The sequence below is a fragment of the Podarcis gaigeae genome, assembly GCF_964106915.1.
Source record: "Podarcis gaigeae genome assembly, chromosome: 5".
Classification (NCBI taxonomy): Eukaryota; Metazoa; Chordata; class Lepidosauria; order Squamata; family Lacertidae; genus Podarcis; species Podarcis gaigeae.
This window is the reverse complement of record NC_139681.1, coordinates 40,843,689-41,069,445: the sequence shown is the minus strand read 5'-3', so window position 1 is coordinate 41,069,445 and position 225,757 is coordinate 40,843,689. Positions and strand designations below refer to the sequence as shown.

The 225,757-nt window shown below is 42.5% G+C and overlaps 2 protein-coding genes and 1 long non-coding RNA gene across 12 annotated transcripts; 2 read left to right on the top strand and 1 right to left on the bottom strand.

The window, feature by feature from the left end:
* Nucleotides 1–3,219: 3,219 nt before the first annotated feature.
* Nucleotides 3,220–168,303, bottom strand: STK32C (serine/threonine kinase 32C). 2 transcript variants are annotated; one of them, XR_014564894.1, is made up of 12 exons: nt 167,339–168,303; nt 70,191–70,246; nt 24,062–24,213; nt 22,382–22,555; nt 20,738–20,775; nt 17,422–17,511; nt 15,940–16,075; nt 15,357–15,571; nt 10,844–10,969; nt 10,537–10,668; nt 8,809–8,876; nt 3,220–7,630 (listed from the first exon to the last, which is right to left on the bottom strand). XR_014564894.1 is itself a non-coding variant. In XM_083741104.1 (12 exons), exons 1-12 carry the CDS (start codon nt 167,427–167,429, stop codon nt 7,492–7,494), a joined length of 1,287 nt encoding a protein of 428 aa, XP_083597230.1. In that variant the 5' UTR covers nt 167,430–168,295; the 3' UTR covers nt 3,220–7,491. The 2 variants fall into 2 exon arrangements, 1 of the variants encoding a protein (XP_083597230.1); XM_083741104.1 differs by having other exon boundaries at nt 15,357–15,473; nt 15,972–16,075; nt 167,339–168,295.
* LOC310844520 lies at nt 116,282–118,584 on the top strand. Its single transcript, XR_014564164.1, has 2 exons — nt 116,282–116,727; nt 117,954–118,584. It is a non-coding gene; the product is annotated as an uncharacterized lncRNA (long non-coding RNA).
* A 6,713-nt stretch (nt 168,304–175,016) lies between the features above and the next one.
* Nucleotides 175,017–217,680, top strand: LRRC27 (leucine rich repeat containing 27). 9 transcript variants are annotated; one of them, XM_083741089.1, is made up of 13 exons: nt 175,017–175,056; nt 177,390–177,484; nt 180,239–180,514; nt 180,775–180,905; nt 182,472–182,530; nt 189,576–189,728; nt 191,867–191,989; nt 197,867–198,107; nt 200,585–200,728; nt 201,799–201,892; nt 213,140–213,273; nt 215,693–215,819; nt 217,491–217,680. In XM_083741089.1, exons 3-13 carry the CDS (start codon nt 180,305–180,307, stop codon nt 217,638–217,640), a joined length of 1,566 nt encoding a protein of 521 aa, XP_083597215.1. In that variant the 5' UTR covers nt 175,017–175,056; nt 177,390–177,484; nt 180,239–180,304; the 3' UTR covers nt 217,641–217,680. The 9 variants fall into 9 exon arrangements, with proteins under 9 accessions (XP_083597215.1, XP_083597216.1, XP_083597217.1 ...); XM_083741092.1 differs by lacking the exons at nt 175,017–175,056; nt 177,390–177,484 and adding exons at nt 178,870–179,119; nt 179,236–179,299 and having other exon boundaries at nt 215,698–215,819; XM_083741088.1 differs by lacking the exons at nt 175,017–175,056; nt 177,390–177,484 and adding exons at nt 178,874–179,119; nt 179,236–179,299.
* The last annotated feature ends 8,077 nt before the right edge of the window (nt 217,681–225,757 follow it).

The window sequence follows — 225,757 nt, the reverse complement described above, 5'->3', positions numbered from 1 at the left end:
ATGAAACAGACCACAAGACCAGGTTTGCACTGTGGCTAAGCTCCCACTGCCATGTCAACATCAGGAGAAGAGCACAGCAGTAGCAGTTTTCTCACTATTTGCCAGCTTGTTTGCCTCTTCGCCATGGTTTAGCTTAGCATATTGCATGCAAAACAGGCCTCTGTATTACACAGAGACACCTAAAGATGAATCTAAGCTTGCTCCACCACCCATCAGCTCAAGAGTGCCAAATTAGTATGGGCAGTCTGAACTGCAAGAGAAAATGCCGTCAGGTTTCATAAAGCTTTCAGAAAAGGAAAGGCTTCATCAACAGACACTGTGATACTCCTAGGAATCACCGTGTGACTGATTCTGAAACGCAAGGTCTTTGTGAGAGAGGTCATTAAATGTCAATTAAAAAACAGAAACACTTCTAGAAGACTTTCCTATATGCATTTACTGTTGGTTTACTTGTTTTAATCTTTGTAAACTATCTGGAAATCATTGACGAATAGAGATATATACTAGAACGTATCTGCTGTTGTTGCTGTCTCACCAATGGTGGTTCATGGTGGGCAGCGGCTGTGGAAGCTCAGGCTCAATGACCCGAGTCTGCACTAAGAGACAGGCAAGATGGTCTCTGGCCTCTTCAGCAACCTCAGCTTTTGCAACTGGAATCTTTCAGGGCTCCACCCTCCCAGAACAGGTGGGAAAAGGCCTGCAAGGCAGGGAGCAGGTCTTCCAAGACCTACAGTCAAGGTGGTCTCTTTTTATTTTGATGCCCCCATATTTTCGTCATTTATCTTTCTGAAAGTCCAGTTCTATACAAAAAGGGAAATTGGCTCTATATAACTGGTGCAGCATTTAGTTTGGACATTTCTTTTTTAAATAAGGGGTGGGGCACTCATCCTAAATGTGGCCTCTAAACACCCTCTAGTGGGGAGAGAGACCAATGTATCCCTTGCGAATGAACCAAACTTTTGTCATTCATTCTGCAGCAACTTGCCCACTGTTTGAATTTAAATAGAGTCAGAATATAACACTTTTATTAAAAAGTGGAGATCCCACAGGAATGAACTTGTTATGACTGGCCCAAAGAGCAGGTCTCGCTCTGCAGGTCTTGCTCTGGCCAATGCCTGGATGGGAGACCACCTGGTGCTCCATGATGGAAGAAAGGTGGCATATAAATGTAAGGAAATAACCCAACTCATGCAATAATGATAATCTAAAGAGAGGGACATGCACTGAAGCTGAACATTGGTAGATTCTGGACAGATTAAAAAGGGCACTTCTTCACCCAGTTAAACTATGGAAAAATTCACTCCTATGAGAGACAGTGATGGCCACCAACCTGGATTACCTTAAATGAGGATTGGACATATTTGTGGAGGATAAGGCTATCAAAGGCTACTACCCATGATGCTCTGCCTTCATGGTTGGAAGCAGTTATGCTTCTGAGTACAGTGGTATCTCGGGTTAAGTACTTAATTCATTCCGGAGGTCCGTTCTTAACCTGAAACTGTTCTTAACCTGAAGCACCACTTTAGCTAATGGGGCCTCCTGCTGCTGCCGCGCCGCCAGAGCACGATTTCTGTTCTTATCCTGAAGCAAAGTTCTTAACCTGAAGCACTATTTCTGGGTTAGCAGAGTCTGTAACCTGAAGTGTATGTAACCGGAGGTACCACTGTACCAGTTGCTGGAAGCCACAGGAGGGGAGAGTGTGCTTGTGCTCAGGTTCTCCTTGCAGGTTTCCCACAGGCATCCGGTTGGCCACTGTGAGAACAGGATGCTGGACTAGATGGGCCATTGGCCTGATCCAGCAGGCTCTTCTTATGTTCAAAGAGATAAATTTGTACAGGTCTTGTGGTGTGGTTCCCCCACCCACCCCAATACTTCAATATACTGTGATGCACCAAGAAGCAATTTGGGAGATTGTGTTGGAGTTGGAGTAGAGGGGAAAAAAACTCATTTGTTTACTCCTCTCTAACATATATATTTCTGCTTGGCCTATCAAAGGTAAAAGCTAAAGGACCCCTGGACGGTTAAGTATAGTCAAAAGGCCATTTTGGGGTTGTGGCCCCCATCTCGCTTTCAGGCCGAGGGAGCCGACATTTGTCCACAGACAGCTTTCTGGGTCATGTGGCCACCATGACTAAACCACTTCTGATGCAACAGGACACCGTGACAGAAGCCAGAGTGCACGGGAATGGCGTTTACCTTCCCACTGCAGCAGTATCTATTTATCTACTTGCACTGGCATGCTTTCAAACTGCTAGGTTGGCAGGAGCTGGGACAGAGCAATGGGAGCTCACCCTGTCGTGCGGATTCAAACCGCCGACCTTCCAATTGGCAAGCCCAAGAGGCTCAGTGGTTTAGACCACAGCACCACCCGCTCCCCATGATTGGCCTATAACACCATTTTGCACACACTTTTAACACACCGTGCACACAAAGCAGATGGGCTGTATATCCATAGCCCTGTCACATAATCAATGATGGGCAGATCAGATGTTTGGAGCGGAGAAAAAGTACGGCTCCCTCTCCTCCCCCAAACAGCTGATTGGTGCTATTGTAAATTATTTGATGGGTCTACATGTATACTGCCCCGGTTGTTGGATTGCTGCTCACAGCATCTGTTCTCATGCATCATTGACTATCTGGCTAGGAATTTGGTCACAGAAGTCTGCACCTGTGCGCAAAGTACCTCTGGCTGGATCAGAGAAGAAATCTCTGTGAATCTAACAAAAGCTCATTACTATTTAATGAACAGCTGTGGAAGCTCACAGCAAAACACCGTTCTAGAGGAGAGAAGCTCCATACCATTACTGGTGGGCAATGCAGGCAGAGAACATGTGTTGAAAGCAGGTTTAATCCCCAGCATCTCCAGGAAGGGTTGTGAGGGACCTGTCTGAGCTAGATGGTCTTACTCAGGATACAGCAGATTCATGTGTCCTTAGGATCAGAGGCAGAGGAGCATTTTGGTCAGCAGCATGGAGCTGCATGATTTCTGACTTGTCAGGCACACTCAGCATGGGTGGAGGCTACTGATATTGGTCTGACTTGTCCAGTGGGATTACCGTTCAGTAGGCATGCATCTCATCCAGATGTCACTCTGCTTCTGCCCTGCAACCTTTGCCAAAAAGGACTCTTCAGTGACCACTTTCTACTTGCCACACCATTGCAGGTTGCTGCTGTGTTGTTGTTTTTTTAAAATCCTATAAATAAATGTTAACGTTCAGTTCTGTTTTTTTAAAAAACCAAAACACATTTATTACTCCACAAATGCAATGACTTTTCTGCAGATACCTGCCAAAATAAAAACAATCCCACAAACATATTGCTGTAACTGAAACGTCCTCGTAGAACAGACTGTTCCTTTTCATGCAGTAAAACTTACAGAAATGAACGAACCTTGTTTACAAAGATATTTTACAAAGTAAAATTGTACTGTAATAAACCGACAAAAGAATAGTCACTCTCAATCCCATCGGCATCTTAGCTTTCTATTGCCAACACAGGTGTTTTGCATTTGTTTTTAAATAGTACTTCTCTGAGGTTAATCCCCATGAATAGTTTGCATGTACAATGATGGCTCCTGCTGATAAACTCGAGAAGTGACTGACTGTAGCTCAGGTTGCACCAAGTGAGCTCCTAATTCAGAGATCTGCAAGCCCCATCTACTGCATTCATTAAACACCATATGATATATGGTTATCTCTCTCTCTCTCTCTCTCTCTCTCTCTCTCTCTCTGTGTGTGTGTGTGTGTGTGTGTGTGTGTGTGTTTATATCTTACCATAACGGTGAAATGTTCAGATGTGAGGGCCAAAATCACATCAAGATAACCTGAATGTGAAGTTGCCAGCTCACCTACAACACTAGAAGCTCTGCTACTATTTTACCTCCCAGGCTTCTCTTGCTAACTCTCCACCGTATTATTATTTTTTTTAAAAAAAAAACAACAACTGTGGTTGGCTTGCAGCCTTCCACCAAAGAAACTGAGGGTGGCATACATGCGCCCGGTCCCATTTTATTCTCACAGAAAGCCTGTGAGGTCAGTTGGGCTGAGACATAGGGACTGGCTGATTAGCCCCACAGCCAAGTTGGCATTGGACCCTACCAGTCAACACTTGGTCCACTGTACCAGAGCAGCCAGTCTGGTGCCTTCAAGATATTGTGGGATTTCAGCTCCCATTGGCCAGTCTGGCTGGAACTGATGGGAAGTTATAATCAAATGACATCTAGATTGTACTATGTGGGCTTTCTTTGCAATAGGCCTTTCCATGTGGTTGACCAAGTGGTATACATTTGACCAAGGTTCTGATTGTGGGCTTCTCACAGGCACCTGGCCACTTTGGGAAGAGGATGCTGGACTAGATGGAACTTCAGCCTGATCCAGCAGGGCTTGTCTCCTGTTTTTATTGTATGGCACCATTCCTGCTTCCATCAACAAGAATGCTTCTGTCCAAGTCTTGGTCCCTTTCAGCATTTACAGTGATTCACCATCAACAAGAGTGAGAGGCATTAACTCACATATTTACTGGTATGCAAAATTTACAGACAAATGATCAGGGCATGGGCTGCTTTTTGGACCTTAGCGCCCATCCCCATTGGAATGTTTTACAATAGCCACGGTCCACACCAAAGCGGATTTGATTACCTGCTTGTAACACAACAAATTCTAACTGCTGAAACAAGCCAGTTCTTCACTTGCTGACTGACGATTGATACCAATAACCATTGTGCTCAATATAAGCATTTATTTTAGAGTTATTTCTTAGAAACCACAGGTCCCTGTGATTGCACCCCACACGTATCAGGTATTATAGTGAAAAGTACATAGCTTTAGTAAAGTACATAGGAACAGGCTTTAAAAATACATAAATTCCTCGTCTAAAAGATTGTGCCTCAATCAAACCCTCGATTCCTCAAAGTCAGTGTGCTATATTGTGTATCAGGAATGCAGTACAGTATTGGCAGAATAAATGACTCAAGGACAGGGAGGAAGTGTAGCTTTCCTGGGAAGAAGGAAATCACCCTGCTAAATCACCCTGGAGATTGCAAGTCCACAAGGGGGACCTCCTAACAACTCCCAGCACCCTTAACAAACTACAACTCCCAGGATTCTTTGCTTAAAGCGGCACGGCACCAATTTAAAAGGACAGAGCAGATGTCGCTTTTCCATGAATCAAGTAGCCAATAAGAAGAAGAACGTCTATTAGCTCATTTTGAATGAAGATAATGTTTTTAGATGGTATCAGAGCTGTTGCTGTTGTTTTAAGAAAATCATGGCAGAATCTTCGACACAATGGTAGGTGCACAGCACACACTCCTTCCAAGAGTCCACTTGGAGGAAAGGATGAATAATTCAGCATGTTAAATCTGCGACGGATGAATTCATCACAGCAGAGTAACAGAGCAAGCAATTGCCAACCCACACTTAAGTGTGGGATTCAAGCTGGAGTATGTGTGCCGCGAAGTCTCTTGTGCTAATGCAGCTGAATCAGTTGACTAACCGAGTTGGCGCTTTGACTCTAAGCACTTCTGCTGGCATAGATGGCAACACCTGCAGCGTGATATTCCTGCAGTACCAGCGTAGCACCAGGTATTGTGAGACTGTGCTACCCCTTCCAAAAGTGAATAGAGTTTCATGGGGGGGGGGCTGCCATTCCCTTGGTTTGGGCTAGGGAGAGGAACTGATAGGAAAAACTTTGGCTTCTTTGAATACCCCTACACTGTACTCCACCAGCAAACTTGAATTTTGTTCTTCGTGAAATTTTGGTTGTGCACAATGCTCATTTCCTAACCAAACTCCACATAAAACTGTGGAAAAGGCAACTACGTTTTGGTTGTTGTCTGTACAAAATTGCTCCGCACCGGTTATGCCGTGTGCTACGTTTGTGGAAATTAAAATGGAAAGCAAACCATCGAGACCAAAAATATTCGTGGAAACCCCACGCTAAGGGAGTCGGTGTGAATTCCATGCAAATCACTGTTCCTTAGCAGTGATGGAATATAAAGGAACTTGTTACAGCACTGCTACAGAGGTAGTTGTAGCTTCGTAAGTAAGGCTGTAAATTGGTTCCTGTGTTCGTAGGACCTTGGTTCCAACCCTGGCATATTGGCCTGTAGCAGGCACCTCAATAAAACAGCAGGGCGAGGGAGAAATGTCTTGAAAGTAAAAGCATGCTAAGTTCACTTTCCTACAGGAAAACACAACTGGAATGCAAACATGGCAATCTCATAGACAGCTGGTAACAAACAGCTTTGAATTAAAACACTTACGATATTTATGTACAACACATATATTTACTGTCCTAGAACCAGGGGTTCTAAGCGCTTTTATCAGAGTAACCTAAAGCCCACTGGCAGTGCAATCCTATGTAAGTCTACTCAGAACTATGTCCCACTGAGTTCAATGAAGCTGATTCCCAGGTAAGTGTGAACAGGATTGCAGGATAGGGAAGAAAAGGGCTTCTGAAACATTGAAAAAGGCAATATCCACAGCTGGAGAAAACATCGGACCTCTCCTGTCCTCACAAGAAGTTGAGACAGACATCCTATGCAATACATTAAAATACACTTAGAATGACGCAGACAAAAAAAAGCGCATCAACGCATCACTTCCTGCATAACTAGGGCATTGCTTTATAGCTATCTCATCTACATCCAGCCAAACTAGTGCCCTGCTCCTTCATTATGAGTGAAGAAAACACTAACCTCTATTAATATGCTTGTAGCTTAAACAGCTCCTTGTTAAGTAAGGATAGCTTTGTGAAACAATTCGGCATGTTTAGGAAAACACTCTACCTTGCAGCAAAACCATTTTAAAATTCCATGCTGCAAAAACCCAGCATATCTGACCCTGGACAGGACCATTGGAAAAGATCCATTAATGCTGAGACTGGGCTCTCTGAAAATCATGTATGGCCGAGTTGTCACTGTATTGTCCCAGTTGAACATACAAGTATTTTGCAACTGCCACGGTCCGTAAGAACTCTCTAACGCTCTGAAAATACCAAGAGACAATCTTGCATGCATGAGCCTTAGCTGGCATATTAAGGATGGTCCCATAAAAGTGAGCTTCCAGTGGCTTCTGCCCCCTTTCCTAGTCCTCTGGGACCACTATGCATGCTTTCAATCTGCATTCTCTTGGACCTACACTGGAACTGGGTCTGGAACCCTTATCGCCTTGCCAATATCCTTCAGACCCCACTGTCTATCCCTGTGAAAAGAAAAGAGCAAAGGAAGAAATGGAACGGTTTTCACCAAAGTGTTGCATAGCAAAGTATTGGGTAAAAGAGGCGATCCCTTTCTGATGGGAAAAAAAATCCATGAGTTCTGTAAGAACTATGTGCCTCTGCTGCGGCTCTACAGTGTTGTTTTGTGTGACTCCTCTTCTTTTCTTCAACCAAGGTACTCAGTGTCCTGTCATCGGCTTGTCAGTGCAACCTGAGAATGATTTATTCAAGAGGTGCGCAAGCTCCCGGCCCCTTTGCCTCCTCTCCGTAGTCCTAGCTGCTGCCTGAGGAAGAACATACTGAGCTACACATATTCAGGTTGGAATTTTCAGATTCTGTTTCAGTCTCAGCTTCGTCGGTGGTTTCAGGAGGAGAAATGGACTCGTTCATTTGATCTTGGCTCCTCTTCAACCTGTACAAGAGAGACCGAGAGAGAAGGAAGGCTATCATGTCCGTGAGAAAACAAGGTTACGAAAGTGGTGCTTTGAGATGAAGCATGTGGTTTTTAAAATGGGGGTTTAAAATGTGTATATTTAGGGAGATTTGGTATGAGTTTCAAGCCCTCCCTTTTAGCTGATTGTGGCCTCTGGGGCCAGGACTTGTAAAAAGGGCATTCCTGAGGACATTTTGAGGGTTTACTCAGAGAATGCTGATCACTTTTAATTAATTTAATCAATTTAGAAACTCATTTCACATCACCTCCCATCGTGTTGCTTCTTGAAATGCAACCATGGAGTGGACAGAGAATCCACACAGCAGGTTATTTCTGTGAAATGAACTCCCTACCCTGTTTGAATGATTTAAATCATGCCAGCACAACTTGGGTCTAACACCCTTTTTTTCTAAAAAAAGGAACTTCATCTCAGGCCAAGCTGTCTGGTATTCTTCCTGCATTTCTGTCATTTTGCACAAATCTCTCTTTTTTTGAATTATGTATGATACATTCTTTGTTCAAGTTTCTGACATTTTGATTGCCTCAAAGTTGTAGGGAATTGTAAACTAGCTGACCTCAGGCTGTTTGTGCCGTATGCCACCCCCTCCTAATTAGAACATCCTTGTGGAATACTTTAAAAAATAAAACACCACAATTCACATTGCATTGTCACTTAGGTTAAAAATGATACTTGCATGATGAACAGAGGCATACATGCAATTTTTGTATATGAACAGTCATTAGTGCCATGATAGCTAACTGATTCAAAATATGGAGTAGGTCTGCTAGTAATAACAGTATCCCCGTCTCCCTCTTCACCACCAGGGGGCATCTATAGCATAAAGCAGCCTTCCCTAGCCAGATTCTCACTACAGTACATGTTTTAGACTATAATTCCCATCAGCTCAAGCCAGCATGACCAATGATCAGGGATGATGGGAGTTGTAGTCCAAAACATCTGGAGGACATCAGTTGGCTGGCATAAGGAGTTTAACTCTGCACCCAATTCAAATCCTGCTCAGTGGCTTGGGTGCTATGGTAAGCTAGCCTAAGGAAATTCATTGAAGGAAAGTCGTCTCCCCTTTGCACCCTCTCAGTACTTCCCAGTGTCCCAAGAAAAGCCTCCCAGGGGGAGGCCAGCATCTTCCTAAACTTACTTCTCTCTGTTAAAAATGACAAAATCTTGCTGAATTGCTTCCAGGCAATCCTGGAGGTAGTCATTTTCCTGATAAAAGAAAAGAAAACAGTTAACATGTACTTTTTGTCAAAATTTCCAAATGACATTTACTCAGGAGGGGCTGGTGGGGCGAGGCAAGTGTTCTCCCAGCCTCCCAATACTGTTGGCCACCGTCACTACAGAGAGGGGGAGTGGCAAGGTGCAGGGAGCCAATCGGACACACTTGCCACCATGTGCCACACTGCACTGAGCTCCCCACTCCACCCCACTCTCCTCCACAGTAAGCAGCAGCAGCCCACAGTGCTGGGAAACTGGGGGAACAGTGCATCTCATACTGGCTGCTCCCGAGTTGACTTATATAGCACAAATGCTAAGACCAACTTGGAAGCCTCTCTTTGGTTCCTTCATTCAGTTCTGCAATAATAATAATAATAATAATAATAATAATAATAATAATAATAATAATAATATTTATACTCCACCCATCTGGTCGGGCCTCCCCAACCACTTTGGGCGGCTTGCAACAGAACATCAAAACATGACAAAACATCAGACATTAAAAACTTCCCTAAACTGAGCTGCTTTCAGATGTCTTCTAAAAGTCAGATAGTTGTTTATTTCCTTGACATCTAATGGGAGGGCATTCCACAGGAAGGGCAACACTACCAAGAAGGCCGTCTGCCTGGTTCCCTGTAACCTCGCTTCTTGCAGCGAGGGAACTGCCATAAGGCCCTCAGAGCTGGACCTCAGTGTCCGGGCTGAACGATGGGGGTGGAGATGCTCCTTCAGGTATACAGGACCAAGGCCATTTAGGACTTTAAATTGTGCTTGGAAATGTATTGGGAGCCAATGTAGGTCTTTCAAGACCGGTGTTATGTGGTCTCAGCGGCCGCTCCCAGTCACCAGTCTACATAGCTATCAACGATTCCCTTTTTAAAAGGGAAATTCCCTTATTCCAAATAGGATTCCTCACAAGAAAAGGGAAAAGTTGACAGCTATGCCAGTCTAGCTGCCGCATTCTGGATTTGTTGTAGTTTCCGGGTCACCTTCAAAGGTAGCCCCACGTAGAGCACATTGCAGTAGTCCAGTAGCAAAGCAACTGGTGCCACATATCGCCTAAGGGAAGGTGAGTTCTCTGCCATTGCATTAACATGATTGCCTAATATGGTGGAGCAGAAGTGAGGAGCCTCAGGCCCTCCAGGTCTCCTTATTCAGCCCTTGGGACTTGCCCTAGCTCCCCACCCCCAGGCCAAACTTCCCTGCCCGGTTCTCCTCAACACCCTCATCCAAGTGGTAATACATAGCTCTGGCTTTTGAACTGTGATCGTAATCCTTGCTTGCCTAGATGCAGAGGAGCGTATGTAGAATCCTCTGACTTTTGCATGGCTGGAATGTAGCCTACTGTATACACCCACTGAGTCACACCCATTGCTCCACCTACTTCTCACCTCTGGCCCCACCCACTACCATGGGTCTGTGGGATGTTACCCTGGGACAGCCCCTTGGGCTGGTAAAGGTTCCCCCTAGAGGAATTAAATAAGAGAATGGTAGAATGCAAATGCCCTTTATTCTCACATAGCTGAAAGGAAAAACAGCACTGCCACCCTCTAGCAGAGACCAGTCTCTCATTCTTTGCAAAGTAACAGACCCCACAGTAACTCAGCACTCCATCAGTTTTTTGGGGGGTGAATTGCAAGGGGACACGTACCGATTGTGAGCTATCCTTGCTATTATCCCTGGATTTATTCTTTGCAAGCCTCTTCTTCTTCTTGTGCAGCGGCCTCGACTCCAGAATCATCTCTTCCAGCTCAAAGGTGGGGTCACAATGCAGACGGCCTTTCTGTTAAAACCAGACCAGGATATTGCCTCAAAGCCATGCGATTGACAAGCAAGGTAATTTGAGCGGCATGCCAAATTTGTTTGCAGAACAGAAAATCCCGGGCTTTCTCTTTCCCCCGCTTCGCAATACATAGGGATCAGGGACAGAAACAAATGTACTCATCTCTTCAACTTACGTTAGGCACAAATCCTGCCTCCACTTTCTTTTCGCAGATTTCGTCCCAGTCCACGTTAGATAAGTAGGAAGAAGTCTGGATGCTAGCTAAGCTTGAAAAGCGGTGCTCAGGGTTCACTGTCAAAAGCTGAAATAGCAAATGTTGAGCGATGAGACAAAGCTTGATTTTGATAGAACAGTACAAACCTGCCTTGATCTGGGCCAATTCCTAATACTACCTCTCTTACATGGCTATTGCATCTGCCTGAGTCTCACTAGAGCTGTTCAAGGGGGTGGGGACACAAAATCTAGTTTCCTGTTCATATTCATTCTAAAAATTTCATTCATTTTGTCTCCCATTTATTTGAATTGTGCCTTTTCCTTTGTTCATTCATTCCCCCATTTATTTCAGTGGAAGATCCACCTAGTCTTTTGCTTCCTATAACCCTGGTGGTTTCCATGTTTCCATTGGCCAATATTCTACTAATCCTGCACTGGTGGGATAAGCCACAGATCAGAGAGGACAAATGGCCCTTTTGTTATTGGTAGCATAAATACTAATCATGAGATGTACCGATGAAGAAGAAGAAGAAGAAGAAGAAGAAGAAGAAGAAGAAAAAGAAGAAGAAGAAGCAAAGCAATGCCACCTTCTTCACTGAACATAAGCCTATGTTCACAGATAACTCATCTTTATGCTAATCATCTCTTTATGAACCTGTTCAATGTTCAGCAGTGCATACCCTATTCATTTATTTTCAAAATGTAGACCCAGAACCCCTAGCAAAAAAACCCCATACAATATTAATAATGGCTGGCAAACATAAAGAAGAATGTTACACAAGACACAAGTAACATCCAAAACCAATTAACAAAATGTGCACCACGGAAACATTATAATCACAGATAGTTGAGGACAATCCCCCACAAAAGCTAAGAAATTAAGTAGATCCAGTCACCATTTTTTTTTAAGTCAACAAAATCAGTGCTCAACTTGTGATATAGCAAATACCTTTCTTAATAAAAAGGACCTGACCACACTGCAGACGAGGCTGGCCTTGCCATTAGGTGCCATCCTTCTAATCACAGTGGTCTGGTTCACACATTAAGCTAAACCATGGCTTATTAAATTGTGACTTAGTGTCATGTGTGAACCCAGTGCAGCAGCTTAACCATGGTTAACTGTGGTTAAACATAGCTCATTAAGGTAGTTGGTTTCTCAGCCTTGGTTAGCACTAATGATAGCTTAGTGTGGTGTGCAAACCCTGACCTTCCCCTTAACAATGGTTAAAGAGCCATCACTGTCCAAAAACTACAGAGCTATGAGCAAACTGTGGCTCTTCCTGGCTTGTGTTTCCTTTAATGGAGGAAGGAGGGCATAATAAACCAATATTTAAGTGATCATCTTTCAAACACTTCAACTTTAACTATGGTTTATAAACGATAGTTAACATTAACTATGGGTTGCATGTGGGACCCCTGTATGTGGAGCAAGTGCTCTACTTTTAAGGGAAAAAACTACACATTAGTGCTAAATGCACCTATGGGATTTTTTTTCTAAGCTAGGGATGGGCAATTGTTTTTCTGCATTGAAGCTCAGGAGAGAAGGGCTAAACCTCCTGTCCCCATGTGCCACAGTCATGATGAAAATTGGGACCTCCTGTTCCTATGATTAGTTGAGCATGCCTCCCCCACCCCACTTCTCCATGCTACACATGTAGTGTAAGATGTAGTTTGGTTCCTCCCATGTTTTGTGAGTTCTGATAAAGCACTGAAGCCAAACTTGAGGCTCACTGTATGGATCAAGCCAGTTTGGCAGAATTTGTATCTTCCAGCCATTTAACCCAACTCAGAAGTGTGGCACATGCCCCTCTCGGGTGGAGCCAGAGTGACTTCGGCAAGCAGGAAAGCAGCCGTCTGATTGCTTGAACGCTGCCAGTTAGCAACTCAACCAACAATTTCCATGCCACCATTCTAAGGCACAGGGGCTGGATGCGGCCCAATCGCCTTCTCAATCCAGCCCACGGACGGTCCAGGAATCAGCGTGTTTTTACATGAGTAGAATGTGTCCTTTTATTTAAAATGCATCTCTGGGTTATTTGTGGGACATAGGAATTCGTTCATTATTATTTTTTCCAAAATATAGTCCGGCCCCCCACAAGGTCTGAGGGACAGTGGACCAGCCCCCTGCTGAAAAAGTTTGCTGACCCCTGTTCTACAGCTTCACCGAAAAGGGAATCTTAATATGCCCTTTAAAGTTAAAGGAATGGTAGTTAACACTAATTATGATTACACGCTGGCCAGATCCTTTGCAAAAGCATGTAGAAAACTGCTTTATATTGTGTGCTTACATAATTTGTTCAATGTTATTTTCTGCTATGGCTATATTCATTTTTTTCTAGATGATGTTTGTTTTTAAGACTGGGCTGTGTTCCTACACAAATCCAGCAGAGGGCATCTGTGCTCTTGTTGATCAAGTTTCAATGGAATTGTTTCATAATGGAACTCCACTTAAAAATCAAACTTTAATTATGTATATTGTCCACCTGCCATTGGGTTACACTGGAGACGCTCAATTGCTATTACTTTTGGGGTTATGCATTTTTATATATATTTTTAACAGGATGCTGAAATCTAGCTTTTTAAAACTATCCAACATTTATAAACACAGAATGACAAGTTTCCTCTCTCACGGAAATAGGAAAACGTTATTTAATGAGGCACATATTACTTGGTAACTGTTACTGAAAAATGAACATGAGTTTCTTTATCTGAGTGCAAGGGGCTATACAGAAAAGCCACTGGAAGCCTGCATTGCCTCTAGGATATTACAGGTGGAGCCAGCAACAGAATGCTGTGACATATCCTTATCTCCTAACAACAGGACTCAAGGTTCCAGCCAGCCAGCCAGCCAGCCAGCTGTACTACAGGACATTCCATTCCATCCTAACACCAGGTTTTTTCATTCTTTTTTTCCAAATGACACTTGACAGCCCATGGCTACTGAGCATGCCCGGTTCTCCTTTGAAGGGTTCTGTTTTTGAAATTTGTCTAGACTTGTGAAACTCTTGGGGTTTTCCTGAGCACATTCCCTCTTCTTTCCCATCACTGCCCCCCTTTTGTAGCTCCAATGCTGTCAGCACTCAGCACCTATATTCACTATTAGATAGAGTGATAATTCTGACAAACTACTAGGCTTCGAAACACCCGCACTCTACCCCAAACAAGAAGTTGCAATAATTGGCTACTGTTTTCCATGCAGGAATAATGATCATGCTAATGCTGAATTCTGTACACACCCAGATATTCATATCAGTTATCTCCTTCATTTCAGTTGATGAACCTGATCTATAACATGGGAGCAGTTCCTCCAGGGAAAGGATGGCGACAGGGCTTGCAGGTAAGGGCATTCTGGATGTACATCAGAACTTGTTCACATGTAAACAATTGCTCTGTTAAGTAATAATAATAACCACAGCTTCTTACTAACACTTATTAGGGCTGTGCAATGGATTGACTCAAGGCCCAAAGCCCAAAGCCCAAAGCCAAGTCAAGCTTTAAAAAATAAGGGACCAACTGGGTGGTTGCATTATTCCTTCCCCCGAAGCAGCACCATGCAGGATTGGATCCGCTTGCTGTTAAGTGGGAGGATCCAATCCTGTGCAATACTGGTGTACCCCCTTCTAACTGTATTTTGAAACCCCATTTTAACCGTATGTTGATGTAGCATTTTTTTAAAAAACAAAGCAAAAACCTGTAAAATCCCTTAGCTCTGCCCCCAAATTGCTTTGGGGTGGATTTGGGGCAGGGTGGGTGGTGTACAGGGCAAACCAGTCTGATCCAGGGTCCACAGAATGGGGCCGCAGTGTAGATCTTGTGTGGGGCATGTCCATGCACAGTCCTAATGTTTATGAGTGAAAAAATATAACCTAATAATTAATGGCTGGTAATATTTAAACCTTGCAAAGAGAACAGCTGTAAATGAATTCGAGTCACACCAGAAAGCAGATCAGGAGCTGGAGGATCACCTCACTTGTCTATTTCATAGTCGTTTCCTTAGCATGCTAATTCCACGAATCTCAACGATGGCCCCCAGTTTAGAGCAGCCTTTGCTAACCTGGAGCTCTTCAGATGGTGCCCCTGAGACTGATGGGAGTTGCAGTCAAAAACATCTAAAGGGCACTAGGTTGGTGAAAGTTTACAGCATCCATTAGGTTGGACATTGCTATGGTCCTTCTCTAGAGGGAGTGGCACATAATCTGGATTGAGAAGCCTCTGAGCAAAGGGGCACTGCGAATATTGTTCCAAGCAGAGTAGCTCTGCATTCAAGTCCCAGAGATCCATAGCTTGCTTCCGGGCATTGCACTGGAAACAATGCACAGGGTGCCATCTGTCTGGAGGCCAAGCAATCACAGATACATGTGTGCAGCAACATGCAGGCAAGTCAGCATGAGCACGTCTCTTTGGATCAAGGCCCTTATTATTTGCATGGTGTTAATAAATAATTGCAACCCTTCCCAGATAGATAAGTTATTTACCTTTCTTAATAAGGCGACCGTGTCCTTTGACCATCCTGTTACGTACTGGACACTCACAGTGCTGAACAACTGAACTAAGGATTCCACGGGGCTGTTAGAGTGGATGTCATAAGGCCTCTGAGAAAAAGAAGAAAAAAGATATTGAAAAACTGGGGGGGGGGGGTGGAATCCCAGGCTTACTTCTGAGTAACATGAAGCACTGAAATAATGCCAAACTATCTTTTTTAAAGAGGGACATGGGTGGCGCTGTGGATCGACCACAGAGCCTAGGACTTGCCGATCAGAAGGTCGGCGGTTCGAATCCCTGCAATGGGGTGAGCTCCCGTTGCTTGGTCCCTGCTTCTGCCAACCTAGCAGTTTGAAAGCACGTCAAAGTGCAAGTAGATAAATAGGACCGCTTCAGTGGGAAGGTGAATGGCATTTCCGTGCGCTGCTCTGGTTCGCCAGAAGCGGCTTAGTCATGCTGGCCACATGACCCGGAAGCTGTACGCCGGCTCCCTTGGCCAGTAAAGCGAGATGAGTGCCACAACCCCAGAGTCGGTCACGACTGGATCTAATGGTCAGGGGTCCCTTTACCCTTTACCTATCTTTTTAAAACACTAAAGAACAGGATACCCATCCACGGAGGAGCTCATATGCCATCACTCCCAGGGACCACCAGTCAACTTCGAAGGAGTAACCAGTTCCACCATTCAGAAAGGAATGAAAGATCTCTGGAGCTGAAAAGATAAAGATGGGGGGACTCTGTTGAATGCCTCCATCCATTTTGGCTTTAGTCAGTAGCAGGCAGTGGAGCAGAACAGAGCAGAATGGGCTGGCATTGCTCATCTGGCTTCCCAATGCAGGGATCACTGACAGTAACCAAAAGGGAGAGGGGAGAGGCAGGAGAGAGGTTGGGGCAGGAGCAGCAGTCGGGGTATTTGATTGTCTCTGCTGCTGCACCCACAATGCGCCAACCTCCCTGCGGCCTGGCCTATTCTCTTATTGGTTACCGGCTATGACCTTCATGCTGGGAGGCCAGATGAGAATACCACCCCACTGGTTGCTACTGGTTTCTATGAAACTGGCTGTAAACTAACAGCTCATTCCTGTAAATGTCTATTCGGAAGTACACCCCGCTCATTTCAGTGGAATTTACTGCCAGGTTTAGTGGGTACAGGACTGCAGTACTATTGAAACAAGAATAAGATACATAGCTCTGAAAATGTTTTTCCTCAAAGGCTTGGGGAGGGGATAGGTTGTTTTCAAGCTCAAATCAAGCTGCTCATTTTGACCTTTAAAGTTTGGCTTAGGACCTAGGGACGTCAAGGGCTCTTTTCTTCCGTATGTACTTGCCCACATGCTCCAGTCATCAATGGAAGCCATACTCAAGATCCGTAGTTACCAGAAGCAGGACATTCTCTGTAGTCACACCCACTGGACTAATTTGTGCAAATGTGTGAGCTCCCAGAGAGGAGCTTGCAGCTGCTTTTCTCCTCCCTGGTCATGCCATGCTGAGCTAAGCCAAGCTTTGGTTTAGGGTGTCTTCTGAACCATGAGTTGCAATCAAGAATAAACCTTAACCGCAAGCCCGGGTTTGGCTGTCACACTTAAGCCAAACCTTGGTTTAGATGCTGCTCTGAGCTAAAAGGACAGGAAGGAACAAAGTGGCTGGGAGTCCATGTCCCACAGACTGGAATACTGTGACGTACAAACCAGATCACTCCATGAGACACTGTCAAATGAGATCCAGGGGCGTTTCTGTTTACAGAGGCAGCTAAAACTTTGCTATTTACTCAAGTGTTTGACTGAGTCCTCTTCTTTTTTTTCAGTCCTGTTATTTAAAGTGCTGTTTTTAATTGTGTCTGAAGGGATTTTTTGCTTGATGTTTTTGGATTTTGTATATTTGCTGGTTGTTCAGGGGGAAAGTGTTTTGCCTGAGTTTCTGCACCATTAATAAAAGATCTTGTGGTGGTCAGTTCTAACTGGCACAGGGGGAAAGCTACACAGGGAATCCTAAACAGTTTTATGTGGGAAGAAAATGATAAAATATGTTATTATTTAAAACTGGCAAGGTTTGGCTTACCCATATACGGCTTAGTCCCAGCTAACGCGGTTGCTCTTTCACCATCACGGATGATTGTTGCAATATTAAAATCTGTTAGGTGTGCATGGCCTTAAAAGGAAGAAAACCAGCACAGATTTTTAGAATGAAAACCCAAAGTGTCCAAGTTGTCCAGAAAGAAACTACTTCAGAGGACAACATTAATGCATGTAGTCACACCATCCCCAAATATTTTCTGTAGCTGGCTGGCAAGCAATATTAGCTCTTATTAAGATAAATAAAGCTGCTCTATAAGAATTATGTCTGGCTATTAGGCATTATGCACAGAATCTGGTGTTTGCTGTAGAATTCAGCGTGCTAAAAAAACTCAGTTTTCATTTTAAAACACAAGTTTCTAGTCCTCGTGAATTCAGAAAAAAGTGTGGGCACATATTGATGACATCTGGCAAATCCACCATTGAAGGAAGATTGCACAGGCTTTCTAGTGGTTTGGAATGAGGCTTCTTTACACCAATAAGCCACTCTTCCACAATTTCCCCAGTGTTCTCTGTTTTCCATTTGCCTCATCCCGGTAAAAAAAATTCTAGAATCATCAAAAATCTGGATCTTAGAAGCAGAATAGAACTTAATCCAAAACATGGTTGCTTAGGCATATTGATTTCAGTCGGTTTAAGTAACCTTACTCTGTGTTCCATGTGGTTTATGTTATGCAAATAAAACACCTACATCTTTATTATGCATACATATAAAATATTTGAATTTTCTTAGCGGAAGCTTGCAGATGATAACAGCAAATTAGGACTTGGGAATAAGGATCCACAAAACTTGCCTAGATTTGGAATTATTTTTCATTATCTTATGAATTCAACCTGTACATCAATACATTTTAAAAAGGGAGGGATGCTCCATCAAGACTTTCTAGAATTTGTTTTTTAAATTCCAGATTAATATATATCAGAGGAAGAATAATACAATCTTAAGTAAATCTAGAATTGTGAAGCACCTCTGCATATTGCACTGTGAACTAGTTGTGGTAATTTTAGTATAGAAGTTCTTATTCTGATCCATTGAGATTTTTTTTACAATGGGTCAAGATGACAACTTGGTATTTTGGCCAACTTATGGTATGTAATTTAGAAAACTGTACTCCTGCGTCAATATGCTCTGCAACAGGCATCACTTTCATTTAACTCTTTTCCTTGGCATCACTAGCAAAAGGACATGCTGTTCCCAGGATTCTCCTTAGAACAAGAGTAGGAAAAACCCAGCTTGCTTGAACCTCTTCTCTGTTGATAAACTAACGCATAAGCTACAGGACTTTAAATGCATGTAGGCTTATACATGTATACATGTAGGACAAAAGCTTTTAAGAAGACTGGGGTCACAGTAGGCCAGACCTTTGCCACTTCTCTTTCTTGGCTTGTGAAAAGCTACTTGATATGGGAATGTGCTGCTGCCTGAGTGAAAAAGAGCTGAAGACACCACCAGGGGGACACATGAACAAATCATCCAGCCGTCGATTGCAAACCATTAGAATCACACATTGCATGAATTCATTCAAGTGCCATCAAATCAAAGCTCACGCTGAAAAGGATGAAATGTGCCACCCTCTCTATTTGGTTCTTGAAGGAGTTTCATTACAGAGAAAAGATGACTCAGACTAAATATAACAGAGCCCGTGTTTTTAAATGTGGTTCTACCAAAGTCATGTAAAGCTGGGTCTGGGATTGGCATTTAAAGCTCCCAAAGGCAGGAGGAGTTGGACTCTCCTCCCCACTGTCTTCGCACCCATTTAGCACATTAGATTTCACAGAGGGACACAAACACTGCAGTACTCCTGGTTGGGAAAGTACAGCTTTTAACGGTTGAGGTCTGCCATCCATCCCTTGTAGTTGGAGCCCAAGATACATCCTGTAGTCTGCATAGTCCCATGGCAGATAGGGATGGGTGAATCTTGCAGTTTCAGTTCTCATTTTTCCCATCTTAAATTTGGTTCTCTGTATTTAGGTAGCAAATCATCAACGTTTTACTCTGAATTTTTCCTAGTAAACACATTGCAGCTTTGGCTAACATACTCACTTTTGCAAGCAATTTCCCCTAATACAAAACATTCCTGTATTTTATTTTCTGTTTTTCCAACTAAGTCTCCTTCTCCAAGCCCTTAGAGACAAGGGGAAAGGAAGCTGAATACAGTAAGACTGGCAGGCTTCTGCGAATCTGTTGCAGCTTCTGTCCCTACCTCTTCCTCAGCTGACTGTCCGACATCTTCAGTGTTTTCTGCCTCTTCTTCCTCTCACCCACTGAAGCCTGCTCCTTGCTTCAGCATCCAACCATTCTGCCCACAGCTTCATCCTCTGATCTGTCTTCCGTGACCCACCACCACTCCCCTGGCTCAAAGCCTTCCTCTTCTCGAGCTTCCCTAGTGGGTTCTCCTGCTGAAGCCTCTCATAATCTCATCGTCCAACCAGTTCCTGACAGGCCAACATCCCAAACCTTACATATGGATGGCAGAACTCCAGGAAAGCAACCTACATGTGGTGATATGTTTACGCTCTGAATAACTCCTGCTCTAAAGCTGTGCTGCATTCATAGGATCGTTGATAAAGACACAGAGCCCCACATGAGGATGAGCACCAATACTTGTAAATGCTATAGTGGAAGTGGAAGCCTCTGCTCCGATGAAGCTCCATGTGGATGTCATAGGAAGATGCCTTCCTATCATCTACACAGTTCAGTAAAGAGTATTCCGTAACCACACTGACTGGATGTGGCTCTTAAAAGTTTCAGGTGAGGGTCTTTCCCCAGCCTGGGGATCGAACCTGGAATCTTTGGTCTGCAAAGCATGTGATCTACCACTAAGCCACAACCCTTATCCTCTCAAAACTAAGCAGAATTATGGACTTTTCCTTTATTCCTGGCTTGCCAACCAGAAATTTAATCACAGCAAAACACTTTATTCTTGCCTCTGCCTACCCATAGATGTCAAAACTTCTTTTTAAAAATAAATAAATGTATAAATATGTACCTTTGTGCAAGGTTTCTATATCAGCAGAGGAATTACATATCAGCTGCACTTATGAAAAAGCTTTCCGGAATGAGTAATAGTAGCTACCAGTCAATGTCAATTACCACTAATTCTTCATTGAAACAAGTCTTGACGGCAGATGAACGGAATCGATTTGCTTTCGATCCAATAACCTTCTATTTATCATTCACAACCACAGAAATGCAGTATAAATAGGAAAATGTAAATGAATGCAAAAGACAAAAAAACACCAGGGGGTGAAGACTATTCAAAGGCAGAAGCAATAGAGATAATTAGCAATTTCCCCCATACCTTGTTCATCAAGGAGAATATTGTCTGGTTTCACGTCTCTGGAAAGCAAAAACAAGCATTTATGCACAAATTGGAAAAGGCACATGCAAAATGCCTCATGAGCCTACCAAACAGTGGGTTGTTGTTGTTGTTTTGAGATTTCAAAAATATTGCCCAATGCAATTAAACAAGACGGTGGGGTGAAACTCACAGAGGAAACTTGATTTGGAAAACACACACCTTAGAACAGGCTCAATAAACAAAAGAATGCTATGTTCTGAACACAGCCTGAGATTAGATCCAGTTTTCTCAGGACCTAAGAAGAGGCAACAGAGATTTGTGAATGGATCTCCCAGTTCCTTAAATGTTATAATATAGCAGAGGAGTGGTGGGAGGCACCAGCAGGGGAACCCCCAAGGTTATCCTGCATGGGAAGAAGGTTCAGAGCCAGGATATTGTTGGTGGGATGACAATGAGTGGGAAGAGGAAGAGGAGGGGACAGACTGGGAGGAGGAGGAGGTGTCAGAAACTGAAGAGGCAACAGGGTTTACTGAGCAGGAAGATGCTGGGGCAGAGAGCAATTCAGACTTGGAGGAAGGAAGCAGAGATGAGTCAGGCTGCTGAAGAATCCAGGGATTCTCCCTTTCCTGAAGTGACCAGCTCTCCTCCCCTCCCCCTCTCCCCAATCTCCCAGAACACCAAGAGGAATGAAGTGGGTGGAGCAACAAGAGACAAGGCTATAGAGTCTTAGGCTTTGGGGGAAGGAACCAGGGGAGGAGTGTTGGAGAGTGGTAGGAAAGTGGGGACCTTCAGGTCTCACAACTATCTCATTGGGGCAAGACCTACTGGGAAGAGTTCCTGTGATCACTAGACCCGTTCTGTTTTTATTTCTTTGAATAAAGAGTTGACTTCGCCTACACCGGTGTTTTTTATTGCTGACCTACTCCTTACCCCAGCTCCTGACATTTACTCAGGGGTGTAGCAAGGGGGATGCGGTAGGTGCGGTCCGCCCTGGGTTTCCTTACTCAGGGGGGTGACAAAATGGTGGGCAGCACTCACTGTGGGGCCTGCAGCATGCCCGAGCCATGTGTCTCTCCTGGGAGTGACACGGTGGCTTGAGTGCCCGCAGGCTCTGCACTGCCCCAGTCTGCCCGCTGCCTCCCCCTCAGCTGTAGGGTGGCTGAGTGGGAGGAGGCAGGCAGACTCTTTGGAGGCACCCAATCGGCTTGCTCCATCGCTGCATTTACTGCCAATATTTATTGGTCAGTTTTCTTGCCGAGATTCCACCTAGCTGAATCCAGGACTGTGCATCTGCTCTGGACAAATCCCACATCTCAAACCAAATTGGGCCAATTAAAACTCCAATTAAATATGTGGTCAGGTGATGAGAGGGGGGGAGAAAGAGATAGTGCAGGTGAAAGTCTCTACCTAGATCTCCTCCTTTCCCTCACATATTTTTAATAGCCTAGTGCTTTGCCAGGCCCCTGATTCAGCTCAGGGCCTGGATCAGACCCAGATCAGGGCAGGCATGGAACCATCTGGCCGAATGTGGGGGTGGGGACTTGCACTAGCTGCAACCAGCTCAAAAGCTCTCTCAAAGGAGCCTGATTTGTTTGATAGCTGTGCCAGTTCCCAACAGCTGGGAATAACAGATTGTGCTGTTACCTGTGTATAATATGCTGACTGCGCAAATAGTCTAAAGCTGATGCCATCTCACAGATATAGAGTTTCACCGTTTCCTCAGTGAACTGCACGTTTTGCTGGAGATGATAACGTAGGTCACCACCCAGGAGTAAATCCACTACCATGAACATGTCCTCTTCATCCTGAAACGAGTACCTGTGGAAAATTAACAAAGGTGAGTTGGGCAAACTGTGGACTTACCCATTCAGATTTCACAGATGGTGCTACCAAATGAGAGGCCTGTTTTCCCACTTCACTTACCCATGCACCTGCAAAGCAGGAACAATAAGTAGGCATCTTCAATATTTATATGTCTAAATATAACCCGTGAATTTCTCTGAGTCTCTTTTTGTCCATTGCCATCCTATATTTGCTCTAGATAAATCAATTTTGTTATTTTGTTTTGCTGATTATATGAACAGGTCCCTGTTTCATATCTTGCAAGGAGCAGCTGTCCCAGTTAATTTTACCTTGCTCATATAATCCCCGCTTCTATATCTGGCACAGTCACATGGCTTCTGTAATATGATCATTCCACACTCATTTTTTCCCAGGCATAATCAATAATGTACCAGAATATCAAGCAGGCTGTCTCTTTTCATTATTAAACAAAAACCAGTGCCATCAATGCAAATGATTCATTGGCAAGCTGGAGTTGCTGCTATCTAGCCTCTTGATGATCTAGGAGTTGAAGGGCATCCCGGGCCTGCAGATATTCTTTATACAGTCGTACCTTTGTTTTTTAACAGAATGCGTTCCAGAAGTCCGTCCAACTTCCGAAACATTCGGAAACCAAGGTGCGGCTTCCGATTGGCTTCCGATTGTGCAGGCATGCCAGACACAATAGCAGAAGCCGCATCAGACATTCAGCTTCCAAAAACATGTTCAAAAACTGGAACACTGAATTCTGGGTTTCAATCATTCGGGAGCCGAAAGGTACGAGTTCCAAGGCATTCTACAATCAAGGTACAACTGTACTGGACAATGTAGAGCTGAGCAATGGTTAAAAGTGGAAGCCAGTGGGCAACAGAGACTCACTATGGAAGGATAGAGCATCTTGATGATGATGTAAATGGCTAGGAAACAGGGGTTAAAAAAATGGAAGTGGCTCCCTGGGTGAGACAGAGTCGCTATGCAACCTTCCCAGCAGATGGGTCATTGCTGCTCATTGGGAGGGTGAGGGTGAAGGTGGGAGGGGCGTTGGCCAATCCAGTGCCCTTCCCTTGTCCCTGCCAGTAAGCAACAGAGACCGGCTTGCTGGGAAGGTAGCAGAGTGGCTCTGCCCCACCTGTCAAGCTGCTTCTGTGAAAAACTAGGGCTAGGCAAAGCCACTCAGGGGACACCCAACTTGGATCAATCCCCAAATCTTTTTTTTCCCCAACGGGTGTCCTAACATTTAATTAGAGTTTTTAAAACAGTTATCCCTCTGAACCTACTAGTAGTGGTAGTATGGACTTCTAAATGCTACTTTTTCTTTGCTGCTGTCTAAGGACTCTGCTGTCTCCTGTTATGTATTATGGCAATTTTGAAAACCAGACCTTGCATACTGCTGTGTCCCCAAACCCGCTTCTTCTAAGACTAACATGGTCCTAGGCACAACTGATGGAACAGAATCACCTCCCACCCTTCCCTAAAATCAATAAAAGAAAATAAGAGATTCACCAGAGATTCACCAAGAAGGCATGCTCAATTTCCTGCAGGATCTCCAGTTCTCTGAACACATTTCGAACCTCATCCCTTTCAACGCACTGCTGTTTATTCATGTACTTCATGGCATACATCTTCTCTGTATCTCTCTTTTGTACAATGCACACCTTGATGTCACCAAAAAAAGAGAAAGTGGCATTTAGATTCCTATGTTTCAATTCCCTTGGTTTCCCAGCTGTTGCAGCATTGTGCAAGCGATTTTCATGGTCACAGAGGACATGGTTGCTCCTGATCATGTGGCCTGTCTCAGCAAGCCAGGCATGTGCAGTTGATCCCTGCCACAGAATTAGACTTTTAGCATGCACTCTGTAACAACATAGGTTTCCAGTAGTTGGCAAAATGTCCAGTAGTATTTGCTCACAACCAGTTTGCTATGGGCAAGGAGCTGATATGCAGCACTACCAAATAGCCATCACACTTGCAGAAGCTATGAGAATTATCCCTAAGTGCTCATAGGAAATACTTTGCAATCCAATCAAAATCCTGGGGAAATTGGCAGTAGCAGAAAATTGCAGAGTCAAGCACATCATCACTCAGGAAACATTATGTATAAGTGCACAAAATTCTGAGGGAAAATGAATTCAAAGTCTGTTCCCTGTCAAAAGATTGAATACTCTAAAAAAGAAAAAAAAGTCAACATCTGATAATGTCACTTTATCAAGTGGCAAAAGGCACTGGATCTATAAGCATGGCATAGATATGTGTGGCAGATTCCAAGCTGCACTGGACTCCAGTATCATTAAAAGCCTTTGTTGGGAAGATGTCCACAAGATGAACACAAGAAAATGTACACTAGGTTTAGGATTAGAGTTTTCCTTCTCCTAGATGGGCTACCTTCCCAGGTTGATGAGCCCTGTCAGCCTCTTAAAGGTAAAGGGACCCCTGACCATTAGGTCCAGTCATGGACGACTCTGGGGTTGCGGCGCTCATCTTGCTTTACTGGCCAAGGGAGCCGGCGTACAGCTTCTGGGTCATGTGGCCAGCATGACTAAGCCGCTTCTGGCAAACCAGAGCAGCGCACGGAAACGCCGTTTACCTTCCCGCCGGAGTGGTACCTATTGATCTACTTGCACTTTGACGTGCTTTCGAACTGCTAGGTTGGCAGGAGCAGGGACCGAGCAACGGGAGCTCACCCCATCGAGGGGATTCGAACCGCTGACCTGATCGGCAAGTCCTAGGCTCTGTGGTTTAACCCACAGCGCCATCCGTGTCCCGGAAGCAGACAAGCAGAAACCACCTTCTTGACTGTTGGACTCACTGTTGGTCTCATCCACCAGAGCCTATTTTCACATGCACATTAATGGACTGCTTTAATGCTGCTCTTTTAATATTCCGGGGTTTTAATGTTCTTGTTTAGATATTTTTGTTTTAATTTGTTTTTGCAAGCTGCACTGGGGACCTGTTGGAAGGGCGGGTGGAATAGAGGCAGGGAGGGGATGCCACCAGAAAGAGGGGCAGATAAATCTTTTTATTTAGAGAAACCAGGGGCCTTCTATATTCCAAGCAGGTTTTCTACAAAACAAACCTAAAGGGTTGCATTTCACTTACTTGAAATGTAGGACTGCACATAGAATCAATCCAGCAGATTTTTAAATGGCTGCATCTGGCTAAACTCCACCTGTACTTCGTCCTTCATACTACTACATAAACTCTGCAGTTCGTCAGGCAGAAACATCTACTCGTATTAGCCAATTAATTCCATTAACGTCCAGGCAACCAAGTCGATATGTGCTGCCCTTGAGATGCTTTTCCGGGAATCAAAACTAATGCTAGCAGTTGCGGGTATCAGGAAGTTCATCTGGCTTTATAAATAAATAAGTAAATCTTGTGCGGAGAGCTGCAAAACTGGTGAGCTCCAATTATTATATTCCCTAGCAAACGTTTTACTTTGGACTGTGTTTTATGTCTTCCTAGGCCCCTTTTAAGCACTAATGAAACACTTAATTACAAGGTAACTATTTGGAAATGAGTGGATGACAATTCTATATCAGGCACAATTACATCAGTCTTCTTTTAATTAGCAGATGTGCTTATGCTTATGAAGCAGTGCGTGCCTCTGAAAATTAATCTGACAGTTCATTCATGCACGTTGCTCATCAAGAAGAAGCAAGCTGAACGTGACCTGAAGGTAACATTGGATGAACAGTTGGAAAATATTCATTTGCCTGCTGAAGTCAACAGTGAGAATGAGACACAAATGTGCAGAGCAAGACAAGGAGCACGACCTTTCCTCATTATTAACAAACTGTAAATTGCTAACAGCATATAACGTGAAATTTACTATGGATGCATTAGAAGTAGAAAGAGCAAATATAATAGAAAGTGGAGGGGGGAAACACCAATTAGAGTGGCACACACGGACATCATGAGAATTATTAAATCTTGTTTGCAAAATAATTAGATGTGTGGGTGTGCAAGGCTCTTTGTTAATTCCTTTAGTTTGTCTACACACCGCTTCATATTTCAACAGAAAAATCCCTAAGCAATTTACGAATCCCATACAGGAAACGCAATATACATTCAAAACCAAGCAACGTTAAGCTTACTACTAATAATTCTACATTTTAAGTAACATAATTAAATATCTTTAAACAAGGGACTTAGACACAAATGATATATAAAATATGAAAATATGTTGATGCATCAAAATGCAACAACATTACAATATATCATCAACATTTCATAAAGGTTACCAAAAGTGCATTGCAATCACACACAAAAATTGCATGCACATTCAGACTCCACAAAACTGAGACATCCCCACACAATCATTCAATGATCTCCTTAAATCCACCACATTACTCCATCCACACAATCCTCCCTCCAGTAAAACACCCCTGTGTTGAACTAACAAATAACTAATTAATAGTCATGTACACTAAACAAAGGTCCGTATAGTTAAAACTATGGTTTTCCCAGTAGTGATGTATGGAAGTGAGAGCTGGACCATAAAGAAGGATGATCGCCAAAGAAGTGATGCTTTTGAATTATGGTGCTGGAGGAGACTCTTGAGAGTCCCATGGACTGGAAGAAGATCAAACCTATCCATTCTTAAGGAAATCAGCCCTGAGTGCTCACTGAAAGGACAGATCCTGAAGCTGAGACTCCAGTACTTTGGCCACCTCATGAGAAGAGAAGACTCCCTGGAAAAGACCCTGATGTTGGGAAAGATGGAGGGCACAAGGAGAAGGGGACGACAGAGGATGAGATGGTTGAACAGTGTTCTCAAAGCCACCAGCATGAGTTTGACAAAACTGTGGGAGGCAGTGGAAGACAGAAGTGCCTGGTGTGCTCTGGTCCATGGGGTCACGAAGAGGTGGACATGACTAAACGACTAAACAACAACAACACTAAACAAAACAAAAAATCAAATAATATATATAGGGTTAGCTTGTAGAAGAGACTCCAGTTCAGTTGCAGAGTTCATGCATCACATATATAAGAGTTTGATCTCTGGTTAGCCAACAGTCTAAGAACGATCCCACTCAGGACTCTGGAGAATCAGTGCCTGGTGGTACACATGGCTCTGGGCCGAATGTTCAATTAATCTGACAGTAGTAATGTCAGCACCATTATAGCACACACATCACTAGTATAAACTAGATCCCTGCAGACAACATTCTGCTGGTAAATAGCTACAAGCACAGCTCTCCAATGGATGGATCGCAGGAGAATCTGTCTCATATATTGCTTCTTTTTCTCTGTCTACTCCATCCCAACCCACCTCTGTTCCAGTGATGTTGCATTTGGTTATAGTTTGTTTATATGCAGCTTTCTGGACCAAAGGCCCCCAAAGTACAATCGACATAATCAAAACAATATAAAATAGCAAAAGCACAAAATGTCCCCCAACCACTCTAGATAGGGGTTTGTGGGCTACATTTATGCCCTCACCATATATGCTCTCTCCAGCATCCCACCTGCCACCCAAAGTCAAGTTAAGTCACATTGCCACAGCCACACCTGCTCCAATCTCTATCTCTCTCCAGCAAGCTCATCCACAACCAATTACCCTGGGGTCCTTGCTCTCATCACATGAAGGAGTGACCCAAAGGCCCCCTGAAGCCTCCCCATTTGGTCCATGTGGCCATTTTAGGCAAGCCGCACCCACCTGTCTCCCAACTACAGATGTGGGGTAGGCAAAGACTTGACTCATGCAAACTTGATTCCCAGGCACTATCAATCTATTATTGTCTCCTTGGTGCCTTTTGAAAACCTGGAACAAAAATCTCCATTCATAAAATTTGTTGGAAAGGGTTTTTAAGTGGAAGTTCTTTTATTGCAGTGTGTATCCATATGAGATTTGAAATTAATATTTGAAATGGTTGTAATTGCTTTATAGGTGAAGTTGTTGTAATTGTTTTTATTGCTAATGTTGTCTCTTGTTAAAGGGTGATGAGAAATTTTGCTGGAAGCAATTAATAAATGGAAATAAACTAATAAACTAATATCTGACTGGCCACTTCTGGAGTTAAATAGCCTTTTGGTTTGACTCAGCATGGCAGTTCTTATATGGGATATATCCTTAGAAAGCTATTGGAACTGATTTTTTTATGCATACTGTTCAGATAATGTGAATGCTCTGCAATGTGATTGTCTTACATTTATCACATTTATGCAGTGGTACCTCAGATTACATACGCTTCAGGTTACATACTCTTCAGGTTACAGACTCTGCTAACCCAGAAATAGTACCTTGGGTTAAGAACCTTGCTTCAGGATGAGAACAGAAATCATGCTCCGGTGGTGTGGCAGCAGCAGGAGGCCCCATTAGCTAAAGTGGTGCTTCAGGTTAAGAACAGTTTCAGGTTAAGAATGGACCTCTGGAACGAATTAAGTACGTAACCAGAGGTACCACCAGTGGGATGCCTTTTATATTTCCCTCTTCACATCACAGCCTATTCTTATAAACTGAAGCATTCTTTTCAACAAAAGGTCGACAATTTCAGTGTTGACACAATAGAGAGAATGCTGACATTTTCAAAGATACATCCAGTCAGTTCTGGATTAGGAATTGTGTTTTATATCTTCAATTGTAGAGAGAAGCCACTGCTGAGGTCTTAACAAATAATGGTTACAGTCTTTACACAATATCATTTCTATTCCACGAATGACTTGGGGGAAGTACTCCCAGGAGTAAAAAAAAACATTGCAATTTGAGAAGTGACACTTGGGTAACTGCTGACAATCTGAATGAGTGAAGGTGTTATAATTCTCCTAGTAAGGTTTCAGTTTTTGAGAAGAATGGACCTGGGGGCAGTCATGTTACTTTTTAGCTTCTCACCATAATTCAACATTATGATTTTTCAATGTCTAACCTGGGGCGTTGACAATACTCTGACAGGGCTGTTCCCATCTTCACGCTAGATTACTCTCTGGAATTACCTTCCAGGCTTTGTTTTGGAAATGTAAAATGATTAGGAGAATCTACTGGGGCAGATGCACATTGATCAAATGCTAATGTACAACCTGCTGCCACAAACAATATCTCCAGTATAAAAACACCCTTGGTTTCTGAATACAGTACAAATCTGTCTGATGTAAGGATGGGATGTCAAAGTGATCAGAAATCTAGTTTTGAGGAATGCCATGCTGTATAAGAAGCATAGGTGCTGTAAATATTTCATATGGTATAATATCTGTGGCCACCTTTCGGAAATCCCCACTCGGACGTCAATTCCACCTTTGAAATCCGCATGTATGGCAGCCCTACCTTAGGTTTACATATCTGAGAATAACACTATGCTCTGTTGGAAGCAGCACATCCCTGAATACCAGAGTGTGTTGAGGGTGCTGCTGCACACAGGTCCTGCTTGCAGGCTTCTGGTTCGCTGCTGTGAGAACAGGATGCTCGACCCGATGAGCTCTTGTCCTGATCCATTAGGGCTTTTCTTATGTTCTTACATTCCATTGCTGAAGAGTGAAAATGATGGTTAAGAGAGGCCTTCTGGTTCATCTAGCCCAGCATCTTGTTCACGTAGTAGATGCTCCTGGCAAGCACACACAGGCAGGGAACAAAAGCAACAGCCCGCTCGTGGTGCTGTTCATCAGCAATTGGTATTTTTGTGTCTCTGAACCTACAGGTTGCATTTTGCTGCCGTGCGAGTCATTGTTTGTATGCTGAAAACTGCAAATGGATGTTTTTTTCTCCTTCTATCTCAACCCAGTGTAAAGACTAAGTAGGCTGAAGCCTAAGCCCCTAAATCTAGGGGGCCTCACCAGCCCACCCGCTCCCCAGCAGGCAGTCTCCCTTCTCCCAAAATTGCAAACCCAATACTTCATGCGAGGGCAGGGCAACTTGGGCCTCTAAGTCTAGGATGTCTCACCAGCCTGCCCTTTCCCCAGTGCCACAGTCTCCCCTCTCCCAAAATTGTAAACCCAAGACTTCATGCAAGGGCAGGGCAACTTAGCCCCAGCAACTATGAGACTCACGGCTAGCCAGTGGGGCCCAATTTGAAGCAGTGGGGCACAACTTGAATTATTTTTTGTAGGGCCCCAGTTCACAGCCAAAGTCTGCAAACTCTTATACATATAAATAAAATCCATCTAGATTGCCCTGGTGCGGGGGTCACTTAGGAGTGGCACGCGGGGCCCAATTTGGCCCAATTGCTCCAATTGCCTTAAGGTCAGCCCTGATGAGACTGTGCAGGGGTTGCACCTTTTAGATCCCTGGTGTCAATATTCAGAGTACAGACTCAAGGACTTGTTATGGAAATAAAGGGGGCACTTACTGGAAATTAGTTTTGTTACTTCTCCCCCCCCCAAAAAAACCCCGAGACAATGAGCCCAGCAACCTTTTATTCACAGTCGCATAAGCACTACACTACAGCATGGCCATAAACCTGTATGTTCAACCGCTGAAATATACACCCAATATGTAGCAATGGAGATTTATGTACTGCTTCATGAATGAACACTGTGTTTTATGAATGGACACTGTATTTTGTGAATTACCTAAGAGCAACCAATAGGGAGCTCTAGAATCTGACAGCTAACCAACTGGGTGCTACCAAACAGGGACTCCTATTGCTGAAAGCAAGTAACCAGCAGGGAATGCACCAGAAACCCAAAATATCAGCAAATAAAATCTGCTCATACACCAGTGACTGATAAGACTTGTCAACTAGTTCTTCCAAAGTCTTCCTAAATCATAAAGCTCTAAAATACAGGCCAAAAGAGAGCAGGTCTGGGAAGAGCGAGCCATACAATGGGCACCACCAGTGAAAAGGCCCTGCTCTGAGTAGCTCCTGCCCTGTCATTTGATAGGGTGCCCACTTGCCCTCCTTCTTGACATAGAATGCTCTCTATTGGAGTCTCCAGATCCTGCACAAAGACCATAAGAAGGGAGAGCAGGGACCTTGAAGTTCCCAACAGCTGTTAATCAAACAAGCAAGCACACAGGTCACCTTTGTCACAATCAGGACGCTTATGTCCTGGCCAGGCCTGCACCCAATCTTGTTTTTGTACAATCTTGTTTGTCCCAATAACCAAAATATATTATCAACATATACAAGCAGAAAAGTTGTTTTCCTTCATTTGCAAGGAATCGTACAAAACAAAGTGGCAGTAATAAAGAAAAGTTCCAGGGTGGCAACAGAAAGCAAACTAAAAATCCTTTGCAGTTCATCAAAACTATCCAGCATTATCAAGTTACAGGAAAATTGGTGCTATTAACAGTAATCCTTCTAGTTGGTTAATTGGTTCGGCAACTTACTGGCACATGACGTGTGATGCTAATTATTTCCCCCAAGAGATAAATGATACCTAATCAGAGGCAGCTACAGTTGCAAATGCCAACAAAATATCTGTGAAAGGAAGAGGAGCAGGTTTGCTGAAGTGTGTTGCGGGTAGAAATACTGTTTGTAATGAAGTGAGAGCAGTAGTTTACTTCCTTGAAGTAACAAATCAGAAAGTTTTGAGAATTTAAATTCTAGATTAAAATTGATTACTTAATTGAGAAGGGGATTGTAACAAAAATACTGGGGCCTAATTTGAATAATAGAGTGCCTGGTATCTGGGGGGCAATCTCATCCTTTATTTCCACACTGTGGCTGCAGACCAAATCACCTGTCAGGAGAGCTATGAGATTCAGGTGAGGGTCAGATGCCTAGCAAATCCCAGCAGGTATATAACAGGAAGACCCGGCCTGCGGCCTGTCCACACTTTCTGTCTCTTAGTGAGGAGGGAAATCTGGGCAAAAGACTTAATCTCAGCCTTGAAATGTCCATAGAAATGAAGGAGGAAGTGTGTACTTTCTGTGATAGAAAAGGTAGCCAACCTCACCAACTCACTGTTCCAAAGGAGCAGTGAATGTGTGTGTGTGGCCAAGAGGCTTGCTAAGTATCAAGAGAAGGCCACAAAAGATTTACCAAGTTCAGGTGTTGCTAAAGTTTTTCAGTGTTAACTTTATGCATTTTTTAAAATCACCATGGTATTTAACAACAATATCTTATGTCCATTAGAGGAGAAATTGTGAATTGCAGAATTTTAAATACCCGTCATCATCCTTGGCTTCACTCAATTTTGTTTATAACACTCTTCCGTTTTCTTCTAGTTATGAGGGTGGGGGAGGGGCCTCACAAGTGGAGTAGCCTAGGGCCTCTCTTCAACTAAATCTGGCCCTGATCTCACCAGAGTCTAGCATCTTTATTTCATACAGAAAATCCCTTCAAGCAATAAAGATCATTATTATAAATAATTATTATATAGTATTGGCAGAATTAAGCCTGGGCAGGCAGGGATAAACATGCACACCTGTTCACAATCCTGTGTATAATAGATTCCAGCAAACATTGAGTCCCACGTTAGATTCAACTTCTTTGGGCACATCTGACTTTGCTTTTATTAACTTAGAGGTATAAAGAGGTTGAAAATTACTTTATTCAGGACAGAAGTTATCCTCCAACTGTAATCACTTTAATGGGACTAAGGATAGTATTGTGCTACACCTTTGCTTTCACCATAAACTGGGCACGACACTCTTCCTTTCACTTGAGTCTCACTCCCAGGTAAGTTTGCATAGGACTGCAGCAGCCTTACCTGGATGAGATCCAGTGAATCACCATGTCAGAAAATTGGTGCTTGAGATGGAGCACAAGCCACCATGGACAAGAGAGTTGCTGTAATTATCATTGCTAGCACTGCAAGCTGAGCTGCAATGTCACACAGGTATGGCAAGGCAGGCTTGCGGTCAGGCTAAAAGCTTTAATCGGTTTAAATGGTGGATTAATCAACTCAGGCGTGAATTGATTAACTGTTATGAACAAGTTATAACAGCTGGCACCAAGAGCAAAAGGCATACACATATACATTTCAAGCAAGGGAGGCTCCTCTTATGGGCAAATTGTGGCATAGCTCTGCCAAGATTCCGAACCCCCTGAAACCTCCTATGCCATAGTCCCATCTTTGTCCTGTCACCCACAAAAGTATCAGTACACGTTCAGAGACAGAGAGGCTTCTGTCCATCTTCTCGGCTTAGCCAGTCATAAAAATCACTAGCAGTAGATCCTTCCTCTGTTTCCAAGGAGATGAAACAGAAGGGGGGGGGACCAAGCATAGAAAGACAAGGGCTCAAAACCTCACTCAGCCATGAGGCTCACTATATGATGCTGGGGTGATTGCTACAATTTTATTTTGGTGAACAATGTGTGCAATCCTCTGCTCTTCCTTCACTGAAGAGAGAGAAACAAGCCACAGAGTGGTTGACTTAGTATCACAACAAAAAGGGAGGTGGATAGGGACCCAGGCACTGCCCACGTGACCTCCTAGGCACCCCAACAGGTCTAGGTTCCACTGGTTTCAATATTAATTTGCTCCTCGTGTGTAAGTGACATAGGATCTTTAACAAGGAAGTAATATTAAAGCACAAGCCATTCCTTCTAAAACTTAATTATGTGACTTAATTATGCCTTAGTCCCATCCTTCCTACACAGGACACAGTGCGGCATACATGGCTGCCCTGAAATTTGGTCCACTTTGCAGCCTAACAGTGGAATCCTATACATTTCTCCCCAGAAGGAAGTCCCATTGAGTTCAATTGGGGATTAATCCCAGGTAAGTGGGTATGGGAGCCTCAATGAACAATACAATAGGGCTTGCCTTGGAGTAGAAATGCATAGGATTCTGCTGAAAATCTGCTGTCCAGACATATCTCTTGAGCAAGGTGTTTCCTCTTGTCTCCCTAGAGATCAAATCTGAGGAGAGGGTGAGAGTGGTGACCTGACAGTTTGCCAAACTGATATGTCAGCAAGAACTGATGTCGGAGCCATAACTCCCTCCATGCACTTTTCTTTTTTGCTTTTGAATTGGCAACTGGAGTATTCGTGCGTCAGACTGTACCCTTCAGAGGTCCAGATTTGGCTCTGTAGCCTCCAATTGCTGGTCCCTTCCCTACCCAATATCATTACTGCCATCTGGGTTCACATTTGCGCAAAGTGTAACTACTTGCATTTTGCAGATTTCTATTCCTTATGAATGAAGATTGTTCGGTAAAGCTATTTCTGAGCAAATTGTTTGCAGATTGCAGTGGAAATAGACTGAATATGCATCATTTCAAGAATCACAGTTGTTCCTATAACGCTTCTCACATCCAGACAACCCAAAAATTACCTTTGACTGGAATTGCAAATTGCAATCGTTCATTGCATTTCAAGTAATATTCAACTAAAAAACATTTAAAACGGGACAAAAGGAGGCATATTTAGAGGGGAGGGGAAAGCCCATAAGATAAGAGCAGCTGGCATAATAATGCAGCTATTGTTAATAAAATGATCTCAGTATTATTTGGAATTCTTTGCCAGCAGTAGGGAAAACATGCAGAATTTAAAACTTCAGTTCCTAAATGGGTTGTTGGAAGAAACATGTTAAAAATTTCCAATACCAGGAAAGAATGAACAGAAAGTCTTTTTCAATTACACTTGAAAGTGAGCAATAAAAAAATATACAATGTCTCTACATGATGGAGTTTCTGCAGTTCATAATATTGCCAATTCCTAAATCAGCAGAGCTCAGAAACAAAAAGTTGCCAGAGACAAAACCACTGCCTTTTGTTTCTATTAACTTCTGTTTCTATCCCATCTTTTCCCAACATGGAACCCAAAGTGGTGTCCATGTAGTTCCTAGACAATCACTGACCAGACCCAGGCCTGCTTTGCTTAAGCAAAGTAGTGGCATTGTGAGTCCAACAAACAGTTTTACAGAGTAGACTAGTCCAAACAATATAATATAAAAACACCGAAATCTATCCTTAGACAGGAAGAACCAGATGTACAAATATAGGATGGGGGACACCTGGCTTACTAGCGGTACATATGAAAAGGATCTGCTAGCTTAACATGAGCCAACAGTGTGAAGCAGCAGCCAAAACAGCTAAAGCTATTCTAGGCTGCAGCAACAGAAGTACCGTATTTTTTGCTCTACAAGGCTCACTTTTTCCTTCCTAAAAAGTAAGGGGAAATGTGTGTGCGTCTTATGGAGTGAATGCAGGCTGCGCAGCTATCACAGAAGCCAGAACAGCAAGAGGGATTGCTGCTTTCACTGCGCAGCGATCCCTCTTGCTGTTCTGGCTTCTGAGATTCAGAATATTTTTTTTCTTGTTTTCCTCCTCCAAAAACTAGGTGCGTCTTGTGATCTGGTGCGTCTTATAGAGCGAAAAATACAGTATATTGTCCAGATCAAGGGATGTAATAGTACCACTCCATTCTGGCTTGGTCAGACCACACCTGGAATACTGTGTCCAATTCTGGGCACCACAATTTAAGAAGGATGTTGACAAGATGATCAAGGGTCTGGAAACTAAGCCTCACACGGAGTGCTTGAAGGAGCTGGGTATGTTTAGCCTGGGAAAGAGGAGACTGAGGAGATACGATAGCCATCTTCAAATATTTCAAGGGCTGTCACATGGAAGAGTGAACATGCTTGTTTTCTCCTGCTTTAGAGGGTAGGACTTGAAGCAGTGGCTTCAAATTACAAGAAATAAGTTTCCAACTAAACATTGGGGGGGGGATGGGGACTTTCTGACAGTAAGAGCTGCTCAGCAGTGGAACAGACTCCCACGAGAGTTAGTGAACTCTCCTTCCTTCGAGGTCTTTAAGCAGAGATTGGATGGTCATATGTCATGGATGCTTTAGCTGAGATTCCTGCATTGCAGGTGGTTGGACCTGATGACCCTTGGGTCCCTTCCAACTCTATAATTCAATGGCAGATTATATTTCACCCATCAGACAATAGGGTTCAAGTCCAGTGCATGGTCCATTCCTCTAACTTACTTAGAACTCCTCCTTTTCTCTATATTCTGCTGTTGGATTTATAGGTTCACTCTGAAGGCAACAAAACAGCGATAGAGCTACACATTCATCCCTACTGCCCTCCCCCATATGTTTAATTCTAACACATACAAAAGGCTCTAATTTTGTCCCCCTCACCTCCTCTTCTGCCCCTAATCCCCACCGATGACCTTGTGTTCTTCAACAGTGTCCTGTTTACTGACCTTCATTTCTTACAAGTCACGTTTCATTCCCATATATTTAATAACTCTATTCTTGAGTGTCTGGATTAACGCAACAAGCCGAGAGCCTTGCTGAGATTAAAGGTCCTCTAATAATTGGATAACATGTCCTGAGCTATCGCATTCCAAGTCTACAAGCATAGCGCAGAAATGAAAACTACCATTTTGTATTCTGAGCAATATCCGCTAGCAATATCAAAAAACTGGAAAATAATTGCCTGGGCTATGCTAAACCAAGATATCTTTCCTGTTCCTTTGACAAAGATATCAGTCATTCCAACTCGAAACACTTATAACCCTGCCATCTGCATGACTATAGCTGTTGCATTTGGAAGCGATAGTACTCAATCAACATGCAAGGAATTTGCTTGCTACCAAAATGGGGGGTTTTCTCAGCAGTGCGGCAGAGTGAGAGGAGGAACTGTACCTAGCAATGCCTTGCTTATGTCTAACTCTTGCAGCCAATCCAAACTATGTCAGTACATCTGACTGAGTTCAGTGGGGCATACTTCCCAGTACAATTGTAGCCTCTCAAGCACAGAAGACTTTTATCAAGTCTCGTTACAACAAGACAGAGATTTCACATACCAGCAAAAAAGGGGGGGGGGCTCTGAAACTCTCAACATTTATTTGTCGGGGGCGGGGGGTTTTTGACAATATCAACAATGAAAAGATCAGACAGCTTGAAACTAGACAGCTGAAAAGAGAAGGCTGAATGGAAAAGAAAGGAACAAAGAAAGCACAAAGGTCAAAAGAGAGGAGCAGAAAAATAAGGGAACTGTGATCTCCCTTCCTTTTGTTCCCTGTGGTAGAGATGAACCTTAAAAAGCACCAGCAGCAGACAATTAAACAGCCTGGTGCCTCTCCACATTGTACGAAGCGTGAAGAAAAATGCAGGTCTTATTGGTGACCTGTACCAAGATTTGAAGTGAGGGCTTGATTCTTAGCATTTACAAATTTCACAGCAGCCATGAAACTGCTGCATAAAAGGTTTTGTTCCTAAGGATTTGGGTAAAATGAGTAATTATCCAATCATCATTATTCTCCTCCTCCAGACTCTCATGCAGTCTGAAATACAAGTACATAGAACTGAAGGAGGAAGTTCTAAAAACTTGTTCTCTCCTGCCCAAAGGACAGAAAAAGTTCCAGTGGAGGCTGTTTCATTAGGGTGAATGGGGCACTTCCTCACCACCTCAGTCTGCCCTCAGCCAACCCTCACCTGCTTGTCTTCTTACTTATGGCCAGCCCAGAGAATGGCACTGACTGCCAAGATTCCTTCTCCTCCTTAGTCTCAGGGTTGCCATTGTAGAACTCAACACGGAGGACGGGGACAAAACTAGAATTAATTTTGTCTGTCATTGGCTCTGGCTCCATTGACTGTTGGACATCCTTACCAGATCCAATGGGCACCAGCCACCATTGACTAGTTCTAATGGGCTAAAATTACAAAATGGTAAATTTCAGATGAACGGTAGGATGAACTTACTGCTAATGAGCAGTCTGACAATGGATCCAGTAGGCCAGAAGATTGATTTGCTCTCCCTCATCAGAGGCCTTCAGTCAGAGCTTGGACAGCTATCTGTGGGGAATTCTTTAGCTCTGGATTTCCTGTACTGCAGAGAGCATTGGACTAGATGGCTATACAGAGGTCTCATAATTCTATGTAAACTTTCTCTTGGTTTGGCTGAAGTAAGACTGGAAATGGAGGGCCAATGGATACATGAAGTTCTTCAGAAAGGCAAACAGAAGCTATGGGAGCAGGCTGATCAGGCTCAAAACTCACACAAAAAATGTTGCTGTCCCACTCAGTCCAAAGCTGCACTTGCACCAGGAGGGAATTCCACCCAGAGAAAATTATAATCTTGTGGCCCCACATACATCCCACTGGCCCATTGTCCATTGGCCCTAGAATCAAGAGGAAGAAAAAGAACGCGTCTTTGAAGACGTTAGCTATCATGAGCTTACCCAACTCAAATGAAACAACAAATTCTGTGAAAGAATGGCAGTCTTGTTGGTATTGTTTAGCTCTACTTATCCTTTTCAAAGGCAAGAAACATCCTGTATTGTTTTGATAGGACATAGGCTTATCATTCTGAACAGTTAAATGGGGTTTGGGTTGCTCCGATTGTGCATCTCATCCAATCAGGGCTTTGTTTTGACAACAGTGTCACCAACAATGTTATCTTCCAACATTATCTTCAGCACCTAGAAAGGCTTTAAAATGAATTGGACATCTGTGGCATTGAATTCAGTGGTGATCTGCATAACAATAGCCACACTCTGACAATAATATAGTAGTGGAATAATTCTCATTCCTTGTGCATCATCGATAAGGAAATAGCTTCACTAACTACTGCTTTAAGTTTGCAAAGAACCTTCGGCTGCTGACTGCATTTCAACAGTGTTGAAGAGAAAGAGCCACACTGTGACACTTCATTGAATCTTCATTTAATTAGTTCTGAAAGAAGAGGTTGCAATTACACATGGATTTGAAAATTCCTGTTGAAAATTATGAAAAAGAAGATTGAAATCTACTTTGAAGATAGGAAGAGCGCCTCAGGTACTCCAAGTCCACGGGGGGGGGGGGGGGGCGGGAGAAGTTACTGTACACATACATACACAAACACACAAACACACACACAGTTTATTGTTGTTGCACCTGTCTAAAACATAAGATGGCATCACTCTATTTAGGGAAACTATGATAATGCTAGGGTGATTCAGACATAATGCCATATTATAGTTTGGATTTACATCGGGGTGAGGGAACTACGGACACTGCTGGACACCACTTCCCATCATTCCCAGTCAGCATGCCCAATGGTCAGAGATTATGGAAATTGTAGTTCAATAACACCTGGAGGGCCACAGGTTAGCTACCTGTGCCCTACACAAATGAATCTTGAGTGCCTTGGGTTCACACACCCCCTCCTCTCCCTTCACATGGCAAAAACCTCCTTCTGTTTCATGTTTGTGGCAAGCATTCTGTCCCCTTCCATCCAAACTGGGAAACTATGTCTTGTTCTTTCCTGAAAACCAGGCTAACAAACTAGACAAGTGCAGACTGTTATTTGCCCTTTCAGACCAAATGACAAACTATGGTTTTCTAGAAACAAACGTCTGAACTGTCGTGCATGAGGGAGAGAACCTGCAACCCCTCAACCAAACAACATCAATCATCGGTCTCAGGCTCCCAGGAGCCAGCCTCTGCCCAGGTGCAGCAAATGGATAGTTCCATAAGGCTTTCAGACTGTGCATTCAGTGCTTACACATAGATGGATGGAGGCAGCAGTGATAGGATCTGCCTTTCTTCTATGGCTTAGTCAACATGCAGTCTGAATGGTGCTTATATATTTTCACTACAGAATGCATGCCTGCCATAACCCTAAATTGGTCAACCTTAGCTATGTTTTATTTTTCTTGTTTTGAATTTCATAATTAAAAATAAATAAATCTAGAGTTTTGTAAGTCACCCTGGGGTGTGTGGGTGGGTGTGGGTGTAACTGAAGGACAGGATGAAAATTAATTATTAATATTTGGAAGTATGTCCCATTGATTTCAATGGACCTTTTTCTAAATTAAATAACTAGATCTTTAGGATCCCATGGCAAAAGAGAGCCTAGCATTCTAGATGGACTCCTAGCATGTAGCCTCCCTGCATTACTAAACACAGGAAGACAATGAACATCTTATCCTTCCTGCCTAATATGGGTCACTGTGACATAATTTCACTAGCATTTATGAGAAACTCATAAATAAATCAATGAGCATCTGAGATGACAAATGTATTTGTAAATTGTTTCTGCTACAGGAAACATTCCTGTTTCAGATGAATGGGTGTGTTGATATTTTGTTTCTGAGGTTACTTTTTGGATGAACACATTTGGTATATTTATATCGTTCTGACGGATACTTTACTACAGACAGACAGACCTGCTCCCTGCCTTGCAGGCCTTCCCCCATTTGGCCTGGGAAGACAAGACCCTGACTGACTCCAGCTACAAAAACCAAGGCTGCTGAACAGACTCTTGGGCTGCAGTTATTGTTTGGTGATGGAAGGCTGTTGCTGCTGTTGGTTTTTTTTGTATCTTTATTTTCAGATCATATTATGATTTAATGGGGGAATTGTTGATTCTGTTGTGCACTGCTTGATGTGTTTTATTTATTAGATTAGAACCATAGAATTTCAGGGTTTCATGTTGTGAGCCACCTTCATGGTATTTTATTGTACACCACTTCCAAGACTCATTTTGGCTATGTGAAGTGATGAATAAATACAATAAACTAAAGTAACAAAACCTACGGCATCACTACCTGCTTTGCATTTGTAATTTTAACGTAAAAGGGTTACTTTAATTTTTTGGGGGGTGTGCTCTGTGGGTCTAAACCACTAAGCCTAGGGCTTGCCAATCAGAAGGTCAGCGGTTCAAATCCCCGCAACGGGGTGAGCTCCTGCTGTTCAGTCCCAGCTCCTGCCCACCTAGCAGTTCAAAAGCACGTAAAGTGCAAGTAGATAAATAGGTACTGCTCCGGTGGGAAGGTAAATGGCGTTTCCGTGTGCTGCTCTGGTTCGCCAGAAGAAGCTTAGTCATGCTGGCCACATGACCCGGAAGCTATCTATGGACAAACGGAAGCTCCCTCTGCCTATATAGCGAGATGAGCGCGCAACCCCAAAGTCGTCCGCAACTGGACCCAATGGTCAGGACTACCTTTACCTTTTACCTTGTTGTTCACTAACTTGAGAAGACTTTTGTCCACTGAAAGCAGAGTATAAATATTTAAAATAAATAACAATTCATTGGGGGTTATCTCCAAGAAAGTGTAAGTGTTCCTTATAACTAAGCAGTTGCACCACCACCGCTGCACTACTCACTGTGGACACAGCTAAGGGTTATTCCAGGTTTCCACTGCTTCTCACAATAAACTTACCTCAGGTTCCATAATTAGCATTCTTCTTGTCATAGAATGTGATGGCAAAAAAATAGCCAAGCTGTTCCTTCCTTTCATGTGTGTGGGGGGGGGGACCCTATAATTCATGGAATCTTTTGATTTCCTAGCAGGCGCATAGGTCATTCTTGCTTATCTTTGAACGAAAATGGGTATTGAAGTTTCCCTCCCAAAACCTGCAAGGCAGTCCCTATTGCTTTGCTGCTCAAAGAGACTTCACTGCTCATCAAAGGATGTTTCTAGGCAACCATCTTTAGACTTGTGAACCCCAGAGTCCAGTTTGTTTGTTTTTTTTAACATGCACCGAATATGTCTTTTAGAGACAGAACAAGGAAAAACAAAGGTGGGCAGCAGTGGAAGGGAGCTTTAATGTAAACCATAATAAGATTTCAAAGCAGTTTCCAAGTTCCCATTAAACATTTCTGTCAAGTCATTTCTTTGAAACTCCATTACCTGAACTCTCTGCAGCCTCAGTGCTTACATTTACCCAAACACACATACATATGTTTTAAATGTTCCCCATGCCTTTCATATAATTGCATATCCTCCAAGCATGCCAATTTTCCAGTGACAATCCTGGAATTACAGATGCTGTCCCAGTTTCTGATTTGATCCCATAATGTCCCAGTTTTCCTTTTTCTTCACCTCCATGTCTCGGAGAACAATTAAAAGCTGTGTGTGTGTGTGTGTGTGTGTGTGTAGGTGCAAAAGCAGAGTCATGTTTATACTGAAAATAAAATACCTGCACCAAATGAAGTAAATTGTGAAGCTGGCATACAAAGCCTTTCCTATAATTTTGAAGGAAAATGTCACCAATCCACTTTAAATTCTTTAATTGCATTTCTTTAATTGCAATTCTCTAACTGCAAATCTTTAATAAACTGCCAGCATTTTTTAAAGGAAATGCATGGAGTTTTTATTCCTTTATTGTAAATCGAGACTTATGATGTCTACTCAGAACTACGTCCCACTGTATTCAATGAAGTTTACTCTCTGGTAACTGAGTAAAGACTGGGCAGCCTTGCACTGCAATCCTAAGCATTCTTACTCAGAACTAAGCCCCCCTGAGTTCAATAGGATTCAGAGCCATATTTCCCATTGGTCTTAGTGGTTCGTTGTGCCAGGGCGCTGGCTTCTCAGGGGCACCCTAGCTAGTGGGCGAGCTGTGTGGCTTTGCCAGCAGCCTCCCCTTTCCCTGCATGCCCGCCAGCTGTGCCCCGCCAACTATATGGCGGGCGGGCAGCTTCCTTCCCAAGCCCCTGCGGGAGGATCGCCGCAGAGGCTTAGGATGGAAGCTACATGCAACTTCCCTCCCAAGCCTCTGCATCTGCTAAAGATGGCCCTGCTCCTGGTCGTTGTCCTCCTCCTGCTTCCTGGTGAAAGGCAGTGTGCAGCCTTCCCAGGCTGCCTTCTTGGGCGCCCCGACACCAGAGAGCATGTCTGCCAGCACGTTTTCCTGCTTGATTGCCGCCGCCACGCTGGGGATCGGGGCAGTGGGGGAGGCAGAGGACATTTTCCACTACTCCTTCCCTTGTTTTGGAGTTGCCGGGGGGGGGGGCATCGGAGGGATCTTTGCACCACGGCGCCAGATATGCTTAAGATGGCCCTGATAGGATTTGTTCTCTGGTACGTTCCTGATCATTCTCTCAGTTGTTGTTGTTGTTGTTACATCCCACTTTTTCCCTGACAGGGACTCAAGGCAGCTTACAGCTAAAAATGATTTCATTAATCTGTGGAAGGTGTTGCACACGATCCCTTGCCTCACACATTCCCATGAGGTAAGTGAGGTGGAGAGGTTGTAATTGGCTCAGTGTGACCAACCTATATGTGTATATGACATCCATGTGTGCAGCTAAATCAAACGTGGAAGAAGCTTCCTTTTTTATATAATTACTTTTTTATTCAAAATTAAAACAAAATATATTATCCAGAAACATATCATCCTTATTTCCTCCCTTTTTTCCTCCCTCCCCCCACAGAACCAACCCACCCCCACCCCCCAACTTCCCTCAGTTCCAGTCTTTGATCTCTCTAAAAATGCTGTTTTCTGCATAGAGTTGTATAGATCCTCAAACTATTTAAGTAATGATTATCAATAAAAAGTGGCAGAAGCTTCCTGATGTAGAATAGGATGTCCCCATTTTCATCTGGAAAAGGTTGGAGGCTAGGTAATTGGGCTGCACTCAGCTGAACTGAGCATTGTTTTCAAGAGACTGTCTTTAATGTGCCTCGTATTTAAGGTGCTCTCTTGCATCAACAACATTTATTAACTGCAAAAAGACAGTAAGCTTGTGATGCTGGGAAATATTGCAGAAAACAATGACTAGGTGAGACAAGTTTAGCACAGGATACTAACACAGCAATTACAGCTATATCACCTGCTCCTGCAGTCATTATTCTGTCTTGATTGTAAATTGTTGTTTCTATATCCCAGTGGCGGGTAATTAGAGACTGTATAGCCAACTATTATTGGAATTCTATTTTTGGTGGTTGTAATCATTGCTGAGTACAATCTGAAGTTTTACTGGAACTGAGCTTTCAGCGGCCCCATCTAATTTCCAAAATCTGTGTCTCTGCCAGGTGAGATAAAAGGGAACGGGACAAAGATGTTAAGTCTATAATTCTACTTGTCCAAAGATGCTCAATGTAAATAATGTATAAACAATGGTATTAATGCTACGTAAGTAGTCATCTCCTTCCTGCCTAATAGCAATATATTGTAGGCTTGGAGCTAATGCAGATTTATTTGCAAGGACAATTGCCATCTCAAGCTTAAGGGTTAGTAAAACTAAGCACATGGAGATGAGTTGAGAAATATTTACATGTCTCATTGGACATTTCCTGACAATCCGTTTATTGAGCATTCATCCTCCTAATTAGTTTGCTGGGAGATGAGAAAATGCTGGTTATGTAATAAGCACTTGTTCAGATTTGTGTGCAGGGAGGTTACAACAAAGCAAATGTTATTCCACACTTCCCAGTGCATTTCCCCTTCACTTTCCTTACTGCAAAAAGCCTGGTCCTTTGGGGACGCCGGTTTGTTATGCAAGACCTCTCAACATACTATAATTGTGCAACCTGAATTTTGCTGGTATGTGATGCAATCCCATCTGAGAACAGTGACCGTATTGAAGTGCCTGTTGTTCATTTCTATGGCACCAGCATGGCAATTTAAAGAATATCATAAGCAAATATTAAAAAGTCAGCTCTCTGCTCCCAAGTAGATTAAAATCTAAATTTCGACAAGAGGGAAAAAGCAGAGTGTTGTATCTGACAATGTTCTACTCAGAGGAGGTTAGTCATGTTTATTAACTTCAATGGATATGCTCTGAGTAAGACTAGTATTGGCTGCACCTGGAGGAAACGGAGAGCCAGGGGGAGCAGGTAATACATATCTGCAAATGAAGCTACATGGGCTGAACTGTAATGTTACAATAGGCATCACTTTACCTAATGCTGCACCATCCCTAGAAGAGCCCTGTTACCTAGTGGGTATGACAAAATGGTGCTGTCTGTGTCCTTGTAATATGTGAGCATGACAGAGCACACAAGAAATCGCCAGAGACAGCCAAACCGAATCCTCTTCTTTAACAAGCAAAGCACCACAATAGATTAAGGTATCTAGAAAAATAACCATGACAACTTAAGCAAACCCCACTTTTAAGCAGCATTTAAAGGTTAGAACTGTGCCCTAAGATCTTGGTTAATTGCTTTATTTAAAACGGCACAAAAATATAATTGCACTTATTAACACAAGGGTTGAGTGCTACAGTTAGATGTACACGATTTGTGACTTGTGACATTTTGTGACATTAGAAGTAAACATTTTATGACTTACAGCATTTTGTGAAATCATCATGCAATTTTTTAAAAAGTGGGGGGAAACCTTTCAAAGCACCATCTTGACCTATCTCTTGATAATTTTTTTGTTTTGGAGTTGCTGAAGACTTGATTGCAAGATAACTTAATTTATTTTATTACCATTTTGCTTTTGCCTTGGCCACATGATGGCCACATACTTCTTTGGCATCTGATCAGCTTTATAATTTATATGGATACTCCAGTTGATAGAATGATTAAACATAGCGCATAGATTTCAGTTTCCCAAAGGCAGAAGTCATACTGTGGTCTACACAGTTATTTAGCTCTTATCAGAAGTTTCCAGATAGCTCCTTAACAGCAGAGCTTCATTCTGTGTCATCCTTACCAGAGGGTTACTCTGCATTGTGGACCAGTACAGTCAAATAATTTGCCCATGGCAGATTTTCATAAAGGTTTCAGTGATCCTGAAACTTTAACTACAGCAGTATTTAAGACGTTACAGCTATGGAGAAGAAATGATACAGCATTAAATAAACAGTGCCACTAGTTGGACAGCTTCAAACAAATTGGTGCTCAGATAAGCTAAAGTTATAAATAAAAGCCGTCTTACACTGCCTGGCAACAGAAAGTCCTCCTACAAGGGTCGCAATCTGCCAGTGCCATTTGCGCAATCATGCCTCTCTCTTTTTGAAACGAGTGCACAGAGGTAGATGACAAATTATACATTAAAGACATACATACTTCAGGGAATGCTACTGAGGCAGTGTCTGCTGCGAAGTGGCAGCTGAGTAAGATGTTACCAGGATATTTCTCAGTCAGAGCGACTGACAGTGTCATATTGTCCAGAAAATCCCACCGTGGGTGATATGTCAAATGCACAGAGAAGTGGAACAACAGCTTTTGTTATTACACACGAGGGAACAAAGTCGGAGAAAGAGTGCTTGAAACCACACTCTGCCCTTGGGATCTGGGAAGGTATCTTGCACTACGAATGAAACATAAAGGTTTAAGATTCATGCTTAGTAATATTTATACAGTGCTCAAGAGCCACTGGCTGAGAAACCATAGGAACTGGTGGACGTCTCGCAATGCTGGCAGATCACCAGATATGCATCCACCATGAAAGAGATGTCAAGGAAATATCCCAGAAACACTCGTTCTGCTGACAGAATGCCTGAAGCAGGATAGAGTCTGGGGAGGGACAGGGGTGACACAGAGAAGGAGAAAAAGGGCTTAGCACCCTATCCCCTTCAGTCCACAGCCACCCAAACTTCGGTGGTGTAAGGCCCAGGTGCAAATAATTTCTGTTCCATTGAATTCAATTACAGTGGTTTTACAATAAAGAAATAATCATTGCTATGCCAACCACCACCTTGCTAGTATTGCCCCAACAGAGCACAGGATCTGGTATATCTCAGTGCTCAATCAAAGCACACCATCCCCAGTATTTAATGCTAGACATGGAAACCAAACTCAGAAGACTGGGCATGTGGCAAGAGGCAGTATCTCTCTAGCCTCATGCTTTGCAGACATAGAGCTCTTAAATAAGGGGAAACAGAGACTCTGGGTGCTTTGCACACAAAGGAAGCACTTTCTAGAAAACAGCCTGGCCTCGGAAAACACACGGGATGGGAACTTGAATGCTCATTTGCCTAGATCCCTCAAAGGCACCTTGCCTTGGAACCTCAGATGCAAACACCCAGCCCCAATTCATTTGAGCAACTGTTGGTGGCCTCTATGATGGTTTTTCATCCTCTCAGTTGCATGTAACCCTCAAGGGTAAGGACATTCCTAACTCAACCAACCCCTGAGGCTGAAGCTTGAGCACTCAAGTGGCACCACTCCCTACTTTGAGACCTGGGATCTTCTGCATTTGAGGCATGTGGCACTAACCATTGTTCACCATACGTCTTGTTTAGCTGTTATACTCAGGAGTAAGACCAACCCATCTATACCATATGGAGAGGGAGAATCACTGGTGTCATTTTCTGCGACAGTTCAGTCTTGGCATCCTAAGGCATCCCAAGCAGCTCCCCCACTCCAGGCCAGACATTTCCCATTTCCCTACAGCTTTTCCGCTGCTGGATGTGCAAAGAACACAGCCATGTGGATTTCAGGCTATAAACTGTAAACAGCTCAAACATCAAGCTCACAGAGGGATGTGTAACCTATCCCTGTGGTGGGTTACATAAACTGATATGTTTTAAATTATACATGTGTATACAGCAGGCTGAGTTGGCTTATTTGATAACAAAACCTCAGCTGCTGAGAACCACACTGTAAATCTAAAATCCAAAGATTTGCTCTGTCCTTTGAACACCTCTGTTGTGTAGAATAGTGGGATCTGGCATTTCTGTTAACAATATATTGGTTATATTAACAGAACCATCGACCATGACATCCTTCTGGACCGTCTTGAGGGGCTGGGAGCTGGGGGCACTGTCATACGGTGGTTCTGCTCCTTCCTCCTGGGCCGTGTTCAGGTGGTGGGGGATGAGTGTTCAGACCCCTGGGCTCTCACTTGTGGGGTGCCCCAGGGTTCTGTCCTCTCCCCCATGCTTTTCAACATTTACATGCAGCCACTGGGAGAGATCATCAGGAGGTTTGGGCTGGGTGTTCATCAGTATGCAGATGATACCCAGCTCTACCTCTCTTTTAAATCAGAACCAGTGAAGGCGGTGAAGGTCCTGTGTGAGTGTCTGGAGGCGGTTGGAGGATGGATGGCGGCTAACAGATTGAGGTTGAATCCTGACAAGACAGAAGTACTGTTTTTGGGGGACAGGAGGCGGGCAGGTGTGGAGGATTCCCTGGTCCTGAATGGGGTAACTGTGCCCCTGAAGGACCAGGTGCGCAGCCTGGGAGTCATTTTGGACTCACAGCTGTCCATGGAAGCACAGGTCAAATCTGTATCCAGGGCAGCTGTTTACCAGCTCCATCTGGTACGTAGGCTGAGACCCTATCTGCCTGCAGACTGTCTCGCCAGAGTGGTACATGCTCTGGTTATCTCCCGCTTGGACTACTGCAATGCGCTCTACGTGGGGCTACCTTTGAAGGTGACCCGGAAACTACAACTAATCCAGAATGCGGCAGCTAGACTGGTGACTGGGAGCGGCTGCCGAGACCATATAACACCGGTCTTGAAAGACCTACATTGGCTCCCAGTACGTTTCCGCCCTGTGGAATGCCCTCCCATCAGATGTCAAAGCGATAAACAACTACCTGACATTCAGAAGACATCTGAAGGCAGCCCTGTTCAGGGAAGTTTTTAATATGTGACATTTTAGTGTATTTTTCATCTCTGTTGGAAGCCGCCCAGCGTGGCTGGGGAAACCCAGCCAGATGGGCGGGGTACAAATAATAAATTATTATTATTATTATTATTATTATTAAGAAGAGAGCAGCTAAAGGTTCTTTCCCATTCCATCCATCCATCCCCAAAGCTACTGCTGACAATTCACAATATTTTAAAAATCATAGCACTCTCATATCCTTCTTAACATCTCTCTCATGTGAAGCCCTATCCACTGCACTTTGCTGTGTCTCTGGTTTACTGTCAGTGTGCAACTGCTCCATCTGCTAGCTGCCAAAGACAGAGTTTGGTTGCAGGTGGGCAGCTCTGAGAGCTGCACCTCTGCTGCATCCAAATGGCTTGTTGGCGACTTTTATGTAAAGCTGGTTTGCAGAGACAAGTTGTGGATGTGAAATGGAACAACGTCCTCAAAGATTAAGGGAAACAGGCAACATCAAACGTTACGGCTCTGTCTCCTGACAACCAGATAGCCATAAGAGAAATTGGTGAACACTAACCATTGTTCACCATACGTCTTGTTTAGCTGTTATACTCAGGAGTAAGACCAACACATGACTGAGGCTTCCTTGAAGAGCCCTGCCCTGACGTCAGGCATATTTATGGAGAGCACTAGGTTGGCAAAGGTTGAAGTAAGGTATATTTAATCAGTTTTTATGTACATCTTTTTTAAAACATGTGCATTCTATTTGGCTTTTATAGTTCCATGTTTGTTTCAATGGTTATCACTTGCCCTGTGTTTCAGAAATGAGGCAAGACAGAAATGGAAATAAATAAATCTGATCCCACCACCCACATGAGATATTTTAACTTAGGGGTCCCAAACTGTGAGTTTTATTCAGGTAGTCTGAGGCATATCTGTGAAAGATACTTATTTGAATATGAATTTGACATAATTTGAGGGAATGCAGTTTCCAAGACAATGAAATACAATACAAGAAATAAAAGAAGCATTAAAAATATAATTTAAAATTAAGTATCATGGATTACACATGGATTTCAGCTTCCAAAAGGTAGAAGTGATACTGTGGTCTATAAAGTTCATTAGCTCAGAAGTTTCTAGAAAAAAACCCATTAAGTGGTCTCTCATCAAAGGCCCATGGGAGATGGGAGGCAGTTTGTGAACCACTGTTTTAGCTAAAATTCTCCTTTTCACCTTACATAGGAGCTGGAGAAGCAAAAAGAGGGAAATGCTACCACTGGATAACTGTTTAATTCATAGCATGCAAAATCCAAGCCGACTACAAAGATGAGAGACAATGGAATAGTGTTAGTGAAGGTAGCCCATGTAGGATTTGTTTACCTATCTCATCCTGAGCCTTCCAGTCCTTTGAAAAAGAAAATTAAAAGCTTACAATCAGATGAAAATGTACGTGCCGTAAGAAAAGCAACTAAAAAGTAAATCTAAGCACCACTTATTCTCACTTCACATCTTGTACAAAGCATTCACTGTTCAGGTCAATGAAGAGCACCACAAAACAGATTTTAAATGGCTGGCTTTGAAAAGCATCTATCTATATTTGGGAAACAACATTTCAGACAAGAAGCCCTGAGAGAGTTGAAAATGCCAAATATTCATCCGCCATAGGAGACAAATATTACCGTGGGTTTTGATGTGACCTGAAGGGCTGGTTCAAATAAGAAGGTAAGCTCTTCATTTCCCTACACTTGATGACTCACAAATTGAATGTTTCTCATCTGGGCTGAGTCATAGACAGTGGTCAGAACTGAGACAGGATCCAGATGTTACAGCAGAGTCAAAGGTCAAGAAAGCTGTTGTCCGAAGTCCCAGACCAAATGGGAAGCCTTTAAAACATTAATCATACAAAACATCTTGGGGAGGGAAAGTCAAGTGCAAGCTCAGCTATTCTGTTCCCCCAAAGGATGACCACTTTACCCACTTCCTAGGCCTGAATCCCAAGGACGCAAGCACACACTCACAATATCATCTGCCTCAGCACTTGCCCCCAAACCGCAAGAAGCTGAAATGTGGGGAAATGGCTCTTTGACATCCCCATCCTGCAGGGCAAATGATAAGAAAGGAGGAACCCACCCACCTCCTCTTATGCCCCTTAGTGGCTCACTGCCTTCCACAACCAAAGCTACAGAGATGTAGGAATGAGGTGCTGAGCACTGAGGTGAGTCGGGACAGGACTCTGGGGACCTCACTCAGCAACTTGGCCTTTGCCATCTTGATAAAGATGGATGTTTTCACAAGGCAGCTAAATGTGGCAAAATGATATTTTACCAAGTGAGATAAAGACATCCCTTTCCAGTCCAATTGCAACAGAGCAGCCATCATTCCCCTCTCTTCCAGCGGCTGAAACACTGTCCCTCCCTGGCTTCTGGGACAGTAAAAGCACAAGTCAGGACAAGGAAAGAGACTGGATGTGCCCTACTCTGTATTCACTAAACCTCTTGTGATGAAACAGCGAGTGAAATGTGTGTAGTCTCAGGTGGCAAGTGGGAGTTTTCTTTACTTTTATGCAACTGAGCTGCAGACATGGAGGCTCTCCTGTGCAACACCACTAATGTACCGCAAATGCTCTGGAGGGAGGCGTTCATGGGCTGAGGGAGCAATTAAATTTCCATGTGAGTTAATCTGTGGCATTCTGCTGAGATTGCTAAGAAAGATTCAGGTCCATGCCAAGTTTGTGATAAAACTATGACATTTCAGCTTCAGAACAGAGTGTAGTCATTTCGCTCAGGCCACTGAAAAGTCTGTGTTTTTCACTTTCCCTATTCCTTGGGGAAGGGCTGGAGCTCAACAGGAGAGTGCATACGTCCTCTGAATGCAAAGAGCCCTGAGTTCAATCTTTGGCATCTCTACATAGGGATGGGAAATACTCCAGTCTGAAACCCCGGAGACCTGCTACCAGGACGTATAGCTAATACTGAGTTACATGGACCAACTCTTGAAAACAGCCCTCCATGGAAGGCTGATTTCAAGCCTCGTCATGTATGGGGTGATTTGCAGCCAGAGGAAGCAGAAGATTACCCTTCCTTCACCAGGTACAACTGCTTCCTGAAAGTGGCCTCTGCACAGCAATTCGGTTTGAAAATAGCCTCTCACTGACTCCCATGGGAGGCTGCTTTCCAGCTTAATTTCTCTGGGGAGGAAGGTCCAGGACTTGGGCCAGATGTGGAGGCTGCATGAGCTGCATTTGGCTCATGGGCCAGCAGTTTCTCATCCCTGGAACATAAGCACATAGGAAACTGCCTATATTGAGTTAAACCATTGGCCCATCTACCTCTACCTATTGTCTACATCAGTGTTTCCCAAACTGTTTTTGGACTACAACTCCCATCATCCCTAGACAGTGGTCAGAGATAATTGGGAATCGTAGTCCAAAAACAACTGAAGACCAAGTTGGGGAAACACTGGTCTACATTGATTGGCAGTGGCTCTCCAGGATTTCAGGCAAGGGGGATTCCCAACCCTACCTGGAGATGCCAGAAGAGGACCTTCTGTGTCTAAGGCAGATGCTCAACCACAGAGTTACTGCTCTTCCCCTGGTCTAAGGCATGTACCTAGGATGCCACTGGCCAAGATCAAATTTGAACTGGAGAACCTGTGATAGAAGGCTTCTGCTCACTCTTTATCCTAAGTAATCAAGTTCTGCTAAAACTAAGGGTGTGCCATGTACAAGCTGGTTTCAAATTGCAACCAAGGTCTGAAGATATTCACTTCTCTCTCCCTCTCCCTCTCCCACTCCCTCTCTCTTCCTCTCTCTTTTAACCAGAAACCTTTTAAAAATAAAAACCACTTTACTTCCTGCAGCGTTTCATAAAAAATCTGCTTCAAAATAGCTCCCAGTAGAAATACTAATGATGGGTCCAGGGAGGGGTATGTGTGTTTCACTTTTTTTACTGACTGGCAAACATAAGCAGTGAGACAAAAAGACAGTGTTCCACTCATTGCTGTCTAGGGAGAAATCTCAAGCTGTTAAGTGTCTGAGCCATGTACACTCTCTCTCCTACACTCCTCCTACACATAGGGAAGCAATGAATAAACTGGGCCGATCTACATTGGAAAATGGGACCTCCCTGACCTAGCAATCCATCACCCATTTCAATCGGAGCCAATGGCCAAAGAAATGAAATCTATACGAGTTTACTAGTTAGTTTCACAAAGCACTGAGGAGGAGGAGAGGGGGAGGAAGCAGAACAGGACACAGCAGGAGGTGAGATGCACTGTCAGAGCTCAAGTCTTTTACCATGTTGAAATGCCTTCATAGAAACCAATGGGAAAACAGAGATGTTGTCCAGGATGCTGTTTTTACCTGAGTCTGTGTCCCAGTTCACTACTGGATGCACCTCAGCAGCCATCTAGATCCTTAGATTTGCTCCTGCTTTTTCAGCTACTTGCCATAAGAGCAACAAGCACCACACAGCAGTAAAGATACATGCATGCCTTAAGTTCATTGATGCTGGCTTGGTTTGCAGTTAATGGTAAGCCAGAGCATGGCTTACAATTACTGTGTGAATGTGCCGTCTCCTCCAGACTTTTTAAATTAGCAGAATGACAGTAAACCCAAGTGTTGGCTTAGCATGTCTTCTGAACATGGGGTCATGGTGAAGGTCTCTTCTCCTTAACCAGACTATGTAGCAAAAACAGTCCTGGGTTCAGATGGCACACTAATACAGTCCTTGCATTAGTTATAGTGCTGAGCTACAGGAGCAAAGCAGGTATGAGTTCTTCTCTGGGAGTAGACACACTTAGCCATGGTTTGGCTTAGTGTGATGTGCAACTGTGGTTGTCATCTTTGCAGAGAGAGATGTTTTGAGAACCAGGAGTATACGAGGGCCTTTCCATGGTGGTAAAATGTTGCCTCATTTATTTGCACTAAGGCTGCAAGGCTATCAACAACTGCTAGGGAGCAAGTCCGCTTGGACACAGTGGGATTTGCTTTTGATTAAATATGCTGCGGCTTGGGCTGTTAAGCAAATAAGCGAAGGGTGAACTTTTTTTTGTTTAATCCCAAATCGCTCTCTTCTAAAGACTCAGAAGCCCTGAAGCACTCCTGATGCAGAAGCTGTTTTGCTGACAGTTGTACAGTATATCATGTGTTGTAGCAGAAGCTTCCCTTTACTTTTCCACTTTAAATTATTTAACAACATTTTATGCTCTATAATTTTATGCTTGCTCTTATTACCACAGAGCTAGACAGCAAGTCAATAAGAGCCAAGTCCCACTTTTTCTTTCTTTGCGGTTTTCAGTCTGCTCCGCTGTACAGCCCCTCCATTTGCTGGCATGAACTCGCATTCCTCCTCCCGAGAGAGGCATCGCATTCTGACCCCCTTTCTTTTCCCTTAGTGCTTTCTCAAACAGCCAAATCAGCACGAAATTGCTGGAGGAAGCTACAACGCAGCAAGCAGAGCTGGGGGGGTGGGGATCTTGCCTGCGGCCCAGCCGTCAGGGACCAGAGTGGCACTAGAAATGTGAGAAGACACTGAAGTATACTTCATCGAAGCAGGGGAAGGGCATGAAGACTCGCTGTGGTAAATACTGCAGTCTGGTGAATCTGGGGTGCTGAGGTAATCAATGCTGATCCCATCATTCCTTCACATACAGTTGCTATGGTAACAGCCCCACAGGTGTGAAAAAGAAGCAGCAGCATCTTCTTTCCCCTTGGTTCCCTCACCATCCTCCTCTCTGAGGCAGCCCAACAGAACACTTGTAAGACCTGAGGAGAGGAAGGTGGGAGTCTGAGCGATGGGCTGGGCCCAGGGATGGAGCAAGCTGGAAGATGCAGCTGGATGAGCATTCACAGCCACAAGACTGTTTTTCAGAAAGGGGGTGGGAAGGAGGATGGTCCTGCAGGAAGCAGTCTAGCTTCCTCAAACTCGGCCCTCCAGATGTTTTTGGCCTACAACTCCCATGATCCCTAGCTAGCACGACCAGTGGTCAGGGATGATGGGAATTGTAGTCTCAAAACATCTGGAGGGCCGAGTTTGAGGAAGCCTGGTGTGGAGGATGTCTAAATTGAACGCGTCACAAAAGAAGGGACAGATTTCATCCTCCCCACCATTTTCTCTCCCCATCCCTCTGATCTTTGCCGCTTTGAAAACAAAGGAAGAGTCATTGAGATAAATTGGACCCATGGGACCGATAACTATTTTGACATGTGTCTGCAGGCACACATGTGTCCATAGAGGCAGATGTTTCGCCAGAGTCCCATCTGCCCAGTGAAATTAGCCTGGAAAGAAGCCTTCTTTAACCAACTGCATTGCAGAGGCAGTTACAGGGGTGCTACAGCTGGGGAAGGGAGTTGTGCCCACAACAATTTCTCCGATTTGCAAATGTGCCCACGGTTGGCAAGCCCCTTTTTAGGTCTTTGGGTTTAGAATATTTTTCTTTGCTACTCACTGTGAAAGAGTAGGCCACTAAATTTATTTGAATTTTGCACTATTTCAGGTCAAGTAAGAAAGTAAGAAGACCTCCTGGATCAGGACAATGGTCCTTCTAGCATAGCATGCTGTTCTCACAGTGGCCAACCAGATGCCTATGGAAAGTCCGCCTATGGAAAGGAAGTAAGGGCAAGAGTAGTCTCCCCTCCTGCAGTTCCCAGCAACTGGCATTCAGAAGAATGCTGCCTCTGATGGTGGAGTGGCCATCATGGCTAGTGGCCATTGAGAGCCTTTACCTGGTTGTCTTTCAAAACCATCCAAGTTGGTGGCAATCACTGCCACCTGTAGGAGAGTGTTCCATGGTTTAACTATGACTGGCAAGAATTTTTTCTGCCAGCCTACAATGGATTGGACTATGCTGACCAGAAGTGGCTCTCCAACGTTTCCAGCAGGAATCTTTCCCAGCCCTATCTTAATTGAATTGAGACTGTTTTGCAAGCAAAATATGTACAATACCCCTAAGCCATGGTCACTCTTGTAGGCAGGTGCAGTAAGGGCTTCTGAGATGATTCACATTTTGGCCATTTCAACCGTTGTGCCACACTCAAATTCTACATTCCCAATGTATTCTTCTGTTGGCCACAGTACTGATGTACAAAATGAAATCACGGATCTGATGATCCCCCTGAAGTGGCCTTGTAATTCCTGCTCAGCAGCGCATGGACACTGAAGAGGACTATGGCTGCCATATATATATATATATATATAGAGAGAGAGAGAGAGAGAGAGAGAGAGAACTTTAAAATCAGCTTTCCTGCATGGATGACTGGGGCTGTCATAAATTCCAACAGCTACCATGTCACACAACTCAACCCTGAAATGCTAACATTTTTCAGAATTTCAAAGTTCAGTGCGCAAAGATCCCATTTCAAAGTAAAACAGACCAGACTGTGTCAATCAAACAGACAGAGAGATGACAGGTAACTTCCAGTAATGAGTACAAGTTGAATATTGTCCCTTCCAACTCTACAGTTCTATGATTCCATTCAGAATTCAGAAACCAGCTTGTACAGCTGGTTGCGGGGAGGTTCAGGCCCATGAAGGAGGTGGGCAAAAGGCACCCAAGCACCAGAGTTGACTCACTGGCCTGGAGCCTGCTATCATGTCAGGTACCCTGTTCCATTGGAGCTTCAGGAGCTCTCACATGTCTTATTTTCAATGCCAGCTATATAAATAAGCTATGCCAGGACTTCCCAGTTTAATTTTGCATTCACTCATTCATCCTCTCACATTTATAGCCCACCTTTCTTCCATCCCCAAGGTGGCATCCATGTGGTTCCCATGTAGTCATCTCCCCATCCACTGACAAGATCCAGACCTGCTTAGCTTCTGCAAGGTGATGGCCTCATGAGCCTTCAGACCATACCTTGGGGCCAGACTCTCTTTACTTTGCCTTCTTGAGTAGGGAAAAGCTTGGAAAAGTGGTTTCAGAAAAGAGAAAATGATGTCCCATGCAATGTGAGAGATAGGGGGGAGAATTTAGGATGGGTGGTGATGAGATCAACAAATGGGCACCAATGCATCAGGATGTGAGTTGTTTAGAGGCCAACTGAGATCACCATTCCATATTTGCTTCAGGATCCAACCACACTTGCTGTGGGAAGGGTCACAGCTCAGTAATAGATGATATGCTTTGTATGCAGAAGATCCGAGGTTCAATCTCCAGCATCTCCAGGGAGGGCTGAACAAGACTCATGTCTGAACCACTGAAATACCACTGTCAGCCATTGTAGGGATTATTGAACTAGATGGACCAATGGTATATGGCAGCTTCCTTTGCTCCTTCCATGTGAAAATAGCCTCCTCCAACACCTCATCCATGGTACCAAGGGCTTCTAAAATCCTGCCTTTCTAACTTCTAATGAAAGAGTGTGTGATTTAGAGAATATGAGAATGCTGCCAACAGAGATTGTCTAGCCTAGCCTATTTTGGATCCACCCGTCTGCACCTATTAAAAAATGAATATGGAACTCGGGCTGCAAGCTGAATTCCAGCTAAAAGCTTAAATCAAATATTTACCCTCTATAGCCTGCACTTAGATTGAAACAACTACACATTGATGAGGAAATCATTCCTATTTTACAGACAAAAGAGAAAGCATTGGGAATATTAAGCCTTAAGTTCATGTTACAAATCACAATTGCCTACTGCTTGCCTGTACTCTTGCTAATTTGACCCAATCCTGCCCGCAATTATTAAATGTCATTTGATCAGCAGATTTAGGAACAAAGCCAGGTGAAAAATGGATTTGAGATATTAATACTTGATTGCCTTATAATTTGTCGATGAAGCTACAATCCATTTCAGTGTTGATCCCTGCAATCAAGTGTTAAAATGTGGTAAATATTATAGCCGTGCAGATAAATTCATGCTGAGAATTCTAGGGATCTCCAAATGGAGTAAGTGGGCAACAACACCGCAGAAGGGGGTTAAATGTACATAAGTGGAAAGTAGTGCTCATAGGGCCAAAAAGCCTAGTTTTGCACACTGGCAGTGATGACAAACCAAGTTAACAGATGTTGGGGTCATAGTGCATAGCTCTCTGATAGCCCTGCTCCCTGATGATGATGTATATGCCAGGCCTGGTTTCAGTGTCTCCTATCCCCTGACCTCAAGTGCTGAGTGACAGGGTCTATAGAAGGCATCTTCAGGTGTTTGGCTGAACTCAGAGTCCTCTATGCAGTAGTGAAAACAGGGAAGGATTCTATAGAGGATTCTTAGTATGTTTCACTGAATGCATGAAGATTCACCCTTTGGTTTTTCCTGCTCAATGTTTAACCGGGTTAGAGTCAGCAGGCACATCAGAGCCCCTGCAACACCCTCACATGTTCTTTGAACATGTGGAGGGGAAAAAGTCTGAAGGTGCCTTAGAGTGGTTTATGAAATCATACATAGACAAAATGCATAGAGATAACAATCTTTCTCCTCTACATCTCTTATACCTATGGAATTACTAATGGATTCGAGATAGTCAGGACTTCTTAACCTGGTGTACATATTTGTGGCCACAACAAATGGTGGTGGTCACTAGCTTAAAGGTAAAGGTAAAGGACCCCTGACAGTTAAGTCCAGTCGCAAACGACTCTGGGGTTGCGGCGCTCCGCTCGCTTTACTGGCCGAGGGAGCAGGCGTTTGTCCACAGACAGTTTTCCCGGGTCATGTGGCCAGCATGACTAAACCACTTCTGGTGAACCAGAGCAGCACACGGAAATGCCATTTACCTTCCCGCCAGAGCGGTACCTATTTATCTACATGCACTTTGATGTGCTTTTGAACTGCTAGGTTGGCAGGAGCAGGGACCGAGCAACGGGAGCTCACCCCGTCGCGGGGATTCGAACCGCCAACCTTCCGATTGGCAAGCCTTAGGCTCAGTGGTTTAGACCACAGCGCCACCCGCGTCCCTTTGGTCACTAGCTTAGGTGGGTTTATAAGGGGCATCACAGAGCACAGCTCTATCCACAGCTACTAATCTTGACAGTTTTAAATGCAGCCTCCTTGTTCAAAGGGCAACACGATGCTGAATACCATTTCCTGGAGAGAAACAACAGGAGAGGACTATTGCCTTCATGTCCTATTTGCAGGCTCCCTAGAGGCACCTGGTTTGTCACTCTGGAAAATAGGATTCTAAACTAGATGGGCTCTTGATCTGAGCCAGCAGGACTCTTCTTGTCTTCTTTGATGTAGATTCCATTTTCAACAGAAGTATATTTTTCATAGAAATAGAATATATTTTCAATGCTGTAGAATTACACTGGCTTGGATCCAGAGATTTCCCCAGCATGAATGGAAGGCAATTCCATTTGTTCAATGGAATCTTTGGATCCAAGCCAACATTTCATATACATTGGAAAGAGGCGTCTCAAACTATTAGTACAATCTCTGTGCAAGGGCAGAGATTACTCCCATACTTTTTAGGAATGATGCCAGTCTAGTTTTAATTGCCCGAGGTATTAAGGCTCTGGCATGGGCAGCTTTAGTTCCAAATTTTAGTTTCTATTCTGAGTATTTAATTCTGCTGCTGCCACCAATTCCCCCATCCTAGAAATAGAGAGAAGTGGTGCGTGGCCTTTGTCTATTTCTGCCACATATCTGCTTAGGAATACAGTGGGGAGAAGTGAGGGCCCAGGTACACACACACACAAAAGGCAGCCACTCATATGAGGAAAGGAGAGGTCAGACAGGTCAAGATTTTCATTGTTAAATCTTCATCCTCTCTAACTGCCACTGACAAAGGTCTGGCTCCACAAAGCAATTCAAAAACAGAATATTTCCACACTGCACTTAAACTAAGGCTGCTGAAAGAAACTGCAGCAACAGAAACTTAATGAGGGCAAAGCTGATTTCTGCTCCAGTGAAGAAATGAAACATTTTCTGTCTGGATTTGCCTGAATAGATGGGACTGTATTTACTGGCCTTGACCTATGCCCAAGGATGAGAGAGAAATCTGATTCAGTTTGGATTTAAAGGCAAACCTACCTAACTGGTACCAGCCAAAACTAGACTAAAGCGTCACACAAAAATTCATATATTAGTGAAACCAACATAAAATACATCATATGAGGGGAAACTACTTTGTAAAAATGTGTATATTAGGTAGAATTGCATACAAAGATGTGTACGTTAGGAGAAACTCAGTCTAAAATACTGAAGAATTTTCATGAGGTCTTTTTTCCCTAAAAGGAATTGCAGATAGATGTGGAAATATGGAGAATGGAACTTAATACTGGAAAAATGAGAATGTGGGAGAAACCAAATTTGAGATAGTCATTCATCCCTCCCTGTGCCTCAAGTCCACACTGACCTGGGTACCCTCAGCAGAAGTCGATTCATATGAGCATTTAACACATGCAAGTAGACCTACTTGGAGGCATCTGAGCTGATAGAGGCGTGAAGATTGAGGCAGCGGCAGCAAGTACAGACCCAGTTTCTTCCTCATGCAATTCTATTCACATGAGTACTTAACACTCAACTATGTATGGAATACATACAGATGGTATCTATAACTAGCCTATGCCACGATGCCTCCTGGAATTGAAATCCTTAATATAGCTGATTCTCAGTGGTTCGAAATTTATTTCCCCAAAGAATGTTGTAAAACATGTGGTCTAAATGTATGGCATTATATCCTGGCAATTTCTAATCTGAGGGAAAGAGCTTTGTCATAATGTTAATTATTTTTTATCAGTTTCATTATATGCTTAATGGGAAATAAAGGTGCAAATGTTCAAAGATAATTATACATATTGCCTAGTATATACCAACTGTTGGTGACCTGGATTCCTGCTAGTACCTGCTTGGGAAACAGGTATCCATGGGAGGCAGTTAATGAAAACTGTTCCTTGTTACTTGTGTAAGATGCCAGAAGCCTTGAATCAGAGACTTGGCAACACAGCACAGAAACCTTTGCTCCCTGCGCCACCATGGAAGAAGGAGCTATTGGTCTGCTCTTGGCTGCACTGTGTGATATGTCCAGATTTAGTACTACTGCCCTTCAGCAGACTTGAGGAACCAATAGGGGCCCAGCTGAGATGTTGATCTTGGTTTGGTTCCTCAGTCTGAGTTGTCCCTGAGAGAAGATAATTTGGCCTCCCTGCATACTTACTTGCTCACTCCAGAACTTGACCACCAGCCTGTTTTCAACCACATCATATGCCTCTTACCAGTTTGGTTCTTATCCACCTGCATTAAAACCAGGTCATTATTGAGCAATAGATATTACTGTATTTTTCGCTCTATAAGACGCACCAGACCACAAGACGCACCTAGTTTTTGGAGGAGGAAAACAAGAAAAAAATATTCTGAATCTCAGAAGCCAGAGCAACAAAAGGGATTGCTGCGCAGTGAAAGCAGCAATCCCTCTTGCTGTTCTGGCTTCTGGGATAGCTGCACAGCCTGCATTCACTCCATAAGACGCACACACATTTCCCCTTACTTTTTAGGAGGGGAAAAGTGAGTCTTATAGAGCAAAAAATACAGTATTTATGTAAACGATTTTAATATGCCTGCAAACATAGTATGTAATCTAAGCAACATACAATGACATTATAAAAGAATACAGTTTAAGACATCCCATGACCTTTGAAAACAATAAGTCCAGTACACTCATGAAACAAAAATATGACAAAATGAAAGTAGCATTATCTCCACAGCCCAATCAAAATAATTTCATAAAAGCAGCAGAGAACAAGTTTGAAGGTGAATGTGCATAGTAGACACACGACCACAGCTCAGAGCAGCATCACTTCATTCCCACTTCATTCTGCTGTGTTTGTCTAGACCAAACGGTTGTAAAGGGAAGGAAGCAATGAAACTGAAGGAAATTGTGCTTGTCAACTCCAGATGTTTTTGTGTGATTATATTATTACTCCACATGTGATCAGACTAAAGGGGGGGGGAAGGAATGTTAAAGCTGCAAACTTTCATCAGACAGCAAGCCTCATTTAAGTCAAAGGGACTTATATCTGAATAGACACACTTGATATTTTGCTGCTAGTTGCCTTGGGCCCTTGATCTGGCCTAGCCTATGTCTACATATCAGGTTTTCTCTTGCCATCATGTTATCAGGCTCAGTGCGACAAGATTTTTATTACAAATGATTATAAGAAAAGCAACCAGAACAAAGAACGTTGTTGTAGAATTTGAATTTCTGACTTGCAGGATAGGATATTTTAGAATATAAATCCATGATCCGTGGTTTGAGACTGAAGTTAAAATCTTGTTTTTATTATGTATCCTACTTCAAGAAACCTAGTCTGAGTCCAAAAGCTAATAATCAATCAGCTGATCTATAGATCAAAGCACATTCCACAGGGTCTGTTTCTGTTCGGAAAACAGCTTGCTTCAAGAACATGTGTGCCTGGGTAAAGCCTTTTGTGGATTGCGATGTTCCTCATTGTAATCTAGGCTTAAAATGAAAGATGACTGGGCCAGGAGAAGCCCTGAAGAACTAGGCTGTGGGAAGGATTAGCTATGTAATTTATATTCTACTCTTCCAGCAAAAAGCTCAGAGCAGCTTACGTGGGCCAGCAAGGAGTTTTTTATTCAGGTCCACAGGTGCTCATAGACCTTTTTTGGATTTCTCTACACAGGAGTAGAAGACTGAATGGAAAGTATAGAACTTCTTCACTGCATAAACCGATGGCTCTAGGCCAGGGGTAGAGAACAATGTGGCCCTCCAAATCTTGCTGGGCTAGGTGAAGAAACTGTATCTTTATGAGGAGAAATATATAAGTAATGATGTTTCTATGCTATAAAAACTGTTAGGTTTGTAAATAGTTAACTGTGTAAAAGGGGGGAAGTGGTCTTTTACTTCTCTCTGAAGCCAGAGAGATATATTGTACTGCCAGGAAGCTGTGGAACTGATACTGTTGCTAATGAGGTGTCATTGTAACTTATGAGGTTTCAGCTGTGACAGTGGTAGAACTCATCTTTTATCTGAATCAGTAGAATCTAAAAGTTCAGGTTCTGATAAGTCCCTTTGTGGGCATTTCATCCAAACTTACTGGCCCATAGTTATAGGTCAATGATATTTTGGGAATCCAGTGAGACCATAGCAATTGGTGAGAAAAGTAGGAGCTCACCAGATGCCAGTGAAGGCCTATATTGGTGACCCCAAGCTCTGAGCTTTCATGTTAATTTTCTGGGTCCCTCTAATGGGATCTTACACCTTGAAGCAGATATACAAATTGGGCTGGAATCAACTATTTCAACTCATGACTCCTGCTAGCAGAAGCTAGTGCAAAGTCTTCTACTAGTGCCATGGGGCTTTTTGTCGTCCCCCCTTTTCTCCCTGCATACCCCCATCACCCCTCCTGAAGATTGGCTCAGGGGGGTTGAGGGGAAACCCAGAACAGTGCATGGGGGGGGGAGGAGAAGGGAGATTGCTGCAGCTGGCAAGCTGATATGCTGATGGAAAGATCTCCTTAGAACTATGCTGAATTCTACCCATTGAAAAGAAAAGGGTCAGCTTGGTGGTCCAGCAGTGAGACATCACACCTCATGGTGATCCAGAGGTGGAATCCTCTACAATCTGATGGGTGGAGTAAGTAAAATATAGCAGGTGCTCCATGCTCTTGTATTACATCAGGAATAGCTTCACTGTGTGGATTGGTTTCTTTATGTATGGCGATATTGTGTGTGTGTGTGCGCGCACGCGCATGTGTGCGTGCGTGCGTGCGTGCGTGCGCGCATGCACATGCTTACTTTGCAAAGCAAGAGCTTATTCTAAAGTAGTGCAAAAAGGAGAAAGCATACGTACATTTTGCTGTCAAGCAAAAAAATAAAATAAATCTAATTGGAACTGATACCGAGACATTTTCGAAACTGATTGTACTTGCAGTATTTCTACAGTGTAGGCCTCGGTGACCTTTATATAAGTAGATTAAAGCTTTGTCATTCTCATCTGCAAGCTCTGTGAATTATTAAAGCCATGCAATCATAAGGTTAAACTACTTCTGAACAGCAAACTACATTAGACGTGAGCCTTTCTTAGGAAGGTCATGCAAAAGCCATCTTCCTCGGAGAGGATGCAAACGAGGAAATTGGTAGAATTTGAGGCTGATTCACCCATCAGTTGATTCAGTTCATCAGCTGCCACTTAAGAGGTGCAGTCCTATCAACACTTAACTGGTTGTAAACCCAATTGACCTCAGTGAAGGGTTGCTTCTGAGTAGACATAGGACTGCTCTGTAAGTGACTCGCACGGCTGCACGTGTCGACCACAGAATGAAGAGATGGTTAAAAACCCCCCAAAAAACAGTTCTCTGTGGTGTTTGCTGGGTAGCAGCCACTTCACACTTGTATGTCATCAGTTTATGCTGCAGCTATCAAATGATAAACATGGATGTGTGACTCTGTCCTTGCTCCCAGGTAAGTGTGATTGGCTTTGCTGCATATATGCCCAGCATCAGTTAAAAACACAGGCAGTTCTTTTACTTGAACAGCAAATGTTACTGCTAAAAAAAAAAGTTAAAGAAAAGAAAATGAGAGTTCCTCTCCAGTGCATGATTGCTTAAATACAGTGGTACCTCAGGTTACATACGCTTCAGGTTACATACGCTTCAGATTACAGACTCCACTAACCCAGAAATATTACCTTCGGTTAAGAACTTTGCTTCAGGATGAGAACAGAAATCGTGCTCTGGCGGCACAGCAGCAGCAGCAGAAGGCCCCATTAGCTAAAGTGGTGCTTCAGGTTAAGAACAGTTTCAGGTTAAGTACGGACCTCCGGAATGGATTAAGTACTTAACCTGAGGTACCACTGTACAAGGAAGGTATGCCTGTATCAGTTTCAGTTTCTCACTTTTTCCTATCTTGTGTGTAGATCATAATCTTTCCATATCAGGTTGTGGTGTACACACACACACCCCTTATCATTTTTGTTTGTACACATTTCTCCTAATATACATATTTTTTTGCAATTTTGTCTAATAAACATCTTTCTGAAGCATTGTTGCCTAATATATTGTACGTTTGTATTTTCACGAATATATGCTCTTTATGCACACTTTTGCCTAATATACATATTTCTGCACAAAGTTTGGGTTGGGACACTGCATCTCATAATTCAGAAAAGTGTGAGTTTTAGAGGACAGCTGCATTTTGGTTCACATATTGTTTTGAGGAGCGTGGATTAGAGAGATTAATATTGAAGCGCAGGCAAAAATAAATCTTACAATTGGCTTCTGTTTAATGCATATTATTTTATCAACAACTATGTCTATATTTAATTTAATTTAGCTGTTCCATGTTCACATCCAGCAGCTGCAAATTTATAATTCTACCTACTGAGTTGCACCCTTAGCAATAGTAGTTTTATAAACGAACAAAATGCTCCAATTATTTATGCACTAAATCCAGGGCCAGCTCCAAGTTAAAGTGAACGGTTCACTCTGTTGGATCTTCTCCTCTACTGATATGTCCTGGTGGGCTTACCTGAGAGTGGTAATCAGCCACTGTGGCAGCACCAATGCTCCAAGAAGCATTGGATGGCTGGGTCTAGCTGTCATTTACATTGTCTACAATGTCCCAGAGTGACAGTACCTAGGAGGAATTGCTGAAAATGTAAATGGTGGCTATACCCATCTACCTCATGTCCCCGGGCAGGTGTCAGCAGTTTGCCCCACCTCAGCACTGGTGCCCCAACACCTGACCAAGGATACCAGATATGGAAGCCCATCTCAATGAAATCTCAGTGGCACGGACTACTGATTTCTCCTGTCCTTACTCTGCTTTTCTATACAGCCATGCCTTATAGTAGGAATGGGGAACCTGTGACTCTCTAGATCAGCCTTTCTCAACCTGTGGGTCCCCAGATGTTGTTGAACTACAACTCCCATCACCCCTAGCTAGCAAGGCCAGAGCTCAGGGATGATGGGAGTTGTAGTTAACAACATCTGGGGACCCACAGGTTGAGAACCGCTGCTCTAGATGGCAGAGAAAATGGTCGTGCTGTCACTAAGTATTAATGTACCATTTAGGTGCACTTGGAGTGGGTTATACTATTTCATTCACAGGTTTCTTACTAAAAGATGTGTAGATCTCTTAGGAAAATAGAAATTTTAATTTGATGGAAATATACTCCATTAGAGTTGCATATATTTCCATTTTAACAAAATAAAATAAATAAATACATAAATAAAATTCCTTTCAGTAGCTCCTTAGAGGCCAACTAAGTTAGTTATTGGTATGAGCTTTCATGTGCATGCACACTTCTTCAGATACCGTTTTCATTTTAAGATAGTGCTCACAAAACCATAGCTACAAACTTTTTACACACACACGTATTCCCAGTCCCTTTTTTCCATGCAATCACTCTCCATGAAGTCCCCAAACATACCACCACATGAACAAACAAACAAAAGCACACAAACATGCACTGCACTCAGCATGCAGTTTCCATGATAGTGGCAGCATTGCTGAACGTATCCATACCTCTGTTTGCAAACTGGGGCATGCAAGGAGTGATCATGTGGGACAAAAGCAGAGCAGTTGAGAAAATGCTGAATCCTGTGTGAACTGGTCAATTAATCTTTTTTATCATTGTTCAGAATTTATATATTCTTTAGTAGAAGGTCCAAAATTAGAACGACAATTTTTTGTTTCTCCTTCTCAGAGAGGAGATAAATATATTGGGTGGGAAGAGACATGTGTTCACTCTAACTGGGTTAGTGAATTTGTAAAAGGAGGAAAAAATCCTGTATCTTGCATTTCTAAAACTATTTGGAAAAAGCCCATTCAGCTAAAACATAATTAGGTTACAGATGCAAGACTGAACACAGGCAATGTGGGAACCACTTCTCCCTTCCATGTATATGAATACCAGGCAGAGGCACACCCAGTTGCTGGCAATACTGACCCCCACTGGGAGTGCAAAAGCCACCTATCAGACGATGGAGTGTATGGCATTTGTGTGTAGTGACATGCCACTGCTGTTGTGGGGAGATCAAGCATGGAAGTAGCTTCTTGTCTGTCTTGCACTGTGGCACAAAGGAATGCAAATAGTTTCACCCTTCCTCCTCACTTTGCTCTCACTCAGGACACTTCAAGTACTTGGGTCACATAAAATGTACTAAATTCTAATGTGGTTATTATGGTAAAGTTATGGGGTGGTGGTTTTTTTTGGGGGGGTTGCTGATACTGCTCCTTGCCAGGGGCCCAAGGGGACCTAGGTACATCTCTGATACCAGGACTACATCGGCAGGGCCCATACGCAAACATTTCTCACCCTACCATAACCAGGCCAGAAATGTACAGTGGTACCTTGGGTTAACCTTGAAAGCCCTAAACGGCCTCGGTCCAGAATACATGAAGGAGCGTCTCCGCCCCCATCGTTCTGCCCGGACACTGAGGTCCAGCTCCGAGGGCCTTCTGGCGGTTCCCTCACTGCGAGAAGCCAAGTTACAGGGAACCAGGCAGAGGGCCTTCTTGGTAGTGGCGCCTGCCCTGTGGAATGCCCTCCCACCAGGTGTCAAAGAGAAAAATAACTACCAAACTTTTAGAAGACATCTAAAAGCAGCCCTGCTTAGGGAAGCTTTTAATGTTTAATAGGTTGTTGTATTTTAGTGTTTTGTTAGAAGCCGCCCAGAGTGGCTGGGGGGGACCCAGCCAGATGGGTGGGGTCTAAATAATAATATATTGTTGTTGTTGTTGTTGATATTTAATTCATTCTGGAGGTCCGTTCTTAACCTGAAACTGTTCTTAACCTGAGGTACCATTTTAGCTAATGGGGCCTCCTGCTGTCGCCGCGGTGCAATTTCTGTTCTCATCCTGAAGCTAAATTCTTAATCCAAGGTACTATTTCTGGGTTAGCGGAATCTATAACCTGAAGCGTCTGTAACCTGAAGTGTCTGTAACCTGAGGTACCTCTGTATTTCCAATATAGTCTCCTCCCCAAGCCCCCCACCCCAAACCACAACAGCTTAGTTTTTTTTTACTGTAGGGAAGAATTCCCCCTTCCTCTGCAGCTATGTGTGAAAGGGGGTTTCACAAACTGATGTGTCACATTTATTACAGGGTTAGCCAACATGGCTTTGCATTACAACTCTGACCATATCTGATCATTGACTGTGCGGGCTGGGAGTGATGGGGGTTTTGGTCCAACAATATCTGGAAGGAACCACGTTGGCGACCCCTCAATCGGCAACACTTTGACGATGACAATTCTGAAAAAAGGTGGTAAACCCCCCTCCACTCTTGCAAAACATGCCCCTGTGCTAAGTGACATGTGCCACTTCAGTAGAGTGGAAAGCAGAGTTGAGTATTCCTTCCCTTTCTCAGTTCAAACCCACCACACTAAGTACTCCTTCTGAATTTCTCTGGGCCCAGGATGGTGTGTCCTGGTGCCAGCCATGTTTATATTGTGGTGAATTAGTACTTTTGAACTGAACTACACATAATGAAAACAGCTTGAGATAGCATTGTCCCTATATGAGTACACTGTGTCCACGAGGTATAAGATTCAGACTAACAGTAATGTGCACTCAGAAGTAAGTTCTAGAGAATTCTATGAGACTTACTCACAAGTAAGGCTGCAGTCACCAAAACCCCAATGCAAGGCTGGGAGAGTTGCACTGAGTGACAGAATCCCTCTACTCAATTCTGCTGACTCAACCAGCCTTCCATTCTGTTGGCCCAGACCTCCCTCTCCCACCCACCAAACATAGTGGTTTTGTTGCCAGAACAGTCTAACAGAAGGCTCTTAAATGGGGCACTTTGAGGGTAGGACTGAGCCATCTTATCAAAGGAGCAAGACAAGAATGTGGGGGGGGGGCAGCGGCAATCTGTGTGGATAAACTTGATATTAAGATTTCCAGAATAATTGCCGCTTAGTAATTTATTTCCAGCACAGATGTATCTTGTGGTTATTTTTTTAAAAAAAGTGAGTCTCCAAATGATGGCTCTTATCTGACTTTGTCGTACTAAATAGATATCCTCCAGGATTGTTTAGGGTGGTGATATACATATACAAAGCAGAATGATGCACAGGGTTTAAGTAGATGACTGCTTTAAAAACCTGAAAGATACCTTTAAAGCACACACTTCAGTCCAGAATATTTCACACCTCCAGTCACAGGTAAGAATCTGTTACATTGCATTTTCTGGGTTTGAACAACTCTGCTTAAAGTGGAAAGTCTAGCTGTTAAAACATTTATGCCCGGATGGATTTTCTTTCTAGATTTTGAAAAGGACATGTATTTTCAACCTCTGTCGGGTCATTATTTCTCTCTCGGTATACTCCTTTTAAATTAATGTGCACCTTCAATGTGTGCCTTTTTATATACCTGCTCAATGGATAAGGCACAGCTTTTTATTTCAGTAGCATACTATTACAGGAATATTCAGTAAAAGTAAGAGTTTTGCACATTCTGACACCTGCCTGAACCCACAGACTGCATTTCATTAGCTCCTTTTATTGGGCAATGAATTAAAAGGTTACACAGATCGTAATGGAAATAACAACTCATACACATGAGCCATAACCCATTCTATGAGTCACTGAATAAATTGCACATTGCAAGTCAGCTGGTTCCAAGACACTTAGCACTTTTACCTTAAGCTCCCTGATTATTTTTGGATTAGTAGAGGAATAATGTCTTTTGGTTTCAAATACATTCATCAGGGCCAGAGAAGAGAGATGAGCTTGTCAAAATTAAAATTAAGACAATCAGACGTGGGCCAAGTCGCTTTTCTAAATAAAGTCTTTTAAAAAGAGATTTGAAATATGACCCAAATCTTGATTCAAAGGTTCGGAAGTAGCAGGCAGTTGATAATACAGCCAAGCCCATGAAATCAACCCTCTTTTCAGCTGCTATATGGACTTCTAGAACTCAAAGGGACTTTGGGATGGACATGTATCAGATTGCACTGTGTGTGTTGTGATGTTTTACCTTGTGATTTTATTGCTATACAGTGCAATATGTATTGTGGTTTCTATATAAGCCACATCAGTTGTGTTTACACACAACACTAAGCCAACCCATGACTTAGCATGAGTGTGCAAATATGTTTGCTCCTGGGGTGGAAATCACAGACACTTTGATCCTTCCTAAAGGATTCCACCTAAACATTAGGAAGAACTTCCTGACAGTAAGAGCTGTTCGACAGTGGAATTTGTTGCCAAGGAGTGTGGTGGAGTCTCCTTCTTTGGAGGTCTTTAAACAGAGGCTTGACAACCATATGTTAGGAGTGCTCTGATGGTGTTTCCTGCTTGGCAGGGGGTTGGACTCGATGGCCCTTGTGGTCTCTTCCAACTCTATGATTCTATGATTCTATGATTCCTGGACCTTTCAGTTCAGTTGGGCAGCGAAGCCAAGACTTGGCTTGCTATGATGGGCAAACCAAGCCATGGGGATAGATCATTCCCCCCCTCCATGCCCCCCCAATCTTTTCTGGAGGTTCCTCCCATCCTCCAGAACAGATTTGCAGACAGTGAGGGGCATGGACGGGAGAGGAAAGGGGAAGGAATATCTCCTTGCTCTAGGGGTAATCCTTGTGCAAGTGCAAACAGTTAATTGAACACCTCCTTTTATCTTTACTACAATGCACTTAATTGCTCCCCCTCCCCACACTCAAATTACAAACTATTCTCTTACCTTGCCAAAGCTTCCTTTCCCAATTGCTCGAAGTATCTGGAAGTGATCAAAATTCACTGCAAAAAAAGACAAAGAAGTTTTGTCATTTTTCATTAGTTTCCCACCAATGTATTTCATAGAGGTATGCCATTTATAATCATAAATGAGGTGTAAGAGTGTTGGGCTTGGATTTTGGAGACCGGGGTTCAAATCTCCAATTCAACCCTGACTTTCCTAGAGTGATATATAAATGTGAAAAACAAAATATAGGAACACCAAGGATCCACATATGCAGCCATAAGCTGTAGTGCTCAAAATGTTGCCTGATAAACACCGAAGAGTTGTGAATTGCTTTTTGCTAAAGCACAGTAGTGGAGGATTTTCTAAACCTTTTAAGGTTAAAATATTCATTTAAAACATCCATGAGTGTTTGTCAATGTAAGTTGAGTTGTCTATGTTTTTATGTATTACATGTTTCGTTTTTCGTTTTTTCGTTTTTTTCCTTTTTTCTTTTTTTTCTTGGCTGTGTAAGTATGTTTGTGATATGTATGTATGTTAAAAAGCAATAAAAAGTATTTAAAAATAAAAATAAAACATTCATACAATGGTCTCCTTTACCAACAACAAACCCAGTTTTCAGAACTCTACTGGCAGCATTCTAGACAGTCTTAGACATACACAGTCACTCTCAACTACCACACTCTCCTTACACCCACCACAATATTTGACCTATGCAATTCTTACTTCAATAAAAAAGTGGAATATTTTATCAATAATCAACCAATAATCATCTAAAAGTAAAGGTACCCCTGACCATTAGGTCCAGTCGTGGACGACTCTGGGGTTGTGCACTCATCTTGCTCTATAGGCTGAGGGAGCTGGCGTTTTGTCTGCAGACAGTTTTTCCAGGTCATGTGGCCAGCATGACCAAGCCGCTTCTAGTGAACCAGAGCAGCACATGGAAATGCCGTTTACTTTCCTGCCAGAACGGTACCTATTTATCTACTTGTACTTTGACGTGGTTTTGAACTGCTAGGTGGGCAGGAGCTGGGACTGAGCAACGGGAGCTCACCCCGTTGTGGGAATTCGAACTGCCGGCATTCTGATCGGCAAGCCCAAGAGGCTCAGTGGTTTAGACCACATAAAAAAAAACCCACTCATTTCCTCCAGTTTTCTCATCTGAGGTGATACAGGCAACCTCTCCCCCATCTCTCACCTAGGGACATTAAGCCCCTCTCCACCAATGGGTTTTCACCCTGTGGGGATTCAGGCATAGCCAACAGCACACATGGAGCATCTCAGTCAATCAGACAAAAATAAATAAAAATAATCACCCTTACAGAAAAATAATGTGCCCCCGCCCCAAATAAAAAGTGTGGATCAGGTGCTCAAAAGAACTGAAGAGGAAACAAGTGATTCCACTACCGTCCACCCAATTTTCAAAAAATCTTAAATGTGTATAATCTAGAAACTATATACAGTACTCTGGAAAGTACTGGAGGAAAGTACCTTAGAGGAAAGGTGGAATAATAATAATATAATAAATAATTGCAATACTATTCAGCCTTTAAAAGGCTGTGGCTTTTGTTTGTGAGTGATGCAACAGAGTCATGGTGAATATGCAGCAGCCCACATACTTGTCACTTCTGTTAGGAGGAAACTAACATTTAAAGAAGAGGCTGCTGGCATCTGCTTAGTTGATTTATGGCTCCATTTGAGTTTTAGCTCCTAGCTAATTCCAGAACCATAATGGGATATAATGGCAGCTAGGAAGTGTGTTTATACATCACTTTAATTATGTTTAATGTTGCCTGGATCTGCAGACAAAGCAGCTAGAAAATTATTACTACAAGCATAATGACCATGATCTTTAAAAAGTTCTCATAGTGTAAGATGCTATGTTACATTTACCTAGCAAAATAAAAATCTATGGCTCCTAAATATAAACATTTTTGCTTTTCCGAATCCTGATTTAAGTCTATGTGAAGTCAAAAACAGAATCCCACTTCAGTTACACCTTGATTGGCTTAATTTGGTTGTGCTTTCCTGCACATGTTTTATAAGATCTCTGGCATTTTCTCACAGGTTCTCCACCCAACACAATCCAGAAGTAGGAGCTATAACAAAATGTGGCAATGTGTAGTCCTCCTCTTCAAGATATCAGCCAGCCAGTCAAACCTCTTATAGGAGTATTCATTTATTTATACAAGGGTGTAACAACAACAACAACAACAACAACAACAACAACAACAACAACATTGTGTTAAAGCATTTCTAGCCTGTCCTTCTTCACGAATTGCTCAGCGTATGGGGGCAAAAGACCTAAAAACTAAAATATGTAATGAGCGGATGTTGCTGTTTTGAATATTAGTAAACAGAATATGAATCCATTATTCTGGGCCAGACTCTGTGATGAGGTATATACAACATGCCCTTCTCTTCTGCTCACTTGAATGGAAAGCACAAGGTGGTTGTGCAAAAGGACATATACACAGAACTATTCATTCGCTTGAAGTAAATAAGGACATCAAGGCTTGTGTGTGCATCAAGGAAGAAGAGGGATTTGGGGTTGAGGACAATAGTACTAATGCAAATGGCCAGCTAACATGAAAATCAGCATTTGGAGATTGCTCATGGGGTCTTAGCATTTTTAAGAGGAGCTGTGGGGAAAAGGATGATCTGTTATGGGCGAAATGTTGTTCCACACAGGGTAGAAAGCAAAAGTGTGCTATTTGAAAAATCCTATTCCTAGTTCCCACTGATTTGATCAAATTTAGCAGCAGGCCAGAGTTGCATACCAATGTAGGCAGTCCTTCAAATGCTCAACCTACTTAGATAATGTCTTGTGAGTTTTTACGTGGTTAGGTGAATCCTGGCTCAGGCTGACTGAGTTGTTCTGACGAAAGGCTAGCAAAGGAGAATAGGCAAGATGGAGAGATGGATTCCATATTTGAATTCAAAATAACTTGCCGAACTATTGATTGCAGGCTTCTCCTTCTCCTTAATGGAGTTGGAGAACCAAGATTATAGGAAACCAACAACCTGAAGCCCCCTCTCTCTGCCACCCCTACCACCCCCTACATCAATTTATATTCACCATGGCTCACTGTGCCTTTTTCATGCTGGATGCGCAGCGTTTCTAAAAATGACAACACGTCTCCACAAAAGATGTGATTATTCCAAAAATAGAAGATTCTAAAGTTGCAGGGAACAATACATAGTTTTACTTTCTTTTTCAGAGAGAAAACTGCCTTTCACTAATGACTCAAATAGCTTATCATTGGGAACGATTTGTAATCACCAATATAAATGGGTAGAGGAGACTTTCATGACATGCAGCCGTCACAAGTAAAGAGATGACAGCTGTTGCCTATTCAGAGAGGACCATTCTCACCCACTAACGTGTCTTCAGGGTGACACAGTTTTGACATCGGCAATCCATTATATACCACAAAGCTTTTGGCTCGAGGTTTCCATAGGGAAACTGGAGGGGTCACGAGTGCTGGGAAACGCTCTGCAAATTACAAAGGAAGCGGAATGCAGCAAAGTTACATAACTACATAAACCTGGTTATGAAACTTGAACTGCAAATTACATAGAATATTCTATGGGCTGTTTCTTGTGAAAACACTACTGTTCATTATTTCTCTCAATTACTCTGACAGTTCGTGTTCAGCCTCTCTTACAAGAGAGGAGGTGCTGGTCAAGTGACTGAACATTTGACAACGGAAGCCCTTAGTGGAAAGCAGATAATAGAGGAATTCCTATTTTTACCTAATGCTCAGCAAAATTGTATAAACTTGCTATATCGTTGTATTTAAAAAACAATAGTATGTTGGGCAAGCTGGCCCTTCCCTGCCAACATTCACTGGATTAAGCACTGTATGGCAATCTGGCTTTGAACTTGGTGGTCAATAACCAGAACCTTAAGAGCTGCATTCATATAGCACCACGGTCAGTTCCAAATAACTGCTCATTACAGGCATTTCTGTTTATGATTCAGTCTGATAAGACAGGAAGATAAACGCCAATCCTTCCTTTATCCATTGCTATAATCACAGAGTCAACAGTAATATTGCTCTGCTTTCCTTTGAACCATACCAGCAAGGTCAAGGGAGGGGTCTTGTCAACTGGGCAGCCAAGGACTTCCATACACACTGCCCAGGCTTGGACCCTGGAAAGGTCACTTTGGTGCTGCTAATGCAATGGTTTAACTTCACCCCCTGAGGAGCATGCCATTGTCTCTCTCCATTGTCTCTTGAGGCACACAGATGGCAACAACAACAACAGTAGTAGTGGTTGGTGGGGGCAGTGCTGCTTACCTGACTTCCCATCACTGCCATCACAGTGGTGTACTAGGCGGGGTGAGGTGGCAGTGGGGTTGGTGCAGTGCAAACATGCCAATGGAGCCAATATGACCCCCCAGTTGGTGTGTTTGCACCATGTCAGCCTCACTGCTGCCTTCCCCTTATCCTCCTGGTGCACCACAGTGATGGTGGTGACTGAAGGTCAAGAAAGCAGCACTGTCCTGCACCACAACCCACTACTGAGAGTCATCTGTGGCTTTAATTCGAATGCAGATCTGTGAGTCAGAATACCATGAGCCACACTGAGGCAGATTGGGAGGGAAAGTAGATCACCCTCTTTACCATGAGACTTGAGGCGACTTCTCTGTAGTGTTGGAAAGAAAGTAGCAGGTACCAGCAGAATGCAGGTAGAGGTAGCAGATCCTGCTCTGCCCGAGGCTTCAGAATGGCTTGGACAGGTCCTACTGGTGTCTAACTGCAGGGATAGTCAACAGGGTGGACTAAAACTCCTGTGATCCCTGATCATTGGCCATCCTAGCCAAGGCTGACGAGAGTTTGAGTCCAACGACTTCTGGACAGTATCATGTTGGCTACCCCTGAATGATAGAATAAATGTAAGTCATTTGGGTTGCATACATATGGTGTGGGAAATGGTTTATGTAAAGGTTATTTCATTAGAAAATGAACTATGTTGGCCATACTTCGCTACACATAGGCACTCCAGAGAGAAAGCAGCACCCGGGAAGAATGGCAGATGAAGTTGATGGACTATATGGAACTGGCGGAAATGACTGGCAGAATCCGAGACCAGGGAGAAGAGTCGGTGGAAGAAGATTGAAAAAAGTTTAAAGACTATTTACAGAAATATTGTAAAATTAATGAATGTTAGAAAAATGAGGGAATGAAGTTATATGGCTTTAGTACAAATGTTATAAGGAATTAAGTATAAATAGATTATTAGAGTATTAAAAGAAAAAATAAGGTTAGAATATGTTAAGATAATTATAGGATAGAAAACAGAGGAAGATGGAAAGGAATTGCTGAAACAATTAACAGAAATGGAATACAAAAAGGGAGGTGTGAGGTGGTCGTTGAAATAAGCGAATGAAGGATAGGATGATGAAATTGTATGATGTGTTTTAAATTGTTTTTATTTTGTTGTATTAGTTTAATGTGTTAGTGTTGTGTGGTGTTTTTGTATTATATTGTATTGTCTATTTTGTTTTGTAATGTTTGTAATGTTTAAATTGTTGGAAAAGTAATAAATATTTTTTTTTTAAAAAAAAAGAGAAAGCAGCAAGTGTTGGTGGGGATTTAAAATGTAAAAACTGGCAGCAAATTATATTTGCATCTTAAATATCATATCAACATCTTGTAGACCTTGGGTGGCAAAGAGGAAAAAAACCAAACTGAACCTGAATTACATGATTTGTGTTTCAACAAAGTGTTCAAATGTGTATAAGCTGGAGCATGGTTTCATATTTTGAGGCACATTATAAATAATTTTTAAAAAGTGCCTTTCACAAAATCTCCTTAGGCCACAGGCTGCAGGGCATTTGCACAGTAGAAGTTGCACTGAGGTCAATGGCATAATTCTAAGGCCCTGATCTGATGAAAAGCCAGTTGTGCTTAAGTTCCACTGAAACCAATGTGACAAACTTCACTGATTTCAGTGGAATTTCAATACTACTAACTTTAGTTGGATCAGAGCCTAGGAATCATGCCACTGATTTCAATGAGACTTCTTTAGCTGAGTTCTCTAAATACAGTATAATAAAGAAAGGAACAGAAGACTACTTTCAAGGCAATTGTTGCATAAAACATCTTTAACAGGGTTTTTCTGTTGTTGTTATTATTCCATATAGATGAAAGTAGGATTTGGAAGTTTATAAGTCAAGGGAAGGGAGGCAGTGGAAGACAGGCGTGCCTGGCGTGCTCTGGTCCATGGGGTCACGAAGAGTCAGACACGACTAAACGAGTAAACAACAACAACAACAAAGTCAAGGGAAGTGAATTCAGAATGTGAAAAAGCCATTGGGGAAAGGGTGAGTGTTAGACCTTTACTGGAAAAGAACATGTGTTCCCTACATATTTGCAAATCACCCCCTACCTTTCACAAGCAGAGTGAAATATTCACGTGGCTAGAGGCAAGGATTCAGAAACTGAAAATTGTGTCAGAAAACCTCTAAGGCACTTCTAACATCTTTCTCCGTGAAACCGCATCTTGACTGCACAGCTTCCAACATCCTCATGAGTCATGCAACCACTGGTGCCTAGTATACCTTTTAATTGCGGAAGCAAAGAACGGTGAAAAGAGGCAGGTATTCCAATCTGAATTAGTTTTGTGGCTGTCCTGTTATAATGCATGGCAGCACCATTTGTCTATGCCCCTTTGCCCCCACCCCTTTTGGTACCCATGACTAACTCCTTGGCTGACGTGATGCTGAGGACACACAGCATGTTGTGGTTCCATGGCTGGTCTGCATTTTCACAGTTCCTTATATGAACTTCAGAAGCCACAACTGAAATGATTAAAAAATGGGCGATATGCAACTCAATCTTCAAGAGTAGACTCACTGAAATTAACTTCTTCATGTCCATTGCCTTCAATGAGTCTACTCTGAGTAAGTGAAATACCACCAAGGGTGTAGAAGAACAGTTCTGGCAGCATGAATATAAAGTAGCTTTTATATATGTTTTATATTAAACACAATAAAGTTATTTCATTATTTTACCTCTGAATTCTTGTGTCTTAATTTTCATTCCAATAACTTACATTTGCTGAAGCTAGAATTTCCTGAAAGGTGCATTTTTTTTTTTTTTTAACATTCATACAACTTATAGTGTTTTTTCAAATAGTCCTTAAACTTTTCCCAATCCTCCTCAGTTGTTTCTTCTCCCGCGTCTCGGATTCTGCCAGTCATTTCAGCCAGTTCCATATAGTCCATCAACTGCGATTGCCATTCCTCCAGCGTGGGTAAATCTTGTGTCTTCCAGTATTTTGCAATCAGGATCCTTGCTGCTGTGGTAGCATACATAAAAAAGGTTCTGTCCTTCTTAAGCACTCTCTGGTCCACCATGCCCAGAAGGAAGGCCTCTGGTTTTTTAGGTAAGGTAAATCTCAATACCTTTTTTAGTTCATTATGGATCATTTCCCAGAAGGCCTTCACTTTCGGGCAGGTCCACCAGAGATGAAAGAATGTCCCTTCCGCCTCTCCACATTTCCAACATTTGTTGTCAGACAGATGATATATCTTGGCTAACTTGACTGGGGTCATGTACCACCGGTATACCATTTTCATAATATTTTCCTTCAAGGCAGTACATGCCGTGAATTTCAAACCGGTGTTCCATAACCTTTCCCAGTCTGCAAACATAATGTTATGCCCCACATCCTGAGCCCATTTTATCATAGCGGATTTGACTGTCTCATCCTGTGTATTCCACTTAAGCAGCAAGTTATACATTCTCGAAAGTAGTTTACTTTTTGGCTCTAACAATTCAGTCTCTAGTTTCGATTTTTCCACCTGGAATCCAACTTTTTTATCTATTTTAAATACCTCTTGAATTTGCGCATAGTGCAACCAATCTCGTACCTTAGTTTTCAATTTCTCCAAACTTAGCAACCTCCAATTGTCTCCAGTTTTTTCAATTATTTCCCAATATTTAGGCCAGTGGGCCTCCATGTTGGGTCTCTTACGTGCCTTGGCCTCCACCGGTGAGAGCCATCTCGGAGTTTTACTCTCCAATAAGTCTTTGTATTTTATCCAGACCCTCCAAATTGCTCTTCTGACAATATGGTTTTTAAACAATTTGTGCACTTTGGCCTTGTCATACCACAAATATGCATGCCACCCAAACGCGTTGTCAAACCCTTCCAGATCCAGGACATCAGTGTTCTCCAATAAAATCCAATCTTTCAACCAGCAGAAGGCTGCAGATTCATAATATAGCCTCAAGTCTGGCAGGGCAAATCCCCCTCTTTCTTTCGCATCAGTTAATATTTTAAACTTTATTCGGGGCTTTTTGCCCTGCCAAACAAACTTAGAAATATCCTTCTGCCACTTTCCAAAACATTCCACCTTGTCCACGATCTGTAGGGCCTGAAACAAAAATAACATTTTCGGCAATACATTCATCTTTACAGCAGCTATTCGGCCTAACAAGGAAAGTTTCAGTCTTGACCATATATCCAAGTCTCTTTTGATTTCTGACCAGCATTTCTCATAATTATCTTTAAACAAATTCAAATTTTTGGAGGTCAAGTACACCCCTAGGTATTTTACTTTTTTAACCACATTCAACTCCGTTTCTTTGGAGAACTCATCTGTTTCTGTAGCTGTCAAATTTTTTGCTAAAACCTTGGTTTTTTGCTTATTTAACTTAAACCCCGCCACCCGACCAAAATCAGAAATTAATTCTAACACTCTTTTAGTGCTGGAGACTGGTTCCTGAAGTGTTAATACCAAGTCATCTGCAAATGCTTTCAATTTATATTGTTTCACTCCGACCTCAATTCCCTGGACCAACCAGTCCTTTCTAATCATATTTAGCAACACCCCCAGGACTGAAATAAACAATGTCCATTGCCTTCAATGAGTCTACTCTGAGTAAGTGAAATACCACCAAGGGTGTAGAAGAACAGTTCTGGCAGCATGAATATAAAGTAGCTGCTTTGTTTCACGCTAAAGGTGCAGAACTATTCACTGAAAACTAAGTAGCTTCTGCATATGTGCAAATTATGAAACACGTAGGATTTCATTAATAAAGTGCATTAATTAAACTGTGCAATGCTTTTGTTTTGTAACTGAAACAGTGTGAGTTCCTTCCCCCAAACATGTACAGCAGGCTCTGTTTTAGCAACTCCGTTAAATTAATAGCCTTTTCAAATAAGCACTGTTTTTATTACTGCCTTCCTGCTAGGGACTAAACTGTGAATAAGTTGCACTTAGGGATATAAAACTTTAATACATAACCACATTAACCACGGATGATGATTCTGGCCTGCTTTACCTTTCCTTAAACCCGTGCTGAATTTAAACACTTCTGCTGCTTATTGCAATGATCATTGCTGATCATTGCTCTCTGGCTTATGTCACAGTGTTGCGTTGTGCCAGAAGCAGTTTAGTCATGCTGGCCACATGACCCGGAAAGCTGTCTGTGGACAAACGCCAGCACCCTCAGCCTGAAAGCGAGATGAGCGCCACAACCCCATAGTCGCTTTTGACTGGACTTAACCATCCAGGGGTCCTTTACCTTTTTTTAAAATTCCTCAATAGCCAAGAACAATCTTTAAAAAGGCATCACTACACTTTCCATTCACTTCATTGCTAGGAATAGGGCTGTAAGACTGGCAAGCTGATAAAGTGTAAATCCTAAGGCTTGCTCTACCAGCACCAAAGTGCATTGCATGAATTCAATCAAACTCTCAAACCATTACACTGAATAAGTAAGATAAAACTGCTGCAGTATCGCAATGTGTCAAATGCGCCATTATGTTGGAATTGCTGTGACTTTGTGATGCCTTTGCAGACAGTTACTGTATGCCAGCACAAATGATTAGAGCAACACACACTACACAAGAGCTGATGATTATTTTAATACAATTGGTATTGGTGCTGAGACGGTAGCTTCCTTAAACACTACCAAATAAAAAAGTGAAAGGAGCTTCAATCCAGCTCAGTCCTCTGCATGCATGGAAGAGATCTGCACATATTGAAAGCAATTGGGTACATGCCGCACCAGAACCTGACAAGTTCATTTTTATAAAGAACTAGCTCTAAAAAAGAACTTGCATTGCTGCAGGTGCCACGTAATGCTAACACATTCTGCAGTTGTAAGAGATCAATCTTTTAGGGTGGCAACACCTACACTGTGGAACTCCCTGCCTATTGAAATCAGATAGGCCTCTTCATTGTACTCTTTCTGGTTAAAACATTTTTGTTTAAGCAAGCAAATCTGGACCTGTAGAAGATACAAGTGTTTAAAGGGTTAAAGGGGGGAAATCCCTGTTTTGTATTTTATTGATAATTTTAAGGGTTTATTTTACTTTATAAAGCACTCTGAGGTTTAATGATAATCAAGCAGCATATACATTTTGCTGAATTGATTAAATAACGAAACAGTAAAACAGTAAAATAACGAACGGTAAAATCTGCAATGATAAAATGGGCACAAGATATAGGATATAATATCATGTTTCCTGACTGGGAGAAGTTGTGGACCACCGGGGGGGGGGGTTTGCCCTGCCGGACTTAAAACTGTACTATGAATCGGCAGCTTTCTGCTGGTTGAAAGACTGGCTACTTCTTGAGAATACAGACATTTTGGATTTGGAAGGGTTTGATAACAGATTCGGTTGGCATGCATATATGGTATGACAAGGTAAAAACTCATAAAGGATTTAAAAACCATATTGTCAGGAAAGCACTATATAATGTTTGGATTCGATAAAAAGATTTGTTGGAAAATAAAACCCCTAGGTGGTTGTCACCAATGGAAGCTAAGGAGATGAAAAAACTTAATATGGAATCGAAATGGCCAAAATATTGTGAAATATTGGAGCAAGAGAGTGGAAAAATCAAATTACAGAATTTTGAGAAAATGAAGTCCAAGGTACGAGATTGGCTTCATTACTATCAAATAATGGAAGTGTTCAAACAAGACAGGAAAATTGGCTTCCAGGTGGAGAGATCAAAATTAGAAACAGAACTGTTAGAACCCAATACTAAGAATTTGTCAAGAATGTATAACCTGCTGTTGAAATGAAATACACTAGATGAGACAGTTAAACCAGCTATGATTAAGTGGGCACAAGGCATTGGTCATGATATTATGTTTGCTGACTGGGAACAGTTATGGACCACCGGTATAAAGTTTACGGCATGTAATGCCTTAAGAGAAAATATTATGAAAATGATTTACAGGTGGTACATGACCCCAGTCAAGCTTGCAAAAATTTATCATTTGCCCAATAATAAATGTTGGAAATGTAATGAGACTGAAGGTACCTTCTACCACCTTTGGTGTACTTGCCCGAGGATTAAGGCCTTCTGGGAAATGATTTATAACGAAATTAAGAAGGTGCTTAAATGTACTTTTCATAAGAAACCAGAGGCATTTCTCCTGGGCATAGTCGGTCAACTGGTGCCTAAGAAGGACAGGACGTTTTTTATGTATGCCACTACAGCAGCAAGGATTCTCTTAGCAAAGTATTGGAAGACACAAGAACTACCCACATTGGAAGAATGGCAGACGAAGGTGATTGATTATATGGGACTTGCGGAGATGACCGGCAGAATCCGTGACCAAGAAAAAGAGACGGTGGAAGAAGATTGGAAGAAATTTAAAGTATATCTTAAGAACTGTTGTAAAATTGAAGAGTGCTAAAATGTCAAGGGAAAAGAAAATATTGAATTATAGCTACAATTGATTAAGTATGAGAAGAAGCTAAAAAAGAAAATAAGTAATTAGACAATCGGTGTAAGGAGTTGTTGAAAAAATCTCAAAATAGGGATGCAGAAAAGGAGAGGTAAGGGGAAGTCTGGGAAGTAAGGTTTATGAAAATAAGGTTTGAAATTATACATGTTTATATGTTTTGTTTGTTTATGTATGGTGTTTTGTTTTGTCTTTAAATCTGTGTTGAAAAAACCAATAAAAATTATATATATATATAAAAAAGAAGTTGTGGACCACCGGGATTAAATTCATGGCATGTAATGCCCTAAGAGAGAATATTATGAAAATGATGTATAGGTGGTACATGACTCCAGTCAAGCTTGCAAAAATATATCATTTGCCCGACAATAAATGTTGGAAATGTAAAGAAACTGAAGGTACATTCTTTCACCTTTGGTGGACGTGCCCAAGGATTAAGGCTTTCTGGGAGATGATCTATAATGAAATGAAAAAGGTACTTAAGTACACCTTCCTGAAGAAACCAGAGGCCTTTCTCCTGGGCATAGTCGGCCAATTGGTGCCAAAGAAGGATAGAACTTTCTTTATGTATGCTACAGCAGCAGCAAGAATACTTATCGCAAAGCATTGGAAGACCCAAGACCTACCCACTCTGGAAGAATGGCAGATGCAAGTAATGGACTACATGGAAATGGCGGAAATGACTGGCAGAATCCGAGACCAGGGAGAAGAGTTGGTGGAAGAAGATTGGAGGAAATTTAAAATTTATTTACAGAAACATTGTAAAATTTCTGAATGTTGATGACATTGAAATGAACTGAAGGGGTTCTAGCAACAAGGGAAAAAATAAGATTGGATTGATAATAGATAAATTAATTGGATATGAATTTGCTGAATTAATTTTTAAAAGGGATACAAAAAAGAGAGGCGTGAGGAAGTCAGGAAAATAAGTGAATCAAAGATGAGAAATTAAAAAGAGGGATTTTTGTTTCTTTTTTGTGTGTTTTTTGTTTTTTTGTTTTTTTTCTTATGTTAAATGTTTGTATTTTTTGTATTTTGTAATTTTGTATTTTTGTGTCTTTATATTTCTCTTGTTTTTTTTGCTTTTTTCTGTTTGCTGTTATTCTTAAAACTTAAGAAAATATTATTATAAAATAAATAAATAAATAAATAACGAACATGTGTCTTAACTCACTGAAATCAAATGCATCTAATTCTGTTGTAAAATTGTGGTTAGCATGTGTAGCTCATATTTTCTTAAAGAAAAACATTGTTTATGGAGTTGTTGCTATGATGCAATTGGCAAGAGGACTGGGGGGGAGTTGGGAGAAGGGGAGCAGGCACAGCTAACCAGATGGGGACCCTGTCTTCAAAGGGTGAGAATGCATGCACACTGATCCACTCGACTGGAGTAACAGCAAGAGCTTTTATAGAATGTCAAACTGCCTGTACAAGTGGGTGGTTTGGCATCTAAGATGCACCTCAGCTCCTGATTAGCTGCCAAGTCTAATTCTGGTTGGGCCACAGTTGCAGCTGAAGAATTTTCATGTAAAGAACACAACGCCTTCATGCAGCTTACTGTTTTGAGACTAAGATCCCAGCATGTAACGTTTGTATTTGTAATTATTATTATTATCATTAATAACCATCCCTTTGCCCAGCTATATATTTAACTGTGTTTCTAATAAAGTTAAATACATATATTCAATGGTGTGCAGTAATGTAAATAGCACCATGGATGGGAACTATAGAAATATACCCAGCTAACACTTAATCCATCACAACTTCCTCTAAATGGTATGTCAACCTATGGGGAGTTCAAAACATGTGTCTAAACTAATTCCAAGTTTTACCTTGCAAAATAATAGACTTATAACACTAAAGTACCTACATCTGACTTTGTAACACAGAAAATGTCAACAAGAACTGGAAGCAAATTATTTTTGTCTAGGGTAAAGATAGCGTCCGCAGAGCTGCTCTGTAAAGAAGAAAGTTGAATTCTCAAACAACACAGCTGTATGGTCCAAGTTCCAAAAACAAAGCCCTGATTTAAAACAGTTCTTATAAAAACAAATTGTAATTTAGCACATGACCACAACACTTTCCAAATTGTTACATGCGCTGGTAACAAAGACTAGGCAACTATTAGGTTATCACCGGCACAGTGCAATTTGGACTTTAAAAATGTGCCACATAATTCCTGGCTGAATTGACCCTTGGGATAAAATTTTAGGACTGCTGCCTTCTGTTGACATCTCCTATAAACTTGGACTGACACCACTCTGTTAATGGCACCCAGCAAGGATAATTTCATGCTTCTTTATAATCCAAATGGCACCCTCTGATGTGGCCAGGTGATAAGCAATCAGATCATTGGTCTCATCCATGGTGTTTCTGGATCAAAGAATACTGGAATTGAGTGAGAAGAAGCCACATTTCCCACCAGGCTCTTTTCTGGTGGGTTGGGAGGGATCTCATAAGATATCCCTCAGTAAGAGCATAATGCAGGGGTAATCAGGGTGCTAGCTGCCAGATGTTATTGGACTCCAACACTTATCACCCCTGACTACTGACCATGCTAGGGGTCTGATGGGAGTTGTGATCCAACAACATTGGCTATCCCTGGTCTAATAAGACAACATTTCCATGAATATTCCACATTCTGAAAACCCTCAACTGCAAACCTGTGAAAATTTTGTACGTTCTGGGAATCTTGATGAAGTTGGCCTAATCTTCTCTGGTTTTACCAGAGTTTAGCAGATATACTTTCTTCCCCAGCTTCTACTTCCAGGGATGAGGAGATACAAATTCTGAACATGTGGTGGTGGCTCTAACAGAGATGCTGAAAGCTAAGGTCTCGCCACATTGCCCTGTAGTTTAGAATAGGAAAGGCGTGGGACACATATAGCATAGGCCAATCCACCTGTCTGTCCATGTTATTTCTTTTTTGTGGTGAGCTGGTGTGCGCTAGTGTGAGTGTGTTTACCAAGAAGCTTGGATCAAATAAAACTCTGCACATGCCCTGAGACTTTGTGTATTTTGTGGCTTTGAGCAATGAGCATGGTGTTTCACCACACAAAAGCAACATAGGAATAAAATAAAATGACTTTGTTAAGACTTTGCCACATCACAAAATAATGTAAGCATTGGCTGTGAGGAGCCTTTCAAAAGAGATGGAGGCAGTAAAAGAAACATTAAGAGGAAGAGGTAACGGTGCCATATCCTTTATTATATGGGCTTGTTCTACTAAAAATACCTACTGCATACTGAAGCACTCTATATTAGAGTCTCTGGAGTTGCAATTTTGATTCTTATCCACATGCACAGAGCATTAAAAGAATCTAAAACATTTAGATATATGAAGTTTGCCTGCATTAAAATCTTTTGCACTTTCATCCCCGGCTTGTAGTAATCTTGGCAGGGGTTCGAGCAGACAGCAGGTGAGCATTAAGATGCAAGCTTCATGCACACCCTACAGTCAGCAGAAAGCTTAACTGAAGCATTTCAACCATAAAATGCTAACCCTAGCATTCATTTTCACAATTCTGTAGGGAAAGAATTGCTTTTTGCCAGGGACTTGCACTTCAAAAACAAATGCTTACTCCATTCCTAAATTGCAGAACAGCCCCATAGACTCTGAGTACAGCCAGAATCAAAATGAAAGGGAATATTCTTAGCTAGCAATCCTATTCACTAAACTGTGGGTTCTTCAGTCCTTGAACAAGTGCAATTCTGAAGTAGAGCTGTGCCCAGTGAAGCCAATAGGAAGGTGGCATGATCATGGGGGAAGGCCCAGTAGGAGATTGCAATGAATTCAGAGGCACCTCAGAGACCCTATTGTGGGAGTGTGGCTAGCCAGTCAATGTGTGACTGCATGCATACCCCTCAATAGTCCCAATTTGAGCAGGACATCCCAGAATCACAGAAGTGAATCCTGATTAGATCCCAGATTGTCCTGGGGGGGGGTTGTTGTCTGCCATGTGTCAGTGTGTGGGACCAAAAGATGCTTGTATTTTGGTCCAGCGCTTTCGTGCGAGAGCTCAGGAGCAAAACAACTACAACAAGCATCCCAATTTTGATCAGTGGGATGTTAAGAGGGCATGTGACCATAGCGTCCTCAATCTCTAGCTCCTGAGTGGGGAAGGCACTCTCTTTCACATCCACATCCATCCCAGCTAATGAACTCTTTCACTTGCCATTACTTTATACCAAGAAGGAAGAACACCATTACTGGTCTTGGCACTGCATATTTACAGATCCGTTGGCACGGGTCTTCTTCTTCTTTGGCAATCACTCGCAGCCGAGTAAGATTGTCTTCCATAAACATGGTTTGAAAAGTGAGTCCGCAAATGACTGGAGGCCAGTTCTGGATCCACACCTCCTTCCACAGTGGGGACATAGGTTTCTGGGTGGGAGTTGATCATGGTGAGGGTTTGCCAAGTGTGCCTTCCTCTTAGCGCATTTCTCCCTTTCATCCTGAGTTCGAGTGTCTTCAAAATCCATGACACCTTTGGTAAAAGCTGTTCTCCAATTGGAGTGCTCTAGTACTCTGGTACTCTACCTCCTCCTTCCACAGGAGACTGCTTTATACCACTTCAAACTATTTGTCCATCTAGTGTTTTCTACGTTGATTGGCAGTGGCTCTCCAGGGTTCCAGACAGAAATATTTCCCATGTTCTGCATGCAGAACAGTTGCTCTACCCCACTGAGCAACAGCCCTTCCAGTGCTTTGAATGATGCCCCATGAACCCACCTTGGAGAAGGAAGGCTCCTTGTCATGACTGCCAACCCCAAATCTGATATTCCTTCATCAAGAGATGATGTTTAAGGAGCGTCTCCACCCCCATCGCTCAGCAGGGACACTGAGTTCCAGCGCCGAGGGCCTTCTGGCGGTTCCCTCATTGTGAGAAGTAAGGTTACAGGGAACCAGACAGAGGGCCTTCTCGGTAGTGGCACCCACCCTGTGGAACACCCTCCCTTCAGATGTGAAGGAAATAAGCAGCTATCCTATCTTTAAAAGACATCTGAAGGCAGCCCTGTTCAGGGAAGTTTTTAATATTTAACGCTGTATTGTTTTTAATACTTGACTGGGAGCCGCCCAGAGTGGCTGGGGAAACTCAGCCAGATGGGTGGGGTATAAATAATAAATTATGATGATGATGATGATGATGATGATGATGATGACTCTTGGCCTTCCCAAGCTACACCTGCCCAATGAAACAGCCACATATCCTTCCTCTGAACATTTGTGCACTGACAATTCACTTATACAGGGGAAATATCCTAGGCAGAATGACCCCTGTCCTGAACCTATAAAAGCCTCTCGGCCTTTTTGTTGATTGTCATGTGAGGATGGGCAATCTTTCTTCGGCTGAGGAATTATTTTTGCTCCGATTTTATGCTCCGTTTCTCAGGATATGCTCTGAGATCTTTCATGCTGACTTTAACCTCATTCATTTCCTCCCTGCCAAAGGCTTTTGTGTGTGTTGTTTGGGATTCCCTGCCTATCCAGGGCCTGCCAGCTCCACTCTCCTGCAAGACATTCTTTGCCCTCCTGAGCAGCCATAATGGCTTTTCTAAATCACCTGCTGCATTGCGAGCAAGAGAGTGCCTTCTCTTTTGATTGTTCAATAATATTTTCTGGCTGAATGCAACAATAATCATCTCAGAGAAACAGCCCTGGTGGCATGCTGAAAGGGGTAAGAAAATGAAAGAATGGAAATTTGGGCAGCTCGGCTCCTGAAGCATCCACTTGCAAGGAAGCCAGCTTTCAACATTTTCATTAGCCCAGCGGAAAGAGCAATCTTGAATAATACAGTGGTTATTTGGCAGAAGTAAAGCAATTCAATGGGCATCTTCCCTTAATGTCATTGACAAGCAGTGGAATATAAGAGTCTTGTATATCTTTTTATTGATAATTGTAGCTAATGGGACCCCACTGTAAGAAGAACGTATGGTCCTTGCAAGTTACGGGATAAGCGAGCTGAACTTAAATCTCATTGATTTTAAAAAAGGCTAAGTTACATCTTGACTTAATTTTCTCTGCTGAACCTGTTCAAGGGTTCATTTTATTTTAACAAGATTTATACACTGCCTGGTCATCAAAAACTTCTAAGAGGTTCACATAAAACAATGTAAATATTCATTTAACTTTTAAAAAGAGCAAATTGATAAAAATAGAAATAAAACCAGCTCTATTAAAATAAATATGCATGCTAAAATTGCTTAATATGAATCCAACCTGAAGCCTACAGAGAAAGATGCCGTGACTGTTCTGATACTCTATGGTGTTGATCACAAATGTACTACCCAGCAGGTCAGAAATGAGAAATGGGGCTCTCTTGTGCATGAAGAGTTATGGGCAGAGCCTGGCATCCCTAGACCTTGCCCAGGCTAGCAGTGGCAGGGTCAACACGATCCGGACACCAATGTGCTGGGAGCAGAAAGCTGGAACTGAAAGTCCATGCAAGCAGATGGCTCCAGCTGACAAAACCAGTGAAGCAAATGAGCTGAGTGTCTGTTTAGACAACATGTTTTCCAACAGATACAAGGATATATATATATATATATATATATATATATATATATATATTAACCTCAGGGTTCTTATAAAACCTGTACTTAGGATGGGAGCGGAAGAGAGGAGAAAGGGGCTTGAAAGAACTTCTCTTAGCTTGAAGGCTAAGAGAACCCACGCTAGAACACACAGGGGAGACAGCGCATCATGTCACTTGGCCTTGTTTCCTACATCCATAGACTGAGCCGTGAGGTTGGCTCATTAGGGTGAATGGGGATCTGCCCCACTGACCTCAGTTGTCCTCACCTGCTCGCCTTCTAACTTCTTTTTATTACTACTTCTGTTACATTACTATCCCACCTTTTCTCCAAAGAGCTCAAGGTGGGGTGCACATTGCTACCCCTCTCCATTTTATCGTCACAACAACCCTGTGAGGTAGGTTAGGCTGAGACACAGTGACTGGCCCAGGGACACCCAGGGGGCTTTATAGCTGAGCAGAACCCTGATCTCTCAGGTCCTAGTCCAGCAGTCTAACCACTAGTTCACACTGGCTCTCTTACAGCCAGTCTAGGGCTATACGCACCAGGAAAGGGGATGGAGACAAAACCAGAATTAGTTGGCTCTGCCTGTCATTGGCTCTTGCTCTGCCCACCCTTGGCCACTCTACCCTTGCCCCCCACCCCAGTTCCAATGGGAATAACTTTGAAAGGGCCTACCCATGTACAGCGGTATGATCATAGCCACTTACATGTGATCAGGACCATGGGGGAAGCCTACATCTGTAAAACTGTAAGCTTCTACTTTGACACTCACTCTGTACATGTTGACATTAGGGGGTGGGGAGATCTACTGGATGTGGCTCCACTTCTAAGTCCATGAATTTAGTGAATGTGTTGCAGGTGCGGGGAGATGTTGAGATGCCACCAGTTTTCCACTTCTTAGTGGATATTGCATGCTTCTGAAATTTGTGCAAATGGTTAATATTTGCTTTACATAACCTTTGAATGGCAAGCATAAGTTGTTTGCTTTAGAACGCAAAGTTATTTTATTTTAATGGAAAAAGAACCACAACATTATGAACATCTGACTTGACCACTTTCAAGAAGTGTAAGTTTCTGACGATAACAATAGGAGTCCTCTTAGCATGAAGTGTGTCTACCGCATATGTACCACCCCTGCCCCGTTGTTCCCTGACTTCTGCATGCAAAGCTGAAGGCAGCTTGTAAGTGGGTTCAGTCAAACACACAAGCCTCTTCATGATCAGGAAACCTGCCTTACCCCCCCCAAGCGTGTGAGGGGGACTACCCCTTCCTGCTGTGCCCTATACCACCCCCGAATTTGAGGGGGTGGGGGCACTAGGCAGAAAGCCCTTGTGCGAGGGGGTGGGGGCACTAGGCAGAAAGCCCTTGTGCGGATTTCGGCGCTCCTGGACGCTGTCTCTGATTCACACCTCTAGCTGCAGCAACTTCAAAAGAAACAATTAGGAGGAAGCTAATGCACATATTTCAAGGAAGAATGGGGAGTAAAGACTGCTAACCAAAGAGATCTCTGAGAAACAAGACGAGTCAGAGGAACAGGAATAAATCATGAGAAGACACAACAAGGCTCGGTATGTTCGGCAATGGGACTGGATGGGGGGGGAACTTTCCTTTCTTTTTTCTATGTGATTAACCAAGAAACCCCCCCCCCCACAAGTCACAAGTCAGAAATGCCGTTTAAATGACTTAAGCTGAGGATTTAAGACTGTGTGGAGATAATTTTCTAACCAAAGCATGTTTTAAGGAGACCGTGAAAAGTATAAGAGCTTTGGAATGACGCAGCAAAAAATAGCATCGCCATTTTGGCAAGTTCTGTCGAAAGACTTATGTCTGGGAGGAGGAATAGATCTGTTTTCATATTGTGGGTGAGCCTCCTCAGAGGGACTAAAGAAGGCGACAGATTTGCGAGACTGATGATGGAAAGAGTGCTTTTATTTATGAAAGTGATGATATATGGAAACCATCTCGACATGATGATTGGACGCACGGAAAATTCACACAGGATTATAACTGGTGTTTACCTGCTTAAGGAGATTATCAGAAGAGATCATAAAGAAAAATAGAAAAATATATGAACAAGATGAGATATGAGAAGAGCAAGATAGGACTGGATAGAATTATGAACATTATTTGGACAGATTTGTGGATATTAACGCAGCAGCAAGATGATGATTGGAATCCCCTTCGGAACTTGAAATATGGGTCCCCCCAACAAAAAAATTAAAATTCGGCTTTGTAATTCGGAATTTATGTGATGTGATTTGATTGGTCGGTTAATAAAAATTATTTTTTTACAAAAAAGGAAACCTGCCTTATTTCTGAATGTGAGTAAGCGCATTCAGCAAAATGTCCCCTGTCCAAAACCCTAGACCACCAGACTTCGCAGACAATACTGAGCTGGTCTGACTTGGTATCAGACAACGTCCAATGTTTCTATTTGAAAGCGAAGATGCTTCTTAAAGTCTTTAATAGCTATCTCTTTAAAGCCAAGGAATTCACAGTTTGCATAGACCCATGCAAACTATTCCATTAAACCAAACCATAAAATTGTTTTTATATGCATCAGTATTCCCTTTGAACAATAATGGATAGGATCCACATTTGCTATCAGCCTTTGCAAACTCTTCTGTGTTTAATTGACTCTCTTTTGTCTACCTGACATTAGCAAGAACAAATCCTGCTGATGGATTTTATGCTTCTTCATGCATATAATTAAAACCTGCAGCAATGCTGTTAGTTTCCCCTTTCTCCAACATATAGATCTCTTTCCCCACCTTTCTGGCTGCAAACCACATGAATATATATATATATATATATATATATATATATATATATGCCAAAGTAGTACATAGCATGTAGTCCCACGTTCCTGAGTGTCTCTTACTCATCATGTAGGCTAGAATGCTCTCAGGTGGTACGAAGCAAGACACTTATTGACTGGCAACAATAATTTAAGACCTCTACCTGTGGTTTGAAAGCATTCTGATGTACACAATATATTTGAACAGCTGTAGATAATCTCCCAACCGCAAATCACTGTAATCTTCTGGATTACATTAAATATTCCATGTGTGAATAGTAAAAAAAAAAAGTTTGGGCAACTGTTGTCTTGTATAGGCATATTTAAATATCATAAGATACCCAGCAAAGAAATGCTCCTTTCCCAACACCCTGGAGCAGATTTTGAGGGTGTGCAGGGGACTGCAGGAGAAAAGAAAGGAAGGGAAAGATCTGCAAGCAGAAGTCCGTTCCACTAGAAGAACAGTAGTGTAGGAAATATGACCTCAGTGGTTGCATCTTCAAAACATTTTGAAAATAAAACTGTCACCTGTCATATCTGTGATAGCAATTCTTTGGAACTATTAGCTGCCCCACAAAATGGCACAGTGAAAGACAACTGGCCAAAGATCATGAAAGAGAACAAACGCAGGGGAAATGGAAAAAACCTAACATCAATTTCAGTGCATTGCTCTTTTAAATTGCAATGGCAGCTTTACTTTTGACTGGCTGAACCTTGGCTTTGCACCCACCCACCTTGAGCCTTCCATTGGACTTTTTAGTTGTGGTGCCTGCTGTGGCACCCTAGAAGCTCTGCACCCAGTGCAACTGAACCAGTCATGCTCCCCTAGATATGTCTTTGCTTTGCACAGAAGATCTGTGGACATGTGAAGGAAGGGCTCCTCCATGCAAGAGGTAATCAAGCTGATTCCTCTCTTGGAATTTGCACTTCCATGCTTCCATAAGGGTTTTGAATTTGGGACATGCAAGGAAGAATGTGGTTGGGTTCTGGAGGAGCGGTTGATGAAGCAGACATAATTTTTTGCCTGCAAAAGGCTGAAGGCAGTCTTGAACATAAAGTATAAATTGGACTTTTCACAGATCCCAGCGAGTGCTGCTTCAGGGAGAATTTAAAATATCCTGCATGCAAATGGAACAGATCTCTCCCCACCCCCATCCTATCTGTAATGAGTTAAAAAAATTCCAAGGGACAGTTTACGGCACAATATTTATCAGCTGATGACTGCCACTATTATGCAATAGTGTGGACTTCAGACTGTCATAGATTACCTATCACACACAGAGGCTTTGCATCACATGAATAAATCAGTGCAGGGAAGCTTATGAATCAACAGATTGCCATACCGACAGATTGCAGATTTGATGCAAGTCAGAGCACTGAAGGAGCCAAGGCAAAGGCTGCCTCACCAAGAAGACAGAAGAGTGAGTGAGACTGGTCAAGCGGAGCCCACCAATAAAACCAAGGGACCTGTCAGAGGGATTATGAAGAAAAGATCAAGCTGTCAGGATGAGAGGAGAGGGAGCATCAGAGTGGTCAGCAGGAACCCAGAGGTCAGGCACAGCACTTGAAAAGGATCAGAGCTAACATGCTGGGGCATGCTAAGACAGCATCAGTGCAAGTGTGAGAGCTCAAGCAGGGCATCTTAAGTGGGAAGAGAAAGCATGAAAAATGTCATCAAATGCATGCAGCCTATTCCCCATTTTAAAAAAACAAACCCCAAAGTTATTAAATGTAGGCAGGCTCCTGTGTGCCATCTGTGCCAAATACTTCAGTTGCAATCAAGTATACAAATCTGCATAGTTGACTTTGTTTCCTTTTATTTGATTTTTGCTGGTAATTTCACATCATTTATTCTCCTACCAAGATCCAGTTGTGTAATTTAGATTTTTTTGTTGTTGTTCTTGCAAAGGCCGGGGTAACAGGGCAGAGGTCCCATAGAAGGCCCTTTGCCCAATGACCCCCTATTATTTGGAGCTGACACCCATTATGATATTCATTAAAGCTAGCAGCAGTGTTACATTTGCTCCCCAGTCTTCTCCTTGAGACTCGAGGTGTTTTGCAATATTGCAAAGACAAAAGAGTAAACCTGGAATAATAATAAAAATGTCAGCCACGATCATCCATGGTAAAAGGGATGGTAAATCTGTCTATTAGAAACACTGTGTGTTGTTTGGCTCACATTGCTTGCAGTGCATTTGTCATCTGTCGTCTCCTCTCTTCTGTGATCCCACCCCCAGTATTAGTACCGAATGATTTGGTCTTTAGGATGCAAGGCCAGCATTTCAGAAAAGCCATGCTAGAATACAACCTCTTCCCCCAATGTCTATCTCACCTCTGCTGTGGATTGATGTGTCTATGGCAGTGTTTCCCAAAACTGGGTCTCCAGCTGTTTATGGACTACAACTCCCACCATCCCTAGCTAGCAGGACCAGTGGTCAAGGATGATGGGAATTGTAGTCCAAAAACAGCTGGAGACCCAAGTTTGGGAAACCCTGGTCTATGGTCCAAAATCAGAATAGGTGCCCTGCAGACATGGCAACACCCACCCCAAAAGGACTGGAATTTAATTCCTGTGGGGATATAATACTATTCACCCTACTGTTTGGGCAGCATTAACTAACTAGATTTTAAGTGGGGATACAGTACAATAGTCAGAAGAAGTATAATAATTGACTTCCTGTTCCCAGAATCAAAATCTTCACAGGAACATTTTCCCAACATTCTGTACTTGTTCTGCAGTTATTTATTATGCCAATGATGAAGTGGCTGTGGGATAACAAAGCAAGAATGCACCATCTAAAGATAAAATATGTATTACACGTTCCATGCTCTCCAGCCAGAAACATCCATTTATTCTGTTTTCAAGATTTGTTTGTGTGAGAGCACTTTCAAGGAGATTTTTCTCATACGTTTGACTATAACATCAAGAAAATGATAAATTAATCTACGTTCCTTAATAATAGTTTGGGGGGGGGAATCGTGTTTTTAAATAACAGTAAAGAACACTACAGAAGTCTTGGCTGAAAACAGGGAACAATGGGTCGGAACTGACTGTGTGAAGCTCTATCGATGAAATACCCCAGTCTAGAATGTCACAAAAAAACAGCAGATCTCTTGTAGATGGGATGGTGGGGTATCCCGTTCAATTTTAGATGGAAGAACTGAGCAACACATAGAAGGGAAGTACTTTCATCATGTTATCCACAAAGCAATAATACCTTTCAAAATAGTCTCCCTCCACAGCCATGGAGGCTGATACTGATCAGAATGTAAACTTGGCTGAGAGAGGATGTGATGTTTGAAAGAGACGTTCACAATGATGTTTTGTTTCAAACAATGTCTTTGCTGAGAGGAGCTGTCCAGCCTATGCGCAAAGGCTCTTGGGAAAGATACATGGAATGTTTAACATTTGGTAAGTAGGTCTTTCACTGTTGAGGTACAACTTCAGATTTAATCATGAGGAGCCCTATAACCACAGTGGAGAGTACTTGATCTATATGGACCATGCCAGACTATCTCCTGGGCTATTTTCATACTTAGCTATCACCTGCAATAAGTAGCTAGTAGTCAGAAGTGTTTTTTGTCTGCCCCTAGGACTAAAGTCCTATACTACCTAAAGACCAATAAGGCTAACTACCGGTATATGCTTTAAATGAGAGAGAATGCAAAACAAACAAAATCTATCTCAGCCTCCATTCAGAAGAGTATGTTTACAAAATGTCACACATATTTCCCCTGTGGCAAATATAAAATAACATTGCTGCAAAATGCTACATTGCTGGCATATCACTCTGTATGAGGTTGTTAAAAATATATACACATGGAAGATGCTGGGACATACTACAACTATCTCTGGTGAAGATGCTACTAGTCTAATGCACATTTGTGGATATGTTCTAAGACTTCATATACTTTATATATATTATTATTTCTTAAATTTGTATACTACTCTTCATATGTACAGCTCCAGGCAGTTCACAACACAAATATATAGTGGTTTATATCACTGTTCTATATAATCCTGAGTTGGTGCTACTTGGATATTTGGAACATGCTGGCTGTGACAAGAATTTTGATGGCAGTGTGTTGCAAGACCATAAGCCCCCTGCTCTGAAGCAGTGGGTTACAAAAGCCTGGAACACTTCTAAAATGGCAAAGATGACAGAATTATAAAATAGGGAAACCACAACCAACATTTCCCAGAGGGACTTTTCCACCACATAAAACTGCTGAGGTAAAATGTGGGAAGTGGGCTTAACTTTACCCAGAAATCTTTACTGCAAGGAAACATTTAGGGTTGGATCCAGACTTAGCCACCCTTAGAGTAGTCCCACTGATCTACTCTACAAGTCTGCCATAGAATTTGAGTGCGAAACTTTCAGCACTAACCTATATCTATCTATCTATCTATCTATCTATCTATCTATCTATCTATCTATCTTTTATTTATTTATTTATTTTAAAAATAAAGTAAATTATCAAGAATAAAAGAGTGTAGCAGCAAAGGTTGAGTTACCTCAGGCAGAGAGTGTTTTGCAGTATATCCTTACTCTTCCCTTTTGCTATAGTAATGCAATTGTTATTTTTCTTAAAAGGTCATAACGTTAAGGGGAAGGAATTAAGGCCTTGTTACTGTTTCCAAAGAGAGATGTGGAAATTGACTTTATTTCAACTCCAGTTGACGTCATGAGAAGAGAGGTTACTGCAGATTGTTTCATTTTGTGCTGTGACTTATACCTCAGAAATCTGACCCTTTTCAGATCCACATACTGATTGGTTGCCTAATCCATCTCTCCCCCTACAAGGCCAGTAAAGCAATAATATGATTTCTAAGGCTTCCCAGTTAATAGTGTCATGTTGCAATCTGTCAAGGAGGACATAATGCCCTCGGATGCAAAAGGGTGGTTTTCGTTGTTCTTTTTGCTGCCGTGTGCTTCTGTGTTACGATTTTTTAAATTTGAAATTAAGAGGTCTCCAGTGTTTTCCTACAATTACAAATTCCAGTGACTTCTATCTGAAATCTTCCCTTGTCCTACTAATTCTCTTCATAGTAGATAGACATCTGCCATCTCAGCTTAATTTGACTACAAAACCACAAGGGCAGTATTCCTTAAATACAATCAGGGAGCTTAAATCTGAAGAAACTCATCATGTGCCTCAGCAGCCAAGTTTAACTGAGTTTGATTGAAATCAACCAAGAAGCAGAAAATGCTAACCATTGTGTTTCAGCTTCCATTTGAATCCAGAAACAGAATTGGAAACTCCCTAACTGCAATGCTTGCTAATACTGATCTATAAATTTCTCATATGAACTTATGTTTGAAGGAGTAGGATCATGAGCAGCTATCTGCATTGTGATGATTAAAAATATGTGCTTAGTGGAGAAGCAATCGTAGACCTTAGATATGAAAAATATCCTACAAAGACTTTAGTGCAGTAACAGCACTGCCCTGTACTTCCTCTGTTGCTCCCCTTTGAGTAAAATACTCTGAATTAAGCTTAGTTAACTGCCTGCGGTCTAAACCACTGAGGCTAGGGCTTGCTGATCGGAAGGTCAGCGGTTCGAATCCCTGCAACAGGGTGAGCTCCCACTGCTTGGTCCCTGCTCCTGCCAACCTAGCAGTTCGAAAGCACGTCAAAGTGCAAGTAGATAAATAGGTACCGCTCCGGCAGGAAGGTAAACGGCATTTCCGTGCACTGCTCTGGTTTGCCAGAAGCGGCTTAGTCATGCTGGCCACATGTCCCGGAAAAACTGTCTTGGCCAGTAAAGCAAGATGAGTTCTGCAACCCCATAGTCGTTCATGACTGGACTTAACTGTCAGGGGTCCTTTACCTTTACCTTCTTAACTGCCACCCAATAAAATTAAATGTATCAAAGTACATTGGTAGGAGAGAGAGAATTTGAGGCATGATAAAACAACCTTGCAGAAGCTATGCAGGTCTGGGACTACCTTTGCATGCCACTTGAATTCTCTTGCTGAAAAAAGGTGAGACAGAAACTTAATAAATATTGCCAAAAAATTGCTGTTAACACATTATAGGCCACTTGGAGTTATATCCAATACTCTACAAGGGTGGTTCCACTGGCATAACAGGACTTCCTTTCTTTTCTTCTCCCCCAACTCTCCCGAGCTAATTTTGAGGATGCAAAGAGGGGTTAAAGAGGAAGTTCCATGGTGAGCACAGAAGTCCATTATGCCAGCAGAGCTGCAGTGTTGGATATGGCCCAAGATATTGTGGGTTATAATAAGTTAACAAAACCTACTGAAATGAAACAAACCAAAAGGATGGCAAGAAGCAGATCCAAATTATGAGTCACAATATTGTTTTAAGCATTACGAACTGCATATATGTCAAATACTAAAACCCTTTGCCTTTATCCCAAAATCTTACACAATCCCAGTAGAGTGGTTGCCCACATCCCATCCCTTGTGACATTCGTGTCTCCCTTTCCTTCTTTCCATTCATGGTCTCTTCTTCTGTTTAATTTGAGACTCTGAACTCCTAGAAACAGGGACTCATCTTTTGGCTTATGTTAGCCTATAAAGCACCAGGGACATTGATTGTAAAGAAAATAATAACTAGGATGATAGCATTCTCGTGTCACTGCCTAACAGCAGGTTCAGGCAGCATGCAATTTGATAGCCAGCAAGCACTTCCAGTAATATCCCAAAAAAAAGCCACCAAATTGATGCTCCCCATGAAGAATATTTCCCTAGATGTTAAGTGGCAATTTCTAAACCACGCCTCTTTTCACAGATAAACAGTTTGCTTATGAAATGAATTATTCCTTGTTAGGAAGAGCGACTATCACTTTGCAAAGCCAGCAGCACACACACAAATGTCTTCCCTCCAACAATAAGTAGGTCATTGGTTATCCCGTAAATTGAACAAGGAAAAGATGAGGGATGGGTTGAGTGGATCTTTTTTTCTTTTTTTTTTTTTTGCCCACAGATGTTATTTTTAGCTCAGTTCTCACTTGATGAAGGACAAAAATAAAACCTTATGCATTTTTCATGGTGTGCCGGCGTGCCAAATTGAGGCCCTCACAATGTGCCCTTGGCTCGATACATTTTTAATAAGCTGTACCCAGCAACAAAATGAATAGTCCATTTTGGGTCTCACATTCAGAGTTCAAGCCTGTGGGCATAGCTACAATTAGGCATAGCAACCCTACAAACACTTACGCAGGAGTAAGCCCCCTGGAACCCAATTTTGGAGTAGATGTGTCTAGAATTGTGCATTACAGCTCCTGCGGCATGAGCTGAAATGAGCAGGCCAGCCATAAATGTTCATTCTGCAAGTTCCAGTTACAGATAGGTAGCCGTGTTGGTCTGCCATAGTCAAAACAAAAAAAAAATTCCTTCCAGTAGCACCTTAAAGACCAACTAAGTCAGTTCTTGGTATGAGCTTTCGTGTGCATGCACACTTCTTCATATTATGGACTTCCATTTCATGCGGCTCAATGTGGTGCCTTCCATAGTTCCAGTTACAGATAGGTAGCCGTGTTGGTCTGCCATAGTCAAAACAAAAAAAAATTCCTTCCAGTAGCACCTTAAAGACCAACTAAGTCAGTTCTTGGTATGAGCTTTCGTGTGCATGCACACTTGATTTGAAGAAGTGTGCATGCACACGAAAGCTCATACCAAGAACTGACTTAGTTGGTCTTTAAGGTGCTACTGGAAGGAATTTTTTTTTTTGTTTTGACATTCTGCAAGTTATTCAACTAAGTAATTGCACTAGTGCAAGGATTAGCACTAGCACAGTGGGATTCTGCACACACCCCTGCGCTCATGCTCTCCGCTTTTGCACTTTCTTCCCTTCATATCTCCTCATCTCCACTTGATAGTACCATTGGGGGAGGGAATATGAAACTGCAGGAAAGCAGGGTAGCACTGCAGACTTTTGCCCCTACTGGAAAAATGTGTAGATCCAGCACAGTCTTCATTCCTGACCACTGGCAATGCTGGCTTGGGATGATGGTATCTTTAGTCCAGCAACATCTATAAACCATAATTAAACTAAACTAGTTAAACCAGGTTTCCTCAAACTCGGCCCTCCAGATGTTTTTTGACTACAACTCCCATGCTCCCTAGCTAGTAGGACCAGTGGTCAGGGATGGTGGCAATTGTAGTCTCAAAACATCTGGAAGGCTGAGTTTGAGGAAGCCTGAGTTAAACCATTGGCCATCTAACTCAGGATTGTTCAGACTGGCTGGCAGTGGGTACCAAGGATTTCTGGTAGGGATCTTTTCTGGCCCTACCTGGGTTGAATCTGAGATCTCCTGGTTACAAAGCAGATGCTCTACCACTGAGCCACAGCCATGAGATGCTACAGTGTGACTATGCAGTGTGTTAGTGTACACAGCTGAAACTGCAGATTCTCTACAGTGAAATTGGTCTACTGGGTTTCATCCAATGGTGTCCATGCATGGCTGAAATGGACTTCTGCTCATGCAGTGGGGTGCCCACTCTTCCTCCTCTATGCAGCCCCCTAAAATCTGCTCTGGAGGATTGGGGGACTCTCCAGAGCAGAATTGGAGAAGGAAGGAGGAAGTTTGCTTGTATATTGTTTAATTACACCCACTGTGTATCATTCCTCCAGGTTTCCATGAGGGATTTTTCTTGAAAGCATCATCAGAAAATAGAATGGCATTCTTCTGGTGTTGTCAAGGTCCAGAAGAGTGACTTATTGGAAGTGCTGGCTTCCTCTGAGCTGAACTGCCTTACAAGAGAAGTCCACAACTTCAGAAGATACTATCATTAACTGTAAAGGCTGGTGTTGAGACAACTTCTTAAAAAAAGAAGTACAAATCAGCCAGCATAAATACAGCTACAGAATCCCCATGGGTGTCTGGCTGTTTCCACAATACTAAGGCAAACAGAAGCTGGCCAAAATTGTTCCTGGGAGTTGTGATGGATTGAGAAAATCAATGGTTGACCTTAGAGCAAACATGCTTAACTATGGACAGAAGAAATGTAGGAGTGCATTCAACACAGAAGGGTCTTCTATAGGAGTGAAAAGGATTGTTATTTGGGCTGCAAGTACCATTTATGTTATCTGGTTTCCCAAAATAGTTAGCTGATTTCTGATTTTAACATTTTGCATGGTTTTTATCATAAGTTTTTTTTACATATAACATTTTGCTTTGCTGTTTTGTGAACGGTGGTATATAAATATTTTAAAAATGTAAATATTTATAAATATTTTATAATTAAATACATTGACAAAGTACTATTAGGTTATACAATCTATTCTCTCCCCCCCCCCCAGATTTGGCCACCTTGTATTTCATCTTACATTGGAATATCAGACACATTTAAGTGGGCTCCTAGCCTACTTTAAATATCAGGAGATGAAAGAACCGCACTCAATTTTTTATCAACTGAAAAGGTAATTACACTAAGCTTATTGCCTATAAAGTTCTTTATCTTTAGAAACCACATGTCTCAGAATGTGTCAAATTATCCATTCCCTTTCATGTGAAGCACAACCTGGGTGTGATTTTGCCACATACGAGAAAAAGGGGAAATAACAGCAAATTTCAACTACTTTACTATCCTCAATTGCCAGTTATTTAAACACAAACTACTGAAACCCTTAGAATCACAAGAGATTTGTCAACAGTTTCCTGTGTTGTCCACTGAGAGAAAGAGCGCAACTGTTTTAAGAAAAAAGAAATAATGCAGCTAAAGGACCTGTCTCAATTGTGGTACAGATGTATCACACATTTGACAAGAAGCATGCAAGGGGCAGGGAGGTAGATATTTCAGTTTTGTGTTATTTGAGACAGAAAACAAGTTGCTTTTCACTTAGCAGGAAGCACCCACAGGGTGCTAATAAGAGCACTGCTGACTGTCTTGGTTTAAGCGCTAAGCTTCTGTCCAGTTGCAGAGCTACAATAGCCAACAGCTTACATTAATTCCTGGTTGGGTTTAAAGAATTCATATTGAAACGGCACAAATTCTTAACATTGAAGGGATTAGTCTCCCTTCTTATTTGCAACATTACAACATGGATTCTGCACGGCAATTGAGAGAAGCTTTTGCTTAGCTAAAAGTTAAGAATGCACTCTTAATGATTCCGGCGTACATATGCTCATGGAAAGCTAATTAGGGCCCCTGTAGTGCAGACTTTGGCTTTTTGTTCAATCTTCTCCAAACTGAAAACACAGTGTTCAGGAAGCCGTGCTGAGTGGTCTAGATTCAGAAGAGCCAGCTTGTTTCTTTGTGTCGCCAGCAACTCTGTGTTGTTTCTTAGATGCAAAGCAGGCAAACATTATAATATACATGAAAAATATGTGTGTCTCCAAGTAGTGAGAGACTCCAGGGGTCCCTGTGCTTACCCGCGTTTGTTTCCTCCTATGTAGCAGCCATGTGAGCTTGGTGGGGGAAAGGCCACTGAGCAACTTCTTGGGATATGCTTAATTTTGGTACTTAACTAGTCAGCCAAAGCCATTGCCTTGACAAAGAAACTGCTCTGGCAAGCTTCCTCTTATGCATTCTCTCCTCACAGATACATGTGGTGGTCCCAGAGGAACAACCCCACCCAAGTTCATTCATTCCTGCATGTATTTTTTGCCCTAATATTCAGGATGTTTGTTTTGGCCATTGATTTGGTCTAATGCTAACTTCATCCCTACCCATTCCCATCCGCATCTGATCATATCCCCATTCCTACGTCAGTTGCTTTCCTCCTCAATGACGTGCATTAGGTCATGAGTAAAATGCCTTTGCCCTGCCCCAGTTACCTGCTTCTCCTGTTTCTCCAGCTTTTGTACAAAATGCTCCTGTAGTAGACCTTATTTGAAGTAGTGTTGATTAACACCTTATAAATCGTCCTATAAACATACCTAGCACTAAGTAGCAACAGAACTTTCTCGTGCAGCAGATTAACCAGCGATACCAAAGTAGAAACACATTCAGGTTTCTGTCTCTTTGTTCCACAGCAGATTGGCAACATTTGAAAAGCGGCAAACTCCACAGAGCTGCTGCTTGGGAAATTTGGCTCACAGCCAGACCAAAGGTAATCAATTAAGCCAGAATTAAAATGCCATTTTCCAAGTTTTGCAAAATGACAAAGAGCTTGATGCAAGCTGACATCGGAAAGGTTATGCTCCTCAGAGCTTAACATTTAACAAAGGAATGGCTATAAAATTACAGCAAATGCCACTGTGTGTCACGATCTTTCTCGTACCACAAGACTCTCTGATGCTTATTTCCAGCAAACAAGGAGCTTCGGTCTTACCTGGGAATAGCTTCCACTTAATGGTCTTAACCCATAAAAGCTTACTTCTAAGTAGACTTGCTACTCCACCATCAGAGGCAGCATTTTTCTGGGAACTGCAGGAGGGGAGACTGCTCTCGCACTCGCTTCCTGCTTGTCTGCTCCCATATGCAGACTTTCCATAGGCATCTGGTTGGCCACTGTGAGAACAGGATACTGGACTAGATGGGATCCAGCAGCCTCTTCTTATGTTCTTAATTCCCAGTGGGAAATCTCCACAAAGTTGCTTTCAAAAATCTGTTACTAATGTAAAAGATATCCCGTACAAATGAATCTTCCAAAGTATTGTGAGCGAGTGATAAGTTGATTTAAAAAATATTTATGTTTTGCTAGCACCATAATGATTACCTTTTATCTGGAATGAAACATAAGGACTGTAGAATAACATTTCCTAGAAAATAGATCTGTACAAATAAACTGAGTCATTTTAAAACAGAGTCCTCCCACCAATAATAAGTTCTTATAAAAAGACAATGGAACGCTAGATTACAGTTAACAACATATTGATCCCTGTCTGTACTTCCTGCATTTCAGAACCTCACTGTTTATAATTTTCCCCAGCATATGTATTTGTACTCCAGTGCTTATGTCTTATTAGTCTTCAGTTCAAAACCCCTAGTGCCTTATGAAAGTTGAAGGGTTTTTAAAAAACTATAATTTCTCATACTTATCTGATTCCCTTATCCCCCAAAACTGGCTACCATATCTGCAGGCAGCAAAAATAAGGGGAGGGGGGATTTCAGTGATTTTTCACAAAAGAGTAAAAAAAATCTGGTGCTTACCAAGCAGCAGCACTCCTCTGGGAGGCTGATAGTGGCACCCATTTCCCCTAAATGCCAACTTGGAAGAATGCTATGTAATGGCATAGTGTCATTACCACAGGCCTTCTGAGAAATAAAATGGTGGCTGCCACTCCCCCAAGAAGGTACAGTCACAAGTAGGTAGTCATTGCTGTTGCAAGACAAGCCACAGAGAGTTATAGGAGTAAGTTTCAAGGCAACTTTCACATGCATGTACACACCAAGCTGAAGCCAGAAGTTCTTACTAGAAAACATTTGGCTTAGGCTTAATAGTTCCTTGGCTTTTCAAGGAGGCTTAATGCCTCTGAATTCCTTCAACAATTATAAAATAAGAGGTCTTCATCTAAAAATCGGCTCCTCTAGCTTGGGGAAGCAAATTCTGCTGCCAGTTTCCTGAGCTAACTTTGAACTAAATGAAAAATGCAGAATCTAATTTTCCAAAGGCAGCCTGCCAGTGTATAGATGTTGTGCATGGGTTTTTATTATTATTATTATCATGCGATCATAACAGTTTCCAAAACCATTACCCTTCAGATGGCACCAATTTATAATCATGATCCCTATGTCATTTTGATGGTGCTGACTGAAAAGTTACAAGGTTAATTTCATTAGAAATTGCTCAGTGTGTAATACAGAACTGCAAACAAGAAGAATATTCACACAGTGCCAAACAATGGCATCACACAATGCCTTTCAATGAAGAAAAATGAGTGAGAATGTGCACATAATAAAATTAGGAAGTCAGCAGAGCAGTGGGGGTCAGGATGGGGCGGGGGGAGAATGGTGGCATACGATTTACTTCTTCCTGGTAACATCTAGCATAATGCAATTCCTAACATGATATTGTTGTACTGTCCATTGCCAGTGGCACCATCAGAGTAGGGCAGGAGGGGCATCCAAATCATTAGGACTGGCCTACATTTTGAAATAGGTGAACAAATCTGCAGTGAATGGTGTGGTGGGCTACGCGGCTCACCTGACCTCCCTCTGGCTGAGTCATTGCTGCATACCAAGACAGAAGGGTGAAGGGACAAGGTGGTGGCGAAGTTGGTGTGGCACAAATATGCCAGCAAGAGGACCAGATTTGACCAAGCCCTGACCTTGCCATCACCTCACCCTTCTCCCTCTCTAATCCCACTATACAGCAGCATCTCAGATGGAAGGAGGTCAGCGATGCAGCCACACAATGACATTTGCTACTGGAAGTCGTGCACATTTACCATCTTGAGAGTGTGGCCCATGTAAGACGTAATCCACGAAATTATCTAAATGCACCACTGTCCATTTCCATGCTCCAATTGCATAACATTGGTTGCTGGCAGTGGGGAATTGATGAGGAAATCATAAAGGTAAAGGTAACGGTACCCCTGACCATCCGTGGACGACTCTGGGGTTACCGGTGTTTGTCCACAGGCAGCTTCTGGGTCATGTGGCCAGCATGACTAAGCTGCTTCTGGCGATCCAGAGCAGTGCATGGAAATGCCGTTTACCTTCCTGTCAGAGCAGTACCTACCGTATTTTTTGCTCTATAAGACTCACTTTTTCCCTCCTAAAAAGTAAGGGGAAATGTGTGTGCGTCTTATGGAGTGAATACAGGCTGCGCAGCTATCCCAGAAGCCAGCACAGCAAGAGGGATTGCTGCTTTCGCTGCGCAGCGATCCCTCTTGCTGTTCTGGCTTCTGGGATTCACAATATTTTTTTTCTTGTTTTCCTCCTCCAAAAACTAGGTGCGTCTTGTGGTCTGGTGCGTCTTATAGAGTGAAAAATGTGGTATTTATCTACTTGCACTTTGACGTGCTTTTGAACTGCTAGGTTGGCAGGAGCAGGGACCAAGCAGTGGGAGCTCACCCTGTCGCAGGGATTCGAACTGCTGACCTTCTAATCGACAAGCCCTAGGCTCTGTGGTTTAGACCACAGTGCCACCCGCATCCCGAGGAAATAATACTCTGTATTATTTGAAAAGTGAAGGGAAAGAGGCAAGGAGTGTTGATAGTGCCATTTCCCCTTGAAGCATCTATCTATCTGTCTAGCCCAGCCATTCAGTCTAGTCCAGCATCTTGTTTTCTATAGTGGCCAATCAGATTTATTGAGGAAGCCCACAAGCAGAGCATGAAGGCAACCAGTACCCAGATGCATAACAGACTCAAAGTCATATGTGACATGAGCACCTGCACTTAAATTAAAAACAAAAATTGGAAACCAGACAGAGATCAGGTCATAGGTTGTTTTGTAATAGGTTCACTAGTGTGTGCACTGATCACATTAGGTCCAGCTAAGGCTTGCTGCTACCAGCAACCCACATGATGATATCCAATGTTAGTCATGCTCAGAGTAGACCCTTTGAAATCTGGGTACGACTAACAATGGGGATAACCTATATATTTTTCTCTTAACAGGAATAAAACCAGGTCTTAGTGATCCACCCATTTTTTATTCCACCATTTTTTTATTCCACCTTTTAAAATATTTTCTAGACAGCTGCTAGAGATTGATCACAGTTCTTGAAAATCAATAATGGCTCCAACAGTAACATTTGTTAGTTGCTTCTGTAGCTGCATCTTCCGGAACAAGTATTGTTGAACACACATTGAGTTTAAGACGTACTACTGAGTATCTGATTGTTCACAAATTGTTCCTTATTCTGGCAGTTCTTTTACAGGTACCAAGATCAGTTCTCTGAGTAACAGCCATTCTCTGGGTTTTAGGAATCACAAGGCTCATGCAGTTGTGATTCAGAGTGAGTGATTAGATATCAAAAGGATACAGTGTTCTTTCTGACCCATATTACTAAAATTATTAAAATTAGTCATTTTTGGCATAAAGATTTTCACAACAACATGCGATGTGAAGTTTACATTTGTAGATTTTATCTTTTCGCTTTTCAAAGATATCTGATTTTGAAGAAATTAAATGATGAATTTATAGTCCAAAGCTTGGAAAAATCTTCCATTTTTGGTGATGCGCTCCAAATGTTTAGAATCCACATCTTGGGAAGAGATTAATACATTATATTTCAAAGTCAGGAACAGGCAAATCTATCACATTTACCCTACCATTAGTATGCATCATGTCATCTAGCAAACTGTATCTCATCAAATTCTTTATTTTATTATGAACATATTGGTAGCATATTGGAATGTTGAACATAACAAGAAGCATGTTCATTAAATCAACTGAAGAAAAAGCAATACAGGTTGCTGTTGACATTCCTTTCTGTTTTTCACATCTTCCCCTTTCCTTTTCCCATTAGAGCTCCAGAGCAGAGCCAATCTCTGCTGAAAGGAGCAGAGCTTGCATTGGACACCAAATTTAAACAGCAAACCCTGCTAGAAAGAAGCAATTGGGGGTATATGTCCAAGGGTGCCCAAAGGATTTTCTGGACCCAGTACACTGTATGCAAATTGAGCTTTCCATCCCATTCACAAAACTGGAAGTCAGAAATACTCATTGATCTAATTCATCTCTCTCCATAATTTACCAGTATATTCCAATCTATCTTCTGTCCATCCCTGTTCTAATCTACCCTAGGTTTTTTCAGTGATAAAATACTATCAATCTTTCATAGAAAGGCAATAAAGCAAACCCATCAAAGAGCTAAGAGCAAGAAGGCAAAAGCACCACCTTTTAAGAGTGAAAGGCATTCATGAAACATAGGTCACAGGTTATGTCCAGACTGTTGTATTGATGTAATCATGAGACAAATTGTTTTCTGGAATTTAAGCAGTTTGGAGCTCAGGGTCACAGTAATTCTGATTTCCACAAATCAGCTGGATCAATGTAGCTCTGAGATGTGAAACACTCCAGTCATGAGCAAATGCCTACTCTATTTGATTTGGCCCATCTGTGATCTCAGTCCAATCATGTGTGAAATTAGATAGCGATCGCTGTTAAGCTCTTAGAGAACAAAGGTCGTATCCATGATATTGAGCTAGTGAAGTTATCATCAAAGTATTATATTAATTGTCATTCTCTTTAGCAAAAGAGACCAAAGAGTAAAAGTGAATGACTGTCAGAGGAAGACAGTCTGTGGCTTTTCCTCACCCCAATAGCGTGAGATTCAACAGAAGGACAAAAAATGCCTTAACCTCGCTTCTTGGTGGCCTTGATTTGATTCAGCTTACCAGGGAGTGGGAGAGGGGTGAGAGATCAACTATTCCATAGACACTATAAAGATAATATCGATCACAGTTTTTGTAAAGAGGAGATATATAGATTTAAGTCACACATGTGCACCAAAACATTCGGTGTAGTAAGCTATCATGGCTGTGGTTATATTGCTGTCAATTATTGGGGGGTGGGGAGTGCAGGAAACCATGGCAAAGTGCTTCTGGGTGCTCATGTCATTGTGGTGGTACAGTTTTCCTTTCCTCCTGGTGGATTTGATGCACCATATGAGGTGTTGCTTCTGTGGTCTCCTGATCCTCAAGAGGAATCCAAAGTATTATTCCATAAACTGGCAGAAATGTTGATGGATAGCGGTTCAGGGCAATTTTATATAATGGCTGTTGTAAAATATATATATATAAAATCTGATAGTGCAAGGAGGATTCAAAGTGTCTTTGCCTGAATGCCACAACAACAACAACCCTTCAGACCTTCCCATTCAATGTGGGAACATTGGGGGTGTCACTCGAAGGGCAGGGATATTGGGGGCAGGGCTGGGATGCACAGTCCTTTCCACAATTCATGCCCCAAGCCCAGTCTATGAGTACATGAAGAGAGCTCTAGTAGTGGGCAGATCCCACTATTTTATATTTTAATGTTCCATTATTTTAATGTTGTATTTTATTTTTGTTTTTAAGTTGTAATCATTCATCTTGTTTTTATTATTGCTTGTAAGCCGCTCTGAGCCCGGCCTTGGCTGGGGAGGGCGGGGTATAAATAAAAAAATTATTATTATTATTATTATTATTATTATTATTATTATTATTATTATTCCCTGGTTCAGATCATAGTTGAGCTCTACAACAATTTTCTTCCAAAATTGGAATATGGAGCTGCTTGTCCTGAGTCCAATTATGAACAAAAGGTGGAGCCCACTGTACTTTCACAATCAGAAGTGAATTTTGAGTCCTTCAGCCCAGCCCCTATAAGCCCTCCTCACTTAGCAGCAACTGTTCCAGTAGGATTAGGACAGAGGGAAGCCTGTCTTCATCCTCTCCTAGGTACCTGGAACACTGCAGCAGCAGCCTCTCAGGTGCCTGGGAGGGCAGAAGAAGAAAAGGGAGAAAGACTCTCCTCAACCACTGCTGGAGCAACAGCAGCTACTGTAGTTGCAACTTGGTATGGGCATTACTGGGTGGGTGGCTGGCTGGCTGGCTGGGAGACATCTCAAGTCAAATAATAAATGAGGGCTCATAATGCTTCCCTCATATTTAAGGTGAACATTAGGAGTAACCAAGGTGCATATTCCAGACAAATGAGTTCCAAACCTTAGGGACATTGTTATTTATTTCAGCAGAGGCTATTCCAGGGGTCGGCAAGGTTTACCTTGCCTGGGCTGGTTCACTCCAGCAGAGATCCCTCTGTGGGCCAGATTGTACTGTACTCGTTTTCTGGCATCTGTGTCTCCGCAGACACGATTTCTGGCACCGCAGAAGCACGTCCCTGTGCCATGCTGTACCAGCTTAGTGCAGCACATGGGGACTCGCTGAGCAGGCAGCTCGGTTCAGGGGCAGCTTGTGTGCCGGTTGAACGACCCCTGTGGGCTGCTTGTGGCCCATGGGCCTTAGCAGTGGCGTAGCGTGGGTTGTCAGCACCCGGGGCAAGGCAAGTAATTTGCGCCCCCTATCCCGTGGATTTTAGCACTCAAGTCTCTTCCACTAGATTAGCGCCCCCCCCAGATGTTGCGCCCAGTGTGGCCGGTCCCCCCTCCACCCACCACGCTACGCCACTGGGCCTTAGGTTGCCTACCCCTGGGCAAAGGTGTCGTGGGCTTTGAAGACACTCGAACACAGGACGCAAGGGAGAAACGTGCTAGGAGGAAGGCACACTTGACAAATCCACACCGTGATCAACTCCCACCCAGAAACCAATGTCCTCACTGTGGAAGGACGTGTGGATCCAGAATTGGCCTCCTGTGGGAGTCATACAGCTAAGGCAGAGGCTTGTAAAAACTGCAGGGGCCCCCTGACATTCCTCTGGGCAATGATTACCTTATACGGAGAGGGGAGTATCAAGCCTTGACCGGATGAGGTAACAGGAGACTGAAAAAACGGCCATGCGGCTGGGAGAACAAAGGAGATAATAAAAAGCTGCCGGAGGAGAAAGGCTGAAAGGACCAGCTCTCCAGCATTATGAAAATACTCGCTGCCTCATTGTGTCTTTTTTCTATGCTATGCTAAGCACCAATTGACTGGCTGGTTCCAACAAGTGGTGCCCTCTCTGAGGCTCAATTAAAAGAAGAGGAAAACTTAAAAGAAAGGAGGCTGACTGAAGAAAGCAGTTGAGACGGACTTCAAAGGCTAAAGAAAGGAAGCAGTGGGACGCTGACTTCAAACTTCAAAGGAAACCATAAGAGGCTTCTCGATCATCGACTCACCCCGCCCGGAAAGGGCTAATCAGCGCTGAATTCATCTACGGATCCCTGGTGAGTCGATCCCTATTATATTAATTTTAGAAATATGGGCAATTCCCTGTCATCTCCGCAACAGACATTTTTAAAAGACTTACAATTTCTCCTGTCCTCCAACCAATTGGAAGTTCCTGAGGGTGATTTGATACAGCTCATTCTAGCCATTGATGAGCATTGTCCTTGGTTTCCAGCAGAGGGCACATGGGAGCTAACACAATGGGATAAGATTGGAGCACATTTTCATGGACATCCCAGTTTTGGTGTTCGAATTTTAAATGCTCGGTGTAAAATTCGTTATGCTATGGGCTCTCTATCACCAAAAAATATCTCCATGGCTACATTGCCAAAACAACCTTCAGCTTCATTAATTCAGCATGCTGCTATGCCATGTGTTCCAGCACTTGTTTTGCCAGCAGCCCCAGACCCCAAACCTCCAGATTACAGTGCCTCACCAGAGGACCCAATCCTGCAAAAATACAGTGGTCTGGCTGGAAATGACCCTGCTCTTTCAGCAGCAGAACAAGCTACCCCTTTTCAACGTGCAGTACTTGCCTGTTCCTTATCACAGGATACCATGGCATTCCCTGTTATTGTGCCCCCTACTGGTGCTCCAGCAGGAACTCAAGCCCAGCACCAACCTTTTGACTTTAAAATCTTGAAAGAGCTTCAATTGTCAGTTAGGACAAATGGACTGCAAGCTCCATTTACACAAGCTCTTTTGGAAGCCACATTAGCCCAGCTATTGGTTCCAGATGACATCAAGCTTTTGGCACGTATGGTTTTACCCCCATCAGCAGGTGTATTGTTTGCCCATGAATGGGAAATCGCCTGTCGTGCTTATGCTCCTGCTTTACTGCAACAAGCAAGAGGGAATAATCCTAATCTTACCCTCGCAGATGTAATGGACGCTATGATGGGGCGTGGGCCCTTCGCTCAGGCCTCAGTACAAGCCACACTGCTACAGATCTTATTAAGGGATACTGCTCTTGCTGCTCAACAAGCAATGAGAAAAATCCCGGAACCCACCAGTGTTCAGTCTAGGTGGGGTTCAATCAGACAAGAACCTAGAGAATCATATTCTTCCTTTATGGACAGGCTGATTACAGCAGTGAGTAGACAAATTGAAAATCCTGAAGCCAAGCAAATAATTATCAAACAATTGGCCTTTGAAAATGCAAATGAGGATTGTAAGGTTGCGTTGCGCCCGATAATACGCAATCCTGCCACAGACACAGCAGCTATGCTTCGCATTTGTCAGTCTGTAGGTACAGCCACCCACAAGGCCCATCTGCTGGCGGCAGCGCAAAATAAAAAACCAGCCTGTAGCCACCGATACAACGTTTCCAGCGTGGCAAACCAAGATCATTGATACCTCAGTGTGTGTAGAGTGGCCTCCACCAAAGGAAAAATCCGCAGCAATGGCACCATCTCGTTTCTGAACAGCTTATTTCTGAACAATTGACTTTTGACCACATTGAACCGTCTTCATCCCACTGGCTCCAGCAGACAGGAACGGTTTGCTTTTACATTGCCAGTATATAACAATTTGCAGCCCACCCAGCAATATCAGTGGGTTGTCCTGTCTCACAGCATGCGGAACTCCCCTACACTTTGTCAGCATTTTGTGGGTGAAGCATTGAAACCTTTCCGCATGCGACACCTAGAGGACAAGCCTTTGTGGGTTCCAGCTCGATGCGTGCAGCCATGGCGAGTTCCTTCAATTGCGGAAGTGCCTTCCCCACCATCTGCCTCGCCATCCTTTGTTGCACTGTTATACAAGGAAGAGAAGGAGACGACCCAGTCCAGTTGAAACCACCATATTTCACCTTATCAGCTGGCAAGCCGCTGTCATCAGAATCCTACTCTGGCTGGCAGCATCCACGGCTCAGCCACTCTTGAACTATAAGAACTGTGTTGCTGAATAAAACTTTTAGGGGAGAAAATTATCATAAGATATGGAGGAATAATATTTTTGTGCAAGATATGATTAAGTTTACTAGTTTATTGCATGCTTCTAAATGTTGGTTATGTATGCACGTGCCCCCTTTTGCCAGCCATTCAGGCATAATGCTTCATGGTGTGCCTGTCAATGGATCTTTTCGATTTACAAATATTATATCCCCTAAGCAAACTTTTTGGCCTCCAGTACAATTGACCCTCCATGAGCCTGCCCCCATTTGTTTTCAAATTAGAGAGGGGAAAGAATCATGGGGCATATATCCAAACTGTCAATATACATTGAAATTCATGTTTAATAGCTCTTGTTCTCTTACAGGAACATACAGTGACCAATCTCAGTGCTGTAGGAGTGACACGAGTGCATGGTTAAAAATTAGCAAAGGAAGCCTACCATGCAGCTTGGAATCAGAATTCTTATATTCTTGGCTTCCGGATGGAAGTTGGCTTCGACATTTATTAATTTTAGTGATCATTATAGTAGTTATTTGCATTATTTTGTGTTGCTATATACAATGTATTCCTTCTTTAATTTCTATGTGTACTGCATAGTTGTCCAGTCCGCGGCCCGCTCCCGCCCTTACAAGAGTCGCTTATCGCACTCGATATAATAAAATAAAGAAAGAGGGCATGTGGGAGTCATACAGCTAAGGCAGAGGCTTGTAAAAACTGCAGGGGCCCCCTGACATTCCTCTGGGCAATGATTACCTTATACGGAGAGGGGAGTGTCAAGCCTTGAGCTATTATATATATATAATGCTATCGATTCTGCTCACGTTTCTTGCATTCCTTTTACAATGCTTTTTGATTGATATCATGCCAAGTACCCTTCACAACCATGGTTATCATGTGACATAACAACAGGTGTCATTGGACATGTCATTACCACTACCCACCCCACCTCCTTGATGTCTGATGTCTGTGATGCACCTATGAAAATGGTGGGAAAGAAATTTATGCCAAAATACTGCCCCCAAATTTTGTCCCATGATTTTCTGAGTTAATGGGATCGCAAGTATATTTTCTCTGGAAGCAATTAACACTGAAATTGACACTAAACTTCCACTTGGTTTCCAGAAGTGACTTCTGCGTCCTGTGAAAGAGTGGCAGCTGTGGTAGCGGGATGTGGAGGCTGGGCACCCACAGCAAAAATGGTGACAGTGAGCCTTTACCCATATTATCTCAACCCTCAAATACACAGTACTACTGTTGGAAAGATTTTCCAGCAACTGGAATCAGATCCTGCTTAGCCATGGCAGACCCTTCCTTCCTAAGAATAGTCTGTTAGATAGAAGGAATGGATGAATAGCTTTGTCTATGAAAATGTGAGGTTCTGTTCATTTACATCTATCTGATTTAAACTATGACAGAGACCATAGATCTCTCTTTTTAATTAATGACATTTTTGCAACTGCTGCTTTGAAAAGTGGCAGGGACTGGGTTGAGCTAGCAATGTCAGAGTATACAGAAAAGAATATTTTTTCCATCATAAAGGTATCTGAATCACACAAACAGACATTTTATTCTTGGAAAGAACAAACAGACATTTTCAGTGTCATCTGAAGCTTGCCAGATAACGTTCAGTGGTCCTGTAATGCAGCAGACATAAATTATCGGCCTGCTTTCAGGTCAGAGCACAGAAAAATTAAGGATACATTATTAAGGATTTCGTAGGTCAGAGGCAGATGATTATAATCAATTATTATTGAGCTTGGAAGCAAAACTAAAAGGATGTTATTATAGAACTATTCCTCACTAGGCAAGAAAGAATCGAGGAAAAGCTAAATGAACAAATGGGCAAGAGGCTTGGCTGGATGGCCTATAAACTCTCATATGGTTTTAATTAGTAATTTTATAGAAGTTGTATAACCGGTAGCTATTATTCATAAGCTGTTTGTTACAAAAGGCTGATATTTTTCAGATAAAGTAGATTATCTGGTGCTTAGAACTTTTTGCATTCAATTACCTTCCTCCTTTGCTTTGTGGCACACAACTGGCCCACCCTAAGCTGTAGAAAAGGTCTTAGGTTTCTGGATGCCAGTTGCTGGAGATCATAGGAGGGGAGAGGAAAATGCTCTTATGCTCATGCTCTGCTCCCTGGTTTCCCACAGCTATCTGGTTGGCCACTGCGTCAACAGGATGCTGAATAAGATGGGCCATTGGCCTGATCCAGCAGCCCATTCTTACGTTCTGATGTTCTTAAAAGGATTACAGTGAGCATGTGGTTTCCTTCAGAAATATCAGTTTGCTATTCTCACATATCCATGTGGCTATCACCATACCCATATTATGAGTAAAAGGGACCATAGGTAATCACAAGGTATATGATGTAGCTGACCCAAGATCATATAAAAATAATTTGGTTGGCTCACACTGAACAAAACTAAATCACTATTGCACTCTTCTGCTTATTGGCTAAAAACATTTTACCAAAGTTCCTAATTTGAGAACTTGTTAGGTGCAAACCCCTAACCCAAAGTGAAACAAGCCCACCTGCTGCTGCAAAATCTGGTGAAGGAGAGAGTCACAACTCAGCGGTAAGAGTGTATTATTTACATCTAGTAAAATGTAGTTTTAATCTCTGGCATTTGTAGTTAAAGGAGCCCAGACAACAGAGCTATAGTCTAACCATATGAGACAGCTCCTTTTATTTAGGGCTATGTATATGTTGTGGCGCAAAAAAAGCACAGAATGCAGTACTGCATACAGAATTAAGCTTCATAAGAATCTCATATTTCTTTTTATGTGTATATATATAAAGTTTATAGCCCTCACAGTTAGAGAGCCAGTGTAGTGGTTAGAGTACAAGACGAGAGTACTGGATGAGGACTTAGGAGACCAAAGTTCAAATCCACACTCAGCCATGAAGACATTGGTCAGTCACAGGATTTCACCCTAACCTATTTTACAGGGTTGTTGCGTGGATGAACTGGAGAGGAGCAAAACTATGTAGGCCACCTTGAGCTCCTTCAGAGTCTATGAACACAATGCCTTCTATAATCTTAAAAACCCAAAGCAAACTGAATAAAACTATTCCAGTCTTTTTCCGCCTTCTGTTTAATATATATGTATTCCATTACTTTTTTCATCTTTGCAATTTTCCATGTCTAAATAACCAATATTTTCACTCAGCAGTATTACAGCTTCACTATTTGCTGGCTATAAGTATCTTTGCCACAGCCAATGGGTTCTAAATCATTTTGTGTTGCCTTAAAATATACAAATCCATCCATACATGCCAGTAAGACAAGCAAGGTATCTTGGAGACTACAAATCCCGCCACCATCTGCTCAATAACATAAAGAACCTTTTCTCCCAAAAGAACATTATTCTTTGACACGCCCATGATTCTTTCCTAAATTTATGTGAGTACAAATGACTAAACCAAGACTCACGGTGAAATCAGGCCCTTTCAGTTTAGAGCAAGTTGTTGCTTTGCCACTGAAAGCACTGCCTTCCACTGTTCCCCATTCCCGCCCTTACACCTACACGAGAGCATCTGTTGACAAGCTAACTGAAAAGCAAAACAACATGGACACAGATACCATCCCTACAATTTTCCTGATGACAAGGGGCAATTATCTAAATGGGTACAAGTCAAGATTTTCTCTTTAAAGAACTCACGCACACAATGTGCACCTTGACTCTTGTATAAAAGATGCAGGACCAGAATTAACATAATTCTGAAATCTTCTATTTAGGGAATTGGACCTTCATCTCTCTTTCATTCGTAGCTCACTGAAAGCCTGTGATTACCATCTGAATAAGCCAGGCCTACTTTAAAAAAACTTAAGAGAAACAAGAAATGGGACAACTAATCACTTCTTCACATTCAATCACTTATTCACATTTTGCTCTATGTAATGTGCATGTTTTGTGCAGATTGTTTTGCTATTGTTTGACTCAAACCGAAAGGCAAAGTTTCACGCAGCTATTGGATAGTCAACAACCAATTCCCAACATCCTCTTTGTTGCATTGCATTCTACAATCACTAAAAAAAAAGAAACTGAACTCAGAGTGAGAGTGTATGCAGATGAAGAACTATTCACATAGGAGCAGACTTAGTTACCAGTGGCTTCTATCCATTTTTCTTGGGTGTAGTAAACTGGTAGCAATGGGCCAACTGTTGGGGAGGTTTCCCTAAGAAACTAGCATCACGGTGAACAGGGATAGCCTTGGTCCCCACTTCATATACTATCCTGCTTTCTCGGGTAGGGCTGAAACTCAGTTCTCCATTTAGAAAGACAAAATTGCATGTCCCCACCAAGGTCTTTGCAATAGACAGGTACTTTGTCCAGACTTCTCTTTAACCTGCCCATTGTAATAAGGGGCAATCAGCTTATATTTCAGTTTGGTTAAAACTGATGAAAAGATGTCATGATGTTTCTACAAGAAGCCTATCAAAGACCTATATCAGGATAGCTACATTGTAGCTTTTCAGCCACACTTAGCTCCCAGGTGGAGTGGGCCATACCTACTGTCAGGCATCTATATATTTACATTCCCTCTGTTAATAACAGTAGGCATTTTGTCATCCTTTGCAATTCCCTCCATTGGCTTCCTCAGACTGACAACAGTGGTATATGTTGCCGTGGAAACCGTCAGCAACTGAAAAATACCTAAAAGCCAATAGCCCTCAAAATGTGTTCCGATTGTGGGCACATCAGTGTCACTAATAATAAAAAAGACCATCTCAACAACATATTATATCTATGTGCTTCCTAGATAAGAACTGTTAAAGGTGAAAGAATTTCATAGAAATGTCAGCTACTTCTCAGAAAAAACAAATAGCATCACCCGAGGCTTAGGCCTACACACACTGTAGGGAACAGAAAGCTGTCACACACTCCCCCAACATTCAGAGTAAGTAGGACTTATTAGTGACTAACCTTAGTAGCAGTGGCATCTTCACTTGGATTGGCATATGACTATCACATTACAAATAAAAATAAAAAGCTTCATTTCTAAATATACCGTTTATCATTTTTTAACTCTTATTCATATCCACAAGTGTCCAGAACGGTTATCACCTGTTCAGATGTACAAAGTCAAACATTCTTTTAATAAAAGGTTATTAATTACAATGTTCCCCAAGTAAGACAAGACAGTGTTATTCTAGCAAAATATGTATAGATATGAGATAAGCTCGAGCAATAGGTGCAATCTAGTTCTGATCAGGAAACTGATGTGCTGTTATAGCCCAGTAATGTTATAGTGCAGTAAAGTTATTATGCTGCCTTGAGTTCTTTTTATGAAGGTAGAGTATTAATTTTAATAATAAATGTTTAAAGTGGTGCCTCCCTTCTTTTAAAAAATATATATATTACATAGTTAGATTTATAGTACCTTCCATCCCAATTTCTTCATATGGATCCTTATTCTCAAAGGGCTCAGAAACTAATATAACACCCACATGAACGCTGGCTAACACTGAGGTATTAAAAGAATTAAAATCTGAATGAAAACAGAGGTAGCCAGGAAGCTGAAGACCTATGAACCTAAAACACTTAAGAAGTAGAAGTTGAGATTCCAGCTGCTGCAAATTAAGGAGAATTCCCTTTATGATACTAAGCACCATTAAAAGGGTCTACAAATCATCTCCTCCATATAAGTTGCTCTTGTAGCTACTATGCTAAGATTGTATCCACTTAAAGCAAATATATAACTTGAAGACTCAATACACCAAGGCTTTAACATGATGGCTTTATTTGTGAATATTGTGCTTGCTGCTTGTATATCAGTGTTTCACCTGTTAGACCTGCAGCATGCCCACAGCAGATATGTGAAGTGTGAACAGGCCCATGTACACGGGTGTTTAAAGACTCAGATAATTAATGCTTTACAAATTTGTTGTAGAAACACTAGAGTCAATACAGCAAACATCACAGTATACACTGTGAAGCTATTTTGGCTTTAACTGAAATCAATAGGACTTCGATGCAGACAAGCTGTCTGCCTACAAAAACTTAAATTCCTTCCACTGCTTTGGAAAGACAGGTGAGGTGGGTTTTTTCCTCATCAGGTGTGAAATTCCCCTCTTGATGATATGGACAAGGGACAAATGGTGTCCTTTTATCTCTTTCTGCTAGCAACCTCTCCATCGACGACTTTGCATTCCCTGCTGTACAAAAATCAAACACCCCTTCTTGATCTGCTCGGAATACATCTTGTACTCGAATCTAATCAAGTGGCAAGCCGACAACTGCTATTCATCATCCTGATGCCTAGACCACTGGCAGCAAATGCAATACAAGGACAATAAGATGCTATAAGGAAGCAGCACTAACAATAGTGAGTTTCCAGTTTTCCCTGGTTAGCTCTTCTGATTCATACGAGACTGCAATTTTAATACCTGCCCTTTATAAGAGGGTTAATATATGGCACAGAATTCATGACTGAGCATTAGAATTCACGTTTGTTCTCATCTGGGGATTTGCACGTCCGTGCCAATTATGTATCCACCATGAGGAAGTATTTCTCCCCTGGCTTTAAGTCTGGAAGGCAAGATTTTTACACCATCTCAAGAAGGATATGCTAATAGAGGAGAAAGGTACAGGAAATAGCAGCTAAAATTATCAAGGGGTGGGAGGCTGGGAGGTTGGAGAATTCAGATGAAAATGGAAATGTCCAAAATGAAAATCAATCCTGCAAATACAATCAGTTGTTTTCAGGCTGCAAATGGTATAGAGTGGAAGGTAATAGATTACTTTTTTTCCAATTTGCATGGCGTTTCCTTTGCATTGAAATGAATGAAATGGAATAAAGTAAGGATTACATAGTTAATTTTTACCATGGTGGGCTGTGAGACAAATAACAGTGTTGTTGTCAGCAGCCAAACTGCAGCAGAACAGAAGAAGTGCTGTGTTTGATGAATGCGGGTTGGAACAGAAATGGATGTCCTCTTACTTCCTCAGTTGAAATACCTCCTGTGGTAAAGAATTTCTTACCCCCACCATTTCCTGTGTGCCAACCAGTCGTGTATTTCCATCCAGTTCTATTCAAAGGCGGAAACGGGTGCCTGAAATATGTGACCTACCTGACAAACGGACTCTGGTTCTCATTGGTCAGAAACAGTCAGAGGCTACTCCCTCCTGGAGAATGTAGATGAAAAGCATTTTTCTCCCCCCACTCTCAGAACTCGTGGTCACCCAGTGAAACTGGTTGGCAGTAGATTCAAAACAGGCAACATAAAAGTGTTTCTCCCAAGGAAGTACAGTTCATCAATGGCCATTCATTGCCACAAGATGGACTGATGGTCGCTGGGTCAGATTGCTTGAAAAGGGGGTTGGACAGGTCCATGGAGAATTGACCTATTCATAGCTAATAGCCATGACAGCTAAATAGAACCTCTTTGCTACTGAATACTAAGTGGTACTGGGAACAGGGAGCTGAAGGGAAAGGTATTGCCTTCAAGATCTGCTTAAGAGCTTAAATTCACAGGACTACCAAGTCTCAACCTAAGACCTGAATTCACAGGACTCCCTAAGAATCATCCTTTCTCTTTCATAATGCCTTGCTTCACTGAAACGCTGCTGTTGGTTCATGCATACTTGAAGACATTCACTAATGCATATGGAAGTGCTAGCATAAACTGTATGCCAGTTGTCAAAACAAAGGAACTATGTATAGATTCTGGCACATTTCTCTTGGCTTTTCTATTAGGTTCCCCTCGTTATCTTCAGCAAGTTGGTTGGAAGAAGTGTGTGTATGTGTTGGGGGAGGGAGGCTGTAAGAGGGGTAATGCAGAGCAGGTGGAATCGTGGCTGCAGAGAGGCAAGGACATTGTGTAGTTTTGCGATTCATAGAATCGTATACAGTTGGAAGAGACCCTGAGGATCATCTAGTCCACACCCCCTGCAATGCAGGAATCTCAGCTAAAGCATTTGTGACAGATTGCCAAGGATAAGCAGAGGTTGGATGACCAAGTGTTCAAAACTCAAAATGCAGATCTGAAAAAAACAAGGCAAGCATCATGACCCAGAGATCCCTGCCGGCTTGGATTTTTGGTGCCCTTGGAAAAATTGCAATAATCCGGGAGCAAGGGAGAAGCAGGGACAGAAAGTGAAAAATGAGAAAAGGGGGGGCAAGAGATAGAGTCAAAGCAGCAGCAGCAACAACAACAGGTAAAGAGGGGAGTGGCAAAAACAACCACCAAATTTAGAATGTTACTTTTTCATGCATCATCTGAGCTTGCTCACAGTTGTTGGTCCTAATCTGAAGTGAGCAAGGGAAAGGTCGCCCATCCCTAATGGCATCCCTTCTACCTCCTACCCTTGCTTGCAGTGAAGGCAATTTCAATATGCAAGTAACCCTATTTAACAATACAGAGCTATTGCTTGGTGAAAGATACCTTGCAAATGTGAATTTCATATATTTGCAGGAGTCCAATCCAAGTCCTAGCACATTTCTTAGAGAAATAACTGAAGAGTTTCTTATGTTCCTTGGATATTTTTCATTTGTCTAATGAAGCAATGTTTATTAAGCCACTGTTACTAGCTTTAGTGCTACCAGATTCTTGAGACACAGTAATTCTTTCCTGTTCATGGGCAATTCTCTGCATTCCCTTTGAACTTCCATGTAATCTAGAATATGCCGCATACATTCAATAAACATGGCAAAATGACAGTAGAGATCTGGTCACAAATGGAGTTTATTGTGGGATGCTGTAGAGCAAACAACAGCACATCGTAGGCATTATCTTACTGATTTTTAAACAAAAACAGTACAGTGGTACCTCTGGTTACGTACTTAATTTGTTCCGGAGGTCCGTTCTTAACCTGGAACTGTTCTTAACCTGAAGCAGCACTTTAGCTAATGGGGCCTCCTGCTGCTGCTGCACCGCCGTCGCGCAATTTCTGTTCTCATCCTGAAGCAAAGTTCTTAACCCAATGTACTACTTCTGGGTTAGTGGAGTCTGTAACCTGAAGCGTCTGTAACCCGAGGTACCACTGTATGTGAAATTGGCTATAGAGTGAAATTGGCTACAGAGTGACTTAGCATACTAAGCACATGCAGTGTGGTGGGGTCATGAATAGTTTAGAGGAAGAACACAAAAGAGTTGCACTACACAAAAAATTTCTAGTGATGTCCATCATACTATCCATTTGGGCCCATGACACCTGCAGAAACAGAAACCAGCCAAATGAATAATCATTAGCTCGTGGGGGAATTAAATCACACTCTCCCTAGGAACTGGATGTCGCTGCTTATCTGGCCAAAAACATTGCTTTAGGGGAAAACACTTATATCACACCGGTAAAAACAGTTCTAGCAGTCACATATTTCTACATTAAAAACAGCCAAGTGTTTTAGAAGTTCCCCACCACAGAGATTAAAGGATCTTGGGCTAAAAAGCTAGGAAAAGACCTCAATCAGAACAGACTGGTGTTGGGTTAAAAGGATCAGTGGCCTAACTTGATTCAAAGCAGCTGCAAATTTTAAGTAGCTATGCAGTTGGAGAATTTCAGAAGGTGCAGCTTTCTCTCAGCATGACAAGCTGCACATCATTAATATATATATATATATGTTAAAGCTCCAACATACACACACACAGAGAGAGAGAGTTGTATTGGATCCACTTGCTCACAACCACCTGAGCAGAGTGGATGTTGAGTCTCTTCTCCTACACAATCAACATCCTCCCTCATTCCTGGAGAGATCCTGACTGGGTGAGAAAGAACCATGTTTGACCCCACCCACAAGGCAGTGGTACTCGCACATATGTCACAGCTGTGTGGGTCAGCACTGTTGGGGAGCATTTTTCACATGTAGACCCCTGGGGCATACTGTTGGCAGTCATGAATCCGATTGCTTTTAATCTGTTGTAAAAAGAAAGTAAAATATTGGCCATCTGAGTTACAGCTATGGTTGCCACCAGACAATTCATCTCTGCAGTGTCTATAATGCAAAACAGCTCAATAGGACTGGAGTCAGTACTATTTTTGAAGCAATCGCTGCCTACATTTCTGTTTATAATGTGCTTTAAAGGCAGGGGGTGGGAAGCATGATGATATGTGTTTATTTTCATACTCGGAGCCACAGAAAGGACTGCATGCAAGCTAATCAGACAATTAAAGGCAGTGAATTACCTCCCCTGTCAATAGACCTAGTTTAACCAACTCAACTTTATACTCAGGAAAGAGGCTGGAGCCATTAATACTGTTAAGGAGCCTCAATTAATTAACACAGCAAAATCTCCTGGGTAGCTCTAAATGATCAGACAATATCCAGTGAGATGGGAGGCCACGACAAAAAAAAAAAGGACAGCTCTAACTTCGCCAAAAATACACACAGAGAAAAAACAGCCGAGGCAATTTCTGTCTTGAGTTCTCAGAACCTAAAGGGAGTTTGCAAACCCAGCCAGAGGATTTCCCTATATCTCTTCCTCTGCTTTTCATCAGGGACTTTCCAGCTGTGCCCACTTCCTGCCTCCCTTTCTCTGAGTAGCTAATTCTATTTCTCTTTTGCTGCCTGCAAATAGCCATTGGTACCCAGGAAAGTGTTCAAGTACCTCTGTCACCTCTGCAGCAAAGCCATCTCCCACTCTCTCTCTCAGCTTGTGCAGGCTGGTGACACAGATGTCTTGCCCCTATGAGCTTGCTGCCATCTGCCCCTCTCCCAAGTACCTCACCAGGATAGCCCACCAACACTACCACAAGTGACCAAGAAACCAGCCTGCTGTACAAATATAACATTTACCTTGGTTGTTCCATCTCCTTTCGCCTCTGGCCCTGCCTACCACTGGTTTGTGGCCCCAAAAAGGCTGCCCAGAAAGGACTGTAACCCCCTGGCTGGAAAAAGTTCCACACTCCTGGCCTAGACCTCCACCCAACTCCTGTGTTCTCATAAACAAGCTCGGCAACAGCAAAGGTGGCCGTTTATCTTTCATCTCCCCTGACTTACCAATTTTTCTGGCATCTCAATCTATCTTCAGCCACAAATAATAGGTAGTTGTGCGACACGAGTACAAAATATTGTGATCCAAGGAAATGACAAGCACATCAATCCAGTGGACTACCAAAGAACAGATAATAACATAAAAATATGCCACAGCTCAACATGCATTTTGTCAAGTGGTTATTAATCACAGGCTCTTTCTGGGTGAACTTCAAGAGCCAGTGCTGGGAAATCAGTGGGGAGGGGGTGGGGAATCAGAAAAGCACACGGAACAAAATGTAGCCTGCTGCTCGGAAGCAAAAACACACTGTGCTTGACAGGGCTGGCTCCCAGGGTATACACTTTCGCCGGACTGCAACCCCAATCACCTGAACACTGTGCTTTACTGCTCTGGGGAGCTTCATTCATTTTCCTCTTCCCATGAAGACATGTGTTACTATAAATAGTTTCAGTGCTACAGACAAGGGAGGAATTCTTAATAAGATCCACATAGGCTAGTTTTTAAATAGAAATGTGCACCCCCTCCACCACTTAGTGCAAGGACAAGCCTGACTATCCACAGAAAGTGAGACTTAATGGTTTTTATTTTTTTAAGTTTTTCACCCATTGCATTGCATGTAGCATGGTAAGACTCTCCTGGGTTGGATTAATTATGCCTCCTCAGTAACGAGACCTACATTTCCCCACTGAAATATCTTGACATAAGAGGAAGCACGATCTCCCCATATGAGAACATTGTGCTGGTTCCTCCCTCATCTGTCTTCCATTCCCACCCACACTCCCTCTCCTTTGAACTCCCCTCCCATTTTCTCACTTTCCCAGCATCCCTTTTTCATGCCCTGGTTCTCAGGAAAGTTCAGAACAATTACCAGGCATTACTGATCGCTTGCTTCAAGTGCATTAGGCATACACATCTCTTCGGCTTCGGACCAGGCACAGCGTATGCACTGATTTCTGAGAACTGTAAACTGCTAAGAGCTTTTTGGATCTGGCTTACAGCAGGGGCTGGAATTCCAGTTCTGATTTGGCCTGCAAGATCCATTCCCCCCCCCCAAAAAAAAAAAAGTTCTGTGCCTTACCCTCAGCATCATTTATGGGGCAGGTAAAGACACAGCTCCCTGCTGAAAGCAGAGTTTGCAGGCAGTGTCAGTCAGCTGATCAGTGGCACGCATTTGCAAAGCCTTTTCTTTGCCCATGTGGTTTGTTTGAACTCAGGAGCGGCACAGGGAAAGACACAGCTCCTGACTGTAATGCTGAGAGGGCAACACTTGCAAAGCCTTCTTCCTTTATAAGCACTACCAGTGACTTCCGGGTCGGCGCCATCGCCGAATGGCGGACTCCCTCCGAGCTCCGGAGGGAGCCGGCTTGGCAGGGGCTGGGTCCTACCGCACCGGCGATGCGGGGACCCTTAAAAACCACGGCCAGAGGAGGCCGTGGACATGGAGACTCGGCTGGCACCGTTAGCGCTCTCCCGACTCGTGAAGGAGCCTTTTTAAAGGCTACGGATCGGGTGCCAGGGAGAAGCGTGGTGCTTTGAGTTCTCTGCTATCCCTGCCGAGCGCAGCCGCATGCCATCCGGCGGAGAGCGCTGACTTCTTCTATTGAAAATTTGGCACTAAAGAAGAACCCGTGAGTAATTGGAATATGGACTAAAAAAAAAAGGGGATAAATTTTTAAAATTCGGAGCGAACGGGGGAGGCGGAAAAAAGGAAGTCAGCCCACCCCTAAATTGTAGAAGAGCCAAAACAAAGGACTGGACAACTAAGATCGAGTGTAACCTTATCTTGCCGAATCAGCAACTTCGCGAGGGAAAATTATAAGATTGAGCTGCAGGAGAAAAGTGGAATTGTTTTAAAAAAAGCAACCCCCCCCCCCCCGGAATCCCTGGAGCGATTCGTGAAACTGCCTGGAGAAAAGCAATGGAGGTTTTGACAGCTGTCAAAGAGCTGTCAAAAAGGAAGATTAAAATAGAGATTTTGTTATGAGGACTTTGCCGGTTATATTTGTTATAAATTGAATATAAACTGTTTTAAATATTGGTTAACAAGCTACTTGGACTGGTGGATGTGATTCTGGAAGGGAACTTTGCTACTGTAATCCACCTAGAGGAGCCGAGGGATATTGCATGTGTTTTTGACAGGAAACTTGAACAGCTGAATGGAACTTTTAATCTCCTGGGAAACTGCAGGAATGGAACATTATTTTGTCTACAGAGGTCTATACACTACAGGAAACAATGGAACTATTTGTTGGAAAATGAAAGGAACATGATGCAATGCTTTGCTCCATGAATAACAAGCCTCTGCAGAGACACTAGAAACTTTTGGAAAAAGAACATTTCTGTGGGAGAACAGAGAAATAAAAAGGAGGAGAATGATTGACAAGAACAAGGAAATAACAAGAACTGGACAGAACTGGGAGAGGGAACATTTGGGATATTCAGGTTTGACAAGCTTATGGAAACAAAATTGGAGTTTTTACTCCTGGATATAAAAACCTGGATAGAAGAAATGGGCCCCTTTTTTTGATAGACTCCTTCTACGATTGGACACCCGTAATCAAAGACTGGCAAAGAACCTGAGGGACATAGCGTAATGTGGGAACTCCAGGAAGATATTAGAAGTAGAGGGATAGGTGAAACGCAAAGGGGAAAGAGGGGAGGGAAAATTGGAATCCAAAGGCTGTAAAATCACTATTCATATTTATCTTATTTTCATCTGTACTATGTTTGAAAGGGGGAAACTCGTGGAAGGGAATAGATCGATCTTAGGGGATGGGAATCTGGATAAATTGGGTTATTGATGATGAGTGTAATTTGGGGATAAGAACTTGTTGAATTTAATTGCTTATTTGGAAGATTTGGAACACAAGAGGGGGTAGGGAGGGGAAGTCCTGGTTATTGGCAAAAAGTTTATAAATTGGATTTAATTTGTTTTAATTTGGAAAACCTTAATAAAAATTATTATTAAAAATATATATATATAAGCACTACCAGTAAGCTGATCACTGGCACTCACAAAGCCCCGTTCCTTTGCCTGCCTGCTTTGATTTCAAACCACATGGCAAAGGAAAATGTTCCACCTGATGTCAAGTGGGCATCAGGTGACTGGTAGGTAGGCAGCCATGGCCACTTGTCAAAATGGCCCACAGGCATTGGGGGAGGTCAGGATCCAACCAGCCAGCCAGCCCGATGGATCCAATTCCCCAACCTCTGTCCTAAAGTCTAAGAGGGAGGTGGTTGAAAGCTATGACATTTATGGTCAATTTTCTTATACCAGTTTTGGAGGTATGCATCACAAGTTTTCAGCTAAACCTACTTTTCACTATAAAAAGCGTTTGCAGTGCACTATTTGGGGAGGCAGGTCTCCTACAAGAAATGAACATTCTGCTTCTGGGTGTGAACTTGGCAATAAACCTTTCAACTAGGAGAGCTGTGAGTAATGTAATATAAAATGAGTGTTCTGAGGTGCTGGGGTTCCTAATACATACAGCACCCTGACATGGACTATGTGTGTCCCAGGGCTCTGAGAACACATTTTATGCCTGTAGTTTTATTTACTTACTGGTACCTAATTTCCAGTGTTATAGACTGCCCTTCCACCCACATGGTGATCCCAGAATAAAGAACAATTGTACAAAGAAATATGCATCTGTGAAAAACTAATCAGACTAGAGTCAAAGAATGCTTAAAACAATGAATGGCCTTGCTAGGTTCCCCCAAATGCCATAATGAATGTTTTTGCTTGCAGATGGAAACTGTCTGGACTTCCAGGAGAGCTACAACAGAGAGTGATCTCACACACATCACCTCCCAGCAGGACAACAGAAAGAGCTTCCCCTGCTGACTGAAAGGACCTCAGATGCAGGATATGGGAGAAGGCATTTTCACAATCCTGCAACTGGGAATCCCAGTTACGATCATTCCATGCAGCTGTTAGTGGGGCTAAGCAGAAAGACCCAGAGCAACAAATGGCTAAGGAAAAACAGGAATGTACTCATGAACCCAAGCAAGGAGTTTTATTGCTTTTCCTCTTCCTGCACGCCATGGCAGCCATGTAGAAACACACTTCTGAGCTTGCTTCTTCTGTGGTTGAACAAGTTGAGAATGAGGGAGTTCACGTTATGTTCAACTAGTGGGCAATCTGCATGCTTGCACTCACAAATGCTTGCACTTGCACTGCTCCAGAGAAGTGGACACGGAGCAATGGATCCAAACTACAAGAAAGAAGATTCCACCTAAACATTAGGAAGAACTTCCTGACAGTAAGAGCTATTCGGCAGTGGAATTTGCTGCCAAGGAGTGTGGTGGAGTCTCCTTCTTTGGAGGTCTGTAAGCAGAGGCTTGACAACCATATGTCAGGAGTGCTCTGATGGTGTTTCCTGCTTGGCAGGGGGTTGGACTCGATGGCCCTTGTGGTCTCTTCCAACTCTATGATTCTATGATTCTATGAAATGTTTGAGCTGTATATTCATGCAGTTATTCACCTCTTACATTCAACAAGCGTACATTCTGCACACCTCAGTTGAGCTATATGAATCTCCCAAACAGGTGTAGAGACAACTTGTACCTGTGTTCAGTGTTAACATGTGAACAAGCCTAGTGCCACATCCCCAAAGGGCCAGCATTGTGTCAAATAAAATAACTGATCGGAAGTTAAGGCCCATCACTCAGTGCTTGAGGTTTTGCATAAATGTACCAGCTTCAATATGGGATGCAGGTGGCACTGTGGGTTAAAGCCTCAGCGCCTAGGACTTGCCGATCGAAAGGTCGGCGGTTCGAATCCCTGTGGCGGGGTGCGCTCCCGCTGCTCGGTCCCAGCGCCTGCCAACCTAGCAGTTCGAAAGCACCTCCGGGTGCAAGTAGATAAATAGGGACCGCTTACCAGCGGGAAGGTAAACGGCGTTTCCGTGTGCGGCTCTGGCTCGCCAGAGCAGCGATGTCACGCTGGCCACGTGACCCGGAAGTGTCTCCGGACAGCGCTGGCCCCTGGCCTCTTAAGTGAGATGGGCGCACAACCCCAGAGTCTGTCAAGACTGGCCCATATGGGCAGGGGTACCTTTACCTTTACCTTTACCAGCTTCAATCCCTGGCACCTTCTGGTAGCTGAACTCAGAAAAACCCTTGTTTGGGATCCTGAAGAGGCCATGCAATTCAAAGCAGATAGAGAGGCCAGGAGTCTGGCAATGTCCATACACATTATACTGAAGTAGCTTCCTATCAGGAGAGTTGGCATCATAATTTTTTGGTGTAGCTCTTGCACCTTTAATAGCTGACTGGGATGTAGAACTGCAGCAAGTAAAGCATCTCCCATCATTTCATCTCCAAACTAGAAAAAAGCTTCACCTGCTTAATTTCTATGTGTCCTGATGCTCTTAAAAGGCACAGGAGTCCTGCCAGCAAACAGCTAGCAGTCCTTTGACCAGTACAACTGAATGCGGAGAGTTAAACTGTTTCCCCAGCTGCGTCTGGCTATTCCAAAAACATTTCTGCCAGGCATAGCTAGTTTCCAATGCAGGCACATTCTGATCTTTTTTAATTTGGCTGCAGCAGAAGCTGTCACCAGTTGTATTCTCTCCCTGAACAAACAGCGATGGATACAATTAATGCCTCAACTAGCATCTGTCATGTGATTGCCGCTTGGGTCCCCAGGTGAGCACATAGCAGCCAGCTCAGCTCTGAAAGCCTGCCCTTCACCACTTGGAAGCAAGAAGCGGGTTTTGCTCAGGAAGCTTCATAATAATCCCAGCATTGTTAACAATTCTGTCACATGACCAGCTGCAACCTAATGTATTCTTCAGACTGGAACAGCAAAGTGAGAATATTCCTACCCACCTGCTTGTGGGCACAGCAGCACAGACATAATGAAATATCTCAGCTAGCTGACAAGGAATGTGGACATGGTGATGTGAAGGTGGTAGCTTGGCACATCATCTGGGCATGATTGGCAGATGGTGCCTCGTAACAATTACATTTTTAAAAATATATGTCTTCCTTGAGGCTGTAGGGAACCATAAGATTGGAGCAAGCAATCACAATGTTTAAGAAGTCATTCCCTTTTCCTTCCAAATTAATTGAGTGGGAATAACCTTGTGTTTTCTCCAACGTGATATCCCACCCCTCCAACAGACTTTACTTCAAAAAAATACTTTGTTGCTTAAAACCTCATGTACTAGGAAGAAACAGCTTTGGGCTATTCATCGTACTGAGAATATGAAAAATGAAGTGTTACATTACAAGATGAGAAGGCAGTCTGAAAACCACTGCTCAGTATATTGGGAAGCGTGTAACACTGAATATGGAAGACCTATGTTTTAATAATTATGGCTGCAATTCTATATTCACTTACTTAGGAGTAAGTCCTGTTGGGCTCAATAGGGCTTACTTTTGAGTAGGCATATACAGGCTTGTACTGTAAGTGCCTCTTGTTAATAAGATATTGTCAGACAAAAAGAACTGGAGATCCAACTAGATTTAATGAATTTTGAATTTACTTGTAGGTGAGCCTCTTATCTTACTGATTTCATAGTAATTAGGCTCACCTGGTTCACATCTATTTGTTGATCTCCCAGGAGGGTTTTTATTATCTTCTTCCTGTCATCCTGTAGCATCTAAGACCCATTAAGTGTCCTCTACGAAAATTTCCCCATCCTTATCTGTCAAGTCTACAATCCTCAGTGGATGAATAAAACTAACCACACACAAAAAGAGGCTTGACTTTGTCACTGATATTCTACAGCCTGCTGCTTTTCCCAGTTCCCCTTGTCCAGACCTTTCTATTCTCTACGTTGAAACACAATGAAAATTAGAATCCTGCTACCTCTGCAACTAGGACAGTCTCCTTCAATTGCCCTCCTGGATAGCTGCTGCCAGTTTGCAGGAGCAGATCAAAGAGTACAGCTGCAACTGGATGCCAAAGCACAGTATCTCGTTGCAAAAGAGGGCAATATGGGCCTTGAAAATTCGGCTGCCATTTGGAATGCCGCAGAGCAAGGCGCTTCTGGAAGCCCTTGATCCTGCCCCACCCAGCAAGAACACCATCCTCAGGGAGGTGTGAGGATACACCATGATTTCCTGACTGTCCTGTCTGCCACAAGAGAGCCAATGAGTCACGTTGAGTCCAATGAAAGCTCCAAGTGAGCATCTTGTACCCACAAAGTCTAAAAGGGGACTGAAGGGATTTATGCTTCTGGGACCAGATAAACCTCTCACAGAAGAAGAAGACCTAAGGATGTTAGAAGAGCCTGCTGGATCAGGCCAATAGCCCATCTAGTTCAGCATCCTGTTCTCACAGTGGCCAACCAGACGTCTGTGGGAAACCCACAAGAAGAATCTGAGCACTAGAGCATTCTCTCCTCCTGTTTCCAGCAACTGGTATTCAGAAGCATTGCTGCCTCCAACTGGGGAGGCAGAGTACAGCCATCATGACTAGGAGCCACAAAACAGGTGGGACACTGGCTTGGAACCTAGCACCTCTTCTCCTCCTGTCTAACAATTTCCCTCCAGGTTCATTGCTGGGTCAACAGTGGGATGCAAATTCCTGCTGAGGAAGTGGTCGTTTTCTTGTTGGCAGGCACAGTTTCCAAGCTTACAGACTCAGAAGATCCTGCCTCAAGAGTCTTTGAGTCAAGGGGCCCTGATCCAATGAGCTCAAGCTATGGTTCAGGTCTGGTCATAAAGCCAGGACTGATGTTGATTTCTAGTACCTCTGCCTCTGGTTCTGCACATCTGATGAATTCAGCTGGCCCCTTCCAATTATCAGAGTCAGAGCCCAGGATGCTGTTAGAAACTAACACAGCCACAGCTGATAGATGTGTCTGTAAGAAATGGGGGGTGACTGAAGAAGTATCCCCATTTCCCAGAAAGCAGAACCAATTCTTCACCACCTTGGAAGGAATGAGGAGAGGGTCCCTGGAGGAGATGTTATCTAGGCTACAATAGGAATGTGCTGCCCTGCCCTTTGTTCTATAAGTTGATAAAAGGTATGAGTTTAGTTTAGTTTAGTTTAGTTTAGTTTAGTTTAGTTTAGTTTAGTTTAGTTTAGTTTTTTACAAGGAGACTGAAGTGTTCCTCCATTGTGTGAAGGAAAAAAATGTGCCACAATTATCAGACGTTTCATAATAAGCAGTTCTGACTACATTTCTTCCTTGATTAGTGTCTCAAAATAGAAATCGACTGAAGAGGAGTCCTTATATTTTGATAGTCAAAACAATCTGATATCCAAGAGGACCACAAGGTATATTTCAATACCACTTTCATCCTTTCAACTGCTGTGTGCAAGATGGATGGAGACAGGAAAACAACAGGTGGTATTGATTGTATCTAGGGCTATTTTCCTTGAATTTAACACAATGTTTTAAAAATGCTAATGGCAAGATAATACTAGGGCTTGCATTGACAACTCAGCTGATTTGCACAGGGTGTCTTCAATGCATTTAAAATACAGTGGCGAAAATTGGTCCTTTTGCTTTTTTCACTAGATATAAGACACAATATTCAACTCCCTATTGATGGAAAGTGGTGGGTCATACAATTGACTTGAGTGTGACAATTCATAACTAAAATTATTAATATATGGTATACTTCACCATTTCCCAAGGCAGTAATTTAACAGGTAAATTCTACAGCCTGTTTTCATTTCAGTAGATGTCCTATGACTCCTGTGTGATGCAAAAGGACAAAAAGCAACTCTGTATTTATTTTCCATCCAAACCATCATGGTTTTTAAATACCTAATACTCTGATTCATCTTTGCTTTTCTATAAACTGAAGCAAATCCATAGCCCAAATTACTCCCATGAATTTATCAACTGTTACTGGCCAAGTCTGCATGCCAGAGCAAACCATAACTAATGTAAAGATCACTCCTGCTTTGCTCCTCTCCAAATATGAGTGGTAGGAACAATCTGCAATCCCTGATTTAGCATTACATCCAAAACCTGGGATTGTGGTTTGTTACCTTCAAACAAACCATGATTGGTAAGCCCAAACTGGCTTCAAATCATGTTTTGTTTGGAGTGAAATAAACCTCAGTCCTCAATTTAGACTTATCCATCATGAGACCAAAACTTTATTTGCTACTCAAGGGGAAAATGTCCCACTGATTTGTGAAGCACCATTAAATTTGTTTAACAGTTATCATGTCAAATTCATTTTCCTCCAAATGAAAGAGAGAAGTGAGTAATATGATCAGAAACACGCTCAGTGTATTGAAAAAAAAATTATTTTACCTTCCAATTCAAGTGATTTATATTCCCTAGAAGGAAAAATAAAATTCGGTCTCATTTGCTAGTCACAAGCACATTAGAAAGGCACTTTGAAAAGGTCTGATTTGTTCTCGCATAAGAGCTATGGTTTAATCTATCTAATTTTGAAGTCAAAGCCAACAATTCCAATTATTCCTAAGAGAGCAGAAAAACATATATCTCAAAGTAAAAACCAATTTGACTTAATGCAACGAAAGCTTAAAGGCAATCTTCAGAAAGAATACATTAATTTTGAAGGCTAACATTTAATTAGGTTGCAATTCAGAATCTATCTTTTATCAACTGAAATTTCATTTCAGTCAATGCTAATGATTTAGATATTTACCATTAAAAACTCCATATTAAGGGTGTAGTATGCTGACCGAGGGGCTGTAAAAGAGAAGGAAGCCCTGCAAATTTCATGGAGGATAAGACTAGCATTGGCTAACTAGCCATGATGGTTATATTCCACCTTCCCTGTTGGAAACAGGGTACCTTTCAACACCAGTTGCTGTGGAACACAGGAGGGGACAAGTGCTGCTGCATTTGGGTCTTGCTTGCACTCTTTTTGTAGGCACCTGGTTGGTCACTGTGAGAACTGGATGCTGGGCCTTGGGCCTTACCCAGCAGAGCTCTTCTTCTGTTCTTATGTAACTGTGATGGCATGCCTATTCTTCTTCTTCTCTGGCAATCACTCATAGCTGAGTAGGATTGCCTTCCATAAACACGGTTTTAACCATGAGCCCATAAGTGACTGCTGAGGCCAATTCTGGATCCACACATCCTTCCACAGTGGGGACATTGGTTTCCAGGCAGGAATTGATCATGGTGTGGATTTGCCAAGCGTGCCTTCCTCTTAGCACATTTCTCCCTTGCGTCCTGAGTCTGAGTGTCTTCAAAGCCCGTGACACCTTTGGTAAAGGCTGTTCTCCAATTGGAGTGCCTGCAGGCAAGTGTTTCCCAATTGTTGGTGTTTATAGTACTTTTTTAAAATTTGTCTTGAGACAGTCTTTAAACCTCTTTTGTTGACCACCAGCATTACACTTTCCATTTTTCAGTTCGGAAGAGAGTAGTTGCTTTGGAAGAGAATAATCAAGCATCCGCACAACATGACGAGTCCAACAAAGTTGATGTTGAAGAATCATTGCTTCAACACAGGAGATCTTTGCTTCTTCCAGTACACTGGTATTAGTTCGCCTGTCTTCCCAAGTGATGTGTAAAAATTTTCAGAGACACCGTTGATGGAATCTTTCGAGGAGCTGGGGATGGCGTTTATAAGTGGTCCATGTTTCACAAGCATACAGTAAGGTTGCTAGTACAATAGCTTTGTAAACAAGCGTTTTGGTTTCCCTGCAAATGTCCCAGTCCTCAAACACTCTGCACTTCAATCAGGAGAAAGCCGCACTCACAGAGCTCAGGCGATACTGGATTTTGACATCAATGTTGGCCCTTGTGGAAAGATGCCCAAGTAGGAGACTATGCTGGCACATCTGTTATGCTGCTACAGTTCCACTACTGTAAGGCTGAAAATGGAGTGGAGATGTGGTTGGGCACAGCCAAGACAGGAAAGGAACAGACTTGTGCCAGATCCTATTCCCCCTCAGACCCCAATTCTACCCCTGATGATGGTGCAACTTGACATTAAGCACTGAGCTGGTGTTTGAAAAATCTCACCCATTGGATTAAGGGAGAAAGAAGCAAATGCAGAAAACCTTCACCCACTCAAGTCATTTTGCAAGGACACATACAAACTGGTGCAACTCCACACCCATTCACAGCACACCAACATCCACAAATGGGGTTTTTGTGCATTTGTCTCCCTCTCTGTAAGATTGGACCCTGATTTTGTTTGAATTTCCTTTTTTAAATATGACTGTTTTAAGTTACTTTTTTGTTTCAACAATATTGTTTATTCTTTTGATATTGTACAGGGATTAAGAGATTTTGAAATTTTAAAATGGTTTATAAATGCTTTTAAGTACATTAATATAACAGCACACCCCTCAGCGACACCATAACCTGATGTTCCTGTTCATGCACACCTAGAGCACATCAAGGATAACTCTGGAGGGTGGAAACAATGAAGAAAGGACACTTGAGGGGGGCCTTTGCCTATGCAGTCTCTAGAATGAAAATAGAAGCATCAGCATGTTGCTAAACATTTTATTTTCTTTTGTAAATAAATTTATTGGTTTTTTCACAATTAATTTCCACAATAAACTACAAAAAAAAAATTCCCCGTCCCTGTCCCCATTCACAAAAACATTTCAAAACCTTATCTTTGAGGTTCTTTAGACCTCATGACTTCCCTCCATTCCCTCTTCTGGTTCCTTATATTAACAAAATTCTTCTGCATTTCCTTACACATCCTTCATCAATTCTTATTCTTCTAATTTTATCCAAATGTTGCTGATTGCAAGTGTGTAGTCTGAGCCTGCCAATGTATCAATTTATTTACATTATTTTGCACATAACAATAAGTGTTTCCCATTCTTTTTTCCTAACTTTGGCATACAGTATTTAAATTTCATTGGAAGGCGACTATCAGTTAAATCTGATGCCTCATTTCAGCCATCAAGACATTCCCAAATATTCCCTGCCTATCACCCATGTCATCCATATCTGCCCTGACTGTCTCCTGGTATTTCTTCATATCAATCACAATTTCTATTTTTCAAAAAAATTCCTCCAGCCCTTATATCAAGACCTCCACCGTTTCTGTTTTCTTTGTCACTGGTTCTATCTTAATAATCAGTTCTGTCACCATTTCAGTATTTTTGTGCATTCAGGCTATAAATTTATCTGTTGTCTTATCCAAATTTTCCTCCTTAATCAACGCATTTCTCAATTCATAAAAGGATTCCACCCATTCACCATAAGGCTTATCCCCAGTGTCCTGTGCAGAAGTCCTTCTGTCTGAACTTGGGGTTGGATGCTTTTTAATTGCCATGTTCAATAAGCTAAACCTTTTCTTTCTAGAAGCCTTATAGGTACTCTGCCTCAGACATGCATCAAGCTATTCATCCAGGTGAGCTGTCTGGAAGCATCTTTTCATGCCAATGTGGATGCACATTCCCATTCAGGGCTTCTGGCTGCTGCTCATGACTAGAGCCTTTATGTTTAAATAAGGGCCCTGTGCATTGTGTGCTTTCATGATAATGGGCCATTGAGGGGATCTTAATGGCACTTGCACCCCCATTGCTATACTTCCCAATGATGTCATGCGGTTTTAATATAAACAAGAGCCGGACCAGTTGTATTTTTAGAACAGACAAGGAAGCACCCAACAAGGCTATACACAGATTGCCATGTGTGTGTAGATATAGTGTGAACAAACAAAGCTGCCATAGCAATATAACACAATGTAAAAATAAAGATGATTGGCACATCATGGTTTTCATGGATGGAGGTGGGGTGGGTGAAGAAGCCCAATTTCTTTGCAACTTTCTACAGCTGGCACTTTTACTGGAAAGCTGCTAAACCGCCAATTTTGATCTGTCTTAAGGTATCAGATGATTTGGTTTCCTGGCAGGTTTTGCAACAGCAAATACCTTGGCACCGTCAGCTCCTTCATCACCATTTTCAGTAACCATGAGTGTCTGACTTGAAAGTTAATACTCAGCCTGCCGTGACAACAAAAACAAAAGGCTGAGTTTTCAAACCGTATTCATCATCAGTTAAGGGTGCAGTGATGTATGAAAGTAAACAGGTCAAGGGCAAATCCTCAGGTACTTTATTGTGCTACTGAAGATTACGTAATATGCTTGGCGGGGGTGTGGAATGCATTCTGAAGGAACCAATGAGGAAATAAATATATGCAAAACTGATGTCACAGTCTATATACCAAAGTTCCATTTTCTGATATGTTGGATAGACTAGTCGTTGTTATTAAAATTTGTATACTGCCCTTCATCCGAAGACTGCAGGGCAGTTCACAACAGAAAAATACAAAACGAGAGTACAAAATACATAATAACACAAAAACAAACCAATAGTCCCCTCTCACAAACACATTTTAAAAGCCTTACAATGTTAATCAGCTGATTGCCTGGTTGAAGAGGAATGTTTTTGGCTGGCCCCTAAAGATAAGCAATGAAGGTGCCAGGCGAGTAAAAACTGAGGGAAATGTGAGGGCAGTGTGTACTAAATTTGGCAAGGCATGGGCTGGAAGCTAAGAGGGGAGGTAGACAACCATGAGTATGCTTCCTTTGGTCCAAAATTTCTCATTAGGACCCTGTGCTCACCTTGATATATATTATAACCAATGTATGAATTATATAAAGGCATATTGATTTCAGTGGTGGAAGCAAACTGCATGCCATACACAGTCCCCTTCAAATTAGTGGAATGTAAAAGTGCTTAACTTTGATTGGATTGTGCCAGCGATTATATTCTTTACTACTTCTTATTTTCTTAAATCATAATCTAAATAGCCAACCTGTGACAATTCCCATCACCTCTGATCATTGGCCATGCTGGCTGGGGCTGATGAGACATGGAGTCCAACAAAATCAGGGAGACTATAGGTTAGTCTCCTGCATCCTACAGTATGGTGCCAGCTAACATAAAAACCAAAGCACTGATGGAACATGTTTTTGCAAATCAGAATTCCTGGTGTGAATCCTGAGATACTCAATTTGTTTATTTTTTTAGTCTATTTCTAGACTCATGGTAGCAGACATAGAGTTCAAAAACTGATGTCAAAGAGGGCTAAAAACCGAGAAACAAACATGAAGGTACAAAGAACCCTCCGTTTGTGATGGTGTACAACTAACATGATTTCTAAGCCTGTCTCAAATAATTTTCATGGAGGTTGAACCAAGGTTTCTCACATTTGGGGTATGCAGTTTCACTGCAAACGACACAAGGAGGAGAAAAAGCAATCTGTCCACCATCTGTAGCTTGGCAGTCAAGAAAATGATAAACAAATTATGTTAATTGCATGCATCTAAAACAAGCAGATTAGCTGCATCACTCGCTTCCCAGTGTGCCCTTCCCAGTATACAGATCTCAGTGCTAAACAAGCATCTTCCTTCAAGTTATAGTTTCCAGTGGATTATGTCACATACATTCCAAGGTAATTTAGCCCATTGTTATACAATGGGATGTAATAAACACTCTTTCACAAGAAACATTAACAGTTGCCCTCTGTGGAGAAAATGGGAAAGGATGAGTCAGTAAATTAATGTTACATACATAATGCACATTTCATGGCAGCCCTCCAGTTCACAGCTGAGCTCTGCTCGGCTAATTGAGTCTGAAGCGACAACAGTATCTACCGAAAGCAGCCAAAAGGTCGAACCAATTCAGACAACCTGGTGAACTTTATCATGACGGAACGCTCCGGCGGAGGTTTCAGTGTTGTTCAGTTGTCATGGTACTGCTTTGTGGGTGTTTGCAATATGCGCCGATGCAGAGTGTGAAACTTTTGTAACACATTTGCTTCACAGTGCTTCGAAAGTGTTCATGCTAAAGAGTGAAGAAACAGTGCTGGCGGGGGAAGGAAAGGGGGGGAATCTAACTTGAAAAGAAAAGTTTTCACAGATCCTACAGAATTCGCCATGCAGCACTGATGCTGCTTTTTCTATCTTTTTTTTAATAGTTGTCATAGGGCTCCAGCACTCACAAATCTTTACCACTTGGTTGTTGTACCAATTGGTAACGGGAGTACATAGGAAGCTGCCTGTCACAGATAAGATGGGTTAAACTGTAGAAAATGCATAAAATACGCGAGTTGAGCTTTGGTTGCACTCCAAGACCTTAGTGGTCCTTCCTGTGTCCTGCATTCCTTCCTTCCTAAAAGAGCAACCAAGGTTGACCTTTGTGATCCTTTTTCCACCCCTGCCAACATATTGATCCCTCACAGTTTTCCCCTTTGCTCTCCTCTGTGTGCATATGTAGCACACACAGTACAGTGGTACCTCGGGTTAAGTACTTAATTCATTCCGGAGGTCCGTTCTTAACCTGAAACTGTTCTTAACCTGAAGCACCACTTTAGCTAATGGGGGCCCCCCGCTGCTGCCGCACCACCAGAGCACAACTTCTGTTCTCATCCTGAAGCAAAGTTCTTAACCCGAGATACTATTTCTGGGTTAGTGGAGTCTGTAACCTAAAGCGTATGTAACCTGAAGCGTGTGTAACCCGAGGTACCACTGTATTGGACTCCTTTCCTTCAAGGAGTCCCCACCTAAACCTTGTCCAACCTTATCTTCTCAACAATCCTGTGTGGAAGGACACCCAGTGATCTCCAGAGCTAAGTGAGGTTTGGAACCCAGGTCTCCCCAGTCCTAGTCGGAAATCCTATATGCTACCTAGTGGCATGTCTGTAAGCACTAAAATATTCCCGTTGGACTGGTTGCCTGAGGTAGGAGCACACATCGGCAGATTTTTATTGAAAAGGGCATCATTATATTAAATAGTCCAAGAAGAAAAGGGTAATACAAAAATTATAGTGACAAATATTCTGCTGAGAAAACCTGGCTAGAGCAAGAACAGTGAGCGCTGTTGCACTTCCACACTAGCCTAAGGATGGAGTTGTTAACAAATATATCATGACACACCTGGTCTTGGGTCAGTATTTCCACCATGTCTCTTGCTTGAAATCAGGAACTGTTGTGTTGTGTTGTGTTGTGTTGTGTTGTGTTGTGTTGTGTTGTGTTGTGTTGTGTTGTGTTGTGTTGTGTTGTGTTGTGTTGTGTTGTTTGTTTGTTTGTTTGTTTGTTTGTTTGTTTTTGGCTTAAACAGGGGTCAGCAAACATTTTCAGCAGGGGGCCAGTCCACTGTCCCTCAGACCTTGTGGGGGGCCGGACTTTATTTGGGGGGGAATGAACGAATTCCTATGCCCCACAAATAACCCAGAGATGCATTTTAAATAAAAGGACACATTCTACTCATGTAAAAACATGCTGCTTCCCAGACCGTCCGCGGACTGGATTTAGAAAGTGATTGGGCCAGATCCAGCCCCCGGGCCTTAGTTTGCCTACCCATGGCTTAAACCAACCTGCAAAAAAAATCTAATAGGTCAGAATAATTCCCTAGGATGAAAGATCAACTTATGACAGAGTGTATTTTTGTTTTCTGCTTGCCCTCCTTCTCTTGATGCAGTTGACTGATCTGCTCTCAAGCCATATTGTAGCCTTCCCCTGACTTTTCATAGTGGCCAACCAGATCCCTGTGGGAAGCATGCAAGTGGGACCCAAGCACATGAACACTCTCCCTATCTGTCATTCCCAGCAACTGGGAGGTAAAGCTTAGCCTTATCTTCCACAAATTTATTTAATCCCCTTTTAAAACCATCCAAGTTGTATCCATCACTGTTTCCTGTGGGAGTGAGTTCCATAGTTCAACTAAGTGCTGTGTGGAGAACTGTTTTATTTTATCTGTCCCTCATTCTTCCAACATTCCGCTTCAGTGGGTGTTAATGCATAATTCTATAAACTACTATAATGTCACCTCTAACTTGCCTTGACTCTAAATAGTCTTCAGGTAGCGAAAATAAGATGCACTTATCCTCCAAACGGCATTATTTTCCTTGAGATTGACCAATAATTTTTTTTAAAAAATCACAATTTATTGCAATTTACATAAAGTGGTTTGATTCAGACCAACACTCACAACCAGTCTACTGTAAGCACTCTGAAATACTTCCCCCCGAATAGTCCCCCTCATTTTGCCCTCTGATGGGTGTCCTTATTCGGGTCAGAATTTGTTCAGGGTGCATTCAGGCAAATTCACTGTAGTTTTGTTCTGAAAGAGAGAAGCTGAGCCAACGTAGAGCTTCAGTGTCTGGGCAGAAAGCAACAGAAGGAGCAAGCAGGTTGTGTTGCTTTGGTTGGAAACAAGGTCAGGGAACTATGACAAGATTTTTGGTTTCTCTGCTGTGCTTGAAAAAAACAACTTCCATCCTTGCAGCACAGCACAAAAAGTCCCCCACCCCATTTAGCCTTTCTATTTCTGTTCCCTCCTAGTCCCTTCCCTTGCCCTGACCTCACTAGCTCTACTCCTTCCCAGCCCCTTGTCTTGTTCATTCTCCTCCACCATTAATCTCATTTTCATAGTAAGATTTATATACCACATATATAAATCATATATACAAAACATAAAACATTCTAATTAATGCTATAAAGTATTCATTCAAAAACATACAGTAACAATAAAAACTGACTTGGGGCTTCCTTCTCAACACACACTTTTGCTGCTGTCTTCTGACTTGGGTGTCTGAGGACTGAATCTTGGATCCAAGCTATTGGAAACAGGTGCATCATAGAAATGGAAGGGATCCAGAGGATCATCTAGCCCAACCCCCTGCAATGGATCTGGAGCAGCTGGGGGCTTTGTGTACTATTTTTCATTTCCATGTTAGGTATTATTCTCTCTCCTGTTCAGTTTTTAGCTGTTAAATTTGATTTGGTATGCTTGTATTGTTTTAAACAAACTTGATTATGTATGTGTGTATTTATCTGTTGAGAATGTTTCTAATTGTTTCTAACATAATCTTTTTGAATTCTTATGTGAGCCACTTTGGGCACAATTTTGTGGGAAAGTGGTAGCAAATAAATGGATGGTGATGATGACTTTCTCTCCCACCTAGCCCCTAGCCTCTCTATTCCTCCTCCCTCCATCTCTTAGCCTCCCCATTTCCTCCCCCTCTCTATTCCTCCCCCCTGAGCCCGGCTAAGGCTGGGGAGGGCGGGATATAAATAAAATTTATTATTATTATTATTCATTATACATCCCCCAGCCCCAAGTCTTCCTCTGTCTGCCACCACCTCGTATAGAGTGTGTTTCTGGGTCAACTGTGCTCTGCCTATCATCACGTCTACCTCCACCTACTCATAGCTCCACCTTCTGTTAGCTGCCCCACCCTTTACTCCACCTGCCCCAGTGGTCAGCACCCAAAACTGCCATCCCCCACAGGGAAGACAATGGCAAAGATTAATCCCTGGACTAGCTTTTGCGCTGCCATGGAAACAGAAGGGCAATTTCCTGCTTCTATCTCCTCTGCACCTGAGAACCTAGGGCAGGGTTCCCCAAACTTGGGTCTCCAGCTGTTTTTGGACTGCAATTCCCAACATCCCGGACGACTGCTCCTGCTAGCTAGGGATGATGGGAGTTGTAGTCCAAAAAAACAGCTAGAGACCCAAACTTTAGGAGACCCTGGGACTCAGATGCATTGGTAAAGAAAAAGTGCTTTAAATGTGTTATAACACTGTGACACCAGATGACGCTGTGGAGTCCCATCTTTCGCCAACATGATTCCCCTTTATGAAGTTTCAAATGTGTTTTCCTGAAATGATTTTTTGATGTGTCTGGATCCAGCCTTAGTCTAGGGGAAGCGTGTTTTCCAGGCCCACCCTATCCCTGTGGATTTCATCTGTTTAAACTGTTTGTAATTTTGAATTTTAAATAGACTTGCTCATGAAGGGTTAGATATAAATGTAATAATGATGACAATGATACTACTAGTACTACTAATAATAATCCTGTAGCCCAAAGGCAAAGGGAAAACAGCCCCCCCAAAAAAAAAAACCAACAACCTGAGTATGAATCACCCTGAAATAGAGCTGTGCCTAAATGGTTTCTCCAAATTTGCTCCTCTATTTTTAGACAGAGAAACTGGGGGCGAGGACCATATGACTGAATTTCTTCAAGGGGATTAGAGGAGAGAAGCCTCTTGAGGATATGGCCCACTGTTAGCGATGGCAAAAACACAGCTTTTATTTCTGGATACCATTCTGTAGCCTTTTCAGTGCCCTCAAGCCTGCTGTCTTTCTGGGGCACTTTAGGCAGAAGAGAGGAGCTGGTAGCCATCAGCAAAACATGGCAGAGAAAATTGGGAGGAGGTTCTGCAAAGAGAAGTGAGGAAAAGAAAAATCTTGGATGTTCTGTGTGAGAGAGAAATGTCTACTGAGAAATTTTTATTTTTATTATTTATTGAATTTATATACCGCCCTATACCTGGCTCAGTTCTGTATCAGAGCACATCGGCAAGTGAGAAAAGTTGGCTTGGTTTCTCCATCTGCCTTGCTGCCACCACTGTCAACTAGAAAATGGCGGCAGAGACCTACATATGTCTTGTACTTTGCCACTTGACTGCACACCTGGTGGGAACTTACAATGCTGCACCAACGCAGCATGGGGGGGGACTTGGTAATACTTCAGGCGCAGGATATCGACTATACCCACAATTTGCATCCCTTTTGGAAAACAACTTCATAGGGGATTAAAATAACACACACAAAGATGGTTACGTGGATGCTTTCTGAAATGTTCAAGTTCCTGGTTTCATATGCACAGATAGCAGCTTGAGAAAAGAACAAAATAATAGCTAATTTGGGTTTTTATCTCCAGCAGCATCAACGGGGTAGAACAGCTCATGAACTGGCTAAGCTTTTCTGAACAAAAGTAGACAAACATCGGTGTGTTTTTCCATCTCTCCCATTGTCCCCCCACCTACGTTTAAAGTGCTTGAGCTGCTGCTGACAGTATAGAAATGAATGTTTATAGTTTGTGGTAACAGCTGCTTGAGAATAGGGCTTAAGGAGTAAAATATGACAGGGGGTGACTTTTAATGTGCTAATTGACTTCTAGTGCACGCTGTTCAGAGACCCTTCTAAGATGCAGGGATGAAATAGTACATTTAGCTTCGGCTCCATAGTTATTTTTAGAGCCTGTTTCATTTTGGCTGTTCAGTTACATTAAACATTAGTTCATCAGTTTATTCTGGGATTTAAAGAAGCACATGATTGACAGGCCTGGAGCCTGACATTCCTTATTTACCCATAAAACACAAACAACAAAAACACCCAGAGCTTGCTTGATTTGACATCAAAGCAAATTATCCACATATTAGAGGCAAGCTTGAATGCAGTTAGAGGCAATGATCTACGGCAGCCTTTGATAACTAGGCTGAGTGGAGGGAAAGCTGCAGTCCAAACCATCTGGAGGGCACCAGGTTAGCAAAGAAGTCGTAGTACCACTCCATTCTGCCTTAGTCAGACCACACCTGGAATACTGTGTCAAATTCTGGGCACCACAAATGAAGGAGGATGTTGACAAGATGGAACGTTTGCAGAGGCGGGCAACCAAAATGATCAAGGGTCTGGAAACCCAGGTTTATGAGGAACAGTTGAGGGAGCTGGGCATGTTTAGCCTAGCAAAGAGGAGACTGAAAGGATGTATGATAGCCATCTTCAAATATCTCAAGGGCTGTCACATGGAAGAGGGAACAAGCTAGGACCTGAACCAATGGATTCAAGTCACAAAAAAAGGTATTCCAATTAAATATCACAAATAACATTCTGACAGTAAGAGCTGTCCAACAGTAGAACGGAGAAGGTCCCTCCCTCTCCCTCATTGGAGGTTTTTAAGCAGAGGTCTATAATGGAAGCTTAAGCTGAGATTCCTGCATTGCAGGACTTTGGACTAGATGACTCTCAGGGTCCTTTCCCAATCTACAGTTCTATGATTCTATAATGCCTGGTGCCTGCATTCTCAACGTGTGAATGAACTCCTAGGTTTCAGCAACTGCGCTGTCATTTTTTACTCCCATACAAGGAAGTTGATGAGTAGGCCAAGACTAATCAGATGATGCCATTACAGACCATTGTTGTAAATCTGGCCCCCTGCTAGTAGAACTCTGGGTCTTTATTCCCTGTTTCACCAAGGCACAATAGGAGCATCAAGTAAGTGAACTATATTTCAGTGCATCATGTGGCACTATAGCACATAAAGACCCGAAACCTGCTCCTAGTTCACCCGTTATGTTTTGAACTTGGGTAAAACTTTCCATCCCCCTAGCGCAACTGACACAGCATGTGGCAGTTTCTGTGACTTTGCTGAAAGCACGGGGGTGGATAGTAATAATACCTTTATTGTCATTGTACAACCTATGTACAATGAAATCAAACGAGCCTCCCTCCCCAAATAATGAGGCGCATTGGAGTGGTTCATGTCATGTCATGATCTCACTTTCCTGGGTCAGAATACATCCTGAGGTGGACCAGAGACCCCTTACACTTCCAAGTTGCTCTGTGGTCTCAGATTTTCCACACATGAAAAGTTAAATGCACAGCCTCTCTCCCCTGCCTTTTCCCCCAGAGATACAAATCCAAGTTGATCCAGAGTTTGAGAGGGAAGGGGGTGGTATGGGAAAGGGTAGATCCCCCCCCCAATTTTGCTAGCTTTTAATCACAGTGAATTATTTTCCAAGGCCACTCCAATCACGGTGATTTAGGGGAGGGATACTGAAGGAAATAAACAGAGCTGTTCTTCACAAGGATAATCCTCCTTCAAGTTTTGGCTGTGAGAGCAGGGCGTAAGCAACCGAGTTAATAGTCTAACTCGGTCAGCTGCTTCTTTTCCAGTCATTCTTTTTCCTAGAAGCATTAAAAATAATAATGTTCTCTCTCTTTTTTCATCACAGAAAGCGTTTTTTATTTTTATTCCAGGAAGGGGCAAGAGTGAGAGAGAAAATTGTGACTATGTAGTTTTTTATAGATAAGGTAAAAAATCATTATCACAATAGTCACTGGAATTATTTGTCTGAATTATTTTGGGAAGTTTCTCACCAAGGGGCACCCCTGTCACACCGCTTGTTTTCAGACTGATTGCCAACAAAAACTAGGGGAATTAATGTGATTTCTACTTTCCCACCCCAAAATGGTAAATGACCGTGCCTGCCATTTGAATCCAGTTCTGACAGAAAAGAAGAATTACACTGTTTAAATAATAACTTAAGGATTCCCTGCATGATAACTTGTGGGTGGGTCTGCGTAAAATCTGGCAGGATTAATCCATTCCAAAGGGTTTTATCTGCCTGCAAACTTCATCCACCAAGGGCGGAGGGGTGCGTGCGTGCGTGCGTGTGTTATAGACATTTTTAGATTCCCCATTATAGTCAATGGGGATGAAATAGAGCTTTTGATTCAACAAATGTTTTTTTCTCTGAGCAGTGAATCAAATGGAACAGTGTAGAGTGGATATTGCACACATTGGGCAGCTTCTACAGATACAAGGCAAATCTTGTGGTCACTGAACACTGCTAACTGAAAGTGTGGGGGGGTAATTGTACACTATTAAAGTATACTAAAGTGAGTTCTTTCCTTCAGCTATCAGCAGTTTGGGCTATTGTCTTACATAAGTCTGCTTATGTAAATTCTGGCAAAAGATTGAACATCAGTGGTAGACCCTAAAAGACAGGAAATGTGGGAGCCTTAACATGGACTGGGGGGAAAAATCTGTTAATGCACTGAAACAGTAAAGTTTGAGAAATTAATCAACTCTAAGACCCACAATCCTCAGTCAGCAGCTCTTGCTTTGTGTTTTGTGTCTTCCACATGTCACTGGGTCTTTACAAGGAATTATAATAATCCCATTATTGTTGAAATACCTGAATAAGCATTATGCTTACAGAAATAGAAGACTTTCTATATCAGCTGAGGACAAAGCACACACACAAATGTCTATTCAGAAGATCATACGAACCCACAAACATAACAGCAGTTTGTGAGCTACTTTAGTGAGCTGGCCAAATTTTTTAAACTGAAGGTCTTACAGTTTCTCACTTAGCAACATATGGTGTTTTATCTGTGCACTGTAGGGAATAATTTGATTAAATATGGGGGATATATTTCTTAATGGTGGTAGGTGGCAAAACCCATTAGTTCAAACTGCTCGTAAGCCAAGTTTGCACTCAACTACACTTTTTTTTCTCTCTTTTCTGGAGCGCTGAGACTCATTAGAGGGTGTAACTATCACCTTGCAGAAACTCCAAGCCATGCCTTTCACAGAGCAATTAGCATGGAAGAGAACGATCTTGTGCTACTTTCATTTGGATGAACATTTGTGAACTAAAATATAATGAAACAGAACACTGTAACATTCGTTATTTGAGTCTTCATTATCTTAGTCATCTGCAGCCCTAACAATTCGTTAAAAGAAAAATGCATGTGGGCATAAAGCAGGCAGGCAGGCAGGCAGGCAGGCACCCACTCCACCCTGAAAGCCCCTACCCACTCTATGCCCAACCTACCCGTGTTGAACAGAAGGTCTGAAAGAGGCTTCTAAGTGCACTCAGCTCAATGCAATTTGAGGCCTCTCTGTGATAGGGAATCCTGCAGGGGCCATGAAGCCAGCCCCTCTCCCAACACACCTTGCACCTTACATCTTTTGAAGAGGGCCTGTACTGGAATTCATTAGAAATTATAGCTAATGAGTAACAACCATTGATCTCTCTTTTTGCTGTAGAGGATCCATAGGTACCCATTTTGATGGCAGGGGTCATTCCATTTTATCATCAAAACAACAGGCAACATTGAGAAAACACACATGACCAGAGGCACAGTCCTCTTCTCTTATTATATCACACATGCCAAAGCTAAACCCAAGCTCTGTGTGCAGGTTTTCACTCTAAAGCCTGATGAGCATTATCTTGAATTGAGCCCCAGAGTCCTCCTTTCCTTACTTCCCTGGGAGTAAGATCCACTGAAAGCAGTAGAGCTTACTTCTGAGTCAGTAGCCAAAGGGTTGCACTGTAAATCAAACCTGTGAACCAGCATCTTTCATACAAACAGCATTGGTCCTGAAAAGCCTTGCAGAGATGGGCCCCGTGCATCCTTGGTTCAGATGCAATTGCATTAAGATCCTGATTCCTAGTCCCTGGGTACATGCAAAGCCATCACTGTATATCTAGGGCACTGATAATGGGGGAAGAAGGTGGGGGAGGGGAGATTTCGCATTGATCCAGCATTCCACATTTGGCAGCTTTCCAGGCAATAAATCTTGTCAATGCAGTTCTGTAAAAAAGACTTTCCCGGACAAGAGAAACTGTATTGCTACTTTAAAGAGCTTCCATCTGAAAGACCTGCAGGCAATCAAAGAGGTTGGGAAAGAACATGAGGCTCGCGGCTTGGTTGGGGTTTCTGTTGTCGTTGTTGAAGCTCTTGTTGGTTTGCAGGATGTGGTAATCTTCAGAGTTAAATATTATCTGGCCATTTGAAATCCACAGGCAGCACATAAGAAGGATCGCAAAATGGGCAGAGATGGTGCATTGATATCACACTGATCCATCAAGCAGCCCCCATTGCTTCAAGAGCTAGCACACTCTGTAAATATAGTTGCCATATGTGGGCACGTCACACCCTCCCTCTTGCTCTCCCTGCTCCATCCCTTCTCTGTAGGCAGGAAGAAGATTGGAAATGACATGTTTTCTGCTCTCCACATGCCTTCGCAAGGACACAGTAGGGAGGCAGAACGAGTGGAGACATGGCACCAATGTCACAGAGGGAAGCAATATATTTGCATCCTGTCTTGTTATCAGCACTCTAGTGGCCAGGACACTCGTCTCTCCACACACACACACACACCAATCCTATTTGATTCTCAGATCATAAACATTGATGAGTATGGCGAGAACACAGATATCTGTGATTAATGCCAGCCTCATTTCTGGCTAACTCTCCTTGACGAAGTGAAATGCTCATAATTACACCAGGCAATAGGGAGGAAAGCTGCCTCAACCCAGAGTTGAACCACTGGTCTACCTACTGTAGCTGAGTGTAGTCTACACAGTCCAACAGCACTGTGGGGTTTTGAGGCAGGAGATGCTCCCAGCCCTAGCTGGAGATGCCAAGATTGAACCTGGGACCTTGTGCGTGCAAAGCAAATGGCCACTGAGCTGTGGCCCTTCCCCATACTGAAAGGGCCCAAGTGTATCTTGGTGTCCCCATTGGGTTGTTCTTTCTGTAGGCTGGAGTGCTCATTGACAGTGGTGGTGGGTGGATTCTGTCTTACCACATTGGTGTCCTGGAGTGCAACCATTTACTTTTTCCTATGCAAATGGCAGACATATGGGGGGAAATAAAGGGAGGTGCTCCAGAAACCAACCAAGGGTATGAGCCAAGAATGACATTGCAGCACTTCTCATGCTTGGTTTCCTTTCATGAGTAGCACTGTGGGCACACTGCCAAGAGAGAACGGCACTCAAGTCGCACTGATATGCTCCTTAAGTGTTAAGAAACTCGCTGGCTCTAAAGGTTTCCTTGCTTTCTCTGGATTGCACAGATAGGGCAGCTTCCAGCGTTGTTACTCTGTGAAAGGGCTTCTCTTCACAGGAGCAGAGTTGCACTCATGACCCTTAACTATCCTTCTGTAGGCAGAAACTCCTACCATTCATGGAGCGATGGTGCTGGATGCCGCCCATGGTTTTCTCAAACTTCAGTTGTGCCTATTTATTTTACAGGGATAAACAATCAAAAGAGGAGCTTCCAAAAGGAAGCTCTCCTTTGTGGAAAGGCAGCAGGAGGTAGCAGTAGTAATTCTGATGAAGTACAACAGATGTGATCTAACCAAAATAAAAAGCATTATAACTTGATTTCAAACTGAGCGTGCAATTGAGGTGTATCTGCTCAGCTGCATGGGGTCCTAGTGAGGACAGCAGGTCAGATAACAAGGATTTATTTCATTACTTACCAGTAAGTATTCACAGGCCTCCTCAACTATGGCAATGGCGTCTCTTGCTTCTCCCTGAAGTGGCCAGTCCCTTGTCATCCTTTGAACACAGCCTATCCACCCTGATCCTTCCTGATGAGGAGTCTCTGAGAAAGTGCCTGCTAGCTATGCCACCAGCTTCTTCCTTGCCCAATGCATATCCTCCTCATCCTCTTGAGATCCGTTGTGTCTTATGCATAGCCATGGGTTGTCTCAAGGCACGGATCATAGAAGTCACACACCTATGCCAGAGATGGAGAACCTGCTACCCTCCAGGTATGGCTGGACTACAACTCCCATCAGCCCTGACCTGAATGGCCAATGATCAGTGATGGTGAGAGGTGCAGACATCTGAAGGGTGTCTTATGCCTTGCCCTGCTCCCAGTGGTTCCAGCCACTTTCTATCCCTCATTCTCACCAGTCTATAGGCCAAAAGAGTCCTACAGTCATGTCCCTCCCAGGCAATTTAGGTAGGCTGCAACTGAGCCAAGAGGGTCCCATGCCGTAGCGGGTCGCAGGGGATAAACCACACATAGAGCTTGAAACTCTTGCCACTGAAATCCTTGCAATATAGAAGTGCTGAGTTTTGGCTCCATTACATTCTGTGTTTTACTTGCTAACCAGCATGAGAAAGGAGACTTACAGAGAAACAGTGAGGCACCCTAGGACACTGCAATCAATCTCAACAAGGGGACAAAATTTAGAAAGAGGACCAGCTGGGTAATCTTCAAGACAGAGGTTTTAGGGCCACCCGGGGATTCTTTCCCTTTCATCACAATCCAAGAGAAGGATTAGTGCTTGCTGGGCTGGCAGAGGCACATTGAAAGCAGAGCTTTGAAGAAATCGGAGGCAGAAGGAGAGCGCACAGCACAAACGCTGTGTGGAAAACATGCTGATGCTGGCGAGTTTAAATAGCTTTCCTCGGTTCAAGAACTCAGCAGAACTCTCCCTGTAGAGTAACGTTACCCAAATAAATAAGAAGACTGTGAGGCAGGCCAGCCCATCTTACTCCAGCCTGCTGTCTTAGAAACTATGATGCTTTGGAGCCAAAGGAAGGACAGATGATGCAGGATCCAGATAGAAGCAGCTTGAGAAGTATAGGAAGCCTAATGTGGTCCGGAAGACCAAGAGAGTGGCGGGAGCCTAGATAGGGCTGCCACTGAATACTGTTTGAAAGCTGAAACCAGTACAACGTAGCAGCTGTCTCTTATCAGAAATGGCAGAAACATACACAAGTACAGAGTCCTGCTCAGAGGTGCTGCAAGAGGTACAAGATGTCAATCTTACGCGCAAGAAAAGTGAGTGGGGCCAAACATGCTAAATTCCACCATCTCCACTCCAAACCGTGTTGCTGTCCCCATCAACCCCCACAAATTGGAGGGTAAAGTATTGGCCCCAGCTCTGAAGGGTTCTAAATCATGAGGGGCACCTGCACACATTTATTTTATTATTTATTTCATATGATTTATATGCCACTTGACTGAAAAGCAAACCTCAAAGCATTATACAAAAACAAACCTCAGAGGTCATCCTCCAGTTCATGGAAGGTGTCAGAGATAATGATAATAATAATAATAATAATTTATTTATACCCCACCCACTCTGGGCAGCTTCAAACAAAATATTAAAATACAATAGACTGTCAAACATTAAAAGCTTCCCTAGACAGGGCTGTCTTCAAATGTCTTCTAAAAGTCTGGTAGTTGGTTTTCTCTTTGACATCTGGTGGGAGGGCGTTCTACAGGGTGGGTGCCACTACTGAGAAGGCCCTCTGCCTGGTTCCCTGTAACTTGGCTTCTCACAGTGAGGGAACCGCCAGAAGGCCCTCGGAGCTGGATCTCAGTGTCCAGGTAGAACGATAGGGTGGAGATGCTCCTTCAGGTATACTGGACAGAGGCAACGCAGAGAATGGAGCTTAGTAACTCATCCCAGTTCACCTTGCTCCCAAATAGACCTTTGTTGTTGATCTTTCTGAGCATGCTACAAGGTACTTGTGAGATACATATAAAGCCCCACTTTGGTTCATGTGGTCATGAGTCGTATCGGTTTTTACTCTACACTGGGGTGAGGGACAGGATTTAGACAGCTGGCCAGATTATTATCTCCCTCTCCCTTCCTGGATCAAGCACGACAGGTAGATGGAGCTGCCCACCTGCCAGTCACCTGATGTTCCACTTATGTCAGGTGACCCTTTCTCCCCACATGGGTCTTGCAGAGCACTTTGCAAAGTCCTGCACAAGGTGGCACTTTGTAAGGAGCTTCTCAAGGCAGGTCAGATCTTGAAAAGCTCTTTGCAAAGTGCTCTTTTGCAAAGCATTTTGCACGGGCCTTTGCGAACCACCTTTTGGCTGAGCAAGGTTTTTACCTGCCTCTCACCTAACATATGTGGTGTCAGGTGTCAGTAAGGTGGGCCTGGCTTGGCAGGAATGGCCTTGGGGGCAAAATATGCCTAGTTGACCAAATTAAGCCTGCAGTCTGGAGTTTCCCCATCCTTGTTCTATACCTCCTGCTTCTGTCACAAATTAAAACCAATGACTCTCTTCACTGTAATAGAAACTGAGTAGATTGCCTATCTTCTTTTAAGCAAAAGCAGCAAGCTGAATATCAAAACACTCTTTTTTTATATAAAAAAGATATTAGCCTGTGACGTATCTGACTTTTTTCTGAACATTTCAAGTAGATCTTTTAAAAAGAAATCTTTAGATCTAGCAAAATTTTACAGGAAAGGATTGCAACCAAACAAGGAAAAGAACACCCTTTTTCTTCCTCTCAGCTTGTGTTTATTTGACAGGCCCAACATTTAACAAAGGGACAAGCAAAATATATTGACAGAAATGCATGATGACCCCTGATGTAACAACACCAATTTTGACACTTACCTGGAACAGAAAAACAAGGCTATAAACACAGCAGAATTCTAAACATGCCCACTCAGAAGACAGTCCCTACTGAGTTCAATTGGATTTCCTCTCAATTAACTGCCTATAGGATCTTGGTCTCAGACTACAATCCTGAGCACCCTTACTAGATAGAATCTCTCGTTGAACTCACTGAGACTTCTGTGCAACTGTCATCACTTTTACTCAGAAATAAGTCTCAATAAGTTCTAAAGAAGTTCTTTCCTAATAAGTGTGCTTTGCATTGTGCCCTGAGGCTACAATCCACCAGGAAGGTTTCGTGAAAAAGTCTCATGTGTGAAATTTAAGCAGCTTCCATTCATTTCAGTGGGCTTGCCGCAGGAGAACATTCCAGTGAATTTCTCCCTTTGACAATATTTTTCCTGGACCAAATCCAGAGGAAGGAACTTATGCTCAGCCATTACCTGTTAATTTCAATGTGACTTTAGCAGCCCTAACTTTATTTTGAATTGTGAATGAAATGCTTTACCATTCTTATCCCAGTATCCTTGCATTCCTCGGGATGATAAATGTTGGCCTGCTCAAAAAAGGCCATCAGTGGAGCAAATAATGGGTGGGTGAGGAATTGAATCAGGATATCCTGCATCTGAACCCAATACTGTGTTGACTATGCCATGGTGGCCATATTGGGTTGCATCCAATCAAGTCATGCTCAGAGTAGACTCATTGATATTACTGGCTGTGACTAACCTAGGCCTTTTCATTTCAGGGTGCATGCTCTAACTTAACTGGATAAAACCCGCTAACCTATTGGCTCAAGGGAGACATTTCATGTATCTATGCATAGACACACTCAATAGAGAGAGAGAGAAACCTAAATATCAACATATTTAATTGAATTTTAGCATCTAGAGTATAGATCTAATTATTTCAGCAGTTTTTAAAGATATGTCTGTAAATTGCCTTGGGGTACATATGTGGAAGGCAATTACAATATTATTATTATTATTATTAATACCCCCTGAGAAGGAAGAATTCTATCACAGATATTTCTAGTTAAATAAGTGAGTGATAAACAGAGTTGAGGCTTCCATAGTCATAAATAACACAAAGCTGTTACAGTTGTTGTTTTTTAAAGGCCCTTTATTTTGAAATTAAGAATTTCTTGTTATAGATGAAGGCATACACTCAAACTTTTGACAACATAATTCTATCCTGGTGTCTGTTTTATCAGTCATATGTATATATGTATATCCTGCCTTTTCTAGCTAAAATTAGAACCACCTGAGGCAGCTAATATCAACATAAGCACAAGACAGAATGGAAACAAACAAGCAGCAAAACTACAGAAAATCATGAGCTGTAAGGGAAAGAGCCGTGAAAGGAATGCCAGCCAAGAGGGCAGCCTTTAGAATTGCAGCTGTAATCACTTTCAATCCTGCCTGGAAACATATATGTTGCTGTGCGTGTTCACATGAGCCTGTGCTAATGGCAATGTGGACAGTTAACTTGCAACCTTTGCTGAAACAAATTGCTCACCAGGAACTCTCCATGGTGCTGTGTCCACTGAGCTGTCTTGCTCCTTACAGAATTAGAACAGGGTGTTAAGGGAAAATATACTATGAAAGTATTCCCATATCTGAATAATCTATCTGCCTCAGCTCGATTCCTAGCTTGGCTACTACCAATCCCAGGAGTCCTGGACTTGAGGGTCTTCACCCATATGAATCTTCACACACTGTCTCATTTTATCCTCTCATACAGGGCAAGGCTGCCCATCATGCAGCCACGATTTCCCCATGCCTTTACTGGAATACATCAGGCATGAAACTGAATCAGGAACAGGCTCTACTGAAGCTGTGGCTTTCAAACTATGGGAAAGTTTTGAAAGATGTTGCTCTTTTAAGGTCTAGTCCTCTGTAAAAGTAAGCCTCACCAACAGCAGTCTTTTTCAATGTTCTCTTTTAAGCAGCCCTCTAAAGTGCTTTTCATTTTGTCTGGTGCAAAGGAAAGAAACAGGAAGGGGAGTAAATAAAACAGGATAAATAATGCAGCTATACAGATTACACAGGAAAGCAATCTTCACAAATATAAATAAATTGGTGAGAGTCAAGCAAAAGTTAGTTGCAATTAGTCAATGAACTAGGACTTAGGCATAGTTAATCTGAAGTGCACTCCACTGGTTCTGATGAACCTTAGCCATGTATAATTTTTGCCTGATGGAACTTTTGCTGATCTGCAGTCAGTGGTGTGCACAACTCAGCAAGGCTTCCCTGTACACAGCTGTGTCCCAGTGTGCTCTCACATTTTTCTTACCCATGGGGAACAGTAGCAACCTTATGCACCTATGGGGTTCTGGATCAAAGGCGAGGTGTCCAACAGGACTCACAACTCCATGAATCACTTATGTTTTCACCCTCAACTATATAAAACAACACTTGTCAGTGATGTGCATCTAATCTTCAAGCCCAGTATTACTTTATTCAAAATTGAGATTATTTTAAGCACCTTGCCCTATTTTCCCCCAAGTTTCTCACAGGTTTCCATGGGAATGAGAACAGCATCGAGGCAACCTAAAGCAGAGCCACTAACCTCCAGAAAATTTCAACTGCGGCTGCTGGTGAGACATTGCAAGTGCCATAACTCAAATGCTACTTACAGATTTTAAGAGCCTTTGGGGTCCAATACAATTCCTGAAGCCTAGAGTGCTCTAAATGTGTCAAAGGAATGGAAGCTGAAAATGTCTTCTAAGTGTCCACACATACTTCTGTTCAGACAGGCAACTGTATTGAAAGAATTCCTTCTTTCAGTGAAACCAGACATCTTGGCCTTTTCAGAGAAGTCCTTCCTCACACTTCTCTGCAACACATAGAGAGTTCATGGTCCCTTACTTTCTACTGGATATCTAGAGGCAAGGCAAGCAGTCATAGGAACACAGGAAGCTGTCTTATACAGAGCCGTATCATTCATCCATCAGTATTGTCTACAATGACTGGCAGTTCCTCTTGAGGGTTGCAAGCCTCCCTCTGGGCGGCTTCCAACAAAATATTAAAAATACAATCAAACATTAAAAACTTCCCTAAACAGGAAAACTGCATTCGTAGACCTCTATTGCCATTATAACAGAAATGGAGAGGAGAAGCCAACAGCTACAAAAAAATATATTTGATGTTCAATTTTTTTAAAAAAATATTTATTTATTAACTTTGTATACTGCCTTTCATCCAAAGATCCCAATTTAGATTATTTACATGAAAGTAAGCAGTTAAGAAAGTTTGAGGACTATCATATTTTAACTTTTCTCTGTTGGAATCTGCTATGTCTCACCATCTTCACAACAGGTTCAGCCCTGAACTGCACTTGACCTCAGAGGAAGAAGACTGAATTGCTAGCCCTAGTGCAAACTGGGTTCCTGGAGAGGCAAAAGATCAATGACCCTTGCACCTGGGGAGAGACCCAGTTCAAAGAGGCCACAAGTCTGAAAAACTGCAACACCTTCACTAGTCTTATCTCCTCACCATCTTACCCACCAACTCACCCGAGGAGCAGAGGGGACAACAGGTCCAACCAAACAGCAGAACTGAAGGTCCAGTACCTATTTAAATGTGTGAGGACAACTTTCTGTGAGTCTTACTCATGAGAAGGATACCCAATTCCTCCTTGAGGAGAGTCAAGGAAGAGGTGAGGCAGCAGTCAAGTATAAATAGCTCAGTAGAAGCCGAACCAGTGCTGAAGCAACATCTCATCTTGCTTGGGCTTGTTGGACAGCTCCCCTGTTATTCTGAACTCCCTGGACAACTTGAGGTAAGACACGATATGCTACACAACAGGAGTGGCTGTAATGGGACAGAACCATAAGATGAGCTGTCTGTGGACATCAAAATACATTTCATCTATGAGGAATATTAATATTGTGAGGAGAACTTGAGCTTACAGGGTTAAACAGCTCAGAGTGTACGCCCTGCCTACTATTGGGAGGGGGGAAGATTCTGCGTCATATCCGAGAGTCTAAACCCTTTGTTCTCTCTACTTTCGCTTTTGAGGAGAGTGGACGTGTTTTCACGATGCTGTTCGACAATGGATAGTCTGCTGTAAATAAAAACTGCTTTTAGCTGCTAAGATCCTTTCTGGACTTTATTTAAGAACACTGAAGGAAAGCACTTGAGTTTTGCAGTTTTCTCTTACCGCTGCTGATCTCTGCGTTTGCTCAGAGCATCGGAATGTGGCCCTTTGAAGTGCGGAGGCCTGGCCGGTAGCTGCGCAGCCGAAGCGGGCTGGACGCCAGGATTTATCTGAGCAATAAATCAATCACCTTAAGAAATATAACTTTTTGAGAATGAGAATCACCCTTTAAAAATTGTACAACAGGATCTCTATGAGCCAACATATATATCATTCTTAAAGAAAACCACAGACATATTTCAAGCAAAGATGAATTCCTTTGCAGATGAAATACCTTGGTTTCCCAGAATACACACCAGACACATTCAGGCTTTGGATACTGTACAGTAAATAAACAAAGAGTGCAGAGCATCGCTCGAGTATTTCACCGTCATACTGTGAAAAGGTGAAAGTGGGGAAGCAAGATCTTTTTTAAAGTGTGCTCCATAATAAAGGACAGCAGTAAGAAGTAGATTTGTCAAGAATCAGGTGCCTCATCCTATGAAATCAATTTTGATTAGATACAATGGCATTTGGACTCTACACAAAGATATAATACAAAATAAAAGCAAGAGCACCTCTTGACCTCACTAATGTAGGGGGGTTGTGAAGGCTGATTTAAGCACTTCCAACCTCTGCATTGCAAATGGTGAAGTACATCATTCCATGCTGGTACGTGGCCAACATTGCTGGGGACCAAGTCTACACGAGAGACAGAGAGAGTTCTTCACAACCAGCTTCCTGCCTAGGCTCTGTTTTCTGTTGTGATCTACCCTAGCAAATACGGAACTCCTAATGTAGCACAATTAAAGAGCCATGTCAGGAAAAGACTGTGTGTTTGGGGGGAGAGTCTCACACAGTTTCAGCATGGCTGGGCCAGATTTGCCCACTGCTCCAGATATGAGAAGTGCTCCCCTCACACAGACACACACAGCAGCTGCCCAGCCTGTATAATTCAATCACGCTTGTTCCTCAAGAAGGAGACACCCTGCATAGAAAGAGCAGTGGGGCTCCACCTCTGGCCTGGCCACTGACATTGCACAGCTCCACAGCCTGGCCTAACATGTATGCTTCTCAATTTCTGCACAATTTGAAACTCAAATTGCTCGTAAGCTTTCCCTGTTCAGCACAATATGTGGATATCAGAGGTAGGGTGTTCTGCAATATCAAGGCCAGCTGTGGGGCCCCACTATTTGTTTGACATGTAACCTACCCTCCTCCAGAGTCCTCTAGGGATTTTGAAGGCAGGGTGTGACCACCACAGCTGTGAATCCAGTGCCCATTTCGTCCCAGGGAAGGGGCAGGTTGAAGAACTGTTGAGATGACAACTAGGCCACATTGCCCCTGCCCAGACACTATTTCTGGCTCCTCTCCTTATGGCAAGTAGACCAGCACCAGGACATCCCCTCAGCTTCTATTGACCTTTGATAAGGAAGGGCTGTTGCTCAGTGGTAGAACATCCATTTTGTGTTCATTAGGTCTCAGGTTCAATCCCTAGCATCTCCAAGAATGGCTAGGAATGCCGTGTCTGAAACCCTGAAGCATCACTACAGGTCATTATAAACAATACTGAGTTAGATGAACCTGTGTTCTGACTCGATAGAAGGCAGCTTCCTGCATTCCTGTGTCTTTTGTCTGTACACTAACGAGAGAGAGAGAGAGAGAGAGATTCTCATGCCTTCTAGTTAGCACTGCTATTTTATTTTTAACCCAATATGACATGGTCATAATGAGAGCACGGATTTCATAATATTGTCTCTCTCCCACAAAAATATAAGGCATTAATTGACATTTTATTTAGGGATGTCCCCAAAATGTCTTAAGGGGTCTCCATAGCAACCATGCTGTGCCAGTAAACAGGAGCACACCAGAACAATGCGGTAATTGCTTCTGGATATATTAACAAGCAATGTCTTCATTCATATATATATATATATATATATATATATATATATATATATATATATATGGAGGAGCAGGCAATGCTTAAAATACATCTCTATGAAATGGTAATATATTTAGAAGAGCATTGCATAACAATCCCACCCACCCACGAGGGGGGTAACACATCATTGTTATCCATATTCTTGGCACTACGTCCTCATTTTAAAAGGTACATAAGAGCAGCTCTGCTGGATCAGGCCAGGGGATTTAATCCAGTCTCCTATTATCACACAACCAGGTGCCTGTAAGAAGGCCACAAGCAGCCTTTATTCAGAGGCATACTGCTTCCGCTATCCGAGGTAGTTTTCTCTTTTTAAGTGCATACAATTTTCAAGAGAATGCATAGTACAATTGACGCTTGACTGAATTACTTTAAAACCTCACAGCTCTGGTATATACATATACCTATATAATCACAATGGATTAGATAATGAATTGAGGCTGAGATGGGAATTGAGAAAGTTCTGCACTTTCAAAAAAGATGGAAATTTTTGCTGTGCTAACAGCTCCAACGAAAACTTTCCATTCTGCTTTTGGGGAAATGGCATTTTAAATGCCGTGCAAACATGCAGAAGGACACAGCGAAGTTGCCTTGTTAACAGTGTTTGAAACTCAGATTTATAAGCTAGGCACCAAATGGCTCCTTCGACTAAGGTTACAGTCGCCAAAACGGAATGTCTGGTTGCCATTTTGGGGGCCAGACAGCTTGAAAACCGTATTTTTCAATGTGACTTTTTGGTTCCTGAAATTTGTTCTGATTGTGTAGATAAAATATCACGGACAGAATTCTAGAGAATGTGCTGTCAATTTGTGGAAATAGTAAAGATCCAAAGATCCCCAGGCATGGACCTCCAGGTGGTGGAGATGTCTGCTGCCATCCTGGGACCTGGGCATCTTAACCTGGTCACAAGTGGCTGATAAAGGGTAAAGGTAAAGGGACCCCTGACCATTAGGTCCAGTCATGAACGACTCTGGGGTTGCGGCCCTCATCTTGCTTTATTGGCCGAAGGAGCCAGCATACAGCTTCTGGGTCATGTGGCCAGCATGACTAAGCCGCTTCTGGCAAACCAGAGCAGCACAAGTGTCTGGACTGCCGCTAGGTCCCAGCTCACAGAGGACCAACGCCCAGTGGATATTATATACAAAAGTCTTTATTGAAGTTTAGTTTCCATTTCCAAGCTCTGGGCGCGCAGACCCACGTCTTAACGCTAGACCGGCTAAGTCCCCTCTGACTCACTGCTCCACCCACACCAGTTTAAGATTCTAGCCCGGCTCCACCTCTTGCGCTGCTCTTTCCTGTGTTGGGTCCTTCTGCCCTCTGGGGTTCCCTCCTTCCTGGACTCCTCTGACGCGGAGCCTCCTGAGTCTTGCCCCTCCCTCCGGCGGGCTTTAGGACCTGGCTCCCTTCCCGGGCTCCCCGCTGTGCCGCGCTCCTGTACATTTGAACTTGGCGCGCGCGCCCAGCCGGTGACTTTCCTTCTGACCGTTTCCCCGCTTCCTGATGTGGGTGTTGCCAAACCTGACTCCTCTCCTCCCTCTGGTGGTGAGGACACTGGTCCCGACTCCTGGGACTCCCCCTCCCCACTGCGCTCTGGTGGAGACGCTGGCCCTGATCTCCAGCTGCTGTTCAGGGACTCGCCGCTGGCCCCTCCCTCTTGAGGTTTCTCCCTTGGAATCTCCCTTGCTCTGGCCACCGGCGCTCCCTTCTGTGAGTCCTCCGATTCGCTAGAGAGGCTTGTGGAATAACTCTGGCCACTGTCACTGCCTGCGCCCCCCTCGTACTCCTCCTCCTCACTCTCCATTTGCTCCCCCTCCTGTGTCTCTCCTTCTGAACCCTGACAACAAGGAAATGCCATTTACCTTTCTACCAGAGTGGTACCTATTTATCTACTTGCACTTTGACGTGCTTTCAAACTGCTAGGTTGGCAGGAGCAGGGACCGAGCAACGGGAGCTCACCCCGTCGCGGGGATTCAAACCGCCGACCTTCTGATTGGCAAGTCCTAGGCTCTGTGGTTTAACCCACAGCGCCACCCACGTCCTTCCAAGTGGCTGATAGCCAGGTGCAAAATGCACCTGGCAAATTTCAAACACTGCACTTTGAAATTTCAAACGCTGCACCACAAAAACTGGTTGTCAGGGAGGATTCGGAGGAGCAATAGACAGAAGAGGCAGAACAGGAGCTCAGGGATGCTGAAGAGCCCTGCAACCAACCAGAGGCTCAGGGAAGGAAGTTCGGACTCAGGAAGGCAGCACAGACAAGGAGGGAAATGAAATGTAAGGACTCAATGGGTTTGGATGCATAATTCTGGACTGTAGTTGTTTCTTGTATATATGTAATAAAGACTGTCAATATCACGCTGACTGTGCTCTACTGCGAAGGGGAAACACCACATTTACATTGGTGGTGTACACAACTCAGGTGCTATTGGAATGCAGTGGTTTGTCATCTGGAGTCTCCAGACTGAGTGAATGAAGGACTGCTATTCCAAAGATAACACAACAGAAACTGAGATTCTCTGTGGCTGAATAAAGCTTTAAGCCACTAGCGGGGGACTTCGGGACCAGTGGCCAAATGTAGCCCTTCAGACCCCATTGGGACTCTCACCAGGCTACACATCCCCATTGAGTGCTTTTGCCTGTCTGGAATGTACTGTGATCAGGGTGGATTCGATTTAAATCAAATAAATTGAAATTAAATCAATATAAATCATGATTTAAATTACTAGTTAGTAAGACTTGATTTAAATCATTTTTTTACAGAAAGACTCATTCTTGCTGGTACCATCTTAATATTTACAACCCGAGGCAGGTTTCATTTTTGGAAAAATAAATTTTCAGAGTAGTTTTCACAGTGATATCAAAAATTACTGGTTTATTTCTACTATTAGATGTACAAAGACAGATAATTATGACATTATTGTGAGGTTTATAGGTTAATAAGTTAACTGTTTATATTTGGACAACGTTTCTGCTGTACTTTATTGGAAGGAGAAAAATAATAACAACTTAAACAATTTATTTAACTAAAACAATAACATTATAGCATATGTATCCATGTTGGTTAACTGATGTGGTTAAACAATTTTTTTTAAAAAAGCACCTTAGACTGAGTTTTAGCACACATGAAAAACTTAAAACAAATCTTTATTTCCTGATGAATAGCCTTTGGACTATAATGTAACTTAAGTAGAAAAATATCTTTAGAAAGATTTCTCCTCCAAAAACATCTTATTTTAAAAATCCAATTTAAATTAAAAAAATCATATTTAAATTTTCAAGATCTGCTTTTTTTTAAAAAAAAAAAAACACATTAATTTTTATCCACCCTAACTGTGATTATGTTTTTTGCTTGCCTAGATAAAAGATAGAGTGGGTGTGTAGGAACCTCTTTGGTGCGGGTGAAACGTAGTCTTCCCACACATACACACCTTTTTTTGCCTATGGCTACACCCATCATTGGTACGTGGCCCCTGGAAGATGGTTCATAAAGGAATGTGGCTCTCAAGATGAAAAAGAATATTGAAGAGAGAGAGAAATATAAAGAGCCTCTGGTTCTCTATTAGGGTGTTATTGGCTTCAGTTATTTTACTCGCTCCGCTATCTCTTGTTATGTCTTAAAAGCACGTGGTGTCGTCAGGTAACAGTTGCACTTTCGCTAATATTAGTCGCTGCTGAATTGTTGCTGTGATCTATCTATCTATATGCTTGTTTATTTAGAGCTTGTTAGCTGCCCTGAGATAGAAGACATTTTAATAAGGACATTATAAAGGAAAACACTTACTTGTGTATGGCAAAAAGCAATACTAGGGAAAACAAAAATAGAAAATGTATTCCTGCCCATGGAGCCCACTTTTACAACATGGTTACGGCTTGGTTAACTTGAGGCAGGAGGAGTAAAAATGTGTGGTTTAAATAAAAGATGTGGTTTAATGGGTGCTTCGCTTAAGCTGCTTTAAGCCTTTTGTCTTAGCTAGAGTTACATAAGTTGTGGGAGGCAGTTCTTAGCCTTGTGGATTCTATTTCAAAATATTTCATATTTTGATGCAGATTTCCTTGTCCTCCTGTTACAGGTGTCATGACTCCAGTAGTGATCAAGAGTCTGAATCAGAGGCTAGAGAGCCTCCAGCTATGGAGCCAGACCTAGTTCAGGGCTCCGATCTTCCTCTTAGAGATGAGATGATCACAGAGCCTGGGAAATCCAGTGCCTCACCAGCCCAGTGGCACCTGGCACGCACCAGGCCAGAGGCTATGGAACAGATGGGAGTGCCTGCCTACCTTCAGCCAGAGGGTTGACCCTTGAAGCCTCAGAAGTAGAGTGGTCCAGCTCTTCATACTAAGTGGGTCACAAGAGTATTTCAACAGAGAACCCATGGGCCGCACTCCAAATTAAATTTCCCTATCCTAAATTAAACTGTTTGCCATATATTTAATATTATTTGATACACACAATTTGTTTCATTAAATATATATAATTAAATGCACAATTAATTAATTTATTATTTTTATTTATTAGACACATTCAATTCGCAAACAGGCGTATGCACTTTCATTAACAACGTAGAATAAGAAAGGATTTACTTACACGGTTTCAAAATTCCAAAAGGATATTATAGACAATAATTCCAAACTATTAAATAACGCATATAATATACTGATGGAATGGGAAACCAAAAATGAGGAAGTCAAATCAGTAACGATTAAGTGGGCACAGAATGTAGGTCACAACATACAATTTGAGGACTGGATAAGACTTTGGAAATTGAATTTGAAATTTACCGATTGTATATTGTTGAAGGAAAATTACATGAAAATGATGTGCAGATGTTATATCACACCAGTAAAATTGGCAAAAATGTATAAAACAGAACTGTTGGAGGTATAAAGAAGGGGAAGGTACATTTTATCATATGTGGTGGGATTGCAAGATTATTTAAAAAAAACCTTTGTGGGAGTGAACTGTTTGCTTGGAGCTGTCTGCCGTCCTGAAACATCTGCTCTGCCCTGCCCCTAGGAAACTGGCATCTGACCAGAGCATAGCACTAAGCATCACTATGCTAGCCTAGGGATATCCAGCATGGTGCCTCCAGATGTTTTGAACCATAACCTCCCCTACTCCTGACCATTAGCCGGCTGGGGCCAATGAGGGTCAGAGTCTGCCACATCTGCAGGGCACCACAGTCAGTGACTAAACCTGAGCTAATCTCTCCTTTCTGACCAACTGAACTGGGGAGTTTCTCCAGTGTATATCGTGAACCAATTCAAAAACATGCTGCATGACTCACATAACATGAAGGGTTATGTCCTTAAAACTTGTCCTTAAATTTTGCCTGATTGCTCAGCCAAAGTGAAAGCAGGTTTCTTAAGAAGACCTGGGAATTATATCACTCCTCACTATTTTTTCTTGACTTCCTTCATATAGTGACAAGCTCACATCGCACCAGAATTTGATGCTTCAAGTGTAGGTGTAATATAAGAAACTATCAGTAACAGTGAGAAAAATGTTTGATCCGCTTGCGGAGGTGCTCTGGTAAGCAGTGTGCCAAGGGCACAGACCCTCTCTCCAAAGCTTTCAAATGTCCTGCCATTTTGAGAAAGTTAAAAAGAAAAGAAAAAAGCAGTTGTCTTTTCAGCACAGCAAGGGACATTTACGCTTTCAGACATATTCTGCATACACCAGTGCAAATAAAACAGGACCCTACCCAAGGTTTTTTCACATACAAAAGGAGGGAACAGATTGTGGGGTCCACAAATGTTGGCTTGGTTTATTAGTCAGCTGTTGTTTGTGGCCTCTGAGTTGAAACAATTTAACTTGAGATTGTGAAGGGTGGGGTGTGTGTTTGATGCTATTCTATTCTGTTCTAATTCTATAGCTTCCAGATACCTGTTTATTGATTACTCCTTCCTATTTGTTTGCAGGGAGGTTAGATGCTAAGCAGCTGTGATCTCATACTTCCCAGTGCATTTTCCAGTCACTTTCCTTATCATAAGAAGTCTGGTTTTGGGGGGAGGAGTGGGTTTGTTGCACAAGACCTCCCCATCAACTACAATTCCACAATGTGAATTTCCTGGTATGTGATGCAAGTGCCTATACAGCACACCATCTTGAATAACAACTGGACTGACCATCAGAACTGTCTCTGATAAGACTCCAGACTCGCCGCTTTGCAAGAGGGATTCAATCACACACCACAAATTTAGGTTTGTGCAAATAAAGAGGATTTATGCACTCTGGCACAACAAACTTGATTTTTTAAAAAAAACACCACAGATTTCTGGCAGTAAGGAAAGTGATGGGCAAACAAATGCAGTCAGGAGGAATAGCGATGGACAGGAAGTCATGTCACCTCCACACAAACAAGTCCGAATTAATGCTCAGTTAACAGTGGACAGCATATAATCTCCACACAAGCTTTCCGCAAAGAAGCTGGGATAAAGAAACAGGATATCTGGAAGCAATGCAGGCCAACTAAGCTACAATGCTGATGCTCGCACAATTCAGTTAGGCCTAACAGCATGAGCACAGCAATGTGGTGGTCACAAATGCATGCAGGAGCACAGCTCCTATTCCCCAAGAGCAAAAACAAAATAGATTTCTGCTTTCACCATCAGGAGCCATCATCTGACAATGTAGGCACCACATTGCAGAGCTCGTAAAAGCAAAAGCAAACTAGGTTGTTGTTTAGTGCATTTCTGTCCTGGTCTATCAATAGTACTGTCTCTCAGAACTATTGTGATGATAAAGGAATCATCCTTTTCAGTCTTCAAATTGGGCAAGGGGGGGGACCTATGCCATCCCCACCACCAGCATCTCCTTGTTGTATGCCTTTCCCAAATGTCATGTGTTTAGCATGATGATCGGCACAGAGATTCTAACTGCACTCGGCTAAACAAGGCTAGAATCCTCCTTTCAGTCAGGAACCCTCATTGTGCAGGATTCTAACCACATTCAGCTGAACATGGTGCATGAGCAGACAAAGGAAGCAGGTCTTGCATGCACACCCCTCCACACTTTAAACCCACATGCATTGTTTAGAACACCTGAAGAGGGCTGTAAGCTATGCCATGTTATATATCTAGTCCAGCCATCCCTAACCTGGTCTCTCCACAAGACGTTTTGGGCATCTGCTCCAGCCAGCACAGCCACATACTGAGGGAAGTTGAAGTCCAAAATATCTGTAGTGCACCAGGTTGAGTAAGGCTGTTATTGCCAAAGAAGGCTTGCAATAGTTGTCTTGCTCCATCCCCAAAAGAATCTGGGGACTTGTTCAGGTGCTAATTCTCTCCCCCAGGATTGTTCCTCTAGCAAGAGCAGAAGTGAGTCACAGACCAACAAGGTGCATTTTACCTCGCCAGGTCAAGAAGAGCCCAACTTCAAATTAGCATGGGATCTCTCAGTTCACAGGTTACACTCAGTCTACCCATTAAGAGTAGCAGAAGAAGGAAGTTCTCAGTTCCATGGCTCGCTCAGGATATGGGATAAACATGGGAGCCAATTAACATCTAAATTTATAGGTGTTCTGCTTTTTTTTTCCTTACAAAATAATGGAAATTATCTTAGCATGCATTTTCAAGATCACCGCATGCAGGGTTCTTCTCACTTATTAAACTTATGAAGAATTAATGGGGGTTTTTTATATTTATTTTTGAAAATCAGGAAAATGAGTTAAAACATTCCACAAACAAACACACACACACACACAGGTTTTGCAACTATTTTAGGGGTGGGGGCGGGGAATACAGCTCAGTGTTTGCATGCAGAAGATCCCAGAGTTGGTTTTCAGCATTTCCAAGTCATCTGTCTGTGAGTGACTGCAGATCAGCATAAACATTGGGCTAGATGTACCAATGGTCAGAATAAGCAGGCTCTAATATGAAAAATGGTAATTTGAATCCAGCTCAGTGACAGGACGAGAGAATGAAAGGGAAGGCTCTTGACGGGCAGAAAAGTTTTGTTTAGAGATTCCTAGGTATTAAAGTTGTTCAAAGATAATTTATAAATGAATTTACCAATCTAAAATAAAAATGCAAATTGTGTAGCTTTTTTCTAACCCATTTATGACATGATATTTTATTCAGGCACAGAATCTTACCGAGTATGGTCTTTTAAATGAAGTGACCAGCAGATATAAGACACTGGGCTGTTTTCCAACAGTTCTCCGATCAAACACAGTAAACACATCTAACTCCAAAAGCTATCTTGCAGGAAAATTTGCTACCACTCTAATACAGTGGTACCTCAGTTTAAGAACAACCCTGTTTACAAACTATTTGGTTTACAAACTCTGCAAAACTGGAAGTAGTGTCCTGGTTTGCAAACTTTACCTTGGTCTAATAACGGAAGCCAAACAGTGGAAGGGCACCGGCGGCGGGAGGCCTCGTTAGGGAAAGCATGCCTCAGTTTAAGAACGGACTTCCAGAACAGATTACCGTATGTTCATGAACCAAGGTACTACTGTATTTAAAATGATACAGGTAGGCAGCCGTGTTGGTCTGACACAGTTGATATATATATATAGATAGAGAGAGAGAGAGAGAGAGTCCAGTAGCACCTTAGAGACCAACTAACTTTGTTCTTGGTATAAGCTTTCGTGTGCATGGTATCTGAAGAACTGTGCATGCATACAAAAGCTTATACCACGAACAAACTTAGATGGTCTCTAAGGTGCTACTGGACAAATTTTTTTATATAATAAAAATTATAGATGGCTGGGTCTTAGTGCTTATTCAGAGTGTTCAGAAACTAATGGGTTGTGTAGAGGTTCATTTTCTTTAGAACTTTATATTTCCTTTTGCACTCTAAACCTTCAGTGAGTTGGGTCCTGTAGGGCACCTGTGATTCACAACAGTTTCTTTCTCAGCACTCTTTATCACAGAAGCCAATGAACACTGCTAAAATATTAATAATGCATAGAAGGAATAATACCATTTACCATCAACCAGTGCATCCTGCTAATTCTGTATGGTAGTACCAGTTTAATGTAAGCAAATCCTGAGAGGACCTGTAGCATGCACAATCCAATTCTGTGCATGTTCCTCTAGGAATTCAGAAGGGTTTACTCCTGAGTAAATGTACACAGGCTTGCTGCAGCCTCCTCTTCCAGTCTATATAGCCTAATCTCCATTATCAAAAGTGATCTATAGAGCCTAATCCCCATTACCAAATTTTCACAGCTCTCCTTGTTCCATAATCCCCTGCCATTAACACGTGCAAATGCCTAATCCTATTTGCCCCCCCTCCATGGTTTTATCAAATTAAAAGAAAAGGACATAGAATTATAATATATAGATATAGGAGGCTTAATAATATAATATAAAGCCTCCTATATCTATACAATGGTGATATTTGCATACTACCAGCTCCAGATTCTGCATCTGATACGGATGTGCGACTTATATTTTTTTTAAAAAAAAAAAGTTATGAATTGTATACGTTTGCGCTTAGAAGTAAACTTACAGGATGGCAAAGGCATAAACCACAGACACAGAACCGTGCGGACACCATGTGCCCCTTTCAGAGGCAGAAAACAAACCCCAATCTTCATTCACTCTTCTCTTTCTTACAGAAACTGCCTCTTTGCCCGGCCATGCGCCCGCAATTGGCTACATCATTTCCGGGCAGTCTTGTCGGAGGCATCTCAAGCCCATCGATTCCCCCCCCCCCTCGCCCCGCCGTCCACAAAGCACTTCTGAGTTTCCTGCCGTTTCACTTTCCCCCTAAGTGCCGCCTTAGAGGGTCCCACGACGACCTTTTCCGGAGCGGAGTTCCTGAGCCGGACTCTTCCCTCGACATACATACACAGTCCACACGCGCCCTCCGCGCGTAAAAGGAAGGATGGGCAGTGTTTGAAAAGCAGAAAGGAAGAAAAGGGCTGCTCTTACTCACCATCCTCCTTCTCGTCGAAGACGGGTCTCTTGGAAGACGAGGAGGAAATGCTGGCTCCCATCCTCTTCTTCCACTTGCTCCAGTGAAACATTGGCGAAGGAGGCGCCAGGGCATTCCCTACCAAAGTCCCGGGAAGCTGGGCGAGCCGGGCGCGGCGGCGAGACGGCACGGGGGAGCACCTTCAAGATGGATCTGGGGTGTGTGAGAGGAGAGAGGGCGCGCGTGTGTTTGTGCGCCTGTGTGCAACGTGTCTGAGGGGCTCTTCTTCCCTGCCAGTGGCTTGCTTCTCTCTCTCTCTCCGTCTCTAGTCTCTCGCTTTTGTCTGCGCGGCGCGCACCCCCAGGGCCCTGGGGGAGGGAGAAGAGGAGCCAAGTGCCCGAGCTTGGCTCTTTTGGGGCGCCTTCTTCCCGATCTGGAGAGAAGGGGGTCCCTCCTACTCCCCGTCAGCCTCTGGGGAACGGAGAGAGACCGGAGCGCTTCTTCAGCTTCAATCTCTCTTTCTCTCTCTCTCTCTCTCTCTCTCTGAACACACGATCGAAATCGCCTTGGTTTTGTTCAAGCAACACGCCTCTCTCCCCCTCCCCCTGCCTCACCAGAGCTCTGGGCTTTCCCCGCGCAAAGACGCTGCTGGAGACGAGGCGCGCCCCCGGAGCGGTCGGGGTTTTGTGTTCCGTGGCGCGGGTGCGCGTTGACAACGGCGAGACTCGGGAGCCGCTTGCCCTCAACTCCAGGGAACGCGAGACTCGCCACTTCCCGGCTAGGTGGCGCTCAAGTCGTGCCAACGTGGGGATTACCTTTCACCTTCTGAGATCATCCGAACGCAGCTCGCTGGAGGAGGTGGCAGTTTGGAGATGGTGGAGGGTGAGGGGGGCATTAGGCTACGCTAGTTGCCCATGCCCGCCTCCAGATTGCCCTGCCTTGTTCGCCTCAAAGCAAAAATAAATGCCAGCAGACTAAAAATTGTATCCAAACAGGATGAGGAGGGGAAGTTTATTATTATGCAAAGGGGAGGGGACATTTCTGTTTTGTGTCCCCCCCCCCTTATTTTTGTTGTTTAAAGGCTTTGGCTGTTGTTGTTAAACTAAGATCTCTTTGAGAGTGTTTTCTTTTCTTGGTCTGCAATAACCTGGAGAAAAAGGGAAAGGGGTTTGATTATGGGGTGCTCAAAGAAAAAGAATGCCATCAAATGACCTCCAGAATACGCCCAAGTTTCCTCAAGGGCCATTGGAGGGTGACTGGTCACTTCCTGATTGAAATTGCTCTTCCAAGTGGCCCATGCAAAATGCACTGGGATGGAGAGGAATGGCGCCAGAACCTGACATCCTTGGGCAGTTGTTGGGGCCACAGTGTCTAGGCAGGGCCCATTGTTGATGCCTGCCCTGGGACCTTTTAAAAACATTTCCCATGCTTTGAGCACCACTTGGTGATTGGAGTCAACTGCCAATTTAATTTAACACCAGGTGCCAGACATGATCAGTGTGGTGTAGTGGTTAAGAGCGGTAGATTCGTAATCTGGTGAACTGGGTTCGCGTCTCCGCTCCTCCACATGCAGCTGCTGGGTGACCTTGGGCCAGTCACACTTCTTTGAAGTCTCTCAGCCTCATTCACCTCACAGAGTGTTTGTTGTGGGGGAGGAAGGGAAAGGAGAATGTTAGCCGCTTTGAGACTCCTGAAGGGGAGTGAAAGGCAGGATATCAAATCCAAACTCTTCTCTTCTCAACATGAGGCATGGTGGGAAATTAAAAGGTCAGGCAACCTCAGTCATCTGAAACTGCTCAGAGAACTGCTGCTATATTGCTGATTGTTGATTATTGTTTTATTTAATTTGCACATGCTGTAGAAGGAAGTGAGTGGCAGATGGGTCTTGTCAACCTGGGAAGGTAAGTCAAAGTCCACCTAGGAGAAGGAAAACTCTGATCCTAAACCTCCACTGCCAGATATCTTCGGGAGAAGAAAAGTCTACGGAGTAAACCCTACACAAATCCAGAGTGGAGTCCCTAAGACAGTTGAAGGGCACCCAGTACGCCTCCTTCTGGCAACACGTGCAGCCAAGCTGGTGCAAAACATATTGCTCTGCTTTCCTTTGGACCACATCAGCGAGGCTGAGAGGAGGTCTTATCGTCTGGACAGCCCAGGTCTTCTATACACATAGCCCAAGCTTCTGTGGGGGGCAGGTAACTGCGGCGCTGCTAATGCAATGGTTTAACTTCCCCCCGGAGGTGCACTTGATTGACTCTCGAGACAGATGCCAACAACAATACCACTTCATATATTAAAAATATATCTAATACCTTGTGGTCTGCCCAACATCTCTGCGATTCATTCAGATAAAAATCCAATGAAAAAGTAAATAAACTTTGGCTTAAGTTCATAACTTATTATCAATGCATGTAAACCCATAGACAGCTTTTCAGCATGTGCAGAGTGTCATTATTACTAGTGATTGATCCACAACTCACACACTTCTGGGATTTGGAGAAAGGGCCTGCAGGAGAGTTTGAGCTGAACAACATCTCTTAAACATGCCACTCCTCTCCACAACCATCCACCATGCCACCCAGTAATATCAGAACACCCAGGACTACAGTCAGATTCTATATTTGTTCCTGCCATTTAAAAAAAAAAATGAATTTCAAAGAACTGAATCCATCACTGTGTTTTAAAGCCGAAAATGGCAAAAACAACAACAACAACAACCCTAAAATCATCATTTTGGATAATTGCATATTGTAGACAATTTAGTGTTCTATAAACTTTAAACAATTCTTTCAGTAGGCTGGATAAGCACTTTATAAAAAAACACACACCCAAATGTGCATTGCTTTCAATTAGAACTGCTAATTAATTCGCAGCGGTTTTCTCCTCTTATTTAATTGTTCATTTAAACTGCGTGCTGTGCACTGAAAAAGTCAAAGGGCGGGGCTTTAGGAAAGGGGGTTTGAGTTTAATGCATATTCTGGACTTCTTCATTGGTATGGTATTGCATATAATGCATTTAGTTCTTTGGAAACTCATACATAAATAACACAACAAAGATTAAAGTTGCATAATGGATACATAATTTCCCAAGCAGCAAGAATCAGAAGGTCCTAAATTACATGATGCTTTCATTGTGCAAAAGAAAAGATGTGCAGACTTCCTTTCAAATTACCGGTGCTGTGATTTTCTGGGGCTTCAGAGACACCAACAGACAGTGCAGGTAATGAACATTTAAAGCCTCCCCATGTTAGTGTGCCTAGGCTTGCAGCTTTCCTTATTTTCTACATTAGGTTTACTGGTATTATAGCCAAGTTTCAAAAATTACATCAGAGCTCTCTGAATTCCTGGTGTGCCATTAGCACTTCAAGAGAAATGTGATCCGTACAACTTTCAGAACAAATTCCAGAGGGGTAGTGTTGTGCTAATGCATGGCAGCAAAATCACCCAAAAGTCATGCAGCAGTTTCAAGAGTAGCGACTTTATTGTAGGTTAAGCTTTTGTGGAAGAGAATTCTCTTCATCAGATGCATGAAGCATTATCCTGAATTAGCAGATTGTTTACATGACTCATAAAAGCAGAACGACCCACAGTGCCACCCACGTCCCTTGTAAATGAGTATAACCATAGAATTGCAGGGTTGGAAGGGGTCCCAAGGGTCATCTAGGCCAACTCCCTGAAATGCAGGAATCACAATGTTAGAATCCTTGACAGATATTCACAGACCCTCCAAATGTCCCATTTTTCAGGGACATCCCTGATTTAGATAAACCGTCCTGGTTTATTTGATCCTGGAATGTCCCACTTTTCCTTAGGATGTCCCTATTTTCATTGGAGAAATGTTGGAGGGTATGGAGTTATCCAACCACCAAGCTGTCTGAAGGCAATCCTGTATCGGGAAGTTTTTTAAATGTTTAATGTTTTATCATGTTTTTATGTATGTTGAAAGCTGCCCAGAGAGGCTGGGGTGACCCAGTAAGATGTATGGGGTGTAAATGGTAAAATTATCATTATGGAATGGAACGTCCATATTTTCATTGGATAAATTTTGGAGGGTATCCAACTTCTGTTTAAATACCTTCAGTGTAGAAGAATCTACTGCGTTCCAATGGAGTCTCTTTCACTGTTGAACAGTTCTTGCTGTCCTGAAGATTGCAGCCTTAATCCAGGAAAAGATTTTGTAAAGATAAGGGGAGGGCCACGAGCAATCTCATCTGCTTATTCAATTACCTTAGATGCATTTTTAATGGAATTGGGTGTATAATAGTTGCTGCAGAGACACTGCAGTGAAAATAGGAAGATAGGAGAACTAAAATAAAGGCTACAGTCCTATGGGCAGTTTCTTGGAATCTCCACTGAGCTCTATGGGATTTACATCCAAGTACACAGACATAGACTTGGATTTGGGAAAAACCTGGGGTTTGTTGTGTTCTGTTATCTATACGTCTGTGTAAGATGTTTGTCCTGGACAGGACCCAGTAGATGAGGAGACAGAGGAATGAGGCAGGAAAAAATATCTCATTTCTCATGGATAAAACAGTAGATGACCTTCAGAGTCCCTTTCAACCCTAGAATTCTATGATTCTATGACTCTAAAATTATCTTTTTTGGAGGGGTCCCTCTCCCAACCTCTCTATTTCTCTGTTCTTTATTTGGTTTGGGTAGTCCATCAATCTATTCTGGATGTTTAAAAAAGGGGGGGAAACAAACCAAAACATGCTATTTTTAGAGTGATTGATACCTTATTTCTTGCCAGAAGTGAATAACTGCAGTACAGACCTTCAGAGGGTGCTGAAACTTTTCCTGCAATGGAAATGTAGTGAGGAAGGGAAAACTTTTTCCCAGGCTCCATCAGATGAGCTTATTCTGTTTGTCGCTACAGCTGATAGAGGTCCAAAGCCTCTGTCAGGATGAAATTGAACCAATCCTCTTTTTCCCTTTCTTTTTTAATGTGCTTTGTTCACTATTCCATTTTAGTTATCCTTCAGCAGCTCTCAGAACTATGCCTGGCTTGGAACAGTGACGGGATGATGACATTTTAAAAGCAAGCTCATAATTTAAAGCAAGCTCGTAATTATAACTGAAATATAGAAGAAAACACTTTCTTGGTGATATTGATGCTGTAAGTTTTCAATAAAGGACTTCAATTGACAACTCATTGTATGCCAAATGAGTGTTTTCAAAGCTGAATGCTTGAGAACTCCAAGCTCTTGGAAACCCAGAAGAACAATAAACTCTAATTAAAATAATATCACAGGTTGCCTTCTATAGATGTGCCTGATCTTCACTTTTGCTCAATTCCCTTTTGCTAACACCAGAAAGATTCCTAAGAAATGCTACTGACTTGTTTTCTTTCTTCCAGCATTGTCAACAAACCAAATAATTTTAACCAACATGGAGTGCTTTTGAATAATGATGCAATTAGGGCTGGAACTCAGGGCTGATGTCCACAGCCCTGTAAACTAGGGGACACCCAAATGACCATCACAATGCTAGAAATACCACATTGCTCTTTGAAGCACACCATCCAAAAATTAATCCCTGGTTTTGTTAATATAAAGACTACCATATTTCCCTTCACGTCTGCTTTCTGCCTGCCCCAGAACCTGTGTGTTTTGTTTAAGAGTTACAAGGTTGGACCAGATGACACTCAAGGTGCCTTTGAACTCTACAGTTCTATGATTCTAAGACAATGGGAGCAGACATTGTTTCTCTATAATAGAATCCTAGGGGTATTACCTGGTACCTCTAGCATCTGAGAAGGGCTTATGTAGCTTGCAATCTCCACCTTAGATTTGAGTCTACAAGCTAACCTCATACTTACAGTATCTAGACTAATTATTGCATTCCCGAGCCCCCTCCGCACCCCTCCATTCCCTGCTTTTTGAAACAACCAGTTGGATGAAAAGTTCTTCAGAGCTCAAAAGCTTGCTACAATTTTATGACATCTTGGTTGGTCCAAATAAATATATTGCCCACCTGTGGATTTTGGGTTTGTTCTTATGGGCCAACCTTTTGCAGCAGATGCTTGGTAAATACAAATTTCTTTCTCCCTTTCCCATCAGGGGATGGGAGAACAGCCCTGGCACATGTCAAGTGAGGGTCAGCCCACCAGGTGAGTTGTCCTGCTCACCTGACAAAGTCAGCCCACAGGGTTGGGCTAGGTAAAAATATGGCTCTCATAGCCAAAAAATTTCTCCATCCTGAATATATACAGTATGTTACATGATTAGGGTCACCTCAGGTAGCTGACATTTCATTCAAAGATAGGGTAATGATTTCTGATTGTCATGGAAGCAAAAATATTCCTGACAGCTCTTGCATTGTAATTATTTACTTGGGGGAGGGGGAGTGTTGTTTGTTTGGTACAAATTTCTGTTCCTATAATTGGAAGCAGCATTATATTCTCTTTTGCTGCTAATGAAAATTGCCTTTGCAACACAAACGCTCTTCCTTATAAAACGGCAAATGTTGTAAAACATGTTTATTGTGGCGATAAAAACATTGTGTGAGTAGTACAACTGTGACATTCTGGCTCTTAAGAAAGCAATATTTACTAAACGTAAAATGTCAACATATTTAGGCAGCATTTAAAAATAGACAGTGTTTGCAATCTGTACAACTAATATACCTTTTAGATGAACATGGAAGCTAAGAGACACCCAATATGGCTTCAGCAGCAACCTCAGCTTTTGTAGCTAGAGGGAATCAGGGCCCCACCCACCCAGGCCAAGAGCAAAAAGTCATAGGAACATTGCATGCATGGATTAAGGGGAAGTGCTTATGGGGAAGAGGGAATGGCTAGCGGGTAGTTTTGAACCCCTATTTCTCCTTAGAAATTAGCCACCGGGCAAAAAATAACATATTAAGGGACAATAAAGTGTACAAAGCATGCACCTGGAAGGGTCCTAGTGAATGTTTGGCTTTCATGGGTTTTCTAAGAATGCATTTAAAACACACCGGTGTGATGTTGGAAGGTTTATCCATTTCTTTTTATAGTAAACTGAGGTGGGAAATGGCCTTCAGATCAGCTTACATTTTCACATCTGAGCAAGCAAGCAATTCCTTTGGAAAATAGCGCACATTGCACTTCACATTTCCTGCCACTGGTGTTTCTGAAAATAGTGCCAGTTCTATCTTAGAAGACGATAATAGTGACAGCTCTTTGCCTGCTCTTTAATTAATACTATTATATCCATCTGCAGAGGTCACAGCCAAAAATGAGAACTCTATCCACAATATATTGTCACATACCATCCCCAAGCAGCGAGAGACTCCAGGGGTCTACAGTTTGCTTACAGTTCTTATGCATTATTTCTTAAGACTATTTGAAAAGCAGAGGCGGCATATATGTGAAAACTGTTGTGAAGACAAGCAAGGTGTTGCTTACTCACAGCAGTTCTGTCCTTTTATTTACTGTAGGTAACCAATTTCTTTAAGTAATCTGGTTTCAGGTTGTTCAGGGCTTTCTTTATAGGTTAACAACAGCACCTTGAAGATGGCTCAATAGCTAATAGGCAGCCAATGCAGGTTCTTCAGGACAGGTGTAATATATGCACAACCAGGAATTCATTTCAGTACCCTGGACACCTGATGGCAGTCCCACATAGCATGCATGACAGTAATCCAATTGTGACTCATGATGTTACCAGGCACCAAGGTTTTTTTCCAGCCGGAACTCAGTTCTGGCACCTCTCAGGTGGGCGCCGTTGCATTCTAAGAGAATGTGGGAGGTGTTCGTGGTAAGTTTTGGCACCTCTTTTTCAAGAAAAATAGCACTGCCAGGCACAAACCAGTGTCTAAGCCAGGCTTCCTCAACCTCGGCCCTCCAGATGTTTTGAGACTACAATTCCCATCATCTCTGACCACTGGTCCTGCTAGCTAGGGATCATGGGAGTTGTAGGCCAAAAACATCTGGAGGGCTAAGGTTGAGGAAGCCTGGTGTAAACTATCCCTAGCATAGCACACAGCTGAAGAGATAAGGACTACTTACTACACTGAGTGCTACTGTTTTTAATAAATACTTTAATAAAGTATCCACAATTACTTACTGGTGACTGCAGCACCCACAAGACAAACAATCGTATTGCAGAGTAGCTTAAATGTCTCCAAATTGCTATTTGGTTTGCAGTGCATGTTGCTCCTGTTACATTTTAATCCATGTTTCACTTGAAACCATGTTTCACTGACTAAACAAATGAGTGACAGGAATGAATTTATACACGAGAAATTGCTACAGTATATAACAGCCTGTTCTTACATCACTCTGCACATTAAAATATAAGAGTTTCCCCCTTTTCAGATTTAGTTTTAGTTACCTAATCAAATGCCTAAACAGTTTAAACCTAAACTGCTACACACTCCATGCCACAGGTATATTGGGAAGAATAGGCAAAGGGACCCCTGACTGTTAGGTCCAGTCGCAGGCGACTATGGGGTTGCGGCACTCATCTCGCTTTATTGGCCTAGGGAGCCGGCATACAGCTTCTGGGTCATGTAGCCAGCATGACTAAGCCGCTTTTGGCAAACCAGAGCAGCGCACAGAAATGCCATTTACCTTCCTGCCGGAATGGTGCCTATTTATCTACTTGCACTTTGACGTGCTTTTGAACTGCTAGGTTGGCAGGAGCAGGGACCAAGCAGCGGGAGCTCACACCGTCACGGGGATTTGAACCGCTGACCTTCTGAATGGCAGCATGCAAGAGGCAAAGTGAGGCGACCACCTCAGGCAACAGGATCTACGGGGGCAGCAGATCCAGCCTGCAAGGAATGCATTGCCTGCTGCTGACACAATGGCAGCAATGACTACAGTGCACTCCTTGGAGGCTGGATCTGCTAGTTCCTTGGCAGCTCCTCCCAAGATGCCATCTCTACAGCGACGTCTTAGTGCTGCTGGTCTTTTCCCCTCCCCAGGAGGAAATGGTGGAGGGTGTCCCCTGGGATCCCCAGGGCTCTGCACCCAACTAGTGTGATTCAAAGCAGGACTCTTTCCACCCTGGAACAACCATTGATTCCCACTTCAACCACTGAGGTTGATTTGATTCCCTGCTTTGTTCCCAATGTAGATATTCACTCACCCCTTCCTCCCTGGTGGAAGGATGCCAATCTGTGCTTCACCTCAGGTGCCAAAATGTATTGGCCCAGCCCTGCTCCCAGTATCTGAATTGTTCTTTGTTTGACACTTTTATGAGTACTTTCATCCTTTTAACAACTTGTCAGCCTTGGGTGCATTTGCTTTACTCGTCCTCCATGTGCGTATCTATTTCCACAGCTTGCATGTTCTCCTCTTGTGCAAGAAGCAATCCAGATGTCTCATTAGGAGATTTTGGACATATGCTACTTGCTTTTAGTCATTCATTCATTGGTATTTACTCACCAGCTGGAGGAAAAGGAACTATTCTTAATTGCCTTAATTTAAGAATCTGTACTTAGAAAACACAAAAACTCTCCCCCCTCACTTTTCCAAAATGAATCCCAATATGATTATTTTTATTTTCTTAAATGTAAAAGTAAAACCTGAGAGCAGTTGAATTACAGGGACAACAAGCTTGCAGTGATGGTGAGGAAAGCAAACATTATTTTAGTAACTAGTATCCTCTGTTGGTTAAACTACTGTGTATGGAATCTGTTTAAACAATATATGTGAAGAATGAAAATCCTCAATGTCTGGGCTTTGGTCAACACAGTGCAACACAGAGTATTTAGCTTCAATATTGAAATGAGTAAGAGAGAAAAGAGGTGGTGTTAATTTCTAATGAGTTCAATTGTTTTATAGACTGATGCTATGCTCCTCCCTCCAGGAGCACAGAAAACAACAAAAAATTCCTTCCTCCCTCCAGCATTGGACCATGACCCTACCTGCATTTTCATTTCCACTGTCCATGTATGAAATTTTTCTCTCAGGCACACTGACTTTATTCCCAGATATTGCACCATTTGACAGCATTCTATAACTTTCCACACAATATTTAGAACCCTATCCACATCTACTCAGATGGAAGCCACACTGGTTCAATGAGTCTTACTCCCAGCATGTACAGGATTGAAGCCTAAAGAACATTATATGATATCTCAGGAAGCCAGCCAATGGCAGTAGAGTGTTTGCCGAATGAGAGATTACAGACATACAGGAGGCCAGCCAGTGGCTAAGGAGAATTTGCTGAGTGAAAGGTAACAGCCAGTTTTTCATTTATTCCACATTTAGGAATATTTTAGTATTTAGTACAATATTTTTAGGAATTAATTAATTTGTGCCCCAAAGGTACACCTGAAAGTTTAGCATGTTCTTAGTTTTGCATTTAACGCTAATCTGGATATCCAGAAAGAAATCCCCACAAAGATAAGGTGCAAATGGTGGCATTAGCCATCATCAATTTCTCACCTGTGTGCACTTTGCTTCCTCCTCTCACAAAGCAATTACTGTCTGCATCAGAATTATTTTTATAATAGCTTCTTTCTGGCAATGCCATATTGGCAATTTGATTTTCCATCTTGCAAGAATTAGGGGCAGTATGAATCAAATTATTCATAGATTACTTAACAGTTATCTAAGATTAATGTAAGTTGGTTATGTCTTATATGTTCTTTGTCTGCATTTAGCCATGTAATGGATTTTTACCAATCCCTACAAATCCTCTTGGGCGGGGAGGGAAATAGATCCTATTTCAGACTGATGCAATTCCTCACTAATCTTTGCTAGAGTTATACGCTGCAGTTTTGTATTGTATGCTAATAGATGAGGAGCTATTACATAACAATACGTGGATGGGTATGGGTTGTGTTAGAAACGAATGGAAACGTAGGAGTTTTTTGAGCAATCACGGCGGCAGCATCACTTGACCACAGTAGTTCACAATCACCTTATTTTGTACCATTTTGACAGCCTCATAAATTAATCTGTTAAAGTGGGCCTGTAGAACCTGTGTCTCAAAAGGTACGCCTAAAGGAAATGCCCTAGCATTTGGGAATAACAAAAGTTCCTTTAGAAACACAATTTACAAAGATTCATAATCAGAATGTAGACACCCTATATATAGAAATGAGCAAATCAGTGATATTTTAGGGAGCAGGCTAGCAGGTGGGGCCATTACTTACATCATAGGAGCCAACACAACACAAAACACTGTTGCTGTATGTAGGTTTTATTTTATTGGTTTTTTATATTGTATTTTGGAAATGTAGTTCCAGGTGTGTGTTTTTCCTTTAAACTTTTTGGGGAGCCACTCTCTTGGGGCCCTAAGCTATAGCTTGTTTAGTTTATATGTAAATCCGGCACTGCCTGCGATGGATTAGTTGAAGCTGCATGAAATGAATAAGGGGGAAATATTTGGAGTTCATAAGAACGGGGTGGAAACAGCTAGCAAGCATTCAGAGGGGGAGCGAAGAGGAGACGTTTCCCCCCCTTTCCCGCCCTCCCCCCACCCTGCCTGGATGTTTTGTGCGTTTCCGTGTACCATCCTTCAGACACCCTCGTCCCACCTAAGCTGGAGGAGATGGCGGGAGGGGGAAAGGGGACGCAAAGCAGATTGGGATGTGGAGGGAGCCAGGGGTCGGCCTGGGCTGCATTGCGCGGGGCTCCCTCTCCCTTCTTCTCCCTGGCGGCGCCGAGGGAGGCCTCCGCCTCCTCCTCCCGGCGCTTCCCGGCAGCTTGAGGGTTGCCATGGCGACCGCGGCCTAGCGGCCTGCTTGTTACCCTTCGGCCACGGCATAAAGGAAGCTCGCGGCGAGAAGGGCAGGAGGAGGAGGAGGAGGGAGGTCGCCCCGCTCTGGCACTGGGGGGCCTTCACAGTCCCCGGGAAGAAGTCGGTGAGGAAGTGGGGAGGCTGGCTGGCTGCTGGGGGCCTTTTAGGTTTGGGGAGACAGACATGGGGAAAGGCGAGTTTCATGTTCTGTGGGGAGAAAACTGCTTTTTAACTCCACAGAACTCAGGAGCCGCCCTCGTTCTGGGCGCACAGCCGCATTAAAAATGACGGCGGGAGAGAAAAGGTCCTAGAATCGGAACCGTAAGAGGGACCGACGAGGGTCATCTAGTCCAACCCCCTGCCAGACAGGAATATTTTGCCCTGCTCGATCCCATGATCCTGGGATGCAAGAGAGTATCAGAAACAGGAAAAGGGGGGAGGGGATTGCCGTCTTCCCGGCTCCTTCTTTGTCACAATGTGGACCCTTAATGCAACTGCTAGTTTTTGTTGTTGGTTGGTTCTTCCCGTTATTATCTATGCCCCAGCGCGGGGGGGGGGGGCGTTTCATACGTTGCACGTGACCATCCAGGGAAATCGCACATGTATTGTCGCGTGTGGTGATGGCACCGAGTGTGTGTGCATTTTGACACGTGTATGTAGGGGATGCATAGGCTGGTGGGCAGTTTTCTTTTGGGGGCCAGGGTACTTTGAGCATTAGAACCAATTTCTCTCCTTGATTTCTTCAAAGGGAAGAGATGTTGTTAGTGTTCAGAACCCCACTGCTCCAAGTATTGCCACTCTCTTCAGTCCCCTTTGCCATCCTCTTGTACACTTAAATTTTTTTATTCTTAAGATAATACTTTGCTATCCTGTTACTTATGCTGATTTAAATTTGGATTTTACTGTCTTTTATTTTCATTTGTAATGCTTCTGTTTGATGTAGCTTTCCGTTTGATGTTTTAAGATAGGAGGTTTACCATTGAGAGATTCTTTTTATTTTATTTTTATTGCTATCTTTGGAAATACAAAGAACAATGCTCTAATGGGGCTACTGTACAAGTTATGTAAAGAAAGAAGTTACTCCTGTTGGTCTGGAAAGCTGATTGTCTGAACAGACAGTATAAAGTATTTAGGTGGTTGATTCACCTGCATTATATACTTCTGTTACAGCACATTTGGGGGGGGGAGTTGCCGGTACATTCCAGTTTTTCTATATATATATATAAAATCTGTTATTTTTCAGCTTATTGCTTACCTTTGGATGATGAGTGTGTAGGTTTCTGGTTTAGGCCAAGTGGTTTCTCGTCAAATGGAGGAAAAGTGGACTTCCTCAGAAACTGATGGTGCTGGTGGTGATAATGCAGAAAACAAAAGGAGAGGTGATTCTGATTCTGGTTCATCAAGTCGTATCTGCCAGGCTCTTGACAAGCTTGAATCTAATTCTACAATCTCTCTGGATCTGAGTAGAAAAGATCTACAGCATCTAACGGATGACATATACAAGTTACTTAACCTTAGAGTAAGTTTCTCATACATAATAACAGTTGTTAAAATATCCAATCAGTAAAGAGTCGCACAGTTATAAAGTATAAAAACTTAACAGTGTTCTTGTGTACAAATTAAAATTATAATTTCATTATTCCAATATACTTTCTTGAATAATTCTAAAGTTTTACATATTTTTGAGTATTTCTAAGGAATTAATAACACATGAATTATACACCAAGCAATCGTTGCATATTCGTGTGTGTGTGCATAATATATATATATTTGTTTTAGCATTTGCACCTGGAAGGAAATGTCCTGTCCGTAGTTCCTGAGGATTTCTTTCAGAATGTGCCAAACCTTGTTTGGCTCGATCTGCGTTACAACAAAATTCAAGAGCTTCCCCCTGGAATTGGATGCCACAAGTAAGTCTCCTGCCCTTTTACTTGTTTATCATTCTTTAAAATATTCTGTCTGTTGAACAATACATACCCATTATGAAAGTAAGTACTATTCCATTTCTCCCCAATTGACATCAGAAATTATAGTATAAGAAATAGATTTAACACAGTTGGTTGTAGGCCAAACTACATGTTACATTAGTCACTATTTTTTAAAAAAGTGTTCTTAAATTGGTCACTTTTTTGTTTTGAACAGTGGTGTGGAAACTCTGGCCCAGAGGCCTAGCTGGTCCAGCACAGGTCTCATTTTGCTTGCAACCACACTCGCCTGCCTCACACCTGACATAAGTGATGTCAGATGTGGGACAACTATGGATATGTCTTCAAATGCACGATTGCAAGGTTAAATCCACTGCAGTAGAGATTTTCCCATCCAAATGGAACACATTTTCATTTGCAGGAAGCGATTTGAATCCAAACTGCTTCCTCAAAATGAATTTCAAAGAAAGCACCCTGTGATCGCTAAGTAGCAGCAAGCCTCTTTGAAGGTACATTCCCAGTGTCAAGATGTACTGAAATTGAGGCAATAACTGGATATATATATTGCCAATGGATCCCTTAACCATGTTGTTTGGTTATATAAATGTACTAGCAGAAGATAAGGAATTGGTCCTGCATCTGTTAACTGTTTGTGACATAACTATTTGTTATAAAAGTTAATTTAAAAAAGACACCAACTTTGGAACAATGGATTATTAAAGTTTGGGATGTTGTATGTATGCATAAGTTTACAAACATAATAAAAGTCAAATGGGAAAATGAAGTGCATTTATTGGTGTAACAAGCTACAAGATAACGTAGACCCATTTGTTTTGCTTGGAACTTAATGCATTTGCATGCTTTGCCAGTTTATGGAATGGAACTTTGTAGTTTGCTTTTAAACTCATACCCATTTTTTTGTCCTTCCCTCCATCCTTTATATATTATACTGAGTATAAATAAGCTGAAAAGTCACTAAATGAATTGACTGAGGCCCAAAAACCTTAAAAAATATATTGCTTATTTGGAAGTATCTGTCCTAAAATGACATGGCTAAAAGTATTTTGAAACTGGTCATCTAATCAAGTTTAAACATTGTCTGATATAGAAATGCTGCTCCATCGCAGCACCAGCATCCATTATCTGATGAACCCAAGTGAAGTGACCTAACTTCTGAAGGACGTGACATTTTTCTATTTTTTGACACTAACCAAAAGATCCCCTTTGGAATCCACCTGTATAATTCTGTTTCTTTGAAATAGTTCTACCTCCACTGTCAGAGGCAGTATGCCTCTGAATACCATTTGCTGTGAACTGCAGGTGTGCAGAGGGCTGTTGTGCTCATGTTCAGCTTGCAGACCTCCCATAGGCATCTGGCTGGTCACTGCAAGAACTGGATGCTGGACTACATAGGCCATTGGCCTGATCCAGCAGCCTTGTCTTGTTATTCCTGTGATAGGCTCATAAAATAAATTAGAGAATTAACAATTTTTGACATTTTCATTTAGATTCATTTTATATTTACATTTTGTTTTCTTCTTTATTGCAAAGGCAGTTGAAAACGCTGCTGTTAGAAAGAAATCCTATTAAAAGATTGCCTGTTGAGCTTGGTAAGTACTCCTCTCTCCCCAGTAAATGCTTAAGGGAACCTAGTAATTTTTAGTAATTTACATTTATTGTAAATGCTCTCTTGAATAGTAAGGAACTTTGGACAGATTTCACCACGACACAATGCACCTATGTAGAGGCACAGTGTGACATGACCACAATTTAATTAATATATAATAGCAACAGATCTGACGTAAATGATTGTTAGGACCAAGGCTAATCTCATTCAGAATTCTGTAATAGTTCCTCAGAGGTTGACTGGGAAACTCTTGTTTCCTTTACTGGTTGGGATCATCGGGAGGAGGTTGGATCTAAGCTCCTTTTTTTACCCGCACTAGTACAGTGGTACCTTGGTTCTCAAACGCCTTGGTACTCAAACAACTTGGATCCCAAACACTGCAAACCCAGCAGTAAGTGTTCCGGTTTGCGAACTTTTTCCGGAAGCTGAACATGCTCTGTTTTGAGTGTTATGCTTCCAGTTTGAGTGCCACACTTCCGTTTTGAGTGTTACGCTGAGGTCTGTCTGTTTTTGCTATTTATTTTGCGTTTTTGTTTTTGTGACTGTGTGGAGCCCAATTCAGTGATTGATTGATTGATTGATTGATTGTGTGACTGCAGTACATTGTTTATTGCTTTCATTTTATGGATCAGTGGTCTTGTTAGATAGTAAAATTAATGTTAATTTGCTGTTTTAGGGGTTGTTTTCAAAAGTTTGGCATGGATTAATCCATTGTGCATTACTTTATATGGGAAAGTACACCTTGGTTTTGGAACGCTTTGGTTTTGGAACAGATTTCTGGAACAGATTAAGTTTGAGAACCGAGGTACCACTGTAATGGCAAATTTCAGAACAGAGAAGGCTGAAGCATCAGTCTTTCAACACTGATAGCGTTGGTTACAACAGCCCTTTAAAGTAGCCCCAGCCTTGCAATAGTAATCATGGGGGGAGGGGAACTGAGGAAAAGTAGAGTATGATAACCCAGTACTGTTAACCAGCCTCTTTGTGTATTGAGTTGTGTATTGTTTTTTGTTTTAGAATATTGCAGTTGCAGGAACTGTTATGTTAATTGTAGCAGCAAGACAGTGGGGAGAGGTGATTCATATGTTTCCCGCTTAAGGGACAGATATAGGGTGATTCATGGGGATGGGCTGTTGCCACTAGTAAAACACTTCAAGTATATTCAAGTTAAAGGTTCAGATCCTTTGATGAGCAGCTTTTTGACCTGTTTTATGACCATTGCTACTGTCATTATGAGGTCTACACAATTAACCACAACAAATGCTGTTAGAATACACTGCTTGCTTTTTAACAATTTCATCTTGAAATTATCCAAGCACGGGTATCCGAGCATTGGTTGATGAAAATATTAAATTTCTTTTAACCTACCTGCCCTGCGATCTGAAACAAAGCCCGACCTTGTTCAGAATGTATGCTAGGGTCTTTAGTGGGACGCTCGGCATTACTCATATTTCTCAACCATAATAGCACCACTTGCAGTATGGATTTACTGCTGATGCGTTTGCATTTGTATGGTAATTTTTCTAATAGTCACTTGGAATTTATTTTAATTTTCTTTTTAAAATAGCATGAAATTAAATATGTGTTAGAAAGAGCATGAACTCCTCTCTTTCTGCTACTTCTTGTTTTTTAATGGACAAGCTACTGCCCAGACACAGGTGCACTAACACTCTGAATTTCTCAGTTATTTTCTCTGAACAACTACTTCTCTCACAGGGAAGATGAAAAACAGCTTCAAGAGGAGCCAGTAAGTCTCTTCAGCAATGAACCAGGCAGTCCCTTCTACATTGTCTGTCTTTAGAGTCAAACACATACAAAGGAAGACCAAAGTGTAGCTGCGAAACAAACCAGGAAGTACCTTCTAAATTGTTAGCAGAGCGGACTTCTTGGATGATTCTGAAGCTGTTTTAGGGTTTTCTCAATTTGTGTGTGTCTCTGAATTTCTCCATAACACTTGTCAATCACAGCTCTGACCTGATTTGTTGGCTGAAACAAGGGAGCACTTCTAATGGTGTCTGCATGTTTCACTTTGTAACTTTAATTCTATTATGAAAGTATATTGGGGGCTTAGACCAAGCTCTCCTACCCCCACCAGCAGCAGAAGCAGGGACAGAATGATTTGACCTGATCCAAACGCAGTGATGTCACTCCACAGCTTTGACGGGGGCTCAGGATCCAATGGAACGCAGGAAAGCTTAGCCCCTCCCCAATTCTGAATGCCCAGTTTTAGGGCCTTCTACTGGCTGTTGGTGGTGGGTATCATGCCATCAGCACACCCACACATTCAGCAGGTGGATGGGGGGGGGGGAATTCTGCGTCAGTGAAGTGCCACTTGAAACCAGTTTAGCTGTTGGAACTGGACCAACAACACCCTTGATCAGTGTTTTTTTTCTTAAAAATAATGTTTAGGGGTACTCTCATTTTCCTACTCATATTGAAATACTGGCCCTCAATGAGGCCAAACTTAGATTCACAAAATGTTTAGGGGTATGCGTACTCCCACGTATCCCCAGAAAAAACCACTGCTCTTGCTTAATCCAACCTGACAAAGGGGGGGGGGGTGTTGATTGCTCTGCAGTCAAGGCCGCCTACTAGTTCTGGGTCCAGTATAGTGGCACCCCCCTGTATCATCTTTTTAGCGGAGTTGAACCATACCAGTTAAACATGAACTGCATCCTGGAGCAACTTAAGCTACTCATCTGTTATATAGCATCTATATTCCTGAAAGCCAATTATATGTTGGGCTCTGTGAAAACATAATGGACATATCCGTGGTGGGTCAACTGTCAAAAGATGCTTGAAAATTTGAGCCCCTCCCTCTTCTTGTTACAATTTGTCAAATATGGACCCTCCTCAACCAAAGTATGTCATATTCCAGCACACAATAATGTTTCTAATGTGTATAAACTTCACTCTGTATATTTCTTTAAGGAATATCTTACATTATTGCTGTATAGTAGTCATGGATATTACGTGGAAAGAAATCTATACATTGTTCATCCTCCTACAGTGAGGATATTTTGCACTTTGAGAGTCATGATAAAATCACAGCCTTGTATCCTCTTAAGAAAGCTTTCCTTACCATATGACAAAGGAGGGCTGTAGATGTGTGTGTGCAGGCAAGCAGAGATTTTTTACATTACACAGAATTTCACATATGAGTGGGTGAGGAGAGCTTAGGAAAAGAAGAAGACAAAGAGGAACAGAAAATCCACACTAGGAGCAGCAAGACTACCATTCTTATTACAGCTAAAATTTCTAGAGGACCATCCTCTAGAGGAAGTTTGTTTTACAGCATTCATAATGGCTTTTAATTGCTGGCAATTTAGAATAAGGCAAACAATCTATAACAATATTTGTCTTCCAGAACTGGTTTCATGGAAAGAATTTATGTGCAAATATGCTGCATAATGCAGTCATGAATAAAGTATAGACTCATACAGAATACTAAGTATTGCACTCTCAGAAAGTAAGGCTGAACAAGAAAGAATGATGTTCATTCAAGCTGTGAATGGACTTTTTAAAATATCATTTTCGAGGCAGTGAGAAAAATCTGTTATTGACTGCTATCAGGATCTTGACACTTTTCATATTGTTTTCCCTAAACTGATGATAGCTCTGTTTACCTGAAAATAGGCAGTTGTTTTGTGTAAAAAATATTTCTTACCAAACAGTGTATTCATATGAATAGAATTTCCATTTTCCAAAAAGTATTATTATAGGTTTTTACCCTGCAGCAGTGCAAACATATCTATTTCTATGATCTGACTATGAAGATTTTTATGTGTTATGTTTATTCATCTAGCCTTGTAAATAAGCACACAAAAAATACTAGCCTACAAAAAAGTTTACTGTTTTGCTGGGGGCTGGAAGAGGGCTTATTTAGTTGCCTGCCTCCTCCAGCTGCCTGCCGATTTCTGTGCTGGGTGAGATTGAGAGGCTGAATTTCTGCTGTGGGTGTAGTATTGTTTTTAGTGTTTGAAGATTTTGTGATATTTTAAATTGATAAAACTACATTTTTATTTGGTTGTTAGCAGCCTTGGAAGGAAGGATGATTTGTAAATGTTTTAAGTAAAATACATAAATAAAGCTGGGTATAAGTAAGACATCCCACATTTCTACTAGGGGTAAGAGAAGTTCCTGCCCTCCAGTAGAAGTGCTTGAGGAGAGGGGGAAGGTTGATGGGTGGTCTGGACCATACCTGCCAAAACACTACATTGGGTGTGGATACCCTATCCCCAGTTTTATTACTTTTGTCCTTTTGTTACCTAAGCACTTAGTGCATATCAATTGCACACGCAGGTGAATGACTTTGGGGCAGCATGACTGCATTATGTTGCTTGTCCACAACCTCCCTATCTCCCTTATCAGCTTATGTGCAGAATAGTACAGTATTCTTTTAGTGATTAGGCTGCCAGTGATGTTTCTGCCTATCTTATGTCAAAATAAAGTTGTGGCCTTCTTTGGAATTATATGCTGGCATTTTAGATTATGAGCCTTTAAAACAGGAAGCTTTTTACCATTTGTTTTACAGTACTTTTTATTTGCTCCTAGTATGGAGGATGTGGTGCTATAAATCTAAGTAAATAGGGTATCATCCCAATGTGCAAAGGTGTGTGCATTCAAAAGACCCATGTGCACCACTGGAATTTGCTCTAGAGAAGGTGCAAAGGGTTTAAGCTATTCTGCAGCCTGTGCAGAATCTCTCACATTGCGGTTTGTTGGCTTAAAGAGCAAGTTCTTTTTGGACTTCAGGGGGAGGGTTTTCATACTTTCTCTCTCTCTCCCCCCTTCAATGCTTTATTGAGTTTCATAAATAACAAAAACAAACTTATATAAACCAAAAACGATCTTATGTAAATAATCTTATATAAATATACAGATAAAAATTGATTCAATCTTATACAATCTCTTTTGTTCAACATTCTTACTAAAGTGTAATAAACTTCCCGTCAACTCCCAATGAATTTACCATTTCTAATATTGAGTGTACTTATAATTATTACCTTCATCTATTCATATTTTCTAATACATTCTTACAACATATTGTTCCATTTTTCCTTATTTCTTTGTTATTATTTTACATGGGGGGTCACTCAAATGCAGCCATAGATGTCACACCGCTGTTATGTTTTTGTAAATATATCTTAAATCTGTCCCATTTTTAAATAAATGATACTTTCTCAATAAGACAACTGAATACTTCAGAACTGTGGTCTGTGTCTCTTGTTTTCTAAGTAATCTACCCTGTCTGATTAAAAGCAAAGTTTTAGCTGTAGCTTTGCTATACTGTATTCAGTTTTGGCTTAAAATTTTAAAAACATGTTTAGATCACACATTTTCACACTTTGCTCAGTAGACGTTGGTATTTACAATATTTCCAATTCTGTGAAGGAACCAGAGACTACATTTTATCTTTGAGACTGTCATGGTATTTCACTTGTTCTTTGTGTTTGCATATGAGAATTGACTCTACGCTTTCAGGCAATACAAAATTAGGTCATACCATCTGCCCTCATGACAAACATACTGCTGATCTGGGATCCTTCCATAGTGCCTGAAAGCATGTTAAAAGAATATGTAAGGGTAGCATTACAAGCATTTTAACCTCATTTCTGGGAAATCACAGAGTAGTTTGATTGCAATTGGTATGAAATAAGAGGCATGTATTTTCCAAAAGCCCAAGAATTGCCCCATGTCATCTTTTGTTTTTGGCTTCAAACAGTTGAATGAGTCGTCTTTTTTGTGCTCTCTGAAAGTACAGTTAAGATCTATTAAACTGTGTATTTGGAAGCTATATGTAGCTCTTGAGTTTTTCTATGTCTAGCTCTCGGGTAATCAAGAAAGCAGCCACTTGAGATTTCCATTTGTCAGCCACCCCTTTATATCTCCTTTCCAGGCCCATGCTGACAGATCTAGAGGTTTGACAGGAAAAGCTGATACAGCCTGGGCAGAAAATAGACCTGAGCCCAACAGTAGCAATAGAACTATAATCTGTGGGACCTTTTGGTAGGAAGTCTCCACTGATTATGTATTAGATTGAGGGGGGAATGAAAAGGCAGCTACTTAACAGGGGGCTGAGAAAAGTGAGAGCAGGGCGGGAATAAGATCTGGAGAATGCTTTGGGGCAGAAAGGAGAAAGGGCAGCAGAGGCTGTGTTGGTACAAGGTGGTGAACCTGCAGCCCATGGACCACATACACTTAGAAGAAGAAGAAGAAGAAGAAGAAGAAGAAGAAGAAGAAGAAGAAGAAGAAGAAGAGTTTGGATTTGATATCCCGCCTTTCACTCCCCTTCAGGAGTCTCAAAGCGGCTAACATTCTCCTTTCCCTTCCTCCCCCACAACAAACACTCTGTGGGGTGAGTGGGGCTGAGAGACTTCAAAGAAGTGTGACTGGCCCAAGGTCACCCAGCAGCTGCATGTGGAGGAGCGGAGACTCGAACCCGGTTCCCCAGATTAAGAGACTACCGCTCTTAACCACTACACCACACTGGCTCTCAATACTGGTAGCATACTGGTAGCAAATAGAGGGAAAACAGTGTGAAAGGGAAAAGCTCAGAGGGAGAAAAGGGTGTTCTGTGTGAGAGAGAATGAGTGCCTTGTCCTGGTCCTGCCACTTTTGGCTCTGGCTCCACCTACTCCTAACATGCAGCTTCTCTCCCTCAATGTGTAAATTACTTGGGAGGGGAAAGTGTTCCTCGACAGCAAGATGATTCTGCACCCCTGGTACAGTAGTGTTGTAGAAGGAGAAGCTGCTGCTGAAGAATTACATTATGAAGTGCATAAATACGTTTGTGTTTGTCTTTAACTCCCTAGGAATGTTGACCACCTCTGAATAAAATGTGTCACAAAAACTTTACGTGGCAGTGGGTGGAATTCAACTATTGGAATTAATAGACATAACTTATTCATGTTCATTGATTTCAGTGGGTCCTCTCTAGGTAGACCTAGTGTTGAATTCCACCCACTGCATTGAATGTTCCCAAATGACGTGGTGATCGACTTAAACCATTTTTTCTTTTTTGGCAGGTAACATAAGTTCACTTACAGCTTTGAATCTCAGGCATTGTCCCCTAGAATTTCCTCCTCTTGAGGTGATACAGAAGGGCCTGCCAGCCATTCTATCCTTCCTTCAAAGGATGAGCGGTGAGAACCTTGACTATAGAGAACCTGTTACTCCAGGTATAGTAACTTTAATATGATTTTTTTAGAGAAAAGATGTGTCCACCTAGAGAAAAATAAATGGTTAAGAAGTGTTCTTTCTACATATATAGTTCAGGGGTCAGGTTGTGAAGTCATAGATGTGAAGTTATTTATTACATTTTATGGCATAAGGTTAAAAGTTTATTTTTAGTGTATTTTTATGTAGAAAGGCTCTGCTGTCAACCTAACAAGAACAGGAAGGGTCAATTTAATGGTTCACTTAGTTAACTTTGTGGAGTCTGATTAGGCTGGGATAGTATGGCCATGTATGTTTCCTCATTACATCTCATTGTGGTGTGTACATTGGAAGCAGAACGAGGATTCATTCATTTGCCCTGTTGGTCTCTCTTGTTTTACAGAAACCCCAAATTACCCCTGTGGGTCATAGTGCCGGCCCATCAGCCTTCTCTGTGCCAGCTCAGGTTTTAAGAGTGCCAGATAGTCTTAACACCCCCTACTATTGTGAATGGGCACTATAGCCATTGAAGACCATTTGTCTTCTGACAGAGCCTCAGTGTACATGGTTTATGTGACTTCTCAAGCTGTGAAATAGGCTTCAGCTGCATTTATTAATGGTCATAAGTGGTTCTCATGTGGATTATATTTCATATGAAGCTTCTGCTTGTATTTTATCTCCTGCCTTTCTATTAGTTCTATAGTTCAGAACCGATGAGGTGTCTTACCTTTGGCAAGACATGAGGAAAGAGTTTTTCTGAATTCTTAGTACTGATATTTGTGGCATCCTGAAAAAGCATTCAAAAAGCAAACTTTCTAAATTCTCATCTGGTTCAGCTTTAGTTGCATATAATTACCATTATTTGGATAGAAATGTTCATCTGCATAAGCATCCCACTGAGAGCAATGCATTGTGGATTTAAAACATTCACATTCAGACTGCATAGTCAGAAGTGTTTAAAATGTATACCTGCCCACGAAGAAATCTTTCACTGTATTTATGGCATACAGTCAAAAGCTAATGTTTAAGTGTTTATGTAAACCCCACTTCATAAGATTGATTGATAATGGATGCTGACTTGAATAATACTGTTCTGGTTTTATTTTATTTTATAATGTATGGGGGAAACCCAAAAACTCATTTTCCTGAAACAAAATAAGTATTGAGTCTGGAATTATGATGCTATTCTGATTCCCATTTTTACGAAATAATTACTTGCCATGGGGATGTTTAAACATTGAGTGTCAAGACTTGGAGAGGAAGGCTGATTTCATGAGAGACATTTTAATTGTTTTGTTAATTTCCTGTATCTTCATGATGTAATACCTAATAACATTTTTGAAGATATTGTATCAGTCATGCTTCAGTTTCCAGATCGAAGCAGTCATTAGAATTCCTGGCAATGGCTACGTAGAAACATCAGTTTAGATAAGTGCAGATTTCCACATCTCTACTTAAAGGCATTCCAATCACTAAACTTCTCCTTTCTGCATACCCATAATATATGCAGGACCTTTATATGTGAACTTTGCTACACCACCAGTTTCTAGTGCAAGAGAAGCCACACCCAGATTTTCTGTGGTGCAGATTTATAGAAAATGAATACCTACATGATTATTACATTAAATAAGCACATTTCCTGGGACTAGAATTCAAACTTAAAACGCTGCATTCTTATTTTTCACAATTAAAAAATGGTGTGATGTGACTTGTGAAAGTGGCATAAATCTTCCTTAACAACTGGTAATGTTTGATGTGTCCATAAGCTGTTGGCCTTCAGGGAAACAGAATGTTTATTAGATCAGTGCAGAAATTTGTTAAAAGAGTTGGAAAAGGAGCATCAGCTTGGTGCCTGCTTAAACAACACACTTTTAATCCTTGTTTTAGACTGTCAATGTTTCATTTTTCCACAAAATCATATTGCTCCAATATAACTGGAAAAGGACATACTATATAAGCATGTGATTTCTCGCTGCAAACATACTACGCCTGAAGGAAAAGCATGCTTTTTGCACAACTAGACTGGTATTTTATCTGTCGCCGAAAGAACAGACTATTCCCAGGTCAAGATATTCTTCATAGAGTATTTGTAAAGAGTCATTCCATGCCAGTTTAGCCACTTATAAAGTGCACACGTACCTTGAAATTCTGTATTTCGCAGATTTGCCTTCTCCACTAGAAGAAGAAGCAAAGGCCATTGTTAGAGAATATAAAAGAAAATGCGACAGACCACCAGATCGCAGGAAAGCTTTCAACGATTTGTGGAGACAGATGAGCTGCCTTAGTGAGTTTAGCAGAACATATCAAGTTAGAGGGCAACAACATTTTGATGTTCATTCTTTCGTACATATTTTCATTTTCATTTCCGTTTCTGTAATCTGTTTAGTTCAGATGTTGCAGCCTAATCATGGTTTGGACATTAGGATTGTGCCTCAGGCTCATGCACTGCCCTCTCTCCTTCATGTGCTTGAGTTTCCTCCTGCACCTCTTGATCTATAGTAACCATAGTTTGCTATGATGTCCAAATAGAGCAATATGTGTTGACAGCAAGCCACAGTTTGCCCGGAAACCAAATTCTGGGATTCACATTCTGGTATATGGATATCCATAGTTGTCAAAAACTAGGAAATTTGTATGTGCAAGGAGATGAAGTTGGAAGAACCATATGATTCCAAATGATGGCCTCAAGAGCCAAAAAAATGGTTTGGCTGTGATGCCTGAACCAATTCATTGTAAATATGTATACAAATTGTTCCATCCTTTGTAATCAAATAAGGTCCTATCCAGACTGCATTGTTTTACAAGATTGTTTTTACCCATTAGTGGGCATGGTCCACTAAAGTCTGCCCCCACCCCCATGTCCCACCCCAAGTCAAGCAGCTCCATTCCTGGGAAATTGCATATTCCTTGTAGTCAAACCACAGTATTACGCTTCTGAGAAAATACAGTTCTATTAGAATAACATTATTTTGTGTACTGTGCATCAATTGGATGGTGCCTGTAATAGCATTTCTCTTGCATTTTGCACTCTCTAACAAGTGCAACTCTATTTTTACTACCCCACGAGTTGATCTACTTCTTTCTCTGTTTTGTTGCATTTTTTTTTCTCCTGCCACTTTGGATGCTATGTATCCTTCTGTATTTTTCTTTTTTTAAACAAAGTACCTATACCCCAAACCCAACCCATTTCCATCCCTGTCCATTAGGTGGAATTAGCAATATAGTGCCATTGGTGCTGGATCAGAACTAGTGATTCTTTAACCCTAACGTTATAAATACTTTTTTTGAACCCCTGAACTTCTGAGGGTCATACATGAAATAATACATTTTTCTTTAATTTTGTGATTTATAGATGTAATTCGATTTAAATCCAGAAGTGCTCGGGAATATCCTGGGATACACAGACTGAATGCTTATATTGCTGCCAATAGTCTGAACCGTAGAAGTGGATCATATGCATAGATGTTTAAATCGATGTTATTATTTATCGCTTTATATATATTTATCCATAATGTCTTAGAATTTTTCTGGACTGAACCATGTAAGAACAGCCTATTTAAAGTAGAGGTGAAATTCCTCTGTATTTTATATGTGTACAATGTTTATTGTAAAATATGGTGCACTCCTTTTATGCTTAGCTCAAACTGCTGCCTGTTTAAGATAAAAAAGTATCATTTTGCATAAAGTATAATGACCCTAATGGCCTGATTCTGAGACCATGTCCCACCAAATAAATGTTTAGGTTGGGAAGTATCAGAAAACTACCTTGTTACAGCATCTCAAAATATGATTTGGAATCAACATTACAGCAGTATTATGAAAGCAGAGATCTTGGATCTGTGTGATCATTCCCCACTGTTTCATTGCCTCTTAGGCTTACAGTGCATTTATATGAATGTGTCTGTCATAAGAAGAGTGTACTGTAGACACTGCTCAAACTGTATATGCAAATTAATGATAAAAATAATATTAAAAAGCAATAGTGAGGTAATTTGTGTTTGAAATGCACCGAAGGCATGAGATTCCTCATAGCACTTAAATGTAAACCCAATTGCATGATCAGTTATGGAAGCATAAGAATGTAGAGTCAGATGGTATTTATATTTATCCTAACTGAAATCTATTTGTACACATGCAATGTTTGTTTTCAAAATCACTGTAAATATTTCTGAAAAATATTATATGTTTTATCAGTGCTTGTTATGGCCATGTGTCTAGAAAATAAATTATATATTAAAATATGCATTAGATCTTGTCTAATTGCCTTCCTTGGTGCATATATGATTTGTGCTGTTCTTTTATTGTGGTACCTACATGTTACCCCAGACCCCATCGCAAAGCTAAAAGCGGCATCTGTAGGGATTAAGATCAGGGAAACAGCATAGAGGACAGACGTAAGGCATGGCCCTCCAGATACTATTGGATTCCCATCAGACCCAGCCATCATGGCCAATGGTCAGGGATTATGGGAGCTGTAGTTCACCTCTGGAGGGCCACAGGTTAAAAACCTAGGAAGCTTCTTAGTACTGAGTCACATCATTGGTCCATCTAGCTCAGTATTGTCTACACTGAATGGCTATGGCTCTGTTATTGAACCATGGCGCATCGCTCTTCTCCTAATCTATACTCAAAGTATTTAAGGACTGATGCCACAAGTTCATGTTTGGATCAGATTCTTCTCCTCTTAACCTTTTATATTTAAAAAGCTCCATGTAGTCTATTAATGCTTGTGAGTAAATTGCCATAAATGAATAGAAATTATCTGGTATTCTACCCAGGACGCCAATTAAATTAAAAACCAGGCCTCAAGGGGTTCTCTGTTCCATGCACAAATATTTCTAGGCTTGGTGACATTTATAAGCAGGGAGATTTCAAGTGCAGGTTGAATGTGTCTGGAGACTTTCCCAGGCCTGTAAGCATTTAATATGCCAGTCACTTTGGGATTTGTGTGTGTTGCCCTTTTACCTGATACATATTTTCTCTGGCATTTACATCGTATTAATTGTGCAGGGTAATCTAGTCTGTGTTACATGTACAGCTAAGCCCTAAGCACACTCCATCGGTATTGCTCACGTTAAGCATGTAAATGAAGGATATGTCAACTTTATTATTTACATGTGCATTTTTAATTTGCATCTTAATAAAACAACAGGCTTTACAGTCTTGCTCATCTAAATATATGCCATAAAGGGCAGCTGCTTTGCTACATCCTAGTGCCATTTGCATGCTGGGAAAACCATGGGTGGTCAGCATTCAAAAAGAAGGCACAAAGTTTTCGCCAGGAATTGGGAAGGAATTGTAGAAAGAGCCACCAACATCAGGAGCCCCAAAGCAACCTGCACATGACTGCAGGAATCTACAGGTCTCTATACATCTGAGGGCTTCTTTCAACTTTCTACTCCTTCCCAACCCGTGAAGCTCTCCCTGGTGAGAGCTGTTGCACTTTTGCCCATCTTATACCTTCCAGAATAGCTCCCATTTTTCCTGCTGGGCCCCTTAGCCATTTTACTGGATATTCATTGTTGAGGTTCAAGGGCTACTGGTTGCTTGCTTATATGTGCTTGCCTGATCATAGCTCAGCTGTGGCATTATGATGTTCTTCATATTTATACACTATCTTAACTGGTAACCCTAACCAAACCTACTAAGAAGTAAGTTCTATTGAATTAAGTAGGGCTTGATCCCAGGTAAATGGGGCTAGAATTGCTGCATCAGAAGTATTCCTCTGGGTTGATTTGCATTCATTTGCTGTAGATTCCTGAACTAAGTGACTGAACGAAGCCTTAGATTCTCCCACCTGATGCTGGGTCCACCATCTCATATAGCATTTATTTTAAAGAATTCTACTTCATATTTCAATCAAAGTGTTGCCCAAATTTCTGTTCTGCTAGAACAGAAACATTCTATAAATTCATTAATTCTAGTAAATGTGTGAAAACTCAGCCTATCCTGAATCTTGCATCTTAAACCAAAGATAAAATATTGAATGGTGATTTAAAAGTGGAAGGATCTGTCAAGATATACTGTACTTATGAACTGTTGTCTATTCAGAACAAAATATAATGTTAATATGCATCCCCAAACCCTGAACAGTGAGGATTCAGGTGTGCACCATGTGCTCAAATTTGGCTTCTTGTGAATGAGGTCAGTGGAGGCTTAATAACATTTTGTAATAATTGCATCTATTTATAAACATACTGGCTGAGCATAAGTGGAGACACAGCATTAAACCATTCTTTACAGTTAATCCAAAATTTCCTGCTCTTCCATAAAACCTTATGGGGAACAGCAATAATATTATCAAATCTTCAGAGCCCAACTCAGCAGTGTCTTCTCAGCTTCTCAACCTAACCCTGTAACGTCTTCCCAAACAGCATGACAACATCTTCCACAGAGATGGGGGAAGTGGGGAAAGAAAGCCCTCCTTCCTAACAACTAACCCTTATGGAAACATTTCACCTTAGTTTGCTTAGCAATAGAACATGCTTAGCTGGAACCAGCTTGGCAGGTTTCAGGCTCATCAACTACTCTCAAAATTTCAAACTCTTTGAATTTGGAAGGGAATGCAAGAGGCATCCCTCAATGCCAAGCCAGTATGGTATGGCATTGGTTTTTGTTGCTTTTCCTGTACTGTTTGGCGCCGTTCCAGGGACTGTGGGCTGTGAACCTAAATATAGTTATAGGGGGAGAGACCATTGAACATAATGGGACTGCCTTCTAAATAAACATGCCTAGGATCGAACTGCATGCTATTTCCCAGCTTGAGTTATATACAGCAATCACACATTAAGGACTTAAAGGACTTTTCCTCCCAGAGCTCTGTAGGAAATACACGCCATACCCAACATACATGCCATAACTGTTTTTCCTAGTCAAACATTGTGGAAAACCTAAGAGAAAATCTACATAATCTGCCTACTTTAACAGTGCAGTTCTAACCATGGCTACTCCGAAGTAAGTCATATTGAATTTTATAGCTCTTGGATAAAACAGATTAGATTTGCAACCTACAACAATGACGGTGCATCAGATGATAGGAAGGGTCCTCTAATCAGACATTACCTTGGAATGCTCAGAGAAAGTATGAGGACAAAGTCTAAAACTAGTGTTCACCCCCTTGTAGCAAATTTGTTGCCATGACTGTATCAGATACAAGAAGAATGTGCTATAATTGGTCTCATCATACGTTAAAATGGTGAAATGCCAAGCTATTATTTCAGGTCCATTATTCTTCATCCTGGTATTTTGTTTCCCAGGTATGACATTTGCCTATTCAAGATACAGAGAAATAGAAAACATGGAGGTTGTATCGAACTGAAAGGCCAGAGGTATTGGGGGGTCAGAGGAAGTAGGAAAGATGTGTAGGGCCTATGTCTTCTAGGTTCCTAGCAATGTTTTGGGATTCAGCACTTCTGGTGCTGAGGCAGATTTAGGGGAATATGACCGGTTCAGTCGCACTGGGCCTAGAGCCTCGGGGGTGCTGCCGAGGATATTGCAACTGTGATGTAGAGTGCAGCATGAGAGGCAGAGGGGCACCAAATTTTGGCATTGCACAGGGTGCCACTGAAATTTGAGACCCCAAGACCTGCTGCTGCCGCCTGCCTGCCTACCTGCCAGAATGGAGCTCAGGATAACAAACCAGCAAACAAGAATCAATGAAACCTTATCCTCTCACAATGCAAAGAAAATGGGAACAGGGACTAATGGATATGTAAAATAAACTAATAGTATTCCCTTTTTAGGAGATGAGGAAGATGTTTCCAAAAGAATCTTTTTTAATGACCCTACTAAGATCATAAAGCATGGATTGAAGGAAAAGGGGCAGGGTAAACAAATCCATCAGGCTCTAACGTAAAACAAGTGGCAGAGTGAAGAGAACTGCAAAATGTATTATTTTTCTTTTTATCAAGCTCTGTTCTCTCTGCCAGCATAGAAAACATTTCCATGTACAGTACAATAGTGTCATTTCTGATGATGGCACTGTAATAGTGAGCAGAACAGTGGCTGAGAAAAGCAAGCCAGGCTTTCAAGAGTAGAATCACATTGCTTTTTATGCTTAATTCTGCAGAGAGAAAATAACCAGGTCTTGTTTTGCCATTTTCCCTTCATGACTGCTTGCACCAATGAGTTTACTACACTCACCTCTTTTTGATTCCAATAGAAATTCCTCCTGTTGAAAAGTTAAACTTGACAGACTTCACGAAATCCAGTTTGGATTTGTCAGATGGATGGCCTAATGAAGAGGAAATGGTACGGTTTCAGAAGCTAAGAAACGAACTTATACAAGATGAAAGAGAGGAGTACCTGGATAACAAAATGGTACCCAATGAATCCATGCCTTCGTTAAGACGACCAAAGACTAAAGAGAAGCTCTCTCGTAAATCATCCATGTTTTCATGCAGGTAACAAAATGCACTGTGTAGCTTGCTCTGCTTTTAAGTTTCTTATGGTGAAAATATACTTAGTATATTAAAATGCATGTAAATAGTAAGTTGCATTTATGTATTTAATATCCCACAAGAGGCCTCTGAAATTGGAGCCTTTCATAAAACCCCTCATAAGGTGGGTGAGGGAATCAGAATTTTGGAAGGGATAGAAAGAGTCCGCAGGTAATTATATTTTATTATTTTATGTGAGCCACCTTTGGGATTTTTCTGAATTGAAAAACAGGTTAAAATCAAATTATGATTTATATTTGCTGGTTGTCTCATCCTATAAATTCCCTAAGCAGTGTACAAAAACTAATATAACACTCATATCTATCTATCTATCTATCTATCTATCTATCTATCTATCTGCACCAGAATCCAAAACTAGCACAAATAACCAATAAATTGGTTTTACTGATTTTAATATTGTATTGTTTTTATAACCCACCCTGTTGCAATCCGCACTGGGATCTTATAGTGAAGGGTGCATAAGAAATCCAATAAATATCACTATTATAATTTAACACATGGTAAATGTGATTAATTAATCAGCCAGCTGTACAAATGTCCTAGATGAATGAATGAAGGTTTGACAGTTGTGAAATGAAACCTTGTTAATATTTTCCTAGACAGTGCACATCAGTTAGCATCTTTCTTCTTACATTTCTACTCTTGTCTGCTTCACCAGCCAGGTTCCCTCCCAGTCGATGAAATCCAAATCATCTGGGGGGCACCAGGATGGCAAAGCCTGGTCTACGGTGTGATGTGAATTAGAATATGTTGAATTTTTAAACATGAAACCATTGTAGAGATCCTTGAATCGTAATTAAAACTGTTGAATGTTTCCCTTCACCTATGCTATTGTGACAGCTGTGCTAGCTGTTTGCTTTCTGTATTTTCAAACTTCAAGCATGCCACATTTCAAATGCAAATAAATAAGGCTCAGGAGTTCCAGGAGAAGATGCTGCCATCGTTTCAGACCGTTCTTGCATAATTCTTCAAAAGCCAACCCGGTGTTTCAGAGTATAATTCTACGTTGTAGGATCTCGAGGACATATAACCAATATACAAGCTAGCTACCCTTCAGCTTGCACAGAGCTATAAATTGCTTGATGGGCTAAACAGCTGCCTACCTTTCCTTAGGTGAGAAATAAATTGTGGCACATTTGACAGAGGAGACAGCAAAAGTACATGTTGAACAATCCAGAGTTATGGTTGACAGATTATACTGCAGGAACGGCACTTAACCCACAAGCTATATCAGAGGAACACTGGAGAATGAATAACATTCTTAGCGTAGTGTGTTGTGTGGCACAAACACAGTTCCTGTATTTTTTCCCCTTTCCTGAAGAAAACCAGAAGGTGGCAGACTGTGTACACTCTCTTTGAAATTTGCAGCACTTCTTTAGGTTTCAATTAGTTCCCAGGAATTTCAAAAATAGACCAGGATAGTACCATACAAATTGCAAGCTTCCATTCATGCTTTTCAAACAGCAACCTGCTTTGGAAGCATAGGGCAGTTTTAAAAGAAAAAATGTTGTGTCAGGATCAGAGCATCATTTGGCAAAGGGAGCAGGAGTATGTGCTTCCACCACATACATGCATACATTGCAGTAAGTGTGCAACTGATACATTCTTAATATAGTGTAAAAATAATAACATATGGTCTCTAAATGCAATTAGTTTTGTTGCTGTTATGTGTGTTTACTGTAACTATCTCCTCAGTCCCCCACAGGCCAAATTTGACAGATGGGTAGAGTTTCACAAGTTCTGTTGATCAGGTGATCATAGCACAGTACAGCAATCTGCAAGGTTTAACAATCACCTGATCATTGGAGTTGCAAAGCCAGGTACATAGCATACCACACAGAGCTCTGCAACCCCCTCTCCCCTTTTTGGCCCAACCACATCTTTACCTGCCCCACATCTGACACTATATATGGCATCAGGTCACCAGGCCTCATGAGCCAAATGGGGACACACAAATGGTGTGCTTAATTTGGCCCACAGCCTGGCAATTCCTCATTGCTCTCCTGAATTATATAAAAAGTCACGCTCAAATCACTTTGATTGCTTTTATGTCTATGCTGCATGTATAGCTAACGCAGATGTGACCAAAATCATAACAACAACTGGACACGTTGCATTTTTTCAGGAAAGATCAAAGGAACAAAACTAGATTTCTTGGCATCTCAACCAAACATTAATAGCCCTAGCTATGTATGATGCTGAGACTTACACTTCTATAATGTGAGGGATACTATTCAGTTGTGTTATTGTGTTGAAGGTTCTGCCTGGAGAAACAGGCATTCTGAACTAAAGGGACTATCTTTTATGAAGCTGGAATAGTCTGGGAAATAGAATAGACATTTTCTATATATAGTGCCATTTCTTTTCAGCTATTGATGTTAAACAATTGTTTTGTTTGACCTTTAATGTAAAATGTAAAGGACTTTGGCAAGAGGCAAGAAGACCCTGTTTCCTGCAGTTTCATCATACGATGTGCTCATTCAGAGTAAGAAGGTAGAGCAGTGCCGATTGGCAGCACTAAAGGACATGAAGGAGAAACAAGCTTTAATCGAACAGCGGAGAAAGCAAGTATTATTATTGGAATTATTAGCGAGTTATTTGGAAATTGCTATGCTGTTCTGAACACACACACATGGCTGTTTCCTACTTGACAGAATGCACAACCATTGCAGATTGTTTGCCTGTAGACAGGAATCTGTAGGAGCTTTGCTCTGCTTTTTGATGGTTTGCATTCCTTTGCAATGATCCTAACTCACATTTACTCTGGGCAGAGCTTCTTGTGGTGGCGGCAGCCCTACAAGCAATGGGGAAGGGTGAGACTTCCTCCAGAACAGAAACAGCAGGTGGGAAGAAGGTGCCAAACACTTCCACACCCACTAGTTTTCACTCCCTCGCCAGCCAAGTTTCTCCCAGCAGGTTGAGTCAAGCTTGGGTTGATAGTCCAGAGAGAGGGTAGACTTGGAGGGACGGGGGAAACCGCAGCTGGAAAGAGATGCTCCACACCCACCCAGTGCTTCTCTTCAGGCAGTTGCGCAGCTTCCATTTTATTGCTTTTTTACTGGCAAGGTGCTGTCAAAGACATAGGCCGTCTCCTGTCACTGTTCAGTGCCATCTTCAAATGCATGCTACAAGGCCCCATTCTTCTTGAAAAAGTTCCCAGTTCAATTATCAGCTAAAACGATCTCAGGCAGGAGGACTGGTAAATACCTTTGCTGGAGGTTTTAGACTCCAGATAGGAATTGCCAGACTGAGGACCTGACACAGCCGGTGCTCCTAGCTCCCCACTCTTCCCCAACATCACATTTCACCTTTTAGAAACACAATGAGAGGTTTTGTGTGTGTTTTTTCCCCTAAACCTAAGTATGGCATGGAGGGTCTGTTTGGGAGTACTGCTGGTCTGAATGACATGATCATTTTAAATTTGCTGTGATCCAACATCTACCTAGATCACACCTATGGAATGTAAAGTAGGTTATCTATAGCTTAATACATACAAATCAAATGCGGTTCTTTCTCTCTGAATATATCTCCAAGTGCAACTTTTCAGCACCTCTGTAGCACATACATGTTGCTTTCAACATCTGCAGAGAGAGAGAGAGAGCTTGATAGAATTTTATTTCATTTCTTTTGGTAGAGATAAAGAAGTGCTTCAGAAATGGAGGAGACGGAGCAGGATGATGAAAGAGAAGAATAGCGTATCGTACTCATTTGATAAAGAAGACACTGAGGTATGTAACAGCAGCTACACTGTAGAAACCTGCAGTTGATTCTCATCTCTCACACTGGTATGCTAACTAACCTTGGTCTAGCTGCTCCATTTTTCTGTGCAGTTGTCACCCCATCCCCAACAGTTTACTGTTTGTTACTCCATCAGTTGTCTTGAAATCCCATCCTAAGCGGCTGCTTTATCTGCTAGGGAACGCATAGATGTTTTACAGTTGAAACATCCTCTTACTTTAGGCAAGTGTAGAATAGAACCATCCAGTCCTGCCCTACTCACCACCAAATTCTTTTCGTCCCCTGCCACATGTTAAAAAGTTTTTTGCTACCCAAACTCAGAGATACTGTGCAGGATTACATGAGGTTGATTCTGGTCCCGCCAGAGGGCAACTATCTAGGTCAAAGGCAAAGTGCCAAGGATTGTTGGTAAACCAATTCAAACTCTGGCTGGTTCCTGCTATTAGCACCAGGGTGCCATTTCTGTCCTTAAACTACACCTGCGCCTGTTCTATCTAATCTGATAAGCAGTGATACCATCAGGAGAGAACTTTATCAGCAGAATGAGGAGGAGGAGGACTTCCAAACACAATTGGGCTGCTTCTTGCATTACACCATACATTTCAAGCACATAGATTCCCCCCTCACGGAATCCTGAGAACCATAGCATGTTAAAGGGTGCTGGGAATTGTAGCTCTGTGAGGGGTAAATGCACAATCACTGGGTTCCAGTGAAATGGCAAACATGCGGATCCCATTATTTATATGCAGGCATGCTATTTAGAAAACCATGCTTTGACTACTGAAGACGTAGAACATCTGGTGTGAGTAGGGTACAGAGTACATTATCAGATCCTTGACTCTGCAGCATTTCCTACATAGACCAATCACTTTGCTGGCATTCAGAGAGCAGCACAAGACCATCTTTGCAATAATAGGATTCCAGGGATATGGATTGTCACTTGATTATCCGGTCCAGCCTTTGGTACCAAGGCAGGGTCCTACACAGATCAGCCCCCTACATTTTGAACCCCCACCGTCAAACTTCTCCCCAGTACAGAGTTTGTCTAGAACGATTGCTGCTCAGCCTTTCGGAGGAAGCAGGTGCAAATTTAAGTAAACACTTAGGCAATGGCATCATGGCTCAGTCGGGGGGAGGGGGGGCATGTGTGTTGTAGGTGTCGAAACATTCGGCACATAGCTTTTCAAAAACTGCGGCTGCCCAAGCTGTTTGGAGGCGTTGAAGCAGAAGAGCTTTCATTTAAAATAGGATTGTTAAAATTGATGGATGCCTCCTGAGGTTTTTGCCTCTGCCAAGTCAAAGCCAATGTAGGCTGGATATTACAATTAATCCAGGAGAGAAAAACCTGTCATCCTGATCCCAAGAGAGAGCTGCATTGTTTTTAAAGAAACCCCTTTAGAGCAGCTCATTGACTACTGTTCTTTTACATCGTTTTTTTTTTTTTAAAAAAAGAAAATCCTACAAAAGGGCACCGAGAGGTCCAAAGGGAAAAGATCTATGAGTATACCCAGGAAGGATGGCTTGAGAGAAGTGGCAAAGATGCTGGGGAGGAGAGCCATGTTACACCAGAGGACATAGGGGATCCAGAGTGTATTAGAACGCAGTATGTGGCAATAGCCTGTTGTCTTTGTCCATTGAGTTTTCTTGGCCGGGATACTAGAGTGGCTTGCCAGTTCCTGCTCCAGGTGAATCACGTTTGGTCAAAACTCTCCACTATGACCTGTTCATCTTGTGTGCCTAGTTCATAGTTCATAGCTTCTCTGAGTTATTCAAGCCCCTTTGCCACGGCAAGGCAGTGATCCATGAAGGGGAATTATGGTGCTGGAGGAGACTCTTGAGAGTCCCATGGACTGTAAGAAGATCAAACCTCTCCATTCTTAAGGAAATCAGCCCTGAGTGCTCACTGGAAGGACAGATCGTGAAGCTGAGGCTCCAATACTTTGGCCACCTCATGAGAAGAGAAGACTCCCTGGAAAAGACCCTGATGTTGGGAAAGATTGAGGGCACAAGAAGAAGGGGACGACAGAGGACGAAATGGTTGGACAGTGTTCTCGAAGCTACAAACATGAGTGGAAGACAGGAGTGCCTGGCGTGCTCTGGTCCATGGGGTCACGAAAAGTCGGACACGACTAAACGACTAAACAACAACATGTGGCAATAGCACATCCTCCCTGTGCTGTCTCTGGTCCCTCACCATCTTGCTTTTGTAACAGCAACAGCTCCTGCTGCTATTATTCAGTATTCCTGGCCTTCCTTACCAGTAGTGTGGTATGGACTCCATTGTCCTCTCTGGTTGTGTGAGGGAAGACGTCCCTGGCTAAAGGTTAAGAAATCAACCCACAGAAGCAGCTCTTCTGCTGTTCTCAAGTCAGAATCTTTAGGTCCCTGCCTGTCAGTGATCAGAGTCCATGTTCCAGGCTCTCCCTTTTCCTTGATCTTTCAGAGAGTCACAATCCCCGGCATCTGCAGCAGGACTGCAAACATCCCTTGCCTGAAACTCTGGAGAGCCAATGCCAGTCATTGTAGGATATATAGATGTAGATATATAGAAGTTTTATTAAGGCTTTTCACAATACAATAAAAAGCAAACTATTCTAAACGGAAAACAATAATAAAAAAAGAGAAGGGAAAGAAGGGGAAAGAGCTAGAAGAATACAAAGTGAAAGGAAATTATAAAAGAATAGAGAAAGATAAAAAAGAGGTGGGCAAAAGCAAGGGAATGAGAATAATAACAGAGTAAGGCAAAAGAGAAGAGAAGAATAAAAGTGGCTTCCAACTACCTGTCAGTCGTAACTGCAAGCATCCTCACAATAATCCATTGTTCAGTCCTGAATGGTGTCCCGTTCTTCCTTCCTTTGCTAGTTGATTTTTTTCCAATGTTCAGTTTAGGCATCTCATGCTCATTTCTTATCCTTTTCATCCAAGAGGTCCAAGAGAGGTTTTCCAATTATTATCAAATATAAAAATCAGCCTTGAACTTCCTTCAGTCCAGCCTCACAACTTCCTCACGAATTTCTTTGCTGTGTTTATAAAATAAGACAATATCCATTATTAGTTATGAGTTATGTAGACATTTGCTCACCCCCCATGCTTCCAATTCCATTTCCTGTTACCATGGCCTTCCATCCTTATCACTTAGAAAGCTTAATTTTCCACCTTCTGTATTTCCATTCTTTTTCCAAAAGCAGCTCGCAGCACCAGAGCAAGCAATACAGCAACAAAAATGAGTATCAGTGCTGTACAGTGTTTCCATAAATGGTCTTACTACCAATTCATTTCGAAACATCACAATCCAAATAAGCAATTCACGTTGAGAATATTAACATGGTAACATTTTAATTTCATTCAAAAAAATAGGCAATACCAATCAGTAAACTATATTGCAACTGATATTGTTTATGTTATTTTAGAATATGTAAGTCAAAAGTCAGACTTGCTTTTTTAAAAATATTGGAGTCAGGTATTAATCAGCAGTCAGTAGAGCATGAAATCTCAGAGTTTTGGGTTCAAGCCCCACTTTGGGCAAAAGATCCCTGCATTGCAGGGGGTTGGAGTAGATGACTCTTGTGGTCCCTTCCAACTCTACAATTCTATTATGCTAAATGCAGGAAATGGTAACCAAGTTTCTTCAAACCTATAACACGTGGTCTCTTCCACTCACCATACTCTCTCCATCATATTCTGGTGCATCTCTTAAAGGCTTCAACAGCAACAGAGACAGGGCGAGGGCAGGTTAACCTGATCTTTCCACGCTGACTAAGAAGCTTGTGATACAAGCATCCCTCCCATTCAAGCCCGCTATTCTTTATTTGAAGAACCTTCTTTTGCATCAGATTAATATCTACTGACTCATACCCTCATAAATCCTTTCTCTTTTATTCTGATCACCTGTGCCTGAATGAAAGCTCCGGGTAGCTCAAATGCTTATTTGGCCAGCATTTGGAATCTTTGTTCTTACTTGCCTCATTTGTTTAGTGTATGCACACATGTATACACACACACACACACACACACACACACAAATGCATTGTGGCATAGATGAATACATATCTGAAACACAAGAGGGCACTCAAGTGCCACATATCCAGCCTGCAGGCTGACAATGCAAATCACCATGCAAGTAGCAGAGGAACAAATAGGATCGTATTTCCTTTATTCCACTTCTGTCATCTTGTCCACTAGGTAGTCTTTCAAGGGATTGCACAGTGAGAGAGTTAGAGTTTCTGACCTAGCATGGGAGAAAGTGCTGCTCAGCATATCACCATTACTTCTTGTGGGTGGAGAAAGTGGCAGGGTGGTTAACGTGCTGCTTCCTTTATTAGTAGCGTTCAGGTTTCATTTATATGAATTGCTATAAAGAGCAGGAGGAATCACCCAAAACAGTCATGCAGTAATAGTTACATGCAGCAATACTTACTCTACAACTGAGTTTTTTCAATGCTTTTTGACTGTGCAAAGCATTTTGTGTATTATCTTAGTGATCCTGACAATATCCCTGCAAGATAGGTCAATGTTGTTATCCCCGTTTAGCAGAGGAGCAGGAAGGACTAAGGCTGGGAGACAGAAGTTCCCCTCACACATTAATTATGTGAATAATCATAGATTTGCAGAGCTGGAGAGGACCAACCTCCCGCAATGCAGGAATCTTTTGCCCAACATGGGCTTTGAACCCGAGACCCTGAGATTAAGAATCTCATGCTCTACCCACTGAGCTAAATATGAAGAGGCTCTACACAATCAAAGGGATAGCAGGAGCACACTATTGACTCTAACCCAAGGTCACACAGCTTCTTGATCCTGCCCTCCAGCATCCATGTGTTGAGATGGAGAAGGCTATATTCACAGACCTCTAGGTTTCTGTTATGTGTGCCGGCGTGGTTCCTCGAGAGCAAACAGGCAAGACTCCCCGTTGGTCTTTTCAAGGCTTTATTATCTGTCCAAAATGTTCACAATGCAGATAGACTCAATTCCATGTCTGCTCACTCGCCAGCAGAATCTGGGAGTGGGCGGTCTTTAAACTTTCCCCAGCAGAGTAGTCTTTTGACCCCCACCCTACGCCTCCCCTCTCTGTGCGTAAACCGACTGCACAAAGAGGGCGTGGGCAGAGGGGGACCTGCCTCCCCCCTGCTTTGTTCATGCTCGGTGCTGTGTCTCTCCCTTGCATACTCCAAGCCCTGCACCCCTTCCCCACTAGAGGCGTGGCTTTCCTCCTCCGCGGAGGAAGTCCTGCTTCTCACGATCTTTGGAGGCTCCCTATAACCCAACTGCCCTTCCACCTCTTGCCTCTGAGCTGATGGCAGTTCCCTGACAGTTTCCATGGGAGCTGGAATTCTGAGGCTTGATACATAGAGATGGGGGTTAAGAAGTGACCTCAGAAGCTAGGCTTGGTGTGACGCCACTTAATTATCTGAATATGGAGGGACGCGGGTGGCGCTGTGGTCCAAACCACTGAGCCTTTTGGGCTTGTTGACTGGAAAGTTGGCAGTTCGAATCCCCGCAACGGGGTGAGCTCCCGTCACTCTGTCCCAGCTCCCGCCAACCTAGCAGTTCGAAAGCATGCCAGTGCAAGGAGATAAATAGGTACCGCTGCGGCAGGAAGGTAAACGGCATTTCCATACGCTCTGGCACTCGTCACAGTCTTCCATGCGCCAGTAGCGGTTTTGTCATGATGGCCACATGACCCGGAAAACTGTCTGTGGACAAATGCCGGCTCCCTTGGCCTGAAAGTGAGATGAGCGCTGCAACCTCAGAGTCGCCTTTGACTGGACTTAACCATCCAGGGGTCCTTTACCTTTACCTGAGTTGTCAGGAGACTAAGAACGTGCCAGTGGTCACCAAGCGATTCTTACAGCTAATGTGGGATTTGATTTCCAGATTATTTCCCAGGCTTGCAGTGAAACAGGGCAACATGGGAAACCCAGAGGGTTTAGCTAATTGCATAATCTAGTTTGCACAATAGAGTTTCTATAGCAGCTTGGCAGCTTCTTCATAAGTGGACCCAAGTTTCGCCCAGCAGAGGGCTGTGTAACATTGCTAATGCTGTGTACTTACTGAATAAGCTTGCAGCAATATGCTGAGCATTGGGTAACAAAGTTCATTCTGCTAAACTCTGGAGCTAAAACAAACAAACAAACAGAATGCTAAACTGTCTAGTGTCTACCAACAATTGCCCCAGTTTATCCTGGCACGTGGCTCAGACTAATGTTGGTTTCAAAGAATATATCTGAGGGGAAAGTTGTTAATTGTGCAGCAGTTTCATACGAAATACTTTCATAATATTGGCAGAATAACTTCAAGCTGGTATTAGATTTAGAAGAATCTTGGAGCCCAGAATTACTGGGACTTCTTGTTGCTGTCAGTGGAGACCACTGGCTGAAGTATGCGTCATGGGTTGAGAATATAGGAGCAGAGTTTCTATTAGAGGCAGCATCTACACTATACATTTAAAGCACTATGATACCATTTTAACAGTCATGGCTCCCCCCCCCCCAAAGAATCCTGGGAATGGTAATATATTAAGAGTGCTGAGAGTTATTAGGAGATCTCTTACTCCCCTGAGAGCTACAATTCCCAGAGGAGTTTAACAATCACTTTCTTTGAATGGAAAAGCTTTGTTTTCTAATCTCACGTAAGACAAATGCTTTAATGTGGAGTACAAAAATGGATGTGTTTATTCTCTAGGTTCTCATTGTTTACTAACAGCTGAGTGCATTTTTAACCAAAAAAAATGGTTTAATATTTTCCACTTAACTCATTAAGACCTTGCCAAGATGCCAGTATTATAAAGCAAAAAAATACAGTCTTTTTTGTTTTTAAGACAGTATGTTTTTAAAGCTTTCACTTACTGAAATGTGCTTATTCTAGCTCTTTCACACAACACATTTCTCTGTAAATAAACAAACTTGGATTCTTTGAGAAGTCTTCAAGAACTGATAAGGTCTTGAGATAGCTTGGGTTTCATCAAAAGCTTTCACATTGAAGGTCACTGGCACATTCTTTTAGGCTGTTTCTCAAAAGGCATGTGATTTATTTTATGGCAAATGGGAAGGATCAAGGACTTCTTTTTGGAAATGGCTTTGTGAGTCAAGGTCAAATCTGAAAGTTCTGCTTCTATTACAGTGGTACCTCGGGTTACAGACGCTTCAGGTTACAGGCAACGCTAACCCAGAAATAGTAACTCGGGTTAAGAACTTTGCTTCAGGATGAGAACAGAAATCGTGCTCTGGCAGTGGGAGGCCCCATTAGCTAAAATGGTGCTTCAGGTTAAGAACAGTTTCAGGTTAAGAACAGACCTCCGGAATGAATCAAGTACTTAACCTGAGGTACCACTGTATTGGAGGCCTGACAAAATGAGCAAATATAAACAAAGTGCCTTTTGTTAGCCACGTGGGCCTATGTGTATTCCAGACTTCTTTGCTTCCCCTAGAGACTGATCCCAAAAATCTGCATTACATATTGTAGCTACAGTAGGGCTGTGGCCATAAGAGACATCTTTACCAGTGGGACAGAGTGAGATAAATCTCCCCCATATAGGGAAACCTCTACTTTTGGGCTGCTTACTATTTGACAAGCCTGTTTCAAGATGGCTTTCATCTTTGGCCACAGCTCTGGTGTTGGCTAATTTCAAAAGCCAAGATGTAGTCCACTGAGTAGACAACTGGGTTTTCTTCTGGGAGATTTAGGTTTGTCCTCTTCCTGTTGGCATCACTGTCCCTTAGCCTCTGGTGTTTCCTTGTCTATAAAATGGGAAATCCTCAGGGAGCTGTTGTGAAGGAAAGCACAATGAGGGCTGTAAAGTACTTGACAGATTAAAGTCCTAGGTGAGTGATGAGGAGTAGTAGAGAGGCATCTTTTCCTCTAATATTGGGGATGTCTGCATGTGTAACATTTTTCTTGTCACAAGGAGAGCAGCCTGCTCTCTAATTGATCGTAGGTAGATATTTTTCCATGTATAAGACTAGGGTGTTTTCCTAAAAAATAATGTAAAAAATTAGGGGGAGTCTTATTCATGGATTGTACCGAGGGTGGACTGGCGACAATCTTGAGTCCCCCAAAATAGGGGGCGTCTTATACATGAGGCCGTCTTATAGATGGAAAAATACGGTAATTCTGACAGTGGTTTCTTTCTTCCTTTAGTAATTTGGTTGATGTGTACAGAGAGCTGTTTTCCTCTTCCTTTTTTGCTATTTTTGGGAGCGAAGGATCCCTTTGGGGGTTTAGGTTTTTGGTTCAGTGGCTTCCTTAAATACTTGCAGCAGCCTGCTGTGTAAGAGAAGAGGCAGTCAGTTTCCCGTGGCTCCTCGCATTGCTTTGGGGTGGTGTTCAGCTCCACGGTGTTCCAGTCACTGTTAAGATCAGAAGAGACAGAGATTGCACAGTTCAGGTATGCCCCCTGGACGTATGGGAAGAAATAAAGATTCACTCACAGATGAAAACCTGCCCTAGAATAACTGACTAGGCAAGTTCAATTGCAATAGGGTATGTGACTCACTGGGATGCGGGTGGCACTGTGGGTTAAACCACAGAGTCTAGGACTTGCCGATCAGAAGGTCGGCGCATCGAATCCCCGCAACGGGGTGAGCTCCAGTTGCTCAGTCCCTGCTCCTGCCAACCTAGCAGTTCGAACGCACGTCAAAGTGCAAGTAGATCAATAGGTACCACTCCGGCGGGAAGGTAAACGGTGTTTCCGTGCGCTGCTTTGGTTCGCCAGAAGCGGCTTAGTCATGCTGGCCACATGACCCGGAAGCTGAACGCCGGCTCCCTTGGCCAATAAAGCGAGATGAGCACCACAACCCCAGAGTTGGCCACGACTGGACTTTACCTTTTATGTGACTCACTGCAGGTAGAGGTACACCACATGATAGGATAGGACTTCGTAAGCCTTGAGCATCCTAAGATGTGTATGATGAAGTCCCCTCATTCATGAGAGCTGGTGGAAATTCAGCTCCCGTGGCTCTTCACCTGCCACCCACCACCAAAGAGGAGTGTTCTCTCTGAGGCCCTGCTTCCCCTGTCTCAGCTAATGGCAATTGAAGTGTGGAACGCAGAGTGTTCTTCACCAAAGCCTCTTGATTGTGACACCAACCCTAGGGCAAATTCCAGTGGGAAACACCATCTTTTTGCAGCTGCGTATCCTGGATGTCAGCCAAGTCACCTTTGTATTGCCTCCCACATAAGCCCGCCATGTCCTACAGTTGCAGAAGAAACTGTGCAGTACCAACAATTTGGAAGCTGGGGTCAAGGCTGGCTGCCACAGGGCCCAGTGTTGAGATCGCAAGCTGTTCACAAATGTCCACTCATTACCACTGGCCCTTTGGTTCAGAAACAGGCTTCTCTAAAAGGAGTGAGGTGTGGCTGGAGGTGCAAATGTTCTGACTTGGACTGGAGGGAAATGCAAAGGGGAAATGGCACCTTTGACCACCAGTGACATATCCAGCAACTATGAAACTGACATGCCCTTTCTGAGCATGCAAATCCACAACCTTCCCACCTACCCAAGAACACGTTGTATCAGTCCAGTTGCAATAAAAGACTAAGTAGTTTTTAGTCATTTCCATTATTAAGAAACTGTGGTTTCAGAAATGTTTTAATACAGAGTTGATTTCCAGGGACAATAAATCATGCTGTGGGTTTGGCTCAATGGTAGGAGCATGCTCATTACATATACTATATTATTTACTATAGTGCTATATTGTTTTAATTAAGGTGAGAAATAAATCTTCATATGAAGCAGGCAGTGGTAGTGGGGGGGGGTGTTTAAGAACCATACTTGTTCTTCCTCCAAGGAGATAAGCCTCCTTTTATCCTCATAACAACCCTGTGAGGTAGGTTTGGTAGGCAGAGGGAGGCCCAAAGCCATCCACTGAGCTTCATGTCTGAGGGGGTATTTGAACCCAGGCCTCCCAGAGGTAAATCGTGCGTTGTACCACACAGGCTGGAATGGGGATAGGTATCAGCGATTCACTCCTTCTTTACCTGAAGTGCTGGCTAATTTTGCTCACTGGGTGAGAAGTGGCAAGATTAACCTCCAATAGGACTTCATCTACCAGTTACCGGACACGACAGTTGCTGTCTATCTGCTACCTATAAGGTCTGGGTCCCAGTTTTAGGCGCTGTGTGGACAAAGTGGAGGTTTTTTCCTTCTTCTCCCTCTTGCATAATACTAGAACCGGGGGCAATCCAACGAAGCAGAATGTCGGAGGATTCAGGGCAGACAAATAAAGTGCTTCACACAGCACATAGCTGAACTCTGGAATTTGCTCCATAGTTTAAAGCCAACTTAGATGGCTTTAAAAGAGGATTAGACCATGGGTAAGCAAACTAAGGGGCCCGGATCTGGCCCAGTCGCCTTCTAAATCCAGCCCATGGACAATCCAGGAATCAGTGTGTTTTTACATGAGTAGAATGTGTCCTTTTATTTAAAATGCATCTCTGGGTTATTTGTGGGGCCTGCCTGGTGTTTTTACATGAGTAGAATGTGTGCTTTTATTTAAAATGCATCTCTGGGTTATTTGTGGGGTATAGGAATTTGTTCATTTCCCCCAAAAAATATAGTCTGGCCCCCCACAAGGTCTGAGGGACGGTGGACTGGCCCCGTGCTGAAAATGTTTGCTGACCCCCAGATTAGACAGATGTTGGGGGGGATAAAGCTATCAGTGGCTACTAGCGACAGTAGTTATGCTCCACCTCCACCGCTGGAGGCAGTAGGCCTCTGAATACCAGTCGGTCGGATCTGCAAATGCAGAACATTGTTCTAGCATTCAGGTCCTGCTGTGGGCATCTGGTTGGCTACCGTGAGAACAGAGTGCTGCACTAGATGGGCATTTGGCTTGATCCTGCAGGGCTCTTGTTATGTTCTTATGGAAGGCTGCAGTAGAAGATCAGAGGCAGAAGTAATAGCCACAGACAGTCAAACAAAAGGTTGTGATGAGGGAATAGATTCAGTAGTACTTGAAGTTGCCGGATTCAGTACGGACCCAGGCCCTTGCTCTTTCTCTTGTGGTGAACAAGGAATTCAGTAGGTGAAACATTTCTTTTTTTAAAAAAAAAAAATCCTAATCATGTAACTTCAATAGTAATGGGATAGGCTGCATCTGGTGAAATTCTCCCTGCTCCATCATAGTTTAAAGCACAGGAGCCCAGGCACGTCCAATGTTGAATCTTTTGGCAGCCCTAGCTACTGCCTCTCCTCCCGCCCCCTGACATTTTAATGCCATAATATGTTGCCTTTCCTCTAGGTTTATCGAAACGCACCTTACGCAACAGACAATATGAAGAATCATGACAAGCCGGAAGACTGGAACGAAACAAGCAAGCAAGATGAACAAATGGAGATGACCCTAAACTTAATGAAAACGACGGACGAGCTAAGGTGAGAACAAAGATGTTCTCTGCATGTTGCTAAACCGTAGTTCCCATCAAATCCAGCCGTTGGCCATGCTTGTTGTGGCTTGTGGGAGTTGTATTTCTGCAACATCTAGAGGGCCCAAGCTTCTGGTGTATGGGGTCTGGACAACTGGAAATGCATCTGAAGCATCACTCTCCTCTTACACCTCCTTCCTCTCTTTCTGCTCCTGTGTTAGGTCCAAAGTTACTGCAAGATGGAATGCAGATGAGTAATGTTTTAGTTACAGATGCGATCTTCAAAAGAAAGTGTATTTCCCCACCAGCACACACCCTCCCTAGGCCAATGTTGTAGCCCCAGGCCTGTTTTAAACCATTAGGTACTCATTCAACCCCCACAGTGCATTTACTTTTTGTACTAATGGATGCACTGCAAATATTTTCTCATTAGGGGACCGGGATAGCAGTTCTATCACATTCCAGCCCCACCTGCTTTCAGACTTCTCAGCAACAATTATCAGCCAGCTCTATTTTTACCTTTTTTTTTTTTTTTAAAAAAAGAAAGGTCCCGAGGCCTTCTTACTCTTCTTTTGTTTTCAGTTTTGATTCCTCGTTCACATCTTTATTTCATAATGCACTAAAACATCATCCAGATAGGGAACCCAAATATCATACTAAATTAGAAACACCTGTCATATTCTGAAAGAAAGAAATGTGTTGATCCTGTGTAAGATATTCTGAAATGTCTGAAAGTTCTGAAAGATCTAAAGTTGTTAAGCCTGAAGAGGGTGGATGGGCAGGGAGGTGATATTCATTACATTGCCAACATTTTATGGCTTCCTTAATAGGGCAGCACAACTGATTGCAATGTTTTGTTTTTATGAGGACAAAGGAAAAGCTGCGGATTCAGTCAAAGGCTCAGCATTTTCAAGTTAGCAAGGGGGGGCGGGCGGAGAGAGGAACCTAAAAACCGTAATGCCAGTTACTTTTAAGCCTGCATTATGTAGAAATGTTACAGACTCTAGCCCTCACATTTTGCGGCCACTTTCCTCCATCCTTTACAGAAAAGCCCACAACTTTATACTCTGCGTTTGTGTGTGGGTGGAGGTGGAGTCCACAAAAGTTTATGCCACAGATACCATGATACTTGTTTTTGCTGTAACATACTAACATCAGTCACCGCAGATATTTTCCTGGTGTTCTGAGGCTTCTCACAGTTGGGTGTTTTCTGGGAGTAGAAAAACTTTTTAATATTGCTTTTAGAGCTTGAAGATAGCAGGCAGACACTTTTTCTTTAATCAGCTTAAGCTATTCTCCTTCAACAGCAGCTGATAACAAAGCAATTGATACCAGCAATGAGAAGACCGCTCCCCTTCCCAGGGGGGCGGAATTGCAGGCGGGCCACGAGCATTCCCTGTGTTTGGTGGGGGGCATGGTGATGCCTCCTGTGTCATTGGGAGTCCCAGCCGTGTCATGCCCCACAGCTGACCAATCAGGTCGACTGGGGGGCGTGACTTACCCTATTTAAACCTCTGCACGCCCAGGGTTCAGTCTCCTTTTCTCCTCCTGCGTCGGAAGTATGTGACAATATTTCTGTGGCTTGCTCTCTAAAACAATGGCATCATCTCTCTCTCTCTCTCTCTCTCTCTCTCTCTCTCTCACACACACACACACACACACACACACACACCCCGGTTGCTCCACTGTGTACAGATTGAAATAATCTCTGGGTTTTCAGACAGTTTAATAATAATAAAAATAATAAAATTTTATTTATACCCCACCCTTCCCTGTTCAGGAAACTGGGTTCAGGGCAGCAAACAACCAATTTAAAACACTTAATTGATGCTACAAATAAAACAGCATAAAATACAGTATAAAGTGTAAATAACAATAAAATCAAGAATCAAAAATCAATTAAGGGGGGAAATCCATCCAATAAACATTAGATAATCACCAGGGCTAGCTGGCTAAATTAGTCCCACTTGGGCCAGCGAGGACACCAAGGGAGAACCAGCTGTGGGATCTCAGAGCAGGCAATCTTCACAAAAAGGGGAGGGGGAGGGAAGGAAAGGGAACAAAAGATCAGGCCAGGTTCAAATTGAAAGCCAGTTTAGGGTTTTTGATGTTTTGTTATTTGTAGAAAAATGCTATTACAGTAATGGGCTGATGAAATGTTTTAAGTAGATCCATAAATGGAGGTGAGGACATATTGAAAAATTCATAGGATTGCAGAGTTGGAGGGAACCGCGAGGGTCATCTAGCCCAACCCCTTGCAATGCAGGAATCTGAACTAAAGCATCCATGACAAAGGGCCATCCAACCTCTGCTTAAAAACCTCCAAGGGAGGAGGAGAGTCCACAACCTCCCGAGAGAGACTGCTCCACTTCAAACAGCTCTTGCTGTCAGAAAGTTATTCCTGATGTACTCTTCTCTGTTTGTTTCAGAGCAGCCAAACGCAAGGAAGTGGAGAATCACATCAGACAGCACACACAAATGATGAAAGAAAGAAGGAAAAGGTTAACAGGGATCCCTCAAGAAGATATGGAGAGAGCAAAACAAGACTATGAGATTGTAGGTTGCATTATTACATTTTGTTGCTCCATTTGTTTTTGTTTTTTTCTGCAGTGGCTAGCCTCATTTTATATACTTTATTGAAAAATAAAAAGGACAAAATTACAAGTCCACAGAGTAAGATAAAACAAAAAAAAGTAGAAACAAGAAATAGTACCCAAGCAGAAACAAAACTGTAGCCCTCCTATTGTTACCAGATCTGCTCATGAATACTTAAGACCATCTGACTTTTAGAAAACATCTGAAGGCAGCCCTGTTTAGGGAAGTTTTTAATGTTTGATGTTTTATCACTTTATCATCATCATCATCATTAATATTCTGTTGGGAGCCATGCAGAGTGGCTGGGGAAACCCATCCAGATGAATGAGGTATAAATTATGATGATTATGATTATATTTCTGCATTACAGGGAGTTGGACTAGATGACCCTCAGTGGTCCCTTCCAACTCTACCGTTTTATGATTCTAACTCATACAACTTATATACATATTCAATGAAGTATCACTGTAGGGATTTTTACTGGAGACAGTTGTGTGCCGCAGAAGTTTTTGCAAAAGACATGATTAGAAATACCAATATTGTCAAGGTAACATTACAAATCAAAATTGCAAACCACATTCAAATTTTGCTCTGCAGTTGTAGTCATAAATAAAATACAGTTTCTGCAAAACATGCTTTCCCTAGTTCAGATACAATGCAAAACTATGGTTTGCTAGTCATCTGTCACCAACCCTCATTCATCTGGCAGCAAATCAGATTTGGGCTTACATCTGAATTGACATATCATGATAGTACAGTTTTTTTGTTCTGGTAAGTTTATGCTCAAGTGCTGCCAAAAACATAGGGCATCTTACATTTTTTTATGTTGGTTAATAAAGCTGCAGTCATGTGCACATTTCTGTGGGAGTGAATGCAATTGAACTAAGTGGGACTTACTTCTAAGTAAACATCCGTAAGTTTGATCTGCATAAGAAGCAAGAGGAGCTTTGCAAGACTCACTTAGATTAAGTCGGACCTCTTTGCAGCTCTCTGCCAAATCAGCTTAACATTTCCATGCTTCTGGCAAAGTGAGCCCTGGCACAAGAAAGATAATTCCTGATAAATTTATTTGTCTTTATGGTGCCACCAGACACCCTGTGCAGTTTTGGCTACAAGAGACTGATACAGCTACGCCTCTCAAATTGGTATTGGCAGCAAAGTTTTGAGTTGTGCAGAAGGTTTCTTTGAAGCTTTGTTTCCCAAAAGTCGCTATGGATTCAGTTCTTTGCTTTGGGGACCAGTGTAGGAACCATTTAGCTTTGGAATCCAGTTTCACAAATACAGTGGACCCTCAGGTTATGTTAACTTTGGGTAACTTAAGTTTCGGGTTGCGAACGCTGCAAACCCAGAAGTGTATACTTCTGGGTTTCACCACATGCGCAGAAGCGCTCCGCGTGCTTCGTGCATCAGCAGAAGCACTCTATGCTTCTATGCCCGTGCGCAGAAGCGGTGCTTCTAGATGTGGACTTTTGGGGGTATGTACGGACCCCCAGAACGATTAAGTTCATATCCAGAGGGTCCACTGTACAGCAATAGATAGCTCTACCTGAGACACAAATGAATAGTTGGGCACTAGCCTTGTTAATGTGATAACAACTCTGGTGTTCATGCTTTTTATGTTTGCTGCCACAGGCTGAAAACCTAGAACAGCAGCTAGCAAATCTGAAAAGAGACCTGAACCAGGAATATCGTTTCACTGCCTTTACAGGAGAAGCGCAACCACCAGAGAATCCACTGCCTATCAACAAGCCTCCAAATATCTTTTCTAACACGACATTTTAAATTATATTAAAGAGAATTTGTCAGGCAGCAGCCACCTACACCAGTTTGCTTTGCAGTTGATCTGCTTTTAACCAGGCTTTCAAATTTGTCCTTTTCTCCTTTGTTCTTGTTTGTTTTGCTTTGGAACGTTAAAAATTGGAATCTTTCACACTCATCACCCTCCCCGTTTCAATATGTGCCTACAAGGTTTTGAAGTGCCTTCCGTTACTGCATGGTTTTAATGCCGATTATTGTTAATATTACCTTCCTGGAACCCTGCTTCCGAGATGAGCCTCGTAGATATTTGTCGTAATTCTCAATCTCTTTTAAGATCCAGTGGAGCAGAATTGCAGGATATCCTACAATTCTAATGTAGTGGGCCTCTCTAATTAAAGAAAAAGTTCACACCTTCTAAATGATGAGTTTAAAAAAACCCCAGTGATTGGTAATATCCTTAATAAACATATTTCCAGCTGTAGAGAGTGGAAGGTTATCAGATTGGCATTCAACCTCCTGGACGTTTTAAAGAGCAGCAAGTGACTCACCTGGCCGCTCTTCTGTGCCTCCTTAGGCAGATCAGTTTTGTAACTCATCATTAAAGCCATCATGTTTTATTTCAAGAGTTTTTTCACTACGGATCAACATGCAATTTTGGTTTCTATGTCCTTGGGAAGAGTCAGATCCTTTCCCCCTGAGTTTTGGTGTCAGCAATATTTTTTCAAGGTCTTTGTGGTTGTGGACGATTAGAAACTACAGGAGGAACTTGAGGAACTAAGGCTTGAAAATAAATCATCTTGCTTACGCAAGTATTAACCCGATGCAATGTTTCACACTTAGACTGAGATGAAAATCAAATATCACTTTAGCAGGGAACCTTCGCCAGCCTTCCTAGATATACCCTATTTGAAATGCCTTTTGAAATAAGGGCATTTTTCATTAAGATTCGAGGAACAAGACATCCTTTTTGTTGCACATTCATGACCCGATGTTCTCTTGATGCTATCAGGGCTGTCACACACAATCCTGCTTTTAATGCCATTGGCACCTGCAAAGGTGTGTGTGGTTTGTTGTTGTTGTTTTTGCTTGTTTGCTTCTTTTTCAATCAATGTATATCTTATAGCTTCTTGCTCAAATCCCATGACTTTTTATACCAAAATGTTCTGGTTTATTTCCCCCACCACTAGCACACACTTTCCTTTCTCTGTAGCCCTCCTAGACAGCAATAGTGTGGTAGCATTGGGGAGGCATCGCAGCACAACTAATAAAGAAGAATAAATCCACTGCTGTGTCAAGAACATGCAGCCAAATATACCTGCAGAGAGGCCCCAGTAGCAAAGACTTGGGTAGAAGGAAGGATCTGAGATTTAAACAGATCAGATAAATGCTTCATCTCAGGGTGTGGCTGTACCAGCTGTTATTCCCCCTCCGGATTCCACAAATAGCTGGTGTTCCATCCCTATTTCTAAATCCATCTGTAGCTGTAGTTTTATAGCCACAAAACGAACAGGAGGGATGGTGCTGGCCTTGTAGCTGAAGAGAAATTTTTAGCTTTTCAAAACAGTTGGGAGATAGGCATTTTCATGCAGCAAAGGGGGAGCATTAGCTTGCTAGAAAATGAGGGATGGGGTGAACAGGGAATGGAAATGCCTTTGGAAGGAAGAACAGGAATCACAAAATGTTTACTGCAGCAACAGAGCCTGGTGATAAAACTTGGGGGTGGGTGGGTAATGTCTTTTAGTTTTTCGGGTTCCTTGCCCTCTGGACATAGATTCTATCTGCTGACTCTTTGGGAAAGATACAGTTTAAACAACCAGAGTTCTGCTGTCCCTCCTCCTAATGTCACGGAAAAAAGACCTCTTTAATTGTAGATGGCCATCCCACTTCTGACACCACGCAGGTGGCGCTGTGGGTTAAACCACAGAGCCTAGGACTTTCCAATCAGAAGGCTGGCGTTTTGAATCCCCGCAACGGGGTGAGCTCCTGTTGCTCGGTCCCTGCTTCTGCCAACCTTGCAGTTCGAAAGCACATCAAAGTGCAAGTAGATAAATAGGTACCGCTTCGGCGGGAAGGTAAATGGCGTTTCCGTGTGCTGCTCTGGTTTGCCAGAAGCGGCTTAGTCATGCTGGCCACATGACCCAGAAGCCGTACACCGGCTCCCTTGGCCAATAAAGCGAGATGAGCGCTGCAACCCCAGAGTCGGCCACGACTCGACGTAACGGTCAGGGGTCCCTTTACCTTTATGTCACTAGGAGAGCCACATTCCCAGTGCTAAAGAATGAGCAAGAGTTACCACTGAGATGACAAGGGTCACTTTGGATCCACAACTCCAGCTAAATATATTGCTGTTGAGCAGGGAATCCCAGCTACAGAAACGTTTTGGTGGCGCAGCATAATTTGGCTTGTTAACCCAGCACTGACAGAATAGACCGATGTACCTGAACAGCAAAGGTGCTCAGAAAAGTAGGGATGGAGAACCTTGGGTTGAGCGGGGGGGGGGGGGCAAATTTGTTGAGAAAAATCGCAAAGAACTTGGACTTTTTTGAGCTATTTCTATGGAAAATCAGATTTCCCTGGACATTTAGCCAATTTTCGCCCAGACACCGCTTGCCGTTGCAGTATTCTGGACATTTTCTGGACATGTGGCAACCCTAGGCCAAGCCTCTCTCCCTGTCTCCTCCCCTGCTCCTGACCTTGTGCTATTGCCTAGCTGGCATGCATCTTTGAACTTTGTAACAGTTCCTCTCGGTTGCCTGTATTAAGAGATGTATGTGTAGAAACCTCTACCTTTTGGCATGACTGAAATGTACTAAGGTAGGAGTCGCCACTTTTGCCTCTGGCCAACTCTCAGTCTCTGGCTCTGCTCGCCACTGGCATGTAGCCCCAGAATGCTGCTTCTGAGGCAATGCAGTCCTCAGGCTAAAAAGCTCCCATGCGTTCGTCCCCCCAGTGTAGAATTGTTCCTGATCTCCCATCTATTGGCATTGGGAAACTGCATAACATCATCTTGGCTTCCTGGATGGGTTTGTGTATTGCATGTCTAAGCCTGCCCAGTTCAGCATTTTGGATGTGGTTGGAGGTGAGCACCTAAAACAAGTCGGCAGAGAGGGAAGCTTTGATAATTACATCCAGAAGAAGGCATGTGGCTGGTTCTGGAAACTTCACAAGGCATATCCAAGTCTGAATTATTATTATTACTATTATTATTAATTTATTTAATTTCTATACCACCCTATACCTGAAGGTCCCAGGGCGGTTCACGTAAAATAGCAAATACATAAAATCAAAACAAAAACAAAAAACACAACCCAATAAAACAAAAAACAAAAAGAGCCAGCATTTTAAAAAGGGTATAGGATGTAGATCAAGTCAGCAAAGTCCTGGTTAAAAAGGAACGTTTTTGCCTGGCGCCTAAAGTTGGATAGTGAAGGTGCCATGGTAACCTCCCTGGGGAGAGCCACTGCTGAGAAGGCCCGTTTTTGTGTTGCCACCCTCCTGACCGCTCAAGGAGGCACACGAAGAAGGGCTTCAGAAGATGATCCCAGAGTCCAGGTAGGTTCATATAGGAAGAGGAGGTCCTTGAGGTATTGCGGTCCTGAGACATTTAATGGGCTTTAAATCATACTGGAAAGTTGATCATGGGTCAGTTCTGGTTTTCCGCCTGCAGAACACATTAGCAGTAACTCATTGGTCAGCACAGAGCAGCCTTCTCCTCTCCAAACCTTCCTAGACTCCCAATTCCAGTGCAACATGGCCAATAGTCAGGGATGGTGAGAGTGGTAGTTCCAAACATTTGGAGGTCACCAACTTGCAGGGGGTTGGATTAGATGACCCATTGGATCCCTTCCAACTCTACAATTCTATGATGCAATGTTGGGGAAGGCTGACAGAGAGGGTCTCATCGTAGGGTTCCAGCTAGAACAATCGCCCAGGGCAAAGTGTCCCAGCTATGAATGCCCCTTCTCTTTTTTCTGTCCATCATAGGCCACCTACCATCAACTGCTGCATAGGCCATTGAGTCTTAACTCCTTGCTTCCTAAGCTACAATTCCTAGAATTGTTTAGGGAACTCTGGGAATTGTAGCTCTGTGAAGGGAACAGTGATCTCCTAGCAACGCTTAGCACCCTTAACAAACTACAGCCCCCAGGATTCTTTGGGGGAAGCCATGACCCTGAAGATGGTGTAATAGTGCTCTAATAGTGCAGATGTGGCTTAAGATACCTTTCACGTACTGAGGGCTACTTTTCACTAAGGTGTCAGAGCTACAGAACTTCAGGCAGCCAGCAGGGGTGACTTAATTGAGCTGTCCCCTGTACAAAAAGGCCTTGTGCACAGAAAACAGTTCTAACCCTGACCTGGTATGTTTCTGTGTAGAGAAATGTTTTCTCCTAGGGAACATTTCTCAGATATTGTACAGCCCAGGAACAGGGTCATTGCCTCAGTAAAATATGAGGGCAGAGGGGTACAAGCGGCCTACAGCACTACTGACCTCGTCAAGGAACTGCAACATATGAATAACAAAGTTACAAAGAGGTCAACTGCTCAGCTCACAATTTATCAGGAGAGCACCAAAGTATCCACAAGTGCCTTTTCTTGCAACTGTACAAATCTGGTGGTGGTTTTAGAGAGCCATTGACTAGCTGTTGGTTTTAGCGAGCGGCCTAAGTTTAGATACATTTCCCGAACGTGCATGTGTATAAAATCACATCTTAAAAATAAAATGCAGGTACATTTGCCGGTGTCAGCTATGGGCAACTTAAATTTGCCACATGATTAACTCTGCATGTCTCAGTGTTTCCTTTGGTTTCTCTGTTCTGGGATCAATTTCTAATCATTTGCTTATTTTCCTTTGTCCTTAAAAAGAATTGATTTCTACAGCATTGGACTGAACAGTGATGTAATGCAGAAATGGTTAGACATTGCAGCTGCATTCCAACATTCCCTTGCCTTCGGGAGTGACAAAGGCAGTTTTCCGGAGGCTAAATATTAACCAACCCTCCTACTCAGCTACTAAAACCTTTAACTATACTTTGGCTTTTTTCCCCTGTGGGAGCATCCATTTTGAATTGAGTCAGTACCCGCCCATGTTTTATCATGATGTATCATATAAATACATTGCTTAGCTCATAGCTTGCCTTGAATATCTGTGTCCACATGATTAGAGAATATTGTGCTGGATCCAAAGGTCAGCCTGGCGGCGAGGGCAGACTTTTCTTTTCCCTGCACATCCAAAACATCTCCAGAGGATCGGGAGATCTTCCTGAACAACAGGATGAGCTGTGACAAGGAAGTGACTGTTTAGGGACAGATTGCCAAAAATTGGCCAGAGACACTTTGCAGAAGTGGCACTCCCAACATTATACTTTTTTAAGAAGATGGTGAAAACATACCTCTTTTACCAAGCTTTGGGAGGTGAAGAGGTGCAATCTGTCTGAGCTTAGTTTAGTATTGTACCTTTTGCTGTTTTGTGTTAATTTCATGTGTTATGTTAGTTTATGCAGTGTTTAACTTTGCATTGCCCTTCAAATTGGTTTTAGGAATATGCACTGATGTGCTTTAAGAAGCCCTGTGACCACAGTTCCATGTGTTATGGAAATACCTAAATAAATACATTCATTTAAAGTGATTCCTCTGCCCCTCCCACTTCAATCCCCTTGACGGAGCCCAGGCTGGTTGGGGTATCCTTGTTCTTCTGGAGATACTTTGTGGAAGATGGGGCGAGGGGAGGATGAGAAAGATTCATTATCGGAACAGCCCTTTTGGAACCAACCCACTGGGCGTTTCCCAGAAAATAAAAACATCTCCAAGGTTGGGCTAACTAAGAGGAGGGAGGGATGCTGCCAGGTGACTATGCAAATCTAGAGGCTGTAATATAGACATGTTTTGATATATTTAAATATATCTATCAGTCATCAAGATAGAATGGCAGCAAGCATACTGCTAACACCTTAATCCTAAAACATGAAATGAATGGGGAACCTGCACATCAAAGGCCTTCTGTGCATCACAGAGCACGTGGGAGTCTGGATCAGTGAGCATTTAGACACCAGATGCACCTAATGTCTAAATGCTCACTGATACAGACTCCCATGTGCTCTGTGGTGCACAGGAGGTCTTTGATGTGCAGGTTCTCCATTCATTTCAATCTAGGCCATAGGTCTCTCTGTGTGTGGCTTAGAAGAAGAAGAAGAGTTTGGATTTGATATCCCGCCTTTCACTCCCTTTAAGGAGTCTCAAAGCGGCTAACATCCTCCTTTCCCTTCCTCCCCCACAACAAACACTCTGTGAGGTGAGTGGGGCTGAGAGACTTCAGAGAAGTGTGACTGGCCCAAGGTCACCCAGCAGCTGCATGTGGAGGAGCGGAGACGCGAACCTGGTTCCCCAGGATTACGAGACTACCGCTCTTAACCACTACACCACACTTACACTTCTGCTGCTTCTGCTGAAATGGGGCCAGGCAAGCCTCCTGCATTTGCAAGATGTGCAAGAGCTAGGTATAACAGATTGAAGTTTTGCCAGTGGAAAAAACCTGTTTTCATGTCATTGTAGGATGTTATTAACCATGGGTTTTTAATGCCACCTTTATTTGTTTGTAAAACAGTCAACAGGGGGCCACAGCAAGCTATATTAAACTTCAGTTTTGGAGAAGGAGAATAATAATAATAATAATAATAATAATAATAATAATAATAATAGTATAATTATTGCAAATAATTATAGTCTTGCATCATATAGATCAAGCTAGTGGGAGAGACTCAGCCCAGATTATGAAAAAATAGGTTTAGCCTTTAGAAACAAGCTCATTGTAGATTTCAGTTTTCCTTGGTAGGTGAAAAAAAGACTCCTCTGAAAGTATGAGCTTTCAGATCAGTTTAAAACCAGCTAAAAGCTGGTCTAGTTTATCAAAATATACAGCAGGCACATTGTTTTCATTAAAGTAACAACACTAGGCATGGAGATGGGCGTAGGAACTGCATTACTCATTCTTGCCAGCATTCAGTAGATACATGAGACAATCATGCACAAATGTACACACATCCCTTGCAGGTAAGTGGACCCCTGTAAGCACAGCTCACAAGCAGTTTAGTATTTCTGTACATGAGTGTGTGACAGGGAAGCTCACTTGGAGGGAGTAACATCATGGGAGGGGTGTTTCCAGCTCTCTCACCTCTTGCCCTTGGAAGCCTGATAAGGACCTATGGCTGGAGAGGGACTGAGAGAAACACCATTGCGGGGTGGGGGGGGGTGTTTCTAGGAGTGTGGTGAAACTGTGAAGCTCCCTTGTTACTTTTACTATTGGATGCTGTGCATTGTCTAAGTAATCTTGTCATATTTATAGTATTGGAATGTGGGTTTTGGGGTATGCTATTATAGTGGTTATTGCTTTGCTATGTTAATGAAATAGTTGCTACAGTCAAACCTTGGCTGTCGAATGTAATCCGTTGCGGAAGCCCTTTTGGCTTCCAAAATGTTCAACAACCGAGGCGCGGCTTCTGATTGGCTGCAAGAGCTTCCTGCACACAAGCGGAAGCCATGTTGGACGTTCAGCTTCTGAAAAACGTTCGAAAACCAGAGCATTTACTTCTGGGTTTTCAGCGTTTGGGAGCCGAAACGTTCCAGAACCAAGCTGTTCGGAAACTGTGGTTTGACTGTACATTATTATGAAATTGCTTTGGTAGTACTTGTTTGAAATGCACCCTGTTTCTTTGTTGTAAGCCGTTTCGTGCATGATTTCTTTGTGCGTGGGAAAGTGTCGTACAAGTGAAATGAATGAATCTTTTTTTTTGTGGTCTCTTGTGGCTTGGAATGTTGATGCATTGTATTGGCCATCTTCTTGGGAATTCTAATGCCCCATACCTGCTTGGGAAGCTGCCTTATACCAGACCAGGCTATCTGTACACTTCTGTTTAGCGCTATCTATTCCAAGTGTGGGCAACATTTTTGTTTCTCTCAAAGGCTGCATTTCCTTGCGTGTAATCTGTTGGTGGGCGGGGGCACATGCTGGCCGTGGGCAGGGCTGAAGCCAGCCATGAGCAGGACTGCAGGCAAAAGTGAATGGGACCCCTGCCTCTTTCACAAACACAATCTCTCCCCTAGTAAGCTGCCAGGGGAGACCTAGATCATCCTGGCCAGAGGTCTGA

What these genes read in the sequence shown, in the direction of transcription:
- STK32C (XM_083741104.1), bottom strand. Translation starts at nt 167,429, where the DNA reads ATGTTTCACTGGAGCAAGTGGAAGAAGAGGATGGGAGCCAGCATTTCC. An exon ending in ATGAGCTCCTCCGTGGATGG is followed by an intron (nt 15,474 to 15,971) that starts GTATCCTGTTCT and finishes TCTTTTTCTCAG; the next exon opens with AGGCCTTATGACATCCACTC. An exon ending in GCAAGGATAGCTCACAATCG is followed by an intron (nt 8,877 to 10,536) that starts GTACGTGTCCCC and finishes TTCTTTTATCAG; the next exon opens with GAAAATGACTACCTCCAGGA.
- LRRC27 (XM_083741089.1), top strand. Translation starts at nt 180,305, where the DNA reads ATGGAGGAAAAGTGGACTTCCTCAGAAACTGATGGTGCTGGTGGTGAT. An exon ending in CCTGGAATTGGATGCCACAA is followed by an intron (nt 180,906 to 182,471) that starts GTAAGTCTCCTG and finishes TTTATTGCAAAG; the next exon opens with GCAGTTGAAAACGCTGCTGT. An exon ending in CAAAACAAGACTATGAGATT is followed by an intron (nt 215,820 to 217,490) that starts GTAGGTTGCATT and finishes TTGCTGCCACAG; the next exon opens with GCTGAAAACCTAGAACAGCA.